A 277338-nucleotide genomic window follows, 5' to 3' on the forward strand; every position below is an offset into this window, starting at 1 on the left:
TGCTAGTAAAACCTGGATCTGAAAAATAAGTATTATTTTAAAAGTAGTTGAGTTGTAAAAGTAATAAATTCAGAAAAATTTCTTTATGGGAGTCTATGGGAGTTTAACTAGTTGATCATCATTCATTTTTTCATCAAGAAACTTATTTTACTTCGGTTTTTTCCAACAGCCACATTGTTACACAAGTGCAACCAGCATTCTTATGTATTTCTCTAGAACATTGACTACGTCGTATTTTGAGCCGAGTTTTTGACGTACGCGTATTTAACAACGATGTTTTATAGTGCCGAAACCTTTTTGGCTGGGTCGAATGTTTTTATTGCCTTTCGACCAGTATGACGAAATACAAGTGGTGCCAAAGCTTTTTCACAAAAGAGTTAGAGCAGAGTAAGTTTATCAAATATTTCATTACTAGGATCAGGAGTATAAGAAGGATCGAAGCATAGTCTCTCAGCACTGTACCAACTGGAAGAGGAACTAGCGTAATCTATATTTACGTCGATCAAATCGTACTCTCCAATAGCGTAAACAACTTGTCACAGCCAATACTTTGGATCAGTAACCGCCGCCATACAGCTGGAGAAATTAATACTTATTGTTAGGTTTTTGAAAGACTACTGTCAGTTTCATGAGCATGTGAGTCTTTGGCAAAAATTGGTAAGTGGCACTAATGATGAAAAAGAAGTCATACGTACTTTGATTTTATAGTATAAGAATATATGTAAAATTATCAAAACATACTCCGGTGTAGCGATGCAGGTATTCAAACATGCCTCATCTGAAGAGTATCCAACTCCTTTTAAAACAGGTCCAATTGCTCTTTTGTCGGCTCTGAAGCAGCTCACGTCAAGCGTCGCTGTGAAAGTTTATATGGCGATAGGTATAGAAGAACTATATTTCACTTGCTACACGTTGTATACCAGCTCTCGTCATGCACGCCGGCCGCGCTCGATCAAAAGGGGTTGCAGCGTGTGTCAAGATTTTACGTTTTACTGATTTAGAAGGTTGAATATTTAGAACGTCATGCTGAGTTTTCCTCATGTCATTGAATGTGGCATATGATACGAAAAAACTATGTCATCTATTATTTTGTTTATATATATTTTACCAAAACCCATAATCATGGGTAGAGTGGACCGCTGTCAGTGTCTCTCTTTCCCAAACAAAAGGAAATGATATTAATTTGATTGACCGTTCTCAAATGCAAAATGATACCGAGAATGAAATCGGTCGCTCGCTTTTCCCATTCATTCACGGCTTACGAATTGTATAATTAAGTTTCGATTGATTACATCAATCAGATGCTGTAAAAATCTCTTTGGGTTGCGTTCGGGTCGATACCTAGTATTTCGGGGTAAGGGACAAGGGTGGTAGTTATTACTTATTGAACAAGCTGAAGTTTATTGAATCTTCATTGCCGAGTACAGCTGTCTTTGGATAGTTCTTCTTAATCTATTACAATTGTAAATGAATGGGAAAAGCGAGCGACCGATTTCATTCTCGGTATCATTTTGCATTTGAGAACGGTCAATCAAATTAATATCATTTCCTTTTGTTTGGGAAAGAGAGACACTGACAGCGGTCCACTCTACCCATGATTATGGGTTTTGGTAAAATATCATCTCTTTTTGATTATAATGTCAGGGTACTTTATAAAGTCAAAATATAAACTGATATCTTCATTAATAAGGAGGAAGTTTCAACGATTTCGAAATTTTTCCTTTAAAAACATTTCCTTGTGTTTAGGGAAGCATATCGGTCGATCACTGACTGAATATGCCACTTAATACTCATTCAAGTAGGCATTAAATTCATATATAATGACATTAAACTGTCGTGGCAAAGCAGAATTTGTTGGAAATCACGAATGAGCAAAATTCTCACCTTTCGCACGTGCAAACTTTGAGCGGACGTTGCGTGCGCATCCAATATTGAATCGCCGTAAATTTTTGCATGTAATTGTTTTATATATAGCCTAATAAGCATGTAAAGTTTCAAAGTATTTCAAGAAGAACTGTAATCACAACGGCACTCTAAAGTTGACAGAAAATGACGAAAACAGCAATTTTCAGTGATTTTAGCGATTTTCTATCAATTTGGGCGTGTCCCCACGTGTGCAACTTTTCGATTTTCAACTTTAAAACTAGCCTAATACACAATTTATACCTATAGGAAGCAGAACTGAGCTCCACAACCCAAGGCATGGCCCAACACCAGAGAATACTAAATCGCAAAATTGACGTTTTTATAAAATAATTTTTCAAAAAAGCACAAACTTCAATGACGAATATCTTTATGAAGGAGCAAGCTAGAAAAACTTTCCGGTAGATTTTCAGAATGCTTGAACAATTATCTAAGGTAAAAATTTCCTCAGATTTTGAATAAAATTACTCCTTAATGGTTTAAAATTAATTTTAAAAGTTAATACTTTGTCAAAAATCAAGTTTTAAAAACGGTTAACTTGATGACGTCATCAAGGGGTGTTTATGACGTCAAATAATTTTTTTACACAATGTAAACTAAAGTATAAACAATTATTTGCAAGACCTGTGGTCGGAAATGGCTGTATCTTTTATACTTTTGAATCTATGGACACTTAAATACAGACTACAATTGACTGGCAAAGCGTCTATCCCTGAATATATCACGACAATCTATCGTAAAACAGGGGTTCTAGAAAACCCATTTCCCGATGCTCCTGAAACCTGAAACTTTTTTTGCAGTCGATTTGGTCAACGTTTAGACGCCCTGAAAAATTTCAGATCTCTAACTCAATTTTAACATGGTTTTTAAGGCACCTGAATATGGCGATTTTGGGTTTTTTACCGAATTTCGTATAACAGTGCTGGTGAGTATTTTATGCAAATTTAAAATTTCTTAAAAATCTCAACATAACTATTTTTTATTCCTGTCATCTTTGACATCAAATTAGAATGTTTTGAACTAAAAATAAATCTGCTGAACGACTTCCGATGAGTCTTAATGCCTGAAAAACTCCTGCCGGAGGACCTGTCTTTTAAGACAGGTCCAATTGCCCTTAAGTCGGCTTTGAAGCAGCTCGGGTCAAGCCTCGCTGTAAAATGATGATAGATAGAAGAACTAGATATCACGTTTTAGAATGTTGAATGTTTATTATGTCATGCTAAGTTTTACTTAGGTCATTAAATGTGGCATATGATACAAAAAGACTGTGTCATCTACTATTTCATTTATCTTGTGCAATCTATGTGGAATATTTTATTCATCATGTCATCATTAACCTGCGAAAATTTATTGATTCACTCTGACTCACCTTCAAAAGTATCTGGGCAGAGAAGAAGTATCGCCAATCCTATCATCTTGTTATGTAATATATTGTTGTTATCGCCGTTCCATTTACACAAAACTAGATAACGGATTGATTATAAAACAAGGGTCAAAATAAAAACATAAAAATGTGTTGTTATCACCTCGTTCAACAATTTCGTATTTTTCTTATTCATCACCACCATGCTCCCAACCCCATAACGGAATAACCATGTAACCCATCAAATAAAAAATGTACAACAAATATGTAACGGATAAATAATAAAACATTGTACAAAAAATTACTGTACACCAAAAAATATCAAAACAACGAGAAATCATCTAAAATATCATAAAAGCACAAATGATAATAAATTAGAACAAATATCAACATAATATTACATAATAACAAAATAACAACAAAATAACAACAAAATATACGATATTTCAAGGGATGAATCAAAATCGTAAAATATCAAATTTGCTCCTTCATCAAAATAAATTTTCAAACATTGTAATTTACAGAAAAAGGCGATTAAATGAAAATAGAAGGTGTTAAAACCTCGTAAAACTTATAAGTACACGGATGTTTAGCTTTTATAAATTTTTTAACGTATTTACGCAACCGATTAATATTCAAATTCCGATACAATAATTTACTCTTAAGAGATTTCACATCTCTAATAAATCTTTTAAATTTGGTATTTGCATTACCAGTCTAAATTATTGCGAATAACGTAGTCTAAATGATTGCAATCTTCTAGTTCTATCAGGGGATTTCAAATTAGGCATGCTAATATCTTTAAACTGAAAGTTATAAGCATGCATATTGTCTAATTTGTACTGAAAGTGAATTCATTATTTTCAATAAAAATATCCAAATCCAAAAATGCTCCAAGTTTATTACTTTCATTAATTTTTCCTAATATTAAACAAGCTGGATATGTTGATCAGTGTCATAGAGACAAGAATTACGTCATGGTATCTCCTTATCACGGCTGCACTCGCCTCTTGTTCAGTCCTCTTCTTCTTCAGGTCAGTGACCCGATGCTTCCTTGCTGAACGCTCTTCATTCGGTTTATCAGGATGGATCCTTACATCTTTGTGGGTGAGGACACCTTATTATAGTGAAAGCTGGGATGTTAAATAGAGGGATAAACACTTTGTCCCCGGAATTCGATAAGAAAGGTATAATCAATTGACATAATACTAGTAGTCTGCCCATGAAAACCCCATGTTGACTGTTAATCGAAAAACAATTGAGTTTATTTCTTAATGTAAATTTACAAAATTTGACAATAACTGTTACCTCTAAATTTCTAAATTCACATAACTACTACTACTACTACTATGTCGGAACTAAGTCCGATCTACGCCAGATAACCCCTCCATATATCCCTGTCCCGCATCAGGGTTCACAGTTCCTCTTTAGAGTTTGTCCCAACTTCCTCCAGTAACATAGACAAGTAGCTTTGTCTTGGTCGGCCTTGCTGTGCTCTACCATGCATAGGTTCCCATAAGACTAAATCACTGGCAAGTAGCTCAGGATGTCTGATGCAGTGTCCACTGTCCCGCCAATACACATAAAACTCCAGCCTTTTTGATTTGTATCATTAGTTCTGGACCTGGCAAAACCTTCTAGACCACATAACTAAAAATACAAAATTAATAGCATAAAACGCAGTGCCTGGTTTCCAAGTAAATAATAGTGGTCCATTTCCTATATCCATAATCTCTGCAGCGCTCACGCGTGACCAATTTCCATGGTAACGTGTTAAGTATCCATGGTCACGTGTTAAGTATCCGCCAATATGAATCAAGAGTTAAACCCGGAAAATAAGGTCAGTGCTGGAAAAACTAAAACTAAAAGAAGATCTCAGAACTCTCGGTACTGCCACTGGCTTACTGAGCACTTGGATATAAGTGTATTTAATTTCAGTAATAAGGTAATACTACAACGTGTGCATACTTTCTATCATTAATTTGTTGGCTTGAAACCTTTCCAACTGAACGAGCCTGGCGTTAACATTCTTAATATCAGTCACAACACAGCCTACGTGTAATTCTGTTAATAGATTGTATAATGTATATATGTTTTTTTATTTTAAGAGATAACTGTCCTCCCATGTGCAAATTAAAGAATTAAGTAAAGACTAAGAAGTTGCATAGCAACGGAGTTGGAATTGCGCACGTGCGCACGTGCACCACACTTCTTGCCAACCCATCGTCTTTTAGTATGCAAAAGTTTTGCAAATTACTGTGGCTTGGTGTAATTAAAATGTCCATTCTGGCATTATATTAGAGTATTAGAGTATTAGTTAGGTTTGGGATAAAATCATTAAGCGCGATGTTTATGTTTCTTAACTGCCGGATAACCTAGTTTATCCACATTTCTTCTAGTTCGGTTGGTTTTAATGATTTTCTCGTAATTAATTCGCTAATTACACTATTGTTTTTGATAGCACTAAGTATAAATAATGACAGAGAATTCAGAAAAATTTGTAAAACAAGATATGCAGTAACTACAATAACAATGATTACACCTATAAAAGCGTGAAATATTAACTTATTAATAAAAAAGAAAAGAAAGTCCCTGGGTAAAGAAAAAAGTAAAAGTCTCAATATAGTAATATGACAGACAATATAAATATTACTTATAGATGTGGATTCTGGTGGGGAGGTGAGGCATATTTTGTTGACAGCAACTACCTTATCATAGGACGTTATTTGAAGACAATTAAAACCCTAGCCAGACCTAACAAAGCTCATCTAACCACCAGGATCCGTATCTATTTACCTGCGGGGACCTCAGGCTTAAGTGTTATAAACGATCCAAGATATGGCGGAGTGACAGGCAGAGTACCGCCTAGTGACAGGCAGAGTACCGCCTAGTGACAGGCAGAGTACCGCCTAGTGACAGGCAGAGTACCGACTAGTGACAGGCAGAGTACCGCCAAGTGACAGGCAGAGTACCGCCTAGTGACAGGCAGAGTGCCGCCAAGTGACAGGCAGAGTACCGCCTAGTGACAGGCAGAGTACCGCCTAGTGACAGGCAGAGTGCCGCCTAGTGACAGGCAGAGTGCCGCCTAGTGACAGGCAGAGTACCGCCTAGTGACAGGCAGAGTACCGCCTAGTGACAGGCAGAGTACCGCCTAGTGACAGGCAGAGTACCGCCTAGTGACAGGCAGAGTACCGCCTAGTGACAGGCAGAGTACCGCCTAGTAACAGGCAGAGTGCCGCCTAGTGACAGGCAGAGTGCCGCCTAGTGACAGGCAGAGTGCCGCCTAGTGACAGGCAGAGTGCCGCCTAGTGACAGGCAGAGTGCCGCCTAGTGACAGGCAGAGTGCCGCCTAGTGACAGGCAGAGTGCCGCCTAGTGACAGGCAGAGTGCCGCCTAGTGACAGGCAGAGTGCCGCCTAGTGACAGGCAGAGTGCCGCCTAGTGACAGGCAGAACTTATAAGTTTAACCAAAAGCGCTAAACTGTCTTGGCATCTAATAGCTTAATAGTAATATACAACATATATAAAACACATAATAACAAATGATTTACAGCTCCTGTTTGAGCTCCTTCAATTGTTCCTTTTTCAGCTTCTTCTCCTTTTACAGCTCCTCTTTCATTTCTTCATGCTGAAATGCGTGATCAAGAGGAGCAGGTTTGTTCTCGTAGCTGCTCTTCAGGTAGGTCAGCACACTGTGTAGGTCCTTCTCGGAGTGGCCTGGAAACAGTTTGGTAATTCATGCGTCTTGCATTAATTATTAATAAATAAATAAAATTATTTATTAATTAATTGCGTCTTGAACGAAAAGGAAGATTGAATTTATAAGTTAAAGTCTGTTAAAAAAGCATGTAGTTTGAGCAAAATTTAGTAAAACTATAAGTTTGATTTCTTGATCTTGTCAAAATCATATAATGAGCAAACTTAATCTGAGCAACCACATATTAGCTGCGTGATTTTGCAAGTTTGCAATACTACTAATAAGTGCTATAGTTAGGCCTGTGAAAATGTTCAGGTTTTCAGACACTGATTGGCTTGATAAGGTTTCGTACGTCATCTCGAGATCAGGTAACAGCATGCAAGGCGGGTGATCGAATAACACTTGCAGTTTCTGGCTACCAAACTGCATTATTTGCTCACTTTAAAATTGCAGAATAGTTTTATATCGATCTTGTAATATACGATATGAGCAGACGAAAGGAAAAGTTTAATGGCTTGATTTGACGTTTAATGATTGACTCGCAAAAATCATTTAGCCACGGAGAAAGCACCCAATTTCATTCGCAAATCTGTCGAATTAATTATTATTAGTTAATTAATAATAATTAATCATTATAATGTGCTTCAGCTGTAGGAGTCGAATTAATCATGTGCTAATTAATGTGCTAATTAATGTGCTAATTAATGTGCTAATTAATGTGCTAATTAATGTGCTAATTAATGTGCTAATTAATGTGCTAATTAATGTGCTAATTAATGTGCTAATTAATGTGCTAATTAATGTGCTAATTAATGTGCTAATTAATGTGCTAATTAATGTGCTAATTAATGTGCTCCAGCTGTATGAGTTGATACAGGCTGTGTAGACAACGTAGTACAGAGGATTTGCAGGTCGATTTGTATCGGATTTTGCAAGCTGCATATTGTGTTGAGGTTGCTTATATTTTTAGTGATTTATTTTAACTGGTACGCACGGAGGAATTAATATTTTAGGATCTGAGTTTTAAAAGATTCAAGATCCATTATGTATTCAATTTTGAATATTATTTTGTAATAGTTTTGATTAAAAAAGCTTAGTTACCGGTAAGTTTGAGTTCGTCTACAGATGGATTTCTCAGCTTGGTTGTGATGGTGAACTCAACCTTGTCGTGATAGTTACCTGCAATGTTTTGTGTTTACCCAGGTGTATCATAGAGACAATTAATTTTACCTGCCAATCTGAAGACTGTAAAATGACTGAGGTAAAATTTAAAAACAGTTTTATAATTCTAAAACATGGTCCTCAACAAATTTTAGTTTTTTAGTGTACCCTGAAATACCCTAAAATACTTAAAATAATGTCATGAATCATACCCTGAGCAAGGACAAGCAGGTAGACAGGTCCGTACTCTTCTTTAGGGATGGTTGGAATAACTGCGTTCACTTTAGCACCGGAGGAGTCGTAGAACTTCGTACCACGGTTTGTGACCTGAAATTGGTCACCTTCAGTCTGCATTTCAAACAATGCTCTGAACATATTATCAAGTATCCAGTTAATAGTCTCCTCAATAAATCCAATAATTAAATCAAGCCAGTCACTCCTCACCACAGCTCTGTAGCAGATACCATTGCTCATCATGGTGTCAGTGCAGAGGAAGGACGCAACACCACCTGGAGCCTCGTTCACTGTTTCAGGGACCAGGGTGGTCAGGGTCAGGGATCTCTGGTCGTAGGTGTCCTCGAAACAGAAGGGGATCTTGTACTGACCGGTGTCTCCTGGTCATCAGGTTTTAAAGTTGGGAGTTATAGTAGACTAAAGAGTAAAGGTTAATTTGGACCTTTACAAATACCCACTCTTTTTAAGCTTTTGAGTTTACTTCTATAAACACAGTGTACAATTATAAACCCCTCCGGGATAGAATAAGATTCTGATAATCCCGGCTCCCGCTAAATAGATTCTGATAATCCCGGCTCCCGCTGTTAGTTTTTTCCCGCTGAATAAATAACCCCGGCACAGCTTTTATAATCCCGCCCCGCTAATTTGGCTCAACAAGATTTGTTTTGTTTTGATATTCCATGAGAATTTCAACCGCGCACTGTCACGTGTTTTGATGACGTGTATCACGTGACTAACTACTACGACGCGCATTGGTAAAAAATGTCACGTGACCTATGGCTTAACGTAAGAACTATAAATACACTCGATCTACGTATCGGTCTAATTGCAGGCGCTGGCAAAACTCCAGCACACTGCTTACATTACTTAAACTCTTACATTAATTGGACCAGTTCCAAAACTTGTCTCGACGGTTACATTTGATTTTGTCCGGTTCGGTTAATTTTGTCGTGTTTGATATAAGCCATGTATTATAGTCGTCTACTTTGATGAACTTCATGACACGATATCATTATTAGCTTTTATCGCTTGCCAGGCTTAACTCGACGCCCCTTATCGATATTCATATTCATTCAACGTTCTGACTGAGGAATAATGTTTAGATATAACGCCAATTTCAAAAGTCATAGTACCTTAGTTGTATTTATTTGGTAGTCCCCAATTCCATTTCATATTTTCCATAATGATCTCATATAGCTAGAATTAAGAGTAAAATGTCAAATTTGTTGGTCCTAGCACTAACCCGGAGGGGTTTATAACACATAACACCGGCACGCTTAAGTTATATTAAAATAACCCCTCGTGCTAAAGCACGTCGGGGTTATTTTCATAATAATCCCTCGTGCTTCGCACTCGAAATTATTATAAATTTTTCCCGCGCGTCGCGGGAAAAATTGAAATATAATCCCTGCGCATGCCGGGGTTATGTGTGTTATAAAATTTCGTTGCAACAAATGCAGCGACCCTAGTATTATTCTATATAAGAAGTTAGCTAACCTGAGGTAAGTTGGGCGGTGAGGGGGATGGCAACCTGTTCCAGGGTCTGAATACCACACCCTCTAGTAGCAGCGCTCGCCGAGACTGTCTCCGCACTGAAAAGGGATCAGTTGTACAATTGCCAAGAAGAGCAGTTCTTATCAATAAAATGGACAAAACATCTTGATCAGCTTTTGAAATCAAAGTTTGCAAAACTGGTTGAAAATAGACTAATCGTGGTAATGAGTCTTGTATTTAATCAGTAATATTACCTGTCCATGCCGTCGGGGATCATGAGATCATCACTAGGCTCGTTGGCTGCCAGCTCCAAACCGTATTGGAAGGTCGGGGTACCGTGGCTTGCTGTAATCTGTATGTAGATGTCGTCCGAACCCCCTGTCATTTTTATTGTAATAATATAATTTTATTGTAATATGATGGTATTATGATTATTTGATTGTACAATCCTGTCCAGTATAACTGGGGTGCTTCAAACTAGTAATTTATAAATTGTCAAAAACTAAAATCTTTAAATTCAACTATGATCTGTTACCGAATTGTTAATGGTATTATGATATAGATATAAAATGACATGTTTATCTCAAAATCAAAAGCGGGCTTGTCGATTACAAAAAAGTGTCTGCTCAGTATAAAGAAATTTGATACGGATAATTGTGTACTGGGCAAAATAATTTGTTATAAACAGTAAACAATGACCATATAAATCTGTTAAAAATCTTATAAACTAGTTTACGTTTTGTCTTTAATCCTTGATATTAACTTAAAATGTTATTTTTTTGATGTGTCGTAATTATGTACTTGAATTGACAATAAATCAACAGTGAAAACACTGGCCATTAAAATAAACATAATTTGAGCATCATATTATTAAATGATGTAACAGAATTTTAACTGGGCCGAACCAAATAAATCTACTTTAACGGGGTATAAAGCTAAGGGATAATTGTTAAATGCATTCAGAATAATATTCTTAGTTCCGCTTCGTTACGTTACTCAGACTTCAATTCAATCTTAATTGATCATCATGGTGAGTTTATGATTTTGTATTAATGCTTTTCAAACAAAGTTACAACGAATTCTTCATGAAGTGCATCCTAGGTTTGGACAGGATATGCCCGTTTAAAATATTTCCATCACGTTACATTACATAATTCTCAATAAATGTAATAGATTTGTTAAGATTTGTGGTGTTGTAATTATTTTAAAATATATAATATGTTTCATAGTTAAATGTATCGCTCCCCGATCTAGCGTGGTGGTTCCCGCCAAACTCGCGGTAAATCGGGGTTTTACTGTATTACAAATCAGCGCCAGTAGTTAATAGTATGTCACATGTTACAGGTTAGTATGTCACATGTTACAGGTTAGTTAATAGTAATATATTACATGTTACAGGTTGGCTTACACGTTGCACTGTCGTAAGTAAACGGAGAAGTAGCAGGTTTCGGGTCATAACCGGCTTTTTTAGCTTCCTGTGCGTTATCTCGGACAATCGTTGTAAAGCTCGGCCTGAGAAATAAGCATGTTGCTATTCTAGTTTATCAATCAGTATCAAGTTTCATCCTTACGGAATATCATACTTGAATATAAACAGCATAAACTTGATCAATATACACAAGGATATACTTGCATACTACTCAAATGATGAGTAGAATGCAGGTATACCACGTATGCCAGATGTATGAATGATACATCTCCACAAGCAATCCGCACATAACTTTTGAACTCACCCATTGGAGACTTGGATGTGGAGCCAGTTAGCATCTCCTATCTCGGCAGAATCCCAAGGTTCGTTCATCATGTATACCTTCGCTTTGAAGGACCAGCCGTTCAGCAGACCTCCTTTGCAGAGTGGAGCCCTGGAAACAAGTAAAATTATAAGTTAGATAAATATAAGCTAAGTGATAAGCTAAGTAGAGTAATAAGTTAGTGCTAAGTTAGTAAGTTAAGTTTTGTAAAAGTGGTTTTTGTTAGTTTCACAGTACCTGCATGATATGGCTCACTGAAAAAATGTTGACGGTAAAAGTAAAGAAAGAGATGAATGTTAAATGTTTTGCTATATAATTAAATAATTGGATAATATTAATATGCTACCTGAAAATCTGGGTTTCTCCCTCCTTTATGTCCAGGGCGTGGTCAGGAGCGTAGTTGATTTGCATAGTTTGGAAATCTACAGGTTTTTTAGCGTAGGCGGGCGACAGAATGACTGCCGATATGGCAGCAAAAATGAAAAGTAGCATTATGTGATCTATAGGGAATTTAATTGTGTTATTAGTGCTTTTCAAGTGAGATTCAGCCTTTTTTATATGTTGTTTAGACTAACTATTTAATTCCCATGATCCATCCCATTATATATTCAATAAATACATTCAATCCTAGTTGGTAAACAGATTATAGTTAGTATGTTATAGTTACATGGCTGTTACAGTGACATGGCTGGACGAATGACAATATTAGTTATATACATATAACAATAAAATACGGTAACATTTAAATTACTTTAAAATGAAAAACATTGAAAAGAAAAGCTTCTTCGAGTAAAATGTATTAACTTGAAGATTCTGCAAATCAAGAAATACATCTAAAACGGATGTTGCTGTTATTTTTATAGGCTAAAGCACTCCCGTTACTTAGCGTAATAAACTATTAATAACCCTAGGGGTCAACCATTATCTTGAAAAAAGGACAAAATTTGGATTTAAGTAGTTAGATTTGTGAGGGACACTAATGAGCTGGGAAATAGTGAACACCTCTCAAAAATGATCTGCTGCAAATGTCATATCTTCAGACAAAATATGGTATTTCTTTCTGTGGAAGTTGAAGTGGCAATTATTTGACAATTCTGAGAGTTCTTGCGAAGTCTCTCCCTATACTACTCAAATTAAAGTTAAGTGCGCATCACCCGTTAAGATATCATAAATTGTGACCACCATGATATTTTTTCAGCAGAATTTTAGTACGGCTGTGCGGCACTGATAATAAATATAATACACTGTTTTTAACACTAACTTACGTTGTGTGCTTCTCTTTGTGTCAAAAAGATTTATATGTTTTTAATACTAAATTTCAAGCAATTTTTCTTTAATTCATCAACTTACGAAATTTTGTCAAAGATAGTAAAATAGTGTAGTTTATTTACACTTTTACAAACACGTAGCAAGGATAACGCTGGCCTAATTTTAATAGCACTTTCGTCTCTAGGGACTAGCCGGTTGCAAATGGGCCCTGTTAGAAAAATCGAAATAAAATAAGTATCTAGATAAAAGTCTTTTAAGAACACCAAAATGTACCATGTAAATGTAATGCTGCACCAAGTTAGGTACCGAGTAAGGTCAATGCACGGATAAAAGTCAAAAGTAATTACTTATCGAATATCAGAATACCGTTATTCAGTTACGCCATAAGAATGATGTGTAAATACTGATTGGTTTCTGTAGAAAGATTTTTACAAGTTTATGATGAAGTATTCCCAGTCTGGTGACGGTAAATGTTGTGACTCCTGCAGCCACGTGACTCCTGCAGTCACGTGACTCCTGCAGTCTTATCACGTGACAGCTGCAGTCTTATCACGTGCCTCTTGCAGTCTTATCACGTGACAGCTAATGGTACCTACTCAATATCATAGTGTGGGATGATCTCATCAAGAAATATAGAGTCAGGTCTACTTCCCTATGTTGTTCAACTATTCGAGTAAATGTTGTGATGTCAGATGCCCTGACGGAGAGATGAAGCACTTGTGACACGTCACGTGTCACTTATTGCCCAATCAGCTTACAGTGTCAAAATCTTAAATAACAGCCGCGTTTCAAAACAGGTTGGTTAACTTGGTAAATATCTGAATCTTACTCAGCAGATCAACAATTATTAAAGATTACAATCTAGCCTATGTAAGTATGTACAGGGTGTTTCAAAAATGGTGTTCTGATTTTTTTAAATGCAAATTTTTATAAAGGAGGAGTGATCATTCGGGGTTTACTAAAACTCAAATCACATCGAATTGAAAACTATGCATGAACATTGAACCCATGTTCCTGATAGGATGAACTAAAATAATATGCTAGATTGAAATTTTGTCCTTTTTTATAGTTGACAGAACTCTTGCACCAAGTGTCATGGGGTTAAATAAAATTACCCACTGCAGTTCAAGAATGACGTGATACTGATAAGCAAAAGCAAGGCTTTTGGGCGAGTTTTGAATGAGGTAATTAAATTATACGCGACGTGAGAAATTGTATACTCTCTTTACAGTTCAATTGATAGTCAGCTGCGCTTCTTGCAGATAAAATGATGACTTAATCGAAATTTTACTTAAAGCTTGTTTTAACATTTTGGTAATACAATTATTATGAGGTAAACGTCGTGTGCTCAATTTCTTAGTTCATCGCCTTATCAAAATATAACATGTACCAACTTTGATAACGGAGGGTTCGAAAAAATAATACAGTTTTACTTCGAAATTTTACGTTCTGCATACAATTCACAAACTTTATTTAAGGAAATAAAATCAATTTAAATGACATCGAGAATGATGAGAATACACAAATAAAGCACCTGCACCTACGAGTAGAATGTAGAAACATGGTTTACAAGCTGGCTATAACTCGTTTGCAAAGTAAATCGGAAATGTATGGGGACAATCATTTTGCCTGTAATGTTGTTAATTAACCAAAGTAAGCATCAGTTTTGTTAGGACAATATTTTAAATTTCGCAAGTTGTATACTTCCTCTTTTGAGAATAAAGCACGGTCCACACTCGTAGTAAAATGCTTTACTTCGTTAGAGTGGGGCACTTTTGTATTTTTTGTTAAATTTTATATTCTCAAGTTCTCATATTAACAGCTGCGTTAATAATAAGATTAAAAACTTGTTTAGATATTTTAGTTGAACAATATTATAAATTTAAATTGTAGGTCTATAAGATAGAAAATATATCTTTTTCGGAAAACTTTAAAATCGATCGCTCATTTATGTGGTTGGAACGGTTTATTAATTTATCGCTCCTGAAGGTATAAATGCATTTATGAAACAAGAAAAACGCCATCTCGGCCTTTACATTATGTAATTTGAAATATTACACTTTTTGCTCTTAAAAAATCCATTGCTCTGTCACTTCAGTACAAATTAATATATAAAAATATAAGAATATAAGAATTGGATATGTCTCAGACCTGATCATGAAAGTGTATTAGTCAGGGCAGACTCTCTCTCTCTCTCTCTCTCTCTCTCTCTCTCTCTCTCTCTCTCTCTCTCTCTCTCTCTCTCTCTCTCTCTCTCTCTCTCTCTCTCTCTCTCTCTCTCTCTCTCTCTCTCTCTCTCTCTCTCTCTCTCTCTCTCTCTCCTCTCTCTCTCTCTCTCTCTCTCTCTCTCTCTCTCTCTCTCTCTCTCTCTCTCTCTCTCTCTCTCTCTCTCTCTCTCTCTCTCTCTCTCTCTCTCTCTCTCTCTCTCTCTCTCTCTCTCTCTCTCTCTCTCTCTCTCTCTCTCTCTCTCTCTCTCTCTCTCTCTCTCTCTCTCTCTCTCTCTCTCTCTCTCTCTCTCTCTCTCTCTCTCTCTCTCTCTCTCTCTCTCTCTCTCTCTCTCTCTCTCTCTCTCTCTCTCTCTCTCTCTCTCTCCTCTCTCTCTCTCTCTCTCTCTCTCTCTCTCTCTCTCTCTCTCTCTCTCTCTCTCTCTCTCTCTCTCTCTCTCTCTCTCTCTCTCTCTCTCTCTCTCTCTCTCTCTCTCTCTCTCTCTCTCTCTCTCTCTCTCTCTCTCTCTCTCTCTCTCTCTCTCTCTCTCTCTCTCTCTCTCTCTCTCTCTCTCTCTCTCTCTCTCTCTCTCTCTCTCTCTCTCTCTCTCTCTCTCTCTCTCTCTCTCTCTCTCTCTCTCTCTCTCTCTCTCTCTCTCTCTCTCTCTCTCTCTCTCTCTCTCTCTCTCTCTCTCTCTCTCTCTCTCTCTCTCTCTCTCTCTCTCTCTCTCTCTCTCTCTCTCTCTCTCTCTCTCTCTCTCTCTCTCTCTCTCTCTCTCTCTCTCTCTCGCTCTCTCTCTCTCGCTCTCTCGATGGCTCTCTCGATGGCTGCCGGCCACATCATGAATATCATAGTAGGTCTGGTTCTTTCTGCTCTTACTTGCTAATAATATTACTATATTAATTATATGTGTGCATATATTTATATTTATAATGCTTTTGGACACGAAGGGAAACACACAACGTAAAGCTTGAAATCTTCGTAAAACTACATCATTAGAGCCTCAAATTATTTGTTATATAGTAGTGTTGAATGTATATCTATATTTGATTGTAATTAAAGATTTTAAGGCGTTGGTGCCGAGTAATGCCTCCGGGTAGTGCTCCTCAATCAATCAATCACTTATTGTATAAAAATAAATGTTGTATAATTAATCTCACATCCTAATCCACTGAAATCCAGCCTTGCCAGTGTTTTAAAATGTTCATGTTTACCTTTTCAGTAAATTTCAGCCATTCGTCATCGCCATCCTGGCCTAGTGCCAGTTCACATTTATGATTTATGATTTATGATTTGTAGATAACTGCATGGATCCTTGCTAGTACAGTTTTAATTGGTACAAAATAAAATGCATTATTGTAGCTAACAAATTAAAAGTTAACCGACGAATAAGAACTGAAATGTAAAAATATCACTGAAACGTAAATGAGCCCATACTGAATTGGAAACTTTTTCCATTATTTTGCTAAATTCTTTGACCTTTTTCATACCTTAAAACTAAGGTACCGTTGTTGCACTTAAAACAAAATGCATGAAACAAATGATTTGCAAGTTTTTCTAATAAGGAAATGTTCCTGCTTCATTTCATATCACAGGGTTTTTAGGCTAATTTTCATGATTAAAATTGGTCTTCACATCGATTAGAACCATCTAACCCCGTACCCAATACCCATCGTAAAATTAATCATAACAACAAATCTTGCAACTCTCTACAAACATATTATCATCAACTGCTTCGTTCAGTCAACAGCTGATTGTGAAATCCATTGGATTTTATTTTGATATTTGAAATAAATTGACTCGGTTTTCAGATTATGAAACTTGATTATTCGAGCTTTTAATTTCAGCATGACTTATGAGCCAATAACTATATTGTTGAATATCACAAAAAAAAACTAGTAATACTTAAATAGTTAAATATGATTCGTGCTCGCCAAAAGAACTTGGCATAAGTTCCTTGTGATCTGATCTGAATACTGCACATTTAGTTGTAATCCTTTGTCTCGCGTTGCGACCGAGCTGCTTCTTTGGGAGGCGACAGGGGGTTTGGTTCCTCTCTCTCTCTCTCTCTCTCTCTCTCTCTCTCTCTCTCTCTCTCTCTCTCTCTCTCTCTCTCTCTCTCTCTCTCTCTCTCTCTCTCTCTCTCTCTCTCTCGCTCTCTCTCTCTCTCTCTCTCTCTCTCTCTCTCTCTCTGGCGCTATAGTCTCATGTACTATAGTGGAGAGGGGTTAACAAAAGGGGCCCTATCATCCCATCTATGGGGTGGAGATCTCGCTGCCCAGCCCTCATGTTGCGACTGTCGGAATTGTGAGGATACGTTTCGAGATTTAGTAAGTCCTGTTGATGTATGATATGTAACATTACTTCCTGGTCTGGGTTCTTCTTTTATGTTTTGATGAATTTATTTGTTGAAATTTTGTATCTAGTATTTTTCTTTTGGAATAAATTTCGCATTTAGCTTAGGACTCAGCTTATAAAGTAAAAGAGAAGTGCACTTATGAATTACAAAATTTGAGTCTTTGAAGTGGTTTATCTTTTCTTCAATGTTCATCAAAGAGAATCGTACATTCAGATACTTATTTTATAAGTTCTCTGTACGAGGGCTTAGAACAGTATTTAGAAAGTAGCACTAGCAACACGACATCGTTTTTACCACTTATAATTGACCTTCTACCCGTTGGGTTAACACTTTAGTACAATAACATTTAAACTCTGAACTCTATCATGAACAAGCGATAAATTAGAATTTAGCGTGACTGTTTTAACTTTTAACCGTACTTTATCCCACCTGAGTTAGTCCAATATTAACGTTAAACTGTTATGGACCTTCTTGACGAGTAAGTGTCTTATATAAGTTAAGTTTCTATAACTGGACAATACGCTTTATCACTGATTTTAACTGCACTCAGTTATTGATAGCAGCATTATCAATAGCTCACGGTAACAACTAATAAGGTAAAGCTAGCTTCACTTTTTACCGTTAGTTCCCACTTTCCTACTTAAAGTCTATATTATAGTTTATTACTTTCAAAACTACTATATAACTGCACAGTCCGTTAAACAAAATTTCTTCAAATGGGTTGACCCATTTGAAATTCAATTTCTGCAAGATTCTAACCAGTGTCAAGAGCGTCTGATTTAGCGTTTATTTTGTGCAGCAACAGATTTCTGGTTTTCATCGAATTACCGTAGACCGTTAGGAAATTTTTCTTGAAAACAGCTTTTAGAAAATATTTAGTCTGAACGTTCCAGATTTTGTAGAATTGTAAGCTTTCTTTATTCTAGGAACTGATTTATACTGTTTTTTACAGCCGTTTTTTGCTACCAATTTCTTGGCACCTATTTTACCTTTTTTGATTTTCGCGAATCTTTTACAGTTCTTTTCGCAAAATTCTTTGATCAATTTGTTAAAATATCAGCTGCAGTGCAGATCAAGTGCGATATTTTACTCACATTTCCTCAAATCAATATAGTTCAGAGGCTTCCAAATTGTTTATAACCACGTACAAAGTGGTAAACTTACAAAAAAGGAATAATCCAATATATATAAGATAAATGCGTTCTATGGAATCTAAAAAATCCTCTAGAAATAGAATACATTATAACAGTCACCACCATATCTTCAATGTATTCACCAAGCATTATAATAAATTCCCAAAGAATTGTGCTACCATTTACAAAACCCATCAAAATTATATCGCTCATACCGTCTTTTCATTAAGCTTCCCCCCTGTCAATATATTATGTTCGCAGGATTTATAAGCGAGGGGAAGATTTTGTTAATGAAATTGGCTGAACCCCCGTTGGAATGTTACATGATTAACTTCAAATTGAGATGCACATGAGGTGACAATTTTAGAGCGGCACGCTGTCAGACTGTGCCACTAATCTGTTGCTATGGTGTTGCTATGGTGTCACTATGGTGCCACTAATCTCCTTTCTTCTTTTCTTCCCCTATTCGGACATATGCTGAGTAACTGAAACATTTATTAAATCGAGTGTCTTTTGGAGGTGCGGTGTGATATACACATGTGAGATAAGCGTTTTTAATAATGTGTGTCATGGATATATAGGTAAGGTTACGTTTATTTAGGCAGGTCTAAACTCCAATTCCAGGCCTGGGAACTGTCGATGCATGCTATCGATATCTTTTATTCGAGTGAATCTACTTTCTGTACTTTCTATTATACTTATATTCTTCTAGAAAACCAGTTGAGTTGTTAGCTGGACTGCAATGTGTAAAAATAAGTAATATTAATTTGAAAGTTACATTAGGAATCGGATATTCGTCGTTTTTATTTTAACTTATATAAATATAATGGGTGAGAAAAGTATGGAAAATGGCAAACATATCGCCTAGAATCAGCTGATACTTAAATAATCTTTGATGAACATTTTTTCGAAAATGTGTTCACCACATCCCATTAACTTTTGTCAAGGAACTTGAGCTCTTTATGATGACATCATAATAATAAAATTTATTTTATCACCGCCGTCATTTCTTGAGACTCGAACAATCATGAGGTCTTTTACTCCCAAAATTGTAATATAAGATAATAAGAGATAAGCGAAATGCTTAATTGTTCTCAGACAATATCGTGTAGCAAATATAGTAATTGTAGCCCAATATTCGTGAAACAAGTTCATTCAGCGTTATATACTTATATATATAAATATTATAGCGTTATTACATACATATACATGTATTTATGTTCAACCGATTCTGCATATATTCAACATATGTTCAACTATTGAGTGATCGTGTGATGAGCCCACTTTCACTTATATCTGAGCACAGCTTTATCTCAGTAAATACGACGACGGCATTACCGGGTTGGTAACTTAACGTTAGTGACGGTAACTTAGTGACGGTAACTTAGTGACGGTAACTTAGTGACGGTTACTTACATTGAAAAACTTATCGTGTGCAACTATGAGCCTTACAATCCGTACAATTGTAGCTTGCTTTTGCAGTTATTTGTTTCTTGTGCAGTACAAAAGCAGGATTACTTTCGTCATCATTGTTGGTGACCACAATTTCGTGTTGCTTTAACTGCAAATAATCAAGTGTATTGAACTGGTTATGTAATAGGAGAGACAAGCTGGTTGTAGAGGGTTCGTTGCCCCCTCCTCCACCCCCTCCACCTCCTCCACCTCCACCCCCTCCTCCACCCCCTCCTCCACCCCCTCCTCTACCCCCTCCTCTACCCCCTCCTCCACCCCCTCCTCCACCCCCTCCTCCACTCCCTCCTCCACCCCCTCCTCCACCCCCTCCTCCACCCCCTCCTCCACCCCCTCCTCCACCCCCTCCTCCACCCCCTCCTCCACCCCCTCCTCCACCCCCTCCTCCACCCCCTCCTCCACCCCCTCCTCCACCCCCTACTCCACCCCCTCCTCCACCCCCTCCTCCACCCCCTCCTCCACCCCCTCCTCCACCCCCTCCTCCACCCCCTCCTCCACCCCCTCCTCCACCCCCTCCTCCACCCCCTCCTCCACCCCCTCCTCCACCCCCTCCTCCACCCCCTCCTCCACCCCCTCCTCCACCCCCTCCTCCACCCCCTCCATCCCCATCTCCTTTCATTTGATAACTCATCATTTAAAAGAGCTAACTTAATTCCATCTCTTAACCATTTCTCAAACTTTTAACTTTTTAATTTTTGAAATTTTACAAATCTCAAACAAATTACTATAGAAAGGGTTATGATTCACGAATCGTTTAAAAATCACCAAACGAATTTTATAACTATGTACAATATTTTGATATTTCTCACTACGTTTTAGAATTGTTGAGCTAGGCAAACAATTACAAATAACATGGAAATTGGCTAACCAAGAAATTTTATATAATTTCGTTCCCATAGTTGGTCAGAATCGAGGAATTGATATAAAACAATGCTGGATGATGAATATCTGTATTGTTAGAAGTAGTAATGTAGTAATGTTATAAGCTGTTTTTGAGATTACTCTTTTCTGCAGAGCTGAGCTAGCGCGAATATTTTACTAGAATTCTATTGAATCTGCAGTCTGCACCAGGATGCATAAAATTAAAAACTTGGGTGTGCCTGATACTAAGAGTTTGGTAGTGGTTGTTGTCTGAAGATTCTTCTCGAACATCTTTTTTTTGTCGCAGGGCAATGTTACCGATGATATTGTTGCCGCTATTATTGTTGCCATTTGCATTCAGTCATGATATGTCTAGACATGAGCTGATCCAAGTCAAACCCATTCTTAACCGATTTTTCTGTATTGTTCACGAAATAATGGCCCCCAAATTTTATTATTATTATTATCTAATTATTATTATACTAGTGTAACCCGTGCCTTCGGCCGGGATTTCACTGCCGCAGTTAAAAAGGGTAGGAGTATTTACGGTTACCCGCTGAGTTAAAACCCGCATTAGGTGATGTGAACAATTAATATATTTGGAGTGCCCTCAGGTATCCAATAGTATCTGTACCACGACTATTACACCTCATTACTCCCGTCTTAAACCGCTTTAAATCGTTTTAGAAATTAACCCTTATTAAATCCGCACCACACCCGCCTTATATTTGAAAACACGCACTACATTATCGTATGAAAGTAAACAAACAGACCGAAATGAGTGGTTCCCCCCCCCCCCCCCCCTAATAAGCGTATAGTATTACACGCATAAACATTGTCGTATGAAAGTATGAAATCTAGTCTCTCTACAGTTCAAACAGACCGCAATCAGTGCCCTACACTCCTAATATCACTTGCGGAGCTAACCTAATTACCAACGCTACATAATATGCAGTAATGGAAGAGAGAGCGAATAGGAAGAAAAAGTGAGCCATTTTAGTGGCTCACTCCATAATATTGCATTAATGGTACAAAACCATTAATTAAGCCACTTACCACCGGCCGATTTAAAAAAAATTTGCTTACGGGCTTCGTCAGAGTTTTGTCGGCACTATACCGAAAAACCCAGTCCCGTAGGCGTAACCCCTCCCGTTTTTTTATATAACCGTTCGGAAATTTCCCGCACACACACACAGATTTCTTGAGATTAATAAGAGGTAATTGAGCTGATATTTTGCTGCTTATTATAGTTGCGGGCTCTCACTCAGTAATATCCTCACCAGATGCATATCATCTCGAGGAAATAGAAAGACATAATTTTGATAAGCACAATCACCTCCCCAACTTTATTGCCACGAAGCAGTTCCGTTGATGTGTTCTGTTATCCTCACCGTTGCTATCACCTTCTACCATACCAACCATCTCGATGATATAGAATTCGAAAACCGGGTTATCTTCCGAGGTATATGGCCGACGTATTTTCAAGTTCATACCTCATGACTCATCTGCACAGCATTTAACATTTAATGCCTAACGACTGCTTTTCTTATTTTCTGTAAAATTGATATTATAAATTACCTGTTAAAATTGAATTTTCAATGGTTTTGAACTCCTTCAATTGTAGGTTTATAACTTCCCAGGACGCGCGCCGAGTTGGACTCGTCGACGGTCCTGATATATGGAACAAATATTTTACGAGTGTCACCCGTTTAACTCCTTCGAGCGTTCATTTTAATGTCCGTTCAACATTATGTCCGTTCACATAATAATGTCCGCTCAAATAAGGTCCGATATAATAAGGTAATAATAATATGCACTCGTGTTATTTTCGCAGCTCTAATGAGAGCCATTTACACCAACTTAACAATTGAGCAACTGAGCTTTCAGAAAGAGTACCAATAGTTCAATAAAATAATAATGTAAGTTCTTCTCGCTGAGGATGGCACTTAACATAGACTGAAAAGAGCGGCAGACTAACGCCAAGGTATATGGACACCTCATCAGAGCATCTGATAAGATAGCTGAACGGAGGATGAGACTCGCAGGTCATCTAGCCAGACATGAAGAACTTCTGAGTCATCAACTTCTCTTCTGGGAACCCCTTCAAGGAGGTCGAAGGGGAAGACCACACCTCACATATATTGACATCCTTCGGAAGGACACGGGGCTTGACGACAGCAAAGGAGTAAAGGAGATTAACAAACTCATGCTGAATAGACAGATTTGAAAAAAAAACTATCTCTGTTCGGACGTTGAGGCCGCCCTAAGTCGAGTCTAGTCTAAGTTCTTCTTCAAATAGCAAAGCCAGTTAAAGGCCGGGAATCATGGTCTCACTGACACTATGGAGGATAAATGCTCGAATTTACAAGTGCAGGGGGTTGCAAATTGTTTGCTTCCACTGTAACCATTTAGCAATATTAACTCACAGGTTCTGCAGATTTGAGGAAATTTCATTACTAATTTTACTACCTTATCGGACCTTATTTGAACAGACATTATGTCTGTCTGCCTGGGGTTTCATCCCGAATATGCTGCAGGGAATCGGTACCGAAAGGATCGCGGCTGTACCGACACAAGAAGCGGAGATCGGCACCTTGTCCCTAGCTTCTACACTATAGTGTTGCTATAGTGTTGCTATAGTGTTGCTATAGTGTTGCTATAGTGTTGCTATAGTGTTGCTATAGTGTTGCTATAGTGTTGCTATAGTGTTGCTATAGTGTTGCTATAGTGTCCCTAGCTTCTTTCATTCGGTAAAATACCAACTTAAAGCTTGTCTCACAGTCACATAAAAGGTATAAATAACCTAACAGTTATAATCATCTTTGCGTGATTTGCCAGAATGTCAGGAGCAGGCAACCTTTTAATATTTTAACTTGCTAGAAGCTGAGCCAAGTATGATGTGACCGACTTATTACTTTATTAATTTGGTTTTTTAGTGACTCAGAGAACGTGACAGTGTTCAAGCCTGAAGAATTTTCTGATGTTAATTGCTAGTTCTTCTATTGTTGGTGCTGCTATAAAGGTGCTGATATAGTGTTGCTATAGTTTTGCTATAGTGTTTCTATAGTGTTGCTAAGGTGCTGTTATGTTTGTGCTAAGGTGTTGCTATGGTGTTTCTATATTGTTGCAAAGATTGTTGCTAAGGTGTTGCTAAGGTGTTGCTAAGGACGTGTTGCTAGGGTGTTGCTAAGGTGTTGCTAAGGTGTTGCTAAGGTGATACTAAGGTGATGCTATAGTGTTACTATAGTGTTCCTATGGTGTTTCTATATTGTTGCAAAGATTGATGTAAAGATTGTTGCTATGATGTTGCTATAGTGATGCTATGGTGCTGCTATGGTGTTGTTATGGTGTTGACTGTTGCTATATATTTGCGAAGATTGTTGCTAACATTGTTGCAAAGATTTTTGCTATGATGTTGCTAAGGTGTTGCTAAGGTGTTGCTAAGGTGTTGCTAAGGTGTTGCTAAGGTGTTGCTAAGGTGTTTCAATATTGTTGCAAAGATTGTTGCTAAGGTGTTCCTAAGGTGTTGCTAAGGTGATACTAAGGTGATGCTATAGTGTTGCTATAGTGTTCCTATGGTGTTTCTATATTGTTGCAAAGATTGTTGTAAAGATTGTTGCTATGGTGTTGCTATAGTGTTGCTATGGTGTTGCTATGGTGCTGCTATGGTGTTGTTATGGTGTTGACTGTTGCTATATAGTAGCGAAGATTGTTGCGAAGATTGTTGTTAAGATTGTTGCAAAGATTGTATTCAGTTCCTCACTTGATTAGCTGGACTGGGTATTAAGGCTAATTCAAAAGCATTTCTTTACCACGACTTAAAGAACTTGGTGGGCACTCAATTTGTGCCTTAACAAAACCAATCATTGAAGAATGGTATTTTAGTGTCATTATCAAGAAACAAAATGTTCGTCCACAAATCTGGATTGTTTAGTTAATTGGAACAATGCTTTAGTTTGCTACTGTGGAGCATTCTATAACTCTCTAAGAAACTTGAACAGCCCATAAGTAGTATCTTAAGATATTTGTTGACAACAATTGGCGAGCATAATATTTCTATTTCGTGTCGATGCTTTGAGATTCTAATATAATAAGCATTATACAATTGTTTTAAAGACAAACTACCGTGTTTATCTTTTATAGTATTATTGTATCTGTATAATTAGATTGCTCCCATACGAGCAGGGTTACATTGCTATACTGTTCTCGGTAATAAGGTAATACTACAAGCTTAGTTGGTTGTATTACCAAGACGAGTTCGTTAGTGTTCTCCTTGGTATTTAATGTTTAATTCCTGTTTAATTCCTACCTTACTATAATATTAGGACGCAATGAAAGTACCGGACCACGATGCATAATTTCTGTTAATATAAAACTCCGTTACAAATTGAACTGGGATCTATATACGATTCTCGGTAAATACTGGTTGACTATTGGTTAAGTAGTATACAGTTATTTCATTTGCACTAAATTTGACAATAAATCAAAAACAGGACACTATTTATGAAACACCCTGTATTTGGGCTTCGTATCCTGGTGAATAGAAATACTGGCATATCAGGATTTTGACTTTTGTTGGCGTCTTCCATTAAAAGAAATTGGCACTCAATTATAGTTTCATTGTAAGATCATAACAATACCAATAATTGGAGAATGATATTATAGTGTCGTCATTGCCACATTTTAAAATGTTCAAAACATGTTAGTATTGACAGTGATTCTAGTTTTTAATGTTTTTAATTGGTTGCAGTGTCATGTGTCATGTCCCGCACATGCCGCGATTTCCTTTTGTCCCTGCGTGTCATACTAATATGTTTCACCTCCCCACCAGTAGCCAGTTCGTTGCTATAGTGTTGCTATAGTGTTGCTATAGTGTTGCTATAGTGTTGCTATAGTGTTGCTATAGTGTTGCTATAGTGTTGACTGTTGCTATAGTGTTGCTATAGTGTTGCTATAGTGTTGCTATAGTGTTGCTATAGTGTTGCTATAGTGTTGCTATAGTGTTGCTATGGTGTTGCTATAGTGTTGCTATGGTGTTGCTATAGTGTTGCTATAGTGTTGCTATAGTGTTGCTATAGTGTTGCTATAGTGTTGCTATAGTGTTGACTGTTGCTATAGTGTTGCTATAGTGTTGCTATAGTGTTGCTATAGTGTTGCTATAGTGTTGCTATAGTGTTGCTATAGTGTTGCTATGGTGTTGCTATAGTGTTGCTATGGTGTTGCTATAGTGTTGCTATAGTGTTGCTATAGTGTTGCTATAGTGTTGCTATAGTGTTGCTATAGTGTTGCTATGGTGTCGACAGTTCGTTGGATAAACGTTGTATCAAGGTTAGAATTTACACTTTGCAACGTTATGTTTCAGTTAATGTTGCATAAATAACGTTAAAAATGTTACCTATCATCAACTTTTTACCAACGTTAGTTATTTAAAGCTTACGAACGTATAATATGCAATGTATATCAAAGTTACTATTGTGACGGTACATTAGAACCAGACAAAAACATATTGTGAAGGGCCTGAACGGATACAACGTTGTAGCGCAATTTAATTTTTAACGTTGCCGCCAGTATCCAGATCAATTATAATTATAAAATCTTTGGAGGCTGTTGAGGAAGTTATTAAGTAATATATCTGGGCGTGTTTTGAATTTTCCTGGTGAATGAAAAATCCTGACAAATCGAGGTATGATTTTCGCTAAATGCATTTAAATGTTGGGGATCTGAGAAACTATGATTTGTCTGGGTTTCAGATGGCGGAACGGTAATTGGCGTATTTATACTGTATTTACGGTTCTTTTGCGATAGTCTAAACGCGCTAGCTATAGCGCTTACTAGCGCTTATTCACATTGTATTGTGATTGTTTATTACCACTTTATATTCGTTACTGTTATAGACCATGCTGAACGATAGCACATTATGAAGGAGAAAGTGCCATGCACAACTACTGTTAGCAACACCATAGCAACCGCTGTTAGCAACACCATAGCAACCACTGTTATAGATCGAAACAGACTTGCAACCCTGAAAAAGACCTTGTTAGCATATCGGATCGAATATGAGAAACAGGTAATGTATAGTAATAAATTTATATAGTTAATTAAAAAACTAAACATCTTTAAAAAGTGCATATTTTAAAATACATAGAATGAAACATTTCGGCCTAGTGAATTGTGAATGCATTTATTTATGTTAGTTTGAAATGATAAAATGGAAGTTTGATAATTTGATGCTGTTTCAGATACAATTGCTGAACTCAGATCAGGAAGAGGTGTCACCCTGTAATGGTCACGTGCCACCCTGTAATGGTCACGTGTCACCCCGCGATAGTCACGTGTCACCCCGCGATAGTCACGTGCCACCCTGCAATGGTAATGGTCACGATGTTACTTCTCAATCAACAGGTTAATATTCACAGTAACTATATCTTAAAAGATTATTACTTCTAGTTCTCAATTCTCATTTGATCGAGAGTTGTATAATTATTTATGACTATATTTATCTCCTAGAAATAATGTTTCTTTAATTCGATTCATGATACGAGATTAGCTATTCCTATCCTCCCATTAATTGTTTCCAGCAACTTTGAAATTCCGCTCTAATCCTCCTCCCGGATCAGCATTTTGCTATGGTGTTGCTATGGTGTTGCTATGGTGTTGCTATGGTGTTGCTAAGGTGTTGCTAAGGTGTTACTAAGGTGTTGCTAAGGTGTTGCTGTGGAGTTGCTATGGTGTTGCTATGGTGTTGCTATGGTGTTGCTATGGTGTTGCTATGGTGTTGCTATGGTGTTGCTATGGTGTTGCTATGGTGTTGCTATGGTGTTGCTATGGTGTTGCTATGGTGTTGCTATGGTGTTGCTATGGTGTTGCTATGGTGTTGCTATGGTGTTACCATGGTGTTACCGGTTGCTAATTCTAAAATACAGAACTCCTCTGACATTTGTCTGAATGTTGTTTGTCCAGTATCAACATAACTTTAGATTTGTTTGGAGAGGCGAATCATACACAGTTTAGGCTTTTGAAATCTCCGAATACAATATCATCTTTAGAGTACCTCCTCAAATTATTTGTTATATGTAGTAGTGTTGAAAGTATTAAAACACAGTGTTAACATACACATGTTCACAGTTTTCTAATTATAACAGTTAAAAAGCTTATTTATTTTGGGCCCTTCATCGCTTTATTCCGGCCCGGACATTGTATACCCGAAAGAGCCACAATTTATACAAGAAAAGCTCCACTCTTAGAGTCAAAGAAGATCACAGGACTATTCGAACTACATTTAATATGCTTTTTCTGTAGCACATTAACATGCAGGAGTATCAATGATTTAATGAAGCATATTATATTCAATTATTCGACTGAAATTTAAAAAAGTAAAAAAACCATACACTTGATAAAATCATGTTGTCTGTATAAACCATAAACTTAATAACATTTTGTTTTTATTGTTGTCCCTCCGAGACTAAGTGAGTAATTGCGCAGCGAGACTCGATTGTGATCTAAATACTCATTGTGAATACCGATGGAGCGATTGAACACCTTAATAGCTCCTATGAGTCCCCTAACCTGATCTTTAAGCAGGGGTATTGAGCAAGTACTACTGATGCAATAACTATTGTCATTTAACTATTGGACACCCCTGTCATTATTAGAACAGGTGGCTATGTAGTAAAAGTGGGTATTAATGTTGCTCAATACGAGCGTTTAAGATCTGATGTATTTGTAAAAGTGGGTTAACGCTGGGTTTAATGGCTGCAGGAGTGTTGCTATGGTGTTGCTATGGTGTTGCTATGGTGACCTAATTCAGCCATTCATCATGGTACAGCTCAGACTGTAATAATCAGATTTATAATCAGTTTAGGTGCCAGGTACGATTTGTTGGAATATTTTACAGGGGCTTTAGCTTTGTCCCCGGTGGTAAATTCTAACTTATAGTTTAGTATTTTTAAATACTAAATTACACTAATGTAAAACGCAAATACGCTAATAATTCTGCCTCGGTATGAACCAAGCCAAATATTTATTGTTTTGGTTAAAGAAAGATTAATGAACATTTTGACACAGTTTCAGAAGGAGAAGACGAGCCATTATTTTCTAAGTACGATAAGGACGTCTTCAACCAACGAGTTCTACCGATAATATCTTACTCTAGCGGCAGTGAGGTTAGATTATGCACATATATTATTATTACTAGCAGGAACCCGTCTAATCCTAAAGTGGTGTCAAGACTCAAGAGTCTAAAATAATTATTACATGTGTCGACACTGTTATGTGGTATGGTCCAAAGAAGTAATTCTTACAGTTAGTTTTTTGTTAGTTGTTTCAATTGTCGAGATCACAGCTACAGCTAAGAAAAAATAAAATATAATTTTGGTAGTTATAAATAATTAATTAGTTATAATTAATTAATAATTATACTGTAACGCGACTTTTATCACCTCACTCTTTAGAACTGATACAGTTGATCCCTGTCCTGAGTGTCCACATTGCTCAAGCACATTATTTCACTTCACACTTCACACTGAACTATAACCTTAACAATTTAACAACTACAACTTTTCCTGTATATGACAATGCTGGCAAAATTCCCACAATCTTCAGCTTTTTTTGTCACTTGCATCATAATGTTCACCACATGCATAATCATCTTAAAGACTTCCTCCTCCTTTTTGTAATTGCTTAATTGGTCTTCAGCACGCTCGACATGTCCTTCTTCCGCAATCTTCTCACTAGCCCTTTGTCAGGAACAAATATCTACTCTACCTTATCAATAAGGCCACATGAAGTATCAATATCTTTACCCCTTTATACTTCTATACTATTCTTATGTTATAGTTACAATAAGATTACAAAAATATTGTTAACTATTCGAGTATGATAATCGTAATTTAATAATAGATAATAATACTTCTAGACTGTTTTGCTCAAACCGATTTTGCTACGAATGTACAAGCTTGTGATTTTGCTACTCTTTATACTAACTTAGAGCACAGCTCGATATCAAAACTACGCTTTCTATAGAGATTAAGTTAGCTTAAGTATATTAAGTGTAAATACATTTCTATTTATGTCAAATCATTCGTCTGGGTGAATCATTGGTTTTTATTTTGAGGATGGTTTGATCGAGGCTGGGATTTTCTGATAATATTTGCTATTTTAGATTTGGAAATCTCATATTTCGTCAGTTTATCAGCGTACCTATTGCTCTATTGCTCTATTGGGGACCCTACATAGCCTACCCTACTTTGTGGTATTTTGAGAACGGCTATCACGAAAAGCTTTATAAAAGAGACTATTTTCTTATTTTGGTGCAAGAATGATGGGTAAAACCGTTCGCCTGATCGATGATATTATTTTTATCACTTCATATCTGCAAGATTGGGAAATTTCTAAATACCAGTGCGTGTTGTTTACTTCTTATTGTACACATAATGTCTTTTAGTTATGCTGCTATTTATAATTATAACCTTGTAACTTAAACACTGTTTTTTTTGTTATATGTTTAATACTTTGATATTTATAATATCTATAGCTATGTATTGTTGATTGACATTATATAAGACATTAACTATCAATTAAATTATGTTAAGGTAAATCTATAGGAAGGGTTGAGCCAGTGACTCATGTTGTTTCTTAAGTAACATAACTACATAATAAACTTGCGTCCTACTGTGTACTAACTTAAATATGTAATTTTATTTTAAGTGCAGTGGTAGAACAGATAAACGTATGATAGCAACAGCCGCGTTGATTCTACACGTAATTACCGGATTATGTGCATATAATTACCAGATTATGTGCATATAATTACCAAATTGTGTGCATATTATGTCCAATAAGGTAGCTATTCATGCAGTTCTTCAGACCCCACCTGCGGGTTATTAATCATGATGTCATCTTTAAACTGGTAAAGTGTTTTAGTGTGTTGTGTTCATCACGAGGTTGGTTTTATTTTTGTTTCTTTTCTCGATAATTTGGCGCTGAAAGTTCATTTCGATGTATATTATTGACTTATTGCTTCAGTAAGAAAAGAGGAAATATGCTAATATAATATACTAAAATAATATCACAGCAACTTCACCTGTTTTATCTTCAATAACATAACCTACCTGTCTGAGCTATAGCGTACTTATAGCTACTTAACCCACACCATGACTTCTACTCGACACACGTACACATTTAACTACTAAGAGATAAGTGATAGATCATGACATTTTGTATACATCACTTGGCGCTGCGGTACTTGGTAGTCATGCTGTTCTGGTTAGGGTTTGCATTATCGGTCCAATAATTTTTATCGCCGATAACCGATAACAATTTTGAAATTATCGGCGATACCGATAATTATCGGCGATAAAATTTGGTCATAACAATGAGCTAAGTTTCTGTTGATTTTTATGACTGACATAATCAATTACACCTTCGTCACCTTTGTGAATGAGGATTACAGAAGTCCTGAGTTACTGTTACACGAATTCTAAACACGATTTGAAATTCCACAACGGCATCGTAAATGTATTTAGAAAGCTGTTACTCAAGGGCAACAGTCATTGTATGATGGTTCATTTGCAGTAATGGGGCCACGTTTATTCCATCAGATCTTCACCTCATTGAAGACCCACTGCTGTTCAAAGCAAAGCTATCAGCATTTCTTAAACCGTTTCCAGATAACCCACCTGTGAGCAATTACAGCTGCCCTAATAGAAATTCTTTGCTGGACTGGAGTATGAATAAGGCAGCAGCGACGCTGCAAGGGCGGTCGAACTATTCGATGACCCAGCAGAGGAATCTAAGAATCTCTCCAAAGTATCCAAAGTATCCAATCAGATAATATCAATTCAAGTGCGTGCAAATTACAATTTAGTTTACAGATGTTCAAAGAAAAACAAGTAACTTTACTTAGAAGTTTTATTGGCGAAATATAATTTTAGGAATATTAACATATCTAGAGACTTGTCCGAGAGCCTATATCTTAGTTTTGTGAGGAAAAGCCCGCTGGCGCTAAATTTTCTCTCAGCCTCCACGGAAATGGGTGGTATGGTAGATATGCAGCTGGCCAGCTCGCTTATCGAAGTAGTCTTCTTCTTGCCAGCAGTAGCCATGAAGAGAGCGATCTCTTTAGTCCACGTGTCCTTTCGTGATGGGGACGAGTCGATGACTTAGTTAACAGTGAAGATAACTCGTTTGCTAGCGGAATCCGTTGAGAAGCTGATAAAGTACTAAATTTGACTGATGATTTTACGGAATTTCGAACTTTTTGGAAATAATTTTTGTAGAAACGATTTTGATATTATCGGTTTATCGATTACAAATTATCGCCGATAACCGATAGTGCATTTTTTACAAACTATCGCCGATAATATCGGTTGCAAACCCAGAACCCTAGTTCCGGTCTTGTATCAGTTATAGTACATACCAGTATAAGTAGTATGTTACAGTGCAGACCGTCAGTCAGTGTTGAGCAGTATAATAGTACCAGTAATACCAGTAGTACCATTGTATAGTACAATTAGTAGTAAGTATAGTTTATGTGTACAGGCCAGTAGTAGCCATGTTACGATCTTACGATGTTATCCAATAACACACCAACAACTACAACTCCCTACAACAATTATTAAATTATCAACAGAGCATTTATACATGCTCCTGTTCTGTAGAAAGCAAAGTTTAAAACGCAGACAGAGCTGGAACCTCTTATACCTTTATACATAATACTCTAATAATATATACTATGATAATGTATAGTCTAATACTATAATAGCTGTAGTGATTACGGAATATAGCGCTCTCCATTAGCTATCTCTCTCCAGCTATTAGCCACTTCCACCATTATTCTCCTCACACTCCTCACTTACTCCTTACTTACTCCTCACACTCCTCCTACTCACTACATTAAAACATTAATAATACTACTCTACTCGGCTCACTGCTAGTGAGCAATTACACATATGTAGTCTGATGACTCCTCCTTCTTCTTCCATTAAATGGTATTAACTCATAGGGAATGATTATCATTTCTCTCTGAAGTTATACTCGGGGATTGTTGTTTGGTACTGATATTTCTTGGTATTTATTGGTCAGAGCTATAATTGTACGATGTACGCCACATCTTCAGATCTTTCCATATACTCTTGTCTCGCATCAGAGTTCACAGTTCTTTTTAGAAATTCTCCAACTTTCTTCAATAACACACACATCTCTGTCTCAGTCAATTTGTTTATAACCGTGTGTTACGAAATTCCCACTGTCTCCGAAATTTACCCCGAACCAATCCTTAGTAGCAGCAGCCGACGTCATCAGTAAACAGATAGTACGTAGGGAGGGAGTCTGTGCTGCTTAACTGCTTACAGTCGCTGTTTACTAATAACTTTTACTCCTTCATAATAACTTTTGTGTTGTGCGGGAGGGTTGGTCACAGCTGCTGTGTAAAAGCTCTTAAGTAGCTGGTGCCGCGCAGTACGCCGTTTAGATTTACGTTTTTTGAAAAAGTTCTCCGTTGTATTTTATATGGTTTGTTTTTGCTTTAGTCGCTTACTTTTAAAGTTTTAAGGTATTCAGTGGCTCGATAGAGTAATTGCTTACGTTAAATTTTGGTACATTAATGTATAGTGTCCATACGAGATGTTAAAATTATTATTTTTCTTTAGTGGACACAATTTCAAAGTATCACAACTCTTGCAGTTGGATCGCCTGGTGTATTTAGGGAGAGCGATTATGAATACGCGATTATGAATGCCCAAGATGAGCTATGAAACTATCGGAAACTGATGACGCAACAAAAAATGATACGATAGTTAACGATGAACGATTAAAATCATTCTTCGAGTCGAATGATGAAAGGTTCAGAAAACTGATCAACGAGCACCGGCAGTTTCAGTTGAATCAGAGAAAAGCACTTTTTAACCGGGCGCTAAGACAAACTTTATCTCAAAGTATGGTAAACCCTATACACCCCGGACTTCAGGCAATCAGGACTTACGAATCAGCGGATAGAACAGATAGCGATAACAGAGGGTCTCCTTCCTCTGACACCCAAGTAAGGAATGTTAGTAGGAACCTGCCCACACCTAGATACTATGTTCCGAAACGTCTTCCAAAGCGACCAACTACTCCCAGACATGCCTCATTTGATGAAAACAATGCTGTTATTCTTAACTCACCACGGAGCCCTTTCTTTAACAATTCGTTTGGGATAAAAGCTTTGGAACGTCGGATTGAGGAAGATATGAGGATACAGAGTGAGCGCAGAAAACAGCCAGGTGGAATACAAAGGAGCATTTCTCTCGATGCTCCAAGTTCAACTCAAAATGATTCCTTGACTGTAACAAACCTGAATACCTCGTCTAGTTTTACTCACGGTACAAAGTCTCGACCTAATTTCCTCTCACCCCCACAAAACCGAGCCAGCAATCAAGCCCTTACTATCAGCGAGGCTGTACTGTTAGCGAATAAAAAGATCAAAGATGCTGTTGATGATAGAGATCTCGTCCGGACAGACCCAAAAGATCCAAGACCACCTCTGAAACGACAAAATAAAGTGGTAGCTGAACAAAAGGTCGGTGACGAAGATTTAGTCGATCAATCCACGAAAGAAACTTATTTATCTGGATCAGCTTCAGATTCATTTTTCCAAACTGAGATGTTTCAAGACAGTGAGACGAAGCAACTAAGCTGCAGACAATCGTTGGTTTCCTTTAATGATATTGTGGAATACCTCTCCATTTCAACTGAAAATGATAGTTTTGAGGAGAATTGGAGAATGGCCGGGGAGCTTCAGGCTATGTTTGGTCAGTATAGGAGTGATTCAATTGAGCAATGTGAGGATGTTAACCACGAAAACAAAATGATGGAAAACGAAGAAAACGCAAACTCTGGTGCTAAAGAGAACGATGAAGTCCAAGTGAATACGGAAAAAGTTCAGGTATAATCAATAATCTGTTGCAATTTTTTACGCCATGAACATCTTTACTTATATATACACGCATTTCAATCCACCGGCCAGCAATGAACCCTGTGGCAATGTTACTCGTTGGTTGAGAATCGATTAAAGTGTGCCACAATTGACAATTTATTTTGAATGTACATTGCAAAAGTATATTATCTAATAAGCACTTATATAATTATCGGTATTATATATATAAGACGCCTATTATATATATAAGACGCCTATGAAGAGCTGCAGTATAATTCCACCATCGGTCACGGCGGGGGGGGGGGGAGATAGTGGTTCAATCACTGGAATTTATTTAGCTGTATAATGTACAAATACTTTTAGACCCTACAATTGGTAACAGAAAAAGTTTCCTTGTTTCTAAAAACTCAAAATCTATATAAAATCATTTCAGAACGAATTATGGGGAAGTTGTGCAAGGAGACAAAGGTTAAAAGACACTTCCTGGAGACGCCTTTGTAGTGACTCTCAGGATCTAGACATCATTAAAACATCCAGCAAAGATGGTTAGTGGATAATAATTGGTTACTAAATGGTTATTAAGTGTTTTCTAAGTGGTTACTAAGTGGTTACTAAGTGGTTACTAAGTGGTTACTAAGTGGTTACTAAGTGGTTACTAAGTGGTTACTAAGTGGTTACTAAGTGGTTACTAAGTGGTTACTAAGTGGTTACTAAGTGGTTACTAAGTGGTTACTAAGTGGTTTACCAGGCCAGAATATATTTTTAGGGCTAGTGCAGGGTGCTTATTTTCATTCATGCTTTTTTTCCCAGATTAAGAAACCATCCTAGTTTTACAATAATTATTTAACACAACCTAAACTCCAACTAATTCTAATTAACTAATTAACTAACTAACTCCCTGACTCTAATTAATTCTACCTAAACTGTACCTTAAGTCAAACTTAACTCGAACAGAACTCTAACTCATTATATTCTAAGTACGTAATATAATTTAGAATTTATTATTACAGTAATAATGTAATAAGCATTTGCATTTTGCACGCGGTATCATCCAATCATTGCAGCCACTACCAAGGACAGTAACTTAAACAGTGACATCATCAACGAGGAGGCTGAACCAAAAGGAGATACTAATCACAAAGATAGAGTTCAGGTACTAGTATTTTTCGGGTCAAGTTGTTAAGTGGTTACTAAGTGGTAACTAAGTGGTTACTAAGTGGTTACTAAGAGGTCAAGTTTTCCTGTGGCAGATTTATTGTTGCAATCAACGTGATGATGACTTTATAAAATACAAACTGCAGGTTGCTTTATTAAAGTTACACTGGTGTGTTTGATGACAATAGCATGATAATATGTGCCTATTATCTAACATCGTATTCAATTAGTTCTGCCTTCTTAGTAAACAATTAGTGGTATATAAGTATCATGGTATTTACATTCCGCTCAACTATGGATATATCGAAAATATGAATTTCCCTTGTCTAGACTTCTCCTATCTCTAAGTCTGAGCAGACATCTCCTAACTATATATCTCATTTTTAATAAATAAGAATTCAGTAATAGTTAAAGTTAAAGAAATTTGGTTATAGTTGACAATTAAAGAATGTGATTTTCTTACCTTAAAAAAAATAATTTAGTCTGATGAAAGAAAAAATGCACAAATATTTGCATTATCTTATTGAATTATTAGAGAAAGAAAACGTTTGAAACTTCTTAAACTGTAAATGATTTTCATAGTTAATAATTCGTTGTCAGGTTCAAAGAACGCGACCGGGGGAAGTAAAACGGCCCAAAAAATCGTTAATCTTAGACAAGATTCCCACGCAACATAGCATAGGTAAAGTAAAATTTAGTTCAAGAAACCAATTTTTATAATTCACAACGAGACGCTAATTTTGATTCACCATACTGAAAATATATCTATATCCAATATTGTTTTATATCGATAACTTAATCGTTACAATTATTACAATACCATTTTTTCTGTTTATACACTTCCTTCTTAAATTCAGAAGAGAACGGTTCAACTGATTTGTCTCAGAATTTGTCCCCTAAAAACTTAACTTCAGCTTCATCTCCCATGAGCAGTAAATCAGGTGCAGTTAATCTACTTTACTCACGCGTGACTTTTACTTGACTCACGCGTGACTTTTACTTGACTCACGCGTGACTTTTACTTAAAAGTGAATTGATTGTTTATCTAAGATGTAGATTCTATGATAATTTCATGGAACTATTTCAGCTGCATGCTAAGCAATAAATTTAAATTTAATCAACTTTTTTTTCTTGTTTGAATACTTTACGGATATCACCTAGAATACAATTATGAAATTAATTATGATATTAACCCAGGGTCCACAGCACCAAGCTGTCTATCCTCCCCACTCCCGCACTCCACAACCAGTTGTGTCTCCACTCCGTCCGCAAGTTGTGTCTCCACCCCTACTTCCATCTCAACCACATCTTCTTCTAACTCAACTGGGACCTGTGGTTCAGACTGCTTGTGTCACTCTAATTCTACTAAGTAGGAATTACTTGCTTAGCTTTTACTCTAATTCTACTAAGTAGGAATAACTTGCTTAGCTTTTACTCTAATTCTACTAAGTAGGAATTACTTGCTTAGCTTTTACTCTAATTCTACTAAGTAGGAATTACTTGCTTAGCTTTTACTCTAATTCTACTAAGTAGGAATTACTTGCTTAGCTTTTACTCTAATTCTACTAAGTAGGAATTACTTGCTTAGCTTTTACTCTAATTCTACTAAGTAGGAATTACTTGCTTAGGTTTTACTCTAGTTCTACTAAGTAGGAATTACTTGCTTAGCTTTTACTCTAATTCTACTAAGTAGGAATTACTTGCTTAGCTTTTACTCTAATTCTACTAAGTAGGAATTACTTGCTTAGCTTTTACTCTAATTCTACTAAGTAGGAATTACTTGCTTAGCTTTTACTCTAATTCTACTAAGTAGGAATTACTTGCTTAGCTTTTACTCTAATTCTACTAAGTAGGAATTACTTGCTTAGCTTTTACTCTAATTCTACTAAGTAGGAATTACTTGCTTAGCTTTTACTCTAATTCTACTAAGTAGGAATTACTTGCTTAGCTTTTACTCTAATTCTACTAAGTAGGAATTACTTGCTTAGCTTTTACTCTAATTCTACTAAGTAGGAATTACTTGCTTAGCTTTTACTCTAATTCTACTAAGTAGGAATTACTTGCTTAGCTTTTACTCTAATTCTACTAAGTAGGAATTACTTGCTTAGCTTTTACTCTAATTCTACTAAGTAGGAATTACTTGCTTAGCTTTTACTCTAATTCTACTAAGTAGGAATTACTTGCTTAGCTTTTACTCTAATTCTACTAAGTAGGAATTACTTGCTTAGCTTTTACTCTAATTCTACTAAGTAGGAATTACTTGCTTAGCTTTTACTCTAATTCTACTAAGTAGGAATTACTTGCTTAGCTTTTACTCTAATTCTACTAAGTAGGAATTACTTGCTTAGCTTTTACTCTAATTCTACTAAGTAGGAATTACTTGCTTAGCTTTTACTCTAATTCTACTAAGTAGGAATTACTTGCTTAGCTTTTACTCTAATTCTACTAAGTAGGAATTACTTGCTTAGCTTTTACTCTAATTCTACTAAGTAGGAATTACTTGCTTAGCTTTTACTCTAATTCTACTAAGTAGGAATTACTTGCTTAGCTTTTACTCTAATTCTACTAAGTAGGAATTACTTGCTTAGCTTTTACTCTAATTCTACTAAGTAGGAATTACTTGCTTAGCTTTTACTCTAATTCTACTAAGTAGGAATTACTTGCTTAGCTTTTACTCTAATTCTACTAAGTAGGAATTACTTGCTTAGCTTTTACTCTAATTCTACTAAGTAGGAATTACTTGCTTAGCTTTTACTCTAATTCTACTAAGTAGGAATTACTTGCTTAGCTTTTACTCTAATTCTACTAAGTAGGAATTACTTGCTTAGCTTTTACTCTAATTCTACTAAGTAGGAATTACTTGCTTAGCTTTTACTCTAATTCTACTAAGTAGGAATTACTTGCTTAGCTTTTACTCTAATTCTACTAAGTAGGAATTACTTGCTTAGCTTTTACTCTAATTCTACTAAGTAGGAATTACTTGCTTAGCTTTTACTCTAATTCTACTAAGTAGGAATTACTTGCTTAGCTTTTACTCTAATTCTACTAAGTAGGAATTACTTGCTTAGCTTTTACTCTAATTCTACTAAGTAGGAATAACTTGCTTAGCTTTTACTCTAATTCTACTAAGTAGGAATTACTTGCTTAGCTTTTACTCTAATTCTACTAAGTAGGAATTACTTGCTTAGCTTTTACTCTAATTCTACTAAGTAGGAATTACTTGCTTAGCTTTTACTCTAATTCTACTAAGTAGGAATTACTTGCTTAGCTTTTACTCTAATTCTACTAAGTAGGAATTAATTGCTTAGCTTTTATGATACTGGGGCTTTTTTTGATATTTTGTAATCTCTCATTTAGTTTTTAATAATTAGAAATGCAAACCACTTTTAAGTTCTCTTCCTTCAGAAAAGAAAGAGAGTTTTTCAACTTTGACCGACAAAAGACAATGACTTTAGGGACTCACGAAGTTAGGGTCATGTCTCCCACTACATCAGAAGATCAACACACCTACAGTACTGATCAGAAATCGTACGTTTCGTGCAAAAATATGAAAAATATTTGCTACTGAATCAATTTGTAATTATTTTGATATGACTATTAAATCATATCATTAACATAAAATTAAATCTGTTAACAAGTGACATTAAGTGGTAACTTTATAACAATCACAGTATTTAAAATTGCCCTAACCTCAGGAGCACTTCAAGTTGTGGACAAACATCAGCACACCGGGTTGAAGACAGACCCGCCCAGTTAGAAACTAAGAGCCGTACCAAAAGCAGGAAAATTAAGAGAGTGCCATTTAACTTAGCTCGCATCAGCACCGACTCTGTTGATGAGGTGTTTACTCCACGTAATTTTGGTGAGTGAGGATCACGTTACCAAGATATGATATCTGGGAGGTACTGAATAGTAAAATACCTGGGAGATACTAATAACTGAATAGTGAATATCCATATTCTATATTCGAGCAGTCTGAAATTGCGAGTACTTTCTGGTGTAGATATAAAGTTACAAAAGCTTTATAATTTTTTTTTTTCAATTATGACAGAAATGATCAAACTTGGTGTCTTTGTGACAGATTTTCCGGCAATCCTAGAAAGTGGATAAGTGTTGTGTTTATGTGTGATTACAAATATAAAACTGTTACTGTGTGCGAGTGTGTGTATTTGCATGTGTGTGCATGTTTTGTGTGATTTTTGTGTGATTTTAGTATGATTTTCATACTTGACTGAGAATAAATGAGTGGTATAATTTGAATAGATTCAAATCGTCTTCAATTGGTTTATAATTAGGTAAATTTGGTCCTAATTTAGTCTGCAAGTGAAACAACAAAAAAATCAACATTGTCTTAAAGAAGCTTAAAGAAGTTGCAAAAAGCATATCACGAAATGTAAATTACGACCTATACTAAAACTCACCCACATGTCGTCGAGTCTCGACATTTACAAACCTCCGAATCATTAGCATTGTCGAATTCTTATCTTCCCTTTTTTCATAAGATGTTATTGATTCCCCCATCATAGGAAAAGATAAAGAACAGTCGTCCACAGAAAATGGAGAACCACATTCACTTGGAAAGAAGTTTCAGCAAACCCGCAAATCTTGCAAACAGCGCCGCGCTTCCGTGAAACTGGGTGCATTTTTAAATTTTGAATGATTTATTTGAATAATTTATTTTTTAATCAATAAACTTTCAAATTGTTACACAAATACATCATTTTATTTCAAAGAAAATTCGCCGAATGACCTTACATGCCTTGACAAGTGACCGAGTGTAAACAAAATTAGGGACACCGAAACATCTAAATGTAATAAATATGATAACTTTATGAATGATTAAATAAATCCCGATGTATATTTTTGATAAGATAAGAATCATATCCATATCACAAATTCAAGCAAACTTTCCAAAATGAATTCATTTGGACAAATGATTTTGATGGGGTATAAATAAAAGCCGTTTACTTGACTATTTTGTCACTCACTAACTGTTGTGATTAGAATTTAGAATAATGTACTGTAACTTGTACTGTAATTTTGACTTTCCCACCCTTGACACCTGTCCACCACATCAGCTGATGACGATTAACACATGTTTATTGAAAGCTTCTAACAGTTAAACTATCATATCACTTATATGTTTTTAACCCAACTCCATTCAGAATAATGAAGGTCACGTGATATGATATTGTTTAATGTTTACTCAGGTAATCACCGAGTCACGATAGAATCGCCAACTTCCTCCGAGGGCGACAATACCTCCGAGGGTGAAAATACCAGGTTTTTATTAAAAACCTTTGTAATTATGTTATCGTTATGTAACGGACTTGTAATTTTTTCTTATCTGAAAATTCAACTGGCTGCTTCATTTCATATTACTATATTAGTTTCTTCGTATGGAACATATTACATTTGAAGTAAGGCACGGATCTGACACATCTACTTAGGGCAGCTTCAATGTCCGAGCAGATATGATTGTTCTACACATCTGTCTATTCAGCATGAGCTTGTTCATCTGACACATGTGCTCCATTATAAAGATCTTCCTGATTTCCAATTATTGTCCTTTACACATTTGCTCACATCACTCACAGTCAGCCGCTCTGACATGGTTAACCACCTTCCTTGTGTTGTTGGTTAATCATATGAGCGGGATATAAATACCTTATTTCATTTTCATTTTCAATCCAGTCGACAGGGTACAGACGAAGACCATGCTTCAGCTAAATCAAGTCTCAGCGAATCTGATGGAGCTAAACATAAAATATCTGTCGCCAGTTCCTGCGAGTGGTGAGGAATTTAGTTTTGTAGAGTAGAGTCTCTTCTAGAAATTGAAAAGTTTCATGCAATATTGGTCAACTACTTTATCAAAATCGAGCTTCACAGAAAAATTAAGGAATTAAGGAATTAGGTTCATTGAATATCATAAATGAAAGTATTTGCACGTATCAAATAACGGAGTAGTTCGCTGTTTATTAGTCTCATGATTGAAATACTGATATCTGGATATTATCCGGTTGGAAGAGACAAGGACAAGTGAAACAAGGAAGTTAGGAGTAAGGGCAAATTTTCGGCGTCAACGCCATCTTCAGGCTAAAATTGTTATAAATGTTAGTATGTAATAAATGCTTCTATACTAGTTAAAATGCTAAATTGAAATTACACACACTGAATACAGGTTACATCAAATTTGCACGCAGGTTGACGGACAATGAGGGCTACTATGAAGACTCGTTAAACATAGACAAACTAGAAGACAAATACAAGCTGGAGAGGATCAGCCAGCAGAAACAGCTCAGAATGTCACAGAGCTTTAATGATGGAGGTCCTAGACTTTCCAAATCAAATTCTCTCAAAAAGTTTAATTCTGAGGGAGATATTTGTGTGAGTGATGTGTTACTTTTCATTCATATAACTACTTATAACTACTAATAACTACTAATAACTACTAAGTAATCAAGGGCATATTATGTTCATTGTAGATTTTGTAGCGAAATGAAACAAGGCCTACAATCTGCATTATCTGATGTCATTCAATCTTTTAGGTTTTTTACTTAATTATAAAGTCTATAGATGACAAGTTTCTTTTGGTTTTCTAGTAAATATCAGATTGTAACATGATAGAATAAATTTAAAAAGAAAATATCTTCAAAATTGTATACTTTATAGACTTGCAGAAGTACATTAAAATACATACACTCCGCAAGCAATCCTTGTACAATCATGTGTTCAGGACATAAGCTCGTGCGATAGGAAAAAGTCTAAAATGACGATTGTGGAATTGTACGAAACTGAAAAGAACTACACCTCCAACCTGTTGACCATACTCGAGGTTTGTTGTACACTAAAATTACTTAGTTAATTATTTAATTCAGAATTAATTAGATAATTAATTGATTCGTACACAAACACAATGACCTTTGTCAGGTGTTTGCTGAACCTATAAAAGAGATGGGACTTCTAGCTAAAAAGACACACTCGATTCTGTTTCCCAATCAGTTGATAAGGCTAGTTTATCAGCATTCTGTGTTTCTTGGGAGGCTCGAAGAACGGCTCAATAATTGGCATCATGTTCAGAAAATCGGGGATCTGTTTTCTGGTATGTTATTTTGCTATGTAAAGATGCTGTCCCTATTAAGCTATTACACATTGATATGGTGTAACCGAATTGATTTATACTTTTGCTTCGATGCATATCGAAAGGTCTTTTTAGATTCATTGATTGATAATTTATAAATTTAATATGAGAATGTTTTCATATATTTGATATTTCAACTAACGAACCTTTAACTTTAACCACTGATAGCTGTTGTAACACGAGGATAACTTCAATAACTTACGAATGTTTATATAAAAAGAAAATCCAAGACACTAATAATTTCAACAGGGTTCAACTATCATAGTAAGTATGTTTAAATAAAAGGAAAATGTAAAACACTTATAACTTAATACTTATAACAGGGTTTAAAGAGGAAACAAAAGGAGGTCTCTTCAAAGTTTACCTCAGCTATATTACCCACTTCCCCCTACTGTTCGAGAAGTTATCTAAGATGTCCACTACAAACGAACGGTTCAGACACTACATACAGAAGTGTAGGCAGGAAGTGGCAGCCTGCCAGAGACTTTCTCTACTTTCTCTGCTCTACAATCCTATACAGGTACAAGAGAACCTAGCGTTCATTTTTATGTCCGTTCAGATAAAGTCCGACAAGGTAGTTAAATTAGTCATTAGATACGTGTCTTTGAGCGTTCATTTTATTGTTCGTTAAAAATTTTGTCCGTTCACGCAATGTCCGGTCAAATAACGTCCGATAAGGTATGCAAACTCTATTCATTTCTCTGTTGATATTGTTAAATTATATTCAGTTTAATACCCCGCTATACTCAGTTATTAATTAACACTTTCAGAGACTTCCTCAGTATCTAATGCTTCTGAAGACCTACTCAAAACACTTAGACCCCCAACATGCGGATTGTGATCCTGTCCATAGTGCTACCACATCTCTTCAGACCTTATTATTCATGGCTAACAAGTAAGGGAGCTAAAGGATGACTTTTATTTTCGCCCATTGACGAATGAATTGTTTTAAAATTATATTGCTAGCTTTAATTAAATCACAAATGCACATATTTGCTCGACCAATAAATGTAAGTAATTTATCAAGTAATTAATTATCAAAACTGTAACTCCACCCCTTATCCAGGTTGTGTAACTTCCGAAAAGAAGGTCCCGGAGCAATTAAACTACCCCCCACAACCAGCGCCCCTCACCAGAGCTCAGATCGGAGGTCATCAGACTCTGCCACTCCGGACAACAACGCCACACCGGACAGCAACCACCCAGCTGTGGAGAGGAAACCCACCCACCACAGAAAACTGTCAACACTGCTCAATGTTCTTACTTTTAGCAGCGTTATAAAGAAGAGGAAGAAGGACAGGGATAAGAATGCGAACAGTTCTAGTTGTGTTTCCTGTAGTACTGACTGAGAGCGTCCTAGTTCTAGTTGTGTTTCCTGTAGTTACGCTGACTTAGAACGTCGTAGTTTTTAAAATCGATTTCAGATGAAATTTTGTGGTGTTTCACAAAATTATCAATAAAATGGTTGGATTGTTTATGTTATAGTAATATTGGTTGATTTAAGGTCTAGGGTAAAATATTTTCTACCGATGGCTCGACGAGAGAAAATACTGTTTTAAGGAAAATCTAAAATGTCTAACTCATTTATCATTTCAAGACAGCTATCTTTTTAACCATGACAACGGCTACATGTTACCATAACAACGGTTACACGTTTTCATGCAGTGTCTCCAGTCCTCGTTATCAGGATTACAAACGAACTTGTTCTGTGGATACTCCGTGCACTCAACCCCCCAATCGTCAGCACACTGAAAATATTAAATCAGTCTCTTCCTCTTAGATTATAACTTGTGGATTCTGGTAGGGATCGAGTGAAGAGTGACAGTGATTCTGGGGTTTGATTGGTCAATAGTGCTATAGTGGATACTGATTGGTTAGTTGCTGTCACGTGTCAAATATCCCCAAGAATCTACAAGTCTGACATCATCAAAGTTTTAGGATGATTTTACTTTTTTTAACAATATCATTAATAAATGAATTTATTCGGGGTAAATACACTAATTGGAATGGAGCTAGTTTACTAAGATACTAGTTTGGCTAGATTTGACTAGTATAACCCTGGTGGCAGAATACTTTATTATTCTAAAGTTCTATAGAAATGAATCTGTGTCTCATTTGTTGTAATCAAAAGCATAAATAGATAAACGTGGGTTGATTTATAATAAATTTCCTAATGATTTTTAAATAATTTTTTAATGATTATTGTTTCCCGTTATGACCTAATTCCCAACCTTAACAATTGCAGTAGTGGTTGGTTCAGGAGTGGTTGGTTCTGGAGTGGTTGGTTCTGGAGTGGTTGGTTCAGGAGTGGTTGGTTCAGGAGTGGTTGGTTCGGGAGTGGTTGGCTCTGGAGTGGTTGGTTCAGGAGTAGTTGGTTCTGGAGTGGTTGGTTCAGGAGTGGTTGGTTCTGGAGTGGTTGGTTCTGGAGTGGTTGGTTCTGGAGTGGTTGGTTCAGGAGTGGTTGGTTCAGGAGTAGTTGGTTCAGGTGTAGTTGGTTCTGGAGTGGTTGGTTCGGGGGTGGTTGGTTCAGGAGTGGTTGGTTCTGGAGTGGTTGGTTCTGGAGTGGTTGGTTCTGGAGTGGTTGGTTCAGGAGTGGTTGGTTCTGGAGTGGTTGGTTCTGGAGTGGTTGGTTCTGGAGTGGTTGGTTCTGGAGTGATCGGTTCAGGAGTGGTTGGTTCGGGAGTGGTTGGCTCTGGAGTGGTTGGTTCAGGAGTAGTTGGTTCTGGAGTGGTTGGTTCAGGAGTGGTTGGTTCTGGAGTGGTTGGTTCTGGAGTGGTTGGTTCTGGAGTGGTTGGTTCAGGAGTGGTTGGTTCAGGAGTAGTTGGTTCAGGAGTAGTTGGTTCTGGAGTGGTTGGTTCGGGGGTGGTTGGCTCTGGAGTGGTTGGTTCAGGAGTGGTTGGTTCTGGAGTGGTTGGTTCTGGAGTGGTTGGTTCGGGGCTGGTTGGTTCAGGGGTGGTTGGTTCTGGAGTGATCGGTTCAGGAGTGGTTGGTTCGGGAGTGGTTGGCTCTGGAGTGGTTGGTTCTGGAGTGGTTAGTTCAGGAGTGGTTGGTTCAGGAGTGGTTGGTTCGGGGGTGGTTGGTTCAGGAGTGGTTGGTTCGGGGGTGGTTGGTTCAGGAGTGGTTGGTTCAGGAGTGGTTGGTTCTGGAGTGGTTGGTTCAGGAGTGGTTGGTTCGGGGGTGGTTGGTTCAGGAGTGGTTGGTTCAGGAGTGGTTGGTTCTGGAGTGGTTGGTTCAGGAGTTGTTGGTTCAGGAGTAGTTGGTTCTGGAGTGGTTGGTTCGGGGGTGGTTGGTTCTGGAGTCGTTGGCTCTGGAGTTGTTGGCTCTGGAGTGGTTGGTTGAGGAGTCGTTGGCTCTGGAGTGGTTGGTTCAGGAGTAGTTGGTTCAGGAGTGGTTGGTTCAGGAGTGGTTGGTTCAGGAGTAGTTGGTTCGGGGGTGGTTGGTTCTGGAGTGGTTGGTTCAGGAGTAGTTGGTTCAGGAGTGGTTGGTTCAGGGGTGGTTGGTTCTGGAGTAGTTGGTTCAGGAGTGGTTGGTTCAGGGGTGGTTGGTTCTGGAGTAGTTGGTTCAGGAGTGGTTGGTTCGGGGGTGGTTGGTTCGGGGGTGGTTGGTTCGGGGGTGGTTGGTTCTGGAGTCGTTGGCTCTGGAGTCGTTGGCTCTGGAGTCGTTGGTTCAGGAGTAGTTGGTTCAGGAGTGGTTGGTTCAGGGGTGGTTGGTTCTGGAGTAGTTGGTTCAGGAGTGGTTGGTTCAGGGGTGGTTGGTTCTGGAGTGCTTGGTTCCGAAGTGGTCGGTTCGGGAGTGGTGGGAGACGGAGTTGTTGGTATTGGAGTCTGAAATTAGTTATTCGTTAAATATTTCAAAAATATTTAGTTACTTATGAATAATTTATTGTTCGAAGTTACACATAATCTTAGAGTGTTATTGATAATGCTTACTGGTCCATCGTAGCATTCCGGTACGTTTCGAGGGAAATCACAGTACTGTGTTCTTTCGTTCAAATACGTTCCACTCTGAGGAAGCAACATTTTATTCTATTTTTGGAATAATTTGTCGAGACTCTAATGAAGATTAAATTAATTATATCCAAACTTGCAGAGCTATGATATAAGAGCACCATATTTGCGACAAGAGAAACGCCATTTTCGGACGTGAGGAGAGTTAGGACTCCTCAAACTACTAAAACTTACAGGGCACCTTCTATACCACTGTCTGCGTCCATGGCATTCCCAGTAGTACCTACAGTCTTCTAGATTCACAAATCTACCATTGCGCGGACATTTGAACTGAAGAGCAGAATGTTAAGATTCTAAGTGAACATCAGTCACATTTAATACCAGCTTTTAATTGAAGCTAAGAAATTAACCGAAGTTAACCAAATTCCGTTCCACTTAAAACTGTTTGTGATAGATTCGACGTAAGATTTTCTGAAGGTACGAAAATATTCAAATCCTCACTTACTTTTTCTTCTTTGTCGCTATCCGAATCCGAATCGCTACTAGAGTCGCTACTAGAGTCGCTACTGGAGTCGCTACTATAGTCGCTGCTGCTGGAATCGCTGCTGCTGCTGGAATCGCTGCTGCTGCTGGAATCGCTGCTGCTGCTGGAATCGCTGCTGCTGCTGCTGGAATCGCTGCTGCTGCTGGAATCGCTGCTGCTGGAACTATCGCTCCACCATTTCAACGTTTTTTGGTTCTTAAATTCGTCATATTCCAAAATTGGTCCTTGTTTAGTATTCCAGCCGTCTCCATAACTAAAACCATCCTCTAGCTCTTCGTCGTGCTCAATGAAGTCAAGCTCAAACCCGTATCCCAGGGCAAAGATATAACACGTCAACAATAATATCCTCTGTAATAAATTGCATTTAATATAATTTAAGGTTTACATACGCACGCGGTACGAACAAATATAATGATAATACATATACTAAAGTTCTAAATAACAGATAGTGTAAACACAACGCTGCTATTTTGTACAACTACATAATCTTTCTTTAAAGAACAAAATTATAAAACTTGCATTCTGATTCTGCACCAATTTGCTTTGTCAAAAGCAATATTCCTAGATCCAAGGCTATTAATAAATTATGTTCATAAACATAATAGAGATTCGGCGGACTAGAGATTCGGCGGAATGACAGGCTGAGCGCCGCCCAGTAAACATCATTACGAAATAAATTCCGGCAACTTAATGATAATAAGTATATTCTATAATATAAATTGGCTTAAATAAAATCAAACGTTTAAGTACACTTTTAGCGTAGAAAATTATGTTTTCATGAGAGTAATTATGTTTTCATGAGAGTAACCGATGACTTACCATTACGGAAAAGATTCAAGATCGTCACCAGAACACAAAGTCGTTTTAAATGAAAGTAAGAAATCTTATAAGTGAAAAGTCCTTTAATAAAAGTTATCATGTGCAGTCAAACGGTGCACCAAGCTTGACACGACCATTGTTATAAAAAGTGCTAATAAGATTATGTACCTTAGAAAAAGACTGAAAGTCCGTCACGGCACATTGATCAAATTTATAATCCAGTCTTCTCGCCTCGTAGGAGCTCGAAAAATCCTCAATTACTTTGACTAACGTAATAAAGTAGCTTTGTTGATTGAGCAGCAGCTCGGTGGTGACGCCAGCTGTTGCAACTTGATCATGACGTTCAGACACTGTTTTCAATGAAAGAACCGCCGGGATTGTTGTTGTTGGTGTGTAATAGTAAATAAGAGCGTAGAACTAGAGAGAACGTTAGGGTGCACAACGTAAGGTTACTTAGCTTGCTAGTAGTCTATTGCTCGCTTTTATTAGAAAGTAGAAACGCTTGAAAAGAGCACCGCTTACAGGGACTGGCAAGGTGCCAGGTAAACGTAATATATGGGTACTGCCGGTACACGTTTAACAATTCTCACCAATGATTGTTTTGAAACGGAAAAGCAGGGCCAGTCGACGAACCATGATGCATGTGGAATAGGGCCCTAGATTTCTACCAGTCATATTGCGGAGAACTAAGATATGGAACAGTAGAACTATAAAAACACCTACTAAAACTAGGTGTTTTTGGTAGGTGTTTTTAACATGCCAAGATCCGCATCTACAAGGCTGCTGTTATCACTACGTTATCACTACGTTATCACTACGTTATCACTACGTTATCACGACTATGAGGAGACCTCCTAATGTAGCATGTGTAATGTGTATGTATGTAATATTAACACATCAGAGTGCGATACAGTGATATTGAGGTATTACTATTGGTTAATTTTTTAATTTGTTGTTGTTGACAATGAGGAAAATACCGTTTTAAAAGAATTTCAAATATGAACGCATTTCATTCCAGGACAGCTTTCTTGTCAGACATCACAACGGTTACAAGTTTTCATGCAATATATCCAATTCGGGTTTGCAGGGTTACAAATAAACTTGTTTTGAGGATATCTTTTGCAACTTTCCCCCCACTCATCAAAACACTGAAAATAAGGATAAATCTCAAATGCCTGGGCTATTTTGAAAACTGCAAAATTAATTGGGGCTAGCTCACTAATTGAGCGAGAGTATGAATAATTTATCATTTTGAAATTTGCCATTAAAGACTTTACAAATGTAAATAAACACAGATGGTTTGATTTTCCCATTTCCTGATCGGTTGTGCATTCAATTTTAAAGTAATAACTAACCTTGAAAATTGAGTCAGTTGTCGGTTCTTGAGTTGTCGGTTCTGGAGTGGTTGGTTCAGGAGTAGTTGGTTCAGGAGTGGTTGGTTCAGGAGTATTGTCGCTATCAGAATCTGAGTCGCTACTGGAACTATCACTGCTACTGGAACTATCACGTTCCTCAAGTTCTAAGAATGGAAGTTGTCGGTCCAAGGATGGCCTATTCCAACCGTCTCCAAACCTAAAACTATCCTCTAGCTCCATTTCGTACTCAATAAAATCTAATTCTAGCCCTTCTGTGGTTGGTTCTTGAGTAGTTGGTTCTTGAGTGGTTGGTTCTGAGGTAGTTGGTTCTTGAGAAGTTGGTTCTTGAGTAGTTGGTTCTGGGGGGGTTGGTTCAGGAGTGGTTGGTTCAGGAGTGGTTGGTTCAGGAGTATTGTCGCTATCAGAATCTGAGTCACTACTGGAACTATCACTGCTACTGGAACTATCACGCTTCTCAAGTTCTAAGAATGGAAGTCGTCGGTCCAAGGATGGCCTATTCCAACCGTCTCCAAATATAAAACTATCCTCTAGCTCCATTTCGTTCTCAATGAAATCTAATTCTATCCCTTCTGTGGTTGGTTCTTGAGTAGTTGGTTCTTGAGAAGTTGGTTCTCGAGTGGTTGGTTCAGGGGTGGTTGGTTCTTGAGTAGTTGGTTTTTGAGAAGTTGGTTCTCGAGTGGTTGGTTCTGGAGTGGTTGGTTCAGGAGTGGTTGGTTCTGGAGTAGTTGGTTCTTGAGAAGTTGGTTCTTGAGTAGTTGGTTCTGGGGGGGTTGGTTCAGGAGTGGTTGGTTCTGGGGTGGTTGGTTCAGGAGTGGTTGGTTCAGGGGTGGTTGGTTCAGGAGTATTGTCGTTATCAGAATCTGAGTCACTACTAGAACTATCACTGCTACTGGAACTATCACGCTTCTCAAGTTCTAAGAATGGGAGTCGTCGGTCCAAGGATGGCCTATTCCAACCGTCTCCAAATATAAAACTATCCTCTAGCTCCATTTCGTACTCAATAAAATCTAATTCTATCCCTTCTGTGGTTGGTTCTTGAGTAGTTGGTTCTTGAGAAGTTGGTTCTCGAGTGGTTGGTTCAGGGGTGGTTGGTTCTTGAGTAGTTGGTTTTTGAGTAGTTGGTTCTTGAGTGGTTGGTTCTTGAGTGGTTGGTTCTGGAGTGGTTGGTTCAGGAGTATTGTCGCTATCAGAATCTGAGTCACTACTGGAACTATCACTGCTACTGGAACTATCACGCTTCTCAAGTTCTAAGAATGGAAGTCGTCGGTCCAAGGATGGCCTGTTCCAACCGTCTCCAAACATAAAACCATCCTCTAGCTCCATTTCGTTCTCAATAAAATCGAGTTCTATCCCAACTGTGGTTGGCTCTGGAGTTGTTGGCTCTGGAGTCGTTGGCTCTGGAGTCGTTGGCTCTGGAGTCGTTGGCTCTGGAGTCGTTGGCTCTGGAGTCGTTGGCTCTGGAGTCGTTGGCTCTGGAGTCGTTGGCTCTGGAGTCGTTGGCTCTGGAGTCGTTGGCTCTGGAGTCGTTGGCTCTGGAGTCGTTGGCTCTGGAGTCGTTGGCTCTGGAGTCGTTGGCTCTGGAGTCGTTGGCTCTGGAGTCGTTGGCTCTGGAGTCGTTGGCTCTGGAGTCGTTGGCTCTGGAGTCGTTGGCTCTGGAGTCGTTGGCTCTGGAGTCGTTGGCTCTGGAGTCGTTGGCTCTGGAGTCGTTGGCTCTGGAGTCGTTGGCTCTGGAGTCGTTGGCTCTGGAGTCGTTGGCTCTGGAGTTGTTGGTTCAGGTGTGGTTGGCTCTGGAGTTGTTGGTTCTGGAGTGGTAGGAGATGGAGTGGTAGGAAATGGAGTCGTTGGCTCTGGAGTCGTTGGCTCTGGAGTCGTTGGCTCTGGAGTCGTTGGCTCTGGAGTTGTTGGCTCTGGCGTCGTTGGCTCTGGAGTTGTTGGCTCTGGAGTTGTTGGCTCTGGAGTCGTTGGCTCTGGAGTCGTTGGCTCTGGAGTCGTTGGCTCTGGAGTCGTTGGCTCTGGAGTCGTTGGCTCTGGAGTCGTTGGCTCTGGAGTCGTTGGCTCTGGAGTCGTTGGCTCTGGAGTCGTTGGCTCTGGAGTCGTTGGCTCTGGAGTTGTTGGTTCAGGTGTGGTTGGCTCTGGAGTCGTTGGTTCAGGTGTGGTTGGTTCTGGAGTGGTTGGTTCTGGAGTGGTAGGAGATGGAGTCGTAGGAGATGGAGTCGTTGGTTTTGGAGTCTGAAGTTATGAAATTATCAGCAAAGAACACAGTTTTTTTGTGTAAATTGTAGATATGTTTCTTTTTGAAGAGCTAAAAATGAAAATTATTTTAATTGCTAACCGGTTTTACAAAACATTTTGGTACATTGCGAGGCCAGTCACATCGCTGCGTTCTCTCGTTCAAGTAGAAGGTTCGCTGAGGAGAGAAAAGTTGGTCACATTTATTTTATTTGTCGCTAACAAAATATTGTTCAATCATTGCTTAAGCTGTGAAAGTAAGGTAAAACTTACAGGACACTTTTTATACCACTTGTTACGTCCCCTGACATTCCCAATAGTATCTGCAGTCTTTCAGATTCACAAACTTACCATCACGTCGGCATTTGAACTGAGTTATTGGTAATATCTAAAAATCTGGTAGAAAGTCAATTATTGATAAAATGTTTGTTAAATGTTAAATTGGATTTCAAGAAATTTACCACAGATAACGAAATCTTCCGCGCAATTAGCTGGTAAGTTATGGTAATGCTAAAAAACACTTTTACTTTAAAATTATCAATATCCTATCTTACTCCTTTATTCTTGTCATTATCTGAATCTGAGTCACTGCTGGAGTCACCGCTGGAGCCGCTACTGCGACTGGATCTGAACCTCATTGAATCACCAGACTCTTCGAGGTCAAACATTGGTCCTTGTTTAGTATTCCAGCCGTCTCCAAAGCTAAAACCATCCTCTAGTTCCGATTCGTGCTCGATGAAGTCAAGATCAAGCCCGTATCTCAGGGCAAAGAGACAACATATTAACAATAGGATCCTCTGAAAAATTCAATCAACATAATTAAGAGATATAATCACATAATCATAGCTCCTAATATATATTAGTTGACCAATAAATCATAAAAAATAGTAAAGATAAAGTTCAATTTTAAATAAACTTACCATCTCAGTGAAGACTCAAAAATTTAACCAAACGCCCTTACGTTAAAAAAAGTGAAATAATAATTCTGAATAAAAACCTCTAATAAAGGTAACGAAGCGCATTAAAGAGAAGCACCAAGCTTGACAAGGCCATTGTCTTAAAACCTGCTAAAAATGATCCATCTGAGAGAAAGACTGAAAGTCGGTCACGGTCTCTCGATCAGATTCAAGACTCAGTCATTTCAACTTTTGAGAGCTCGTAAAAATCTTCATTCCAGTTGACTAACGCAATTAAAGAATAAAGTAGTTTTGTTATTGGAGGGGAGGGCGGAACAGCTGCCTCTGTTCGCGGAATTTCTACAAGAACAATAAGAACAATGTGAGTCCTTGAAGATGGTACCCAGTGTTCACACATGAGCAGGGAAGATATTTAGGGGTGGACAGTACGGACATCGTCCATCAGGTTACCAGTATCCCTCCTGAAACAGGTGTTTAATGTGTTTCACGTATTACAGGAATATGTGCAGTCTCCGGTTTTTCTCATTTTCAGTCACGAAACCACAAGTGTAAATGATAGTTAATATTTTAAAATTCGGATCCAAGTCTGTGCTAATCAGTACCAAAACACAAGTATTTACACATTTATATTGGGGTTTAGAAAAACTCATCGGTTTCGTAAAACGATTTAAAACATTGATAATATACTGAAAAAGATGTAACAAAGTAAATATGTTTCCCGTTGCAAAATTAAAAGAGCCTGTTAGATTTCTACATTACGTTCATTCCTTCTGCGTGAACTGTTTTGGCTAAAACTTGTTTTCAAATGAATTGTTAAAAGGTTTTCTCAGGTAAACAGGAAATCAACCCCTAGAAATAAGAACAATGTCACATTATCACAATTATATATGATATGAGTATCTATGTAAGATCTTTAGTTCCAAAGTTATAAGTTAATTAGCAACTGCTTCAGCTAATGATTACCACAGGTATTTCAATACAGATAACTTTCACGCTGTCTTGATCTTGAAGGATCCATCTTGAAACTATCTTAATAGCTGGGTACGCTGACTCCACTTTCAGTGCCTGGAGATATCCATCATTCGGTTCAGAATCTATTTAGTGTTAGTAGCCCATTTATATTTTACAATTAGATGCCCTGAGGGGTTAGGTGGCAGATTGCATACAATTTTAACTGAAAATAGCTTTTATAACGAGGAATTTATAGGAATTCGGTATTCCTTGGTATTTCTAGGAGCTGAGGAATTCGTGACCACACAGTCTTTGACAGGACTGTTATAAGCGCTGTATATTCTACTCTATAATATAAATAATAATAATAAGTCATTATGCCGACTTAGCCGCAATGTCAGCACGATATGGACGCTCTGTCGCAAGAGCTTCAACTGTGTAATAAACACTATACACTGTATACATTAACAATGTATGTAGTGAAACATCGAACCCCCGACCAGAAAACCCCGGGCCAATTATAATAACCATTGGACATAAATAACAGATTTTCATGTTTGGCGACAATACAAGAATACAATTAACTGAGGTTAACTTATTTGCGGCAATTTACAATTGTGATGGCATTAATCTGGTCCGGGGTTTGAAGTTTCACATTATTTAGTAACTCTTTAACTGTAACTTTAAACAACTTATATTGCAGTACCATTTGTCAGTTAGTGTGTCAGAATATGTCATTGTAATTTTGCATGGCTGAAATGTAACGCTTGATTTATATCTATTTAATAATTAATTGAATTCTCAAATAAAAACTATATGAGTGAAAGTGTTACCGCGGAGTAGGTAGAGTCGGTAGCAGCGCTTATAGGACACACATTACCACATGCCACACATCCGTCCCTAGAAACATATTAGTATTACTGAAATATGAGTAAAAATATGGAAAATTGTATTAATTAAAATCGAAATTAATTATATCGACTATAATTGAGAGTACTTGATTATAAAGCAATTTCAAATACCTTATCGGACTTTATCTGAACGGACGTTAATTGAACGCTGGGGGCCCTACCGTTTATAATTTTAATGTCCGTTCAAATAAATTCCACAAGGTAGTTAACTTAGAGTTAAATACATTAAATAAATGCTCTCTCTCTCTCTGTTCTGGTCAACGGTTTCTGGCCTCTTACTAAAAGATGGAGGCCTTATCACCGTGCCCACAGAATGCAACTCCTGCTAGCTGCACGCCAGGACTCCCAAAGTATATACGAAATCATAAAATAATAAATATCAATGCAACAGACCCCTGGAGTCTTGAAGCTGTCACTACCTGTCTCAGAGCAAACCCACTTCCGTTGTAGTACTTCTGCGGGCAGACAAGGGACTTCCGAGCAAGGTCAAAGCCTGGGAGATATGTCTCTATGCGGAGATGGGCCTAGGTTGAGTTCCTAGTATGGGATTTAGCGAAAGTTCCTGGTGAAGAATCCTAGGAGGTTACCCAAAAGGGTTTTCCCTATCCAGTCTTGTCGACTGTTCCACAAATTTGAAGATATGATTGAAGTTTACTGTTTTTAAGGTAGAGTTTACCAATTATCCTCATTCTGAACGTCATGATCTGGATGCACTTGCAGAGAAGGTGCTGGGATGTTTCTGCTTCTCCTGAAAAGTGTTCACAATCTTGCGTCTCGAAGTTGACGTTGTTTGCCACGTTCTGAAAATAAACTAGTGGGCGGCTGTGACCTATCCTGAAAGCGACCATGTAAGCCATCTGATGTGAGTTCCAGAAAAATTAAAGTTCCTGTATTTATATTTGTGGAGGAACATCTCAAGTGGAATGTTTCTTTGTCACTGAGTGTGGCCTAATTGGGAGGAACGGTTCTGGTCCGATGGGGATGTTGTTGGATTGATCTCCCTTGCGAATTCGTCCGCTAGTTCTTTACCGTATACTCCTTCATGTCCTGGAACGAAGTTCTAAAGAGGTCCACTATGCTTTAGTGAGCTATACTGTCCACCAGGGTACTGTAGATCTAAGGGTTCCCCGTGTAATGGGGCAGGCTGTGAAAAAGCATCTCTGCAGGATGTCCGAGATGAACTGTTTTCGAGTGTTGAGAACTTCCGCTGTAGAACTGAATAGAACCAGTTGCAGTAGGGGTGTCAGTCAAACACTGCTGGCTACTAGATGATTGTAGAGCGTCCAGTCACATTTCAATGAAGAGTGTGGCAAAGCTAACCCGGTCCCCTGAAAAGTGGTTACTGGAGGAAGAAGTGCCAGGAATTCTCGCTATCAGTGTGTCCTCGTAGTCAGAGTTGACATCCCTAACACTGTCTTATCACGAGCCTGTGTCTAGCGTGTGTCAGCCCTAACGCATTAGCTGTCTTAACTGAAAAGACCTGAAAAGTGGTTACTGGAGGGAGAAGTGCCAAGACTACTCATTATCAGTGTGTCCTTGTAGTCAGGATGAGCAAATTGGAATCCCTAGCTCTGTGGTGGGTGACTTCGATGGGACCTGAAAGCTGAAAGAGAATTTCCTGGTGATTTAATAGCTCTTAGAGCTATGTATCTGTGTCTAACGTATCGTCGTTTGTGTGTGTACTATCTTGTAACCTGATATCTGAAAGAGAAATTTCCTGGTGCTTGGTAGCTGTTAGTGTTGACTTCCTGGTTCCTATGGGAACTTTGAGTTGGCAAGTCCCAACCTTTGTACTCAACAAGAGAGCACACCACCCGTTAGTGCCAACCAGGCCACACCACGTGGAGGTTCGGAGAGGATTTCGTGACCCATTAAATAAATGCATTCGAGCGTTCATTTTAATGTCCGTTCAAAATTATGTCCGTTCACGCAATGTCCGGTTAAATAAAGTCCGATAAGGTAGTTAATGTTAGTTACGGTTGTGGGAGAGGGAAGGGGATGGGGATGCCGGAGATAACTCCGTATAACAAAGCTTTGAGAGTGGTGACTTGTCCGGCCGGTTTAAACTCCATTTGTATCTGGTAGGAGTGTCCTGGGATTGAGAGTGTGAGATTATTATCAGTAATTAACAATTAATAAATTAGTAATTAACAGTAACATTTCACCATTGTTATCACCTTCAGAGTTCAAATATAAAAGACTGAAATCGTCTATAATAACGGTCCTAATATAGACCTGATTCCAGTGAGGAGATGAGGTATTTTTGTTTTGACACGTGACAGAGATTCTGGCTATATTAATTGGCCAGTGCAATGAAAGCTGATTTGTTAATCGGGTGTCGGAAGAAAATATCGTTTTAAAATAGTTTTTATTTCTTTTTAATGTAGTTTTTAATTACAATTAAGTTTTTGATATTTAGTTATTTGTTTTAGGGAAAGATTAGACTTGGGCGTTGTTTTTAGCTTTCCCTTGTTTAAAACTTTGATTTAATAAAAAACTCAGCTAAAAATACCTTTCTTAGCTTTGCAAACTGGGTCAGCACAATCCTCACTAAAGACTTTGATCACTTCACCCGTACTACCACAGTCTTTGTGAGCCAGATCAACACCGTAGCAGACACATAAAGAGAAAAAGAGGAAGAGGAAAGTGCGAGGAGATACCATCTGTAGTAGTTAGACGGGGTAACAAGCTAATTTTAGTGCTAATGGATATGAATTTTAAACTAACTACCACATGCTACAAATCTATTACATTTATTGAGAATTATGTGATGTAACGTGATGGAAATATTTTAAACGGGTCATATCCTGTCCAAACCCAGGATGCATAACAATAACATGAAAAATTCGTTGTAACTTTGTATGAAAAGCATTAATAAATATATAAATATATAACAAGCTAACTGAACATTTACAGCGTGCTATGTTATATTATAAAATATATTCGCTCATTATTATGGGTTTTTTATGACTTTTATGAACTCTTTTGTTGAACATATTTTCGAGCAGCATATTATGTAGAACTACTTAATCAAATGAATTGAAACTGAATTTTTTAGTATCTTTAATGAGTTATTTAGATGATATATATAACCAAGAGGCTTGCATATACCAGATTTCAGAATACAGAGTCGTACAAAAGATAACAATCAGCAAGATATGAACCCCTATAATTAAACAACAACGTGGTTGGATATGGTATATTCAAAGTAATTGCAAATGCAATGGGTCTGTTATGACTTTCACGTATCTAAAATAACTGATAAGAAGTTGAACTGCCAACTTGATAAGGATAGTATCACCTCATAAAATTCTACTTAGAATCGGCTGATATTGCGATCACATTACAGCTTTGTTTGATAAAAAAACAAGTCAGTCTTCTATAAAGTTAATTTGTTACTACACAATAAAGCTACATTTAAGTCTTGTCACCCAAATTTAAGAACGTGGTTTTTTAATAGCGAGGCTGGGCCTCGCGGGTGGCCCACGAAAGGATAGCATGTGGCTGCTTGCCTACCTCTGGAGCTCTGGGGTATAAATCAAGAGGCTTGCATATAATGAACATATTGGCAGTCCTATGGGAAGATGCCGGTGGAATCAGAATGTGTTATCAAGGATGATGGTAAGTGTTGTGAGATGTGTCATAAATGAATGCTTAAGTGGGTTCTTTTGCGATAGTCAAAACGGTACAACTAGCGCTGGATGGCGACAACTAGCGCTATCCAGCGCTAGTTGTCGCCATCCAGCGCTAGTTGTCGCTATCCAGCGCTGGATAACGCTATCCAGCGCAAAATATATATATTCGATAATTGTCGCTATCCAGCGCTAGTTGTCACCATCCAGCGCTAGTTGTCACCATCCAGCGCTTGTTGTCGCTATCCAGCACTAGTTTGTCACTGGCTATGCGACACTGTCGCACCCGATAGTTTGCGATGGCCAGCGCAACTGGCCATCGCAGAAAACAGTTCGATAACTAGCGCTGGATAGCGACAACTAGCGCTGGCCAGCGCTGGCCATCGATAGCCAGCGCAAAATGTTTGCGATATTACTCGTCAGCTAGCGCTGGCCAGCGCAATGTATCAAAATCATATACTTGCGATATTACTATATACTTGCGATATTACTATTAGAATAGAGATAGAGATTCGGCGGAATGACAGGCTGAGCGCCGCCCAGTAAGTTGAGCTTCGCCCAGCTAGTAAGACTAAGCCAACGTTAGCTGACGATTAGATTATAAATGTAGGTTTATAACCGTACCTTTACAAATTGAAATATATGCGCACCGAGTTGAAAAAATATTTCCAATTTTACGAGATCACCCGTTAAGCTGACAAGAAATATTGCAAATATATTGCGCTGGTCAGTCAGCGTACCAGCTAGCTGACGCCGAATAGGGTGTTTTGGCCGTTCTAACTTAAGACTTTTAAGAATTAAAGCAGCCGTATTGATCTTCCAAACCTACAACTTTCAAGGGCTAGAATTCGCTGTATTTTGCCGTTAAAACACAACTTGAACTGTTTAACTTCATGATTGGGCCGTAGTTCAAAAGCAAATTGGCAAGAAGTGGTGCTCACGGTCTCACTTAACGTCACTTATCGCTCAGTTAAGAGCGACCATGGTCTTAAGCGACAGACAGCCTGCAGGCATATGATCCGAATACGAAATATCCTTGTGTTCGGCATTTAATAGCCCTAATTGGTTACTTCGTACCCATGAAAAGTTACCGGCTGGTGGTGGTACTAGAGTTGGTTTAATTTAAACAGACGGCTTGACCTCGCGCGCGACAACAACTAAGCATGATTTGCACGCGTGGCGTATTCCAATGTTCAGGCAGCTACCACGTGACACAATTCAGCCAACCAGAGTACAGGAATCCGCAAAGTTAAAGTTGCAAACTTTTGATCGGCCCGAAAGGGGACTTTTCTGGAGATTTTGATATAACTCAACAATTACGTTGTCTTGAATTTTCCTCCTGGAGAGGTAACGTTACTTTTAAAAGAGGAACATGTTACAAAAAACCGGAAGTCTCCAACTCTTTTACTTTCAAAGTTAAGCCCCATCCGGTTAGGGTTCCTGGGGTCAGCTGACGATTAATAATATCGCAAATATTTGATTATGGTATATTGCGCTGGCTAGCGCGGGCCAGCGCAAGCTGACGAGTAATAATAATATCGCAAATATTTGATTTTGAGTTATTATATTGCGCTGGCCAGCGCTAGCTGACGAATAATATTATTATTGCAACTATATTGCGCTGGCCAGTGCTGGCTGACGAGCAATATCGCAAATATTTGATTTTTATATTTTGCGCTGGCCAGCGCTGGCTGACGAGTAATATCGCAAGTATATCACTGTATATGATTTTGATACATTGTACATTGAATTGCGCTGGCCATCGCTCATCGCTGGCTAGCGCTGGCTAGCGCTGGATAGCGCTGGCTGCATTTTAACGCACAGTTAATTGGAGCACAGGAAAACACTTATATCGATATTTGGAGCACTAAGAGGAAAGACAATAACGTATATTCTTTAAATTACATTATAAAATAGCGCTTAATACATTAAAAAATACCAAAAACTTTATAAGTGTATCAAAACAAATCACTAAAAAAGCATGATAAGAAATTCACAAATCAGTAAAAACATAGCCGTTAACAAGGTAAGACTTCGTTACCACTTCCTTTTCTGTAGAATGGGTTAGAGTACTGGTACAGATATTAGCGAAGGATACAGCCTTTTTAATTTTAACCAGTGAGTTGGAGGACTCCTTGTCCGACGAAAGCTGTTTTCTACAATAAATTGAAGTTGAATTGTCCAGGGAGGTTTTCTTAAATCTTCGTGGAGGCTTCACGATACCTCTTGGCGGGAGAGTTGGGGCTTTAAGTGAAAGTGTTCCATTCACCAAGGAGTTAGCAGCTGATGTGATGGTAGGGTATGTCATTGGTTTTATCTGGATAATATGACGGGAATTATCACTGCTCGTGGATCTGAACCGTTGTTTTAAACCCGAGCTTACTGATCTATAGCAAGGTTTTGGAGTAGACCTCAAACGTTTCTTTGTAATTACCTTTCGAACCAGGCTCCTCCAAAACCTTCTCCTGGTACGTCCCTTTTCAGAGGATTTACACGGGGTCTCTACATTTTCAGAAGGTCCAGAAGGCGTCTCTAGATCACGTGACTTCTTCAAACACACCGCCCCAGGTCGGGGTAAGATGGGGTTATGACAGTAGGCGTGTTCGTAGGTAGAATCAAGGTTGGGCGTCTGCTTGATAGGGAACTGCAGGATGAGTTTGTGAGCAGGTATGATCCGTGTTCCTGCTTTGTAGCAGTGGTTTTGTGGCAAGACCTCCTGGTAGGGTGGTGGTGGTGGGGAGAAAAACTGAAGGGCAGGAGGAGGGGGAGGAGGAGGGGGAGCGTGAAACTGAGCAGTAACTGTTTTCTGGTGCATGATGGTGTATCTGAAGTAGGCTCGAAGTAGTGCTTTGTAACAAGATCTGACTGATTAATATTGTGATAGAAGTATAGGACTGATGATGGTTGTATCAGATATGAGGGGTTTATATATCTTGATGGAGATGATTCTGTCGTATGGCTATCTCTGATGACCTCGTCAAAGCTAAACAGAAACTGTGTTCTGTAACGTGATAAATGACGTAACCGAGAGTTGTCACATGATCAATGACGTACCCTGGAGTTGTAGTGACCCACGTGACACAAGATCGTCAGACCACACGTGTCGTGTGTCCCTGTCATTTGATTGGTCACATGTGATCCACCATCATGTGATCCTGTCGGACCACTGACTGACTGACTATCAGTCAATGTGATCAGATAGTTAGACACACGATGGAATTAGATCGTCATATGTTTCTTAGGATATTACGGTTTTTACATCTACAGATTCACGTTCAGTATTCTATAACTTGGTGGCAAGAGATTATTTATAATCTCAGGGAATAGTGATCGTGAAGGCAGTGAAGCCAATAACCTCTCCTATTCCAATGACCATAGTGCGTGATGAAGAATCACATCCTTTTCGAGGTGCTACTATTAAGCATTGTAATCTGTCCTGGGTGACTCCAGTATAAACAGATGACGTGCAACAAAACACTATGGATCTAGACAGGCAAAGGTCGATAAAAAACCGGGTGCGAGATGCTGGCAACTTCTCCTCTCTAAAAGTTTGCTACTGAAACATTACACACAAATCAAGGACGGTGTGCTTCTACCTCTGCAAGGTCGGGTGAGACCAGGATGACGGCAACTGGGCAAAGCCTCAGGGACCCCAGTGGCCTGATGAGAAGAGTGGTTGCTCGTCATTACAACAGAGTAATTAGTCAACAGATCGCTCATGTTGACACTGATTTCAGCAAGTCCAATCCTATCAACTACAGCAAACACTCAATGTACTTTGGAACCTGGAATGTTTTATCTTTAGTCAGCTCATCTTCACAGCTTTATCAACTCAGTCAGAACATTGATCACTACAGTCTTGATATTTTGGGTATTACTGAAACTCATATGCCAGGATCTGGAAGTACACTTTTGGACAATGGTAGTCTACTTATTCATTCTGGTAGGGGAGATGGTATCAAAAGGCAAGGGGTTGGCCTATGTCTTTCCAAAAAGGTCAGGAACTCCCTGATCTCTTATGTACCTACATCAGAGCGGGTCTTAACAGCTAGGTTACACGGCAAACACCTCAACATATCTGTTGTTGTAGCCTACGCTCCGACTGACGGTGCTGATGACGGAGAGAAAGATCGTTTTTACAACGTTTTATCAGACACGTTTGGTGAACTGCCCCGACATGATCTGAAACTGCTACTGGGTGACTTCAATGGAAAAGTTACTTCAAACAGATATGGTTTCGAGGGAGTTATTGGTGGAGAATCTCTCCATAGTTCATCAAGCGACAATGGGACCAGGCTCATGGATTTCTGTGCAGCCAATCAACTTGTTATTGGTGGAACTCTGTTCCAGCATAGAGACATCCACAAGGGTACATGGCGGTCTCCTAACGGGTTAACTGTAAATCAAATAGATCATATTTGTATTAGTGGACGATTCCAACACTCGCTACTCGATGTTAAGGTATGTCGTGGGGCTGACATTGGTTCAGATCACTATCCTGTTCGTGGACGGCTGTAAATCAAACTGCAGTCGGTAGCTAAGATCACTGCTAAAAGGCACGATGTGCCTGCTATCGAACATTTGCGAAACTCGTCTAAGGTTCAAGAGTACAACGTGGCTCTTCAGAACCGTTTTGATTGTCTGGCTAATGAGGTCAACCTTGAGGACATGTGGGATAATTTCAAGCAGACAGTCACTGATGTCTCGATGGAAGTGCTTGGAAAGCGTCCCCGGAAGGTTAAAGAACAACACCTTTCGCAAACCTCTAAGAACTTGATAGAGCAACGGGGAATGTTCAAACGGAGGGATCCCACTTCAAACGTCAATAGATCAGCCTACTCTAAACTTAATAAATTAGTTAAGAAAAGTTGTAAAATTGACGACAACAACTGGGCTACTAAAATAGCGACTGATCTAGAGGAGGCTTCTAAGAAAGGCCAGCAAAGGGAAGTTTAGGATAAGATAAAGAAGATTTCTGGGAAAAAGAAGAAGAAAGTGGGTATGTCAGTTAGGGATAAGGACGGTCATTTTATTACAGACCCGGACAGTCAGAAGGAAAGGTGGAAGGAGCACTTTACTGAGCTCTTAAATCCTCCACTATCGGATGCCAATCTTGATGACCTCGATGGTGTGCCCTCACAACCGAGTTTTGACTACCTTTCTTGTTCTGATGGACCTCCTTCTAGAGATGAGATTAGTTATGCTCTAAAGAAACTGAAGAACTGCAAAAGTGCAGGGGTTGATGAGATAACTAATGAACAACTTAAGTATGGTGGAAGTGCTCTTGTTGGCCAACTAGAGCTACTGTTTAAAAAGGTATGGGAGGAAGAGGTGATCCCTGAGGATTGGCTTAAAGGTGTTATAGTGGTTATCGGAAAGAAGGGAGACACCTCATACTGCTGCAATAATAGGGGTATAACTCTTAGGGCAACGTCTTCTAAGGTTCTTCAAATGGTTCTTCTTAAGAGGCTGGATGTTGGTATGGACTATGGAGTGTCTTCTTAGGGAAAATCAGTGTGGGTTCAGACGGAACCGCTCATGTATTGATCAGATTTATTCCATCCGCACCATTATTCACAACTGCATTGAGTTTAACATTCCACTTTATGTTAATTTCATTGATTTTAAGGCAGCGTTTGATTCCATCAGAAGAGAGTTTATTTGGTCAAGCATGAGACACTATTGACTTCCTGAGAAATATGTTAGAATCTTTCAGGCATTCTTCAACGGAACCATGAGTGCTGTCAGGGTTAATGGTGAAATGTCTGATTGGTTCTCTGTCAATTCGGGCACTGGACAGGGTGATATCCAGGGCCCCCCTGTATTTAATTTTTGTCTGAACTTTGGAATCTTTTTGGCCGAGGTTCACAAGGCAATCAGTCATGGTGCTGTACTGCAAAAGGAACTAAAGGGTGCAGATGAAAAAGTTATCATGGATAGTGACTACGCTGATGATCTGGCAGTGATGGACAATACTGAAGAAGGGCTGCAAGAGTCCACTGATCTTATAGCTTATTACACCTCTTATGCTGGGTTGAAGATCAACGCTAAAAAGACACAATGCATGGCGATCAGCAAGTGTGCGTCCCAGCGACCTTACACCGAAAGAGACAGTATAAAGCTAACAGTGGAGGGAGAACCTGTTGAACAGGTCAGCAACTTTGTTTATCTTGGTGCCAACATCAGTGGGGATGGTACCATTGACCGAGATCTTGACATCAGGATCCAGCGTGCTAATGGTGCGTTCCATCAGCTTTGGAAGATATGGAACAGTCGAACTATAAGAACGCCCACCAAGATCCGTATCTACAAGGCTGCTGTTATTACTATTCTGTTATATGGAGCCGAAGTGTGGAACACAACAAAGAAGCAGATGAAACGGTTTGAGGTCTTCCATCTGACCTCCCTGAGAAGAATCTTGAAGATAAAGTGGTTCTTCCATGTCTCCAATGAAGAAGTTCTCAGGCGTGCTGGAATTAAGTCTATCGAAACTTTCATCGGTGCGGCTAGACTAAGGTGGTACGGACATGTTGTCAGAATGCCAGAGACGCGGTTTCCCAATTTCCTACTGGATTGGAAACCAAACTATGGAAAGAGACTGAGAGGACGACCCCGCAAAGGCTGGATGGCCTGTGTACTCGAGGATGCGGCTGAATTTACAGGTGTCGATAACATCAGCAGAGATGCAGTAAAACAGTTGGCTCTAAAGCGAGTGGAATGGAGGAACATGTTACGCCGTAGAAGAGATGTGTGTGATGCAGGCCACTCCAACGACTAGGAGGAGACCTCTTCATGTAGCATGTATGTATTCTATAACATGCATAACATGCATTAACCAGATTCTGACGACTTTTTTTAGAGATATTCAGAGTATCTCGACACAGCTGTCTCGACGAGTAGCTTAAATCACTCATAATACACACTAGACGTGTCTACAATTTCAAAATAGTGAAAGTGGTTGCTAGCAGTTCAATGAACGCTTGAGAGTAACCGGCAAATAGCTGGTTTGATGATAGATTCGAGCTCTAGTACCGGCTTTTAGGGAGTGTTCCAGACCGGTTGTGATGATGTTCGACCTCTTTGTTTTGTTGCTGGGCCAAGTTAGCCCACGTACGAGAGGATAGCATTGAGATGCTCTGCCTACCTCTGACTTGTGGCAACCCTGGGGAAGGTTGCCGGAGAAATCAGAGTGAATGGTGGAAAACCTTATTCGGTACATTGAGCAGAATTTCGTTACCGAACACTATGACTAATAGTAATAGTGAATTTATTTATTAAAATTTATTAAAGTCAGTTTATGATTATTGATTGTTGATGAGCTGCTTGATAATTCAATTCCTTTAATCGAATTATAATTACATATTATAAAATTGTATAACATTTAATAGGTGCAGCTATAACTCACACGTGACCCGTAACAGCTCTAAATCGCACGTGACACATGACAGATCTAAATCGCACGTGAAAATGACCAGACCACTTGAAACAGCACAACCGCTCTCTCAAGAACAATACGCCAGAACATTTGCTACAGTTATAGCAAAAACAACAGAATACACAGCAATGAAGAACATAACCAAGTCGGTGATTACGGATAACAAGTTCAACATAAGAACATATCACCAATACACATGCTGAGTGTAGGAGCAGGGACAGGAGGGTTTGAAGTGGATCTTGTGGGGGAACTGGGGTTGAAGTTGAATTATATTTGTGCTATCGAACCGAACCATGATCATGGAGTGGTTTTGGAGACTACTTTGAGAAGTCTTGATGTGGAGCACGATATCAACAGATCATTTTTCAGTAAAGATTTTGAGTTCAGCGAGGAATCGAAAGCAGCAAAGCGGAGTTTTGATTTGATTTTGTTTTCGCATAGTTTATATGGGTTTGATGACCCTGATGGAGCGGTTGCTCATGCCACAAATTTCCTGAAACCTACCGGGAAAATACTTGTCCTCCATCAGGGAGCTCCTGGAAGTGCAAATCTTTTTACTTACTTAACAAGTAAAAGTGATCCTAACATCTTCTCTGCAAGGAAAACATTCGTTGACCATTCTTTAACTGCGGAAACAATAATATCTCGCCTCCAAGAAAACTACACAAATATACCGATGAAAGCTGTCCAAGAAAAGACGTACGTGGACGTTGATAGTTTCGTGAGAAAAACCAGCGATTCAAACAGGGACCACGTGATATCGTTCTTCTTGCAGGCGGAGTACCAGGATCTGACTGAGGAGGCTCAGGAGGATATATATAATATGGTGGAGAGTGAGAGTGTGGTTATTGAGGGGAAGTATTTCAGGGGTCATTCGTGTGTTGGAATTGTTTTGTCGGGATCCGGTTTTTAACTTGGAAAAAGTGAAATGTCGCAACCATTGTTACTGTGTCTCCATGATATGTACAGTAGCAGTAGGCAAGAAAAGCTCCCTTAGTTTATATTTAAGATCATCAGTATCGCACGAAATCTTTTACCTAACGGCTGAGGACAGCTCAAACTTAGAAGAAGATTGATGCAGTTTAGTGGCGAGTCTGCATCCCTTGAAAAGACGAACATTTTATGATTACAATTTTTAATTCTAAGTTCATGTTTACAGTTCAGAATGAAGGATTTTCTATTCCATTTAATCAGACAAATATTTTCGTTTCCTCTATATTGCTAAGTTCATAAACAAACTTTATTGCATCCCGTCAACTTGAAACATGAAAACAACGAAAATAGATTAGGGAAATAAACTGCTGCATTTTTTGGTGGGGATCAGCAGAGTTTTCTAGCGCTAATATTCAAGCTTGAAATGGTTTTTGATTCTGAAATGCGAATGGTTCCGTTGCTGAAAATTTTTCGATCTCATATGAGTATGACATATAAACAAATTTGCGATCCAAAATGTAACTTTTGTTATGAGAATCATTTGTTGAATAACAGGAATACTTTCGGGCAAAGCAAACGAAATTTATTAATCCAACTTAAATTTTCATTTATTTTGAATGTTTATTTTCGCGTTTTTAGTTATTTTCACTAATTGGATCAAGTCACATTGTCGTACATTGTGTTTAGCCATTAAAATTACATATGTTCTGAAAAGATGGAAGCCCTGGCAACAGCTCAGATGACCAAGAAAATTGATATAAGATGATTATTGATTATAACAAAATGCATACTATAACGTCATACTATAACGTCATACTATAACGTCATACTATAACTCATAGCAGACTTAATAGATAATAGCTGATGAGTTATCAGGTTGCTTCAAAGACGAAAATCAGGTAAGGTACATAACTATAAGGTATGCACTTAAATTAACATCATTATTTACACTTAAAACTAAAATAAAACAAACGCACTGAATTGGCACTAATCTGTATATTTCTCAGGACGCAAATAATTAATTAATTAATTAAGTATGATTTCAGTAAAATATGGGTCATAGCCCAGACAAGGCTGGTCGGTCGGAGGTTCGTCGACCTCCGACCGACCTCCGACCGGCGCTCGACCGGCGCCCGACCGACCTCCGACCAACCTCCGACCAACCTCCGACCGGCGTTCACCTACGGCCGACCGACCTCCGACCGGACTCCGAACGACCTCCGACCGACCCCCGACCGGCGCCCGACCGGCGCCCGACCGACCTCCGACCGACCTCAGACCGACCTCCGACCGACCTCCGACCGACCTCCGACCGGCGCCCGACCGACCTCCGACCGACCTCCGACCGACCTCCGACCGACCTCCGATCGACCTCCGACCGACCTCCGAACGACCTCCGACCGACCCCCGACCGGCGCCCGACCGACCTCCGACCGACCTCCGGCCGACCTCCGACCGGCGCCCGACCGATCTCCGACCGACCTCCGACCGACCTCCGACCGACCTCCGATCGACCTCCGACCGACCTCCGAACGACCTCCGACCGACCCCCGACCGGCGCCCGACCGACCTCCGACCGACCTCCGACCGACCTCAGACCGACCTCCGACCGACCTCCGAACGACCTCCGACCGGCGCTCGACCGGCGCCCGACCGACCTCCGACCAACCTCCGAACGACCTCCGACCAACCTCCGACCGGCGTTCACCTACGGCCGACCGACCTCCGACCGACCTCCGAACGACCTCCGACCGACCCCCGACCGGCGCCCGACCGGCGACCGACCGACCTCCGACCGACCTCAGACCGACCTCCGACCGACCTCCGACCGACCTCCGACCGACCTCCGACCGACCTCCGACCAACCTCCGACCGACCTCCGACCGACCAGCCTTGTCTGCGCTATGACCGATTTTGTCGCTGCCCCTCAGTAGGAACCCCTCTTCACATGACATTGTCAGCACTGTTCCTGCTTCTACCGGGAATGTTGCATTTGTTGTGAGCTGACGTTTTGTCACGTTTTGTGTTGTTAAATCAACAGGTTCTTTGGTAAAAGCGTCATTATTCTGTGAACGCAATGGTGACTAAGTTACTGAAAACTTATCTGTAGAAACATTTTATAGTAGGGCGCAGGTTTGTTGTCTGTTTGGTTGATATGGCTAGTAAATATTACTCAACACTCGGGTCAAGCTATTGTCCATTTTTTAATAATTTGTAATACTAAAAGAAATATGTAGTATTCTGTGGACCTTAAATAGACTCAAGTTTGTTATTTTCGGTTTTATCTTTAACGTAAACTTAAGAACTTAAAGAAGGAAAAAAAGGAAATGCTATAACGGCGAACAAAAATTAACATCTATAACAATTTCATCAGATTTCAGAATCCGGTTGAATATCAGTACATACCTTTCATTGTACAACAGCATTTTCAAAAGTTCGTGGATCAGGACGTAAATACATACAAAGTTGAAAAGAAAAATGTAACAAAAACGTTCATTAACTAATTCCTTTATATTTACTGACTCAATTATTTGAATACTTATAGATGTGCACTACGGGTCCTTTTATTTAATAAAAAATGTGCGAAAAATCAATTAGTAATTATATGTAGGTTAAGACTGAGAAATCACAGCACACAAAATTCCAAATTGTTAAAACCTTAAAATTTAAAATTATTTATCAATTCAGTCCAACTTTTCTAATTCTAATAAAAATAGTGTGATTGTTTCTTATCATCATCCTCGTTATAAAATGTGTTGTCGCACCTTGTAAAATAGTTGAACAAATTTATTTAGCTCCCGATTAAACTCGTTTTTGTTCCGTTTCTTTACACCATCTGTTAATAATTTATATTTATTTTATCTTCTTACTTCTAATGTTAAAACTTGCAGGAAGATATTCAAATGAATATTGTCTGTACAAACTGCCAACTTTACTCACTTAGTCAGTGGAGAATTTTAAAGAGAGTATTTCCATTTTTACTTTTCATATGAGCGGGTATAGGCCATATAGATCGATTGTTAAAATGTCAAACTTTATTCTTGCATTCTGCTTTTGCTGCACGTTAGGGGCCATCATATCGGAAAATGAATATGGGGAATTAATGTTCGCTGGTAATTGAAATGCCAAGTTTTAGTGTATTCCTTCCAAAGCCCAGTAATTGTATCTGTCAACTGAATCTAATGTATTTTAGGCGTGATGGTGTGATTTTTACCAGTCACCATAAACAAATGTAGGAATTCTTTAAATTGTTCAAATACTGACCTTTACAACTATAAATAACTAAAGATGCAAATTTAAACAGTCCACCTCGTCCCAGTCCACAACACATGTCCACTATACTTGTTAATGTCTGTTCTCTGCAGGTGTATCTAGATAAGCACGGTAGCGGGGTGTCCAGAAAGCAGCCTAGGGTTTCCACTCCCGATCTGAAAAAAAAGCCGAGACGGACATATCCCGTCTCCCCATCATCATAGAGACGCCTCCTCCACCTAAAGAGGCGAGGTCTGGTTCTGAGGCGGAAAGTGAGGCGACTACTGGAGCCCACACTAGACCTGCCACCACAGCCACTGAGGTGACTGCTCAGTACTGAACTGAACTGATAAACTGAGCCGAACTGAGAGAGCTGGGTTTTAGGCTTTTGGTGAGCTTTTGGAGTAGATTTGGAGTGAATTTTTTGTGATCTCACGAAATCTCTGAAATCCCAAGAAATTTGTTGTTTGTAGTTTTCAGATCCATGTAATGTGTAAATAGTTTTTTTGTCGCAGAATATTTATTTAATGTCACGGTCAGTAAGGTTTCGGTATTTCGATTTCCGGACTTTTATTTAACAGTTGCTCACTGCTCAGCCAATCAGCCAAATTTTTGAAACAAAAACAATACATATTTTTATTGACCTGGCTGGTAATATCAAACATTTTTATCTATGATTTATCTTGACGGATGTTACTCCTCTAAATTTCTTCGAAGTAGCGCGCGCCGCTTTCTTCTCGAAATGTTGCCAGTCTAGTTGCCCGATGGCAAATGCTACGAAGTAGCGCGCGCCGGGCCAGACCATTAACAATGGTTAATGATTTATCGCATTGTCCATGGCTTGAGCCGATAAGGTAGGTATATTATAAATACTAAATTTGGTTTCATTTCATTAATTTATAATTGCAACTTTAACTCACTGTACTTTTCGAGTACAATTGTACTTTTCGAGTACAGAGAAAACACCAACAGAGACAAGAAGAGATGGGACTACACCAAGGAGCTGACTAATAGGGAGAGAGACCTCTACTTCAAAGAACTGATTGGCTACGTGCAGACCAGGGAAGGAGCAGGAATTGGATTCGGTGATCAGAGGAGGAAGAAGAACAAAAAGGAGCAACTGGTGGAGATAATTAAGTCTCTGAAAGAAGAGGAGCTCCTTCAAACTCTGTACGATAAGAGAGTCCAGGGAAAGTTTCTAACCTGGGAGAACACCATGCAGCTAGACACTGGCTGGCGAAGCCTGCTGTATACCTTGAGCCCCGAGCTGACAAAGTTCCACCTAAATGCCATCCACGACGTTGCAACATGCAAGTACACCTAGCAACCTCCAGCTTTGGAACTACCGCTCCACGAACAACTGTCCCCTTTGTGGGCGTCAGCAGTGCAACCTAAAGCACATTCTAACGTGTTGCCCAGTGTCGCTTAAACAAGGAAGATACAATTGGAGACATGATCAGGTGCTCAGGGTAATCGTGCAACCAATTGCAGAGAAGCTGAGGGAGATAAACAGTGCTACCCCAAAGACAGAAGTAAAGAGAGAGTGGAGGAAATTCGTATCCGGAAAAGGAACCTACAGGAAACCCGAAGTACGGCTTACAGAGGAACCTCATCTTCTAGAGGAGGGTAACGACTGGAAACTTGTGTTTGATGAGGACGAAAGGACAAGACAATTCCCCCAACATATCGTCAACACAGCTCTCAGACCTGATGTGGTAATATACTCTAACACACTCAGGAAAGTCATCCTGATAGAGCTGACCTGTGGAAACGAGGAGAACTTTGAGGACCAGAGATCCCGGAAAGAGAAGAGATACGAAGAGCTAATGGTGGAGATCGAGACCGCAGGCTGGGAAGGATATCTCTTTACAGTAGAAGTTGGATGTCGTGGATTCTACCACCACACATTACCCCGAATTTTCAACTTCCTTAACATCACCCGGGCAAAGAAGAAGAGGGCACTTAACACAACAGCGGTGGTGGCCCTGAAAGGTTCCTACACTATCTGGCTTAGTCGCTACAACAAGACCTGGAGTGACAACTGGCAGCTGGCCGAAAGACCCTGCCCAGTTTAACCCTGATGAACAGCTGAACGTTGGGCCCTTAAAACGTCGTTGAAAGCTACATCTGGGGTCGTAAGTCCCAGACATCAGAAGAAGTCAGAGAGTGTAGAAGATTCTGCGTCTGAAAAGACTAGAGAATTGAGGTAAATATAGTTGGTTTGGTCTCTTCACTAAATGCTTCTTAATGCATTTAAGATCTTACCTGTATAACTATCAATACCATAACGGTAACAATACTTCATTGCGAGTTCTCCTGTCTTGTTACTAAAACTGTGATTTTAAAATTTTAATTATAAATGTGAGATGTCATTGCGCATGTTTTTCAAAGATAAAGCTATTTTACGTTTATATATTTTGGAAATGCAATTGAATATTTCATATTTTGTTCTTTCCAATTTGAAGTTGAAGTGAAACTAAACTTTTGATAAAATGGTAGAGTCACAATTTGTCTAGACCGACAGTTTTATAGTTTATAGTTAAACTTAACATCGTCCATTTAATTGATGCCCACCGAGACAATCCGTTTGAAACACTATCAAAAGAATAATTTCCGCCTAACGTCAACAAATCCAACATTGCAGTTATAGTTATACTTAGTCGAAGTGGGGATCGCCTTAAGGCGGAAATTATATTAAATGCTTGAATATTTCGGAAACAGCACAAGCTCTAGCTTTGGTCATCTTTGGTTAGCAATTGGTTACATCATCGCCTCCCTTGGGTTCTTGTTGAACACTGCTTTGTAACTGAACATTTGATCCGAGATTTTGTGGCGATTTTGTGGCGTTTTTGTTCTGGAGGAGTCATCGCTGGTGATATATCTCCTGGAGCAACTGTTGTGTGGGCTCTCACGTGTGAAGTATCTTGAGTTTGAATTTGATTCATCTCTAACTCACTAGTCACTGCAGCCACAGGAGCTTCTGTCCTAAACGGTTCTCTTAATACTCTAACTATTTTTGATAACAATACACTAACAGTTTCATCGTATAGTAGAGGATTGATGACTGAGTTAATGGGCAGGACGACAATGGAAAACAGGGAGTAATAAGGACTAGCGTCTGTCACTTCCAAAGAGTGGAGAAAACACATAACAATAAATGGTATCCAGCAACAGAAATCTGTCCCAATGATTAGAGTTACTTTTCTTTGAAGTCGCTTGTTTCTATTTCTAAGTTGCTCGTTTCCATTATTGTTAGCACATTGATTCGATGATCTGGCTGATATGAAATTAATGATAATATAAGCCACGGTAATCACTGCAAAGCATATGATGTTAAGAAGCAGTGTACACCACACATAAATCCGTTGAGGATCATCAGAAGTGACAAAATATTTGAAGAGGCATACTCCTGCGTTTCCGTAGAAATGAACCTGGTTCCTGGTGATTCCTCCAGCTACATACTCATCACTAAACATACTCATCACCAATCTGTCTATGTTTTTCCATGAGAGATCTTTATTTCTCATCCTTCCAAAGTATTCTTTAAAGATCTCGAGATGTTTAGATTTAGTCACAGATCCGACGAAAAGTGGGCTTCTGGGATAGTTGATTCCGTTGACGAAGTAGTCTTCAAAGAGCTCAAACAAGGGCACTGCTGCCATTAAGCAGGAAGCTATGAGAATTAAGGTACCAATCAAAAATACGGGAATGCTCGATTTTAAATTCGTTTCATCGCTGATAGATAATTTGCTCACTCTCAATAACCTGCTCAAACTCAAGACTGTCATTGAAAAGAGTGATAGCTGAGAACCCACAGTATTGATGATTCCCACGATAGCGCATGATGTACTGGTTAACCATTCGAATCTGTTGGGACAATAATCATGGTAGTACACTCTGTGATAGATAGATATAGCTAAAAGATATACCCCTATCAAAAGGTCACCAAATGCTATGAGGAGGATGATAAGTTTGTTAAGAAGCATTGCCACTGTAGCAGCTTTTCTTAAAGTATACATCCCCCTCATAATTATGATGATGTTCAAAAGTGTCGCTAATGAGCCTAAAAGCCAGGCTACAGTTGTGAGAACAGTATTCTCAATGATCCGTACATTACATCTATCATTACATTCGTCTGAATAGTCTATACAGTCTGGTTTCCCATCGCAGACACTAGAAAGAGGAATATATTCTGTATCATTTGGGCACTGAAAATGGTTATTACACAGTATTTCGTCGGAGAAATCCTTGCAATCATCTGCCAAGTTACAAACCTGCTCGTAAGGAATACATCTGCCATTTTCACAAGGAAACAAATTGTTGTGGTATTTGTTGTCTCCATACGGCAGAAGAAAGGTCAGAAAGTTGTTATCCGCGAGTGTGTAAACTCTTGAAGGGTACTGCCCAAGACATGAATCATGTCTTATAGGATTCTCAAGTGGACAAATGGAAGTGGCACACTGGCCTATGCAGGAAAGATAGACATACATCTCACCGTACACATATTTGCAGTCAAACTTTGTTTCTGGAACATTCAAGAGGAGCTGTGTTCTTCCAAGAAGTTCATAGCCTAGGTATCCTAAATCTTTCTCCGAACAATTTCCTGCTACGTAAGAAAGTTTGTCCAAACCTTTCAGACAGTACGAAACAGACAGGTGGTTGTTATAGCTATCTATCTTTTGGTGGATCCATGGAGAATCAAGAGCTTTGTGGCAGAGCGCATTCTCATTACCGCAAGTGTTATATTTGTCACACAGAAACTCAAATTCTATATGTCCAGAAGGAGGAAATCCACATAGGAAAACCTCTCCACATTCTTCATTATCTTTCTTGAGTCTCATTGTGGCTGGGGTGAAACCACAAGTTGGGTAAACTACTTCTTCATCTATACCATCTTCACAGTCCTTGTATTCGTCATTTATCCAGCTCAAAGGTACTTTCAATAATCTGTTCTTCATACCAAATGCTCTTTTACATACAAACTTGCTCATACTACGGCAAGTGACAGGCAACTCGTCTGCCCCGTTGAAACAATCCTTAACTCTATCGCAAATTTGATGTTTGTGGACCTTACAAGTGATATCAATTCTCACGCACATGTCTTCAAAGCCGTCATCACAAAGTTGCAGACCTGTGATTCCATGGCATATCATTCTGTCAGCAACGGACACAGGGTAGCCGCCTCTAAAACATGTTAGGTTTGCAATTGAGGGGTCTGTGCAGTTTAGTTGGTCAGAGTAGTCGTCACAATATGGATATTTATTACGGTATAAGGGAGCACATCTTGTGCCATTTACGATAGGTCTTGTGATATCATCATTCATAACTCTCTGCTTACACAGCAGTCCTTCTTGACAGTTCATTTCATCTGTTCTATTAATACAATAAGGCCTATTGTCACACATCAAAAATGCTGATAAGTAACGAGGTCTTTGCAATGTAGAGTCTATAGAATTATAAGTGCAAAAGATCCCATAGGTAAACCCGTTGCAAATTGCCTCATCATCACAAAAATAACAATCACAGACCTTATCACACAGACGGTTGGAATCGATCATTTCATTTTCGATTTTCCAAGGATTTCTACAAGTGTATGTATGATCCGTGTCATCAGATACTGCACAAGTTTCTGTACTGTATTGAATGTTCTTGCATTCCTCATCATGTTCGCAGATGTCTTCTGAGCCGAATGTAGTATCTCCATTGTCACAGACCGCACGAGCACACAAGAATTTGCTGTGATGATGCGTTTCCTCAATAGCAGTCATCCCCTCTTCACTTCCTTGATAGCAATTCAAGCTTATAGCTCCGCACATCTGAAATATAATAATCTTATTCCCATTTTCTAAGATGAAAATTCTAGTAAAGCAACACTATGTTGTCATGAATATTATAATTGTGTGTCAGACCTGTCCCGTACTTTGACAAGCCACTAATGTATCATCGCCATATAAACGCTCCATCTTTAAGTCAAGGATAAGTCCGTGGTCACCATTTTAAGATACTCACTTCATTTAAAATCAATTTATTAACAGTTTTACCTGGTAAAACTTAGGATCGTTAGGGCATGCCTCAGAAAATTGTTGGTACTTGCAGCTTAGTTTTAATTTTACCACCGAGTAATAATCGTTAGAATTCGGACACTTGAAGAACGTCTCAGTCTTGTTTGTGGCCTCATCTACAAATGTGCATTGTATCTTTATGTAACCGTGATGCTGTACGAACTCACAAGTCGTGTTTTCTGAAATTCATCAGTCAATGTAAGATATGTTCCCCTATTGTTACAGTGACCCAAAAGTGACTACCCACACGCAACCTCTTAATAATTCACGTAATTTGTCTCCAAATTGCACCATAATTTCAGAGATTATAGATATGGGTCAAACTTAGATTTCCTGTAAGTTTCGTAAGCCACGCCCAATTACAGTGGGATTATAGATATGGGTCAAACTTAGATTTCCTAAAAGTTTCGTAAGCCACGCCCAATTACGTATCCGATTGATTTTGAAATGATCATAACTCAGCCAAATTTTGAATAAATGAACTTGAAACTTTAGGAAAGGTTTTAAATTATCAAGCCAAATGCGTGAAAATTTTTTTGAGTTCTTAGCTCAAAGCGTTCTCATTTTATGAAGACAATAGTGAAAAAGAGGGAGTGTCACGCCAAGCCCACTGTAATTGGGCGTGGCTTACGAAACTTTTAGGAAATCTAAGTTTGACCCATATCTATAATCTCTGAAATTTTGGTACAATTTGGAGACGAATTACGTGAGTTATTAAGAGGTTGCGTGTGGGTAGTCACTTTTGGGCCAGCCTGTATATTCCTGTACTAGGAAATAATTCATTCTTAAATATAGGCCTAGAAGACTGACTGTACGGCAACATCAAATTTCGGTTACATGAACTGAGATTACGGAAACGTATCATTACTATAATTACAAAGTTACCTTGGATATGATCCCGTGGCACTTCGGTAACAGCTGTTGCCCATTTGTGAACAGAAGTTGCTGTTGACGTTGGAAACGTTGGATCTGTAATCAGGATGGATCTGTAATCACCGGATGTGTAATCACTGAAAGAGGGTTTTGCTGTACTAGATTCGTTTTCTTTTTCAGTTGGACCAGGTTTAGTTGGACCAGGTTGAATTGGCTCAGATTTTGTTGGAGTAAGTTTGGTTGGCTCAGTTTTGGTTGGAGTAGGATCGTTTGGACCTGGTTTGGTTGGCTCAGGTTTGGTTGGAACAAGTTTGGTTGGATCAGGTTGAGTTGGCTCAGCTTTGGTTGAGTCAGCTTTGGTTGGCTCGGGTTTGGTTGGACCAAGTTTGGTTGGACCAAGTTTGTTTGGAGCAAGTTTGGTTGGAGCAAGTTTGGTTGGACCAAGTTTGGTTGGACCAAGTTTGGTTGGAAGAAGTTTGGTTGGACCAAGTTTGGTTGGAGCAGGTTTGGTTGGCTCAGGTTTGGTTGGAGCAGGATCGGTTGGAGCTGGTTTGGTTGGAGCAGGATCGGTTGGATCAGGTTGAGTTGGCTCAGGTTTGATTGGATCAGGTTGAGTTGGCTCAGGTTTGATTGGATCAGGTTGAGTTGGCTCAGGTTGAGTTGGCTCAGGTTGAGTTGGCTCAGGTTGAGTTGGCTCAGGTTGAGTTGGCTCAGGTTGAGTTGGCTCAGGTTGAGTTGGCTCAGGTTTGATTGGGGTAGGTTGAGTTGGCTCAGGTTGAGTTGGCTCAGGTTGAGTTGGCTCAGGTTTGATTGGATCAGGTTGAGTTGGCTCAGGTTGAGTTGGCTCAGGTTGAGTTGGCTCAGGTTGAGTTGGCTCAGGTTGAGTTGGCTCAGGTTGAGTTGGCTCAGGTTGAGTTGGCTCAGGTTTGATTGGATCAGGTTGAGTTGGCTCATGTTGAGTTGGCTCAGGTTGAGTTGGCTCAGGTTGAGTTGGCTCAGGTTGAGTTGGCTCAGGTTTGATTGGATCAGGTTGAGTTGGCTCGGGTTTGATTGGGGTAGGTTGAGTTGGCTCAGGTTTGATTGGATCAGGTTGAGTTGGCTCGGGTTTGATTGGGGTAGGTTGAGTTGGATCAGGTTGAGTTGGCTCAGGTTTGGTTGGATCAGGTTTGATTGGATCAGGTTTGATTGGATCAGTGTTTTCTGAAATTTCAAAAAAGTTTAGATGAATTGGTTAGAATATGTTAATAAATTTAGTCATATTATGGTTAGTTATTTAAACTCATTGAGACTAAGTTATACTTATAGAAAGTACCGTATTTTAAAATAATGAAACATGATTATTCGATTATATAATTAATACCTTGATTGTTATCCCATGGTACTTCTGTAACGCGAACGTCTGGATAGTTGGTTATAGTTGCCCATGATGATGATGTACTTTTGGCACTTGAGCTTGGCGGCGTTATTACGGGTGACAGAAGAAATAGTAACAGTAACAAAGGAACCTCCAGGCGTGAAATCATTTCTCGTTAGCTCGTTATGTAACTAAAAGTAAGTAGTAGATTGAGTTAAAATTGTCTAAAATATTTCAAAATCCAATTTTTAGAAATTCTGAAATACAGCTGACTGAACAACTAGCAAGAGGGTAAATTTCAAAACAAATATCTGTTGTTGAAAATCAAGAATAAAGAACCAGAAAAAACGTGTATGAAATCAGACTGAAAGTGAGAAGTTAAGGGAATAATTATGAAGTAAGCAGTCAAATCTTTGAATTATGTGTCTGAAATTGTGGTATTGCTGTGGTCATTGTCTTTTTAAACGGAATAATTATGAAATAAGTAGTCAAATCCTTGAATCATGTGTTTGAAGTTGTGGTTGCTGTGGTCATTTTCTTTTTAAACGGATCAGTATTCAAAGATTTCACTAATCATCAGATTGAAGCTGCAGGTAACGTGATTTGCAACAAATGAAAATGGCTCTCACACACACTTGTTATGTATTATTGATTATATTATGATGTATGATATTAGTTATTATGTATGATTCTGACCAATACCTTTCAGCCTCTGATTAGAGGACTAGCTAAGTCAAGTGTATCCATTGTTCGAGATAAGATAGTCCATTACATTGGCGACGAGATGACGAAAACGTACCCATATCCACTTACCCCTGGAGTCAGTGCTCCAGATGACTGGTTTGAACAGTATACGTGGTTCCTGAAGAGTCAACATGCTTACCCGGTTGAACCGGAAGCGTTGCAGGAGAACCCTAACGAAGCTCAGCAGACGGCACATAACGCATTGGTAGCAGAATACAATCGGCCGAGTGAAATGATCAAACCACATTTCCTAACCAGTATAGACCCGGACATCTATTCTTTACTTACTTCATTAGCGTCACCTAATAATGTGCATGAGCTGACCTATTTTGAAATGAAAGACATTCTAATTAACCACATGGTCCCGAAGCCGACAGTGTTAGCAGAGCGATTCAAATTCTACAAATGCCACCCGAAACAGTCAGAAAAAACTGCAGATTTTGTCGCAAGGTTTAAAAAACTGGCAGTAAAATGCAAGTTTACGGACTTCGGTAGTTTGATGTTGGATCAATTTATAATGGGGATAATTAACTCAGAAGCACAGGAGTTGCTATTGGAGGAGGATTTCGAATTCATTCATTCATTTGTGAAGGGAAGGTGTTATGTATTATTGATTATATTATGATGTATGATATTAGTTATTATGTATGATTCTGACCAATACCTTTCAGTCTCTGATTAGAGGACTTAGCTAAGTCAAGTGTATCCATTGTTCGAGATATAAGATAGTCCATTACAAAACTGTCGCAGTACCATGTTATACTCTTTTACTGCCTAGCCCTGGAGTTCGAGCGTCTTCAACACCTTGGCTCCTCTGCTCATCTGGCAGATATTCACCGCATCTCACCCCATTCTCTCCTCAAGTTCCTCCTTAGCATTCCTCTTTATCTCCGATTCGCAGAGTGACTTTGTTTTAACAATTATACTCCTATGTTAATGTTATGTAGGTTTATTTTCTGGCAGTACATTTTGGCGTTGCGTACATACGATTTGTGTTAATTTATAATACAACTTCAACTTTCACTTGCTCATCACCTCTTATCCTTCATGCAAATGAGTTTATTAGTGCTTTTCATGCAACAAGTAAAACAAATCCTTTATGTCATGTTTCCAGGGTTTGGACTGGAATTGTCACCCACACCTACAACAAGAGTACGTTACCAGCATCACGGACAAAGGATAGGACAAAGAAGAGTCAAAGACACTCTCTGCCACACTCTTAGAGCCTGGCAAACTCAGATCACAGGTTAGTCTGGCAGTGGCTCACACTCTGTTGATATCTCTTTAATGAGACTTGATTTTAGGCCTCTCAACTTCCCTAGTTGAGTGTGTCCCACAACCAAGCACATTGCCTAGAAGTCTTACATTATGTATCACATAATGAACCTGGACATAAGTGGCGTGTAGCTCTAATTCTATTAACAAAACAAAACAAAACAAAACAAAACAAAACAAAACAAAACAAAACAAAACAAAACAAAACAAACTGTCGCAATTATAAAAAATCACATTACAGTGCCTATTTTTTATAGGCACTGTAATGTGATTCAGGACACTATAACTCCAACTCTTAAACCACCTAGTTAAACCCCTGTAGTGTAGTTGTGTAGGTGCGTATTAACCTTCCTGTACGTGTGACAGGTATCTTATAAAAACTACTTTTGTATCAGTATAGCGGATGAGGATTCTCTGAATATGCAAGAGACTCCACGACCCCATAAAAATCTGAGCTAATTACCTTTTGTAGGGCAGTAAGCTTTACTTGAAATGACAATAAACGAGGCAGATAAAGCTAAGATTCTTCTAATTACCTAATCCATATTATTATATTTATAAAGGCCGTCATTCGGGTAAGGTGGATACCTGTCGCCGACTCACCTTGAGCCTCGTAAAGCGAGAGGATCATAAGGAGCGTTTTTTAATCATTTTATTCAATCGTGTAAGCTAAATGGTAATTTATAGCGTGTGATTGTGTTGATTAATTTATGAGCCTTAATTAAGTTCGGTGACTGACAAGGATTACACAGGATTACACAGGATTACACAGGATTAAAATTAATTTATAGATCCATTATCATGGACCGTCATAATTGTACAGAGATTAATGAAAACAATCATCTTTGCTTGAAGTCAAGGCCAGGGTTATTCTTAAATCTTAATTATGACTAATTCGCGAGGTTCTCACCAAATTGATAGTAAAATTGTTTAAGTTTCGTGCATTTGAATTACGCTGACGCATATCTTCGGTGAAGCTATTTCGCTCTTCGGAGCAGCGAAGGAAATAAGTGCACACACAGTTGACAGCATAGGAGCGCCTTTCTTGAAATTGAATATACTGTGGGGTGTTTGGTTGAATATCAAGTGAGCGGTGGCAGTGAATATGGAGGCTCTGGTGATTTTGAGGAATTAGAGTTGAGTAAGGAGACAAAATTTCCATGAGATGATCTTTGAGATTTGTTTCATTGATATTGCCGGAGTCGGTGATTTCATTGCTTATTTCAATGATTGGCATTTGAGAAAGATTTTTGACTAATTTCGACCTCTGTTTTGAATACAAGTCACATATGTAAAGAACATGCGACTCGTCTTCGATGGTCTCAACGCCCATACTTGATTGGCACCAACCACATAGTCTTTGCTCACGGGGTGTGTTGGAGTATCTGCCTCTTTCAATATGGAGATCATGGGCGCTGATTCTAAGTTTTGTGGTGCTGTAACGACGAGAAAAGCCTTTGCATAAGTATAAGTAGGGCTCTCGGTTGAAGGTGTGTTTGATTGAGTGATAGAATGAGAGTTTAGAAGAAGTAGATTTTTGGTATTGCCAACATTTTTTGAATTGATTGGTTAGAGCTTCGATGATTTTAGGAATTCTATACTTTTTGCTGCATAGTGGTTTGATGGATTGACTAAAATTTGACTGATTTATGAGGGAGTCTTTTAATAATTTGTGATCACTTACAGGGTTGGGCGCGGCTTTGTTAGCTGCATTTGTATTGAGAATTCGGTGCGCAGTTACGTGATCTAGTTTGTAAATTTCATCTAGTTCAAGGAGTGGTTTTATGTTTCGATACCAAGGTAAGTTTAGTGATTTTTGTTCTTTTACGGCTGCAGTGACAAACGAATTCGACTTTGATTTTGTATTTAGCCTTTTGAAGTAATTTAACGTTAAGCGAATTGAGAGGAGACGACGAATTGACAAGAGACGACGGCATCAACTTTAACGCAACTTTCCGCAAAAACCGAAAAAGATATACAACTGAAACTTTTTTGACTGGGTCAAATGCTTTAATGGCCTTCAAATCAGCATGAAAAAATAAAAAATTGGCCAAGGAATAATAATTTTAGTGCCCAAAATTTGGACTCCCAAGTGGTGTCAAAAACGCGAATTAAATAGGTAATAATTATTTTAGTCTCTCGAGTCTTGACACCACTTTAGGGTTAGACGGGTTCCTGCTAGTTAATGTAAATTACCTACTACCTAGCTATTTCTAAATAATAAATACGCGGCAAAACTTTCTAGCGATCATATATCATTTCAGAAATCAACTTCTGTACTCATATAGTTCATACTTTATCTTAGTAGAACACAATGCCCACTCAATACCTAAGATATCTTCCGTTGATCAGGAATAAAAGAAAAAGGATATTCTACTCAAGTGTCAATTCCAGAATGTAAGATCATTTCAGGCTTTATAACTTTACAATGTGATATACAGGGTGTACCACAGAAAGTTAGACTTTTTTGAGATAATGATACAAAATATTATGAAGGAGCAGTTGCTGTATATGCATTTAAACACTCTTAAATTACTCGAGAAGATTAACACCAGCATAGAAAAGTACATCCTCCAAACTTGAGAGAAAAGACATTTGGAGATTTTATTTGGCTTCATGTTATTCCGGCCTTTTTATTACCTGGGGACCCCAGGCTATAATATAATGTTCATAAATATTATATAGAGGTTCGGAATGACTGTTTCCGTATACATGGAATTTGAATAAATTTTGGGGCCGATCAAAATTTAAAATATGACAAACTAAAAATATAAAAATATAATATTTTAAAAAAACAAAAAAAAAAAAAAAAAAAAAAAAAAAAAAATATGACAAACTCTAATCTGGTGAACAATCAATATTTTATTTCAAAATTACCATATGCGCTCGATAACTTTCCCAACAGTTGCTCTAAATTTACGTTAGTTCCACTAGTTCACTGTCTATTCTTCTATTGTATCTCTGTCCAGTGTCTAATGGTCAGTTCACCTCACTGAATCTCATCCTACACCTGTAATAACGGTATGAGATACCAGGTTTTGCTAAGAGCAAGGGACTTACTACTACTAGTAGTACTCAATAGTCAATATGGTTTTCTGTATAACGTGCTGGTTGTTTCATTTGCATGGGAATGCAATGTTGCCTTGTGGGCAGTTTTGTATTACAGGAGATATATTATATCTATTGAGGGACGTCCTGGTCCAACATGCGTTCTCATATGGATGGTCCCCGCTAATAACAAGTGACAATAGCACGTGACCACTGACCCCGCTAATAACAGACACTCGTCCCTCACCTTGCTGCTGTTCATCCACATATTGGGCCCCTCTTTCTGTTGAATGATAGAAATATAGAAACATAGGTGCTGGTATTTGATTCGAATGGATAGTTTATATTAAAATTCCCCTTTTTCGTAATTATTTTTCATTTGTTGTATTATTTGCATCGCATAAGTTCTGAATTCTCATTATTTTCTCCTTTTAAATTTCTGTAATCTATAATAGTGCCCGCTCCTAAATATATACGTACAGTTTCCGACGATCGTTTTTTAAGGTTCACAAGCGTGAATATAGTTTGCATGTAGGACGGTTTTTGCATTGTTGCTATGGTTACTTCATTGTTGTTATGGTTACTTCATTGTTGTTATGGTAATAGGTAACTACGCATTATGCACTTAATGGTATTAGTTATAAAGGAGTATCCCATATTTGAGTGATAATACCAAATATAGTCACATCGTCCACAGCTTTGCACGTGGTTCAACTTTCTCGTAAGATGGACTAATTATCAAGTAAAAATACGTTCCTTTTAATAACGTTCATTATTTATAGGTTATGGCATGCTAGTTCGGAAAATTCTAGTAGCCCACAGTTTGCTCTGGATTCTAGGACAAGTTTGTGCGTTTGATTACACTAACAGTAAGTTGGACGATTCTAAGTTTTATAAAATGATAAGTATAGATTAATTTGCTTATAGTTACGTACGTCATTGATGAAAGTTCAATGATTTGATTTAACTTACACTTATATCAGATGGTCCGTTCGAGTAATGTCAGCGGTGGAGACGGTGGTGACGCCAACTCCAACATATTTAACCCGAAGAAGAAATCATTTGTATCAACAACCATTGCATTAATGATCAGCTTCGCCACATTTAACATCCGTGGGCTCGGTGTTCAGCAAGATGATAGCCTACATAGTAAACGTGAGTTACTAGGATTAGACTGTGAAAAGTACAATGTCGACATCTGCGCTCTGCAGGAAACTAAAGTCACCGAATCAGACAGCCTTGTTTTGCGCAACGGTTTTAACTTGTTTCTGTTCGAGCAGTTGGAAAGTCGCCATGGAGGCTTGGGTTTTATAATCAGTCCTCGCATGATGAACTATGTGGTTTGCTGGAAGTACATCAGTGACCGGGTATGCTATGTCGATATTTGCATCCCCTCACGTAGCGGTACACCCTTACGTTGCAGGGTGATCAATGCCTACTGTCCACATCAGGGGCTAGTCCGTAAAAATCCAGTTGTTTTGGATAACTTTTATGGGCAGCTAAGAGAGGCCAAGAATGTACCCTCTAAAGTGGAGTTGCAATTTCTGGGTGACTTTAATTCAAAACTGGGTAAATTATCCCCTTCTGATATTGAACAGGGTTTTGGTAGATATATGGGGAAATACGGAATGGGAGTAAGGAACGAAAACGGTTCTAGATTACTGGATTTTATCTCAGAAAATAATCTGTTTGCTGTGAACACTAGTTTTATACAACCTAGCAGACGTGTTACATCATTTACTGGTTGGCGGAAGGATTGGTCGGCTGGTCGGTACAGTAAGAAGACACTGCCTGTATACTCTCAAATAGATTACATGCTATGCCGAAATAGATCTAAGTGTCTTTTGACTCAATCAAGAACTTATGCTGGTACTAAAACATTTTCAGATCATAGACTTGTCATTGCTCGCATCAATTTCAGCAACATTAATCTTTGTTTCAAACCTAAACAACGTCGTTTTCCTTCTTATAATATATCAGAACTTGTAAGCAACAAAGATATGCAACATAAATATCACTTGGCCCTTGAAGGTAAGTTCTCAAATTTTGTGACCAGCAACGATCCAAATGCCGACCTTCAAAATCTTATGTCTCATATTCGTGATGCTGCCAATGTTTCCATCGGCCCAAAACCTAAAGCTCGCTTGAAACATCACAGCAGTGATGACACTCTCAAAGAGCTTGTTGAAAAGCGTCACGATCTCCGACAGCTACTTAACAATAATCAATCTCTTGATCGAACTACATTGAGGTCATCCATCAACCACCTCACTAATAGTATCCAGAAAAGATTAGTTGAAGTGAGGTCTGCTCAAGCTGATCAGACCTATAGTGATATTACTAACACAAACGATTCAAGGAAAATGTTTGAAGCAGTAAGACATCTTCAGAAAAGTAAACCACCTAATAACTCGATTGGTGTTCATGATTAAAATGGCTGTTTGATTGCATCTGACGACATGAAAGCTTCTGTTGTTAGAGACTATCTCGAAAAACAGCTGACTCGCAATGAGCAACCTCTCGAGCCTTTTGAGGGACTACCACGTGCTCTCAATGTCCCTTTTACTGGAGTTGAAATACATGCAGCCACCTCTAGCTTGAAAAATGGGAGGGCAAATGGTCCCGATGGAATACCCAACGAGCTAATTAAGTACTCTAATAGTACAGTCCATGAACATTATGCTGGAATCATCAACAGTTGTTTCGAGACACATACTTTCCCCATTTCCATTGGAGAGGCTACTATAACACCCTTACAGAAGCCAAAAAAACCTATTGGTCCTCTGAAGAATTTACGTCCACTCACCTTGTCCAATGCAGCCAGAAAAACTCTGTCTATGGCTACTCTTAAAAGGATAGAAGAAAAAGTGAACGCCTTCACTGGTCCATGGCAGTGCGCATATAAACGCGCTCGTTCTTGTGCTGATATTGTTTGGTGTCAGCGAGTTCTACTGTCAGTTGTCCAAAGAAAGAAATGGGAGTATCATCGCATGGGCATTGATATGTCTAGTGCATTTGACACGATCAAACGCACTACGATTCTTGAACTCCTGAAACTGTGTGGCTGTACTGAGGATGAGCTGAGGATTGTCCGGTTGTTGTTGTCCAACACAAAGCTACGGGTGAAGGTAAATGGAGTTCTTTCAGCCGAGTTTTTAAGTCTTCTTGGAGCTGTCTGTTCACCCTTGTCTTGGCTGGTGCTTTGAATGAACTTAGATGGACTATAACAATCAGTTTAGATAGGCCGATCCCCCCGATTACTATTGCTGGCCTTCCACTTGACACTGAATATGCTGATGATGTTGACTTCAATGATGAAGAGGAAGACAACTTGAGAGCTATTTTGCCCCAGGCAACAGCTATACTCGAGAAATGGAACCTCTTTGTCAATGAAGACAAAACAGACTTCACTCATGTTTATTTAGCTAGTACGGGTGAAGTCGACAGTGATGGAAAATTAGTGTCGGGGAATGAAGCATGGAGGAAAAGTATCACTCTAGGGTCCGTCTTGTGTAGCAAAGCTGATATTCAGCGTCGCATAAACCTGGGATATGCTGCCTTTAATAATTACAAGAAGGCCTGGAGTGATAAACTGCCCCTAAACAAACGTCTAATACTGTATAATGCTTTAGTCGTATCGGTTCTTATGTACAACTCATCCTGTTGGGCCGTCCCCAAAATATTCCTTGAAAAACTAGATGTTGTTCACCGCAGACATCTTCGCACTATTTTGAATATAAAGTACCCAGGAGTCATCTCCAACAAAAACTTGTATAAACGCTGCAATGCTGAACCATTGTCAGAAAAAGTGGCCCGTAGTCGGTGGAGAATGTTAGGACATGTTTTGCGGGGTCCTATTGACGGACCAGCGTTTTCTTCCCTCATTTTTGCCATCAATACACTGGACTTACCAGGGAGAAGAGGAAGACCCCAAAGCAATCTATTCTCGCTGATTGTGCATGATTTATGTAAAAGAAATCTTTATTTAAATAATATCTTTGACCTGCATTATCTCCGTAATTTGAGTTATGACAAGAGATATTGGCGGAAATTGCAATGAAGTTTTTAATTTTTAGTTTTTGTTTTAGGGAAAGATTAGACTTGGGCGTTGTTTTTTTAACTATCCCTTGTTTAGAACTTTGATTTTAATAATTATATCTGAAGAATTAACTGTGTAGATCTGTATTCGTTAATGTATTATGAAACGTTGTGTACATTGCTACGTGTACTATACTAGTGTAACTACTAACTAGGTGCAAATTAAGTTATATTACTTTTCAGAACTGAAAACTCAGAATGCCTTTGTACCTGTTCCTGAAGCTGGGATAAAGTTCTCAGATGGATCTGATGTGTGGCAAGAGAATCCAGTGCCATCACCTGCTGTTTGTCAACTGAACGATGTTGAAGATATCCTGCGGAGTGAACGAAATGTTTATATAATGACCCTGAAAGGAGATGGTGTAGATATCTCCATAAAACTAACACCAAATGAGAACCCTGGCCTTCGAAAAGTTGAGCTAGGAGATCTAAATCTCAGAAGTATTAGCACAGGTACAATTTTTAATAATTATAATATCACTAATTAGTTATGGAATTATGCACAATGTCTGGGAAAAAATTGGTGACAAGCAGTTTTGTGCAGTTTTGTGTTGTCCATAGTGTCAGGAACCACCCCAAAAAAATTCCAGTCTGGATCTGATGGGGAAAAAATGTTGAAAAACTAGTAACTATCGTAAGAAAGACACCACGGAATCCGATAGGCGGTGCAAAATGACCGAAATAGTGACATTATGTGGGGCGAATCAGTGAGCATCCCCGCCGGGGCGATCGCATCTTTAGTAGGGATTGGCTGGCAGTATCCTTCAGAACTCATTTCCCATCCATAATGTAGTGGATTTAGACTTGCAGTGTCGAGTGTCACCCATTCATGGTACTGGAGATAAGATCTTAGTTCTTAATATGTGTTCAGTTGCAGAGGATGTTGCTGGCGGTAACCTTGATGGGTTGAGTTTTTCATGCTATCATTCTACTGTAGCTGACCTTACTAAAGAAGTAAAGAAGACAGTGAGGGTGAACGAAAAAGACTTCTTTTTATAATCGGCTTGTCTTTGCATCGGAACGAGAGTCTACATTGGAGGACAGTTACAATATGAGCTCACTGCAATGCTGATGAATCTATTTAACAATGAACAAATGATGAGAAAGGCAAATAAGGCATACCTCTAGGATTTTGTTGGCTGTACTGTGACAAAGAGCAACCCATCCTACCCATTAATAATTGATGGTGGATGGCTTCTCCACCAGGTCACCTCATCCACACTCCACAGGCTTTGAAACATTCGGCGACGTAGGTAACAAATACCTCAAGCTAGTTCTGGAATCCGAAATATTCCCAATCAACGAATGATCATAAGCATCGGCGAAGAATGAAGGCATATTATTATTGCTCTGATATAGCTATAAAAAGCACTACCATGTGCACAGTCCCGATGAATAAACTGTTCAGCAACTCAAAGAACAATTATGAGCTTATAAAGCTTCTGTCCGACGTTTTTACAGAACATGGAATTGAAGTACATGTAGTTACTGATGATGCTGATACCATGGTAGCTAGTAAAGCTTTGAACTTGTCCTTGAACGAAGATGTTGAGATAAAAGCAGAGGATACTGATATACTTTACCTCCTTATTCATCATTTTAATTTTAGTTAGAATCACAATGAAATTGAAATTGTAATGACGACGAGAAACGGTTCGCACTCGATCAGTGAAATTGACAGCTTCTCAGGCTGTGAAACGGTCAGCAGCTGTATACATGGCTTTGGTAAAGTTTATTTTCAAGAAGAGGGTAATTTAGCATCATTACTGTGAGAGTTTCAACAAATTAAGTTATTGCGACTGGCCTCTCCTTGTTTCAATGTATCTATATATAAAAGCAAGGCATTTAAAACTGTTAGATCTCTCAGCTACAGTAGAATGATAGCAAAGAAAAACCTCAACCCATCAAGGTTACCGCCAGCAACATCTTCTGCAACTGAGCACTTATCAAGATCTTATCTCTAGTACCACAGATGGGCGACACTCGACACTACGATTGCTCCGACGGGGATGCTTAACCTGATCATTTACTAACTGCTCTGTGGAAGCTGAAAACCCTTGTCAGTACTTCCTGTAGCTGCCGGAAGTATGGCCTTAAAAGTCTCCCTACCTGTGGTCAATGTAATGGTTTAACAAGACGATTCAGGAGAAACAAACAATTCGGAGGAAATAGCATAATCACAAAATGCGCGATCCTTAGGCTGAGTTAGGCGCCTGCAGAAAATTTGCTTTAACTTTTTTCCCCGTCAGCTCCAGATTGGAACTCTTTTGGGGTGGTTCCTGACACTATGGACAACACATTCCTGTAGAAAACTGCCTGTCGCAAATTTTTCCCAGACATTGTGTATAATTCCCTAACTAATTATTGATATTATAATTATTAAAAATTGTACCTGCGTGATCACTTCTGAGATCTAGATTGTTCTCTCCTAGCTCAACTTTTAGAGGTTTACCGTACTCAATCGGTGTTACTGTTAGTTTTATTGAGATATTTACACCGATTCCTTCCAGGGTCATCATATAAACAGTTTCATTTTGTATCACTCGCCGGATATCTTCTACATCGTCCAGTTGACAAACAGCAGGTGATGGCACTGGACTCTCTTTCCACGCACGAGATCCATCCGAGAAGAATCTAGATCCATCCGAGAACCTTATACCAGCTTCAGGAACAGGTACAAAGGCATTCTGAGTTTTCAGTTCTGAAAAGTAATATAACTTAACTTGTACCTAGTTACACTAGTATAGTACACGTAGCAATGTACACAACACTTCATAATACATTAACGAATACAGATCTACACAGTTCATTCTTCAGATATAAGTGTTAGTTAAATCAAATCATTGAACTTTCATCAATGAGGTACGTAACTAAAAGCAAATCAATCTATACTTATTATTCTGTAAAACTTAGAATCGTCCAACTTACTGTAAGTGTAATCAGACGCACAAACTTGTCCTAGAATCCAGAGCAAACTGTGGGCTACTAGAATTTTCCAAACTAGCATGCCATAGCCTATGAATAATTAACGTTATTAAAAGGAACGTATTTTTACTTGATAATAAGTCTCACGAGAAAGATAAACCACGTGCAAAGCTGTGGACGATGTGACTATATTTGGTATTGTCACTCAAATATGGGACACTCCTTTATAACTAATACCATTAAGTGCATAATGCGTATTTACCATAACAACAATAAAGTATTAGTAACCATTAGCAGGAACCCGTAGGGATTTCAAAGGATTTCAAGGATTTCAAAATAAAATGATCATTACAATAAACATTGTGTCGGATCTAAATTAAAAAAAATAAAGATAAAATGAAAGTCAAAAACGAAAAAACCGAAACCTGTCCTGAAAAATGCACGGTTGACGGTTATAGTCTAAAGAGTTTAAAAACCGAGCTATTCTAAAAAGGAATGTTCATGACGCGAACAACCAGTCCTTTGTGTCCATGCCTAAAATCCACACATAAATTCCACACTAAATCAAAAGTGTGAAACGCACACGAAAAATAACACACTGTCGGATCCACGCATGTTGAGTCCGCGTGAGTCATGTTGTTAGTCCTTCCTTTTCTTTTCTGTCACTCGGGGGGAACCTCCGCTTGTTCACTTTACTCAAGAATCTGGCAGTTTCTCTGATCAATAGGATATCCTTGAAGAGGTCGGCAAAGGTCTCCGCTCCAGAGGTGATCATGGTTTTCGCCTGCTGACCTATGTTTCGCCTCAGGTCGTCGTAAAGCGAACAATCCGTGAGAACGTGTTTCTCATCTTCAATGATCGGCTCAAACATTGGTAGTTCGGCCAGTATACCGACAGCTTCAAGGTCTGATGAAGAACAGTGCTTACAAATGCGACTGAGCGGATTTTCACGGTTGATGGCGTATCTACCGGTCTCGATGTTGAACTTATGAGCACTCATTCTGAACTGTGCCAGCCGCTTCACCTCTTCTCCACTGAGCTGCAGGTTCAGGTACGCTTCAGCTGTAAATTCACTTTTGATAGTGTTGTAGAAACTGAGCTTCCGGTTGTTTTGCCGCTCCTCGTTCCAACAGTTAATGAAAGTACTACGTAGTGCTGTTTTGAATTGGTTGGGGTAGGTCAACCTGCGAGATGATACTGACTGAAGGCTTTGTCGGAGATCTTCTATACCTTTGTACCATGGCAGATTGAGTGTGCGTTGTTCTATGAACGCCTGTCTGGCTAGACTTGTGCAACCAGCTCTGTCCATTTGCTCAAGTCGGTTGAAATACCCAAATACTTGCTTTGATGCCTTTATCACTAGGGGGCAGCGGCCTGTATCACCCCATACACTCGCATTTGAGGTTTTTCTGCCCACTCCTAAGGTCCACTTGAGGAATGAGAGATGAAGCTTTTCGAGAGGATCTCTTGCAGTCTCCTTCAGGAGAGATTTGGTGTTGATATTATCTTGATAGTTTCTGACAAAGAGAGTCTCTGGGAGCCACACCTGACATCCGTATGTCACAATCGGTACCACAAGCGCGTCGAATAGCTTGAATACGATTGTTCGCCTGAAGTGTCTTAAGTCAATACTGCTTTTTAGCGCGAAGTAGCTTCTGAGACCTTTTGCTTCAGTTTGTTCTGTGCTACTGCTGAAGAACCGTTGAGGGTAAAGGTTATCCCGAGGTAGCAATATTCTCGAACTGATGTGATGTTGGTTTCGCCGAGTTGGAATGTCAGGCTCTCTTTAAGGAGCCTCCCGGAACGGTTGAACACCATCACTGCCGTTTTTCCGATGTTAACGGTTAGTCCCCATTCGATACAGTAACTGTGTAAAACGTTTAGAAGTTTCTGTAGTCCAATATGATCAAGGGCAAGAAGTATAAGATCATCAGCCCAGAGGAGATGAGTGATATTAACATTATTCAGTTCAGGGACGTTGACTTCCTCAGCGTTATCCAGATCTAGGGAGAGTTGGTGGATGAAACACTTGAACAGCTCAGGAGACATCGGGTGACCTTGCTCAGTCCCACAGTGAATGTCGATTGTCTCTGACAATCTGTTCAACAGTTTGATTTTTGCTGAGGAATGTGAATACATCTGCTCGATACATTGAAAGTATCGACCTCTTACTCCTAGCTCCCAGAGTTTATAGAGCATGGCATCTCGGCACACAGAGTCGAACGCCTTCGCGTAGTCGACGAAGCATCCATATAGCCTCTTTTTCCGTTGCGTTACATACTTTTGGATGCAAGTTGAGAGTGTTAGTATGTGGTCACTCGTCTGTGCTTTTTTTACAGAACCCTAGCTGGTTTATGGTGTCTGGACAGTTCAGTGACCGGAATGTGAGTAGGCGCTGTAATAAAATAGTTGAAAACAGCTTCCCAACATTGCTCGCCACGGCTATCGCCCGGTAGTTGTTCGGATCGTATACACTCCCCTTTTTGTGCAAGGGGGTAACTAGAGAGGTCGTCCATGGATACTCCCCGAGTTTCAAACAGTGGTTGAACAGGTTAAGAACAGCTGACAGCATTGGTTCATCTGACGAAATGAGGAACTCATTCAGGATTTTATCTTCGGCGATGGCTTTCCCTTTCTTAAGGCCTTTGATGGCGGTCCGAAGTTCCTCTATTTCGATATCTTTGTCCAGAACTTCCACGAGTTCATGAACACGAAGTTCAGTCTTTCTGCGTTCCGTGAAGTCAGCAGTTTCTTCATTCGGGGGGGAAGGTTTTGAGTACAGCTCTTTGAAGAATTTACAGAAGTTCATCATATCGAAAACGTCCAGCTTTGTGCCATTTGAGGAGAAGCTTTTAAGTTTCTTAAAGCAGTTTATGTCGCGCCCCTCGTCAACATCACGACAAAGAGATTCCACGAACTTGGCCTTCTTCTGTCTCACGAGCTTTCGATATTCGCGGCGTTTGTTGTAGTAGCTGTCTCTCAGTTCTTTATCAAGAGGACTTTTACCGTATGTTTTAGCTAATCGATTTAGTTCACGTTTTTCGATGATGCAGTTTTTCGGTGATGCACCCGTATAACCATAAAGTGGTGTCAAGACTCAAGAGACTAAATAATTATACCTATTTAATTCGCGTTTTTGACACCACTTGGGGGTCCAAATTTTGGGCTCTAAAACTTCTATTACTTGGCCAATTTTTTATTTTTTCATGCTGATTTGGAGGCCATTAAAGCATTTGGCCCAGTCAAAGAAGTTTCAGTTTTATATCTTTTACGGTTTTTACGGAACGTCGTGTTAAAGTTGATGCCGTGGAGTCAGTAAAATGGACAATGGTACATATATATCAGTAAATATATCGTCTCGCTTTATTTATACAAGATATACATAGTAAGATAGCAACAATACAGGAACCGTCCAACATGCAAACTATGTATATTCACGATTGCGAACCGTAAAAAACGATCGCCGAAAACTGTACGTATATATTAAGGAGCAGGGCCCTATAGATTACTGTCACGAGTAACCATGAGTAACCACTGTCACGAGTATCCATTAGTAACCACTGTCACAAGTAAGCATTAGTAACCACTGTCACGAGTAACCATTAGTAACCACTGTCACGAGTAACCATTAGTAACTACTGTCAGTGTCACAAGTAACCATTAGTAACCACTATCACGAGTAATAAATAATAATGAGTAACCACAATCAATTACTTCTGATTACCTCACTAGCAACAAATTAAATTAAACAAAACTACTCGATTAAAACCAAAAAGGCTGTCGCAATGACGGTCAGGCAAACAAATAAAACAAAATCAGTTTGACAATCCTGTGTAATCCTGTGTAATCCTGTGTAATCCTGTGTAATCCTGTGTAATCCTGTGTAATCCTGTGTAATCCTGTGTAATCCTGTGTAATCCTGTGTAATCCTGTGTAGCTCTGTGTAATCCTGTGTAATCCCGTTTAATCCTGTGTAATCCTGTGTAATCCTGTGTAATCCTGTGTAATCCTGTGTAATCCTGTGTAATCCTGTGTAATCCTGTGTAATCCTGTGTAATCCTTTGTAATCCTGTGTAATCCTGTGTAATCCTGTGTAATCCTGTGTAATCCTGTGTAATCCAGTGTAATCCTGTGTAATCCTGTGTAATCCTGTGTAATCCTGTGTAATCCTGTGTAATCCTTTGTAATCCTGTGTAATCCTGTGTAATCCTGTGTAATCCCGTTTAATCCTGTGTAATCCTGTGTAATCCTGTGTAATCCTGTGTAATCCTGTGTAATCCTGTGTAATCCTGTGTAATCCTGTGTAATCCTGTGTAATCCAGTGTACTCCTGTGTAATCCTGTGTAATCCTGTGTAATCCTGTGTAATCCTGTGTAATCCTGTGTAATCCTTTGTAATCCTGTGTAATCCTGTGTAATCCTGTGTAATCCCGTTTAATCCTGTGTAATCCTGTGTAATCCTTTGTAATCCTGTGTAATCCTGTGTAATCCTGTGTAATCCTGTGTAATCCTGTGTAATCCTGTGTAATCCCGTTTAATCCTGTGTAATCTTGTGTAATCCTGTGTAATCCTGTGTAGCTCTGTGTAATCCTGTGTAATCCTGTGTAATCCTGTGTAATCCTGTGTAATCCTGTGTAATCCTGTGTAATCCTGTGTAATCCTGTGTAATCCTGTGTAATCCTGTGTAATCCTGTGTAATCCAGTGTAATCCTGTGTAATCCAGTGTAATCCTGTGTAATCCTGTGTAATCCTGTGTAATCCTGTGTAATCCAGTGTAATCCTGTGTAATCCTGTGTAATCCTGTGTAATCCTTTGTAATCCTGTGTAATCCTGTGTAATCCTGTGTAATCCCGTTTAATCCTGTGTAATCCTGTGTAATCCTGTGTAATCCTGTGTAATCCTGTGTAATCCAGTGTACTCCTGTGTAATCCTGTGTAATCCTGTGTAATCCTGTGTAATCCTGTGTAATCCTGTGTAATCCTTTGTAATCCTGTGTAATCCTGTGTAATCCTGTGTAATCCCGTTTAATCCTGTGTAATCCTGTGTAATCCTTTGTAATCCTGTGTAATCCTGTGTAATCCTGTGTAATCCTGTGTAATCCTGTGTAATCCTGTGTAATCCTGTGTAATCCTGTGTAATCCTGTGTAATCCTGTGTAATCCTGTGTAATCCTGTGTAATCCTGTGTAATCCTGTGTAATCCTGTGTAATCCTTTGTAATCCTGTGTAATCCTGTGTAATCCTGTGTAATCCCGTTTAATCCTGTGTAATCCTGTGTAATCCTGTGTAATCCTGTGTAATCCTGTGTAATCCTGTGTAATCCTGTGTAATCCTGTGTAATCCTGTGTAATCCAGTGTACTCCTGTGTAATCCTGTGTAATCCTGTGTAATCCTGTGTAATCCTGTGTAATCCTGTGTAATCCTTTGTAATCCTGTGTAATCCTGTGTAATCCTGTGTAATCCCGTTTAATCCTGTGTAATCCTGTGTAATCCTTTGTAATCCTGTGTAATCCTGTGTAATCCTGTGTAATCCTGTGTAATCCTGTGTAATCCTGTGTAATCCCGTTTAATCCTGTGTAATCTTGTGTAATCCTGTTAATTAGATTAAGTTGGTCATCTCACATAAAAGCTTTAAAGTGTAAAATGGCATACTGTACAAAATTAAATTATACATTCCCTCAGAAGTTAGAACTCAAATCTACCACAGTTTTATTCAGTTTTATTCCTTGGTCTGGTCCAAGACCAAAATCGAGTGCTTATTCCGTCAACGAAAGAAAGGTATTAGAGCCGTAATGCAAGGATTTGTGAATTATTTTTATAATGATGGGACATTTCCTATAACTGACACCAAATCTTTTTTCAGCAGCCATTCAATCTTAACCATACACATCATAATCTTATTTTATTCACTAATTTTTACAAATAAAATTTTCTATTTCTCCAATCAGCTCCCTCCAATAGTTGCAAAAACTATTTACGAATATATGCTGTCTCAAAACTCAGAAGTTATCACTGAGGCTAACTTACTAACTGTGAATGGTTCAATGACTGCAATACCGCCACACATAGAAATTCGATATTCTTCAACGGCCCACTCCTATTTGTAGACGCATCGATAGACGAAGCTTCCAATTCACTGTCATGCCAATAGCTGAAGGCGTTCAAATCACTATGCAAGAGAACAGTACTAAGGATGCAGAAGGGGGTTAATAATGTAAATGAGCTTGGTCCACGAGTAAAATTTCTCATCCACGAAATGAGCGGCCTCCGTACGTAGGTCCAATAGAAATAGAGATTCGTAATTGTTTTTGCTGCTAATTGGCTAAATCCAGCGTCCAGAATTGAGTTTCAAATTTGTTTTTTAATTCCTAATTCAAGGACAAAAGAAAATCGCGATTATTTAGACCAAAAATTACGGCGCCACGACAAGCCAAACTAGAAATAGTCGCGGCAAAATGGCGGCAAATTTGCGCAAAAGATAACGTATTTGTAGAGCTAAATTAGTTAATTAGATATCATAATCACACTGAAGTAGCAAAAAAAAGAATCACTCATCGGACTACTGGGATATACTAATCTTACGGCTGGATATTGAAATGAAGAGGAGTAATATTATTGTATTGTGCCGGCCACACTTCTACACTGCAGGGACAAAAGGATTATTTTGGCCAAAAATCGCGATACCGCAAAATTTAACAGGCTATACATTAAACTACACATAAAATTTGTCGCAAATAATGGGAAAAATCGCGATTCCGTATATGCCGCGATTTCCTTTTGTCCCTGTTCTACAGGCTAGAAATCTCTTGGAACAGTAAACAAAATATTGATTTCATTACAAAAATAAACTCGCTATTCCATTTTGAGACGGTACTACTCTATCGCAGATTTGGTTTATAATCCAGCATTATGATGAGGAGATACAGTTATTATCTCAATTCTCATAATCACGTGATAGTAGCTGGCAGAGTCGCGGGGTCGAGAGAGGCTAGCTTCTTAGTGAGATGAAATTCAGATTATATACGACTATCCTATTCCTACGTAATTAGTCTGGTAACAATATTTTGTTGAGTAGACTGAGAAAAACCATGATTTAAGATTGGTGAGGCTAGCAAAGAAGTTGATTTAAACAGAATCGCAAAAATACCCCGAATGATGATATCTTTAAAAACCAAATCCTAAAACTCGGTAAATCGGACCGTCGCCAGTGTCTTCTTTTTCTAAACAAAAAATAAATGATATCAATTTGAATTATCGTTCTCGAATGTAAAATGATACCGAGAATGACATCGCTCACCACTGCCACTAGGGAGTGGCGACGGTTCACTTTACCAATTTTGGGATTTTAGTAAAGGGATCAGGGAGGGAGGCCGGGGAGGGAGAAAGTTTCCGGTAATAGAACCTTACCTGGGGAGTAGTGAGTCCCAAGGCTATCATGTTCATAAAAATATGAAATTCGGCGAATAGAGATTAAGAGATTCAGCGGATTGACAGGCTGAGCGTCACCCAGTCTAGTAAAGAACCACCATGATTTATAAATCAGTGAGTTTGTGGAAAATTAACATCAGACCATTGATAACAAAATAATCTATAATCATAATTCATATCTGAATCTCGATTAAAGACAAAAGAAAATCATGCTAATTTAGGCCAAAAATTGAGTGGTTAACTTTATGTCTAATAGTAGTGGTCAAATGAATGTCTAGTAAGAATGTAGTAAGTAATAGCCAGTATACAGTGCACAGTACACTATTGCTGGCTTCCCAACCTATCACCAATATTTTAATATTCCAAACAACTATTCATGTACGGGCATCACCCGTTACAGCGTTGATACTGAAAACTCACCGAATTACCCACAAGTGGTGCCCTCAGTACAGGTGATTTTGTCGCTGCCCCTCAGTAGGAACCCCTCTTCACATGACATTGTCAGCACTGTTCCTGCTTCTACCGGGAATGTTGCATTTGTTGTGAGCTGACGTTCTGTGTTGTTGAATCACCAGATTCTTTGGTAAAAGCGTCATTATTCTGTGAGCGCAACGGTGACTAAGTTACTATGACAACTGATCTGTAGAAACCACTTGTAGTAGGGCGCAGGTTTAGTGTCTGTTTGGTTGATATGGCTAGTAAATATTACTCAACACTTGGGTCAAGCTATTGTCCATTCTTTAAATAATTTGTAAAATTTAATAAAATAAATTGTGGTATTCTGTTGATCTTATAAAATCAAGTTTGTTGTTTTCGGTTTTATCTTTAACGTTAAAAAGGAAATCCTACGGCGAACAAAAATTAACATCTATAGGTATAACAGTGTATGAGTATAACAATTTTATCAGATTTCAGAATCCGGTTGAATATCAGTTTCATTTACAGATACAAATTTTATGAAGTTTATTTTTTCACAGACCTTTTATTGTACAATTGTACAACAATATTTTCGGATGATTATTAATCACTCTACACTCGACTGTCACGTGACTTTTCCAACCCGTTCTCTAGCTGGCCCTGAACGACTATTCGAAACCCTAACCCTCTTATCTAATCCCAACCCTAACCCTAATCCAATCCCTAAAAAAAAGCATATGTTGAAACCCTAACCCTAAGTCTCGCGAAATATTCGACCAACTTCCTTATACGGTCATAATTCATATCACGTGATCAAGACAGTTTTTCGCCAATATCTCGGCAGGGGAGCATTTTAACCCTATGTCATGAATCATGGGGTGATTCTGAATTAGCGTCCGAAAAAACATCGATTCAAGCTGGTTTTAACTGTTCAACTGGTTTCAACTGGTTTCAACTGGTTTCAACTGTAGAGTCAACATCGACTGTAGAGTGATTTAGCAAGCTCGTTGTACAAAACTTAATGTTTTACTTTTATAACCATTATTTTAAGACGAAAAGTAATTTGGGATGATCATCCATTACCTTTAAAACCTAACATTTTGTGCCAAATCAATTATAAAATCTCACTATACTGTGCTGACTTTAATAAAGCAGTAAAATTTAAACTGCAAATAAATCTCGGGGTTTTATAACCCTCGGCCAAGTAAATCCTCTTTAATCCAGTTTGTTTAATAAACTGTTTTTTAATAAACTGTTTACAATCACATACATGTGTAGTAAAATAGAATTGTAAGTATTCCGATAGATTTTCGTCACATAATTAACAGTTCCAGGCCTTATAGCCCTCGTATAAAAACAAATCCTTGCGTTTGAACTGCGTTACAGATACATGACGTCAGTGTCCCTCATTTCTTAGTTATAAAGTGAACAGCAATTCGAGCTAAAAGTAGGGGTTGTCTTTTCTTGATCAGCCAGAGGAGAGAGTGAGGAAAGTAACCAGGACCCTTGCTGACCCTGGGGGAACGTTATATTTATACAATTTCACTTTCACTTTCACTTTCACTTTCACTTTCACTTTCACTTTCACTTTCACTTTCATATTCACTTTCACTTTCACTTTCACTTTCACTTTCACTTTCACTTTCACTTTCACTTTCACTTTCACTTTTACTAGGGAACAGATATAATACTGACTTGGGGGAACATTATAAACGAAAATCTGAATTTTATTTATAAACGAAGACGAGACTACAATGAGTTACTTTGGAAACAAAAACGAGACTACATTGAGTTGGATCGTCAGGTAACGACTCTACGATGAAGCCGCTCACATCCACTGACAACCTGAGGTCAATTAAGTAATTAAATAATTATGTAATTATATAAGAAATTATGTAAGTTAATACAGTAAAACCCCTAAGTACAGTTTTGGGAAAGGACATTAGTACTGTAAATCAGAACCGCTTATAATCGTAAACAAATCGATTATAAACGGCTGTTATTTTAAAAAGCGCCGAAAAAGCGCCCAATAAGCGATTATCAGCGCTGATAACAAAATTTCATTTATGGAAACCTGCCCTAAAAAATCAATTACCAATCTTTCAAAAATCGTTTATTAAACGGCACACTCGTAAATCATAAGGGGCAAAATTTCTTTTTTCAATTGTCAAAACACTGTCACTGTGACTATAGCACAGGCACATAAAAGTAAAATTCATGATCGTGAAATCACACGAAAATTGAAACTGCAAGTCAAATGTACGAGATATTGCACACTATACAGTTAAAACTTAAAAGGGAAATAAGGTTACCAAGGACCACATAAAGTGCTTTTGAAACTTTAAATGGTTACAACAAGTTTTTATACGTATCTTGGTAATTTGTCTCTCAAATAATTCACTGTCGTTAACTCGAATGTTTCTCTCGGTGGCTTTTATTCGTGTTTTCGTGACCATGCCTTTCACGCCTGGACATCTTAAGGTATCCTCATACTCATGTCCTAGTGTCTTGGTCTTCTTCGTTTCTTCCTTAGTTTGTTTCTTCTATCCTTGGACCTGCCAGATTGAATAAAATTGTCATGGTCTTGACATTTCTAATATCATGCTCATTAGAAAATGTCAGAATAATGCAGTTCAATGCAATCATGGCTTATTAAAAACACTCAGGATATTTACCTTGGCTAGAAGCAACAGCATTGCTAGATATCAACTGTTTAGAGCCCAATATCCGAGACAAGAGAAACTCTCTGAAGCTAGTAACTGTCAAGCTGTAGACGTAGAAGTTGCTCATAGTGTTGAAGTAGGCACAGGAAATGGAGATCCTGAGGTATTCGTTGTGGAAGAAACTCTTTTTATCTGCCAATCTAGGACCAACAAAAGAGTAGATGGCGTAAGGTAGGAGTGATAAGCAGTAGATGACTGCAATAAGGATGATAGTTATGATGCCTTGCCATTTGATAGTGTGCCTCCCTTGACTAGCGACTTTCTTTGCAATGATGAGCAAATTTACGGTAGAAGCGATAACTAGAAAATTTGGAATGACCATGAAGACCGTGGACAGCAGTGGTCTTAGCCATTTCCAGATAACAGATGAATAACCAAACTCACAGTTGTATTCTCTGTAATCGTAGATTTGATCACTTTTGTCTACCAAGAAGAAAGCAGCTGGAAGACTTAACACATATATCCAAATAACTGCACAACCAATGTGAGCCTTTCTTGACTCCAGTCCCCTGGCTCTCAGAGGCGCACGTAGGATGACAAGCTTGCAAGTTGTCATAGAACATATGAGATACAGTCCTACTACATTAAGGTAATTCGTAATGTAGGGCTTAATGTAACAGAACCATTCACCCAGTACCCAACTATCTGCTATCAAAGTGATAACTCGTGGCAATGCCCCTGATAGAGACACCATTAAATCACAGACGGCTATGTGCCGGATGATAGCTACGATACAACTGTGAAGTTTAAAGGCCTTATATCGGATTGACGCTACAAGAATGGTAGTGTCTCCGATTAAGGATGAGATGAGGACGAAAAGCATGTACCCCACCCAAGTGTATCTTTCAGCTTCCTTCTGAATTCCAAACTCTGTTTTATTGGAAAAGTCGTGAGAGTTCATTGCACCGTGTACTTGAATGTAAATAGGGTAAATTAATATTACATTTGTTGAATTTGTAAAGTCTTGCTTCGTTCTAACGGCGTAGAGACTTGCTAAATATTTACGAATTTCGGTTCCTGCTCATATCAACAATATTATCGGAATGTTAATTGCCGATGTTAAAGCAGCTGTCGTATTCAAACTAAAATTAAAAATGCACGTAATTCTTATCACAAAATTTGTGATCGTAATTTGACCAAAACCCATAATCATGGGTAGAGTGAACCGCTGCCAGTGTCTCTCTTTTCCAAACAAAAGAAAATGATATTAATTTGAGGAACCGTCCGCAAATGCAAATTGATACCGAGAATGAAATCGGTCGCTCGCTTTTCCCATTCAATAAGCTTTATTACAATACGTAAGCCGTGAATGAATGGGAAAAGCGAGCGACCGATTTCATTCTCGGTATCAATTTGCATTTGCGGACGGTTCCTCAAATTAATATCATTTTCTTTTGTTTGGAAAAGAGAGACACTGGCAGCGGTTCACTCTACCCATGATTATGGGTTTTGGTCAAATATCATCTCTTTTTGATTATAATGTCAGGATAATTTACACAGTCGAAACTTAATAAGGAGGTAATTTCAACGATTTCGAAATTTTACCTTTGAAAACGTTTCCTTGTGTTTAGGTAGGCATATCTGTCAATAACAGACTGAATATAGCACTTTTTACTCATTCAAGTTGGCATTAAATTCATATATAATGCCATTTTAATATCGTGGGAAAGCAGAATATATTCGAAATCACGAATGAGCAAAATTCTCACCTTTCGCACGTGCAAACTTTGAGCGGACGTTGCGTGCGCATAAAATATTGAATCACCATAAATTTTTGCATAGTGTTATTTAATATATAGTTTGATAAGCATGAAAAGTTTCAGAAGATTTCAAAAAGAACTTGGATCACAACGGGACTCCAAAGTTGGTAAAAATCGTGAAAATAACAATTTTTAGTGATTTTAGCTATTTTAAATGAATTTGGGCGTGTCCCCACGTGTGCAACTTTTCGATTTTCAACTTTAAAACTAACCTATAACACAATTTAGACCTTTAGGAAGCAAAATTGAGCTCCACAACCCAAGGGATGGCCCAACACCAGAGAATACTAATTCACAACTTTTGTGTTTTTATAAAATTATTCTTCAAAAAAGCACAAACTTCAATAGCGAATATCTTTATGAAGGAGCAAGGTAGGAAAACTTTCCGGTAGATTTTCAGAATGCTTGAACAATTATCTAAGATGAAAATGTCCTCAGATTTTGAATAAAATTACTCCTTAATACTTTAAAATCGATTTGAAAAGTTGTTATTTTGTCAAAAATCAAGTTTTAAAAACACTTAAATTGATGACGTCATCAAGTGATGATGATGACGATAAATTATTTTTCGATATAATGTAAACTAAAGTATAAACAATTATCTTTAAAACCTGTGGTTCGAAATGACTGTATCTTTTATACTTTTGAATCTACGGACACTTAAATGTAGGCTACAATTTACTGCAAAAGCGTCTATACATATATACATATAATTGTGGGTGGCGTCGTCTGCTTACAGTGCTCAATCGGCAAGCCGAGAGCTAGATACAAAATGAAACGACCGGTTGAGTCAGACAAATGTTTCAATCATGATACAAAACCATGATATCATCAGTGACAACTGAGGTATAGGAACTAAAATCAAAATTACAAAGCTAAAATTTAACATAAACAATCACTCGTGAAACAATACTAGGGGTTAGATGTATGAGTCATTAGATTATAAAAGGAATTTCCGTTTATGGCGGCATTTTGTGAGGATTTCCGTCCTGGAGTTAAGTAAGTGTGGGTCAGAGGATCGAAGTAAGATTTCTAATTTCTCAGACGTGCACAGATCGCAGCTGTTCTGGCCGGCTCTGTATCCGTGTCCACGTCTGATTATTTTCCATTCGATCCTGAATTCTAACCCACGGTCTTTGAAGGACCAGATCTTCTCCGACAGTTTGGTTCTATTTCGGTACCGCTCCAGGCGAAATGATGACGTGTGCCCGTTGTACCGGTCCTTGAATGTGCCCTCCGTCATTCCGATGTAGTGGTGCTTCTCATTTTCCGTACGGAGGGTCGCCATGTATACCACAGACTTCGATAGGCACTTTCCGTCTAGTGGGCAGGAGTTCCTGGAGCGGCAGTTGCACTGCCGTGTGGTGGGTTCCTGGGTTTCCTGGTGCTGACGAAGCAACTGCTTGTTCCGGGATTTTATGAGGCATTCCATGTTTTTCATACAGCTGTATGAGACTTTTACACTGTTCCGGTTCAAGATCTTGTGTAGTGGATTGTCCTGAGGGAAGTGTTTCTCCAACAGATTGAAGAATTTCCTTCCAACATTGGTCTCCACAGTGACAGAGAAGGGGGGATTGAACCAAAGGACCCTGCGTTTCCTCCTTCTATTACGTGGTGGTTTTGCCTCGCCTGCCTGGGTGTTGTAGGTCATGCACGAGTCCATATAGCCGCTTGACTTCAAAGCATCCTCGTAGTAAGGCTTGGCGTCGTCGAACACCTCCTTACAGGAAGATATGCTGTTGATTCGGTCAGCGATCATCTCCGGGATGTTGCGGATGATGGACGGTGGGTGATTTGACTGGCGGTGTACATATTTCGTTACCTTCTCCGCTTTGCGGAATGGCCGGAAGGAGCCATCCGATCGGAAGGTGACGTCGAGGAAGTCAACAGATGTGGATGGTGGGGACACAGTGATCTTCAAGCCCTCTCTCCGGAATGTAGCAAACAAATCCTTCCGAATCCGCTCCATTCTGGGGCCGGGTGTGTCTGTCAGCATCACGAGTCCATCGTCCCTATAGAGGCCGTGGGATTGTTGTGGGAGGATATCTCCGATCTGGGATAGTAGGTACACACCAACCAGCTCGCATACTTCTGCGCCGTCGGGGGCACCCATTGTTACATCGAACAGGGAGTCCTTTCTCTGCCAGGTTTCCCCTCGCGGACAGAACAAGAGGGAGAGTCGGCTGTGTTTGATGGTGTCGATGTCTTCCTCTGAGATGTTGATGTGTTCTTGTGCAAACTGGAGGGCCCTGTCTAGAAGATTCTCACTGATGGAAGGATAGAACGACTCAATGTCGAACTGGAGAAACTGGACATGCCCGGGTGTACAGTTGGTCTCGAACCAAGAAATAACCTCTCCGGTGCTCCGCCACTGGTTGACAGAGGAAGAAGTACGGAGTTGGGCGGTGAATTTCTCGAGGATTTTTTTGCTAACTCGTCCAACATCTGACTTGGCTGGATTTATCAGGCGACAAGGAAGGTTAGTAGCGAAATTTGGCTTATGGTCCTTGAGCAGTACGAATGCCTGGGACGTTTCGAAGCGTTGCATCCGTCCCTTCAGGTCTAAGCGGGCGGCGATGGAGGCTGCCTTATTCTCAATATGCTCTGCGGTGCCTGCGGGGGCCTTACGATATTCTGCTGTGATGCTGGACTCAATGAGTCGTTGAGAAGCACCACTACATCGGAATGACGGAGGGCACATTCAAGGACCGGTACAACGGGCACACGTCATCATTTCGCCTGGAGCGGTACCGAAATAGAACCAAACTGTCGGAGAAGATCTGGTCCTTCAAAGACCGTGGGTTAGAATTCAGGATCGAATGGAAAATAATCAGACGTGGACACGGATACAGAGCCGGCCAGAACAGCTGCGATCTGTGCACGTCTGAGAAATTAGAAATCTTACTTCGATCCTCTGACCCACACTTACTTAACTCCAGGACGGAAATCCTCACAAAATGCCGCCATAAACGGAAATTCCTTTTATAATCTAATGACTCATACATCTAACCCCTAGTATTGTTTCACGAGTGATTGTTTATGTTAAATTTTAGCTTTGTAATTTTGATTTTAGTTCCTATACCTCAGTTGTCACTGATGATATCATGGTTTTGTATCATGATTGAAACATTTGTCTGACTCAACCGGTCGTTTCATTTTGTATCTAGCTCTCGGCTTGCCGATTGAGCACTGTAAGCAGACGACGCCACCCACAATTAACTAGCTCTCCCTGGGAAACCAGAGATTGAGCACTTTTCGTCAACTGCCATTCATGGAATTGACACACTACGGTTACTCCCTAAAGAACATTCCCCGATGCTCAAAAGACGCCTACTTAAAAGCCCTGATTACCCGAACTGAAGACTTCCTGATCCGCCTGCGTTGGAAGGCTTTCTTCTTCCTTCTCGGCCCCGAGCCACCAGACGAGGAGATGAAGGAAACCTACGGCTTCCGCTCCAACAAATCTCCCCCTGTGGTAAATGAGCTTGTGGCGTTCGAAAGCGACATATACCAGCTAATCGCATCGATAAAGTTTAGGCACGCTCCAAGTACTTTCCTAGACCGTCTCGACTCGGACGCTGCCCGCATAAAATCATCGACCACAGCCCTTATCCCTACCGATAAAACCAGCCAACATTATCGGATCCCTATCGACGAATATCAACGACTCATTGAGTCCAGCATCACAGCAGAATATCGTAAGGCCCCCGCAGGCACCGCAGAGCATATTGAGAATAAGGCAGCCTCCATCGCCGCCCGCTTAGACCTGAAGGGACGGATGCAACGCTTCGAAACGTCCCAGGCATTCGTACTGCTCAAGGACCATAAGCCAAATTTCGCTACTAACCTTCCTTGTCGCCTGATAAATCCAGCCAAGTCAGATGTTGGACGAGTTAGCAAAAAAATCCTCGAGAAATTCACCGCCCAACTCCGTACTTCTTCCTCTGTCAACCAGTGGCGGAGCACCGGAGAGGTTATTTCTTGGTTCGAGACCAACTGTACACCCGGGCATGTCCAGTTTCTCCAGTTCGACATTGAGTCGTTCTATCCTTCCATCAGTGAGAATCTTCTAGACAGGGCCCTCCAGTTTGCACAAGAACACATCAACATCTCAGAGGAAGACATCGACACCATCAAACACAGCCGACTCTCCCTCTTGTTCTGTCCGCGAGGGGAAACCTGGCAGAGAAAGGACTCCCTGTTCGATGTAACAATGGGTGCCCCCGACGGCGCAGAAGTATGCGAGCTGGTTGGTGTGTACCTACTATCCCAGATCGGAGATATCCTCCCACAACAATCCCACGGCCTCTATAGGGACGATGGACTCGTGATGCTGACAGACACACCCGGCCCCAGAATGGAGCGGATTCGGAAGGATTTGTTTGCTACATTCCGGAGAGAGGGCTTGAAGATCACTGTGTCCCCACCATCCACATCTGTTGACTTCCTCGACGTCACCTTCCGATCGGATGGCTCCTTCCGGCCATTCCGCAAAGCGGAGAAGGTAACGAAATATGTACACCGCCAGTCAAATCACCCACCGTCCATCATCCGCAACATCCCGGAGATGATCGCTGACCGAATCAACAGCATATCTTCCTGTAAGGAGGTGTTCGACGACGCCAAGCCTTACTACGAGGATGCTTTGAAGTCAAGCGGCTATATGGACTCGTGCATGACCTACAACACCCAGGCAGGCGAGGCAAAACCACCACGTAATAGAAGGAGGAAACGCAGGGTCCTTTGGTTCAATCCCCCCTTCTCTGTCACTGTGGAGACCAATGTTGGAAGGAAATTCTTCAATCTGTTGGAGAAACACTTCCCTCAGGACAATCCACTACACAAGATCTTGAACCGGAACAGTGTAAAAGTCTCATACAGCTGTATGAAAAACATGGAATGCCTCATAAAATCCCGGAACAAGCAGTTGCTTCGTCAGCACCAGGAAACCCAGGAACCCACCACACGGCAGTGCAACTGCCGCTCCAGGAACTCCTGCCCACTAGACGGAAAGTGCCTATCGAAGTCTGTGGTATACATGGCGACCCTCCGTACGGAAAATGAGAAGCACCACTACATCGGAATGACGGAGGGCACATTCAAGGACCGGTACAACGGGCACACGTCATCATTTCGCCTGGAGCGGTACCGAAATAGAACCAAACTGTCGGAGAAGATCTGGTCCTTCAAAGACCGTGGGTTAGAATTCAGGATCGAATGGAAAATAATCAGACGTGGACACGGATACAGAGCCGGCCAAAACAGCTGCGATCTGTGCACGTCTGAGAAATTAGAAATCTTACTTCGATCCTCTGACCCACACTTACTTAACTCCAGGACGGAAATCCTCACAAAATGCCGCCATAAACGGAAATTCCTTTTATAATCTAATGACTCATACATCTAACCCCTAGTATTGTTTCACGAGTGATTGTTTATGTTAAATTTTAGCTTTGTAATTTTGATTTTAGTTCCTATACCTCAGTTGTCACTGATGATATCATGGTTTTGTATCATGATTGAAACATTTGTCTGACTCAACCGGTCGTTTCATTTTGCATATATACATATATATATACATATACTAGTGTAACCCGGCCTACGGCCGGGATTTCACTGCCGCAGTTAAAAAGGGTAGGAGTAATTACCCGCAGAGTCAAAACCCGCATTAGGTGACCCAATAGTTTCTTAAACAATAATCTCATAATCAGTTATTTCTTGTGGATAATTAAGTCATTATTAGCCATGAGGCACCACACTCCATGATCATAAGGTCTGAACACCGATTATTACACCTCATCACTCCCGTCTTGAACCGCTTTCTATTTTTATTTAAATCGTTATAGAAATTAACCCTTGTTAACTCCGCACCACACCCGCATATTATATTTGAAAACACGCATAACATTGTCGTATGAACTCTCTCTCTCTCTCTCTCTGCAGTCCAAACAGACCCCAAACACTAACAGTCCCCCCTCCCCTAATAAGCTTAAGGTATAACATTACAGCAAATCTTCCAGGCTAATCCAATTATGACGCTACTTAAATGCAGCTATAACATATTACACAGTAATGAGAGAGAGAGAGCAAGTCCCGTAACTCTTGCCGTTCTGCTCACGCAATTTTATGTAACATTTGTGGTACAAAACCATCAATTAAACCACTTACCATCGGCCGATTTAAAAAAAAATTTCCTATGGGCTTCATCAGAGTTTTGTCGACACTATACCGAAAAAATCAGTCCCGTAACTCTTACCGTTTTTTTTGTATAACCGACCGGAAATTACACACGGACAGACAGACAGACAGACACACACACACACACACATTCTGGTGTTATTAAGGTGATAGCTTCACGACAATCTGTTGTAAAACAGGGGTTCCAGAAAACCCACTTCCCGATACTCCTGCAACATGAAATTTTTTTTACAGTCGATTTGGACAAGGTCTAGACGCTCTGCAAAGTTTCAGATCTCTAACTCAATTTTAACATGGTTTTTAAGGCACCTGAATATGGCGATTTTGGGTTTTTTACCTAATTTCGTATAACATGCTGGCGCGTATTTTGCGCAAATTTCTTAAAAACCTCCACATAACTATTTCTTATTCCTGTCATCATTAACATTGAATTAGAATGTTTTGAACTTAAATATACCTGCTGAACTACTTTCGATGAGTCTTAATGCCTGGAAAACAATAAAGGGGATATAATAGTATAGGGGGTACATAGTGTTGTGAATATAAGGGCAACGGTTATGCTTGCCAGCATTGTGATAAGCATATTCGTATATATACGAATATGCTTATTACGATCACAAATTTTGTATATATACAGGGTGGGCCAAACGTCATTGGACATCGTTGGCCTTAATAGCTCAGTTACTGAGTGCCCAGTATGCCTGGTATGACTTAGTATTATAGGGACTACGGGTGGAAGATGATTAATTAAAATTCCAACAGCATCTTGTTCCCTTCATTGTGCTGATTCCGGGAAGCATTCTCTTTACGCTCTCATCATTGATCAGTGTTCCTATCACGCGATCTTGATTCGTAAATCCTCGCGCACGCAATCACATTCGTAACGTGTCGTATGCCGACTAGGATAGTCGGCATACGACTACGTCACCAGAGCTCAAGCTACTTGATCAGGCCTTACTATACATGGAATAATATGGTGTATCGCGTGTGATTGGATCCAATTATAGGAGCTGCGCAATTATTGCAGCATCTTGATCTTGTATCACCTTCCATGAAACCTAGCAGGCAGCTGGGCCAGAAATTTGAAGATATAAGGATTTTTTGTTAATGAATATCGAAGCGAAAATCATGTAACCCTTCTATGTTTTCGAGGACGCTGAACACGATAAAACTGGTTATAATTATCATACTCAAGGACACATTGCTTTAAAATGCACTCGGATGTCATAGATGTTATTATAAGCTAAGTAAGGACGCTGAACACGATAAAACTGGTTATAATTATCATACTCAAGGACACATTGCTTTAAAATGCACTCGGATGTCATAGATGTTATTATAAGCTAAGTTAAGCGCCTGAGCGGCTGATCGGATGGCATTAGTCTCTCTGCCGAATCTCAGTAATTGTAAACAATGACTCTAGTTCTCAGCTAATGATCGGGCTTTAATGAAGGAAAGATCTCGAGTTCAGAAGACGAAAAATTTTTTTCCAAATATTTGCTTAAGATCAACGAATACAGATATCAACCAATATCGAAAAGGACTACCAAGGATTGTATCGGGACCTCTATAAGCAGTACTCACGTCTTAATAGCGTTTTCAGGATGCACTAGCAGTATTTTAGGATTGTGTTAGGGCTACTTACCGGTAGGTTGACGCTCCTGTTATATGAATGGCTTTATATATAGTAAGATACGGTATCTTAGAACTTTAGACGCCATAATAAACCCCAATTGATATAATGTATAAATTTTAGATAAACTAGCAGGAACCCGTATAACCCTAAAATGGTGTCAAGACTCAAGACTCAAGAGACTAAAATAATTATTACCTACCACAAGAGACTACCATTCTTTGAAACACCTATCCTTGAAACCGAGGACCACGTCATAAATGAATGCCCCAGCTACAACTCCCTCCGGTCCAACCTCTCAGACAACCTTAAAAGCCTCATAATGCTCAAAGAATATGGGGCCATCATGAACTCATTCCATGCAACTGAATTTGGAAAGTACCTCACAGAATCCTTTCACCTTCGACATCCTCCTGAAAAGAAGTCTTAGTAATCACCTCCTAAGAAGTCCTAGTAGTAGTAATCACCACCTAACAGACTCTCAAACCTTCGAAATCCTATGAATAAGTCCTAATCCTCGCTTCACGTCCCCTACTCATCTCCTTCATCGTCCCATCAACTTATATAGTTTTTAAGTCTAACCTATCTCCTTGGACTTGCTTTTATGCACACATCCAGAATTTTTATTAGCATTTAAATTGTTTTATTTGATTTTATTTCAACTTCGTGATATTGTAACGCGGTTAAATTTTAAGATTTTAAGATTTTATTTTCATACTTTTATTCGGCTTTTGTTTTATATCTGAGCTTATTTATTAATTGATGTATAGCCAAAACGAGTTCGTTAGTGTTCTCCTTGGTAATTTCAAGTTTAATTCCAGTTTAATTCCAGTTTAATTCCCATTTAATTCGCGTTTTTGACACCACTTGGGGGTCCAAATTTTGGGCTCTAAAACTCCTATTCCTTGGCCAATTTTTATTTTTTCATGCTGATTTGGAGGCCATTAAAGCATTTGACCCAGTCAAAAAAGTTTCAGTTGTATATCCTTTACGTTTTTTGCGGAAAGTCGCGTTAAAGTTGATACCGTGGTGTCAGTAAAATGGTACGGATCCATCCATAGATATCGTCTCGCTTTATATATAGTGAGATATTGATATTGGTGAGCTTGGGCCAAAACTCGCCTATATCAGGGGGATTAATATAGATCGCAAATACATATTAAATCGATAACGGATTATAACTGCGAATTGATTAAACAACACGTGCACTTGAGTGGAAAATTTGAACATCAGGCGCTGAGAAAATTATCTCCTGCAGAGCACAATTCTAGGAGTGAGGTGAGAAACTAAGCGAGTTAATTTTCCGAGCCTCGACTTGAAAAATCGTAATCGACAATTTGCTCTCCTTTTTGCCGTAATTATTGGCTTTGAAAATCATGTCTTCAGCCACAAAAGTACCATTGCCGAAGGATAGAGCTGGAGATAATTTTCCAAGAAACGTTCATGTAAATGAAAATTGTTCCCAATTTTCGACTAATGATTACTTTAAGATTGTTTGAAAAATCGACTATCATGATCGTAAGTTATATGAAGAAGCCACTACTATGAAAATTACAAAAACATTACTGTACAAGTCCAGCTGTTTGTGGGTGACAAATAGTAACGTTACGCTACAAGCACTCGTACATAACAATGTCTTGGTTGATCATTGATGCGGCTAGTGATCATTATTCAACATTTGCTAGATGTGACCACTGACCACGTGCCATACCTTCGTCCCAGACAATTATAATATAACAATTATTTTAAATTAAAGGTTATTTTAATCTATAAAGCGGACCTATGAATGCAATTGACCACTCAAATTATGAAGTTTTACACTTTAATAGTTTCCACTTTGGTTTTATTTCATTATTTCTTAATTATTATCTTAATAAGATTTGTTTGAGGAAATTTAAAAAATCAGTTATGTTTTAATTTCTCTTCATCATCTAGCTCTGTACTGTAGTATGGCTTTTATTTGGCAACGACAAAAACATAGGGTTACATGATTTTCGCTTCGATATTCATTAACAAAAAATCCTTCTATCTTCAAATTTCTGGCCCAGCTGCGTCCTAGGTTCAAAAGGTGATACAAGATCAAGATGCTGCAATAATTGCGCAGCTCCTATAATTGGATCCAATTACACGCGATACACTATACTGTTCCATGTAAGGCACGCAATCACACGTTATGAATGTGATTGCGTGCCCGAGGATTTACAAATCAAGATCGCGTGATAGAATCAGCGGTCACGTGATAGGGCCGACTGTCACGTGACCTCAGTTATCCCTTATATGGCACAAGTAGCTACAATTGATCAGCTCTTAACCAAGGTTGTTAAATACGTCAAATTTTCGTGAAAGAATACGACGTATTCGGTTCTAATAAAGAATACGTCGTAATACGCCGGAATACGGTAATTTCTATGGATTGTTAAATACGTCCAAGAATACGCCATAATACGCCGTAATACGCTGATTTGTCAAAATTAAACATTACAGCTGCGCGCCACCCTCATCATTGATCATGCATTAAAGGAGTGCAGTTATACATGATAACTTAAATTTGTAATCAAATTTCATGGATAATCCGATAAGCTAACATTTTTTGCGAAATTATCAATTACATATTAATACATATTTAATGATTTTGATGTTCAGAGAGCGAGAAGTTCGTCAAGATCAGTCAGCTTCACAGTGCACTACTCCGGTCTGGGAATTAATTTTTCAGTTTGTTAGCCGTCAGTAATTACTAATTAGGGATTAGAGGCTGCTCCTAAAACGATCTCGCAATTATCAAAGTTTAAGACCATTTTCTAAAGTTCAGTCCCCTCAACATATTTGAATTTTTGAATTTTTTGAATAAAGAATACGTCGTAATACGTCAATTTTCGAGGATTAATACGTATTCGTATTCCAATACGTATTCCCTCCAAATACGTATTTAACAACCTTGCTCTTAACTGGGCTGCAATCCTTGACAGGCCTTTAATTACCCAATTTTAAATTAACGATATCTCATTCTACAGTATGATGAGAAGGTAAAGAGAATGCTTCCCGGAATCAGCACAATGAAGGTAACAAGATGCTGTTGGAATTTTAATTATTCGTCTTCCACCCGTAGTCCCTACAAACTTTACAAATACGAATAATAACGGTTCACGTACTGTAGTGCGACACGTACTCTAGTGCGACACGTACCATAGTGCGAAACCTCCAAGATCGACACTGTCGCAGTAGAGTACGCTACCTGGATCGTAGTGCGACACGTACCCTAGTGCGACAGAGAATTTTCAAGGCCGACACTGTCGCACTACAGTGCGCTACCTGGACTGTAGTGCGACACGTACTAAAGTGCGACAAAACACTTTACACATTCAATACAAATTTTACTTACCATTTTTAATGACAAGAGTGTAGTCGTGTATGAGTAATGGGGTTAAATATAAAATCAAAGATTGCAATCACAATATTCAATTCAAAATCATTGTTCCAACACACTTCAACTAATCCATTCTGTCATAATCATCGTAGCTATCAATCACAGCGTTCAAGCGACGGTCGTAATCAGTCCACTCCTTCATTCGGCGAGGAGGTAGTTGTCTGAGCATCTTCATTCTTCTGGTTGATCTTCCATTGGGTTAGATCCTGCTCCTTCTTCAGGACGTCGATAAATCGCCAGATAGTAGGGTTGGTGCAGCCCATCAAGGGGGAGAGGAGGTTTGTGTTCCGACCCAGGTACGTTCGTAGTAGTCACTAGGCAGCAAAGGAATCCATCTCCGAGGGAAGGGTTGCTTTCAGCTGCGTCCAGGTCACAGTAGTGCTGTTCGTCAGACTGAGACGTCCGGAGCAGGTCTTCTCAGTGCATCGCCAGTAGGTCTTGTCGTCGCGATTCTTATCCAGGCAGTAGCGGTATCCGTCGTGGATAACGTTTCTTGAACCAGTAGTGCGTCCAGGAATGAGGGTGATTGAAGAAGACATGTTGATGTTGTTCGATGCTTTGGTAGAATCATCGTGACCTTATTTATGGCCCAAGCATATGAACTTGTTATCCCAATCGGAGATATACCTTCATACGATGCGTGTGATAGGAATGAGGATCATATGCTGCTTAAGAGTTACCCAGTGGATCACACACTGCATACGTGGCTTGAACTGACCCGAAGGAATTATGATCAGTGGATAACTTCGAAACACGTGATGTGAACCGACGAATCGTATTCGCAAGATCACTTCGAAATAAGTGACGTGAACCGACCCGACGAATCACTTAATGGTCCATAAGAAGGATAAGATGTGCCTGAACTTGGATATAAGTCAGGATATTTTGTCGCATTAGAGTACGCTACCTGGATCGTAGTGCGACACGTACGGTAGTGCGACAGAGGGTGTTTTTGTCGGACTTCGCACTAAAGTACGTGTCGCTCTAGAGTATGTGTCGCACTACAGTACGATTACCCCTCACTGTACAGGTACCCAGTTAGCTGGTTCGCTGTGGAAGTGTAGCTGATGTCTTCTACTGTGGAGGTACTGGTCTGTGAGCTGCTTCTCTGGTATTGTGACGTCATCGCTAGATAACGGATAGTTACTGTGATGTCATCACTAGATTACGGCTAGTTACTGTGACGTCATCACTAGATAACGGCTAGTTACTGTGACGTCATCACTAGATAACGGCTAGTTACTGTGACGTCATCACTAGATAACGGCTAGTTACTGTGACGTCATCACTAGATAACGGCTAGTTACTGTGATGTCATCACTAGATTACGGCTAGTTACTGTGACGTCATCACTAGATAACGGCTAGTTACTGTGACGTCATCACTAGATAACGGCTAGTTACTGTGACGTCATCACTAGATAACGGCTAGTTACTGTGACGTCATCACTAGATAACGGCTAGTTACTGTGATGTCATCACTAGATTACGGCTAGTTACTGTGACGTCATCACTAGATAACGGCTAGTTACTGTGACGTCATCACTAGATAACGGCTAGTTACTGTGACGTCATCACTAGATAACGGCTAGTTACTGTGACGTCATGGCTAGATAACGGCTAGTTACTGTGACGTCATCGCTAGATAACGGATTGTTACTGTGACGTCATCGCTAGATAACGGATTGTTACTGTGACGTCATCACTAGATAACGGCTAGTTACTGTGACGTCATCACTAGATAACGGCTAGTTACTGTGACGTCATCACTAGATAACGGCTAGTTACTAAGCCATGACGTAACTAGCATAAGTATAATAATTACAGAAAACTTTTTTAATCAAGCCTGTAATATAATTATAGCTGAGCACATCCTGATGCACTATTTTGAAGGCATGCTAAAGATGTGAATTGTGATGGGGATATTTTTTCTGTCACGTGACAACAATTAACCAATCAGCAACAACAATTGACGAATCACACCCAAGAAACACTGCCATGTCTCAATCAAAACAATATTCCTCGCCTCCCCAGTCTTCACCTGCACAGCCCACATATAATTATATAACGAATTGTGGAAACAGGTACATGACGACACAAAGCAAACCCTAGCTCGAATATCACGTACAGGATATGACAATATAAAAGCGGGAGGTGAAGGCTACCAGCTCTCATTTAAGAAAATGTGAACGGTCAGTTATGGGAAATTTAAAATAGTACGGTAAATCGGGGTACACGGTAAATCGGGGTACACGGTAAATGGGGTACACGGTAAATCGGGGTACACGGTAAATCGGGGTACACGGTAAATCAGGGTACACGGTGAATCATGGTGCACGGTAAATAGGGGTTAAGGGGTAAACGGTAAATTGGGGTGCACAGTAAATCAGGGTGCATGGTAAATCAGGGTGCATGGTAAATCGGGGTACACGGTAAATCTGGGTGCACGGTATATCAGGGTGCACGGTGAATCGGGATGCCTGGAAAATCATGGTGCACGGTAAATCACATTGGTTTTTTTTTTCTTTAAGTCAGGAATGTCAAGGATTTTAATTGACAGGTATAAATGATATTTAAAGAAAATAATAAAACAAGCTTTAAAGCATTAACAAAACATCAGCTATTATCTGAAACACAATGTCACTTAACTAACACAACTGAACTGTTCCCTGAGCAGCATAATCCGGTTATTTTACTGATAAAATGCTTGTCTGTGTGGTAAGTGGTTATCACTGTTTGATTTGTCGTCATATGTGACACACAAATATTTGAATATTAGTAAATGTGCCATATATTTGTTTTAATTCACGAGGCTACGCAAGAATGAAAAGGTTTGTCACCAAATTACGAGTGGAACCTATTTGGTTACTCGGTTACTTATGGTAGTGGTTACTCAGTTACTTATGGTAGTGGTTACTCGGTTACTTATGGTAGTGGTTACTCGGTTACTTATGGTAGTGGTTACTTGTGACAGTGATTACTAATGGTTACTTGTGACAGTGGTTACTAATGGTTACTCGTGACAGTGGTTACTAATGGTTACTCGTGACAGTGGTTACTAATGGTTACTCGTGACAGTGGTTACTAATGGTTACTCGTGACAGTGGTATATTTCAAGTCTGAAAGTGTAAATACACTTTTTCGAAAACTTAGTCTGTTGTAAGTTTCTAAAATACTTCAGAAGCTAGCGATAAATTATATTATATAGTAAAGGAATAATTATGCAAATTTAAGTAATTTCAAAATTATGAATATTTTCATTGGATGGTAATGTTCTATATTTTAATAATGCAACAAATTCTTCTCGTTACAATCTGGATACAAATCACTAATCAGCACCAATATCGACGCTATACAATAACTATAAGATGTTGCTATGGTAACTAGTACTACACTGTTGCCAAGCAACCGGGTTGCTTGTGCTACAATAAATACCTACTACCTAGCTATTTCTGATACGCGATATATATCATTTTAGAAATCAACTTCTGTACTCATACTTTATCTTAGTAGAACACAATGCCCACTCAATACCTAAGATATCTTCCGTTCCTGATCAGGAATACAAGAAAAAGTAGGTAGTGCGCCATCGACAGTGAGCCGCGCGTGCCGACTGTAGGATGGTTTTTTAGCGCTAATTTCGGCCAGCACAATTTTCTTCAAACAAATAGATATTGAGTATTAGTAGAGGCTCTTACGGGCAAAAAGACGTGTTTTCTGCTACGAGTTTAGAGACCTAACCGCTAATTGGACACAATAGTATGATGTCTAAGGATCGATAATATGTTAAGAAGTATAAATTTGGCCTTATTAGTCACGTGCTATACCAATGCGCGTTTTAAATTTTGACAGTCTATTAGTCTAAGGCAAATAGAGTAATTATATTCATATTTTGTCAGCAATAAGATCACATTATTTTCTATTTGGTGTGAAAATATGAGCTAGAACGGACATAATCTCGCTGAGTTATAGCTGTTTGAAATTTATGATGAACGCGCGGGTGCCAATTGATAACAACTAAATGCTTTTGCGCGTAGTGCGCGTCGAAAATTGGCAAAAACGCTTGCGGAGTGACAATATTCAAACTTCAATAAAGTATATGAAGTGGGTACTTCTCGGAAAGGAAAAATTTAGGCAAACACGATGTGACTATTTTTGGGTTGATTTAATACAACTGCAAAAAATTATTCAAACTTCAAGCAAAAAAGTCAAAATTTTTACCACTTTTTTGGATTTTTACCCCCAAAAAAATAGAGGGATTTTTCAAATTTTTATATCATCTTGTGCGGCTGTGTTTCAGCTATCTCCATGCAAGTTTTGCCGACATGCCAACAAAATTAACTTGTTCAAAATATCAAAAAACATGGTTTTTTGGCCTATTTTTGGCCCAAAAATCGGTTTTTTGCGATTTTACCCCCAAAAAGTCAGTCCAATCATCTTAAAACCACTTTTAATCGATTCTACGGTCAAAAATACGTCTAGTAAGGTGTATCTGGGGTCCCTAGCGTATCGAGCAGACAATGCCCGTAAGAGCCTCTACTATATCCTTCCCAACCTCCAATTGCAACAAAAATTGGTAACCTTACTCATAGACTTACAAGGAAAGTGTCCGACAAATTTAAAGCATATCCAACCATCAGACATTATGTTACAGCTAAAAGCAGCGTATTTTGCCCCATTTTTATCACTATATCAACTCCGATATCCACCAAATTTTTCGGACAGTTGTGAAAGCTTTATTGGAAGGTCGTCGCCAATTTCCAGAATGATCTCATTTAAGGAACTGAAGATAAATCCGAAGAATACGACAAAAATGGTCAAATTTGGACGAATTTGGTCAAATTACGCGACTTTTACAGCTGCTTTTGCTCCAAAAGCCGCGCACCATCAAATATGGCACCTAGGCGAAACTCACTGATCTTTCCAAAAAGGTATGACAAATTTTGTATTGTGAAAATTCTCACAGTCTCTAGAAAACAGTGGTACAAAAATTTTAAAAATCCGAGCAAGTTTATTTTTTATCGTGCACCTCCTAGAAAAAGGATATTCTACTCAAGTCTCAATTCCAGAATGTAAGATCATTTCATGCTTTATAACTTTACAATGTGATATACAGGGTGTACCACAGAAAGTGTGACTTTTTTACGAAATGATACAAAATATTATGAAGGAGCAGTTGCTGTATATCATGCATTTAAACACTCTTACATTACTCGAGATGATTAACACCAGCACAGAAAAATACATCCTCCAAACTTGAGAGAAAGGACATTTGGAGATTTTATTTCGCATCATGTTATTCCGGCCCTATTATTACCTGGGGACCCCATGCTATTATATAATGTTCATAAAAATATAGAGATTCGTTAGAGCAACTGTTGGGAAAGTTATCGAGCGCAGATAGTAACTTTTTAAAAAAATGTATTGTTCACCAGATAAGAGTTTTTGATACTTAAAATTCTGACAACAGAATTAAACTTCCCAGTGCATATGCGGTGTTGCTGGTCATTTATTCCCATGTACTTGTAGCAATGTCACGGTTGTGTTTTACCCAGGTGTATCTATCAAGGATGTGAATACCAGGTTTTGCTAAGAGCAAGGGACTTACTACTACTAGTAGTACTCAATATGGTTTTCTGTACAACGTGCTGGTTGTTTCATTTGCATTGGAATGCAATGTTGCCTTGTGGGCAGTTTTGTATTACAGGAGATATATTATATCTATTGGTAGACGTCCTTGTGCAACATGCGTTCTCATATGAATGGTCCCCGCTAATAACACGTGATACTAGCACGTGACCCCGCTAATAACACGTGACAATAGCACTCGACCCCGCTAATAGCGGACACTCGTCCCTCACCTTGCTGCTGTTCATCCACATATTGGGCAACTCTTTCTGTTGAATGATAGAAATATAGAAACATAGGTGCTGGTATTTGATTCGAATGGCTAGTTTATATTAAAATTCCCCTTTTTCGTAATTATTTTTCATTTGTTGTATTAGTGGCATCGCATAAGTTCTGAATTCTCATTATTTTCTCCTTTTAAATTTCTGTAATCTATAGGGCCCCGCTCTATACTACAGTTTTTTTACGGTTCACAAGCGTGAACATAGTTTGCATATTGTAAGCATGTAGGACGGTTTCTGCATTGTTGCTATATTATGGTTACTTCATTATTGTTATGGTAGTTATTATTAGAGTATTAGCCATAAAGGAGTATCCCATATTTTAGTGACAATACCAAATAGAGTCACATTGTCCACAGCTTTGCACGCAGTTCAACTTTCATGTGAGATGAACTTATTATCAAGTAAAAATACGTTCCTTTTAATAACGTTCATTATTCATAGGTTAGGGCATGCTAGTTCGGAAAATCCTAGTAGCCCACAGTTTGCTCTGGATTCTAGGACAAGTTTGTGCGTCTAATTACAGTATGTTGGACGATTCTAAATTTTACAGAATAATAAGTATAGATTGATTTTCTTATAGTTATGTACCTCATTGCTGGAAGTTCAATGATTTGATTTAATGAACACTTATATCTGAAGAATGAACTGTATTCGTTAATGTATTATGAAGCGTTGTGTACATTGCTACGTGTACTATACTAGTGTAACTAGGTACAAGTTAAGTTATTACTTTTCAGAACTGAAAACTCAGAATGCCTTTGTACCTGCTGCTGAAGCTGGGATAAAGTTCTCGAATGGAACTGGTGCATGGCAAGAGAGTCCAGTGCCATCACCTGCTGTTTGTCAACTGGACGAAGTAGAAGCAATCCTGGAGAGTGAACAAGAAAACACTGTTTATAAGATGACCCTGGAAGGAGAAGGTGTAGATATCTCCATAACACTAACACCAAATAAGGATAATAACAAAAGAAAAATCGAGTTCGAGGATCTGCAGAATGAAGATGCTCGGACTGATCTACGAAGTGAAAGCGCAGGTATGGTTTGTACTTTTGTAACAACCAGAATAAGGTAACAATTTCATTATTACAGTGAAATCCCGATTTACCGTGCCCCAATATACCGAACAGGTGATCCTAAAATGTGGGAATTTACATGTATTCAGTGTAATTACTGGGTTAATTTCCTTTCCCGGACAACTTATAGGTATATTCGGGTTTGACGGGTGGCAGACAACTGAACCCAATTGAACCTAGTTCCCACGCAGTTAAAGGCACCCAATCAGCTTACTTGGGTGACCAATCAGCTTAAAACCCAAAACGACAACTGAACCCAGGTCATATCACAACTGCACCCAAATTGAAAATACGACAACTGAACCCAAGGAAATACGACAACTGAACCCAACGATCGGATTTTCAGTGATATGACTGTGGTCATTATCACTATAGGATAGATCATGACCACTGTAATTTAGAGCATTGGAGCCTTTACGGAGTCGTCCTCTCAGTCTCTTCCCATAGTTTGGTTTCTAATCCAGTAAAAAATTGGGAAACTGTGTCTCTGGCATTCTGACAACGTGTCCGTCTAGCTTTGAAAGTTATAGCCTTGTAGATACGGATCTTGATGGGCGTTCTTATAGTTCCACTGTTTCATGTCTTCCAAAGCTGATGGAACGCACCATTAGCACGCTGGATACTTGGCTCAGGTTACTTGACTCAGATCTCGTGACTCCTGATGCTTTGGGAGGGCCTACCATGGTTCAGATCTCGAGCCCTGGGTCGGATCTCGATGCTTGAGGAGCAGTGGATCGTATCCTTTTCGGCACGTTTCGTGAACACGTAAGCTTGTTAGATCAGATCTCGCGATCGAAAGGCACCTAAGACCTTGTCATCTATTAGTACGCTTGTTATACAGATCGGATCAATACATAAGGAAGAGAGATGGTGGTCACAGTATCGGATCATGGTTGTCTTCAGCAAGTACATCAGCGGACAAAGAGGAGCTCAACTACTTCTGGACACAGACGGTTTCCTCTACACCCGGAGAAAGGATCGAGATACCCCTACTACCTCTACTTGGAGATGCCAGAATTACAGAATCAAGAAATGTCCTGCTCATGTATTCCTTGACCATGGAGATCAGTCCTTGGCCAGCGGTGCCAAACCTCATTCCCACGACCCTGACAACTTAGTAGCTGAGAAAGCAGAGTTCAGAGCAGAATTGAAGCGGAAAGCTGCCGACCAACACCTCCCAGCAACAAAAAACCTCCTCACCGAAGCCTTATCTACATGCCCATCCGAAATCAACGTGGTACTACCTAAACTAGAATCCCTCGCCAGAATTGTCCAACGATCACGAGCAGATAAGTCCGGATCTGCCAACCACTCCGAAGCACCAACCTCAACAGACCGAAATTATAGGACTAGAAACCAGGCAGCAGCTAAACTAGAACGGTATTTGGAAACCTGTTAAACTGTTAGTGATTTATCAGTTGTTAGTGATTTCTAGTGACGATTGGGTTCAGTTGTCGTTTCAAAGTTAATTAGGTAGTCTGATTGGGTTTATAATTATTTTCCCAAGCTACCCTGTCTAGGAAAAGTCCAAATTGGGTTCAGTTGTCCGGTAGCCGGTTTGGGCTGCATATTTGTCTCTTCGTCGAGACTCTTGTTTCTTTCAATGTTAATAAATTCAATTTCAGGAAAATGGTGTACTCCTGATAACGAGACCTATAAAGTCTGTTACTCATCATACTCAAACTTTTACGATTTCAGTATCACAGGAACACTTACTATCACTACTTCTATAACTGATAATAGTCTTCTAACCTGCAAATTCTCTGAGCTTATTTCAGGAGAGCCCACAGTTATAGATTCACAGTATCTCAGCAAAAAAGAATTTGGTAAGTTAACTTGTTTTAAGTTTTCTTTTTAGTCAGCTTAATAAATGAAAACTATGTTGATAGTACTGGTCAGGAGAGAGAGTCACGTTTTAAAAGGTTTGAATCTTTCTGCTTATAGAACTCAGGACTGTTGATACGTTAGTAATTGGTTCAAATCTAAGGAATGACATTGGAATTCTCAATTCTGTGATCTGGTTAACTTATTTATAACTTCTCAGGACTATCATTGGTGGGAACAAGCGTTGCAGACCACTCGTCTGGAAATTATCAGATAATGAGAGATGAATTCAACTGCATAGTACAGGTTCACAATCTTTACTCGATAAAATCAACCTAATTCTAAAGGTCTTGAGCCGTGAAATATTTGCAAATACGGAATTATAACGTTTTCTAATAACTAGTGGAAACTTAGCATCGGTGTTATCATTCATTTAAATATCCCAGGGATCCGTTTTCGAATCAGCTTATATAGGATGCATGATCGGTACAGATACTACTTCTTCATCAAAGTCTTCAGTCCTTCAAAACACGTGCCAAGATGTAAGATCTATAACAATACATTTCAGCAATTCTTAGAATTATTTCTTGTGAATCAAAATAATACATTATAACTGTTCTACCATGTTGAATCTTGAATCATGTTTTATAGCTCGTTTAAAAAAATTATGCCCACATCAGATTCTTGACGAAGAAAGGTCAACAGCCAGCTGCAGATTTCAGATGAGTGAAAACTTACTAAAACGTATAAATTTCCGTATCCGACGCGAAAACATCACGTTTTATGGTAATACGAACTCAATTACATATCTACATATCATTATATGCCAGGTTTATTTATTTTGTAGTGTTGCAAGGAGTTTGGTAATTATTTGTTATCTTTTTCGGTATTTGCAAAAAAATTGACTTTTACTTATTACTACAAATATGTTCAAATTTTGTGGTTCTACTTTACACTTTACAGAATGCGCTCCTGGTTCACAGCTCAATAAAGTGAATGGAGCGTGTGAGTTATGTGCAATAGGGGAGTATCGTGGAAATGGATCGGGCTCAGAATGTTTATCATGTGACAGTTCACAATCTCAGGTTAGTGAAGTTAAAAATAATACGATGAATGAGGCTAAGATACTTAAATAAGGTTTCAAAATTGGTTGATATAAACCAAAATTCTATAACCAGGTAGAATCCATAACCTGTTTATTGGAATCCCATTTTAACTGTAACTGTTGATTTACATATATCTAAAATTCAAACGTTTTAGTACGCACCAAACAGAGGTAGTACAGAGTGTTACTCCTGTGATAATGGACATGTTGAAGTTGAGAATCAGACCTGCACTCCTTGTCCTCCAGGTACAAACATTAGCACAGACTTTGTATCTAACTTAGGTGAAACAATTCTTGATGATTGCACACAATCCTAATACTCTAATACGATAACATTCTTCAAATTTGATTATCAACCTTTATTTTTGGTTAAAACGATTATTTCCTAGGAAAGAAAGCCAATAATGATGGGAAGACATGTGATGAGTGTGGCGCTGGAAACTACTTTGATGAAACTGATGCGGAATGCAGGGACTGTGAGGGTTACAAGTACTCGTTACCTGGTTTTAGTAAATGTTACTTCTGTCAAGCTGGATATGAAGTCACTGGTAAGTTATTTTAGTTTTAGCAGTAGACATTTGCTATAGCCTGATTTATTTGATAATTTTAACAGGCAGAGCAGTTCTTCATTCAATTCAGTGCCATGTATAAATGTGACTGCCGGAGCGTTTTCTGTCACCACTTGCTTTACTCTGGAAATGCCAAAATCGTACATTCTTTCACTTTGAATCACGGAACATGGCGATTATCATTGGATTATAAATTCATAGAATTTGACTAATTAGTAGAAGACGAAAAATACCCTTTTACAACATCAGTTTTAACAACTGGTGACATTGTATTTCTCAGATGATAAAAGTGGGTGTAGTGCGTGTCCTCCAGGACAATACAACGACAAGCCTCAAGAAAGTAGATGTAAACCATGTGAAGGTGATGAGCTTACAACCAACCTTCACGGTCAAACTCAATGCAACGTTACTATCGGTGAGATTATACACGATACTGAGAACTGATCATCATTAAAGTTGATCCAAATTTAAATTACTTTTTCTTTTTAGTTTTTACTTTTAGCGCTTATTTATAATATACTGACATAAATACATTTAAACGCTTTATTTCGCGCCCCCACCCCATAAGAGCAAAGAGAGATCCTACTTATAACGCGTTTTTGAGCTTTCCAATCCCCTCCTTAACTATTCGTATTCACAAAGTGATACAAATATTAGAGGGAGCAGTAATCTTTCAATTTTAACAGATCAAAATGTAATTTAAATGTGTCCAACTAATTTTTTATTTTGCAAACTTTTAAAACCTCCATCTGCATCACTGACCGAGCTTATTTTTAGTAAAAGGAAAGTTCTGCCCAAAAGACGACCAGTTTTTCACTCCTGCAGTTGGAGTTATTTCTTTTCCTTCGGTGCAAGCAGGTAAAGTTAGCTCTAGCCTCTCAGATTGCCATCAAATAAAATTGTCATGCTATGATTGATATCGCCATGAAAAATATTTCCAAACTTTTTGATACTTTTGAATCGATCCACAATAATTATATTTATCAACGTTTCATTCAAAACATGTCTTATAATTTCTTTGTTTGGGGTAAACATTAACCAAGCCACTCCAGGTCAGGAAAGTAGAGGTCAATGTTTCTATAACATTGACAGTGCAGCTGTCAGACTATGCAATGTGGAGGGTCAGTGGGAGCGACCTGACCTGAGCGCATGTAACTCAAAAAAGTCAGAAGACATCAAAAAGGTGGGTTATCATACTTCAGCTGCTATTTCACCATTCGACTTCAATTTGGGGAATAGATATACCACTTAGAAATATCCTTTAAAATTTATTTCTGATTGTACCTGATCCTGCCACCTCCGTCCTCCCAAATCTCAAGCCGATCTGCAACTTTCACAGTGAATCAAACAAATAAGCTACTGAGATTGGAACACTAATAAATACCTATTACACTTCAGATTATCATTGAAACTGAGGAGAGCATCGAGCAACTGAGGAACGAAACCATGAAAACAGAAGAGGTTTCCCCAAGGGATATCGAAACAGTTATTAAAAAGATGACGGATGAAAAGGTCGAGACTGTCTTTAGCAGCGTTACTGTAAGTTGTTACTTAGTAAGCACACATCAATACTCAATTCATTGTCTGCTGATTGTATAATCAGATTTTGTATTTTATTTTTGTCAGGATATTTGCCCTAGCGTTAATTTTAATGTCATTTCAATTAACTACAATTAGGACTAACTAGGTAGTTAAATTAAATGCATTAACTGAATGCCTTCAAGCGTTCATTTTAATGTTCGTTATAAATTATGCCCGTTCACGCAATGTCCTGTCAAACAACGTCCAATAAGTTATGACATTCAACCTTCATGAATAGGGGGATTCAATTGAAAAGCTAGCAACGACGAGTATGACAGTTGTTTCCAATATAATGGCCGCTAGTAAAACCTCACCGACCCAACAAAGAGTAAAAAACGACATCGTGAATTGCTTTGAACACATAGCCATGCTGTCATTGGAACATATGAAGATTGGAGATAATTTAGTATCGATCGCCACAGTAAGTTATGAGATTAAACTCAAACATTTCTAATTTTGGATATATAATTTTCTGCGCTACAAGATGAACTCCATGTCACGAACGATATATAGGAATATAGTTATAAAAACAGATTCACACGTATATCACAACAGGACACAACAGACGTCTTCTTGGTACAAAATGCTGCTGATGCCAATACAACCATCGGAGATTCTAACATTCGTATAACTGTTAACCAAAATAGCAACATCAAGAATCTAGCAGCTCTTATTTACAAGGACAACACTGCTTTTCAGCCACCACCAAATCCAACCAGTTAGTTTTACTACTTAGAACTATGCACATTTAGTTAATAGTTTTACTTTACAAATCCAACCAGTCAGTTTTATCTTAATCGACGTAAATTTTGTCGGCTTCCTTAACAGTCACGTTGGTTATTCATTTTACAACTAATCACTAATGTAAGTTGAAACAAGCTCCTGAAGCTTGCTATGAAATTAAAAATTCTAACGATTATCTTCTTTCTCAGGAGGAAGTTCTACCATTGCAGGAAAGGTTGTAGGACTGCAGCATACAAAACGTGCTACAAACTCCACGGATATATCCTTTAGGATGAAGTTTGACTTCGTGGATATCAGAAAACCAGAGAAAAAACTCAGACAGAGGGTAATGCATTACAAAGTCAAAAGAAGCATGCTAGTTTGATTCATTATATAGCAGCCTACATTGGTCCATTTCTTTGGCAGTCATGAAATAATCATTTCGGTTGTACTTGTACCTTGGCCTTGCAAATAGTTTGGGGTTGAAAAAATGAAGCATTGACACAGATATATGAATCTTATCAAGTCCATGAATTCCATGTACGGTCCAGTAAACTTCCAATTTTCCCAACTTTTCCCCAAACTCCGCAGTAAATTGGGGTTAATTCAGGTGATAAAGGAGTGTAGATACTATGAGACAACCAGCAACAAGTGGTCACCAACAGGGTGTACTACAAGAGTGACAGAGGACGGGTCTGTAGAGTATGAGTGTGATCACATGACCAGTTTCGCTGTTATCATGGTATGTTATAGAGGTTCTTATCATGGTATGTTATAGAGGTTCTTATCATGGTATGTTATAGAGGTTCTTATCATTGTATGTTATAGAGGTTCTTATCATGGTATGTTATAGAGGTTCTTATCATGGTATGTTATAGAGGTTTTTATCATGGTATGTTATGTCAAGTCCTCCAAGTCACCCGGTCTAGATAGCATCCCTCCCTCAGTCTGGAAGCTTCCCCAGCTACGTGAAAACCTCCTCGGATTCTGTAACAAAGCACTCATGGATGGTGTGATCCCTCAAGCCTGGAAAACGGCCTCTATCATTCCTATCCCCAAAAAGGGTGATCTTACTAATCCAGGAAACTACCGTGGCATTTCACTGGCACCGGTTGCAGCGAAAGTTTTTAACAAGCTCATCCTCAACCGGATCTACCCATTCATTGATCCCCTCTTGCGGCCAAACCAAAATGGTTTCCGTAGAGGAAGATCCACACTCCCACAGGTCCTTGCCCTACGTCGTATACTCGAGGAATGCAAGATCGGAAATCGCTCAGCCGCATTTGTGTTTGTCGATTTTTCGAAAGCGTTCGACAGCATTAACCGGGATGCCCTTTTCCACATCCTCTCCCTCTACGGTATCCCTGCTCCACTTGTAGATGCTATCAGGCTTCTTTATGACTCATCGTTCTCTCGTGTCCAGACCATCGACGGCCTTACTGACTTTTTTAGGACACTTATTGGAGTTCTCCAAGGGGACACTCTAGCACCCTTTCTCTTCATCATCGTCCTTGACTATGTCCTCAGAAGCTGCATGGGTGAAGAATTCGGTCTAACCATCGTGCCTAGGAAAAGTCGAAGAGTGCCTGCGGTCAAAATCACAGACCTTGACTTTGCTGATGATTTGGCCTTAATGTCAGACACCATAGAGCAAGTCCAACTTCTGCTGACAGACCTTGAAAATGCAGCCGGACAAGTTGGTCTTGCTATGAATGCTTCTAAGACCGAGTTCATGACCATCAACATCCCTGACACTGTCGACTTACATTCCATCTCAGGCCGCCAGATTAAACAGGTTGATGACTTTAAATACCTCGGCTCTTTCATTGCGGACAGTAGAAAGGATTTCAACACAAGGAAAGGAATGGCCTGGTCAGCCTGTATTAAACTGCAAAAAGTCTGGTCCTCTGGCATTTCCGAACAACTGAAAGTCAAGTTCTTTAGAGCCTGTGTAGAACCAGTATTGCTCTATGGATCAGAGACATGGACCATAAACAAGCAGCTTGAGAAGCGCCTCAACGGATGCTACACCCGTCTTTTAATGAAGGCCAAGAACATCTCGTGGAAGAAACATCCAACCCTCAAGCAGATCTATGGCAACCTTCCATCTATTGCCTCAGTGGTTGCGTCGAGGCGTTCCAGATTTGCTGGGCATTGCATGAGAGCTTCTGACCAAGTTATCTCCACTATCCTCCCCTGGCGACTTGCCCAATCCGGCCGTGGAAGGAGACCACTCACCTTCCTGGACGTAGTAGCTCGTGACACTGGGCTCCAGTTAGACGACCTTCGAACTGTTATGTGCGATCGAGACGTGTGGAGGCAGACAGTGAATGGGATTTCGATTGAGGATCGCCCAAAGTAAGTTATGTCATACTTTCAGACGTTAACGAACAAGTCGAGCGTAGCTGAAGACGGTGTTTCACGAACTTTATTGGGTTTAAGCCTATCGTGCTTGCTTCTGGCAGTTTCAGCGATCTTACCTAACAAGTAAGTAACAAACTAACTAATCAGAGCACAGTATCCGCACTACGTGACACAAACTAACCAATCTTACCTAACAAGTAATATTTCGTGTTCAATATTCCAGCTATGTTACGATAATTATGTTACCGTAATTATTTATAAACCTTATCGGATGTTATATTTGACCGGACATAATTTTCAAAGGACACTCAAAAGCAATAATTTAATTTATTTAATTTAACTTAGGATGGTGTGTGACAGTAACGAGTCCGCATGGCAGTGAAAGCAGCCAGTAAGTTTATCGCCTCGACAAAGATCGCTGGATACCTTCTTTGTGCAACTTTTTCCATCATTGCTAGTACGACACTCAATTTTGGGACATGGAATGTTTGTGGTCTCTCCACCACTCACAAGCAACATCTTGTTGCAGAGGACATCGACAGATACGATTTAGATATTTTGGCCTTACAAGAAACCAAAACTCGTGAATTCTTGGAAACAACACTTCCCGGTCATCATAGACTGTTTCTGTTTGACCAGAAGCAGGGTAGACATGGAGGTCTTGGTTTTGTTGTTAACAAGCGTTTTATGGACAGTGTTTTATCGCATCATCAGATCAGTGACAGAGTCGTTTACATGAACGTTAAACTAAAACCCAATCGGGTAAACAAACCACCTTGTTATATCAGAATTATAAATTGTTACAGTCCTACTAATCCAAAATCAGTCCAGAACCCTCAACTAGCTGATAAATTTTATGGTGAGCTTCTTGAGGCTATCAGTGTTCCTGCTCGATTTGAAGTATGGATGTTAGGTGACTTCAATGCCAAGTTAGGCGAGCGTTCACTTGTTGATGAAGAAAATGGTTTACAGCAGCACATAGGTAGGCATGGTGTTGGTAGAAGGAATGAGAATGGAGAGAGATTGTTACATTTTCTGGCAGCAAATGGCTTATTTGCTACCAATACTTCATTCTCCCACAGCAGCAGGCATATAACTACACGCACTGGATGGATAAGAGACCAATCCACCCGAAAGAGTAAACCATACTTCTCACAGATAGACTATATACTTTGCAAGTCCAGGAGCAAAGCACTACTGACTGATGCAAGGTCATATGCGGGAACTAAGCACCGCAGTGACCACAAGCTTGTAGTTGCGAAAGCAGATTTTTCCCTGCGTTATAGTTTCTACAGGAAGAAGAGGACTACTCAGAAGGCATTCAACACAACCACTCTTGTAGGTAGCATTGCAGCGCAACAACAGTTTAAATCTGCACTTACTGTTAATATCAACCAACTAGTATCTGAACCTGACTATTCTTCTAATGATACTTGTCAACAGTTCGGAAAACTATTTAAAAGTGTTGAGACTGCTGCCATCTCCACTGTGGGTCTACGCGAGCCACAGCGAAAGAGACACCACTCTTCTGATAGTGAAGTTGTTGAAATGTCAGAGGAAAGAAAACAATTGCTACAACTTCTGAATAATAATGAATACAGAGACAGAAAGGACTTGAGATCAAAAATTAACAAACTCTCAAATGACATTAAGAAGCGACTGAATACTCTCAGAATAGAAGTTGCAAACAGTCTTGCAGACTCTATCAATAATACAGACGACGGCCGTAAAATGTTTGAAGCTGTCCGGCAACTATCAGGTAACAAGAAATCAGACTCCATCTCTGTTTTTAATGACAAGAATCAACTGGTAGATAATGAGAGTGACAAAGCTGACATTATACGCAACTATTTTGAGCAACACTACACAGGACCAGACAGTGAACCTCCACTTGAGCCGTTTGTTGGCAGTCCTCAGCCACTAAACAATCCCATAACATCCTTTGAAGTGGAACAAGCTGCCAAAAAGCTAAGAAATGGTAAGGCTGTTGGTCCTGATGGTATACCAAACGAATTCCTTAAACACTCCCCACCTATTTTCTATTCTACATTTGCACAGCTGACCAATCAATCTTTTGAACGTCATGAACATGTACCTTCATTCACTGAAGGATTCCTTACCCCACTGCAAAAACCTGGTAAGCCACGTGGACCTTTAAAAAGTTTGCGCCCTCTTTGTCTTTTAAACGGCACCAGGAAGATATTGTCCATGATAGTCCTTAGACGCATTCAAAGTTCAAAGACAAGTTTCTCAGTACACTGGACCTTGGCAAAATGCCTACAAGCCTGGCCATAGCTGTGCAAATATTGTTTGGGCACAACGGATCCTAGTTTCAGTTGTGAAGGAGAAACGCTGGTCTCTACACAAAATGGGTATTGATATGTCATCTACATTCGACACCATTAAGAGATCAGTTTTGCTAGAACTTCTTGCTGATGCTGGTTGTAGTGAAGACGACATCCGACTGGTAAGGTACCTACTCTCATGTACCAAACTGAAGATTAAAGTGAGGTCTACCGTATCAGGGGAGTTCATTGTCACGATAGGTGCGTTCCAAGGTGATAGTTTGTCTGGAAACCTTTTCACCCTGTATTTGGCTGGCGCACTTTACCACCTTCGTGCCTTTATGTCTTATCTAAGACCCAACCCTCCGTTTGCTGAAAACCTGCTACCTCTTGAGTGGGAGTACGCAGACGACGCAGACTTCACAGACGAGGATAAAAAGAATTTGGAGTCCATGTTACCAATATGCAAGGAGATATTGGAGGAGTGGAATCTTTTTGTCAACGAATCAAAAACAGAGTTCACACATATCTATCTGGCCGAGAAGAACGAAGTTGATGACAAAGGAGAGCCACTTCGAGGAAGAGAGCCCTGGAGATCATCTATCTCACTTGGTTCCAAACTGTGCAGCAACGAGGACATAAAAAGACGATGTATTCTAGCAAATCTTGCTTTCCAAACCTACAAGAAAGTTTGGGAACAAGGTAAACGCATACCTCTTAAGACCAGACTTAAGATCTAGGAAGCCCAGGTGGTCTCCGTCTTAATGTATAATTGTAGCTGCTGGGCAGCTTCAAAGCAGCTACTGAGTAAACTGGATATTTGCCACAGAAAGCATCTGAGGCAAATCATCAGAATGACTTACCCTAATATAATCAAAAACGACACCCTTTACAAGAGATGTGAAGTGGTTCCACTCAGTGAGCGTGTTGCATGTGCACGATGGAGGATGCTCGGACATGTCCTTCGCAGTGATAACAACTCACCTGCACAGCTTGCATTACACTTTGCAGTAGAGAGTCAGAGCACTAAAAAGGGTAGAGTAGGTAGACACCAGTCGAACTTGCTTAAGACTATTAAATTTGATTTAGGTAGCAGGAACATTCCATTTGTAAATACAGACGATTTGTACAATTTAAGACTTTTAGCCTCTGATAGAGCGGGATGGAAGAAGTTGTTATAGCTTGTGTATCAGTTTTTCTTTTTTTCTGGCTACTTATCAGATCTTTAAGATGTTCATTTATGTTCTATTTTTGATTTGAATAAAGTTATATAATAATAATTTAACTTCCTCATCGGACTTTGTTTGAATGGACATTAAGGGGGCATACACCAAATCTGTCCAGACCAAATGACCTCATAGGCAGTTCAGTGACCTTCTAGCGCACCGTTTCCACACCAAAAAAAATTATTTTGAGAATTCCCATTTTTGTAATCGACCATTTCCTGGTTAAGAGTGCAATTTTCGGAAAAAATTATTTTGTTGTTGAGACGCTATAAGTTAATCATTTCTTGCGGTATCGGGTTGAAATTTTGCTCGCCGTTTATTCACATCTATTTCAAGGTGTGTGTAAAATCTTGATATCCTATCTAAAAAGGCTGGTGTGTTATGAATTTTTAAAGTCAAAAAGCTAAAATTGTCCTTTTCAGGCTTATTTTAACAAAAAGTCAGTCAGGGAAGATCGGATTATTTGATGCTTGACATCAAATTGTTCTCTGAATTCTGGCGCAGTTTTTGATGCCCTCAAAAATGTTTTTACTCATTCACCTTCTGATCTATTAGACCTCAAAGCCAAACAACAAATTTAGGCACATTTTTCGTTTTTAATATTTACTGATTTTTCCAAAATTTTGATAGGAATGTGCTAGTGACTTTTTGAAGGGTGCAAAATAACCGCAACTAGCACATTTATATATGAGTTATGAACAAAAAAACACCCTAAAATGCTTCCCTTTGAAGTTATGGGAGAAAATGTGATTTTTTGGCTTTGCAGATAAAAAATCACATTTTCTCCCATAACTTCAAAGGGAAGCATTTTAGGGTGTTTTTTGTTCATAACTCATATATAAATGGGCTAGTTGCGGTTATTTTGCACCCTTCAAAAAGTCACTAGCACATTCCTATCAAAATTTTGGAAAAATCAGTAAATATTAAAAAAGAAAAATGTGCCTAAATTTGTTGTTTGGCTTTGAGGTCCAATAGATCAGAAGGTGAATGAGTAAAAACATTTTTGAGGGCATCAAAAACTGCGCCAGAATTCAGAGAACAATTTGATGTCAAGCATCAAATAATCCGATCTTCCCTGACTGACTTTTTGTTAAAATAAGCCTGAAAAGGACAATTTTAGCTTTTTGACTTTAAAAATTCATAACACACCAGCCTTTTTAGATAGGATATCAAGATTTTACACACACCTTGAAATAGATGTGAATAAACGGCGAGCAAAATTTCAACCCGATACCGCAAGAAATGATTAACTTATAGCGTCTCAACCACAAAATAATTTTTTCCGAAAATTGCACTCTTAACCAGGAAATGGTCGATTACAAAAATGGGAATTCTCAAAATAATTTTTTTTGGTGTGGAAACGGTGCGCTAGAAGGTCACTGAACTGCCTATGAGGTCATTTGGTCTGGACGGCACAAACCACTGTTTTGGTGTATGCCCCCTTAAGATTAACGCTAAGGCATCCAGCGTTCAATTAATGTCCGTTCAAATAAAGTCCGATTTTTTGTATCTTTAACATTATACGTAAGTACGTACAGCATCGAATCAAATATCAATTCGCTTACCCAACAATAAAAATAATTAACAAATCAAAAACACTTTTCAGGGCAATTTTGTCGATGTTTCCGAACTGGATCCATCTTATGCTAATGTTATCTCTCATTCCCTCTATTATCTGCTTCCTCTTGATAGACATCGTTGCAGATACCGAGGGTAATCCGAGCACATCATGTTCAACTGTAAGTCTCCTTGTAAATATTCCTTAATTCAAATAAATTAGATGCGGAGATCCTAGTGGGGAATATTTTTTACACGTGACAGGAAATGTGGAGTTTGATTGGGTGTCAATGTCAAAATGCCTCCCCACCAGAATCCACATCCATGTTTATTGCTTGCTTCACAATAGTAATTGGATATATCTTGACTCATGGTTAGGTTATATAAAGTGATGGTATACAAATTTGTATAAATTAATTTAACTTAATCCAACTTCAGATTGCGTTTCTACTGAACTACTTTTGGCTATGTCAGTTGAACTGGATGGTTATAGAAGCGGTAACCTTGTACAAAGCAGTAGTGCAAGTATTTAACACTTACATTAGAGCAGCAAAGCTGAAGTACTGTATTATTGGCTGGGGCCTTCCTCTTATCTTTCCTATACTGGGATTTGTTTGGGGTGGTAAACAGTTCGTTAACCCAGAAACGTTAGTTTATTTGAGATAAGTAAATATGTGAATTTATTCGCACCTCAGTCCTGGATGTGCGCTTGATATAAATTAATTTATAACGCTCAAATTAACGCTCAAACTATCGCTAATTAGACGATTTAAACAGTAATTTTATATATTAATTACTCTGCAGATGCTTTGTGAGGAAATCCTTCGGACTCGTCACTTTCTATGCTCCCATGGCATTTGGGATTATGGTAAATTGGATATTGTTTTTCTTCATCATTCGAGCTGTTTTTAAAGCCACGACGGCCAGAGCTGAACAAACGGAAATGACAAAAGTAAAAATGAGAGTGGTAAGTACCACGCATTTAATGGTAAGCTTTACGCTTTACCACTTACGGAAATGCTTATAAAAATGACTATCCATCTATTATCTAACAAGTTCTTGAATCAATGCATCCCTTAAACAATTAATAGAAGTTTGACGTTAAACTTTTAAATCACGAAATCACAAACATTCCTGCCCCAGAGACAGCTTAGGTCCGCGTTATTTGTTACAACCTTGTTGGGACTGGGCTGGATTGTTGGGTTCTTCCTCCTGGTAGACAGTACGGACAGTGATTTGTCACAAATCATCAGATGGACTTTTATTTTAGTGAACACCCCACAGGTATTCATTTGACCTCATTTTGTATTTAATTTTTTTAATTTAATTTGTTTTAATTTCATTTTTTTTTATTTCATTTTTTTTTATTTTATTTTTTCTATCTAATTTTGATATATTTTTTCTAGATGTTATGTTTTCAGGAGTACCCATGATTATTATGTATACCATCTGTATGGTATTTGGCAATTTAACATTTGACATAAACCGATACTTACCCATTTCTAAGGTTCAATTAATGATTGGGTAAACCATTTTAGTTTCAAATTCATAATTTTCCTTCAATGTTATATGCACCATTGTGATACTCATCTCGCAAATAAAGACCTGAAGTTCATATTTTTATATTTCAGGGTGTGTTCATATTCATATTTCACGTTCTGCTAAAGGAGGATGTAAAAACGTTCTGGGTGCATGTTTACAAATTGATGGTTCGAGAGAGCAGAGCGTGGAGTTTTGACCGGTTACAATCAGATGAGAGAGACAATAAGTACGCTATTCTACAATCTACATAGACAGAACCCTGCAAATTTAAGCCAAATATTACTATTTTACAATTGTACAACTCTGTAACCGTGTATATTATTATTAAATTAATACACATACTCTTTAGGAATCAACCAGCAGATGAGACTGATCAAACATCAGAAAACGAATGTTAATAAAGGTGTAAAAGGTGAATCAGCATGAAATGAAATGAAATGAGGTATTTATATCCCGCTCATATGAAAAGTGTTTGTTTGTTTGGGGACTGGTTTAATAGTTTACGAATATAGTAACTTTATTACATAATTATTTCATAAAGTAAAAAAATGGAAATACTCTCTTTAAAATTCTCCTTATCAGTCAATAGTCATTACTTATAGTTACAAGTTAATGGTAATATTGTTACACTGTACAATGATTTCACTTTCGACACTGAGTAAGTGAGTAAAGTTGGCAGTTTGTACAGACAATATTCATCTGAATACCTTCCTGCGAGTTTGAATATTAGAAGTAAGAAGATAAAATAAATATAAATTATTAACAGATGGTGTAAAGAAACGGAACAAAAACGAGTTTAGTCGGGAGCTAAATAAATTTGTTCAACTATTTTACAAGGTGCGACAACACATTTTATAACGAGGATGATGATAAAAAACAATCACACTATTTTTATTAGAATTAGAAAAGTTGGACTGAATTGATAAATAATTTTAAATTTTAAGGTTTTAACAATTTGGAATTTTGTGTGCTGTGATTTCTCAGTCTTAACTTACATATAATTACTTATTGATTTTTCGCACATTTTTTTATTAAAATAAAAGGACCCGTAGTGCACATCTATTAGTATTCAAATAATTGAAATATAAAGGAATTAGTTAATGAACTTTTTTGTTACATTTTTCTTTTTAACTTTTTATGTAATTACGTCCTGATCCACGAACTTTTGAAAATGCTGTTGTACAATGAAAGGTCTGTACTGATATTCAACCGGATTCTGAAATCTGATGAAATTGTTATAGATGTTAATTTTTGTTCGCCGTAGCATTTCCTTCTTTTCCTTCTTTACGTTAAAGATAAAACCGAAAACAACAAACTTGAGTCTATAAGTATAAGATCCACAGAATACCACATATTTCTTTTTTTACAAATTATTTAAAGAATGGACAATAGCTCGACCCAAGTGTTGAGTAATATTTACTAGCCATATTAACCAAACAGACAATAAACCTGCGCCCTATTACAAGTGGTTTCTACAGATAAGTTGTCAGCAACTTAGTCACCGTTGCGTTCACAGAATAATGACGCTTTTACCAAAGAATCTGGTGATTTAACAACACAAAACGTCAGCTCACAACATTCCCGGTAGAAGCAGGAACAGTGCTGACAGTGTCATGTGAAGAGGGGTTCCTACTGAGGGGCAGCGACAAAATCACCTGCATAGCACTGAGGGCACCACTTGTGTGTAATTCGGTGAGTTTTCAGTACTTAACGCTTTAGCGGGTGATACCCGTACATGAATAGTTGTTTGGAATATTAAAATATTGGTGATAGGTTGGGAAGCCAGCAGTAGTGTACTGTGCACACTACTGGCTAATACTACTACTTAGTCTTACTAGACATTCATTTGACCACTAAACATAAAGTTATAACCACTCGATTTTTAGCCTAAATAAGCATGATTTTCTTTTGTCCTTAATTGTGATATGATTATAAATGATTGTGTTATCTATGATCTGATTTTAATTTTTCACAAACTCACTGATTTATAAATCATGGTGGTTCTTTACTGGGTGGCGCTCAGCCTGTCATTCCGCTTAATTGACGATGTCAATTCATCGCAGCTCGGCGAGGCACAGTAGCGCATCTCGCCGATCTAGCCGATGTCGCTAGTTTCTTTGCACTTAGCCCCTCCTGTGTGTGAGAAGCCTCATTGAGTGCGCGCTGCTGCACAGTAACGCATCGCGCTACAATCATTCCGCCGAATCTCTTAATCTTTGTAGCGCGATGCGTTACTGTGCCGCGCCGCGCACTTAATAAGGCTTCTCACAGCGACACTGGCTAGATCGGCGAGATGCGCTACTGTGCCGCGCCGAGCTGCCATGAATTGACATCGTCAATTAACTTAATCTCTATTCGCCGAATTTCATATGATTATAAACATGATAACCTGAGGTCCCCATGTAAGGGTACTCCCCACTCCCCAGGTAAGGTGGTTCTATTACCGGACAATGTCTCCCTCCCCGGCCACCCTCCCTGATCCCTTTACTAAAACCCCGAAATTGATCCGTCGCCACTCTCCATGGAGAGACATGCAGTGGTGAGCGATCGATGTCATTTATATCTCGGTATCATCTTACATTCGAAAACGATAATTCAAATTGATATCATTTATTTTTTGTTTAGAAAAAGGAGGCACTGGCGACGGTCCAATTTACCGAGTTTTAGGATTTGGTTTTTTGAATATCATCATTCGGGGTATTTTTGCGATTTTGTTTAAATCACTCTCTTTGCTAGCCTCACCAATCTTAAATCATGGTTTTTCTCAGTCTACTCAAAAAAATATTGTTATCAGATTACATAAGAATAGGATAGTTGTATATAATATGACTTTTATTTCACTAATAAGCCCGACCCCACGACTCTGCCAACTACTATCACGTGACTATGATAATTGAGATAAAAACTGTATTTCCTCATCATGATGCTGGATTATGAACCAAATCTTTGGTTGTGAAATTGATCTGAATTGGTGTATTTTTGGACGCTGATTCCGAATCACCCTTGACCATTGTTAATGATTTGGCCCGGCGCGCGCTACTTCGTAGCACTTGCCGAGAAGAAATAGCGGCGCGCACTACTTCGAAGAAATTTAGACGAGTAACATCCGTCAAGAATCACCCCCCGAATTATATTAGTAAACGCCGTTTTCTAGAGACTGTGAGAATTTTCACAGTACCAAATTTGTCATACCTTTTTGGAATGATTAGTAAGTTTTGTCTAGAGCCCTTGTATCACGTTGCGACCCCCACGGTCGTTTCACTGACGATACAGGGGGAGCCGCGCACTCCGTGCGCGGCGGGTCATACAACGTATGACAAGCCCGAAGCTAATTGATCATTAATTTGGTCTGAGGTCACGTGATTATGAGCTTATGAGGTCACGTGACTAAGACGTCACCAGACCTTGTCCTCCGCGTTTCCCGCTCATTGGACCAGGTGAGCTTGCATGCTTGTGAATGTAAGTACAGCTGTACTATATATTACTACTGTAGTTTATACCTAATTAACCCCTATACACTGTCACTATGCACTATAGAAACCTGAAAAGTGGTTACTGCATACTGGAGGGAGAAGTGCCAAGACTACCTGCGTCCTGCGCAACATAGACGCTGTTGTCAGCACTGCGCACGCGCGCACGAACCTTCCCATCGGGGTTCGTGGATAGGTGCTTTTCTTGACTTGTGAAACTAGCGCTCCCGAAGTGGCGCGAAAGCACATAGTTAGGTGAATTTACAACCTACCAGGACGCGCGCCGAGGTTTTACGAGTATCACCCGTTAATTAATAACTCAAGATCAAATTCTGACCATCGAAATTGCTCTTAACGGGTGGTACTTGTAAAATATTTGTTTCAAACTGTCGACGAATCCAACTCGGCGCGCGTCTTGGTAAGTTATAAACCTACAAAATTGCTCAAACTAATTTAGGTTCCGTTTAGTAGTTAATGGTTAACGGAATTTAAAAAATTGCTCAAACTAATTTAGGTTCAGTCTAGTAGTTAATAAAACTTGTGCAAATGTCTACGCATGACGTAGAACTGCGTACTGCTTATTGTAGCGCGATGCACTACTGGGTCGCGCGCGCATCAAATGATGCTTCTCGCAACCACAGATCGGCGAGATGCGAAGGATTGACATCGTCAATCAATACTGCTTAGTACTTCATGCTTGAGCGGTACTGCTGTTCACAGAGGCGCGCGCTCAATATCAAATAATCATAACGAGCGCGCGGTTTTTGGAATCTCTCCATTATTATATTAATTGGATCGCAGTGCTCACGGCCTGTACTGCGCGAACGACAGAAATATCTTTTGAAATATTTTGCTTCTGAAATTTTGGCTCTAGCAATTAAAAAATGTGACATGTAATTGTAAGATAACAATTAAATAAATCCTGTGCGCGGCGCTTACAGCTGCACCTAAGAATTTCTCAACAATTGTGGCTGTGTGCGCGGCGTACTGTATGCTGTATAGGTGGTTGAAATTGAAATTTGAATTTATATATGAATATAACATTATGTATTTATTTATTATTTTGTTTTGTGGTAAATAAAAAGGCGCACGTTATATTTCCGCCAAAAGCACATTCAATTCGATACGTATGAAATATGTTTATAATTTCTTGATTATGCACTAAGTTGGCATTCTCAGACCAAAATTGAACGGGGAATCGTTTAAGATCACTTTTGAGGCACATTGACAAAGGCTTTTCACGCTATTGTGCTTGTTATGGAGAAATACGTCAGTAGCGTTTTTGAGCTTGTTATATTATTCTCTTTCAAAAGTATTCCAAGTGATTTGCATAGGTGCATATATAAACTCTAGATACATTGCAAAATAAATTATCTCGATTCATGAAGTTTGATAGAAGTTACAGCAATGCGCGCAATTTGGGGAGTGTGCTTTTGGCGGAGATATAAACTGCGCCAAATAAAAACTCTTTAAAAACACTTTCTTTCTTAATTTATAAATTTATAAACTAGAAGATGTAATTGAAAGAATGCAATTTTATTATTGAATTGAAAGATAAAACAGATGTATCATGAAAATTTATATTTTTCTACGAATTTGCTAATTTTAAGACAATTTTTATAAATAAGTTATTTTGACTTTTGAATTAACTGTTATTAATTAAATGAAATTTGCAAACATCCATTGCTGTTGGATGATGATTAATCACTCTACACTCGACTGTCACGTGACTTTTTGAACACGTTCTCTTGATGGCCCTGAATGACTATTCGAAATCATAGCCCTCTAATCTGATCTGAACCCTAACCCTAACCCAATCTCTAACAAATATATAGGGTCATTGTGACAATTATGTCTATATAATAATAATTTAAACTTTTATGTTATAGTGGCACAACAACTTATAATGCAACAACTTATAATGCACAGGTATGCCACGAAAACAGTTCAGTATACAATAAAACCTGAAAAAGCAACCCACATTATATTCTAAACCAGATAAGGGTGAATCCTCATTCCTGTCAACGGGAGAGAACTTCCTGCAGGGGCCAACAAAGCAGATGGAGCTAGATTAGATGTTAGTGCTAGGAGTGTATGGAACCCATTGGAAAGGGCATTTTTAGATGTAAGAGTATTTCATGCTCAAGCTCCTTCCAATAAGGCTCTTGGATCTCCAACCACTATGTACAATAGCCACGAGAGACAGAAAAAGAATTTATACAATAAAAGGATTGTAGAAGTCGAACATGGGACGTTTACACCGATAGTCCTATCAACCACTGGGGGTATGGGAAGGGAAGCTAATAAGTTCTTCAAGAAATTAGCGGATAAACTATCTAGGAAATCAGGCCAACGATATAGCGAGGCAATGACATTTATTAGGAAGAGAGTAAGATTTGACCTATTGAGAACAACAATCATAGCTCTTACAGGAGAGAGAGGGTTAAAAAGTAGTAGTGCAGTAAAAAATAGCAGAATTAGATATGAATTTGGAGCCAGTTCTTTAAACTGGCTTACTTATACTACTTAAAGGGTGTTTATAAATTTTATTTAGTTTTCTATTGAATTTATATTGAATTTTTATATAGGGTAATTGTTATATTATGTGATAAGGGTGAATAGACTTGATACACTAAATAAACGATAATGTGTATGCATTTTCCAGTAGAACCAAATAGGGAAAACTAGGATTGAAAAATATTAAGGGAAAAATATTAAGGGTAAAGATACAATATTATGAGCACGTTTGAAAAGAAATGTTTTCAGATACTCTTTAAAAGAGTCCAATGTTGTACAATTCTTAATCTCAAATGGTAGTTCATTCCATAATTTAGGGCCAACTTTCTGAAAAGATCTTTCTCCATATTGTGTTTGCACTCTAGGTTCAGTCAAATAGATAAGATGATTATAGTTAGCAAATTTAAACATTGTTCTTAAATAATCTGGTCCCATGCCATTAAGACATTTATAAACAGGAAGTAATAATTTGTACTGAATTCTGTAACTGATGGAGGTCTTTCAGAGTATCTCTTAAATGATCATGTTTATATAGTCCTACTATAGCTTTAGCAGCAGCATTTTGAATGAGTTGAAGCTGATGGATGAGGTAGTCAATAGATTATTAGTGACAACAAAATTATAGTTTAAGACATCCATTCTGCGCAGTATTTCCAATATTAGAATTTATGATATGTATTGATTGAATAATTGGTGATAAATTTAACTTTTGTTTATTAACTTTTGTTTTAATAAGTTTTAGCAGTGTAATCACGATGCGAACGGTAAGCTCTCACACCATTGACTACTAATTTTGTTTTTCTCTCACTACTTATTTTCTGTGTTAATTTAACCACCGATTTGAAGTCATTTTTTTGTAACCCTCGGCATTAGGAATAGCCGTTTTTCTCATGGCTTAGAATATAGTAATCTTAATTAAATGATATCGCCAATACTAACTAGCATGAGCAAGGAGTTTTAAGTCAATATTAATCGCAAAGTATTTAAACTTGAGCATTAACAATCGCACAGCATATGAGCACATAGCCAATCAACATGGCTCTCAATCAGTGGCGTGACGTTGCCTGTTGGCGCCCCTGCCGAAAAGGCGCCCCCCTGTTGGCGCCCCCTCCCCTTTTGGTGCCCCTCCCTAAAATTGAACAAATTAGGTGATTCTAGAGGATACGCCGATAAAATCTCCAAAAAAGTGTGTTTACCTAGAGCAAAACGCGCAATTTTGCTAGTACTTTAGTTAAGTACGCCATAAGAGACACTGCTGCTTTTTTCCTCCGAGAAGCAAAGTGTAAAGACGTAAAGATAGAACCAGCACTCCTGACAGTCGAGTCCAACCAAGCTCATTCTCAAGGAAGACCAACACCCAGCTCAGGATAAAGCCCGTCTTGATGTAGCAGCTGTCGGATTGTATGCACCTTTTGAAAGAACATTCTATGACATCAGGGTCACACATCCTAACTGTGACACAAATACATTTAAGTCACTAGATAAGATCTATGAGAAAGAAAAGAAAGATTTGTATGAAGAGAGAGTACTTCGTCGGAGAATTAGAAGGGATCTTTTGTCCCTCTAGTCTTCACAACCTCTGGAGGTATGGGACCGCTCTGCACAGTGTTTGTAGATTCTGTCTCTGAGATGATAGCTGACCACAAGAAAGAAGCCAAGAGCAAAGTCACAAATCATATCAGAACACGATTCAGATTCAATCTGTTAAGAAGTACACTCATCACACTGAGGGGAATCAGAGGAAGGTCATCAGGCTATATATTTCCAGTCCTATATATTACACCTTTAGTTTATATTATAGGACCTTTGGCTTATATACTGTTACCTTAACTTTGTTATCTCTCAGGATATATTGTTAACTACATGTACTTGTGCTAATCCTTTGAACACTCTTTTACTATACCCAGTGGAGTATCATTGCCTCGGAACACAGGCCGACATTATATCCTCAAAGAATGATTACAGCAATTGAAATTCCTCATCTGGCTAAAGGCCAGAAAATTGCACAGTTTCAGAAGGTTTTCTTAGCGGCTACAGCAACCCTTAAACCTGAACAGCAGCTTGCATGTTTACCAGTTTATATTCACCGGACTGAGGGGGAGAAGCAGCTCGCTTTCACCGCATCAGAAGAGGCAGATGTGAAAACAGCTTTTACGTTCCTTGAAGATCTCATCGATGGCCCACCATGTCAGTTCACCGAAAGCATGACATTTTTCAACTTGCTGCCGGTTAATACTTCGATGGATGGGATACGGTCTTATTTCTTCCAACTGGACGAGTTAGCCAGGCGTGCTAAGATCCCATCTGATGTCTTCATCATGCGGTTTCTAACAAACATACCCGGTGGGAAGAAGCTGTTTGAGTGTAAGAAAGATAAAATTAAAAGCGAACTAGATGCTGCCGGGGTAGCCAGCTTTTTCAAAGACTGTATGGAAAAGCTTCAAAAGAATTCAGCAAGTTCAGAGGCTTCGACTAGTGAAACATTTGCATTTCCGGTAGAGCAAGAAGAGCAGGTACCTAAATGGGCTCGAGAGTTACTGAAGGAGGTGGATCAGCTTCGTTCAAGGTTAGAAGTGACAGATGAGGAGGATACTGAAATGTATGCTGTCCAGTCAGATCGTAAGTTTGAAAAAAAAGACAGACCAGTATGTGATATCTGTAAGAAGACAGGTCACATTAAAGCAACATGTTATCAAAGAGTCTGTAGCTGTTGTGGTGGAAAAGGACACGATGAGGAGAGTTGCCCCTCCAGGAGAACCTCTAGGAATAAGAAGTTCCCTCCAAAGCGGAACAACCATGACAGAAGATGACTATATGACAGCAAAGTTGAAGGGCAGATTGAGTTAGGTGAGAGCTGGCATCCTAGACAGTTTCTTGTAGACAGTGGGGCAGAAATCTCTATCATTTCGACTAATAAAGTGCTGATTGAAAATGGGAGCAGTACTTCCGTGCAGGGGATTGGGGGTAGACAGTTGATTGGTCCGAAGAAACAATACAACATAAGATTCTCCTCTGACAAAAGCCAGAACTACAGGGTATGGCTGCACGAAACCAACCTTAGTACCAATCAAGAAATGGTTATCTTGGGTAGAGATTTCCTAAATCAATTTTCCAGCACTGAGTTTGATTGGAAGAATTCAAAGGTTCGTTTGGGAGAGAAATGGATATTCTTTCTAAATGCTGACAAGGGAGGACATGACATTAACCCGAACTTGCCATCTGAGGCAAGAGAGAAACTCTGCAGTATTTTGGAAAGTTTCCCAGAGGTGTTTGCAAAAAATCCAAGAGCACCCAGGTGCAGTTCTGCTACCACACACGAGATAAAGAGTATCGATGACCGCCCAATTAGGAGCAAAATAAGGAGAATTCCAGCAAAATGGTCAAAGGAGATTGACACTCAGGTCACAGAAATGATAGAACATGATATCATAGAACCATCTTCCTCACCTTTCAACAGCAATCCCCTACTGGTCTCGAAGGATGACAATTCAAAACGATTTGTTGTCGATTTCAGAATGGTTAATCGTAACACGGTGCAGGATACTTACCCTTTGCCTACTGTTGAGGAGCTTGTAGATGAGGCCTTTGGGTGTACCCTCTTTTCTCAGCTGGATTTGGCAAGTGGCTACTGGACAGTGCCAATCTCTGAGAGTCATCGTAACAAAACAGCATTCAGTATACCCCGGGGAAAGTATCAGTTTAAGAGAATGCCGTTTGGATTGAAGAATGCACAGGCAACGTTTCAGAGGTGTATGGACAAGATTGTAGAGGAGTGCAAGGAAAAGGGTGCAATCGGCTTAGATGCGTATGTTGACAACCTGATTGTGTGCTCCACATCCATGGAAGAACATATCAATACCCTTGAGATCCTGCTGCAAGTGCTGGAGAGCAACAACATGTCACTGAGAAAGGACAAGTGTGAGTTTGCGTACCAAGAGATCCAATTTTTAGGATTCAGGATAGATGGGAAAACCCTGAAACCAGGAACCAAAAACATGGCTAAGATTAAAGAATTCCCGGCTCCCACTACAAGGAAAGAGCTACAAAGCTTCTTGGGCTTAGCCAATTACAATCGCAGATTTATTGATGGGTACTCTGTGATATGTTCCCCGTTGAATCGCCTAACATCGTCAAAGGTCCCGTTTGTTTGGACAAGTCAAGAACAAGCTGCATTTAACAAGTTAAAGACCACCTTTCATGCTGCTCTTTCGCTGTTCATACCAGATTGGTCTAAGCCATTTGTGATAAGAACAGACGCCTCTAAGATTGCAGTGGGGAGTGTGCTTGGGCAGTATGATGGGGATGGTTCGTTCAAACCCATTGGTTATCACTCCGAGACCCTTAACCAGAAGAATACAAAGAACTGGTCTGCTACAGAGCGAGAACTTTATGGTATCATAAGTGCTAGCAGAAAATGGAAAGCTTTTTGCTATGAAAAGATCACGTTCTATTCGGATCATGAGCCACTGAGGAACATTCATAGACAGAAAGATCCCAGAGGGAAAATCGGCCGTTGGATATTAGAGTTGGAAAATCTTGATTACTGCATCAAGTACCTGAAGGGAGCGGACAACCAGGAAGCAGATTACTTGAGCAGAATAATGGGGAGTGATGCCCCATCAGAAGACCCTTCAGTGTTTGTGTTAGGGGAGAATCTGCTCCGAGAGGCTCAGATGAGAGACAAAGATATTGCTGAAGCAATAGAAACACTCCGTCAGGACAAGATTGTGGATAAAGGTTTATTCAGGAAATTCTTGAACCTGAAAGTCTCTAATAACCTACTATGCAAAGGCTCCCGAGTCATTGTACCTCAGGGGATTGCCCCAAAGATCATCCAAGAGTACCACGGACAAGGCCACCCAGGAATCGATAATACCTGCCTGATGCTATCTGAAAGGTTCTATTGGAGAGGTATGAGGAAACAAGTGGAGTCCTTTGTTTCCAACTGTAGAACATGCACACAGTGCAAACATGGACCTAAGCCTAAAGCACCAGTGCAGGATCATAGAGAGGTTGAGAAGATCTTTGAGATGATTTCTATGGATCTAGCATCCATGCCGGTGTCCAGGAGAGGTAACGGAAGCTTTCTTTTGGTGACAGATATATTCACCAAGCTGATGACAGCAATAGCTTTACCCAATGCACGGGCTGAGACAGTCGTGGACGCATTATGGTGCAGATGGTTCAGCTACTATGGGCTACCTAAATTACTTCAATCAGATCAGGGAAGTAATGTCGATGGCACCAAAGTTAGACAACTATGTGAAGAATTTGCAATCAAAAAGCTCCGATCTTCTGCATATCATCCAGCTGGTAATGGCAGTGCAGAAAGAGCTATTGGGTCCCTCAAAACAATTTTGCGATCTATGTGTCTATCTAGAGGCATCCCTATTACTCAATGGGATGAGCTCCTGCCAGAAGCGATATTGATGTTTAATAACACTCAAAACAAATCTTCGAAATTCTCTCCTTTCGAGGCTGCTTACGGAGTGTCAGCAAACTTGCCAATCGACAATAGGTTGGGTGTCAATCAAAAAGAAGCTCAAGACACACGGTTGGTTAGGCAAAACATCCCTCTCAACAAGCAGGAGTCTCGACTAAGCTATCAGAAACAGGCTAACAAGACTACTAACGTCAACGAATACCAGGTCGGGGACTGGGTGCTTTTAAAAAGAAACCATGGTGAATATCCCAAGATGAATCCAATATGGGATGAAATTTTCGAGATCTCCAAGAAGATTGGAAAATCATGCTGGGGAATTGTAAACTTCGTTTCCGGCAAATCCAAGGTAGTTCATCACGACCAGATTCAGCCTGCAGGCAAGAAGCAGGATGCCTCTATGGTTATGGGTAGCTCAGTTCCGGTACAAAACCCTCAGGAACCAGCAGGAAAAGTTTATGTTGATAACAGTCTCCCTCAGCATAACTTACCACTGATAGATCGGCAACAATTTGCGAACAATGTTTTCAACATGCCAACGAGTGCAGTATTTGCCCCATCAGCTCCACAGCCGGCACCATCATCCCCACCTACAGAACCCTCAACAACTACAACCACCAGATCAGGGAGGGTAGTCAGACCCCCAACTAGACTAATCAACCAGTTATAGGTCACATAATTTATAAATTTATAAACTTGAATATGTTATTGAAAGGATACAATTCTATTATTGAATGGAAAGATAAAACAGATTTATCATTGAAATTTATATTTTTCTACGAATTTGCTAATTTTAAGTCAATTTTTATAAATAAGTTATTTTGACTATTGAATTCCCATGCGCATGGGTTATTTGTATTTTTAATTTATTTGACAATATTTGAGAATTTAATCCTGGGAGACTTTATTATATCTATTTCATATGAATATTGAGCACTTATAGGATCTTATAAAGTTTTTATGCATTCACTTTGAAGGGAGGTAGATTTTTTTTAAGGGGAGAGTAATGTCAGGCTATATATTTCCAGTCCTATATATTACACCTTTAGTTTATATTATAGGACCTTTGGCTTATATACTGTTACCTTAACTTTGTTATCTCTCAGGATATATTGTTAACTACATGTACTTGTGCTAATCCTTTGAACACTCTTTTACTATACCCAGTGGAGTATCATTGCCTCGGAACACAGGCCGACACATCTTGAATTGCAAGATGTATCCTTCAACCTCATCCCCCAGAAGACGAGCTTTGAGGTCTCCTAGATTTGTTTATGTAAATTTTGTAGATATTTTACTGTACTATTTTATATTGTATACAATTTTACGGACAAAATGATCCCAGGGGGGACTCCCAACCCACCGCTTCGGCGGGTAGTTGATGCAGTGATCACAAGCAACAGCCACTTTGGTCTACTTGCTGTGAGGTGTCTCAGCTACATGGGTTGGGGGTCCCCCCCTTTTTTTCCTTTTTTTAATGTGTCAATTATCCTAATAAGGCTCCTCCCTAGAGTATTGATGAGGGTAGAGCTTGAACCCTAACTCTAAGTCATTTATAGTAACCGTGGTCTTTAGACAGTTAGCACACTAGTCACTATCAACCATATGCCACATTTTTCACTGCCCATTCACTGTCATATTGATAGCGTCATATTGATAGCGCTAGCAGGTACTGATAAGATATGGGCTCAGTTATTATTATTATTCTTATTTGTTTTAACTTCAAACAAGAGCACTATACTGATACAGAGCACTATACTATCGACTCTACACTGCCCACTAATCGTTAATTCGACACAAGCAGCTTATATAAAACAGTGTGACAGTGTGATCATCTGTTGTATCAAATCAAATTATTTGTCACTATGTTAATAAAATTTTAAATGAATAAACATAAAAGGTTACATCATAATTTTCAATTTTTATATTCACGTATATTAAATAAAATTATATTTTTATGTATCATATGATTATGTAAACATTGGCCGGTGTACCAAAAACCAGTCCCCAAACAAACAAACATCTTCACATTGTATGAAATATATTATTAATATTATTATTTGTGAATTATAGGAGTAAATCGAATTAGTGAATTTGGACCTTAACCTGATCAACACTCCTAAACCTTAAACAGGTCATGGAGTGCTTGTTAGGTGGGGTCTAAACTGTTTTTTTGTTGTGATGTGAATTTTATTTTTAGTAGACCATTTTTTTATTACAAAGGGTTATATTTTTTTAGCATTATTATAGCATTTAATCTATTGAATTGGTTTATTGATTTTTCGAGGGTGTCTACTGTCTATCCTTATAGCTAGACAATTACCATTACTGAAATTATCTGTATACTGTTCGAAACATTTTATTTTTTGCAAATCAAATCTGTTGCAATTGAAAAATTACATATAATAGTTGAGTTCGGTCATGAAATTTTGTAACACAATTTAAATAATGAAAATCATCTCAGCCAGGATGTCGGGAAGAGAAGTAGCCCAGTCAAAGAGGTCCACAAGCCGGACCAAGACTCAGCGGGCGGGTATCATATTCCCCGTCAGCCGTGTGCTGCGCTTCATGCGAGCAGGCCCTTTCTTCAAATATAGGATAGCTGCAGGCGCTCCAGTTTACATGGCAGCAGTTATGGAGTATCTCTGTGCTGAGGTTAGTATCACATGTAACCAGGTAACCAGGTAACCAGGTAACCAGGTAACCAGGTAACCAGGTAACCAGGTAACCAGGTAACCAGGTAACCAGGTAACCAGGTAACCGCTCCTGTTTACATGGCAGATGTTATGGAGTATCTCTGTGCTGAGGTTAGGAAGCATCCTGCAACATATAAGAAGCACTATTTTAAACATTTTAATTATTGAATAGGAAAACAAAGTTCATGTGAACACCCAATTCATGTTTACAAGGTGCTTGCTAGAGGTTAAGTAATTTTAGATTTTTAAATAGTAATTATAATGTATCAGTTTCATTAACATATCTAGATATGATCTAACTCTGACTCTGTGCTCATGTAATTTTGTAATTATTCATATTTCCAAAATTAATCAATGTAAATTATATTAAAGGGAGCCACCTATTGAAAGTAGTGTTTCCTTTTAAACAGACTACTAAGCTAACGTAGAGTTGCTGCCAGGTATTGGAGTTGGCTGGGAATGCATCACGTGATCACAAGAAGAAGAGGATTGTGCCCCGACACATACTGCTCGCAGTTGGACACGACGAGGAATTGCACAAGGTCAGACCATCCTACCTCTCCCTTATTCCTTATTGCCAGTGATTGTAGGGTTTAGTCATTAGTGGCAGTACCTATAATATCATAACACTTGGATCCCATTTACATAGTAATTGGGGGGGGGGGGGGGGGTCCAACTCAAAAAAATACGAACGCACCCCTAAAATTTGAAATTCGCATTCGTATTTTTTTGAGTTGGACCCCCCCCCCCCCCCCCCCCCCCAGTAATTACAGTGGTGAAATACAAATCCAGCATCAAACTAATTCTAAATTGAGTTAATTCTTTCAGTGTTTATGTGGATGCTGATTTTGTTTAATGTTTCAGCTGTTAAAAAATGTAACAATACCCTCCGGAGGGGTAATCCCTAACATCAACCCCGTGTTACTCCAGAAGAAAGCTAACTTCACTAAGAAAGCTATTGCTGCTGCTAACGGACTGGGCTTCCCTAAAGAAGGGGAAGAGAAAAAGAAGGTGGATATTTCTCCAATTTGTCCGTTAATTAATAATATAAGTTGTGGTTCCCGTAGCTGTGGAACATCTTAGTAAATATGTAGTAGTAACCCGTCTAACTAAAGTAAATATGACAAATGCTTCATCTTACTATATATAAAGCGAGACGATATATATATATCTGTGCCATTTTACTGACACCACGGCATCAACTTTAACGCGACTTTCCGCATAAACCGTAAAAGATATACAACTGGAACTTTTTTGGCTGGGTCAAATGCTTTAATGGCTTTCAAATCAGCATGAAAAAATAAAAAATTGGCCAAGGAATAATGATTTTAGAACCGAAAATTTGGACCCCCAAGTGGTGTCAAAAACGCCAATTAAGGGGACATACACCAAAACCTTTTTTTCCGGGACCCGGGATTTGACTTCATATTATGAAAGTATAGATTACAACTGTAAGATTTGAGGCATTGAAAATTTTTTTTGAGAGTACGCACATTCGAAAAAAAAATTATTTTCTTTTTCGAAAGTTTTGGAAATTTTGAGAAGTCTGTCACTGTAATAGCGATATTTCAGTCATTTTAAACATTTTTTGGCTGATTTTTTAACTGAACATTATTTACAATCCTTACAAGAAGCCCTTTGAAGGATTTTATAATTAAAGAATAGATGACGAATTTACAGACCAAACAAGGTCGAGAAAGGCAAAATTGAAATTTTTGTAAAAATCAAAGTTGTATATTTTACCATTTACCCAGGTCATAAGATATCGCTTCATAAATTCTTGTGAGTGTAGCTGATGATCATATCCAACTTTTTGGAACAGGATTTCTCTCAATTTTGAGTTTTAAGGTATGAAATGTGGCCTCAAACGACTTAGTAACATTCATCGTAAAAAAGGGCCAAACATGGCAGATTTAAGGCTTAAGATGCCTATATCTCAAAAAGCATCAATTTTTTGAAATAATTTTTACAGAATCGTAATCAGCTTGAGAAGACGAATCTTTTAGTACCAAATTTATAATAATTTAAGACACAAAATTTGTAAAAAATGTGTACAATTTGTACAAAATTTATACTAGGGGGGACCCTTGTGTTCAAGCTAGAAAATTATTTAAGACAATTTGTCTTCTAAAATAACCTATTTGGTACTAAAAGATTCGTATTTTTAAGCTGATTACGATTCTGTAAAAATTATTTCAAAAAAAATTGATGCTTTTTGAGTTATAGGCATTTTAAGCCTTAAATCTGCCATGTTTGGCCCTTTTTTACGCTGAATTTTACGAAGTCGTTTGAGGCCACATTTCATACCTTAAAACTCAAAATTGAGAGAAATCCTGTTCCAAAAAGTTGGATATGATCATCAGCTACACTCACAAGAATTTGTGAAGCGATATCTTATGACCTGGGTGAATGGTAAAATATACAACTTTGATTTTTACAAAAATTTTTATTTTGCTTCACTCGACCTTGTTTGGTCTGTAACTTCGTCATCTATTCTTTAATTATAAAATCCTTTACAGGGCTTATTGTACGGATTGTAAATAATGTTCAGTTAAAAAATCAGCAAAAAAACGTTTAAAATGACTGAAATATCGCTATTACAGTGACAGACTTCTCAAAATTTCCAAAACTTTCGAAAAAGAAAATAATTTTTTTTTCGAATGTGCGTACTCTCAAAAAAAATTTTCAATGCCTCAAATCTTACAGTTGTAATCTATACTTTCATAATATGAATTCAAATCCCGGGTCCCGGCAAAAAAGGTTTGGGTGTATGTCCCCTTAAATAGGTAATAATTATTTTAGTATTTTGAGTCTTGACACCGTTTAGGGTTATATTATACGGGTTCCTGCTAGTATCTCTAATTGAACAGGTAAAGAAGTCATCCAAGAAACCCACAAAAGAAGTGAAACGATTGAACAAGGCCGTACCTCTGAAGGTTGCAGACAAGGCTGACAAAGTTGTCAACAAAGCTAAAGCTGTCACGACCCTGAAGAAAGCTGCCAAGACCAAATCAACAGGTAAAATTATTTATAACATCGTCCAGAGCTGAGACACTTAAGCTTGAAGCACATCTTTTGAGGAGAATAGCAGAAATACCATCAGGCCCCGGTGCAGAGTCCAGCTTAATCTCATATTCAGCTTCCAAGATGTGGTTAGGTGTGAGTACCCGTTCTGTATCCCTACTAGTGAGAGGTGGTACTGTAAATGCAGGTAGTGACTTATCCGGGCAGTTGGGGTCACTGAAGACAGAACAGAACTGTTGCTGCAGTATATTAGCTAACTCTTTCCGTTCACTTACCAGTTACACAGGAACAATTGAGTAACAAGTTACTGTTGAGGAAGTATACTAGTTACCATGACAACAAAGTCTAACAAATATTTCCACAGGAGTAACGTTGTTATCAGAGAAAACCTTGTTCTTGGGACAGAAGCTGACAGTGATACAGGGAGACATTGCCACGGTAGGGGCTGATGCTATTGTGCATCCCACCAACTCTAACTGGAACATGACTGGGTCTTGCGGCAGTGCTATCAGAGAGGGAGCTGGACAGGTAACTATTTGTTAATTAGTTAATTAGCTAATTAGTTGAGAATTTAAACTTTGAATCATACTCTAAAATTGGAACCTACTAATTACTTCTAATTACTTCTAACCACTTCTAATTAGGGTTACCTGGAGGAAGTGTCGGATATAGCAGCAGCTCACGGCTCCCTGAAACCCAGTGAAGCTGTAATGTCCACAGGACACAACCTGTCTTCCGAGCACGTTATCCATGTTAACGGTCCTGAGTACGGGGACGGAGGACGCGCGCAACAGGAGGCCCTGGAACAGACTATCAAGAATGCATTGTCCCTTGCTGACGGTGCTAAGTTCGCATCCATAGCTTTCCCTAGTATCTCATCCGGACAGTGAGTCACAGTTACCATAGTTACCATAGTTTTTATAGTTACTGCTTGTTAAAATCTACTCAGTTTCCGAGTAGTAATTAGTAACTATACTACTACTGTAATACTACGACTCAATACTATACATGATATTTTTTGGTATGTTTTGGTATTTTGAATTGTTGGATTTTCCCAAATTCTTTGTGAGAGTCACGTAAAAGTTGTTGAATGTTGATTTACAAGTGAATAACTGATAATCCTCCCAGGAATGGATTCCCAAAGCAGACTGCAGCCCAGCTGATCCTGAAAGCTATCTCAAACTATTTCGTTAGCGTCATGGCATCCACCATTAAACAAGTCTACTTCGTTCTCTTCGACGAGGAATCAGTCGCTATCTACACCAACGAACTGGCTAAGCTCTCAGAGTCCTAATTTCTAGCAAATCTTAAAGTGAAATTATTTCCTTCTCCACCGCCCTACGACGCAGATTTAACAAGTTAATTAATTAATTAATAAGTTAATTAATTAATAAGTTGATTAGTTAACCGTTGAACTCATGGGCCATTTCAAACGAATGTGACGATTTTTCTCCGGCGACTATTACAAATAAGAACTGAACTGTAAATCTAAATTCAATATAACCACGACATACGATTAAAAGTGGTGTTTACTAGTGTAATACGAATTATATAGGTAAGCATGCTTCACTGGTCCATACCTTGCATTGGTTACCATAATATTTTCATACCATCTAGTTACCATGGTTACTAACTGTAACCATGGTAACTAGGCATGCCTGATACCATCTTATTAAGCTTCTGTCTAGATGGAATATTTATTTGAATATATTTGCTTTGACAATTATCATTTCTGCTTTTCAATTATTAAACAGTGCTAATTATAATTGGTTAGTTGTTAAGTATAACTTTTAATCATGTGTATTTTTAAGTATGAGGTGTTAAAGTTAAGCACCCTTTCACGTGAGCCGATTATCTAATAATTACTAACATAGTGACCGATTAGTAACCTGTTCGTAACCGATTAGTAACCTGTAAGTTACCAATGAGTAACCTGTAATTTCTTGTACCGTCAAACCTACGCTTACATTTGTGTAATTCTGTTTTCTTCTCTTACTTAGAAGAACAAGAAATTGATTTTTGAAGTTTTCAACAAAATCTTTATCATCAAAAGACGGTATTATTAATTCATTTAAATTTTAAAATCTGACTACGCGTTACCGATCCCCTTTTCAAAGAGCGAGGGATGCTCTTTATTTTCATCATCAACCACAGTCATTCAGTTTATAGGAGCTTTTATAATTATAGGGAGCAAAGTTTTGTCTTTTCTCGTTCAATGTGTCTCGTTAATATGCTCTAGCTTGGAATTTATTACCACTATTAGTACTATGTTATATATTACAGCAAACATATATAATCAACATTTTAACAACATCTGCATTTTACTCTTCGTTCAGTAGGCCCTGAGGGCAGGGGATCTCGAGTTGGTGATTTTTGACACTTATAAAAATTTCTCAAGAATTAAGAAGGCATTACATAAATATTATTTGATTGCCTACATTATCACTCACCGTAATATACTCTAGCTCAGCCCAGGACCCCTTACACTTAACGTTTAAATAACTGATTAAAGCAACCTTGGGAAACTTACTCAACAACTTGAATATACCCATTAAATATAATTAATAATTAAATAATGAACAGATAATTGATAAGTTAGGAATAATTAACAGATAATTGATTAGTTAGGAATAATTAACAAATGACTATATTCTAATAAACACCCCCCAGTGTAGTACCACCATGCAACTGTTTATCCAAGGAGATGAGACCCGGTGCGTGACAGTAGAGCCCACCACCACCCTGCTCCAGCTAAAGGAGACACTCTCCCACCAGGTCCCTGTAGAAGAGCAGGTGATTACTCACGCTGGTAACCTTCTGTCTGATAATGTGATCCTGTGTGAGTGTGTACCAGATAACAGCACTCTCTGTCTTACTGGTCGCTTGTTGGGGGGTAAAGTGCACGGTTCTCTAGCTCGTGCTGGTAAAGTTAAGGGACAGACCCCTAAGGTAGCTGCGATGGAAGACAAGAAGAAGAAGAGGACAGGAAGGTGCAAGAGGAGAATCCAGTACAACAGGAGGTTCAGCACTGCTGTTAGTCAGTTCGGACGGAAGAAGGGACCTAACTCTAACTCTGCTTAACTTGTCAATTCTTTTGGGTTTTTAATTTATTATAAGATTTGTGGGTTTTCTTGTTTGGGGTGACAATTGTTTTCTTCTATTTGGAGAGGTAATATAAACAGGTCAATTTAAATTTAAATATTTGATATTATGAAAGCAAGGGTATCAAGTGAATACATGCGCCGGTTTGTATGCGTGTGGATGAAAGATCACATTCGTACACAAAACACGTTATAATTTATTATTACACATTATACGATTATAACATGCACACTGTAAATACAATATAATGTATAATGTACTAAATGTATACTGTATTGCAGGAATGTCAAGTCCGCCTCACTACGAATGGGTGGACATCACCAAGGCATTCGCCTCCGTCTCCCGCACCCTCCCATAGGACACCTTGTTAAGGACGATAACTTTGGTTTATTCGAGGCAATGTCAGCAATAGAATTAATGGACGCTAAAATGGATGCGGGAATGTTGTGCAACAAGGAATTATGCCAGGTCTCCAGCGCTGAGGAGGCTATTGAACAGGGAATATTACCTTTGAACCCGGGCACTGAGGACATTATCGGGATATCAGACGAGATATTATCGTGTGTGTGTACCTGGTTAAACGGACACAGCATGGCACAAACAGTGCTAACATGCCTCTACCTACACTCTATACCCCAGATAGAGTCCCCTGTGTTAGTGAGCATCTGTAACGCTGCGCTCAAGTGTTGTGAGCTTATTTACTGTATTATATCCACTGCGGGGTGCTATGAGGAGGAGGACTTTCTTACCTGCACGTACGGATACAACCTGTCTCCTAATATGTCTACTAGTAAGGTTATTTCCTTGTTAAAGGACGGAGAGGATGAGTTAAACAGGAAGGTAAAGAGAGGTCAGGATATTCTGCCAGTGGAGGACGCTATTTTAAAGAGACTAACATTCTGGAAGTACTTTGTTATAGTTCTACACAAGATCCAGATGTTTGAGCGTAAGAACATGGAACCTCTGAAGGGAGATCTTAAAGTTCTCTTCCACACTGTCTCACCCATAAAGTCATCCTTACAAATAGGCACTCAGGCGGTGGTCACTAACCAGAAACACCGTCAAATGGTGGGCTTCGAGTACTTAGTGAACCAGAAACTGTTGTCCTCGACCCCTCCCAGATATATAGAGATAATGGAGAGGGACGCTATGTGTGAGTATCTCATGAGACTGTTTGCTCACATAGAGTTGGTCACTAAGATTAGTGATAGTTTAACTCTCTCCAGTATCATCAGGTTCTTCGTCAGGTTCTCTGAACAGAACCCTTGTGTTTTATCACGTTCTTGTCTTTTTTACGTGTTCTTGATGGGAAACAAGGTGCTGGGAGAGGAACCGTTCACTAAGATAATAAAGGAGGAGATTAAAACCTTCTCCTACCCTGTTTCCTTCTTCCCCCCGTATATGAGCGATGCTAACGTCAAGTCGCTAGTAAACAACTTCCTAGACGGTACAGCACTGTGTATACAGGACTATCTACAAGCAATGTGTCATAATAAGGGACGGCAGAGACGCAAGCTAGGTGCACTGCTACCTGATCTTAGCGACCTGTATAAGAAGTCAGAGAACTTCGATAACATGCTGCATGCGTACCTGTCTAATAATGATAACTCAGCTAATCATATGAGAAGTTACAGTTGCTGGGTCCTCTTTATAACTGTGGAGGTAAGCATTAGTGTTAGCATTACTACTAGGATACTGCTGTATTTACATTGTCAATGACTCTGTTTATATAGTGAACTTTATTTTGGTTAATATTTATAATAATTATGTTAATATAATGGTTAAGTATCTAAATGCAGTTAAAAAGAACTGTCCCCTCCAAAGAAGTGTAATATAACTAATATAACCTAGGCTAGTACTATTAACTATAATCCCAGGTAATGATAAAGTACTTGTTGCTAGGCTGGGATCTAGAACTCTACGGTATTCACGAGGCTCACTACATTTACTGCTACCTGGAGTACTTGTTTAGTTGGCTCAGACAGACTATTATATGTGGTCAGGATCAGGTCAGTGACAAATTCATGTTCACATACTTACATACTTACATACTTATATACTTACATACTTACATACTTACATACCTACATACTTACAAACTTACATACTTACATACTTACATACTTACATACTTACATACTTACATACTTACATACTTACATACTTACATACTTACAAACTTACATACTTACATACTTTTATACTTACATACTTACATACTTAAATACTTACATACTTACATACTTACATTATACATATTTAAATACTTACATACTTACATACTTACATACTTGCATACTTACATACTTGCATACTTGCATACTTACATACTTACATACTTACATACTTACAAACTTACATACTTACATACTTAATAACACTTACTTTATACAATGCACTGTTTACCCGGTTCCAAGGTGAACACTGAACAATGGTTGCCGTGGTTACAGTGCACTGTACAAATGTGCACGGACAGGTGCTAGCAGGAGAGACTAACTAAACAAAACAAATCACTTTCACTTTCACTTTATCAGGTCCTAGCTGGAGAAGCATTAGAGAAGAAACTAGCTAAACGGAACAAGAACATGAAGAGAAAGAAGAAAGAGAAAACTAATCACATGGTCCTACAAATGACTAACGTCTATCAGATGATGTCACATGGGTACATTAAGGCTTTAGAGGGGTTCGCTATACAAGGTAAACAAACACTTTCACTTCCATGCTATATTAGATAACTAACACTTTCACTTTTACGCTATACAAGGTTAGATTAGATAACTGAATGTATCGTGTACTCTGTACTGGGGGGCCGGGGGGGGGGGGGGGGGGGGCGGTGACACTGTTGTCGTCTAAATGTACGATCCTATTGAGATAGTACATGTTGATAGCTCGCTTCATAAGCATGTCATCTTCGTTCCAAAACTTTTTATGTCCCATGCATACACTCCTTGATAGTTATCTTGATCTAGTATCTTTGTTTCATACAATAGAGCATAAGTTTTGTGGTTTATCCACTGGGCTTAGAGTTTGTGTTTAAGCTACCAAATTTTATTATTATTTATTTATTAATCCTATTATTCCAGGTAAACTAGATAGTTATTTAGATAAGAAATATGATAACGAAGAGCTGAGATTCAGACAGCGCTTCCTCCCCTTCAACATCTCCATGCCGATCCCTCTCGAGATCTCCAAGTACCCCTCCCTGTCCTATATAATAGCCAACGCGCCGAGCGGCCAGGAGCAGGAACTATTTCAGGAATCTTTAGATAACTTTACTTCAGTAAAACAAGTTCTAGACCGAATCCCTCCTCAACATTCAGTGGACTGCTTGTCTAAAGTAGTTAAAATGAACTGCGTTCAAATGGGCCTTGTTGTAAATGGTCACTGCAAGGACTCGAAAAAGGCACCAATTTTAGACTTTTCTATCTGCCAAAATGTTCCGTTTATGAAGGTCGTTTGATTTTTGTATATTTTTTGTATATAAAATTGTTAGGATGTTTGTACTTGTGAAGAACGGCTCTGTGTTTCTATTTGATGATTGATGTTGTTAGACATGTGTGAACAGACTTTCACTTCCAGTTTACTGTATAAAATTGTTAAGATACTTCACAGTGTAAATTAAACAGGGGCCGGGGCGGTAAAGTGGAAACAATATTTAGGCTGTATGATACACATCATATCATCTCTTTGAGCTAAAATGAGATGTTTTTCAAGTCGTCCAAAATTGTTGGGCCTGCTATAAATCTGAATGTGGTCCGTGTTTAAGATTAATAATTTAAAGTTTATTTTATCGTACTGTGAGGTATTTTGATCTGCTTTGGTTTTGAAAAGTGTGTGCTAAGTTATTTGATGCTATTTTGAGTTTTTGGTGACATTCACTTAGTTTGATAAGACCTATAATCTATATTCAGATGAAATTATATTTTCTATGAATTATTTTCACTTTAATACAGGGTGGGCCAAAAGTCAGTGTGCAAACGTTGGGTCTTATACCTCCGCCGTGTTTTATATTTGAGAGCTGTTGCTTTGCAGATGGCATACTGTACTTACTGGTTCGAGGATTCCGTCGATTTGAAAATTCGAATATTTTAGACCACGCCCATTCAATATTAAAACACCTATATTGTTTTCTCTGAACATCATGAACGCCTATTTTTTTCAGAGACGGTAGATTATCAAATGTTGCATATGATCTGAAAACATGTAGTTAACGGGGTCACCTTATCACGTGATTAGGTAAACCAATCACCTGATCACACGTAATGAATAAACTCGTTATGCTTCATATCTCGGTCATCTGAGAAGCTACAGTTCTAATTCTTTCAGGACAAACGTAATTCGAATGGCCAAACACAATTCAATAACATTTAGCTTGATCCGACTATTCAAACTATCAAATAAATGCGAAAATGAACCTCCATTTGAAAAAAATGAACGCGAATATTTTTCGAGTTGACAAATTCCTCGAACCAGTGGTGGTACTAAGTCATACCAGAAGGAAGTATTTCAATTGGGCACTCAGTGACTGAGCTATTAAGGCCAACGTTTGCACACTGACTTTTGGCCCACCCTGTACTAATTTTACTACTAATATACTATAGCGAGTATTAACTATAGTATAGTAACTATAGTATAGTAACTATAGTAACTATAGTAACTATAGTAACTATAGTAACTATAGTATAGTAACTATAGTTACTATAGTAGTAACTACTACAGACTACTGTACTCGCTTTCCAATACTCCATTATCTTGTTATATTATTACAACAAATCTTCTTCACAGCTGTGATGAGTAGGTAAGGGGAGTTGTTAGCCTGGTTTAACTGACTAATAGCATCACGTGACCAACATACAGCCCTCTGATTGGTTTCCTTGTTCCACGTGATAAAATACAGCCCTCTGATTGGTTAGTTTGTGTCACGTGATAAGTGATATGGCGGAGGAAGCTAACCCGGAGACGACAGACTCCGTAAAAACGCACATCAATCATCTGTTATCAGAACTAGAGAGCAGTGAGACCCAGGTAATCATCTGTTATCAGAACTAGAGAGCAGTGAGACCCAGGTAATTGTCAGTAATTAGTCAGTAATTAGTCAGTAATCACCTGTACCGGGCCTGTACCTCATTAGTCAGTAATTGAGTTAGTTGCACAAGATAAGGGTACTGTAAACATGCTTGTTCCTCCAAAATTTAATCTAGTTAGTACTTACTACACGCACTACGAGCTTCATAACTACTTAGTTAATTAGTTAATTAGTTAATTAGTTAATTAGTTAATTACTCCACAGATCACGCCCACAGTAAGAGCAGTTTACGAGGGAGGATTTGAGAGTCAGTTTGCAGACTGTCTTACTGATAGGATCAGTAGTTTAGATAAAGATATAGAGATAATGTGCAGCTATCACTACCAGGTGGGAGAGTGTTTTTAGTTAATAACATAATTAGTTATTTAGTTGATAACATTAGTGATCTTTTAGTTAATAATATTAGTTATCTTTTAGTTAATATTTATTAGTTATTTAGTTAATAACATTAGTTAATTTTAGTTAATATTTATTAGTTATTTAGTTAATAACATTAGTTATCTTTTAGTTAATAACATTAGTTATTTAGTTAATAGCATTAGTAATCTTCTAGTTGATAACATTAGTTATATTTTAGTTGATATTTATTAGTTATTTGGTTAATAACATAAGTTATCTTTTAGTTAATATTTATTAGTTATTTAGTATGTCTATAAAATGTAACAGCAACAGTAACAGTGACAGTAAGGCATCATGTAGCCGGTGGGCCCGACATGATACGACATATCTTGACACGTCGGGGTTTTTCGGGATTTGTCAGGGTTTGTCGGGGTTTGTCAGGGTTTGACGGGGTTTGACGGGGTTTCCGGTTTGTCGAGCCTGGAGGTTTTTTTTTTTTTTTTTTTTTTTTTTTTTTTTTTGAGTCTCCCAACAAAAAGCCGAGACGGAGTCATCAAGCTTTACGTGGAAAAACACTATACAAGAAGGCCTCATGTAGCCGGTGGGCCCGAGGCAAAACCCCTCGACAAACCCCGACAAACCCCGTTTGTCGGGATATGTCGGGGTTTGTCGGGGTTTGTCGAGCCTGGAGGCTACATGATGCCTACTAGACCGGTTCATAAAACAAAAATGTTCTTGAATAATTACCAATATGTTCTTATCTGTTGATCCCTAGGTTCAAATACCACCAAAAAAAATTTCAAGTTCCAACTCTTCCATCTTAGTCCCGCTCCGGCCACGCCCATATTTTATTGGTTTCTTATACAGGTAAAATATCTAGAATCGGCTTTTTTAGTATGAAGGAGTAATGTTGGCTGTTTAAGATTCGTTATTCAAATATAAATGTCATAAAGGCATTTCGTTTAATGTGGGTTTTAAGTTCTGGTGATGATGAGAACCACGCCCTTTGATGACCACGCCCATTTTAGAAAAATAAGTCATAAAAATTTCGGAAAACCGTATTTTTTGAGTTTATTTAATGGTTTGATGTTAAATGATATCAATTTTCTTCTACCTTCTCCTTGAGATAAAGTGTGTTAATACAAACCGCCCTGTCATAGAGAACACGGTAAGTTTAAACTAGTGTCAAGTAGTAATAGGTGAGCTGGTGAGTGGTGACTGTGTCAAGTGGTATTAGGTGGGTCAAATATGCTTAGTTGACACTGGTTTATGGCTCCGGATCATATAAAAAGGAAGACCATGTTTCAAGGACTATACTACAGCCAACAACATGACTACTATCCTTGGAAAACGAAAGCAACCCCGCAGAGAAGTCCCTTGGGTTGGTACTCTCCTGGAAAAACTTTCCTTCTCAAAACTTCCCACCAAAGGAACTGTTCTGAGAAGGCTCTTCTTTGAGCTTGAGAAGACTGCAGGTGATGGATCGTCAACACTATCCGCAGCTTGTGTTCAAGTGAAGAACGAACTAATCGAACTATGGGAATATGCTGGGTATGGCGATATCCTCAAGCACTCCCCTAACATCATTAAGGATATCAAAGCTCTACGAACCTCTCACCAAGACCTCACTAAGGTTCCAGCAGTCAGACGACAAAAGCAGTCCTTCAAGATGAAAGAAGTGGCGTTCCTGAATTCCCTAGAGGCGCTTTTCGACATTACAGTTAAATCCCTTCAGTCCTCTAAGCTGATTACCGATGAAGACCGCGACTTCCTTCAGAACCACTGGAAGAAGACAATCAGCTCTACGCCCGACCTCAACCTTCAGAAGAGCCTGGAAAAGAAGCTAGCAAGAGAGGAGTCCCTCAAACGATACTCCTTAGCAGAGTCCTCCACTTCTACTACTTTCCTCTCTACCTCCATGTCCTCAGACGATTCCCAACTGGACACCAGCCTTCAGGAGGAGTACACTCCTAAACGCCCCTGTGCTTCCAGAGGCACTACGATAGCAATCTCCAAACGATTCGTAGAGAAGCTCGGTCCAGCTGCGGACAGACTGAATCTATCGTCGACACAGCTCACCGGGATCCTTGCTGCTGCTACAAACCACGGTGGAGGAGACAGCTGAGCTTGGAGGATTCGGAAAGGTAAGAGTTATTAGAATTACAGTAGTTGAACTTTGAATTACAATTGTCAATTGTGATTTAAACAATAATAATTCAATTTTATATTAATTTCCACCATCTACAGGTCAAAAGGCTTGCAGTAATCCTCATCCAAGAAGAGCCAGATCCTTGGAATTCCTCCTACAGAAAACTCCACTGGAAGAGCAGAAGCGGAGATGGTGAAGGACTACCTCGACAGCTGGGAGGTTGCAGACAAGATCATAGCCTGCGGTTTTGATACAACATCCTCTAATACTGGAGTCAATAACGGGAGCTGCACCATCCTCCAGAACCTCCTTCACCTACAGCTGCTGTGGCTCGCCTGCAGACATCATATCCTGGAGTTGATAATCGGAGGGGCATTCACGACCATCTTTGGAGTGACCTCCGGGCCGGAAGTGACAACGTTCAAGATCCTGAAGATCTGTTCTTGGAACAGTCTAAACCTTGGAGACAGACGGCTACCCGACATCCCCTCCTACTTCAAGGAAGACGTCGCGGACATCTTGGAGTACGTCAACAGCAAACTCGATCAAGAGTCTCACCTACCCCGAGGAGACTACAAGGAACTGCTGGAGCTGGTAAAGTTGATCCTTGGTGGAGATATTCAGGGCGTGGTTCTCATCATCACCAGAACTTAAAACCCACATTAAACGAAATGCCTTTATGACATTTATATTTGAATAACGAATCTTAAACAGCCAACATTACTCCTTCATACTAAAAAAGCCGATTCTAGATATTTTACCTGTATAAGAAACCAATAAAATATGGGCGTGGCCGGAGCGGGACTAAGATGGAAGAGTTGGAACTTGAAATTTTTTTTGGTGGTATTTGAACCTAAGGATCAACAGATAAGAACATATTGGTAATTATTCAAGAACATTTTTGTTTTATGTACCGGTCTAATGCCTACAGTAACAGTAACAGTGACAGTAACAGTAACATTGTTGCAGGGTTTTATAGATTGTGTGAACGAGCTACTGTAACAGTAACAGTAACATTGTTGCAGGGTTTTATAAATTGTGTGAACGAGCTACTGTAACAGTAACATTGTTGCAGGGTTTTATAGATTGTGTGAACGAGCTACTGTAACAGTAACAGTAACATTGTTGCAGGGTTTTATAGATTGTGTGAACGAGCTACTGTAACAGTAACAGTAACATTGTTGCAGGGTTTTATAGATTGTGTTAACGAGTTACTGTAACAGTAACAGTAACATTGTTGCAGGGTTTTCTAGATTGTGTGAACGAGCTACTGTAACAGTAACATTGTTGCAGGGTTTTATAGATTGTGTGAACGAGCTACTGTAACAGTAACATTGTTGCAGGGTTTTATAGATTGTGTGAACGAGCTACTGTAACAGTAACATTGTTGCAGGGTTTTATAGATTGTGTGAACGAGCTACTGTAACAGTAACAGTAACATTGTTGCAGGGTTTTATAGATTGTGTGAACGAGCTACAGTAACAGTAACAGTAACATTGTTGCAGGGTTTTATAGATTGTGTGAACGAGCTATTGTAACAGTAACAGTAACATTGTTGCAGGGTTTTATAGATTGTGTGAACGAGCTACTGTAACAGTAACAGTAACATTGTTGCAGGGTTTTATAGATTGTGTGAACGAGCTACTGTAACAGTAACAGTAACATTGTTGCAGGGTTTTATAGATTGTGTTAACGAGCTACTGTAACAGTAACAGTAACATTGTTGCAGGGTTTTATAGATTGTGTGAACGAGCTACTGTAACAGTAACAGTAACATTGTTGCAGGGTTTTATAGATTGTGTGAACGAGCTACAGTAACAGTAACATTGTTGCAGGGTTTTATAGATTGTGTTAACGAGCTACAGTAACAGTAACAGTAACAGTAACAGTAACAGTAACAGTAACATTGTTGCAGGGTTTTATAGATTGTGTTAACGAGCTACTGAAAGTACAGAACATGGTTAAAGGACTACAATCTGATATTTGTAACGTTGACACCATGTTGTGTTCTAACAGCGCCGAACTTATAGACTCCCACGAGTCTCTAATATCACAGCGACTAGAACTCAAGAACATGGCCTCCACTATACAGGTATATTATAGAACATGGCCTCCACTATACAGGTATATTATAGAACATGGCCTCCACTATACAGGTATATTATAGAACATGGCCTCCACTATACAGGTATATTATAGAACATGGCCTCTACTATACAGGTATATTATAGAACATGGCCTCCACTATACAGGTATATTATAGAACATGGCCTCCACTATACAGGTATATCATAGAACATGGCCTCCACTATACAGGTATATTATAGAACATGGCCTCCACTATACAGGTATATTATAGAACATGGCCTCCACTATACAGGTATATTATAGAACATGGCCTCTACTATACAGGTATATTATAGAACATGGCCTCCACTATACAGGTATATTATAGAACATGGCCTCCACTATACAGGTATATGATAGAACATGGCCTCCACTATACAGGCTAGGTATATTATAGAACATGGCCTCCACTATACAGGTATATTATAGAACATGGCCTCCACTATACAGGTACATTATAGAACATGGCCTCCACTATACAGGTATATTATAGAACATGGCCTCCACTATACAGGTATGTTATAGAACATGGCCTCCACTATACAGGTATATTATAGAACATGGCCTCCACTATACAGGTATATTATAGAACATGGCCTCCACTATACAGGTATATTATAGAACATGACCTCCACTATACAGGTATATTATAGAACATGGCCTCTACTATACAGGTATATTATAGAACATGGCCTCCACTATACAGGTATATTATAGAACATGGCCTCCACTATACAGGTATATGATAGAACATGGCCTCCACTATACAGGCTAGGTATATTATAGAACATGGCCTCCACTATACAGGTATATTATAGAACATGGCCTCCACTATACAGGTACATTATAGAACATGGCCTCCACTATACAGGTATATTATAGAACATGGCCTCCACTATACAGGTATGTTATAGAACATGGCCTCCACTATACAGGTATATTATAGAACATGGCCTCCACTATACAGGTATATTATAGAACATGGCCTCTACTATACAGGTACATTATAGAACATGGCCTCCACTATACAGGTATATTATAGAACATGGCCTCCACTATACAGGTACATTATAGAACATGGCCTCCACTATACAGGTATATTATAGAACATGGCCTCCACTATACAGGTATATTATAGAACATGGCCTCCACTATACAGGTATATTATAGAACATGGCCTCCACTATACAGGTATATTATAGAACATGGCCTCCACTATACAGGTACATTATAGAACATGGCCTCCACTATACAGGTATACTATAGAACAAGGCCTCCACTATACAGGTATATTATAGAACATGGCCTCCACTATACAGGTATATAATTGTCACATTGATGGTATATTAATATAGAACATGGCCTCCACTATACAGGTATATTATAGAACATGGCCTCCACTATACAGGTACATTATAGAACATGGCCTCCACTATACAGGTATATTATAGAACATGGCCTCCACTATACAGGTATATTATAGAACATGGCCTCCACTATACAGGTATATTATAGAACATGGCCTCCACTATACAGGTATATTATAGAACATGGCCTCTACTATACAGGTATATTATAGAACATGGCCTCCACTATACAGGTATATTATAGAACATGGCCTCCACTATACAGGTATATCATAGAACATGGCCTCCACTATACAGGTATATTATAGAACATGGCCTCCACTATACAGGTATATTATAGAACATGGCCTCCACTATACAGGTATATTATAGAACATGGCCTCTACTATACAGGTATATTATAGAACATGGCCTCCACTATACAGGTATATCATAGAACATGGCCTCCACTATACAGGCTAGGTATATTATAGAACATGGCCTCCACTATACAGGTATATTATAGAACATGGCCTCCACTATACAGGTACATTATAGAACATGGCCTCCACTATACAGGTATATTATAGAACATGGCCTCCACTATACAGGTATGTTATAGAACATGGCCTCCACTATACAGGTATATTATAGAACATGGCCTCCACTATACAGGTATATTATAGAACATGGCCTCTACTATACAGGTACATTATAGAACATGGCCTCCACTAAACAGGTATATTATAGAACATGGCCTCCACTATACAGGTACATTATAGAACATGGCCTCCACTATACAGGTATATTATAGAACATGGCCTCCACTATACCTTACAAGACATTTTTGTGGCGGACCAATTTGCGACGACCGAAATTTTGGCGGTCCGAAAATATGGCGAAATTGAACAAAAACCGTCACATTTCGGACGTCACAGAAAATAAGGGTATTTTTCATCATTTTGTTTTCCGACACAAAGGAAATTCAAAATTTTCTAAAAATCGGTAAAATCATGTTTAAACAAAATGAAACTTATAAATCGATTTCTTCATCTTCCTCTAAGGGGTCCGGCTCGACTCTTTCAGTTTCACTTATTGAGTTTGATATTAAATTGTTTATCTTGACTTAGTCTCTTATAAGACGTTTATGTTAGCACATAAATGTAATTTATTGTAAATTTAAAACGTATTACTTGACATTAAATTCATCATGGAATATTGTGTTTATTTGTCCCACCATCATATCACTAACTTTTCAAGAACAAAATGAATCGATGAAGCCACAATTATTGGAATAAGCTAAAAAATAATGCGACGGATTCTATTACGACGACCGAAATTTTGGCGGTCCGAAAATATGGCGAAATTTCGGGAAAACCGTCGCATTTCGTACGTTATGAAAATGTCTTGTAAGGTACAGGTATATTATAGAACATGGCCTCTACTATACAGGTACATTATAGAACATGGCCTCCACTATACAGGTATATTATAGAACATGGCCTACATTATAGAACATGGCCTCCACTATACAGGTACATTATAGAACATGGCCTCCACTATACAGGTATATAATTGTCACATTGATGGTATATTATAGAACATGGCCTCCACTATACAGGTATATTATAGAACATGGCCTCCACTATACAGGTATATTATAGAACATGGCCTCCACTATACAGGTACATTATAGAACATGGCCTCCACTATACAGGTATATTATAGAACATGGCCTCCACTATACAGGTATATTATAGAACATGGCCTCCACTATACAGGTATATTATAGAACATGGCCTCCACTATACAGGTATATTGGGGGGTACCAATGGCATAAATGGCATAATGGAGAATTGGCCAATAAAAATTTCCATTTATGCCATAAAACGTATGCCATTTATGCCATTTTTGATATAATACATTTCTAGTTTATTTATTTGTCATATGAATCTTTAACGATCATTCCAAGCGTTATAAAGCATGAAACATGTCTCTTATTCAAGTACTAATAATAATTTGCGAATTTAAAGTCAAATATGAAGACCTAATTTCATGGCATAAATGGAGAATTGGCCAATAAAAATTTCCATTTATGCCATAAAACGTATGCCATTTATGCCATTTTATGCCATTGGTACCCCCCCGGTATATTATAGAACATGGCCTCCACTATACAGGTACATTATAGAACATGGCCTCCACTATACAGGTATATTATAGAACATGGCCTCCACTATACAGGTATATTATAGAACACGGCCTCCACTATACAGGTATATTATAGAACATGGCCTCCACTATACAGGTATATTATAGAACATGGCCTCCACTATACAGGTATATTATAGAACATGGCTTCCACTATACAGGTATATTATAGAACATGGCCTCCACTATACAGGTATATTATAGAACATGGCCTCCACTATACAGGTATATTATAGAACATGGCCTCCACTATACAGGTATATTATAGAACATGGCCTCCACTATACAGGTATATTATAGAACATGGCCTCCACTATACAGGTACATTATAGAACATGGCCTCCACTATACAGGTATATAATACTATAATAGAACATGGCCTCCACATTGATGAGGTTAGAAGATGAAATAGATATAAATTTTAGTTGTGAAGTTTTATTGACTCTCATGTAAACAACACTACTCCTAAGTAAAGTGTGACAACTAACTAACAACTAACTAATTACAACTAAATAACTGCAGGCTATAAAGCTGTGTATACCTGTATTGGAGATGTACCAGAAGTTAAAGGAAGAAATGCACAATAAGAATTACTACAGCGCTATAAAGATATTAGGACACTTGGAGCACACTTACCTTCCCCCTATCTCCTCCTACAGTTTCGCTAGCATCATGTCACAGCAGATACCCAAAACTAGACAAACCATCAAGGAGATATCCAGATGTGATCTTAAAGACTTCTTAAAAACTATCAGGGAGAAATCTCAAGATATTGGACTGAACGCTATGTGGCAAAGTCATCAGACCATGAACACTGACATTCCGATAGGTAATTAATCAATTAGCTAATTAATTAATCAACTAATTATTCGATTATCTGATTAATTAATCAACTAATTAATTAACTAGATTATGTACAGCTCTAACCATGTCATAAAACAGCTGTTAATTTATAACTTATCCTACATTGTGTTTCCCTTCCTTTTCCAAATGCAATATAAATTATCTCATTTAACACAGCACCAAGAAGTTCAGAAATAGTTTATTTATTTTAATTTTATATTGTTTATTTATTTTAATTTTATATATTTCAATTTTCTATTATTGGTGTATAAAATAACTTAACTTATTTATAGTTTATTTATTTTAATTTTCTATTATTGGTGTATAAAATAACTTAACTTATTTATAGTTTATTTATTTTAATTTTCTATTATTGGTGTATAAAATAACTTAACTTATTTATAGTTTATATATTTTAATTTTCTGTTAATGCTGAATAAAATAACTTAACTTATTTATAGTTTATTTATTTTAATTTTCTGTTAATGCTGTATAAAATAACTTAACTTATTTATAGTTTATTTATTTTAATTTTCTGTTAATGCTGAATAAAATAACTTATTTCTCCCACTAGATCACATCCTGGGGAGAAGACCTAAGAGTATAGAGGACGGGCCACTAGACTTCCTAAACTTCGCTCCCATTTACCGGTGCCTGCATATCTACTCCATCATTGGAGAAAAGGAGGACTTTGCCAAGGAGTACCACGCGGACAGAAAGAAACAAGCTGATCTTACTTTTAAATTTGTGCCAAAGTTGGGGGACTCCTCCCAAGACTCAGACTCTTATAATGCGGAGTATTTCTGTAAAGTTGTGGGCTTCTTTGTTATAGAGAACACACTGTTACACACTACGCAAGGACTTGTTACTCACACTTCTATTGATGAACTATGGAACCTCTTCTTGTCTTGTCTAGGTAATAATTAATAATTAAGTTAGGGATATTTTAATAACTTTATGTTATTTAGATATCAGGTCCTCTACTTAGTACTTAGTTTACTAATTACCTATTTAACTAGTTTACTAATTATCTATAATTTGACAAGTTTACTAATTAACCAATTATCTAGTTAACCAATTATATAGTTAACTAATATTCCTTCCTCCTACAGGTAACCTAGACCAGCTGCTTCTGAACAAGGATGACCAGCCTCAACAACTACTAGACCTCAAGCTGCTTCTAGTTCTCTTCTGTCAGACTCTGGGCGGGTACGAGCTAAACGTTACCAAGTTATATAAGCTCCTTATAAACCTGTACCAGAAGTACTGTGACAGTCTTCAGTCACTCTGGAAAACAAAGTTCAAGGAAGTTTTCGGTAAGGAAAACTTAAATACCACAAATTTTCACTTCATACTACTATTGTGTAACACTTCGCTGTTGTGTCACTAATTAATCAGCTAATCAATTAATTAGCTAACTAATTAATTAATTAGTTAACTAATTGCCATTTGTCCCTCAGGTAAAGACAACTACTCTCCTCTCACAGTAGACTCAGATGTACAACTCCAACAGTTAATGGGTTGTGCTTATCAAGCACTAGATAGGACTGACATGAAGTTCCCAGTACATCTACCTTTCTCTAAACTAGTACCTGAAATATTCATACTAATGGAGGAGTACATAGAGGCGTCGTTACAATTCGCAACTCATCTCGACCTGAGCCAGACTGAAGTAGACGATCTAGTTAGGAAGTCTACAAACGAGCTTCTCACTAAAACACTGAACGATTGTCTGATAGATCTAATAAAAGAGAAGAACCTGGTACTATCCCAGATAGTACAAGTCAGCATCAATACTTCCTTCTTACAGCGCTACTCTCACTCTATGGAAACGTTCGTATCCTCTAAAACAGGATGCACTGTGTCTAGTACTCAGGCTAAAGATTTGTACGGACTGAAGATGTTTGATAATGTTAAGGAGGAGGCTAAGAGACAGATACACGTCAAGGTACGGTAGAGGGGTTAAATAGAGGGGTGAAATAGAGGGGTTAAATAGAGAGGTGAAATAGAGAGGTGAAATAGAGGGGTGAAATAGAGGGGTGAAATAGAGGGGTGAAATAGAGGGGTTAAATAGAGGGGTCAAATAGAGGGGTCAAATAGAGTGGTTAAATAGAGGGGTCAAATAGAGGGGTCAAATAGAGGGGTGAAATAGCAGCTCCTATTCAGATGGGTGAAATAGCAGCTACTATTCAGATGGGTGAAATAGAGTGGTTAAATAGAGGGGTGAAATAGCAGCTACTATTCAGATGGGTGAAATAGAGGGGTGAAATAGCAGCTACTATTCAGATGGGTGAAATAGCAGCTACTATTCAACTAATAGACTAATTAACTAATAGCCTAATTAACTGATACATTAATCAACTTATAATACATTAATCAACTTATACATTAAATTAACACATGCCTTTCTCTCCAGCTGACAGAGAAGATAGACGAATTCTTTGAACTGTCTCGCTACAACTGGATGACTAGCGAAGTAAGAGAGTACCCTAGCGACTACATAACCGACATGTTGACCTACCTCAACAACAAGTTCAGAACCTTCACTCAACTAGAACAGAGCGTAGCTTGTGGAGCCTGTGAGGAAGCTGGTAAACACATCGCTAACAAACTGTTGGAGATATTTCTAGATCCCACCATAACACAGATGTCACGTGTAGCACTGGATATTCTAGATCAGGACGTGATCGCTTACGAGGGGTTCGCTCTGGATGAGCCGGTGAAAGGTGTAAAGAATATAAACCTGCTGATCCCAATCCAGACACTCCGCAATGTTATAAACATGATAAAACAGTCCGACTATGACAAGTATATAGCTGAGTTTAACCCGAGTAGTAGGAGCTCTAGTAACATAGCACCTGAGGTGCTGGCTAGAGTACTAGAGAGGTTCCTGGATAAAGATAGCAAGAAGTTCTCTTTCAAGAGTTTCAGTATGAACAAGAATGAGAAGGAGATGAACCAGCTGCTGGAGGCTGTTATAAAGAAACTGAGAACACTGAACACCGGGGGAAGCGGGTCCAGCACTCCTACTATGCTCGCTAGGAAGCTTTCTAGGAGCAATCTCAACTTCTGATTGGTTGGGCTGTGTCACGTGGGGCTGGTTCTGTTGTGAATACTGGGCTCTGATTGGTTGGACTGTGTCACGTGGTGCTTGTTCTATTGTGAATACTGGGCTCTGATTGGTTGGGCTGTGTCACGTGGTGCTGGTTCTGTTGTGAATACTGGGCTCTGATTGGTTGGTTTCAATTTCTGGATTCAATTCTTTATATATGGTTGGGATAATTATTTCCAATTTTGTAATTTTTCAAATTTAAAATTCTTTTAATGATGTCGTGTAGACAACAATTCTGATTTCGTTGATTTTTGAGGGACAATTTAATTTGTGTTTTGCAGTGTATATTTATTATTGTACAAAATATAAATTTTCAGGAACAGAAGCTAACAATATAGCCATGATAAATGTTAGTTTTAAAAGATGAAAAATCACATTGATGACCTTTCGCTTTCATGTTTGTTTTTTGTAATATAGACTATTTTATTTTTACAAAAAAACCTGCAATATTCCTTAGTTAGAATACTATATGTTTACAGTACACTACAATGTAGATGTACTAAAGGGGTATCCTAAGAAGATTCTTGATCTTTTGGCAGGGCCCCTCCTCATTTAACCCTCAATCAAGTTTCCTATAATGCTAAGTGCTCATTACTTGATCACTGATCGCTTACAATTATTCGCTGCGTGCAATTCAGATGTACATGTCATTAAACACACTGACTATGTCTACATATCTTATTAAGAAAATAATTAGCTTATTCAGGAAAATAATGGCACAAGACCTGACTCCAAATGGAATTCTGAAATTCTTTAATCAGTCCATCAATACAGACAGTTACAAACCCACCGTTCAGATAAACGCTATAAAGAAATGTGGGTCAGGTTAGTTGGTTTTATTTTACTTATTTAGGAGTGAATTTTACATTAACGTTACATGTTTTAAATGTTACTTTCATGTTATATTAACTTAGTATACTTAGTATACTTGCAGTTAACTTAGTTAGTTATCTTTATTCTTTAACTAGAATATTTTCAGGAAGTGGAGCTAATAAAAACAAGCTGTTAGTTAGTGATGGAACTAACTTCACCACAATGCTTTCTGTTGGGGACGAAATAGACAAAGTGGTTAGTTGTTTTACTAATGTGTTGAACTATTTTAACATCTTAACGACGACCGTGAAGCGAAGGTTATGTGTATATATTATGTGTATATATTATGTGTATATGTATATTATGTGTAACTACTCTACTCAGATAGCTGACGACACGTTGAGGAAGAATGCAGTAGTAAAGGTAGAGCGTTACAACGTGACTAACTCTAACAACAAACACTTCGTACTTATACTAGAGGTCTCCATCTTATCTTACCCTGAACAGAAGATAGGTGAGTTGTAATGATGTCACTTAAATAACTTAAATAAAAACACTTTGTACTAATACTACTAATTATAACTCCAGATATATATAATCTAGTTTGCATTATCCCCATTATCAGATGGTTTATCATTACGCCCCCCGGCCCCACTGCACCACTGCACTCCCCCCCCCCACCCCCGGCCCAACTGCACCCCCACTCCCCCACCCCCGGCCCCACTTGCACTCCCCCACTGCACCCCCCGGCCCCACTCCCCAACTGCACCCCCCCCCCCCCCGGCCCCACTCCCCCACCCCCGGCCCCCCATCATTACATGTAACTTATAATATCCCACTCAGGTAACCCTGTAAAGCTATCAGATGACCAGATACAAGCCGAGGTTAACAAGACCCCCACCCCTTCTACTTCAGTACCCAGCGCAGTCTCTACTTTCAATTCTGGTTAGTTAACTTTATTTGGTTAGTTTAGTGAACTTAATATATATAATATATAAGTTACTTTGATTAACTTGAGTTGTTTATTTGAGGGATTTGATTATATTTAGTTGGTTATAATAACCCTCCCACAGGAGGCATGGCAGGAGCTGCTCCTTCAGGCACACCTGGTAATATATATCCGATACAGAGTCTCAACCCCTATCAGAACAAGTGGACTATCAAGGCTAGGTAACAAATTGATATCTTGATAAATAGATAATAATAATGATACTTTAATGTAGATAATGACTATAGCTATATTTATATAAGATAACACAGTGTAACTACAGGGTAACCAAGAAGAGTGATATTAGAACGTGGTCTAACGCACGGGGAGAAGGGAAACTGTTCAGTCTGGAGCTGATGGACGAGAGTGGAGAGATTAGGTGTACAGGTGAATATACTAACCAACCAGAGAGCTGTATTGTAGTCACGAGACAAATACTAACCAATCAGAGAGCTGTATTGTTGTCACGAGACAAATACTAACCAATCAGAGAGCTGTATTGTAGTCACGAGACAAATACTAACCAATCAGAGAGCTGTATTGTAGTCACGAGACAAATACTAACCAATCAGAGAGCTGTATTGTAGTCACGAGACAAATAATGACCAATCAGAGAGCTGTATTGTTGTCACGAGGCACAAAATAAGCAAACTGCAAAGACGATAATGTTTTGTTTATTATTTTATTTTGTCCCGATCTGCACCTTGGTAATATCTATTTGTTCAGGTTTCACAGACGCAGTAGATAAGTTTTACAACGTAGTAGAACAAGGTCAAGTGTACTACGTTTCCCGCTGCTCTCTCAAGACCGCTAATAAACAGTACACTGCTATAAAGAACGACTACGAGATGACGATAAATAGTGACACTACTATTGTTAAGTGCGAGGGTCAGTACTCACTTATAACTATAACTATTGTTAAGTTACTAATAAAGGAATAAGAGAACTAAAAACTAGTCCTCTTTTACACTACTAGTTACCATAGTTACAATACTAGTTACCATAGTTACACTACTAGTTACCATAGTTACACTACTAGTTACCATATGCTTAGTTACACTACTAGTTACCATAGTTACACTACTAGTAACTATAGTTACACTACTAGTTACCATAGTAACACTACTAGTTACCATAGTAACACTACTAGTTACCATAGTTACAATACTAGTTACCATAGTTACACTACTAGTTACCATAGTTACACTACTAGTTACCATATGCTTAGTTACACTACTAGTTACCATAGTTACACTACTAGTTACCATAGTTACACTACTAGTTACCATATGCTTAGTTACACTACTAGTTACCATGGTCACGTAACTACTTCTCTTTTAGACGGAGATGCAGTTCCGCAGATAAAAATGGAGTTTACTCAGATATCAGACCTGGAGAGATGCGAGAATAACAGTTTTGTGGATATAATGGGAATAGCTACTGATATTGGAGACGTTCAGTCTATTACTGCTAGGTTAGATATCAGAAATTTCAAATATTTTTAATGTTTATATTCTCATTCCTCGTGTATATATTGACATAATTCTGTTCAATATTCAATAAAACAACGAAAGTTCTTTTTAACGAATGGTAAATATTCAAAGACTAGCGGGAGCACCCCGGTTAACTCTTTCTGACCATTTCTGCTGATGACCCGACCCCCCATTGTTACTTGCCTTAGTAACCATGCAATGGTTACTTGCCTTAGTAACCATGGTTACTTATTAACTTTCTTGTATTTAACAGCTGTCTAATTATTTCTCTAAATGACAGGGCGTCAGGCAAGCAACTCACTAAAAGAGAAGTAAAGTTGCAAGACAAATCAGGAGCAGCAGTGTCTCTGACACTCTGGGGAAATGATGCTGATAAGTTCGACACAGGACTTGCAAACCCTGTCATTGCTGTTAAGGCAGCTAAAGTCAGCGACTTCGGGGGCCGGTCTCTCTCTGTTTCTTTCAGCTCTACTTTACTGGTAATATATGTTTTAACTTTACTGTTTATTTTTAGCAAAGTAACATAGCAGCACTAGTAAAGTAAGATACAGCATGAACAATGCAAATGGAGCTGATAAAGTATGAACCAGGTTAATCCGGACACAGCCCCCTCACACGAGTTAAAGGGATGGTACGATACCACCGGTAAAGACGAGACTGTCAGACAAATGTCCGGTTCTGGAGGTATGGGAGGGGGTGGAATGGAGACTGCTCACAAATCATTTGGTGAAATTAAGGAGGCTAACATTCAGGTGAGATATATGAGATTTTATAAGTTGTTCAGCCAATCAGAAAGCTGCATTATAAGTTGATCAGCCAATTAGAGCTGCATTGTAGCCCCGAGACTCAAAACAAAGTAGTCTGAGCACTTCATTTACTCTTTATTTCCAGGATAAGCCGGAGTATTTCAGTAACCATGCAGCAATAGTGTTCGTTAAAAAAGATAACTGTATGTACCAGGCCTGTCCCAGCGCTGACTGTAATAAAAAGGTTATCATTCGTTTTTTCAAGTTTTATTTCCAATCAATTTTGCTTTAACTAGTCAGCTATTTTGTCAGTTCCCGAAATGAAAACACAGGCTCAGGGAGGGAGGGCATCCCCAGCCCCATGTTTTATCTTAAGTTTTCTTACTAATTATGTTTTCTCGCATATTTTGTTACAGGTACTATTACTACTACTACTACTATTACTACTACTATTACTGCAGGTAATGCAAGAATCAGCTACAGAATATCGTTGTGAGAAATGTGACAAACTCTATCCCAACTTCAAATACAGATTAATGCTAACAGTGAAACTCTCTGACTTTACTGGCAACGAGTGGGTCACATGTTTCCAGGTTTGTGGAATGTCAATAATAATAATATAATATATATATATAATATATAATAATAAGCATTTTATACGTTCCAAACTGGGTGTTTTGTAAATCGATACTAATTAGGGCAGGAACCGAGAGCGCCTAATGTCATGACAATTTTACGACAAAATGTGACAATATGTGCCAATATACGACAATATACTAAAATATATGACAATACATGACAAGATGTGACAAGATTTGACAATAAACGACAAGATTTGACAATATATGACAATATACGACAAGATTGACAAAATGTGACAAACCGTGGGAAAATGGGCACACTCGGTTCCTGCCCTAATTAATATGTACAAATTATACAAATCAATAATGTACATATTATAATGTATAACGTATCGGTATAAGTTATTTAATTAATGTGTAATATTTGTTCAGGAAACAGCAGAGAAATTGTTGGGAATTTCAGCCGATGACCTTGGCAAACTGAAGGAAACAAATGAAGCAGAATTTGAACAAGCAATGAACAAAGTCAACTTTACAGCGTATAACTTCAAGATTCGGGCTAGAACTGAAACGTATATGGACGAATCACGGTGAGCATATAACAAGTTTCTATGTATTAAATTTTAAAAGTTATTTTACGTGCAATGTACATATTTCTAATATTACTGTATTTACTATTCTGTTGATTTAGTTACTAATACGTTTTCTTTCAGACTCAAGTGTACAGCTCTATCAGTTGAACCTATTGACTATATTACGCACAGTAAACGCTTGATAGATGAAATAAAGCTGTTAGAAGGTTGAAAATACAAGACATATTGAATCTGACTCCGAAAACTTGCCGGATTTGGAGTCTAGATACACACGTTATTGACTGTTAAAAGTGACTTAATTCTATGGACGCTATCAGCTTTTTTAAATATTTAAGAATTTCATTATCATAAATTTGTTTATTTGGTTGTTAATTTCCACGAAATGACTGTTTCCCTTTAAATATTTCGATTTCAAATTAGCGGGACTATACGCGCCGCGCATTAAGCGCGAGCCACAAACTACATGGTTTCAGCATTATTATTGTGCGCATTGTAAATTAAGCACACAGTTGCGAACATTTTAAGATTTGAAAAGAATGTTTAAACGCGGGATTATTTGCTTTCCTTGCCCCAGGCTTGGCTGCCTTTGCCGTGTAATCCAAAAGAATAACAAAATTTGCTTTACATTTTCTGGCTCTTTGGCGAGAGTAACTATTTCACTTAATTTCCTGAATAATGCCCGAAAAACTGGTACCTTGCACAGTCATTGTAAAGTAAACAGCCTCGCTCTCCGCTATGCGGGGTACTCTGCTGTTGTGCTATCATTTAAATTTTACTCCTCTTTTGAATTTGATCTAAGTGAAATGAAATCAGCAAGATTTTTTGACAATCAATTTGAAGTTACTATTAACCAGATTTACAGATATTGTTTGGGTCTGATGGAAACCGTTAAAAAGACTTTATTTACTGGACCTACATCCTTCACTGTTTTTAGTGTTCAGGCAGAGCTGGAACATGAAATTGAAGGTCTAAAATTCGTATATTTCTATTCTATTGTTACAAATTCAAGAAGAGTATCTGCGATCTCTAAGGGTGGTATCTGAGGTTAGGATGTCCTCGTATACACATTCTGCCGACAAAGACTTTACATTTTATTTCTGCTACAATGTAAAAGAGTTTAATGTTTAAGAAACCGGATAATTATCCGTCACATACGACGTACGTGATTTCTGCTACGGCTCTGACTGGACAAATTACTCATACTCTGTCCCCAAAACCTAAGTTTTAAGCAAACCATCTTTGGAAATCCCGAAAAGAAAATTTACTGGGCGGAGCTTAGCCTGTTTGCTGTTACTCCGCCACATCTTGAATCTGTTAATTAAATATTAACAGAAAGCCCCTCCCCTCCCACTGCCTTAAACCTAACCCTAAACAATCGAATTCGTGTTCAACTAGCTTGTCACGTGACCAAAACAGTTTTTTGCTTATAACTTTCCAGGGAAGCATTTTTACCCTACGTTGTACGTCATGCGGGGTGATTCGAAATCATCTTCCAATGAATTAACCGAATCAGGTGACTTTCATTACATACCCTCAGGGCCTTTCACAAGAATTTTCTTAAAATTTGGGCGAGCGATTTAGTGGGAGCGCGTTAAACTTTCACGAAATAGTCTATCTATTCACATACAACATAGCCATGTGTATACGCGTACTGCAGGGCTCTGGTTAGAGCAAGTCTATCTACTTCCTTATATAATATGGTCATGTCACGTGATTTAAACAGTTTCATAGATTGTAGATAGCTTGGCAGGGAAGCACTTTAACCCTAGTACCTAGATTCAAAAATACGTCTACTGAAATTGGTTTCATCTGTCAGGGTCACTTTTAGAAGAATCTTGAAATTCCAGTGTTGTGTAAACTTAAATTACTGGGCCGCGCTCAGCCTGTTTGCTGTTATTCCGCCTAATCTCTATTCGTATGTTTATGAACATGGAAATGATAGCCTGAGGTCCCCAGGTAAAACTTAGAGTGATCCAGCACGCTCGTATCAATGGCAAAACAAGTACTACTATATAATACGTGAATATAATCGGTAATTTTATCAAAAATTGTAGCTTTATTACCTACCAGGACGCTGTATCACGTGGTGACCCCACTGTCGCTTCACTGTATAGTTTCTACGATACAGGGGGAGCCGCGCGGCGGGTCATAAAACGTATGACAACCATGACGCGCGCCGAGTTGGACTCGTCGACGGTCCTAATATATGGAATAGATATTTTACGAGTATCACCCGTTAACAAAAGATTTGATCTATGGATTCATGAAGTTTGAAAGTAGTTATTTCAATGCGCGCAATTTTGAGAGTGTGCTTTCGCGGAAGACACAAACTGTGCCTTAAGAGTATCACCCGTTATTATTCAAACTGATTGAGTAAATGGGAGTTACAAATCATTTTACATTTTTACAAGATACTATCTATCCTCACCTCCTTACTCTTTACATGCGATCGTGCTAAATCACTCTACAGTCGATCTTCGAGATTGTTCTAAAAGGGTCCCCGACAGTTGAAACCAACTTCAATCGATTATTTTCGGACGCTGATTCCGAATCACCCCACATGACATAGGGTTAAAATGATCCTCTGACGAGATATTGGCGAAAAACTGTCTCGATCACGTGATATGATCGTATAAGGAAGTTAGTCTAATATCTAGTTAGGGTAGGTAGTGCGCCATCGACAGTGAGCCGCGCGTGCCGACTGTAGGATGGTTTTTTAGAGCTAATTTCGGCCAGCACAATTTTCTTCAAACAAATAGATATTAAGTATCCTTCCCGACCTCCGATTGCAACAAAAATTGGTAAGCTTACTCATAGACTTACAAGGAAAGTGTCCGAAAAGTTTAAAGCATATCCAACCATCAGACATTATGTTACAGCTAAAAGCAGCGTATTTTGCCCCATTTTGATCACTATATCAACTCTGATATCCACCAAATTTTTCGGACAGTTGTGAAAGCTCTATTGGAAGGTCGTCGCCAATTTTCAGAATGATCTCATTCAAGGAACTGAAGATATATCCAAATAATACGACAAAAACCAACGAATTTGGTTAAATTTGGTCAAATTACGCGACTTTTACAGCTAATTTTGCTCCAAAATGCAAAAGCCGCGCACCATCAAATATGGCACCTAGGCGAAACTCACTAGGATTTTTCCAAAAAGGTATGACATATTTGGTATTGTGAAAATTCTCACAGTCTCTAGAAAACAATGGTACAAAAATTTTTTAAATCCGAGTAAGTTTATTTTTATGGTGCACCCCCTAGAGCTAGTTAGGGTTTCAGCATATGGGTTAGGATCAGATTAAAGGGTTAGGGTTTCGAATAGTCGTTCAGTACCAGCTAGATAAGAGAACGGGTTGAAAAAGAGAACGGGTTGAAGAAGTCACGTGACAGTCGAGTGATTAATCATCATCCCTTTACATGGGGACCTCATGTTTTTCTGTTCATAAACAGAATGCGGCGGAATGTTTACTGGGCCGCGCTCAGCCTGTCATTCCGCCGAATCTCTATGTTTGTGAACATAATAGCCTGAGGTCCCCAGGTAACGGAATGTTTGTCACTGGTACGAGGAAGCCCGACACAATTCCGTAGAATTCCACCGTAATACATTTCGGTGGAGTTTCACGGAGCTGTGTTGGGCTTCTTGGATAGTACCACACGTATATAATGTATACACACGTATATAATGAATACACTACACTTTGGAAGTGTCGGACACTGGGCTTCCATACACAGCACAAATCCAGGGGATAATTCTTATTATTTAGAGGGCAATATTGCACCTTACAAATTCTAGTGTACAAATAAAACAAAGTTTAACCAATGTATGGATGAATAGCAATTCACAAAATTTACATAACATAGTAATATTCATGTTACTACACAGTGTAGCAATATATTTCGTTTTATTAACGGATCCAAAAAGCAAAACACTATAAGTATAAGCATAACGGTAGTCGTGGTGAAGTCTCAAAATTTGAGCTAGAATATCGCCCTTCCAAACTAGATGTGAAAGTTTTAAAAAATGTGTTTCCCAGTCCTGATATTAAGGGGTGAAGTTATGCAGCTTACATTCCTGTGTAACACGTGGTAGGTCGTTTAGAGGCACTTTATAACTCTACCTCCCACCCTTAACTTCAATTTATTTTAATTCTACGTTTTTAAACACATGCCCCGTCCCCAAGGTTTCGCCTCAAATATATCGTTAATCCACCGAAAGAGGCAAAAATCCCAGAATTTTTATTTTACAGACTAGAAAAATAAAGACAAAGAATTGCACAGCCTTCTCCCTCAATTCTTATCAAAATTGTAACATAGTGTTCCCTCATCATAACAACAACTTGCTTAATCACTGAAAATAACCCCCAGTTCTGTTAGAGAATTGCAGTAAAATTTAACCAACTGAACAAGCTATTAGCTAATTAGCTAATAACTTATGGAGTGGAAAACTAATGGTAAAACTTAAATCACTTGCTAGAGTGCTGCTACAATATACAATACAATACAACTTGCATGGTACGCAGTATGCATAGCACGCGAGTTGCAAGATATACAATTCGCATAAAATGAAAAAATTGCATAATATGCACGTTTTATGATAAGAAATATAGGGCTCCTCATTTCATAAACCTTGCTATCTGTTACACCTACTAAAGTTGAATTAAAAAACCAAAACATAAGATATGGGGCGGCAGTTGAATAGGTAACGAAAACATACTAGCAAAATAGTAGTAGTACAGTAGTACTAGTAGTACAGTAGTAGTACAGTAGCAAAAATAATTAAGTGTAGTACACTGTGTTAACTAAATGCCTTGCCTCACTGTTGAAACGGAGGACTATTAGTAGTAGTAGTAGTAGTAATGCTACTAATTACTACTAATTAGTTAGTAGTAGTAGTAGTAGTAGTAATGCTACTAATTACTACTAATTAGTTAGTGAAAGTCTCCCAAGAATGAGTGTTGAGTTATAAAGTTGATCAATGAAAATAAATTAGCGAACGAGCTAGCTGCAACTTAATTAGTTAATTAGCTAATTAATTATGACAACCTGCCCACTCCTCACAACATGAACTTTAAATTGCTTTCTGAACTTCCACTTACTTTACTAATCAATAGTAACTCACTTGTTACACTAGTAGTGTAACTATGGTAACTAATCAATAAGCCAATTAAATAAATAAGGTCCGCAGCTCCTTAACATTCTGGCAACAATTTCACTTTACACCATCATATATAATAGGCACAGTGCTCTTTCATCAACATAGTAACTTTAAGAAAAAGACCAAAATTAATTGTATACCAAAGAACGTTACTCTGGCACTTGTCAGGCACACAACGCTATGTTACTATGGCAACGGTCAAACGCCGCTGCTTACTGATCCCCTGATTGCGGCACTTCCTGGGAGATAATTAGTTAAATAGTTTGTGAAGGAGTAATTAGTTAAATAGTTTGTGAAGGAGTAATTGATTAGATAAATCTTCGATATGATTTCCTGATGAATCATGATTGAAATTAAAGTTTACGAGTAAGGCGTTTCTAAGAAAAGTAGAAAAATAATATAAAATAAGTTATAATAAAATGAACTCTTAGTACAGCATAATATAAAATAAGTTATGGACACGTTCATTTGAGTTTGAGGATATTGGTAAATATAAGTGACCCTATTAGAAGGCACAGTGTAGTTGACTTTGTCACACTATGAAATTACTTAATCCCTTGATGGTTAGGATAATCGTCTCATCCTCTAGGCTAACTTTGTCACATAAGGATATCTTAATCAGGTGATAAGATATCGCTTAAATACGGCCGGCACGGAAATGGTTACATTGTCACACTATAAACATGTGACGGAGTAAATATGGACCCCTTGCTGCCGTTTTTGACCAACATTTTTAGTGTCCAGTTGATTGGATGGGTACATATGACCATTACCTACATATTTTACGACTTTTTTCGTTAGATGGTGCATTCAGGTTTACTCTGTCACACATTAAAGAAAATATGTGATGAATGTTTAGGGCACCCTGATAAGCAATGCTGAGTAGTGTAAGTTTATTTGATAGCCTGGAAGTGCTGGGAATTGTTATTATATCACATAGTCGTAAGGAATTAAAACACAGAAGGCACAACCAAGTTTACTTTGTCACATAATCTTGATGATATCTGAACATGTGTGAAATTGAACAAATAATGATATACCAGCTTAAACCCCTTATATTACGTACTATGGATCAAACAACACTGATAGTACCATGCACCAGTCACATAAATCATTATCAGGTGGTAATATGTTAACAGTGTCACAATTAAACTACCGCTACATGGTCAAAAATAGGGTAATTTCGTCACAAAAAATTATTATAACTCTGTTAGCTCCTTGCTGGCAAAATAACTACTTTATCGAAATTTTGTTGATGATAAAGTTACATAGTATTCTAATAGAGGTATAGTTCTTCAAAATAGGGGCAAGACATGTTTACTTTGTCACATCAGTTATTATAAGAGTTAGGTAATCGTCATCAGATTAAAAGATATTTTTTCCGTAGTTTGGATCGATTAATACTTTAATATACCTGTAATAAAGCATCCTATGCCAATTTTAACACACTATCTTGATACTGTTGGGGCAGGGAAAGTTAATTTTGTCACATTTTAATATCTTTGACAAATTAATCTAAATTTTTAAAATTGAGCTCTTATGTTCTGGACAATATTCTTCCAATCGTTTCTGAAAGAATGTTGAATTCTAATAGAGTTATAGATCTTCAAAATAGGGGCAAGACATGTTTACTTTGTCACATCAGTTATTATAAGAGTTAGGTAATCATCATCACATTAACATATATATTTTTGTAGTTTGGATTGATTTATATAGGTAATAAAGCAGCCTATGCTAATTTTTACACACTATCTTGAAATTGTTGGGGCATGAAAAGTTAATTTTGTCACATTTTTGGTGACTTTGACAAATTTAACCTAAAATTGTTAAACTTAAGCTCTGATATTCTGGACAATATTCTAATAAAGGTATAGAATATAGATCTTCCAAATAGGGGCAAGACATGTTTACTTTGTCACATCAGTTATTATAAGAGTTATTATAAGAGACTATTTCATTCTATAATCATTGTTTTTAATCTATTTACGATTTCGTATAATTTTTTGTGACAATGTAAACATCAACTGATCTTAACTTGCATCAACTACATTGTCATCATATAAAATTTTCCCACCTTTCAAACCAAAATCAGATATAAATAATTCGCCCAAAATTTAAAATTTCATATATTGTGACAGAATTAACCTCATTTCCCAATAACCAAGTGCCTGTATTAGCTAACTATTCAAAACAATATATTTTAGGGCTATGATTGGTAGAGCAACCATCAAATAATGAGTTGAAAGGGTTTTTAGGACACCTCACAGTAGAATAGAGGTATGGTATCATGAGTGTGACAAAGTTACCCAAATATTGCCTTGTAACCGTTCGATCCGTGCCCATTAACCAATGTTGTATCATAATTGTTAGATTGACCTAATTTACTATATTTCAGACCAAGGAATGATAATTAGACAACTGCAGTTAACTAAGTCACACAAAATGTGACATTTGAAACATTATAGTGCCTAACAACAGTAGATTTTCTTTCTGAGCGGTGCATATGGGAGTATGAGTTACGTGGCTAATGTTCAGAACTTCTGAACGTGCTAAGTTAATAGATGTCAAAATTAAGCCACTATCGTCAAAAACGCTATTATTTTTGTTTACCAATATCCTCAAACTCAAATGAACGTGTCCTTATAATAAAATAAACTCTTACAGCAGTGGTACTATTTGTTCTCGGAGGCATTTTTTCGTTGACACGGTCCATCTGCTTAGCTCGCTCAAATCCACTTATAGCTGTAAAAGGAACACATTATGAAGGAGCAACTCAAATAGAAGGAGGAAATAAGAGGAACTATTTAGTTATTATTATTAATTCCAATTAAAATACAAGACACTCTACTTAAGATTTACCGTCTTCAATAGCGGATTTACCGCCCATCAGAACACCTTTAGGAATACTCCCAGTGGGAGTTAGTCCCTTTAAGTGGAGAACACTCTCACTTTCCTCCCTGAATTTAATAGATAATTAGCATTATACAATAATAAGATAAGTTCTGAAATAATTTATTTAATAATTCATTAAAGATAAACCAACTCTATTTAATAATTCAGGTAATACTTAATTCATTAAAGATAAACCAACTCGTTTTAACAATAAAACACCCGCGCTCCCACCTTAGAACGGTAAAGGCGTGTGCCATTTTCCCGATAGCCCGGATTTTGTTCTTGATGACCTCCCTCCTGGCCTCTTGCATTGCAGGCGTTATTACTGAAATAAAACAAGGTGTCAGCTGCGTGGTTTATGAAGGAGCAAGTGGTTTGAGCGTTAAAGCAGGTGCTACAGAAGAATACACACACACACACACACTCAAAGAAAAGAATTAGTGAGAGTGAAAGTAGCGGTAGTATGAAATATAATTGGTATTTTGCTGGTAAGATGAATGTGTAATGGCAATGTAATCAGTTCATATTGATTGGAGTGTAAATGTTGAAAAATGACTAACGTAAGTGGTCATGAATTGCACTACTAATCTTCCTAGAATGCGCGCTGGAAGTAGACAATCTTTCAGCTTCAGAGTCCGAGATAGGCAGTCTATCAACCACAGTCTCAGAGGTAGGCAGTTTATCAACCGCAGTGTGGCTGGAAGTTGGTTTATCTCGTGAGGACACACCTCCGTTAAACACACCTCTCAGGATATCCATATACCATTCCAGTTGCTCATCTTCTGAATGAGTGAGTGAGTGAGTGAGTGAGTGAGGGGAGGGGTGAGTGAGTAAGTGAGTGAGTGAGGGGAGGGAGGGAGGGAGGGATGATAGGGGTGAGTCATCTTCTGAATGAGTGAGTGAGGGGAGGGGTGAGTGATGGGGGAGGGAGGAGTGGGGTGATTGATGGGAGAGGGAGGGAGGGAGGGAGGAGTGGGGTGAGTGATGGGGGGAGGGAGGGAGGAGGGGTGAGTGATGAGGGAGGGAGGGAGGAGGGGTGAGTGATGGGGGAGGGAGGGAGGGAGGGAGGAGTGGGGTGATTGATGGGAGAGGGAGGGAGGGAGGGAGGGAGTGGGGTGAGTGATGGGGGGAGGGAGGGAGGAGGGGTGAGTGATGGGGGAGGGAGGGAGGGAGTGGGGTGAGTGATGGGGGGAGGGAGGGAGGAGGGGTGAGTGATGGGGGGAGGGAGGGAGGGAGGGAGGAGTGGGGTGATTGATGGGAGAGGGAGGGGGGGAGGGAGGGAGTGGGGTGAGTGATGGGGGGAGGGAGGGAGGAGGGGTGAGTGATGGGGGGGAGGGAGGAGTGGGGTGAGTGATGGGGGAGGGAGGAGAGGGTGAGTGATAGGGGAGGGAGGGAGGAGTGGGGTGAGTGATAGGGGAGGGAGGGAGGGAGGGGGTGAGTGATAGGGGAGGGAGGGAGGAGTGGGGTGAGTGATGGGGGAGGGAGGGAGGAGGGGTGAGTGATGAGGGAGGGAGGGAGGAGTGGGGTGAGTGATGGGGGAGGGAGGGAGGAGGAGTAACCGTGGTCTGTGGCCTGTGGGTGAGTATGCAAATTGATTTCATTGAATGTGATTTTTACCACTTGAATGATGATTATAAGATTAACATGTTAGTTTTACACACAAAGCACTATACTATATACACTACTAAGAGTTACGTTACACAGGGGGTAAAGATTTAGAAATGTGCTTTTTTTACTGCGGATCAGAACGGGGAGGCGATGCCGAGTATGCTATTTCCTGTTGCTCTCATCTTGCAACACTCAGTATTTAGAAATACTGCTAAAGTGCGACTGTCACACAATTGACAATGTGCTACTGTGACACAATGTGCTACTGTGACACACTGTGCTACTGTGACACAATGTGCTACTGCCACACAATGTGCTACTGTGACACAATGTGCTACTGTCACACAATAATTTTACCCACTGTGCTTATATAACACACGGACTCACTTTCTGTTGAGGTGAGAGATGGGGTCACATCTGAGACAAAGTATTTATTTGATCATGCATTCCTTACATTCCTTACGAAGGAGCAGAACATGCTACAAGCATGGTCTCTACCAGGTAATATAAATACAGTTCTCTATGATATACTACTACCGTCCCTTAATTTCAAGCTCTTCTATATTCTACAAGCACGTTGTCTTATATTTATGTATTAAGCGAGTTAAAATATGACAGATTAAGAGCTAGTGACTAGGATCGTCTAGTGACTAATAGGCTACAAGGGGTCATTGTTTCTTACCTTCTCCTTCTTCTTCACCCTCTCCATCTACTTCGTCATCAGGACAGATAGATAATATAGAAACCAACATTTCGGTAACTGAAACGAATATAACGCGGTTAGTATAAAGGCTGAGCAGTTGAACTGGTAGTTGTGTAACATGTGACTAGGTTGTGTCACACGTGACTAGGTTGTGTCACACGTGACTAGGTGGTGTAACACGTGACTAGGTGGTGTAACACGTGACTAGGTGGTGTAACACGTGACTAGGTGGTGTAACACGTGACTAGGTGGTGTAACATGTGACTAGGTGGTGTAACACGTGACTAGGTGGTGTAGCACGTGACTAGGTGATGTCACATGTGACTAGGTGGTGTAATCTATTCTTACAAAATGAGATATATTTAACATTCCGGCCCCGGTGCTCACTTGTCCACCTTATTTCCAGAGTCTAGTTGAGAGTGGGGACTAAAACAGGCGGTACCCAGTTATTGGACTTTAACAAGCAGAGCTACTAATAAGCGGTGTTCCGGTGACAGATTCCCAATTTTAGTAGTAAAATGAGGTATTTCAGTGATGTACTACTACTACTACTAGTGATGTAGTGACTATTACAATTCTAGCTTTAGGAATAATCACCGGAATGCCCACAATAAAGAATTTAATGATTCAATTTGGTTACATCAGTTTCCAAAGTAAGAAATATCCCTAAATCATAGTAGCTCTAACTGGTAACTACCATTAAGTAGAAATGTAAGACTAACCTTTCTCTCCGACGAAGGGAAGAGACCACGTGAACACGTCCATAAAGTTGGGGAGCCAATAGGGATGAGGAGAACAGTTGAACTGTCTGATGTTCATGACGTTGTTTTCATACTTCAAAACAGCCGCTGAAATAAGAAATACGATGAACATATGAAGTTCAGAGGATATTAAAGATACAAAATAAAAACAAGAAACTTAGCAAAATTAAACTCTAAAACAGATTAGCAGGCAGTGGCGCGTGCGCGGCTTTGCAAACTGGTGTACTAACTGCTACAATATGTACTTTCCGTACAAAGTTAAGTCCAAATTTTGAAAGCTTTTCGGTGCATTTCGGCCCATTCGGTGAGCGCGTTAAGCTTTCAATCTTAATGGATTTATCATCGATTTAGAGAACTGAAAACTGAATTACAGTTTGATTTCTAGAGGGGTTTAAAAATATCATATCATTACATGAGCAAGGGAGAACTTTAAACAGATCAAAGACACGATCGTGGCCAGCCGGCCACGCCAGTGTGCGAAAAGAGCAAGGAATAGTTGCGATTTTGTTATCCCTTGGAACACGCGTACGCCGATTATACGGTATCATATATTACATAACATTGCTGTAAGGTGTTACATGTTGCTACATATATGTTTCTTTATGTTAAAGTGACATACATACCCTCATTATATAGTCAAACCCATGTCGCCAAGCTGCGAATTTATTTGTGCGATACAAGTAGCTACAAGTAGAGCACAATTTTGGTTTTAAGTCTATCTTAGGGTAACAAATCAGATGACCTGCGGGCACTGATGAGCGATCAGTTAATTGGTCCACTTCTATCCAATGGCGCCTATCTCAAAATCATTGAAACCATAATAATGGGATTCCCATTAAGGAGCCTAAATACTGAACGGCACTCAGTACATTCCCCTGGAGTTTTATGCAAAATAATCGGGGCGGAATGTATTGTCCTAATAAGCAAGGATGTAAAATGTAAATTTCAGTAGGATTTATAGACGGGACATAGTTTAAACTCTAGTTCTTTGTTTTGTTTATTAATGCTGTCATTATCCTTGTTTTGTTATGTCATTTTCTTTAGTGTAAAGATGATATCACAGTAGTTAAACCAACTATACAATCATCAATATAATAAGTATCAAGTATCAAGACGTGTTATATAAAATAATTTTAAAAGTGGATTACAGTGTAATAAATAATTTGTGAGATACAATGTCAGTAATGAGGTGGATTGTCAGTTCACTTTTTATAATTATAATTAATTACAACGATAATTTCAAGACTTTAGCTTAGGAACGAATCAGGGCACTGAATAAGACAGGAAATTTCACGGTGGAAACATATTGTGGAATTAAACGCGTATCCAATCCCTATCCCTAATTCTAACCCATATCTAACTCTATCTCTAATTCCAATCCCTATCCCTAATTCCAACCCATCTCTAACTCTAATTCCAATTCCTATCCCTAATTCCAACCCATCTCTAACTCTATCTCTAATTCCAATTTCTATCCCTAATTCCAACCCATCTCTAACTCTATCTCTAATTCCAATCCCTATCCCTAATTCCAACCCGTCTCTAACTTTATCTCTAATTCCAATCCCTATCCCTAATTCTAACCCATCTCTAACTCTATCTCTAATTCCAATCCCTATCCCTAATTCCAACCCATCTCTAACTCTATCTCTTATTCCACTGGGCTATGTCGGGTTTCTTACACAATTAAAATTAAAGTTAACAAGCAACATTGGTTAAATGTTAGATACAGATTTAATAAGTTTACACGCATTTTCAAATGCACAACGCTAATTCCTTAATGTAACAACAGGTATGAACTTGTTAATAAAGTTTCATAGCTAGCTAAGTTCCAGCAATACAAATAGTTCACCGAGTGTAATGTAATTCACCGGGTGTAATGTAATTCACCGGGTGTAATGTAATTCACCGGGTGTAATGTAATTCACCGAGTGTAATGTAATTCACCGGGTGTAATGTAATTCACCGGGTGTAATGTAATTCACCGGGTGTAATGTAATTCACCGGGTGTAATGTAATTCACCGGGTGTAATGTAATTCACCGGGTGTAATGTAATTCACCGGGTGTAATGTAATTCACCGAGTGTAATGTTACACCAGTTGAAAGCTGGAAGTTTGACAATATAACACTTATTACAGTGTTACATTAGTGGTATATTAGTGGTATATCCTCACTGCTCCTCTCATTGTATAATATTCACGTTATAATTGATATTATGTATGATATGTATGATATGTATGATATGTATGATATGTATGATATGTATGATATGTATGATATGTATGATATGTACTATAATATAATAATATGTCTACATGACCGCACTATAATGATGTATGAGCCCTATGCTTATTGTGTGGCTAGAGTATATCATATTTGATTGTAGCTTTTCAATATGAAACTGCCACACAAAATATGCAAGAAACATTTTATTTCAAGCCTTACAATTTGTAAAATCTGTGTCCACCCTGAATAAATATGTCCTGATAAGTTGTACTAGAGAACATGAGCCCCAAAACTCCAAAAGGTAACTGACCCTCTCCCTTTCCCTCTCCCTCTCCCTCTCCCTCTCCCTCTCCCTCTCCCTCTCCCTCTCCCTCTCCCTCTCCCTCTCCCTCTCCCTCTCCCTCTCCCTCTCCCTCTCCCTCTCCCTCTCTTCTTACCTTTATTGTTATAAACGTCCAGGTAGTTTGGTGCGGAGAAGATAGTTATGAGGGAAGGAAATCCAGTAGCGTGGTTCTTCTTGTACATTCGATACCTGAAATAGTACAGTGTACATAGTGTCAGAGAAATAGTACACAGTGTCACAGAAATAGCACACAGTGTCACAGAAATAGCACACAGTGTCACAGAAATAGCACACAGTGTCACAGAAATAGTACACAGTGTCACAGAAATAGTACACAGTGTCACAGAAATAGTACACAGTGTCACAGAAATAGTACACAGTGTCACAGAAATAGTACACAGTGTCACAGAAATAGTACACAGTGTCACATAAATAGTACACAGTGTCACAGAAATAGCACACAGTGTCACAGAAATAGCACACGGTGTCACAGAAATAGTACACAGTGTCACAGAAATAGTACACAGTGTCACAGAAATAGCACACAGTGTCACAGAAATAGTACACAGTGTCACAGAAATAGCACACAGTGTCACAGAAATAGTACACAGTGTCACATAAATAGTACAGTGTCAAATAAATAGTACACAGTGTCACAGAAATAGTACACAGTGTCACAGAAATAGCACACAGTGTCACAGAAATAGTACACAGTGTCACAGAAATAGTACACAGTGTCACAGAAATAGTACACAGTGTCACAGAGTGACTACGCAGGGGGTTATATTCTGGAGAGGTTAAATAGGGGTAGTGAATAATGGAAATGAATAAGTGTGAAATGTTACACAGGTGTTGCTATACAACTACTGTGCAATGTGGAATTCCCGAAAACCTAGTTAAATACACAGTATCTAGGTAGTATATAATATGTATACACAAGTTGTAATATACTACATAGCAGTAAATACCACAACCCCCGGCCCCACAGCCCACACCTGTGTCACACTATTTTACATGTTTAGTGTTTACATGTGTCACACTATAAACCATTCACATTTTATTTCTGTGAGGATATGACTAATACATGTCAGCCAGTTTAAACCAGTAATATGTATCCCTTATACCCCCCCCCCCCCCCCCCCCAGTAATATTTATCCCTTATACCCCCCCCCCCCCCCAGTAATATTTATCCCTTATACCCCCCCCCCCAGTAATATTTATCCCTTATACCCCCCGGCCCCCCCCCCCCCAGTAATATTTATCCCTTATACCCCCCGGCCCCCCCCCCCCCCCCCAGTAATATTTATCCCTTATACCCCCCGGCCCCCCCAGTAATATTTATCCCTTATACCCCCCCCCAGGCCCCACCCCCCCCCCCCCCCCCCAGTAATATTTATCCCTTATACCCCCCGGCCCCCCCCCCAGTAATATTTATCCCTTATACCCCCCCCCCCCCCCCCAGGCCCCAGTAATATTTATCCCTTAAATACCCCCCCCCCTGTAATCCCTACGTAGCAAGCTTCTGAACTAGCTTCTAGTTTCTCTACAGCGTTTCTCCTTTTACAGGGATTAACGATAGAAACATGCGACCATTACCTAGCTATGTGATGATCTTATAGACGAAGCTACAATTACAAAAGTATTCTACTCAAGATTCATATTACTCAGATAGGGAAGTAAGAAAGGAGCAATATTATAAAGGAGCAATATTATTATTGTGAAATGTACACTGATTAGTAAACACTTTGTAAGCCGTGATCAATTGAGATGAATTTTGGGTAATATTGTGTAATATGAAGTTAGTATATTAGTGATTATAATAAGGTGGTCGTGGTGTCTAGTATGTTACCGTAGTATTTTGGGGCATATATTAGTATACGACATTTATTGCAGAGTTACTATGTTGTGGCTATCGACAGGTTAGTTCGGGATTGTTTAGAGATTGCTAACAGGGAGTGGGAGATTGTTTAAACTATCTGGGGGCGAGAGAGAGAGAGGGAGTTAACTTTTTGGGAGGGAGGAGTGACAGTTTACCCGATCGACAGGTGGGTCAATTTGATGCCGGACAGGTTCGGGAGCCAAATTAGGAGTTTTGTTGAGTAGTATTTGAGGCAATATGAATCGGAGTAATTAGGAGTTTTTATCGTGCAATATTTGAGGCAATATGAATTGGAGTAATTAGGAGTTTTATCGTGCAATATTTGAGGCAATATGAATCGGAGTAATTAGGAGTTTTTATCGTGCAATATTTGAGGCAATATGAATCGGAGTAATGAGGAGTTTTGTTGGGCAATTATTCGATTATTCGTTGTTCAGTTTCGTACCTTTTTTACCATTATTATCCATCTCGTTTCCATTGTCCAAGCCCTTAATTAAGTAATAATAAACTTGGAACCGGGAATCAAGTGTCCACTGCTTACACTTTGCCAACGTAAAACCCGAATTTAAAATAAATGGCGGTTTGCGGGTTTGTATATTAGAAATTCCGGAAAATTCCCCAACAATGCAATAATGGGGAGTGGTACCATGTAACCGCAGGGAGACCCCCACCCCCCATTTTAAAATTTAAACATTTTTATGACATTTAAACATTTTATAATAAAATGGATTCTATAAAGAGAATGTCAATAACTAGACATGACAGACTACAGGCTAGGGGGGGGGGGGGGGGGTACACTACAAATCAAACACAACAAGGGCTGGTAATTGAATGAAGGACGGTGTAGTTAAATGGAAAAAGAAAAAAGAAGGGGGTAGAGAAGTACAGGTGTTACCATGGTTACCAGGTGTTACCATGGTTACCAGGTGTTACCATGGTTACCAGATGTTACCATGGTTACCATGGTTACCAGGTGTTACCATGGTTAACACGTGTTACCATGGTTACCAGGTGTTACCATGGTTACCAGGTGTTACCATGGTTACCAGGTGTTACCATGGTTACAAGGTGTTACCATGGTTACCAGGTGTTACCATGGTTACCAGGTGTTACCATGGTTACCAGGTGTTACCATGGTTACCATGTGTTACCATGGTTACCAGGTGTTACCATGGTTACTAGGGTTACCAGGTGTTACCATGGTTACCAGGTGTTACCATGGTTACCAGGTGTTATCATGGTTACCAAATGTTACCATGGTTACCAGGTGTTACCATGGTTACCAGGTGTTACCATGGTTACCAGGTGTTACCATCGTTACCAGATGTTAATACTATGTGATAAAACTGACCCTGCATCCTGAGCCTCGTGCGCTCTGATAATTGACAGTAGATTATTTCTTTGTAGGAACTCACAGCACGCGTGAAAACTGAAATATTAGTTTCATATAATGTATATTATATATATATTTATAAAGGAGCATTAACATAATATACTCACTATTATATATATATATACAGGGTGGCCCATAAGTGACTACCCACACGCAACCTCTTTATAACTCACGTAATTCGTCTCCAAATTGCATTAAAATTTCAGAGATTATAGATATGGGTCAAACTTAGATTTCCTGAAAGTTTCGTAAGCCACGCCCAATTACAGTGGGCGTGGCGTGACACTCCCTCTTTTTCACTATTGTCTTCATAAAATGAGAACGCTTTAAGCTAAGAACTCAAACTTTTTTGCACACATTTGGCTTGATAATTGAAAACTTTTCCCAAAGTTTCAAGTTCATTGGTTAAAATATGGCTGAGTTATGACCATTTTAAAATCCATCGGATATGTGATCCGAGCACTCAGTCAGTGATATTTGCACTCAATTAGTGATCTCGTCACCCAATCTGATCAAGAGTAAGGCGTTAGCGTGTATTAATGAGGTTCATTAGGCTTTGATTGGATACCGATGATGACTTTGCTAGAAAGGAAAACACAAATTTTTAGGATAAATCAAAGTATGGATCCACATTCTGCTTCGACAGGAATGTGTTGGCGAAATCCATCCTCGATTGGAAATCACGTTCCAAAAGTTTGTGTTTCTTTGTGATTCGGTAGGCCCGGTTAGAAAGGTCTTGCTTTAGGATTCGCTGAAGGGTTGTTCTGCTGATGTCTAAGGCAGGAGCTCGTTTCCGGGTGCCAATCTTAGGTGTGTCCATCACGTCACCAACAACCATCGTGATGTTTTCTACAGTCCTCGAAGTTCGTCTTCTGCCGACTCTTCGTCGATCGTGTGCAGAAAACGTAAACTTGATCTTGTGATGAATGTCAAAGCAGCTTTTCCGGCAAGGGGGTGGTCGGTTGAATTTCATCTGAAATTGTCGTTTAATCTGAGGGTAGAACACCCCATTTTCTTTCTTCAGGTAGACGAACAATCGTTGTTCTGCAGTAAAGGGAGGATAGTGAACCATTTTCGATGATTCAATGGATGGTTCATTCCTTTTTATTGATTGTAAGGAACCTGTGACTAGCAGGGCTAACAAGCCCTGAAATGGTGACACCACCATAAATTCGTGTGATAGCGTTTTAGGTGCTGTCAGCTGTATAGGCCGGCCCACATGCAACGAATCGAGCGGTGCATGTGAGCCAAACAGGCCATTAACCAAGTGACGAGATCACTGACTGAGTGCTCGGATCACGTATCCGATGAGTTTTGAAATGGTCATAACTTAGCCATATTTTAACCAATGAACTTGAAACTTTGGGAAAAGTTTTCAATTATCAAGCCAAATGTGTGCAAAAAAGTTTGAGTTCTTAGCTTAAAGCGTTCTCATTTTATGAAGACAATAGTGAAAAAGAGGGAGTGTCACGCCACGCCCACTGTAATTGGGCGTGGCTTACGAAACTTTCAGGAAATCTAAGTTTGACCCATATCTATAATCTCTGAAATTTTGGTGCAATTTGGAGACGAATTACGTGAGTTATTAAGAGGTTGCGTGTGGGTAGTCACTTATGGGCCACCCTGTATATATATATATATATATAGTAGTATATTATATACTCACTATTTTATTGTTCATTACTGCGAGAAGATCATCTCTCACATACAAACTAATTACCACAAATATATTACATTCACTGAGATCACTATGTAATAAGGGCGCTTGAAACTGGTTGGAGGGGGTTAGCAGCAAACCTGCGTTTTATTTGTTAATGTTCTAACAGTGTGCTGACCTGAAAAAGAAAGAGCACCCCCTCACTGAGTTGTGAGAGAAGTGGTCGTTGTTGCCCTCGTTACCAAACTCCTCTATAGGATCCGCCCACAGCAGATCACACATGGGACCGTATGCGGGAGGCTCTTTAAATCTGTCCAACTGAAAGATGTAGTTATATTTTAAACGTGTATAATATATGATAAAAATGCAAAAATAAATTAGCCAGTTACTTTCAGTAATATCACTTTGATAAACCTAACAATGTAACACTGCGTATTGAACAGAGAGGGGGGGGGCAATATAACAGTGCGTATTGAACAGTGAGCTAATTTTCCGCTAAAGGTCAAATGGCCGGCCACAATTCCTCACAATTTGAACAATAATTCTACGTATTATTATTATTTCCGTAACATTATGTGGGGTCCTAATTGGAACTGCTCCTTTATAAATATGATGGTAACCATGTCAACAGGTAGGTACGTGTCTAAATATAAACAGTATTATGTACTGTTAGTGGTTATAATAGATTGAGTAAATTAAACAAAACAAGTTTATTCCGTTAGATTTGACTCTAACTACATAGTTTACCACTATATACAGTACACTGAGTTATATTAAACACTAGAATCTAGTGACTAGATGACACGTGTAAAATGTAAATATGACGTGTTAACTGTTATCCCATATTAATCAAAAGTTTTACCAACTATACTTCTGTATACTTCAGTGATTGGGCTGATGACTCCAGTGAAAGGGCTGGTGACTCTAGTGAAAGTGCTGGTGACGATGAGAAAGACCATAAACCAGGGATTCCTTCGGGAGCATGTAAGATTATATCCAAAGTTTGTTCGCCAATGGGGTGTGTCTGGGTGTCAAAGATCTTCAAGGTGGGTGCTACATGTGATGAACTCTAGAAGGATGGGGTGGTAATACTCGGTCTGGCCGTCTGGAAGCCCATAGAATTCCAGTTCAGAAACCGAGTAAGGAGGTGCGGCTACTGATGAGAAGCCTCCTTAAAGTTTATTTGGGTTAGAAACGACATCTGGGTCCCTACCCTCGCACAAGATTATTCTCAATTTTCTTGTTGTGTTCCACAACTATACTTCTGTATACTTCAGTGATTGGGCTGATGACTCCAGTGAAAGGGCTGGTGACTCTAGTGAAAGTGCTGGTGACGATGAGAAAGACCATAAACCAGGGATTCCTTCGGGAGCATGTAAGATTATATCCAAAGTTTGTTCGCCAATGGGGTGTGTCTGGGTGTCAAAGATCTTCAAGGTGGGTGCTCGGGTGATGAACTCTAGAAGGATGGGGTGGTAATACTCGGTCTGGCCGTCTGGAAGCCCATAGAATTCCAGTTCAGAAACCGAGTAAGGAGGTGCGGCTACTGATGAGAAGCCTCCTTAAAGTTTATTTGGGTTAGAAACGACATCTGGGTCCCTACCCTCGCACAAGATTATTCTCAATTTTCTTGTTGTGTTCCACAACTAAACTTCTGTATACTTCAGTGATTGGGCTGATGACTCCAGTGAAAGGGCTGGTGACTCTAGTGAAAGTGCTGGTGACGATGAGAAAGACCATAAACCAGGGATTCCTTCGGGAGCATGTAAGATTATATCCAAAGTTTGTTCGCCAATGGGGTGTGTCTGGGTGTCAAAGATCTTCAAGGTGGGTGCTACATGTGATGAACTCTAGAAGGATGGGGTGGTAATACTCGGTCTGGCCGTCTGGAAGCCCATAGAATTCCAGTTCAGAAACCGAGTAAGGAGGTGCGGCTACTGATGAGAAGCCTCCTTAAAGTTTATTTGGGTTAGAAACGACATCTGGGTCCCTACCCTCGCACAAGATTATTCTCAATTTTCTTGTTGTGTTCCACAACTATTAATCAAAAGTTTTACAATTTACCATGTACCACACAATTTAACACAATGTACCACACAATGTACCACAATGTAACACACAATGTAACACACAATGTAACACACAATGTAACACACAATGTACCACAATCTTATAATCAGCCGGGTCATGACCAAATCTCCGGCCCCACTTAAAACATGTTGTTTCGATATTTAAGATACGATTTGAGCTATCTTGTTATTCGAGCTACATTGTTATTAGCCTGTACTGACTACTGACACTGTTAAAATAGTGTGAAGGCTGCTTGGATTGCTGCAGACTATCATCAGGTTACAATAAGAGTGAATATCTTGCAAGAACGAGCAATTAGTCAATTAGTTAATTAGTTAAATGTTAGTCGTACAGCTTGCAAAGAAATTGCTCACATTCGCCACTGCAACTGGATAAAACGTTTGAGGAGCCGGGAAAGGCCGTGCAGGATGAGGAATTACCATGGTTACCAGGTGCAGGATTAGGAAGGCGGTAAAAATGTGGTGATATTTGGCCGGCCTAAGATCACTGCAACACTGAGTCAAGTTTTTAAAGCAATTGGCGGACGTTCGCAAGAAAACTGAGACACAACTGCGAGCTCTGTCAATAGGTAGTTTCTGTCATGACGTCACTGTTTCCTTTCTAAAACCATCAGACTGGAAGTACAGATTGTTCCCCGGATTATTTAGGCATTTTATGATCTGCAGTGTTTATTTATTGAAAAAAAAAACAACATATTTCTCTAACACCGGTACACATACAAATGTGATGAAATCTAAAACATTGGATGTGATTATAGTTTTATAAGTTTTACTGCCAAGGTATTATAAGACTATTGCATATATAATCAGTGCGTAATCGCTCCTTTCATCTAGAGTCTGAATCTCAGGTATCATTGCTTCATTGTTCTAATATTCTAATACCGTCTACAGACGGAATCTCATGTCTTACCTTTCTAATATCATCTAGAGTCTGAATCTCTGGAGATAATCCACCGTGGACACAAAGGAACTGACCATTCATAATGGCAGCTAGAGGTAGATAGTCAAAAGAAGTCATACAAGCTTCATACACATCCTCAGTGTACTTTATCTTACCTGAAAAGAGATTATCAAGTGATGAGATGAATAGTTTAATGAATAAGCCAATAATCGTTGTTAACATTTTATCTGGTTACCAAGTACTTTATAAGAGCTTAAATGGCTGAAGTGAGTATGTAATGTTTTATTGTCTGCAAGTTGACCGAGCGTGTGAGATGTGCAAGCCTTCTGAGAGACTGGGGATTTGTGCAGATCAAATAGTTGTAGTTCCTAACACTGATACAAAATATTGCTTCTTACTGCTACTAATATTGCTTCTTGTACAATCATATTGTTGACATATTTCAATTTAAATTATGTAATATTGTATCATATCATATCAATCTAAATTATATGCAAATCTTTCCTTGAAGCATTAATAAAATCATCATTAAAGCGAATATAATTGTGGGAGAATGTTGAAGTGAACTGATGATCTAACTGCACGCTTTCCATGTGCAACTACTGAACAAAGAATCAAAGAAACCGCTCTGTACTGTAAATACGTAATATGAAGGAGCAGTTAATTGTTATATTATAATGGGTATAATGAATAATGCATTATTTATTACAATAAAGCTGTCATATTCAGTTGACTCAAAACATTGAGTATCATTATAATGATACTCAATGTTTTGAGTCAGCTGAATATGGCAGCTTTATTGTAATAAAACCAGGATCTTAGAATGAGATGAGTGGTTTTATATGTTATTTAAGTTACAAGTATTATTATTTAAGTTACAAGTATAAGGGAACATATAATAGCTGTGTTGACCACTGATAGATTGAAATAGTTGTTATTAATACATTTAAATTATCTATTACATATTTAAAACGTGTTGAAATAACCCCGAAAAGTGACCAAAACAAGTGAACTAAAAATGAGCTGTCAAAAATTGCTCGAAAAGGGAGTTGAAGACTCGTGATTTTTAACAAGGTTGTAGAAAAAAAGAAATTCGGTCTGCTTTTCAATTATGCCTTTCATCTTTATTCATCAGCGTCGAAAGAGGCTTTATATAAGACCATTGCACTTATATTCTAGGTTAAAGGTCTAGTATACTAAATTTTAGTTTGAAGGTTAGGTGTACTTACATTCTAGTTTGAAGGTTAGGTGTACTTACATTCTAGTTTGAAGGTCTAGTATAATACATTTTAGTTTGAAGGTTAGGTGTACTTACATTTTAGTTTGAAGGTTAGGTGTACTTACATTCTAGTTTGAAGGTCTAGTATAATAAATTGTAGTTTGAAGGTTAGGTGTACTTACATTTTAGTTTGAATGTTAGGTGTACTTACATTCTAGTTTGAAGGTCTAGTATAATAAATTTTAGTTTGAAGGTTAGGTGTACTTACATTTTAGTTTGAAGGTCTAGTATAATAAATTTTAGTTTGAAGGTTAGGTGTACTTACATTTTAGTTTGAAGGTCTAGTATAATAAATTTTAGTTTGAAGGTTAGGTGTACTTACATTCTAGTTTGAAGGTTAGGTGTACTTACATTCTAGTTTGAAGGTTAGGTGTACTTACATTCTAGTTTGAAGGTCTAGTATAATAAATTGTAGTTTGAAGGTTAGGTGTACTTACATTTTAGTTTGAAGGTTAGGTGTACTTACATTCTAGTTTGAAGGTCTAGTATAATAAATTTTAGTTTGAAGGTTAGGTGTACTTACATTTTAGTTTGAAGGTCTAGTATAATAAATTTTAGTTTGAAGGTTAGGTGTACTTACATTTTAGTTTGAAGGTCTAGTATAATAAATTTTAGTTTGAAGGTTAGGTGTACTTACATTTTAGTTTGAAGGTCTAGTGGGGGGGGTGTCATGTCCGTCTATGTCCGTCTATGTCCTGTCCTTTTTGGATTCTATGAGACAACGGACGTGTTTTTTGGGACATTGGCGGACACGGACGGACATTGGCGGACTCGGACGGACATTGGCGGACCCGGACGGACATTGGCGGACTTGGACGGACATTGGTGGACATTAGCGGACAAACATTTTGAGGACTGAAGAGTACTGAAGAGTACTGAGGAGGATGGCCGAGGAGGATGGCTGAGGAGGATGGCTGAGGAGGATGACTGAAGAGGATGACTGAGGAGGATGACTGAGAGGGAGGAGAAGGATCAGGAAGACCCAGGAGGAGGAGGAGGAGGAGGACCCAGAAGGAGGACCTAGGAGGAGGAGGAGGAGAACTGAGGAGGATGACTCAGGAGGAGGAGGACTCAGGAGGAGGACTGAGGAGGACTGAGAAGGAGGAGGACTGAGGAGGATGGCTGAGGAGGATGGCTGAGGAGGATGACTGAGAGGGAGGAGGAGGAGGAAGAGGAGGAAGAGGACTGAGGAGGAGGAGGAGAAGGACTGAGGAGGAGAAGGAGGACCCAGGAGGAGGAAGACCCAGGAGGAGGAGGACCCAGGAGGAGGAGGACCCAGTAGGAGGACCCAGGAAAAGGCCCCAGAAGGAGGAGGAGGACTGGGGAGGAGGAGAACTGTTGAGGACTGATGAGGAGGACTGAGGACGAGGAGGAAGAGTAGGAGGAGGACTGAGGAGTAGGAGGAGGACTGAGGAGGGGAGGAGGAAGAGGACTGGGGAGGATCAGGAAGACCCAGGAGGACCCAGGAGTAGGAGGAGGACTGAGGAGGACTGAGGAGGAGGACTGACGATGACTGAGAAGGAGGAGGACTGAGGAGTACTGAGGAGGATGGCTGAGGAGGATGGCTGGGGAGGATGGCTGAGGAGGATGACTGAGGAGGATGACTGAGAGGGAGGAGGAGGAGGAGGACTCAGGAGGAGGACTCAGGAGGAAGAGGAGGAGGACTCAGGAGGAGGACTTAGGAGAAATGAGAAGGAGGACTGAGGAGAACTGAGGAGGAGGAGGAGGAGGAGGACTGAATAGGAGGAGGAGAAGGAGGGGACTGGGAGAGGACTGGGGAGGAGGAGGACTGATGAGAAGGATGAGGAGGAGGACCCAGGAGGAGGAGGACTGAGGACCGAGGAGGAAGAGGAGGAGGATGAAGAGGAGGAGGACCCAGGAGGAGGAAGACTGAGGAGGAGGACTGAGGAGGACTGAGGAGGATGGCTGAGGAGGATGACTGAGAGGGAAGAGGAGGAGGAGGAGGAGGAGGACTCAGGAGGAGGAGGAGGAGGACTGAGGAGGACTGAGAAGGAGGAGGACTGAGGAGGAGGAGGAGGAGGAGGACTGAATAGGAGGAGGAGGAGGGGGACTGGGGGAGGACTAAGGAGGAGGATGGAGGACTGAGGAGAAGGATGAGGAGGAGGACTGAGGAGGACTGAGGACTGAGGAGGAAGAGGAGGAGGATGAAGAGGAGGAGGAGGACCCAGGAGGAGGACCCAGGAGGAGGACTCAGGAGGAGGAGGAGGACTGGGGAGGAGGAGGACTGTTGAGGACTGATGAGGTGGACTGAGAACGAGGAGGAGGAGTAGGAGGAGGACTGAGGAGGGGAGGAGGAAGAGGACTGAGGAAGATCAGGAAGACCCAGGGGGGAGGAGGAGGAAGAGTAGGAGGAGGAAGCATCTAAATGTTATTTCCATTTTTGTCCGTTTTTGTCCATTTTTGTCCGCTCTATTTTTTGTCCGTTTTGAAAATATAGGGTACCGAACGGACAAAAAAACATGATCCCCCTATAACAGCAAAAATTGAACATTTTATTTAGCAATTTAGGTGTCCATTAATGTCCGCCTATGTCCGCCTATGTCCGTCTATGTCCGCCTATGTCCGCCTATGTCCGTCTATGTCCGCCTATGTCCGCCTATGTCCGCCTATGTCCGCCTATGTCCTGTCCTTTTTGGATTCTATGAGACAAGCGGACATAGACGGACGTGACACCCCCCCCCCCCCTCTAGTATACTAAATTTAAGTTTGAAGGTTAGGTGTACTTACATTCTAGTTTGAAGGTTAGGTGTACTTACATTCTAGTTTGAAGGTTAGGTGTACTTACATTCTAGTTTGAAGGTAAAGTACTCTGTTAGATGTCTACACTCGTGGTTTCCACGTAATAAGAACAGTGTGTTTGTGTGCTTTATCTTCAGGGCCCACAGGTACAATACGCACTGAAAGAGAATTGTGTGTTAATGTGTGTTATTAATCATAGGGGCAGCTGGAGGGGGGGTTCAGGATCCCCCACTGTATTATCAAGGGGGGGGGGGGGTATACCTCACTGTATTGTCACGGGGGGGGGGGGGGGGGGGTATACCTCACTGTATTATCACGGGGGGGGGGGGGGGGGGGGGGGGGGGGGGGGGGGCGGGGGGTTCAGGATCCCTCACTGTATTATCACGGGGGGGTATACCTCACTGTATTATCACGGGGGGTATACCCCACTGTATTATCACGGGGGGGGGGGGGGGGGGTTGGTATACCTCACTGTATTATCACGGGGGGGTATACCCCACTGTATTATCACGGGGGGGGGGGGTATACCCCACTGTTTTATCACGGGGGGTATACCCCACTGTATTATCACGGGGGGGGGGGGGGGGGGGGTATACCTCACTGTATTATCACGGGGGGGGGGGGGCGGGGGGTTCAGGATCCCTCACTGTATTATCACGGGGGGGTATACCTCACTGTATTATCACGGGGGGGTATACCCCACTGTATTATCACGGGGGGGGTATACCTCACTGTATTATCACGGGGGGGTATACCCCACTGTATTATCACGGGGGGGGGTATACCCCACTGTATTATCACGGGGGGGTATACCTCACTGTATTATCACGGGGGGGGGGTATACCTCACTGTATATGTATTAAGCAGCTGGTGGAGGGGTTCAGGATCCCCACTGTATTATTACGGATAATAGTGAACAGAGAATATTCCACATTATGTGGGGTAATGATTGGCCACATCAATATTATAATTATATATATTAAGGGTAGTATTACTTATTCATTACTCAGTGTATTGTGAACCATTAGCCACACACTTGTCGTGTTATTGTGTCCTGTGTGTAGTTATTTATAATATTGTGTGTCCTCCTGTTACCTCACCTCAATAGAGAAGTAGCCCCTGTCTACATAGTCGCCGAGGAACAAATATCTGGTTGTGTCCGGAGATCCTCCAACTTCGAACAATTTCATCAGATCGTAGAACTGTCCGTGTATATCACCGCACACTGAAACATTAGTGTTACTATGGTAACATGTTACACACTGAAACATTAGTAACATGTTTTATACAACTCACTGTACCTACATTGGTAACATGTTTTATACAACTCACTGCACCTATGGAACGATACACAAGACAAATTGTTACTATGGTAACATGTTACACAAATTGTTACTATGGTAACATGTTACACTATGGTAACGAGACACAAGACAAATTGTTACTATGGTAACATGTTACACAAATTGTTACTATGGTAACATTTTACACTATGGTAAAATATTAAACTAGATACAGCATGGTAACATGGTTACAAGAATCGAGATACACAACTTGGTTCACAATATAATACTATATTAACCTGTTACAGGTGCTTCTACATTAATCATAGTTTTTTCCTTATGCAGAATATCAGCACCGTCATTAATGATACGTAGTGCACATTCTTCTGTTAACCTGATGGAAAGTGCCGTTAATGATAACAAGTGCCCACTCTCTGATCAAACAAGCATTTCAATAAATAATCTCTAAAAATATCTTATAAGTTAAGTTGTTATTACTGGGTACAAACAATATTGAGGTGTATCATCACAATGAAATGTGTTTTAACTTACTTTCCCTCAGCACAGAAATGCGCTTTTAATACATCCATTTTAGGAATTCCATCCTCGTCGAATACCTGCTCTATTCTTAGTAACTCTGTTGGAGGGTATGGAACCGCTGAAAGAGAGACCATGTAACATTTAAATATATCATCAACATAAATGGAAAACAAACTGGTATAATTAACACAATGATCAACCATTCATTTCATTTGTACTTCAAAAAAGTATGTGATAATATCCATTTCCATTGCATTCGGTCTCTAATATTCGTTTTTCATATAAGTAACAATGCATTTAGTTTAGCAAATTATAAATAAATAAAATAAATAAATTCTAACATTAATTACACACTTCCACATTGAAATATACCCAACGAAGATGTACATGTAAGTCATTCAAGCGAGACTTAGTGTTGAAATATCAAGATTATGGACTTCATTATCAGTTCAGATTTTATGGACAAATATTTGTATAAAGTTACCAAAATTATGCACTTTCACATCAGCTCAGACATTATTATAATAAATAAGATTATATTATAATAAATTAAACATATGTTTAAACTTACTGCTAACAACCCTTTCAGTTGTAGGCAACTGTTTGTATTCCTCCTCCATGTTGGGAAGCAAAAGGAGGTGTGAGGTTGGAAATCAGATCTTCTAAGTCAATAGCTATTCATCTCACTAACAACATATTCTGCATCAATCAAAGTTGTTACATTTTTGAAAACAACAATATTCATTATATATACCCTATTTTTTAGGGGGGGGGGGGGGGGTCTTCATTAAAATTCTCTCGAAAATTGACAAAAAACGAGGTCCAAGATTTTCAAAATCGAATTAAAAATCTCTAAGGCTTATCTCAAAATTCTGGGTCTAGAGTTCTCTTCTAACTGATCCTAAGAACATGTCCTGAAAGTTTGAGGGTGCTTGCTCAAAAAATGTAGGAGAAGATAGATTTTTGGACCCGATCTTCAGGACGTGCGATTGAAATTTGCTCACGCAATGATTTGACAAATTCCTCGAACCAGTGATAGTAGTAAGTCATATAAGAAAGAATTATTTCAATTGGGCACTCAGTGACTGAGCTATTAGGCTAACGTATGCCCACTGACTTTTGGCCCACCCTGTATGATATTAAAATATTATGATGAATTGGAGTAATAAAGTTATTTCAAACAGTATGTATAATATATATATATACAATAAATTAAATTAAGTGATGCAATTGGCAGAGCACAATCGCAAATCCTGAGCAATAGATATTAGATATCATCTATTCCTCGTAGATCTTCTCCTCAGGTGTCCGGTTGAAGGAGAGATTGGATATATCGGATATATTGGAGTAATAAAGTGAACATCACTGTGTTTTAAAATTAAAATTATAATTAGCAGTGTTTAATCTGAACATCTTAGAAATTGACCTACACCTGAGGTGTGGACTGGAAACTTATGCTTCTGCAAGCATAAAATCTCAATAAATGGTATCATGGGGGTGCCAAATTGTCATTTGAATATGGAAAATTTTTTGAAAAACCTAAGGTATTAGCAAAATTGCTCGTTCAACTAAAGAAACACATGGTTTTAAAATTTTTATCAGTGAATCCCCTAGTTTACCTTTCTATTTGCTTAGGGGAGGGGGCACCACTGTGTACGAAATGGTTCAGACTAATAAAAGGGTCGATATCGAGTTTGGAGAACAGAGGGAGCCAGCTGGGAATGGATGGATTGACAAGGAAAAAAAGAAAGGCTGCCAGTAATTGTATGACTATTTCCATTATTGAGACGTTTTTAATATTTAATTTAAGAGGGTTTTTAAAATTTTTATAGGACTGGTTCACAGTGTGAACAGATTCCAGATTTATATAATTTTACACTGATATTTAATAAATGATTAAAAGAACCAATTTAAAAGTTGCCATACTAAAGCCTTTAGGTCCAAAAATATACCTATTATGTTCACTTAAAAACAACTCTAAATCAGTAGGCTATCACTCTATTAATGCACCACACCGCTACCTCCACAGCACTAAAAGTTATACAATAAATTCTACAATACTACTTTTGCATAGTGATGGAGACCGGTGTCCATACAAAACATTTACTAGGTTGCCGTTTGATTTGAGCAATAGCGAACAGCACGCACACTCCTTTTCCCCGTCAACTAAACCTATATCTAATCTATTTAAAGAGTGACAACCATACTACACATTGAATTAGGATACCTTTAAATATCAAATTGATTTATCGTAAACTTGTTTACTCTGTAATAAATGGCATAAAATTGAAATTTTGGTTTAACTGAGTAAAGTTGCAACCCCCACAGATTGTGAAATATGACATAGCTGAAATCGGGAAAACGTGAAAGGAGGTTTAAATTGTGTTTACTCACATTATATGATAAGATTGTATGATAAAATTGTATGTATAAAATTGTATGTATGACAGTTATTACATCAGTAACCCTGTTCGTTTCTTATACAAACGGTATGTAGATGATGCTGGTTCCTTAGCCAAATCCAGAGAAGAAGCACTGGATATGTTACAACGCATAGCCGACCAGGATCCCGATAACAGAATCAAGTGGGAGATCGAGTTCCCGTCTACCCCTGCGGATTTTGTCCCGTTCCTGAGTACGGAAATCCGGATCGATGAGGAAGGAAAAGTGCACCACAGATTCTACAGGAAAACCCAGAACAAGGGGATAACATTACACCAGAAGTCACACCACCCGGACTCAGTGAAGGAGGAGTGTAAGAAGAACTTCTACCGTAATGCCACCATTGCTTCCTCAGGACCCCAGGAACTCGATCATTCAGTTAAGATCATCGATGATCTCTTAAAGAAAAATGGACACCAACCTCTGAGTCATAACGCAAGGAACAGGAGGACTAGGAGAAGACGTCAAACCACACCTGACTCTGTCCCACTCACCTTACCATTCATCTCTGGAACAGTTTGTAATAAGATTCGCAACTACATCAAATCTAACAAACTCCCCATCAGAGTTATTTTTACACCTGGTAAGAAGTTACAGGACATCTTCTGCCGCTCTCGTCCACTGGATAAGAAGACTTGTGACCTTGGTAACCCTAACAATTGTGAGATCTGCCCTAGACTCACAGGAACAACATGCTCAACAAAAGGAGCTATTTACTTAGTTACTTGCGAGTTATGTGGTAAGAGATACTGTGGGGAAACTGAGAGAAGCCTCCATGCTCGTCTGATGGAGCACAGACAGGCTGCTAGGAATCCTAGAGCACATCCAGAGAATGGGGTTGGACAGCACTACGCATCTCTACATCCTAACCGAACCCCAGTTTTATCTTTTAAGTTACTTGATTTACAGAGTAAAACTGTTCGTAGAAAGATTGTAGAAGCGATGTATATATTGAGATTAAGTCCTGAAATGAATGATCGTTCTGAGTTGAGTTATTTGTACAAATATTTAGTCGATGTTTAACTAGTAAATAATGTATTGATAGGACTATCTTGGATAGTAACCATGACAACCGAGTTATCGTTGCTTAAGTGCTGATTTTATCATTAGTTTTTACACATGAACTGTGAATTCTGAACAACCAGTTTTACGTTTACTAATTAGTTTAGTATCATGAGTCGTACAGTATTTAGTTGTATTAGCTTACATTTCTTCTTGTCGTATTTTTTGTTGTTTTGACATTTTTTGCAATTACATTTTTGGGTCATATTTCGTAAATTTTATTTCTCTGTTTTTGTTTTAATGTTATTTTAAATTTCTTTCCGTCGTTAATTTTTACACATGTTTAACAATTTTATTACAGAACTGAAGAAGACGTTGTTACGTGGAATGATTATTTCAATTCAATAAAGTTTCTAGCCTAAAGTTTGCTGCTTCAATTTGTTCGCAAGTTAAGAGTCTAAAGAGAAATTCTCCAAGAGAAATCAAGTTCAAATGCGACTCATAAATATAGCCCCCTTGAACTATTGTATGTACACATGCAAATTATCTTTTCTCAAATTACCATTAAATCTAAAGTAGCTAGTAACTTGACCAATTATTATATATTAACCGGTCCCTTCTTATTATTGATGCATGGAAAATTAAATTATTCACCTTACTGAGGCAGCCAACCAACGCGCGGCTTTATTTTTATGATACGATACAATTAATACCAAAATTTAAATTTGTTTTCCTACAAATTTGTTTTTCTATCCAGAAGAAAATTCTATTTCTAATGATGTCATTATACTCGTCTGGATGTCTTGATATGAGAGCGATGCTCTCAAATAGCTATAGCTGTCTATCAGCTGTCCAGACCCTTCGACGGTCGCACGCTACTGCAAGCGAAAGGGCTCTGGTTAGATGTTAGAGCAACTTTGGTTAAAGCAATAAAATATTTGTTTCGTCAACGAGTTCAATTCGGCGCGCGTCCTGATAAGTTATAAACCTAAAAGAAGAGCATTATGAATATTTTAGGTTCAAATATATATGCCATGTTCAATGTTGCAAATAAACGTTTTATTATGTATTAGCTCTGAGCTTATAATATAGTATATTAGTTGGTAGTGGAAAGTATTGTAATTATGTAGATTTTTACTGGGTCTTTTAACCTTTGGCCGGGATTCAGGATTGTTGACGGATGTTACTCGTCTAAATTTCTTCGAAGTAGCGCGCGCCGCTTTCTTCTCGAAATGTTATGATGGCAAGTAGCGCGCGCCGGGCCTGATTATTAACAATGGTCAACCGGGATTGCACCATGCGTCGTACTTGAAACGGTGCAAAAGTATAAACTCGCTCAGTGGAAACCGGCCGCATTAAAGTAAATTATATTTATTTATAAAATACTTCGTAGTACTTTTCGAAATGAAGAAATTTGTAGCGCAATGCACAAAAGGGGCTAAGTGCAAAAAAAGCTGCTGCTCACTGCTGCTCACTGCTGCTCACTGCTGCTCACTGCTGCTCACTGCTGCTCACTGCTGCTCACTGCTGCTCACTGCTGCTCACTGCTGCTCACTGCAGTGAGCAGCAGTGAGCAGCAGTGAGCAGCAGTGAGCAGCAGTGAGCAGCAGTGAGCAGCAGTGAGCAGCAGTTAGTAGCAGTGAGCAGCATTAATTGACGATGTCAATTCATGGCAGCTCGGCGCGGCACAGTAGCGCATCTCGCGGCACAGTAACGCATCGCGCTACAATGAGCAACAGTGAGCAGCAGTGAGCAGCAGTTTCTTTGCACTTAGCCCCGCCTGTGAATGTGTTACTGTGCCGCGCCGCGCACTCATTTATGCTTCTCGCTAGATCGGCGAAATTGGAAATGCGCTACTGTGCCTGGCCTCGCCGAGCTGCGATGAATTGACATCGTCAATTAATGAAGACATCATGTATGGCGGTCTATTGAATGACAATGTCAACCCTTTGAGATTGTTGCTTTGCGAAGCACAGCAATGTTCTTCAATGCGAAGAAAGATTGATTGTTGATAGATCGCGCGGCGCGAGTCCTCCAAAGCGGTCTATAATGGAAAAGATACATAAAACGAACGAGCGTGCTAAATCACTCTACATAACAGTCGATCTTCAAGATTGTTCTAAAAGGGGCCCCGACAGTTGAAACCAACTTCAATCGATGTATTTTCGGACGCTGATTCCGAATCACCCCCATGATGGATACGATCTAAATTTTTTCGAAACGACCCCAGGATCGCAAAGTTCTATGATTGAATTAGAAATAACGAGCCAGTTCAGTCCAACAAAAACGAGCAAATACTATGACTATGAGCATGGAGCATATGTGATTTGACATCATAAGACTTTAGTTAACTAATAACTATCATTATGGATAGTTTATTGTATTTGTACATTGTATATTGTACTTGTATAACTATAACTGTAGTACTCTATAAGTATAAGTATAACTATAACTATAAGTATGATATTCCTGAGGAAAATTTGAGACAAGACAAACTAAAATTGTACGATTAAAAATTGTTGAACTATAATGCTAGACAAATAACACCAAATATCAAAGAAATAACACCAGAGAAAATATTTTGCATCATATGAAAAATAAATCAACTTCTCAACTTGATTTTTATTGCCATAATAATAACAGCCACCGACTGAGTAACTAAACGTATGCGGTTACCATGGTTACCATGGTTACTATGGTATCGGTGAGTTATAGTCATCGTATACATTTTGAGAATTTGCTCAAATCACAGGGATAATTCGATATCTTCATTTCGGCTGATTTCGCAGTGGGCTGTTATAAAACGCTATAAAACAGTCGTTCGATAACACAAATAGAGTAAGAAAATATAAATAGATCATCTGAGCAACACTCCATCACAACTGTTACCATGACAACACTCTATCTTAGCGCGCCTCAACCCTCCTCCAAGTTGATGGTGTGGTCGTTTTCCATCGCGTAAAAGTGAGGTGGTAAGGGTGACATCCCGTCTACATCCACTGAAAAGATACGGCAACTAATTACTCGGTACAATCACATCTAGGTTGAGAGACGAGAGTTCAGTTTATAACTTTATTGGATTTGTTACCATGACAACACTACTAAAACCTGTGAATATCGAAAGTTTCAGTCAGAATGTTTCCAGGCTTCAACGACAATTAGTTGTAATCAGTTAGCTCCCAGTCTCAAATCCTCATAACTTAATTTAGCTATACAATTATTTATTATTAACGATGAAATTACATACTGTCAGGAGGGTTGGGCACCAGGTGAGTTTCCTGAACTACACCTCCCTGAACTATCCCTCCTCGCTCTGTGTTTTCTCTTATTCCACAGTCTCAGCAGACGCCTGTGCTTCATGGCGAACAGTTTGAGGTTTGGAGACCTGTGAGGAGAGGCCAGCTCCTCGGAGAGAGTCGTGCTGATTTGTATTGTGTCTGGCTGGTCTGAAGTCTGTAGAAGTGGACAGCAAGCTGAGCTCTCCTCTTCAATTGTTAAGGCTACTTGATGCTGGGATCTTTGCTTTTCCCGCTTCTTATCTGTAGCAGTTGATTTTAGAGGGGCTCTTTTTGTCCAGCTGTGTAGCTCTCATCTTTGCTAGCGACTCAGCAGTAACCATGACAACACTACTGTTACCAAGCAACTCCCGTGTAAAGGACACAGCATTTTCTGCTCTGGCTGATGTTCACCTCAGAACACTCAGCAAGTTATCTTTCTCCCAGCTTCAAATACTGCTCTATTGTTATAATTCTCAGTCTGCTAGCAGTTTTTGCCTCGTTTCTTCAAGTATACAACGACAAACGTCGCCCAGCCAAAATGTTACTTATAATAGCGTCAAATTTATAATTTATATCGTGTAATATTTAGCAGTCAGTCGGCTTTAATTATTGTGTACAAATTTTTGGAATTAAACAGGCTGTAATTGAAAACATTCGCTAATGTAATAATTGATGAAAATTAACGGTGTTAACAGAATTATTAATGAGGCTAACTCTGGTTACAAAATGTGCTGGTATCAATACAACTCTGCATGCGAAAGTAGTGAAAGTGAAAGTGAAAGTGAAAGTGAAAGTGAAAGTGAAAGTGAAAGTGAAAGTGAAAGTGTACTAACTGCCTGTGGGAGGTAGGGGTGAGTTTGAGTAGCTGTACTCGTTGTCTGACGAGTCGCTCTCGTCATTCTTGTCAGTGTCTTCTAGAGGAAAGTTGTGCTCCATCTCCGACTGGGCCAGTACAAATACCTGCCGGACAATGCAGAGCTAAAACATACACTATATACTATACATTACTATACACTACTATACACTACTATACCATATACATACACTATATACACTACTATACGCTATACACTATACACTCTAACTCGGGCATATACCAGTGATACCACAGTTATACTCGAGAACATTCTCTTTTTCATAAAATAATTTAAGATTTAAGCGTTATATAACGGCGTTATTGGATCATTAACTGTCTTATTAAGAAAAGGTTCCTTTGCTGGCGACCTTCTGATTTAATAAATGCGATTATGGAGAGTCTGCTAATGTCAGCCTTGGAGTTGGAGCAACCTTTACGAAACCAATCTGAAATAATGGGTAAAGTAACCACTAATAAATACCTTGTCACTAGGACGGAGCTTAGCGTCGTAAGGTGGCGCTGTGTTCACATATCTGTCCTCATTGTCTCTACCATTCCTCCCTCTCTCCCTGCTGATAAGAATTGAATGATAGACTAGCAGGATCACTTGGCTCTTTATTTGGGTAGAAACTTCTGAGCAGCCGTATAAACCAGTCTAGAATAACAACTTTATTTCGAATAAAATATTTCATAACCATGTTTTGCGCGGGATTTCTTCAAATTCGAGTACAATTTTAGATCAGTTTATAGTACTGTAAGCAGTGTAAACACTACTGTTACCATGACAACACTACTGTTACCATGACAACACTACTGTTACCATGACAACACTACTGTTACCATGACAACACTACTGTTACCATGACAACACTACTGTTACCAAGACAACACTACTCAACATGAGGACTCTAACTAAATATAGTTAGACGACTCTAATTACTATATTTACTCGCTGGAGGTGGGGGATTTCTTGTTAGATCCTTTGTGTGTTTTCTTGTAGCAGCGGTAGAGACCGAGAGCAAGCATCGAGTGTCTTCTAAGTAGCATCTCGAATAGTTCCCCGTATACCTGGTCAGTGATAAATTAATCTACTTACTGCTTAGTTGCACCTATATACAACTATCAACCATGTAACAACTATGTAACAACTATGTAACAACTATGTAACAACCATGTAACAACTATGTCACAACTATGTAACAACTATGTAACAACTATGTAACAACCATGTTACAACTATGTCACAACTATGTAACAACTATGTAACAACTATGTAACAACTATGTAACAATTAAATTACCCTTATTCCAGAGAAGCGCTCGTCAGCTAAAGAGATCTGAGCTATTCTGCAGCTCATTCTCGTCCTTAACCAAGGACGGAACTTGTTCAGACCTATTGCGATTCCACAATCATCTGGAAGAGAAAACAACTTTTAGTATTACTTTAATAATAGAGTTATAATTGTTTAATAATGTTCGATTAAAGCGCCAATCAGAAATTCTTGATAAAGTGATACTCAATTTGGAGGAAAATGTACAAATAGAAATAACTTTGCGAAGGAGGAAAAAGTTTGCGGAGGGGTTTGATAAGGAGTTTGATAAGGAGTTTGATAAGCGTATATCACACGCTCATGTTTGCGATGCAAACATTATAGTGTGTCATGAGTTGGTTTTTTTAGATACAATTCATTAAAACACTGACCGAGGTCTGTGAAAGCCAGGTAACCAGGTAACCAGGTAACCAGGTAACCAGGTAACCAGGTAACCAGGTAACCAGGTAACCAGGTAACCAGGTAACCAGGTAACCAGGTAACCAGGTAACCAGGTAACCAGGTAACCAGGTAACCAGGTAACCAGGTAACCAGGTAACCAGGTAACCAGGTAACCAGGTAACCAGGTTATTAAAACACTGACCGAGGTCTGCGAAAGCGTCGTCAGGGTCCTGGGAGTGAGAGTCAATCCCAGTTATCAGAGTTCTGATTATCCTCATCAGCTTCTCATTGTAGAACGTCTGTAATTTTATAAAACATGTTAATTAGTAAGGATTAATTAATTGAATAGACGTTGTAACAGGGTTGATGAATGAGGACAGTAGTGACAATATAGTATTCTTATATAGTGACTATGTGCCCTGTAAACTCCTGGCAATTTTGTTATTAGAAAAATGTGGTCCTTCAAATTCAATGGTTCATGCAATCATGTCATCCTCCATTATTCGGCGATAATTAAACAATTGTTGACGATAATTCAACCCTTTTCAAAATACACTCTGATATTTCAAAACTATGCAAAATCTTCGATTGTAATCCACAGAGCTCCGACTAAAGAATGTAATTACATGATTATACCTCATACGTTACTATGATTCCTAATAAGTCACGTGTATTTACATCTACTGTTCAATGCACACTTAACATGGATAATGCTAATAGCTGGTCATGTGCTATCTGGTTAGGGAGTGGAGTCAAACAATACACAATACAATACAATACATTTGTAAATACAACATGCGCTATCTGGTTAGGGAGTGGAGTCAAACAATACACAATACAATACAATACATTTGTAAATACAACATGCGCTATCTGGTTAGGGAGTGGAGTCAAACAATACACAATACAATACAATACATTTGTAAATACAACATGCGCTATCTGGTTAGGGAGTGGAGTCAAACAATACACAATACAATACAATACATTTGTAAATACAACATGCGCTATCTGGTTAGGGAGTGGAGTCAAACAATACACAATACAATACAATACATTTGTAAATGTAAATACAACATGCGCTATCTGGTTAGGGAGTGGAGTCAAACAATACACAATACAATACAATACATTTGTAAATACAACATGCGCTATCTGGTTAGGGAGTGGAGTCAAACAATACACAATACAATACAATACATTTGTAAATACAACATGCGCTATCTGGTTAGGGAGTGGAGTCAAACAATACACAATACAATACAATACATTTGTAAATACAACATGCGCTATCTGGTTAGGGAGTGGAGTCAAACAATACACAATACAATACAATACATTTGTAAATGTAAATACAACATGCGCTATCTGGTTAGGGAGTGGAGTCAAACAATACACAATACAATACAATACATTTGTAAATACAACATGCGCTATCTGGTTAGGGAGTGGAGTCAAACAATACACAATACAATACAATACATTTGTAAATACAACATGCGCTATCTGGTTAGGGAGTGGAGTCAAACAATACACAATACAATACAATACATTTGTAAATACAACATGCGCTATCTGGTTAGGGAGTGGAGTCAAACAATACACAATACAATACAATACATTTGTAAATACAACATGCGCTATCTGGTTAGGGAGTGGAGTCAAACAATACACAATACAATACAATACATTTGTAAATACAACATGCGCTATCTGGTTAGGGAGTGGAGTCAAACAATACACAATACAATACAATACATTTGTAAATACAACATGCGCTATCTGGTTAGGGAGTGGAGTCAAACAATACACAATACAATACAATACATTTGTAAATGTAAATACAACATGCGCTATCTGGTTAGGGAGTGGAGTCAAACAATACACAATACAATACAATACATTTGTAAATACAACATGCGCTATCTGGTTAGGGAGTGGAGTCAAACAATACACAATACAATACAATACATTTGTAAATGTAAATACAACATGCGCTATCTGGTTAGGGAGTGGAGTCAAACAATACACAATACAATACAATACATTTGTAAATACAACATGCGCTATCTGGTTAGGGAGTGTAGTCAAACACTACAGAACAATACATTTGTAAATACAACAAACACTCTTAACACTACAGGACATGCGGGTTATCTGGACACTAGATATTATTGTATAACATAGTAACCATGGTAACCATGGTAACCATGGTAACCTTCACGCTACATGCTCTCTGGGAACATAGTTAACATTAACACGTGTAGCAGAATCTCGCGTTTTACCAACGATAAGATAGAGTCGAGTACTGACACGATGAAGGCTTGGCCCTTAGCGAAAGGGGGTGAGGCGGTGCCGAGAGACTGGTCGCTGTCCCCTCGGTCCAGCACCATGAATTCTACATTCGTATCCTGCACTGCATGGGGCGCGTGTGAGGCGAGTGCTGCTTAATTAATTAAGAAGCTGACCAGATCCCCTTTTTTGGATTGTCTTAATCCTCAAACTTTGTTATTTTCATTTAAAATAAGTCAATAAGTGCTCTATCCGGTCAGCTTCTTTATAAAACTATCTGATAAATTTACCAAAGAGAGAATAGCGTCCAGCACGGAAACAATGAAGGCTTGTCCTCGAGTGAAGGGCAGAGCCATGTGCAACCCCCTTTGTGAGGAGTCCTTCGACTTCTCCATGAATTGCACATTAGAATCATTTACTGTAAAAGGGTTATTCAAAATACATGCACATTAGAATCATTTACATGCATCAAGCTAATTACATAACTTATTACATGCATCAAGCTAACTACATATCGCAAGATTAAAATGTCAAATATTGGAAAGGGTTTGTACACAATGTACAGGTGAAACCTATTTAAATAACGTTACCTATCTCCGAGATAATGGGTACTTGCATCCTGTTTCTCTTCGGTTTCTCGTTCAGAGCATACTTGAAGGAGCGTGGAGCTATCAGCTCAGTTCCACCGCAGCCTTTTATCTGCCACAAGTTTATTATTAGTGTAACTATGGTAACTAGTAGTGTAACTATGGTAACTAGTAGTGTAACTATGGTAACTAGTAGTGTAACAGGGCATAATTAAAGGAGCGTGGAGCTATCAGCTCAGTTCCACCGCAGCCTTTTATCTGTCACAAGTTTATTATTAGTGTAACTATGGTAACTAGTAGTGTAACTATGGTAACTAGTAGTGTAACTATGGTAACTAGTAGTGTAACTATGGTAACTAGTAGTGTAACTATGGTAACTATTAGTGTAACTATGGTAACTAGTAGTGTAACTATGGTAACTAGTAGTGTAACTATGGTAACTAGTAGTGTAACTATGGTAACTAGTAGTGTAACAGGGCATAATTAAAGGAGCGTGGAGCTATCAGCTCAGTTCCACCGCAGCCTTTTATCTGTCACAAGTTTATTATTAGTGTAACTATGGTAACTAGTAGTGTAACTATGGTAACTAGTAGTGTAACTATGGTAACTAGTAGTGTAACTATGGTAACTAGTAGTGTAACTATGGTAACTATTAGTGTAACTATGGTAACTAGTAGTGTAACTATGGTAACTAGTAGTGTAACTATGGTAACTAGTAGTGTAACTATGGTAACTAGTAGTGTAACTATGGTAACTAGTAGTGTAACTATGGTAACTAGTAGTGTAACTATGGTAACTAGTAGTGTAACTATGGTAACTAGTAGTGTAACTATGGTAACTAGTAGTGTAACTATGGTAACTAGTAGTGTAACTATGGTAACTAGTAGTGTAACAGGGCATAATTAAAGGAGCGTGGAGCTATTAGCTCAGTTCCACCGCAGCCTTTTATCTGCCACAAGTTTATTATTAGTGTAACTATGGTAACTAGTAGTGTAACTATGGTAACTAGTAGTGTAACTATGGTAACTAGTAGTGTAACTATGGTAACTAGTAGTGTAACTATGGTAACTAGTAGTGTAACTATGGTAACTAGTAGTGTAACTATGGTAACTAGTAGTGTAACTATGGTAACTATTAGTGTAACTATGGTAACTAGTAGTGTAACTATGGTAACTAGTAGTGTAACTATGGTAACTAGTAGTGTAACTATGGTAACTAGTAGTGTAACTATGGTAACTAGTAGTGTAACTATGGTAACTAGTAGTGTAACTATGGTAACTAGTAGTGTAACTATGGTAACTAGTAGTGTAACTATGGTAACTAGTAGTGTAACTATGGTAACTAGTAGTGTAACTATGGTAACTAGTAGTGTAACTATGGTAACTAGTAGTGTAACAGGGCATAATTAAAGGAGCGTGGAGCTATTAGCTCAGTTCCACCGCAGCCTTTTATCTGCCACAAGTTTATTAGACTCCATCATCATTATCGCGGAATTTGGGAGAAATACAAATAATTTTGATAGTAATTACTTGATAGCCTATATATAAATAGCCTAATAATAACCTGCAGGAATGACAGAATAGTCTCCTTATCCACTAAGTTAGGATCCGTTGCTTTTCCCTGTAACGCGGAGGACAGGATAAGGCACATCAAGCAGTTCTGCACTCCCGCTGAAATAACGTCTTCTCTTCTCATGGGGGACCCCTGGTGGAGTTATGTGAATCTTTAGGAGCGAATATTATTGCCTTTTATTTAATGACAAGTTACATTAGAGTGAAAAACCCAGTTTTCTGTTAAAAGCAAATGTAGAGTGTACGATGATAAAATCATACCTCCATGAAATAAACGTCTTGGAAGTCGTTCAAATCTTTCCACTCTTTTTCGATGTAGTCTTTTTGTCCCAAAAGTAGAACTTTTTTCACCTCCGCCATGGGAAGATTACTGCTTCTCAGCGGTAAGAGCTGAAATTGGTGAGATTTGAAAATAAAGTGGCAAATGAAGTTGGAGTATTTGACATTGACAGTAACGGTGAGGGTGACAGTGACGGAATAGTTACTCACCAGATTCCTAAGCCCAACAGTGGGAGAGTTAGTGTCTCCAAAAACGCACACTATGATATGGTCAGTTAGAGTAGCCACATCTTCTTTCGTCTGAAATTGCAAGCCGGTAAATGACTGGTAACCATGGTAACCGGTAACTGACTGGTAACTGACTGGTAACCATGGTAACCGGTAACTAACTGGTAACTGTCAGATATATACTACTCAATTGCTATAACGGAGATAAAAACAAAAGTAAAAGTAAAAGTAAAAGTAAAAGTAAAAGTAAAATTAAAAGTAAAAGTAAAAGTAAAATTAAAAGTAAAAGTAAAAGTAAAAGTAAAAGTAAAAGTAAAAGTAAAAGTAAAAGTAAAAGTAAAAGTAAAAGTAAAAGTAAAAGTAAAAGTAAAAGTAAAAGTAAAAGTAAAAGTAAAAGTAAAAGTAAAAGTAAAACTAAAAGTAAAAGTAAAACTAAAAGTAAAACAATTTATGAAGGTACCATGGTAACGTCGTCCAGAGCACATGGTTCCCGCCAATGATAAGCCCCTGTTCCATCTAGCGTCAGTTTCTGGTCGTACTTAGCCCGTTCTTCTTTACCAAGTGTCTTCCAAAATGGCACCTGGTTAGGAACATCCGGACCAGGTCTAGGTGGCATTTCTGTGAATCCCTCCGTTAACTCAAAACTGTGGGGAAACTTATATAGAGACCTCTTCCTTCATATAAACAGAATCACTGCAATTATTATATGCTAATAGCATGTTAATTATGCTAATTATGCTCATTATGCTAATAACATGTTAATGAAATAAAAAGTACTTTAAAAAGTGGACATACTTGTTAACAGTGCGATATTGTCCGTCAAACTGTCCGTCAGGAACAGGAACAGACAGCCCGGTCCTTATGAACTTGGCTGAGGAGAAAAAACTTGTTAAAAATTGTTATTTATTAAATAATAGCAGAGGGGTTAACGTAATTCAAATAAAATTGTTAACGTAAAAATAGTTTATTATATATAGCAGAGGGGTAACAACTCAGATTTAACATGACATTCAGGGTAGCTTTTACATTTCAAGAAGCAGATTAGTAAATTAATTAATAACTGTATTCAAACTGTCGAATGGTAAGATGCTCAAATGGAAACTTATAATTAAAGTTGGGACTTACTTTTATCGCAGTTGCATTTGGATATCTCGTTGTTAGATGTATACTCGTGACACTGGTAGCAGTAGAAGGCTGCACTGTAAATTAATTATGTAATATAATATGTAATTAATGTAATTATCTGAGATATTTATTAACTGGGATGAAACGAGGTTATAGAAAGAAGAAATGAGCGAGGAAATGAGCAAAGAAATGAGCCAGATGGTTACCATATGAGAATGGTGGATACGTTAACTTATTGGCAGTTAACCTACCTTTTAACTGCTTGAGGGTTTTGAGCGATGAATATACCCCTACTGTTTTCAGAGAACCTAAAAATACTAGGACTAGGATTAAAGAGGATGCCAGAGCTGTCAGCATTAGTTTCCACCTCCACTCCTATCAGGAGAATGTGAAGCTTTATCAGACAAATCTCCGCCACCATTGGGAAACTCATTCCCACGAAGTCACTACTCATAGCCCCAGTGTAGAGCTCATTGGAGGCCCCGAACCCATACTCGTACTGCCAGTGGTCCCGTACGTCGTTAGACGGGTTCTGAATGAGGGAGCGTTATTATTGTGAAGAGCTGAAAACGATTTACACAAGTATTTTGAAAGCTCCTGCTAATAAAATCCTTTCATATATCACTTATATGTTTTAAATATCCCCCTCCAGGTTATTATTGTGATGGGGTTCAGTGGCGTAACTAATCACATAATTTGTCTAATTTAAGGGAGGGCGCTAAAAGGGGAGGGGGCGCCAAAAGGGTAGGGAGCGCCAATAGGGGAGGGGGCGCTAAAAGGGGAGGGGCGCTAAAAGGGGAGAGGGCGCTAAAAGGGGAGGGGGCACTAAAAGGGGAGGGGGTGCATATAGGGGGACGCTAACATGCAAAGTTACGCCACTGATGGGGTTTAGACGGTTATCAATCTAAGCCGCGAACAAGTATCTATATTGCATTGCTGTATTGTATAATGTATAATGTATATGTTCTATTTGTGAACGGTTCAAATCAAATGGAGTTGTTAGTGAGATAAAAGATTGAGATAAGGATTTGAAAGTGTATGAATGTGAATGCTAACATTATAATTGCCGGGCTGGAAGGAACTCATCATGATGAGATTAGCCACCATGGTGCTGAAACCAGGACACAGACAACTCTTTCCGAGCAGTCCTAACTTTAGCTCGTTAATACATATCACCTCGTCACCGTGTACTTTATTCCAGTCTGGCACATTGAACAGATGCTCCTGAACGGATACATGTTGACTGGGAGGAGAAATTAAATATAAGCAGTGTTAGAATACAATGTTTTATATAATATATATAATCAGATAAACAGATTCGTTTTTGAAATTGTAATGAAAATATTTATAAAGTAAGATTGAAATTGATAAAAAGCACCTCATTGTGGTAGTTTAGTATCTGGATGATGACTCGTACACAGGCTCGGAAGTTCTTTATAGATATCACCCTGAATACAAACAACGTGTTACAATGAGAAACTACACTTACTTGAAGTAAACTAGTAACTATAACACTTACTTATAGTTGTACACAGAAACTATTAACTACACTTTATACTTAGTTGTACACAGAGATTCAAGATATGAGCACAAATTTGTGCAGGGGCCATGCTAATCATCTCTGTATCGTTCCAATTTTAGGGGGGGGGGGGGGGGGGGGGGGGGGGGGTGAGGATAACGTATGTAGGGTTATAGCTTATAGAATATAGGGTTAATGTTATAACTTATAGAGTTATATAATATAGGGTTAATGTTATAACTTATAGCCTCTCACCTGAGAATATTAGCGGCGTCCTCTGCGTCAGGTTCGTGCGAGTGCTTGTTTGCAATTACCAGGCACGCTTTAGCTGTGTCACACTGCGGCAAGCTGCATTAAACTCTTTAAAATCATTTTCTTTTATACTTATTCGCAAAATAAATTATTGTGACGCTCTCTAAATCTAAATTAGCTATTAGAACCGCCAACTCCGTCCAGCTCATTTGTTGAATAACCAGATATCCAATAAACCGTTGTATTGTAAAAATAGCTTGTAAGTACTATTATTGAAAGTATTTTGTTGCTGAGTTTCCTTGATGATTAGGTAATTAGCATGGTAACGCTAGTCGTTACCATAGAAACACCTAGTGTGTAGTTTACCTTGACCCGCTGTAAGTCTCCTGACCCTAAAGGACTGCCCTGGAAGTACTGACACCGGTAAAAATGTCGGTGCATTAGATTCTGTAATTCTTCTGGTGGTGGGGTACTGAAACGAAATGTTCAAATCTCACTGTGCAAATCTAGTTGATTTTGTAATATCTGACAGATAAATGTTCTAAGCACTTAAACATATGGATTTGAAACAAACCGAACGAAACTTACGGATTTAAAAATACGGCAGTAGTTTCTTGGTTTTCGTTTTCCGGATGTAGAAAGTCGCGCATAAAGTTGCTGACAGTACTGGTGGTTATATAACCACTCACAATTACGTGACTGAGGGGAGTTAGTTGATTAAATGAGAGAGTTACCATGGTAATACTACTAGTTACCATGGTAACACTACTAGTTACCATGGTAACATTACTAGTTACCATGGTAACACTACTAGTTACCATGGTAACATTACTAGTTACCATGGTAACACTACTAGTTACCATGGTAACATTACTAGGTACCATATAGGTATCATGCTACAGAGTGAAATTAATGGAGAAGAAAATGTGTAATCACCTTGAGTGAGTCAAGGTTTATAAAGCAGATAGCATAACACACGTAATAATATCTCATGAGATTAAACAGAGTCACATTAAACAAGCATATCCTGCAAAATCATATCTACAAACCCCGCACAAAAAAGATGCATCAAAATCAAGTATGTATATCTGCCAAAACTCTCTTACGATTACCTAAGGAACATGTTGCTAATGGATATGTTGCTAAGGAGTAAGGAACATGTTGCTAAGGAGTAAAGAACATGTTGCTAAGGAGTAAGGAACATGTTGCTAAGGAACGCCTCATTCTATATCAAGGATGGATCTTCAGAGTACGCGGAGTTAAAAAATAATGGGGTTTTATAGAATCATAAGAATTAAATATAGGCCGGATAGCGTTTATACGCTCTTAAATTATAGAACTAAAATGTATTTTAAAAATTCCAATAATGTCAATTTTTGAAATGTCCAATTTCAGTTTTTCAAAATTGCAATTGAACATTGGTTCCCCCCTCACTATCATCGCATTTAGTTTTCTATATATATATATCACTTCTATAATCTATATATGAAGATATATCACTTCTATAATCTGTATAATATGAAGATATCACTTCTATAATCTATATATCACTTCTATATATGAAGATGTAAATATTTACCTAGATCTACTATCATCGTATTCCCCGAGGAAGGAAGGTTGTTTATGAAACAATTCTACTACTGCTGGCCCGAAAGAAGCAAATACAGCCTAAAACAAGAGGTGAAGGAAGTGTTAGCAGTAAGCAGAACATAAACACACAAACAATGCTGAGCATGCTGTTTAGCAGGCTGCTAAGGTGTGGTTACCATGGTAACATCACTAGTTACCATGGCAACACTACTAGTTACCATGGTAACACTACTAGTTACCATGGTAACACTACTAGTTACCATAGAAACACAGTAGGTGCAGTTAAAAAGAGAAGATATAATAGGTGGAAATTAAAGATAAAACAAAGCACCGAGCCATTAAGCAGCCTGCCAAGCAGTAAAACACACATGCACTATGTTTCCATAGTAACATAGCAAACAGAGCATGCACTATGTTTCGTAACATAGCACACAGACCATGCACTATGTTTCCATAGTAACATAGCACACAGAGCATGCACTATGTTTCCATAGTAACATAGCACATAGAGCATGCACTATGTTTCCATAGTAACATAGCACACAGAGCATGCACTATGTTTCCATAGTAACATAGCACACAGAGCATGCACTATGTTTCCATAGTAACATAGCACACAGAGCATGCACTATGTTTCCATAGTAACATATCACACAGAGCATGCACTATGTTTCCATAGTAACATAGCACACAGAGCATGCACTATGTTTCCATAGTAACAAAGCACACAGAGCATGCACTATGTTTCCATAGTAACATAGCACACAGAGCATGCACTATGTTTCCATAGTAACATAGCACACAGAGCATGCACTATGTTTCCATAGTAACACCCAGTTACCTAGACTTAGAATCGTCGTATTCGCCCAAAAAAGAGGCAGGTTTTTGGGAGAGTTCCACGAGGGCCGGCATAAACGAGGCAAAAACTGCCTAAAATAGAAAATATTTTGCAATTTGGTAGTTTTTACAGCTCCGAATTATTTGCAATCAGACCTCTAGCCTGTAATGTGCTGTTTGGCTGACTACGACTTGAATAGTTACAATAGTTGAAAGAAGATTCACAATAATACATATTTACTTGGAGTAAGTAATAAATAAAATAACTGGAATTAATGAACGTACCAGTCCGATTATGATAATAAATATAACGATTATTTGGCTTTCTCGACTACTGGGGTGTTTGTCACCGTACCCAATCGTTGATAAAGTAATCTGCGGAGTTGTAATTTTATTAAATATATAAAAATATATAATTATTAATTATATATATACATATAATCATATGCTGATCAACTTTATAATTTCTAATTGTAAAATGTGATATCATGAAAATTAAGGCAGAAAAGTGAAAAAATTAAAATTTGTATTCTTTTAACTGTAAGATGAATGCGAAGTTGAATATATATGTATGTATACTTACAAATAAAAAATAAAGTGACTCCCAAAACGTTAAACCGCAAGGAGATTTTGTACACTGGGTGTTCTGCGCTGACATATTATCAACCTGGGATAATTTACTGTTCTAGTAAGCTCCGAATAAAGTATGTTTTTGAAAAGTAAAATGAATTGAAGTAAGCAAAGCTTTGTCAAATCTAATAATATCAGCAACTCTGCAAAAGGAGGAGTTTATTGAAGAGTTAAATGGTTCTTGTATCTTGTTGTTCAGTGATTACTTCATAACATAATGGTTCTTGTATCTTGTTGTTCAGTGATTACTTTATAACATAATGGTTATTGTATTTTGTTGTTCAGTGATTATTTTATAACATCTCACCAGAAAATAAAGTCCCCCAGCAGTTAACCAGAAGCTAACACACACAGACACACAGACAGACTACTAGTAGTACTCACCAGAAAATAGAGTCCCCCGGCAGTTAACCAGAAGCTAACACACACACAGACACACAGACAGACTACTAGTAGTACTCACCAGAAAATAGAGTCCCCCGGCAGTTAACCAGAAGCTAACACACACAGACACACAGACAGACTACTAGTAGTACTCACCAGAAAATAGAGTCCCCCGGCAGTTAACCAGAAGCTAACAAACTGACAGACACACAGACAGACTACTAGTAGTACTCACCAGAAAATAGAGTCCCCCGGCAGTTAACCAGAAGCTAACACACACACAGACACACAGACAGACACACAGACACACAGACACACAGACAGACTACTAGTAGTACTCACCAGAAAATAAAGTCCCCCGGCAGTTAACCAGAAGCTAACACACACACAGACACACAGACAGACACACAGACACACAGACACACAGACAGACTACTAGTAGTACTCACCAGAAAATAAAGTCCCCCGGCAGTTAACCAGAAGCTAACACACACACAGACACACAGACAGACACACAGACACACAGACACACAGACAGACTACTAGTAGTACTCACCAGAAAATAGAGTCCCCCGGCAGTTGACCAGAAGCTAACACACACAGACAGACACACAGACACACAGACACACAGACAGACTACTAGTAGTACTCACCAGAAAATAAAGTCCCCCGGCAGTTAACCAGAAGCTAACACACACACAGACACACAGACAGACACACAGACACACAGACACACAGACAGACTACTAGTAGTACTCACCAGAAAATAGATTCCCCCGGCAGTTAACCAGAAGCTAACACACACAGACACACAGACAGACTACTAGTAGTACTCACCAGAAAATAGAGTCCCCCGGCAGTTAACCAGAAGCTAACACACACAGACACACAGACAGACTACTAGTAGTACTCACCAGAAAATAGAGTCCCCCGGCAGTTAACCAGAAGCTAACACACACAGACACACAGACAGACTACTAGTAGTACTCACCAGAAAATAGAGTCCCCCGGCAGTTAACCAGAAGCTAACACACACAGACACACAGACAGACTACTAGTAGTACTCACCAGAAAATAGAGTCCCCCGGCAGTTAACCAGAAGCTAACACACACAGACACACAGACAGACTACTAGTAGTACTCACCAGAAAATAAAGTCCCCCGGCAGTTAACCAGAAGCTAACACACACACAGACACACAGACAGACTACTAGTAGTACTCACCAGAAAATAAGTCCCCCGGCAGTTAACCAGAAGCTAACACACACACCTGACACACAGACAGACTACTAGTAGTACTCACCAGAAATAGAGTCCCCCGGCAGTTAACAGAAGCTAACACACACGACACACAGGACAGGACACCGAAAGAGTCCCCCGGCAGTTAACCAGAAGATAACACAAACACAGACAGACTACTAGTAGTACTCACCAGAAATAGTAGTCCCCCGGCAGTTAACCAGAGCTAACACAACACAGACACACAGACAGACACACAGACAGACACACAGACACACAGACAGACTACTAGTAGTACTCACCAGAAAATAGAGTCCCCCGGCCAGTTAACCAGATGCTAACACAACAGACACCAGACAGACACACAGACACACAGACACACAGACAGACTACTAGAGTACTCACCAGAAAATAGAGTCCCCCGCAAGCTACAAAACAGAAGCTAACACACACACAGACACACAGACACACAGACACACAGACAGACTACTAGTAGTACTCACCAGAAAATAGAGTCCCCCGGCAGTTAACCAGAAGCTAACACAAACACAGACACACAGACAGACTACTAGTAGTACTCACCAGAAAATAGAGTCCCCCGGCAGTTAACCAGAAGCTAACACACACAGACACACAGACAGACTACTAGTAGTACTCACCAGAAAATAGAGTCCCCCGGCAGTTAACCAGAAGCTAACACACACAGACACACAGACAGACACACAGACAGACTACTAGTAGTACTCACCAGAAAATAGAGTCCCCCGGCAGTTAACCAGAAGCTAACACACACACACAGACACACAGACACACAGACAGACTACTAGTAGTACTCACCAGAAAATAAAGTCCCCCGGCAGTTAACCAGAAGCTAACACACACAGACACACAGACAGACTACTAGTAGTACTCACCAGAAAATAGAGTCCCCCGGCAGTTAACCAGAAGCTAACACACACACAGACACACAGACAGACACACAGACACACAGACAGACTACTAGTAGTACTCACCAGAAAATAAAGTCTCCCAGCAGTTAACCAGAAGCTAACACACACAGACACACAGACAGACTACTAGTAGTACTCACCAGAAAATAGAGTCCCCCGGCAGTTAACCAGAAGCTAACACACACACACAGACACACAGACACACAGACAGACTACTAGTAGTACTCACCAGAAAATAGAGTCCCCCGGCAGTTAACCAGAAGCTAACACACACAGACACACAGACAGACACACAGACAGACACACAGACAGACTACTAGTAGTACTCACCAGAAAATAGAGTCCCCCGGCAGTTAACCAGAAGCTAACACACACACAGACACACAGACAGACACACAGACACACAGACAGACTACTAGTAGTACTCACCAGAAAATAAAGTCCCCCGGCAGTTAACCAGAAGCTAACACACACACAGACACACAGACACACAGACAGACACACAGACACACAGACAGACTACTAGTAGTACTCACCAGAAAATAGAGTCCCCCAGCAGTTAACCAGAAGCTAACACACACAGACACACAGACAGACTACTAGTAGTACTCACCAGAAAATAGAGTCCCCCGGCAGTTAACCAGAAGCTAACACACACACACAGACACACAGACAGACTACTAGTAGTACTCACCAGAAAATAGAGTCCCCCAGCAGTTAACCAGAAGCTAACACACACAGACACACAGACAGACTACTAGTAGTACTCACCAGAAAATAGAGTCCCCCGGCAGTTAACCAGAAGCTAACACACACAGACACACAGACACACAGACACACAGACACACAGACAGACTACTAGTAGTACTCACCAGAAAATAAAGTCCCCCGGCAGTTAACCAGAAGCTAACAAACTGACAGAGAGTCCTGGAGAGGTTTAGCATTTTGTGGGAGGAGATTAGCTTCACAGCTGCTACGTCATCACCGAACCAGTTTAGACGCACTGCTCGAATAAACCGCAAACCTGGGGTCATAAACACATTTACAATTTATACATATTATACATTGTACATTGTACATTGTACATTGTACATTGTACATTGTACATTGTACATTGTACATGTAGTTACATAACATAAACACATTTACAATTTATATAGTAAAATTACATAATCAGTGTCTTATTCATAAGATCGTATTATTCATAATTGAGAATTGTTTGAATAAAAGTTAAAACGCATTCAGTGAAGTTATATCATATCTCATAGTAGTAGTAGTAGTAGTGAAGTTAAAACTGAAATAAAAACACTGTGTTGCCATGGTAACCAGCTAATCGTACTCACCAAGCCACGTAGTACCCAAATACATTGTCAGAAATGCCGGAGGAATTGTACAAAAATCAATTAGCGAATTCAGTTCAACCCAAAAACTTAGTTTGTCTTTAGCAACAATACACTGAAATGTGGTTATTTAGCTTCATTTCACCCCGAGTTATAACTTCATAACACACATTCACCTAATATTATACACAGTAAAATGTTCTCATTAATGGGTTTCGGAACATTTCAATTGTAAGCAAATTTGGAAAGGTAATTGCGAATCAATACAAATTTGTGTAAGCAAATTTGGAAAGGTACTTACCATAACTGTGAATCGCCAGAGGAAAAAAATGTTACATATAAAATCTAAAATAACGCCTATAGCAGACCGTTCTATACAGCGTTCCAAACTCCTGAAATAGAGTATAAAATGTTAATAAATATAAATTAAATAAATAATAAATATGTTACAAATTTGGAATGAAGTCCCTCAAAGACGTATTTTTTTGGAATCGAATTATAATTAGGTTATTTGCAATCTAATATAGAAAACCGGGAATAAAATAGAAAATGTTAACAAATTTAATTAAATGGTTATTCTTATTTGAATAAAAGATGGAGAATAGAAAAATCTAGTAAGGCTTATTTATAACTTATAACTTATAACTTATAATATAATAAACTTTATAACTTATAACTTATAACTTATAATATAATAAACTTTATAACTTATAACGTATAATATAACTTACTCAGATGTGTCTATAAGGTATAATATTATCGCCACTATAGTGAATAGCATCGTCAACCACGTCTGAAATACACAGTGATAACAACAGAATGTCTCATAGTTAAACAACTTTAACTCACTTTCACGCGCAGACTGGCAGTGTCACGTGATCACTAGGTGCTATGTTACTATGGTAACATACCATGTTACTATGGTAACATACCATGTTACTATGGTAACATACCATGTTACTATGGTAACATACCATGTTACTATGGTAACATACCATGTTACTATGGTAACACACCATGTTACTATGGTAACACACCATGTTACTATGGTAACACACCATGTTACTATGGTAACACACCATGTTACTATGGTAACACACCATGTTACTATGGTAACACACCATGTTACTATGGTAACACACCATGTTACTATGGTAACACACCATGTTACTATGGTAACACACCATGTTACTATGGTAACACACCATGTTACTATGGTAACACACCATGTTACTATGGTAACACACCATGTTACTATGGTAACACACCATGTTACTATGGTAACACACCATGTTACTATGGTAACACACCATGTTACTATGGTAACACACCATGTTACTATGGTAACACACCATGTTACTATAATGGTAACACACCATGTTACTATGGTAACACACCATGTTACTATGGTAACACACCATGTTACTATGGTAACACACCATGTTACTATAATGGTAACACACCATGTTACTATGGTAACACACCATGTTACTATGGTAACACACCATGTTACTATGGTAACACACCATGTTACTATAATGGTAACACACCATGTTACTATGGTAACACACCATGTTACTATGGTAACACACCATGTTACTATAATGGTAACACACCATGTTACTATGGTAACACACCATGTTACTATGGTAACACACCATGTTACTATGGTAACACACCATGTTACTATGGTAACACACCATGTTACTATGGTAACACACCATGTTACTATGGTAACACACCATGTTACTATGGTAACACACCATGTTACTATGGTAACACACCATGTTACTATGGTAACACACCATGTTACTATGGTAACACACCATGTTACTATGGTAACACACCATGTTACTATGGTAACACACCATGTTACTATGGTAACACACCATGTTACTATGGTAACACACCATGTTACTATGGTAACACACCATGTTACTATGGTAACACACCATGTTACTATGGTAACACACCATGTTACTATGGTAACACACCATGTTACTATGGTAACACACCATGTTACTATGGTAACACACCATGTTACTATGGTAACACACCATGTTACTATAATGGTAACATACCATGTTACTATGGTAACATACCATGTTACTATGTTAACATACCATGTTACTATGGTAACATACCATGTTACTATAATGGTAACATACCATGTTACTATGGTAACATACCATGTTACTATGGTAACATATCATGTTACTATGGTAACATGCCATGTTACTCTGGTAACATACCATGTTACTATGGTAACATACCATGTTTACTATTAATTTAACAGACATCCCTTGTACTTGAGAGATGAATTCACATGTAATTTCATCTGAAACGCTCTATAGCCATTGATTCACTAATTTGGTGCACAGTTCAGCGAATAAACACTGAGATCAGGTGATCTTAGCCACATTCCACAACCACCTACCACTACACATACGCACCTAATAACACTTTCAGTGAACATGAGCAGAATGCGACGGGAAGGAAATGACGAATTTTAAAAAGTTGGAATTATTAAATTATTAAACGAGATTGACTCACCATTATCCGGCCCTTCCTAGTTTTAGGATAGCTGAGATCCTCGGCAAATATCTTTACCATTCTTTGGACACTGAAGACGCGACGGAAGATGCGGGCCAGGCACATGTCTCTTGCGCTGCCGCTAGTCTTCTTTCCCTTCTGCATTATGTAAATGTACACGCTTCCTGAGGGTATCACATCTTAGTTGAGACGATAATATATAATATATAATATCATATAATAATAATATAATAATATATAATATCAGTCCTTAACAGTTCATGGAAACCAGTATTTAAGCTACTTGCTCGAGAGGTATGAGCGGCTGTTTTACTTACTGATGAGTCTCCAGATAAGGATAAAGATGAGGCCCCCAACAAAAGGGACAGTGGTTGAGATTATGAATTTTCTCCATGATCCTGCCGGCAAGCAGTTCTTGGTGCTACCCATCCAATACTTTCACTTTCACTTTCAGTTTCTCTTTCACTTCTCTCGCTTGTTTCACGGTCCCTAGCGGCCCTGCAACATGCTAGCATTTCTCCTAGAAGTCAGTCTTCATTAGATAAATCAACTAGAATGTAATTCATGCATCACATTTAGTTGTTTGTAAATAAATAGTGAACAAGTAGTACTATATACTATATACTATATTATATACAAATAACAAGCATTTCAAAGCAAATACAGTTTACCGAACTGTAAACAAAAACTAATCAGCTGTAAAAGCTTCACGTAAAAATACTGAACACAAAACAATTCCTTCACTCTGTTCTTATAACAATATTCCTTTACAAAACTATTCTTATAAATCATGTAAACTAAGATCTGTTAAAACGGTAAACGTACTGTAGTGCGACACGTACTGTAGTGCGAAACCTGAAGTTCGACAAGACCTCCCTCTTTCGCACTAGAGTTCGTGTCGCACTACACTCCAGGTAGCGTACTGTAGTGCGACACCAGATCCTGTCATATCTCCAAGTTCAGGTCAGATCCTATCCTTCTTATGGACCATTAAGTGATTCGTCGATTCGGCTCACGTCACGTATTCGGTATTTCGAAGTGATCCACTGATCCAGTCGTAAGCAGCAGATGATCCTAATTCCTATCACACGCATCGTATAAAGACATATCTCTGATTGGGATAACAAGTTTATATGCTTGGGCCATACAGAAGGTCACGATGATTCTACCGAAGCATACTTCTGGTTCAAGAAACGTTATCCACGACGGATACCGCTACTGCCTGGATAAGAAGCGCGACGACAAGACCTACGACGACACAGTTGGTGACTGTCCGCGGACTGTATCCTGAAGGCTGTAAGCATTCTGCTTACTCCTCGGAAAGACACAAGCTCATTACAAAGCCCTCCTGGATGAGCTCCCTGCCTTTGAAGACAGCCCTGAATCTGTGATGAGTGACTACGAGAGAGCCCTGATCGACACTGTGGAGACGACCTGCCCCATAGGATGCTTCTTCCACCACATACCCGCCAGGAAACACGACCTGGTCCCGGAATACAACGCAGGTCGCAGAGAACTCTTTGTGACACTTAAGTTCTTGTCGCACTACAGTCCGGGTAACGTAGTGCGAGAGTGTCGATCTTGGAGGTTTTCGCACTAGGGTACGTGTCGCATTAGGGTACGCGTCGCACTACAGTACGTGTTTCACTACAGTACGTGTCGCACTAAAGTACGTGTTGCACTACAGTACGTGTCGAACTACAGTACGTGTTGCACTACAGTACGTGTCGCACTACAGTACGTGTCGCACTACAGTACGTGTTGCACTACAGTACGGGAATCACATAACAGTATGTTAAACTAACGCTACAGGGCAGTTTACAGGCAGCCTTAGAACATGAATTATAAAGTTCATCAAGACAAGTCTACCTTATCAGTCTGCTAGTAGCAGTCTACTAACTTATTCTTATTTAATTAATTAATCATTCTAATTTGTTACTATTAACTTATTAAGAGCCTTACCTCTCACACCGTGATCTGGAGAGCTGCCCTTAATAATATAAACATAGAAAAGATTAGTTAGCGATATTCTTATTTATCTGTGAAAATTACTAATATCATGACAAACAGGCAAAAATGAATTAGCCAAAAAGATAAATCGTACAGTTTTGTATTGTATTGTATACAATACAGTTTTGTAGGAGGCAAAACTAGGAGATTAAAAGAAGTCAGTAAAAATACGGAGTAATATCTGATATAGTATCAGTAAAAATACGGTGTAATATCTGATATAACCTAACTACAGATATGCATCAGCAGCGACCAGTTGTAAACTTGTAAAGTTAACTCATTACTGCAACTATGTACCAAATTAAAAGCGGAAAGTGCGAAACGCTCAAATTACTCAAATTAGGAAACTATCGACGGAATTGTGAGAGTTAGTAAAACAATAAGCACTGTGGGACCAACAAGTGTTTAATTAAATAGTTTATGAAGGAGTAGCTGGGTAAACAAGTGTTTAATGCTTAACTCACAGATCACTGGCTTCTACTTCAGAAGAGGAGGAGGAGTAAAAACATTACAATAGCTTGATATACAATACAGTTGCTGTTCCAACAAGCAAACCTGAAGTACTCGTGTCCGGGTAGGAGTAGTTAGTAATTAAATAGTTTATGAAGGAGTAGCTGGGTGATTGTCAAGAAGAAGTTCGTATAATGAGGAATAAGTTATCTCGTGGAGTGTTAATTGTATTTATGAAGGAGTAGTGTTAATTGAAGTGTTCAGCTCATAAGTCACAGAGATTGGTTAATGAAAGTCCAATGTACGCATTGTGTAGGAAATATAGATTAATATTTACGGCAGATTTTCCCGACAATTCTGGTCGATGATCTTTTGCTCGCAAAAGAAGCCCAGAAGCAATTGGATGTGAGCACGTATGACTTGGTTTATGAAGGAGTAGCTTGGTTGCAGACAAAGCAGAGATGATTAGCTGACTACATATAATTTGATAAGGATATTTGGCAGCTAAAAACGAAAACTCCTGATCGCACATTAACAGCTTATTAGATTTCGACCGAATCAGTCGCTGATGTAAGAACGGTCAGCAGTAATACGGCGGACAATTGTTGTGAGTCACTACAAGCCATCATTCGTGTGTCAGCAATTACAAGTGTAAATAACAGTGTATAAAGGTATAACAACACAAGTAGCAGCCTGAAAGATAAGCCTAAAAGATAAGTTACGTTCCTAATCGGAAATCACAACGTGGCTCTCATGTGAACTTATGCAGTTTAACTCGAACGTTTAAACCATTTGACAAATATCTTTATGAAGGAGCAAAGGTCATGTTAACTTTCATATCTGAACCTAAAGAAGCTAAATGAACATCATAAAACAGACGTAAATCGTGAAACTGGTGGGAAGTTTAGCCATTATTTAACCATGAATCAGCTTCCAGTATTTAACCAATCCAGTATTATAACAAACTAAAAGCTGCAGAATAACTACTAGATGGTACCAGTGTCAAATGTCGTTGTGAATACTAGAATAGCCGCCCTAAGATACAGTCTGTCGTTACCACGTTACCAATCTTCTTATTGCCTCTATTGTAAGCAAGCAAATAGGCGAACACTCAGCACCTCATGATTGCTTCTGACATGGGGGCCGGAGCCGGGGGGGGGGGGGGGGGGGGGGGGTGTTTGGAGGCGCGCTCCGATAAAAACAAATCCTGCTATTAACTTGAATTACAGACTATTTTTAACGATGAATGGCGTCAATAAGAGAATCTACAAGCATATAGTAGGTGTTATTTATTCGGTTTATTCAAAGCTTTTACACCTTTAAAAATGTCTTTTATCATTGCTCTAAGAATCAGATATAGACGATTTTAGACGTTATTAATGTTTTATCATTATGGAGTAGTCTGCGTCAGGAAGGCTCTGATATCATTCTAATTCTGCCCAGTTTTATTCAGTTTACTTCGAACTATTGGAAAAGTAATACAAAGTAACACTGATTTAACACAAGCAAAGTCCGTACATGGGGCTATACAGGTAGCGTATATCAAGATTATATATCTTACTAGTATTCGCTCTCATACAAACTAGTAAGCTGTTCATTTCCTAGCTTCACACCTAGTGATACAATCAATATACTGATATCATTATTAATATCATTACCACTCTGATACTCACTATCCTTAGTAAGAAATGCTGTGTAGTCACGCACTCTGATACTCACTATCCTTAGTAAGAAATGCTGTGTAGTCACGCACTCTGATACTCACTATCCTTAGTAAGAAATGCTGTGTAGTCACGCACTCTGATACTCACTATCCTTAGTAAGAATGCTGTGTAGTCACGCACTCTGATACTCACTATCCTTAGTAAGGAATGCTGTGTAGTCACGCACTCTGATACTCACTATCCTTAGTAAGAAATGCTGTGTAGTCACGCACTCTGATACTCACTATCCTTAGTAAGAAATGCTGTGTAGTCACGCACTCTGATACTCACTATCCTTAGTAAGAAATGCTGTGTAGTCACGCACTCTGATACTCACTATCCTTAGTAAGAAATGCTGTGTAGTCACGCACTCTGATACTCACTATCCTTAGTAAGAAATGCTGTGTAGTCACGCACTCTGATACTCACTATCCTTAGTAAGAAATGCTGTGTAGTCACGCACTCTGATACTCACTATCCTTAGTAAGAAATGCTGTGTAGTCACGCACTCTGATACTCACTATCCTTAGTAAGAAATGCTGTGTAGTCACGCACGGACCACACTCATAGACCACACACAACAATACTACTACTAATTATCATTCCTACTTCATAAGAATCAGACTTAATTTGGGAACTAATTACATACCTGAAGTACGCGTGAGGTACGGTGATGCGCTCGTAACCATGGTAACAGCACTGATACATAGTCAATACACAGCATAACGCGCTGGACAGAGCGGACAAGGCAATTGTACACAAGCTTAATATATAGAATTAGATTAACGAGACTGCACTATTGTATTGTATTTGTATTATAATATTTATAAAGGAGTATATAATATGTATATATATATTTAAAAACCCCTTCGGCTGTAACCTGGAGGGGATTATTTAAAACATATAAGTGATAAGAAAAGTTTGTTTTTAGCAGGAGATTTCAAAATACATGTGTAAATCATCTTCAGCTGGGGATGATGTTGTGAAGGGGTGATTATATAGTATGATGTAGTGGTGACAATGATGTAGGGGTGTGTGACGTGCAAGGGTGCAGTGGACAGGGTGGACAAAATGTTTTAAGTTTACAATACAATAACATTAAAAAACTAGGCTTCTGAGGTAGATGAAAAGGAAATGCCAGATGGCGTGGGCTTTAGAGATGAAGCAATCTTGGGAAGGATTGGGACTTGGGTCCCATAGTGAGCTTTATTTGGTGTAGCTCATTATGTACTTCAGCTGTATTGGTGGATTATCCCCATTCTACATCACTTCGTTATCTTGATAAAACGATCAATTATCATAACAGCAAAATATCTGACAAGGTCAAGTTATCCCCTTTAAAGAAGTAGGGAGAGGGAGGGTGAGCTAGTATCTTCTTCTGGAATTTAATCAAAAGTTAACTAAACGTTAACTGAATGTTAACTGAATGTTAACTGAATGTTAACTGAATGTTAACTGAATGTTAATGTTAACTGAATGTTAACTGATGTTTAATGGATGTTTAATGGATGTTTACTGTCATTAAATCGAATGTCGTGAAGTTTTGCTTACTAACAAGCTGCACCAGAAAACGTTCCAATACGAACAAAACGTCGTGTTTTTACAGATAATCTAATAATGATATTTCAGAACTGAGCGGAATCTACAAAACCATCCTCTCTCACTTTCACTTGACACTAATAAAGTGTTAATAATGAGACTCTCTCTCTCTGTTCTGGTTAACGGTTTCTGGCCTCCTACTTAAAAGAGGGAGGTCTTATCACCGTGCCCACAGAATGCAACTCCTGCTAGCTGCATGCCAGGACTCCCAAAGTATATACGAAATCATAAATAATAAATATCAATGCAACAGACCTCTGGAGTCTGATGATAATAAGTACGGAAGTGGGGCTGCAAATTAATGAAGTGTAAAAATGGGGGCGTGGGTTTAATTCATTACCCTGCTACTACCAGGATTATAGGTTCATTGTTCATGTTATCATGGTAACAAAACTCACTGAACCTGAGAAAATGCTTGTGATTCTGGTAGCCATGGCAAGACACGGCCCTGAATAACCATGGGAACAAAGCATACCATACTCACAAAGAATTTAAATTATCTGGGTAGGTAAATAACCATGGTAACAAAAGCAAATTAGGGATAAATATACGTAAATTAAAAGTGAACGAAAAAGCAAACAAAAGGTTAATTTTCCTGGTGAAACGACGTGAAGAGAAAATGAAATTGATTGATTGAGGATGTTTAGATGTTTAATGTTTATACATACAACAAATACTATATATTGTACAGTGTAATCGCTATAAAATACAACATTGTACAGTAGCTAAGCGTAGTTTAGGCTATTTTCCAATTACTGTATAAAGGCTTGTGTAGCAACATTCACTTGGATTGTGCAAAGGAGCTTGCACTGTACAGACAAGATTACCTGTAATGTACAGCCAAGATTACCTGTAATGTACAGACAAGATTACCTGTAATGTACAGACAAGATTACCTGTAATGTACAGACAAGATTACCTGTAATGTACAGACAAGATTACCTGTAATGTACAGACAAGATTACCTGTAATGTACAGACAAGATTACCTGTAATGTACAGACAAGATTACCCGCAATGTACAGACAAGATTACCTGTGATGTACAGATAAGATTACCCGCAATGTACAGACACGATTACCTGTGATGTACGGACAAGATTACCTGCAATGTACAGACAAGATTACCCGCAATGTACAGACAAGATTACCTGTGATGTACAGAAAAGATTAACTGTAATGTACAGACAAGATTACCTGTAATGTACAAACAAGATTATCTGTAATGTACAGACACAATTACCTGCAATGTACAGACAAGATTACCTGTAATGTACAGACAAGATTACCTGTAATGTACAGACAAGATTACCCGCAATGTACAGACAAGATTACCTGTAATGTACAGACAAGATTACCTGTAATGTACAGACAAGATTACCTGCAATGTACAGACAAGATTACCTTTAATGTACAGACAAGATTACCTGTAATGTACAGACAAGATTACCTTTAATGTACAGACAAGATTACCTGTAATGTACAGACAAGATTACCCGCAATGTACAGACAAGATTACCCGCAATGTACAGACAAGATTACCTGTAATGTACAGACAAGATTACCTGTAATGTACAGACAATATTACCTGTAATGTACAGACAAGATTACCTGTAATGTACAGACAAGATTACCTGTAATGTACAGACAAGATTACCTATAATGTACAGACAAGACTACCCACAATGTACAGACAAGATTACCTTTAATGTACAGACAAGATTACCTGTAATGTAAAGACAAGATTACCTGTAATGTACAGAGCATACACACAGCATCAATTTTAATAAACTCGTTTACCTGATTAGCTATTATTTAATTAACTAACACCCTCATAACCTGGTAACCTTGGTAACGCCCTCATTTTACTTGGTCAGCTCTCGTTATATGCTCTCATTATACTCCCCTAATAGAATTAGGCTATTAGCACGTCGAGCCCAAGAAATACTGAACAATTGCTCATTTGACTAAACACAGGGTATAATAATGTAACAATGGTAACGTGTATTAATTGCAGCTGTGATGGTAGGTAGCAGCCAAAACCCCATTAATAAGTAACAAATTATTGCAGATTCTACAGACCGAAAAGTATAATGCTCCAATCACCCGAGTCAACTCTTGTGTAAAACAAACGGCTAATTTGTAGAATGAAAGGAACTGCAAGTTTCTGAAAGCTACGGGCTAAAGGCACTTAAAGCCCAATTGAGTACTTAAAATGTATAGTCTAGTATAATCAGACGGAAGTATAGATTCGAGAGTTCTGCAAGAAACATTTCGTAGAAATTTATTCGTAACAATAGTTCTGCACAGCAAAAAAAAAGAAGAACGTTCAATTTGTGCCAACGCACAGAAAACTAGCTGGGACGATTGTATTCAGAGGGAGAAATACCACCCGATTACAGCGTTCGAGAATAATCTTTATTTACAAATGGCAAAACAGAAGCATACGAAACGAATGCAAAAAAGAGATTCTACCGGTCCTGTTCTCTATCCAGATAAACTATCACTTCATTACGAACCGCATTCCTCAGTCAGCCAGGCTAGTTGTCATGGTCACCAGGCTAGGTATTTCCGGGCAAATGCGCGTGAAGGTCGTCGGATTATTTCAGCAACTGCAATATTCATTCCATCTTCTTAGTTCGGTATCAAGCTGATCGTGAACTTGTCCTACCACTGATTGGTTGTTATCTGGTCACGTGCGCGTTGCCATGGTCATGTGCGCGTAACTGTGATCACGTGGGCGTTACTGTCGTGATGGGCACGTGACTAGTGATTTAGATATGGTACGCTTGTACTTTGTAGTTAAGGAACTAGACACATTTCTTGTACGGTTGTGTTTGATGCTGGTTATTTTGTAATTGCAGCCTTTTTGTGGTCCGGAAGTTTCTGGCAGAATACAGATTTGGGCGGGAATTTACGTGTATTTTAATTGCATTACTGGTTGGATTTTTGCCCGACTTTTTATTTTATGATATCAGCTGTTATACTACAATTTATTCTCGCCGGTGAATCAAGAACTGCAAATGATTGAACTATTCCTCCCTTCCCTCCCTTTTGCTTTTGGTTCACTGATTGTTCTGTTTCTGTATTGTTGGGGGTGGGCCCGGGTGGGTGGTCTTCAACTTATGGAACTAAAAACTGGACTGACGGCAGATCCGCTCAGACAGAGCAGGTTTTAGTACCGGAAATTTCTTCTGTTCCCTAGATTTTTCCTCAAGTGTTTCCCATATATATTTTTCTGAATGTGCCCCAAGTTATTTTGCCCCCCCCCCCGCCCCACGTTCCACAAGTTTGGTTAGATCCAGATTCCCGCCCCGAATAAGGATTGGACCGAAAAAACGCTAATCTGGAGAAAAGGGTCACCAGGGTTACCAGGGTCACCAGGGTCACCAGGGTCACCAGGGTTACCAGGGTTACCAGGGTTACCAGGGTTACCAGGGTTAGTGGTTACCAGGAGATATATTGCTCAGTGGAGGAGACATCACATGTACATTCAACATATTTATATTTAATATAGTTAGTAGTTACAATGTATAAATATGCTCTATTAGCAAATTAGATTAAACATACCGGAAATCGGATTTATTAGGCAGATTAATTTGGAACTAGTTATAAATACCCAGTACATGTGATGATTGTACATAATTAAGGTTAGTTAATATTAGTTAATATTGGTTGATATATTAGTTAATATTAGTTAATATTAGTTAACAGACTTCCTACTTTTTAAATTGCTGACTGGATAATACTTTCAGCACTACTACATATATATAATATATATATTATATATATCCATAGACACAGTGTTTCGTCCTATTAGGACTCATCAGTATGGCTCAAATCATCAGGGTTGGTTTTGCCGATATATTATTAATATATATATATAGAGAGAAAACAACTGCAAGCCAGATCCAGGAACCAGACTCCGAAAGTCTAAGGGCGGTTCCCGGGGCTGTCGACCCAGGGTGCCATGCTTGTGGTAAATGTTATGTTTGTAAGCAAAATTTCCTGTCCCCCTGTTCCAATTTTAGTAGTCACCATTCTAAACAAGTTTTCCCTATAACTAAGTATATATCTTGTCAGAGTTATAACCTCATTTATTTAATGGAGTGTAAGACTTGTAAACAGTCGTATGTCGGTTATACTACCTCAAATCTCCCTAAGAGATTCTCTAACCATAAGAGTCACATAAAGAAAGGTATAAGAAGTTGTAAATTAGTTAACCATTTTTTAGATATTGATCATGATTTAGATTTTAGTACCATGGCCTCCTATAATTCCTCACTTAGTAAGCACCTTTCTGTCATTATAGTAGACGCTTTAGTATTTGAGCCTAATATTAGTAAAGCAGACAAAGAAAAGGCTATGGAAGCTAGAGAGGGGTTCTACCAGACCCAATTGAAAACCCTTGAACGGTTTGGGGGTATGAACACCCTTGATAGTAACCATCTACTTTTTAAATCTGCCGGAGCTTAGTTTTAATTTTAGTATATTTTGTAGATTTTATTTAGTTATACCATTATTCCAGAGACGTGCATATTACATTTTTTACTTAAGTATAAATTTTACAGGTTTTTGTTGTGATTTTAAGTGATTTTGCGAGAATCAGTTATCAGTATTTAGATAAGAGATAAGATAAGAGTACATTTTTAACGGCTTTCAGTTTCTTTTTTAAATTTCAGTTCATCAGATTTTCCCACTGCTTTTAGTTTGTATTTATTCTCAATTGTATATGATTCGTATTTGTTGTAGTTACTTTAATGATATAATTTCTCAGAATTGATGTAAATAAACGATGCAAAGACTTTCGAAGATCTAATCACAACCGCTTTCTTTTATTGTGTAGAAGTCCAGCCATGAAATATATATATATATATTATATAAGTAATAAATAGTTGTTGCTTGGTTTCCCAAAGAGAGTGCTCGACTGCGGTTAAGCAGGAGCATTATAATTCCAACAATTGAAACAAATCAAATTGGCGGGCAAACGATCCGTTTCATGATATGTTTAAAACAATACCAATCATCAGTGCCCTGATGATTGGTATTGTCGAATTATATATATTATATATATATATAACAAATGATATAACAAATGATACATGTATGAATGGAAAAACTAGAAATTAGGAGAAAAAATTATTTTAAAAAGAGTACTAACTATTTAACCAACTATTTAACTGATATTCTAATTATCACAACGTATCATGACTTGCTCTAATCTGACTAAAATGTTAGACCATTGGAAGAAGTAGATTGAAAGCGCACAAATCAATTGCGGGGAGGCATGAATTAATCCTGGTAACCCTGGTAACCCTGGTAACTGTGGTAACTCTGGTAACCCTGGTAACCCTGGTAACTCGCACAAGGGAAAAAGAAGTTGTCAACAAAAAGAGGAGAAAAGCTTTAAATTAAGGTAAAACTAAAATAACCGGATGAGAAAAGTGTTAAATTAAGGTAAAACTAAAATAGCCCTTCCTGGAGCAGTACCAAACAGTTAGCACTGTCAGAGAATACAGGTCAGTATGTATATACTGTCATTCTCCCCGTGTAATTGCCCTGGTAACCCTGGTAACCCTGGTAACCCTGGTAACCCTGGCATTAACTCGGCTACCGGTATTGTTCACACTCACCCAGAGGAACGAGCAGATGCATTAATTATGCTTAATTTGCGGTCATAATCTTAATTTAGTTTTCCAGTTATTCAAAAATATGCATACCTTTAATAAAGAAATAGAATATGTCCAAATTACATCAAAATTAGCTAGTATGAAATTCAGGAATATCGTCAGATAAGGCACGGTCACATTATATTTATATAATGTTGTTTATAACTGGTGATTTTATAATTCCATGTAAATGCTTGGTTGATATGTCGAAAATTGGAAAATTACTGCGCTACACTCGCTAACACTAACAGTCAGAATGCAGATTATAAAAAACAGTATATTAAAGTCTGATGGAGTAAGGTAACCACTAACCATGGTGACCCTGGTAACCCTGGTAACCCTGGTGACCCTGGTGACCCTGGTAACCATGGTAACCCTGGTAACCCTGGTGACCCTGGTAACCCTGGTAACCCTGGTAACCTTGGTAACCCTGGTAACCTTGGTAACCCTGGTAACCCTGGTAACCTTGGTAACCCTGGTAACCCTGGTGACACTGGTAACCCTGGTTACCCTGGTTACTCTGGTAACCCTGGTAACCCTGGTAACCCTGGGTAACCCCAGAATAGACACAGAGCAGCTGCTGACCTAGATAGTACAGTATAGACAAGATTTAAGATTACTGTACTGTATATACTACTGTATATAGTATATATATATATATATACAGTACTGTGGCATGACTCACTAGAGATTAGTGACGCTGTGTCAATACTATTCCAGTCAGAGTGTAGATTAGTGTAGATTATAATGGCTGATATCTAGACAAGTCAGCTTGCTTTCTTAATCCTTGATGACAACTTTATTACTATTCTCTTTCTGTGGCGGTTCTAAAATACTATTGCAGTAATTCTTTTCTCCTGATAATAACGATGTCAACAGCTTAACCAGTACATCAGATTTCCGTTTTTCAGATTTCAGAGCAAAAAACGGAAAAAACAAGCCAACAAGAATCAGAACAATCTAGATCTATGTTTAGTAGTAAGATCTGCACGGAGCCTTGCAGCTTCCTTGTTTAGCTAACCGTACAAATAGAGTCACTTATAGGCACACATAACACCCAACACAAGTACATATCAGGGTTACCAGGGTTACCAGGGTTACCAGGGTTACCAGGGTTACCAGGGTTACCAGGGTTACCAGGGTTACCAAGGTTACCAGGGTTACCAGGATTACCAGGGTTACCAGGGTTACCAAGGTTACCAGGGTTACCAGGGTTACCAGGGTTACCAGGGTTACCAAGGTTACCAGGATTACCAGGGTTACCAGGGTTACCAGGGTTACCAGGATTATCAGGGTTACCAGGGTTACCAGGGTTACCAGGGTTACCAGAGTTACCAGGGTTACTCAACACAACTACATACAAGTAACCAAATGAATGATGATAATGCGAGCATGTTACATTCCTCGGTGGAAGAAACAAAGGTTACAATGTTACAGCACGTGCGGGAGAGAATCAAGTCTTCATTATACTATTATAGTAAGTGTAGTTGTTCGTTTATAGCTGTAAACCAAATTAGCAGCATTAAACTCTGCTGTTAGAGCAGTGTTCAGAAGGAGAGGACATGTCTTGCCAAAACCTGTGTGAAGCTAGACAAGTTTGTGAGGTGACGATATTTGTAACCCTGGTAACCCTGGTAACCCTGATATTTGTAACTGAAACTACGAGAAAATGAGTTGCTATAGTGTGACATGTAACTAAACATTCTGGTGAAGATCCATGCAGTTACATTTACAGCAGCCACGTCACCCTGCAAGTGTTACAGGGTAACACTTGCAATGTGAACAGCTCCACTTGCAATGTGAACAGCTTGAAAACGACCTTTTTAACACCAAGAAAACCAAGACACAGACAGGCTGATCTTCTTGAGATACACGAAATAACTATCTAGCAATGTTTAGCGGTTGTCGAATATAAAAAAATGAAAAGTTTAAATTACCTCGGTCAGAGATCAAGTCAACCGTACAGACAATTGTGCAATCAATATCATGGATACGTTTTAAAAAATGAACTGTGGAAAACCGGATTTAACGTCTTGTCATAAAAGAACCGAAAGAGGACAACAGGGGGAGAAAGAGGACAACAGGGGGAGAAAGAGGACAACAGGGAGAGAAAGAGGACAACAGGGGAGAAAGAGGGCTTTCTGATGAGGATTGAAAGAGGACAACAGGGGGAGAAAGAGGACAACAGGGGGAGAAAGAGGACAACAGGGGGAGAAAGAGGACAACAGGGGGAGAAAGAGGACAACGAAGGGGAGGGGGTTTAAAGTAAAACAACTGCTTGTCAGGAATCAAAATTACTTGATCTGTCCACATCTGCCAGATCACTGGAAGAGCGACAAATAAATTCTCGAATTTAAAAGATGAAAACGAACGAACCTCACATTTTATTTAAAGGGAATTTGTACTACTGCTACTGCAGTGAAAATTAAAATAATATTTTATCTCGAGGAACCAGCGATAAACGGCACATAATGACTTGGTTAGGGTTAGGGTTAGTTTATCTAGTTTGTATAAGCGATAAAAGGCACATAATGACTTGGTTAGGGTTAGGGTTAGGGTTAGTTTATTTAGTTTGTATAAGACAAAATATGAAATTGTAGTGTTCTTAATTCCTATGTCTAAATTCTAAACCACGAAATAGACGAACATAAAGAATTAAGATGTTCGGATAAAAATGAAATATTGTTTAAAAATAAATTTAGGAATCCTCAAAAATGCAGGTTTACTGCACATGCTGCAACCTCACAAGTGTATGCTAAGATCGGGATCTGTTCGGCTGTAAAGTTTGAAAGAATACAGACATTAGTACTTCTACTACTACTGTATAGCTCCTTATATGGGCATCACGTGATATTAGTACTTCTCCAGGTCTTCACTCTGACGCTGTATATTCTAGACTGTAAAGTTACAGGATCTGCAGTTTGAAAATTTTATAGAACAACTCAAACAAACGTGATCAGTAATAAGAAAATGTGCAACAGACGTCCAGACGAGTAAGAAATAAAAAGAGTAGTGGTTACCAGGCGATTACCATAGTTACCAGGCGATTACCATGGTTACCAGGCGATTACCATGGTTACCAGGCGATTACTAGACGTAGGTAAAACAAAGTACACTAGACATATGTATTGAGGGAGTGATGCAGGCTGTAAAGGAAGAGCAAGCCACTGTGTACATGTCTATACTGATCCAAGGAGTCAAGCTTCCAGCATTATATAGTAAGTAACTCAACCTCGCTCGTAATTGGTCCAAATTAGAGCACATCCTGAATTATAGGCCTGCAATTACTGGTTACCGACTGCATACTGCTTATACTACTGTATAGCTCCTTATTTAGGTAGCACGTGAATTATAGGCCTGCAATTACTGGTTACCGACTGCATACTGCTACTGTATAGCTCCTTATTTAGGCAGCACGTGAATTATAAGCCTGCAATTACTAGTTACCGACTGCATACTGCTTATACCACTGTATAGCTCCTTATTTAGGTAGCACGTGAATTATAAGCCTGCAATTACTGGTTACTGACTGCATGCTGCTACTGTATAGCTCCTTATTTAGGTAGCACGTGAATTATAAGCCTGCAATTACTGGTTACTGACTGCATGCTGCTACTGTATAGCTCCTTATTTAGGCAGCACGTGAATTATAAGCCTGCAATTACTAGTTACCGACTGCATACTGCTTATACCACTGTATAGCTCCTTATTTAGGTAGCACGTGAATTATAAGCCTGCAATTACTGGTTACTGACTGCATGCTGCTACTGTATAGCTCCTTATTTAGGTAGCACGTGAATTATAAGCCTGCAATTACTGGTTACTGACTGCATGCTGCTACTGTATAGCTCCTTATTTAGGCAGCACGTGAATTATAAGCCTGCAATTACTAGTTACCGACTGCATACTGCTTATACCACTGTATAGCTCCTTATTTAGGTAGCACGTGAATTATAAGCCTGCAATTACTGGTTACTGACTGCATGCTGCTACTGTATAGCTCCTTATTTAGGTAGCACGTGAATTATAAGCCTGCAATTACTGGTTACTGACTGCATGCTGCTACTGTATAGCTCCTTATTTAGGTAGCACGTGAATTATAAGCCTGCAATTACTGGTTACCGACTACATACTGCTTATACTACTGTATAGCTCCTTATTTAGGTAGCACGTGAATTATAAGCCTGCAATTACTGGTTACTGACTGCATACTGCTACTGTATAGCTCCTTATTTAGGCAGCACGTGAATTATAGGCCTGCAATTACTGGTTACTGACTGCATACTGCTACTGTATAGGTCCTTATTTAGGTAGCACGTGAATTATAAGCCTGCAATTACTGGTTACTGACTGCATACTGCTTATACTACTGTATAGCTCCTTATTTAGGTAGCACGTGAATTATAAGCCTGCAATTACTGGTTACTGACTGTATACTGCTACTGTATAGCTCCTTATTTAGGCAGCACGTGAATTATAGGCCTGCAATTACTGGTTACTGACTGCATACTGCTACTGTATAGCTCCTTATTTAGGTAGCACGTGAATTATAAGCCTGCAATTACTGGTTACTGACTGCATACTGCTTATACTACTGTATAGCTCCTTATTTAGGTAGCACGTGAATTATAAACCTGCAATTACTGGTTACTGACTGCATACTGCTACTGTATAGCTCCTTATTTAGGTAGCACGTGAATTATAAGCCTGCAATTACTGGTTACTGACTGCATACTGCTACTGTATAGCTCCTTATTTAGGTAGCACGTGAATTATAAGCCTGCAATTACTGGTTACCGATTGCATACTGCTACTGTATACCTTACAAGACTTTTTTGTGGCGGACCAATTTGCGACGACCGAAATTTTGGCGGTCCGAAAATATGGCGAAATTGAACAAAAACCGTCACATTTCGGACGTCACAGAAAATAAGGGTATTTTTCATCATTTTTTGTGACAGTAAGCAGTAAGGAAATTTCTGAAATTCGGTAAAATCATGTTCAAACTTAGTCTGTATTAAGACTGTAAGACTTTCATGTTAGCACATAATATACATGTATTTTAATGCAAATTTAAACTGTATTGCTTGACATTCAATTCGTCATTGGTGTGGTGATAATTTGTAATTGTCCCAAGGGCAAGATGCCAGAATTTATTTATTTATTTTACTTGATATTACTTTTTAGAAACAAAATAAAGCAGTGAAGGCACAGTCATTGAAATAAGCTAAAATATAATGCGACGGATTCTATTACGACGACCGAAATTTTGACGGTCCGAAAATATGGCGAAATTTTCGGAAAACCGCCACATTTCGTACGTTATAAATATGTCTTGTAAGGTAGCTCCTTATTTAGGCCGCACGTGAATTATAAGCCTGCAATTACTGGTTACCGACTGCATACTGCTACTGTATAGCTCCTTATTTAGGTAGCACGTGAATTATAAGCCTGCAATTACTGGTCACACACAAACAAGTCAGTCTGTCTAAAATTGGGGGTCACACACAAACAAGTCAGTCTGTCTAAAAGTGGGGTCACACACAAACAAGACAGTCTGTCTAAAAGTGGGGTCACACACAAACAAGTCGGTCTGTCTAAAAGTTGTAACTTTCATCGCACCGTCATGCATCCGTCATGCATCCTAATTTCTTAAGATAGTTACGAAAGATCAAAACAAATGAAGAAATAGCAAAAATAAGTTAAAATTAAGTTAAATTAAAAATAAGTACTGTATTAAAGCATTGACGGAGTATAGTCACACGACTGCTATTAGATAGCACAAGAAGACTGAAATTCATAATGTATTAGCAATAAAAGTCGGCTGTGTTGAAATTATAAAGTGTGTGTTAAAATCTGGAAAAAACTTTCAACACCGAGATAGGTTGAAGCACTTAGCAATCAATACGATACTACATGACGAGTTGTTAATCGTCTGATTTTCAACAAGTCTGGGTGGCGTGAGTTACTGGTCGAATTAGAAAGTAGAAGATTTGTAGAGACGTATAAGAGAAGTAGAGGAGTAGAAGATGAATAGAGGAGTAGATGAGAAGTAGAGGAGTAGAAGAGGAGTAAAAGAGGAGTTGCAGAGAGATCTTATTTAACCAGGCTTTAACCAGGAATGGTGGTTCCGTTACCAGGGGTTGAGTTCTATTACCAGGGGTTGAGTTCCGTTACCAGGGGTGGTAGTTCCGTTACCAGGGGTGGTAGTTCCGTTTACCAGGGGTTGAGTTCCGTTACCAGGGGTGGTAGTTCCGTTACCAGGGGTTGAGTTCTGCATTTACCAGGCCAGTGACCTCTACAAGGAAGTGTGGGACGCCCTTATATGGGCATCACGTGACACAGACAAGTGCAGTGTAGTGTGGGACGCTGGAGTACGCTCGGAGTGACGGACTTGGTTAATCTCTTTCTACTGAGTAATTTGAAGCAGAATTACATTTATTAGGCACTACTCGTATGAACCGGGTTTTATAATTCTGTACTACACTGTAATTCAGACAGATCCACAGAGTTTATTAACTCCTTTATAAATTATTAACTCTTTTATAATTTCCAAATTATTAGTCTAAATTTATTTCTGTGAATTTGTGGTGCTTCACAAAAAAGTACCTATAAAACTTGTAATAAAAAAGTAAGTCAGCGGCTGACTGCAAGAAAAACAGGGTATCTCAGGAGGTATGCCTCTAGATAATATTTAGTACTTGGAGCGAGGCTAACTAGGCTAGTGAGCTTGAGGATATAAATCTAACAAAGCATCTTATCATGTGGTTCCAGGGTCGAGGGAGTGACAAGGTCTCAAACACAGGGCCGGTAATGTCAGCGGGGTGGGTCTCCGTTTAGCAGGAATCAACACAAATTAATCTTACCAATTATGTAATATTATAATGGGATAATTAGTTTGTTAGAGCTGCAGTGTACTGGGCGCCACGACGCAATCTATTGTCTGGACTTTTATACTGAGAGACTATAGTAACTGCTATACTGAGAGACTATACTTATAGTACCTGCTATACTGAGAGACTATAGTACCTGCTATACTGAGAGACTATAGTACCTGCTATACTGAGAGACTATAGGACCTGCTATATTTAGAGACTACAGTACCTGCTATACTGAGAGACTATAGTACCTGCTACACTGAGAGACTATAGTACCTGCTACACTGAGAGACTATAGTACCTGCTATACTGAGAGACTATAGTACCTGCTATATTGAGAGACTATAGTACCTGCTATACTGAGAGACTATAGTACCTGCTATACTGAGAGACTATAGTACCTGCTATACTGAGAGACTACAGTACCTGCTATACTGAGAGACTATAGTACCTGATATACTGAGAGACTATAGTACCTGCTATACTGAGAGACTATAGTACCTGCTATACTGAGAGACTATAGTACCTGCTATACTGAGAGACTATAGTAACTGCTATACTGAGAGACTATGGTACCCACTAAACTATAGTACCTGCTGTGAGACCAACTAATTGTTGGAATTTTTGTTATTTGTGCATGGTGAAAATATCATAACATTAGGCAATACGTATGATTTTAAGCAACTCAAGTCTTTCTTGATAGATTGTTTAACCAAGGTTCAAGGTAGTAAATAATCGTGATATGGAGCGGTTACAATGTTTGGCTTTAAATACCATTTCCAGCCTCTTTCTTCTGACTAACAATTAAATTTTAAAACTTATGAAACTTAAAAACGTAAAGCTGAACGAACAACTTCCAATTTGACTTAACAAGTAAAAGTAGATACACTGCAAAACAAACTATCAATTGACTATTCTGAGTTAATTTCTAAAATAAAAGCAGATTGTACGGGACTACTACACGGTGCCAGACATTGTGTGAGCCGAGCAAGCATTCCTTCTCACATTGTATAGCCTTTTAAACAGTGCTTCCAAACGAATATCTCTCCTGCTTGGCAGAATACTTAATATAAAAACACAACACTTATATATATATTTAATTCTTAACTGCTTGATTATTGTGGGGCTTATTGTGTGGTGTTTTTAGATGCTTAATTTGAGTCATCTGATGTGAGTACATGCTCAATGCTATACTGAGTTATTCTAATGTTGGCCCGGACAGTACTCCTAAAAAATACCTACGCACCGGCCCGGACAGTACTCCTTAAGAAAGTACATACACACCGGCCCGGACAGTACTCCTAAAGAAAATACCTACACACCGGCCCGGACAGTACTCCTTAAGAAAATACCTACACACCGGCCCGGACAGTACTCCTTAAGAAAATACCTACACACCGGCCCGGACAGTACTCCTTAAGAAAATACCTACACACCGGCCCGGACAGTACTCCTTAAGAAAATACCTACACACCGGCCCGGACAGTACTCCTTAAGAAAATACCTACACACCGGCCCGGACAGTACTCCTTAAGAAAATACCTACACACCGGCCCGGACAGTACTCCTTAAGAAAATACCTACACACCGGCCCGGACAATACTCCTTAAGAAAATACCTACATACCGGCCCGGACAATACTCCTTAAGAAAATACCTACACACCGGCCCGGACAATACTCCTTAAGAAAATACCTACACACCGGCCCGGACAGTACTCCTTAAGAAAATACCTACACACCGGCCCGGACAGTACTCTTTAAGAAAATACCTACAAACCGGCCCGGACAGTACTCCTTAAGAAAATACCTACACACTGGCCCGGACAGTACTCCTTAAGAAAATACCTACACACCGGCCCGGACAGTACTCCTTAAGAAAATACCTACACACCGGCCCGGACAGTACTCCTTATAAAGATAATACCTACACACTGGCCCGGACAGTACTCCTTAAGAAAATACCTACACACCGGCCCAGACAGTACTCCTGAAGAAAATACCTACACACCGGCCCGGACAGTACTCCTGAAGAAAATACCTACACACCGGCCCGGACAGTACTCCTGAAGAAAATACCTACACACTGGCCCGGACAGTACTCCTGAAGAAAATACCTACACACTGGCCCGGACAGTACTCCTTAAGAAAATACCTACACACCGGCCCGGACAGTACTCCTTAAGAAAGTACATACACACCGGCCCGGACAGTACTCCTAAAGAAAATACCTACACACCGGCCCGGACAGTACTCCTGAAGAAAATACCTACACACTGGCCCGGACAGTACTCCTGAAGAAAATACCTACACACCGGCCCGGACAGTACTCCTTAAGAAAATACCTACACACCGGCCCGGACAGTACTCCTTATAAAGATAATACCTACACACCGGCCCGGACAGTACTCCTTAAGAAAATACCTACACACTGGCCCGGACAGTACTCCTGAAGAAAATACCTACACACTGGCCCGGACAGTACTCCTTAAGAAAATACCTACACACCGGCCCGGACAGTACTCCTGAAGAAAATACCTACACACTGGCCCGGACAGTACTCCTGAAGAAAATACCTACACACTGGCCCGGACAGTACTTCTGAAGAAAATACCTACACACCGGCCCGGACAGTACTCCTGAAGAAAATACCTACACACCGGCCCGGACAGTACTCCTGAAGAAAATACCTACACACCGGCCCGGACAGTACTCCTTAAGAAAATACCTACACACCGGCCCGGACAGTACTCCTGAAGAAAATACCTACACACCGGCCCGGACAGTACTCCTGAAGAAAATACCTACACACCGGCCCGGAGTAGCGGCAGTATGTTATATAAGAAATAGAAACGTTGACCACTCCGCAAGCAACCCTAGTATGAGCCACAATGTTAGGGTGGCATCAATTTAATAAAATGATAACTGTAACCACATACCAAAATGTAGCCAAGGTACGACTAAGACGTCTTTAAAAATGTACAACGGCCCTTATATGGGCAGCGTGCTATATTAGCTATTCAAGAGTCAAGTACCTGTCACCCAGTTACTGCGGGTCCCTTACTATCACCCACACGTAAACCAACTTCGGCCCAAGGTAACATTGGTCGAAGTTGGCTACATCTTGGTAACAGTAATAGTACAACAATTGCCATGTTACAATAAGTAAAACCCGTGACTTCTCAGCTGAATCATTACCCATTTGTACAATTTCAATATTGTCATAGCAATCAGATTAAACCTAATGTTTGTTATTGTCCAAGAAGGTACGTTGTTGTCATAAAACATTGAGGATCAGTAGCCATGGCAACTGTAGTAACTGTAGTAACTGCGGAGTGTGGTAACTGCAGTAACTGCAGTAACTATGGTAACCAATATGTTAAGGTGGCATGAAGAAGAGGGAGCTAACAAAATACAGATTAATGGTAGCAGACTACAAGGTAAATAACAAGCCAGGAGAGAGCTGACTAAGGCACTGTATGACGGCGAGATGTACACTGTGTGTGTACTCTGCTCACAATACCTGCTGATTAAAGATTCAAATGTCAGCTCCGCTAGTGGCGTTCCCCGCCCACGTGACTCCTCCCGCCCACGTGACTCCTAATCAGACAAGGGTCGACTAATTACGCAGTGACGTAACCTGGAGTAGCAGAGAGTGCTCTATACCTACAGCACATTATAGAGCCTTTCAAACAAGGCCTTTCAAACAGGGCCTTTCAAACAGGGTCTTTTAAACGGGGCCTTTCAAACAGGGCCTTCCAAACAGAGCCTTTCAAACAGGGCCTTCCAAACGGGGCTTCCGAACAGAGCCTTTCAAACAAAGCCTTTCAAACGGGGCTTCCGAACAGAGCCTTTCAAGCAGGGCCTTCCAAACAGGGCCTCTCAAACAGGGCGTTCCGAACAGAGCCTTTCAAACAGAGCCTTTCAAACGGGGCTTCCGAACAAGGCCTTCCAAACAGAGCCTTTTAAACAGGGCCTTCCAAACAGAGCCTTTTAAACAGGGCCTTTCAAACAGAGCCTTTCGGACGGGGCTTTTCAATCAAGGCCTTTCAAACAAGGCCACTCAAACAGGGCCTTTTAAACAGAAACTTTCAAACAGAGCCTTTCAAACAGGGCCTTTTAAACAGGGCCTTTCAAACAGGGCCTTTCAAACAAGGCCTTTCAAACAGGGCCTTTTAAACAGAGCCTTTCAAACAGGGCCTTTCGGATGGGCCTTTTAAACAGGGCCTCCCAAACAGAGCCCTTTCAAGTTAATTATAATATCGATCCTTTTATTTTAAGGTAATTGGTTTGCAAACATGTAAAACTCCAGCAATCCTAAAACTTTGTCTAAGGATTGAGAAGGTGGTTAGTACCTGACAGTGTTAATATTAGAGAATTAGGTGAGATGAACAAAATTAAACCTTATTGAGAGAGCTTGAAATGATATTTTATATCATCAAGATCGCTTTGTTTCACGAATTTCATTGTTGATGTCTCTGCAATTTTTACGTTTTTTCAAGTCAGCACTATCATCAAATTAAAATGAACATTTTGGTACTCGATAAAAGGCATACCCACAAGAACCAGTATGATCCTACCTACCTGCTATGCCGAGAAGCATTTCGTTTAAAAGTTATAGTCGTTTTGCAGAGTTACAGAATAATAGCCACTGACGACGACACAGATACGTATACTACGTATTATATACGTATTATATACGTATTATACACGTAATATAAGGGGTGTGAAGAGATTTCAGGTTACAAGGCAAGAAACAAAATAAAACAATCTGTAGCACAGTACGCACAAAATGTATACATCTAACAAAATGGGTATTACAAGTACAACCAAGATTTTACCCGTACCAATCTTTCCATCCTATCATCACACGAAAAAGTAATTTTCAGTGCACAAATTGCTAATTTAAATGATAATTGATATGACTATTCTTACTCTTAGGCAAATTATTGCGTTCTTTAATACAACTGTGTGGTATAATATTCCGTTAAGAAATTTGTATTTGAAATAGTTCCAGGTCGATTTTGTGTATCATTTTTGTATAATTTTTCAATTCTAAAAAATATCAAAATACTAATTGTTAAAAACTCTTTTCCTTACAAGATTCACTATAAAAGTTATTAGCATAATAGCAATACAAAAATGCTGTTCCGCTTTCTTAAACTACAAAAAGACTTTTGCTATAGTAACGCGTGTGTTGCTAAAGTAACGCGTGTGTTGCTATAGTAACGCGTGTGTGTTGTTATAGTAACGCGTGTGTGTTGCTATAGTAACGCGCGTGTTGCTATAGTGACGAGTGTGTTGACATGGTTACAATGTACCAACAGCTGCTCGTATAGCGCTAACGTCCATGTGGAACGCTGGTTTTCCTTCTTGAACACTAAAAAGCTTTCTCTGGAAGTACTCTCTGATGCAACTCATACCTGCATCTGAAAAAGATAGAGGAGGTTAGTTCTACAGTTTAATAGGTAGGGAGAAGTTAGTTCTACAGTTTAATATGTAGGGAGAGGTTAGTTCTACAGTTTAATAGGTAGAGGAGGTTAGTTCTAAGGTTCTACAGTTTAATAGGTAGGGAGAGGTTAGTTCTACAGTTTAATAGGTAGATAGAGGTTAGTTTTACAGTCTAATAGGTATATGTTAGTTCTACAGTTTAAAAGGTAGGGAGAGGTTAGTTTTACAGTTTAATAGGTAGGGAGAGGTTAGTTCTACAGTTTAATAGGTAGGGAGAGGTTAGTTCTACAGTTTAATAGGTAGAGGTTAGTTCTACAGTTTAATATGTAGGGAGAGGTTAGTTCTACAGTTTAATAGGTAGGGAGAGGTTAGTTCTACAGTTTAATAGGTAGGGAGAGGTTAGTTCTACAGTTTAATAGGTAGGGAGAGGTTAGTTCTACAGTTTAATAGGTAGATAGAGGTTAGTTTTACAGTTTAATAGGTATATGTTAGTTCTACAGTTTAAAAGGTAGAGAGAGGTTAGTTTTACAGTTTAATAGGTAGGGAGAGGTTAGTTTTACAGTTTAATAGGTAGGGAGAGGTTAGTTCTACAGTTTAATAGGTAGGGAGAGATTAGTTTTACAGTTTAAAAGGTAGGGAGAGGTTAGTTCTACAGTTTAATAGGTAGGGAGAGGTTAGTTCTACAGTTTAATAGGTAGGGAGAGGTTAGTTCTACAGTTTAATAGGTATATGTTAGTTCTACACGTATATCTAAATACAACATTCGTCTGATACGAAACTTTTTGAGATATTTTAGCCTAAATTACGAGTTAAGTTTAAATCAAGTTGAGTTAAAGCTTTAAAATAGGTGATGAAACTAAGGCTGGTTGCTATGACTACCATAATAATTAAACTAATGCAGGTGTGCAAAAGTTTGTTTTAGTGACTGTGTGACTACACGAATTGTAATTAGTTAATTGATGAATAATGCATAATGATGTTATTCGTGATGTTGCACCGCACGGCCCCGTCACTATAGCAACCGTCGCGCAACGGGAATTCACCACTTGCGTGCGGCGCGACGGCATTTGTCTGAAGATCTCACCAGAGCGGCTAACGGGTCACAGAATGAGGGAGGAAGAGAAAGTGCTCTAAAATAACCTGTCAAATATATTGAAATGACAAGTAAGTGCGTTCTAGATTACTGAACTCATGCATACCTATCTTCAGCACAACCAGGGGTCTTCACAAGATTAAGAGAGCCCCCTGTAGTTCCAACAGCTACTACATCAACTACTTGAAGAGTATGTTTTCCTTTATGTATACTAAAATATTTTCTCAGAAAATACTCTCGGATAGATTTCATGCCGGCACCTAGAACGTTCACAAAAATTAAAATACAGTGCTTCTATTTTAGTACGCGTTTCTCCTGCATTTGATGTAAAATAAATCTTTATATGAATTATAATATTTTTGATCTGTATTATCTCCGAAATTTAGCTTATGACAAGAAATATTGGCAGAAATTACAATGAAGTTTTTAATATTTAGTTATTTGTTTTAGGGAAAGATTAGACTTGGGCGTTGTTTTTAACTATCCCTTGTTTAGAACTTTGATTTAATACTAATAGTTCCTCCCGTACCTCGCTGCTCGCGATCATTTTCTTAATAAAATGTTTCCCTCCCAAAAGTAGTTTCAGAAATCAGCCAAGATTTCAAACAAGGCCTTTCAAACAGGGCCTTTTAAACAGAGCCTTTCAAACAGGGCCTTTCGGATGGGCCTTTTAAACAGGGCCTCCCAAACAGAGCCCTTTCAAGTTAATTATAATATCGATCCTTTTATTTTAAGGTAATTGGTTTGCAAACATGTAAAACTCCAGCAATCCTAAAACTTTGTCTAAGGATTGAGAAGGTGGTTAGTACCTGACAGTGTTAATATTAGAGAATTAGGTGAGATGAACAAAATTAAACCTTATTGAGAGAGCTTGAAATGATATTTTATATCATCAAGATCGCTTTGTTTCACGAATTTCATTGTTGATGTCTCTGCAATTTTTACGTTTTTTCAAGTCAGCACTATCATCAAATTAAAATGAACATTTTGGTACTCGATAAAAGGCATACCCACAAGAACCAGTATGATCCTACCTACCTGCTATGCCGAGAAGCATTTCGTTTAAAAGTTATAGTCGTTTTGCAGAGTTACAGAATAATAGCCACTGACGACGACACAGATACGTATACTACGTATTATATACGTATTATATACGTATTATACACGTAATATAAGGGGTGTGAAGAGATTTCAGGTTACAAGGCAAGAAACAAAATAAAACAATCTGTAGCACAGTACGCACAAAATGTATACATATAACAAAATGGGTATTACAAGTACAACCAAGATTTTACCCGTACCAATCTTTCCATCCTATCATCACACGAAAAAGTAATTTTCAGTGCACAAATTGCTAATTTAAATGATAATTGATATGACTATTCTTACTCTTAGGCAAATTATTGCGTTCTTTAATACAACTGTGTGGTATAATATTCCGTTAAGAAATTTGTATTTGAAATAGTTCCAGGTCGATTTTGTGTATCATTTTTGTATAATTTTTCAATTCTAAAAAATATCAAAATACTAATTGTTAAAAACTCTTTTCCTTACAAGATTCACTATAAAAGTTATTAGCATAATAGCAATACAAAAATGCTGTTCCGCTTTCTTAAACTACAAAAAGACTTTTGCTATAGTAACGCGTGTGTTGCTAAAGTAACGCGTGTGTTGCTATAGTAACGCGTGTGTGTTGTTATAGTAACGCGTGTGTGTTGCTATAGTAACGCGCGTGTTGCTATAGTGACGAGTGTGTTGACATGGTTACAATGTACCAACAGCTGCTCGTATAGCGCTAACGTCCATGTGGAACGCTGGTTTTCCTTCTTGAACACTAAAAAGCTTTCTCTGGAAGTACTCTCTGATGCAACTCATACCTGCATCTGAAAAAGATAGAGGAGGTTAGTTCTACAGTTTAATAGGTAGGGAGAAGTTAGTTCTACAGTTTAATATGTAGGGAGAGGTTAGTTCTACAGTTTAATAGGTAGAGGAGGTTAGTTCTAAGGTTCTACAGTTTAATAGGTAGGGAGAGGTTAGTTCTACAGTTTAATAGGTAGATAGAGGTTAGTTTTACAGTCTAATAGGTATATGTTAGTTCTACAGTTTAAAAGGTAGGGAGAGGTTAGTTTTACAGTTTAATAGGTAGGGAGAGGTTAGTTCTACAGTTTAATAGGTAGGGAGAGGTTAGTTCTACAGTTTAATAGGGAGAGGTTAGTTCTACAGTTTAATAGGTAGGGAGAGGTTAGTTCTACAGTTTAATAGGTAGGGAGAGGTTAGTTCTACAGTTTAATAGGTAGGGAGAGGTTAGTTCTACAGTTTAATAGGTAGGGAGAGGTTAGTTCTACAGTTTAATAGGTAGATAGAGGTTAGTTTTACAGTTTAATAGGTATATGTTAGTTCTACAGTTTAAAAGGTAGAGAGAGGTTAGTTTTACAGTTTAATAGGTAGGGAGAGGTTAGTTTTACAGTTTAATAGGTAGGGAGAGGTTAGTTCTACAGTTTAATAGGTAGGGAGAGATTAGTTTTACAGTTTAAAAGGTAGGGAGAGGTTAGTTCTACAGTTTAATAGGTAGGGAGAGGTTAGTTCTACAGTTTAATAGGTAGGGAGAGGTTAGTTCTACAGTTTAATAGGTATATGTTAGTTCTACACGTATATCTAAATACAACATTCGTCTGATACGAAACTTTTTGAGATATTTTAGCCTAAATTACGAGTTAAGTTTAAATCAAGTTGAGTTAAAGCTTTAAAATAGGTGATGAAACTAAGGCTGGTTGCTATGACTACCATAATAATTAAACTAATGCAGGTGTGCAAAAGTTTGTTTTAGTGACTGTGTGACTACACGAATTGTAATTAGTTAATTGATGAATAATGCATAATGATGTTATTCGTGATGTTGCACCGCACGGCCCCGTCACTATAGCAACCGTCGCGCAACGGGAATTCACCACTTGCGTGCGGCGCGACGGCATTTGTCTGAAGATCTCACCAGAGCGGCTAACGGGTCACAGAATGAGGGAGGAAGAGAAAGTGCTCTAAAATAACCTGTCAAATATATTGAAATGACAAGTAAGTGCGTTCTAGATTACTGAACTCATGCATACCTATCTTCAGCACAACCAGGGGTCTTCACAAGATTAAGAGAGCCCCCTGTAGTTCCAACAGCTACTACATCAACTACTTGAAGAGTATGTTTTCCTTTATGTATACTAAAATATTTTCTCAGAAAATACTCTCGGATAGATTTCATGCCGGCACCTAGAACGTTCACAAAAATTAAAATACAGTGCTTCTATTTTAGTACGCGTTTCTCCTGCATTTGATGTAAAATAAATCTTTATATGAATTATAATATTTTTGATCTGTATTATCTCCGAAATTTAGCTTATGACAAGAAATATTGGCAGAAATTACAATGAAGTTTTTAATATTTAGTTATTTGTTTTAGGGAAAGATTAGACTTGGGCGTTGTTTTTAACTATCCCTTGTTTAGAACTTTGATTTAATAGTTCCTCCCGTACCTCGCTGCTCGCGATCATTTTCTTAATAAAATGTTTCCCTCCCAAAAGTAGTTTCAGAAATCAGCCAAGAAATCTTGACAATTCCAACGATCTCATCAACGTACGAAAGATTCGTCAGATAATTTTTAAATGAATAAAAATATTAGTAACTGATCGGTAAACTGTTGTCAAGCTTTAAGAAGTGTTTTTCTCGAAAGTTTGCACCCTAGATTTTTAGCCAAGGTGACTTTATGCCTCAAGGCATAACAAAGCATTGGACCCAAGATCAACGTATCCAGAACCTCAGGGGGAGGGGGGGACCTCAGGATGAAAACAGTTAGCCCCGAAACACTGTGGCCTACAGAAATTCAAGATTAAGCGAAGGAAGTGATACTTTTACTTTCAATGTCGCGGGAGCACGCAATTTTTGGGCACAACGCCTTGGCGCAGGAATTTACTGATAAATGAAAATCGAAATGTAAGCATTTTTATTTACAGCTCGATATTTTTTTCGAAAAATGATTTCAAACCAGGAAATGCTCGATTACAGAAATGAGTGTTCTCAAAAAACTCTTTTTTTTGTGTGTGGGAATGATGCTTAAAACGATCACTGAACTTTCTGTGAAGTCACTCGACCTGGACGACACTAAACCCTGTTTTGGTGTATAATATACAGTATATATGGGTCCTTAATAGTTGTATTACATTTTTTGGTTAAATTTTCTATCCCAAAAATAACAGATGGAGATCGATATTGACAACAGTAGAAGTGTGTTGCTATGGTGATGTGAGTTTAACAAACCTATTATAGTATTATTAGGGTCCTCCATGGGATTGTTGGTACACTCAATAATGGAAATCTTGGAAAGTCGGACAATCTCCGCTGGCAGAGCAGATACTCCGTTATCAGCAAACCTGAACTCCTGGAATATGTGTTAGCTAGTATTGGCAGAGCAGACACTCCGTTATCAGCAAACCTGAACTCCTGGAATATGTGTTATTTAGTATTGGCAGAGCAGACACTCCGTTATCAGCAAACCTGAACTCCTGGAATATGTGTTATTTAGTATTGGCAGAGCAGACACTCCGTTATCAGCAAACCTGAACTCCTGGAATATGTGTTAGCTAGTATTGGCAGAGCAGACACTCCGTTATCAGCAAACCTGAACTCCTGGAATATGTGTTAGCTAGTATTGGCAGAGCAGACACTCCGTTATCAACAAACCTGAACTCCTGGAATATGTGTTATTTAGTATTGGCAGAGCAGACACTCCGTTATCAGCAAACCTGAACTCCTGGAATATGTGTTATTTAGTATTGGCAGAGCAGACACTCCGTTATCAGCAAACCTGAACTCCTGGAATATGTGTTATTTAGTATTGGCAGAGCAGACACTCCGTTATCAGCAAACCTGAACTCCTGGAATATGTGTTATTTAGTATTGGCAGAGCAGACACTCCGTTATCAGCAAACCTGAACTCCTGGAATATGTGTTATTTAGTATTGGCAGAGCAGACACTCCGTTATCAGCAAACCTGAACTCCTGGAATATGTGTTATTTAGTATTGGCAGAGCAGACACTCCGTTATCAGCAAACCTGAACTCCTGGAATATGTGTTAGCTAGTATTGGCAGAGCAGACACTCCGTTATCAACAAACCTGAACTCCTGGAATATGTGTTAGCTAGTATTGGCAGAGCAGACACTCCGTTATCAGCAAACCTGAACTCCTGGAATATGTGTTATTTAGTATTGGCAGAGCAGACACTCCGTTATCAGCAAACCTGAACTCCTGGAATATGTGTTAGCTAGTATTGGCAGAGCAGACACTCCGTTATCAGCAAACCTGAACTCCTGGAATATGTGTTATTTAGTATTGGCAGAGCAGACACTCCGTTATCAGCAAACCTGAACTCCTGGAATATGTGTTATTTAGTATTGGCAGAGCAGACACTCCGTTATCAGCAAACCTGAACTCCTGGAATATGTGTTATTTAGTATTGTAACTTGTTTTATTATAATACTAAAATAAAATAAATATTGTTTGTTTGGGGACCAGTTTTTGGTACACCGGCCAATGTTTAAAAATCATCAATCAAAAAACAAATTAATCAAAAAATATTAGTAAAAGTAAAAGTACAGAAAGCATAATCTTGTTTCTCAAGGAGGAAGCAACTTACGGACAAATTGACCATCCCGTAGATAGTGGTGGGTAGTTTATCAAACGTGTTCCTGTTCAATATCAGACTCTGCAACAGGATAACTAGTCGTTATGGTAACAGGATAACTAGTTGTTATGGCAACATGATAACTAGTTGTTATGGTAACAGGATAACTAGTTGTTATGGTAACAGGATAACTAGTTGTTATGGTAACAGGATAACTAGTTGTTATGGTAACAGGATAACTAGTTGTTATGGTAACAGGATAACTAGTTGTTATGGTAACAGGATAACTAGTCGTTATGGTAACAGGATAACTAGTTGTTATGGCAACAGGATAACTAGTTGTTATGGTAACAGGATAACTAGTTGTTATGGTAACAGGATAACTAGTTGTTATGGTAACAGGATAACTAGTTGTTATGGTAACAGGATAACTAGTCGTTATGGTAACAGGATAACTTGTTGTTATGGCAACAGGATAACTAGTTGTTATGGCAACAGGATAACTAGTTGTTATGGTAACATGATAACTAGTTGTTATGGTAACAGGATAACTAGTTGTTATGGTAACAGGATAACTAGTTGTTATGGCAACAGGATAACTAGTTGTTATGGCAACAGGATAACTTGTTGGTATGGCAACAGGATAACTAGTTGTTATGGTAACAGGATAACTAGTTGTTAGGGTAACAGGATAACTAGTTGTTATGGTAACATGATAACTAGTAGTTATGGTAACAGGATAACTAGTAGTTATGGTAACATGATAACTAGTAGTTATGGTAACAGGATAACTAGTTGTTATGGTAACAGGATAACTTGTATTATATTAATCATCAATAATTAAATATTTAATTAGAGTGTCACATAGGTAGGTAGGTTCATCGTCCAATATTTAATAAAGTAAAACATTGATCCGATAATGTACGAAAGAGCACTATAAGATCTTAACACATATCTTTATAAACTCTGAATACCTGAACGTTTCTAAGTTTGCCAATGTCACTAGGGATGGAGGAGATGTGACAGTCTGATATGTCGATGTACTGGAGGGACACAGTTTCACACAGAGAGAGGGGCAAGTCTCTAAACTGGTTATGTGACAGGTCCACTATGAGGAGGTTACTGAGGGTTGAGAACCTGGCGGGAAGTTCTCTCAGACTGTTCTCTCTCAGATTCAGCACCTGTGTATTATCAGGGTAGTTGTTATGGTAACCTAGATATTATCAGGGTAGTTGTTATGGTAACCTGGGTATTATCAGGGTAGTTGTTAGGGTAACCTGGGTATTATCAGGGTAGTTGTTAGGGTAACCTGGATATTATCAGGGTAGTTGTTATGGTAACCTGGATATTATCAGGGTAGTTGTTATGGTAACCTGGATATTATCAGGGTAGTTGTTATGGTAACCTGGGTATTATCAGGGTAGTTGTTATGGTAACCTGGATATTATCAGGGTAGTTGTTATGGTAACCTGGATAATATCAGAGTAGTTGTTATGGTAACCTGGGTATTATCAGGGTAGTTGTTATGGTAACCTGGATATTATCAGGGTAGTTGTTATGGTAACCTGGATATTATCAGGGTAGTTGTTATGGTAACCTGGGTATTATCAGGGTAGTTGTTATGGTAACCTGGATATTATCAGAGTAGTTGTTATGGTAACCTGGATATTATCATGGTAGTTGTTAGGGTAACCTGGATATTATCATGGTAGTTGTTATGGTAACCTGGATATTATCAGGGTAGTTGTTATGGTAACCTGGGTATTATCAGGGTAGTTGTTATGGTAACCTGGATATTATCAGGGTAGTTGTTATGGTAACCTGGATATTATCAGGGGTAGTTGTTATGGTAACCTGGATATTATCAGGGTAGTTGTTAGGGTAACCTGGATATTATCAGGGTAGTTGTTAGGGTAACCTGGATATTATCAGGGTAGTTGTTAGGGTAACCTGGATATTATCAGGGTAGTTGTTATGGTAACCTGGATATTATCAGGGTAGTTGTTATGGTAACCTGGATATTATCAGGGTAGTTGTTATGGTAACCTGGATATTATCAGGGTAGTTGTTATGGTAACCTGGATATTATCAGGGTAGTTGTTATGGTAACCTGGATATTATCAGGGTAGTTGTTATGGTAACCTGGATATTATCAGGGTAGTTGTTAGGGTAACCTGGATATTATAAGGGTAGTTGTTAGGGTAACCTGGATAATATCAGGGTAGTTGTTATGGTAACCTGGATATTATCAGGGTAGTTGTTAGGGTAACCTGGATATTATCAGGGTAGTTGTTAGGGTAACTAATAGTTACTAACTAGTATCTAGTTGTTTTAGCTGAGAACCTGCAAGAAGTTAAGGCTGGTTACAGTTTCTAGCCCTGCTCCAATCGTAATGAACTCTGTACTGTATAACTATAGCAACCCCCCCCCCTCCACACTGATCTGCAGGTTTGCAACTATAGCAACCCCCCCACACTGATATGCAGGTTTGTAACTATAGCAACCACCCACACTGATCTGCAGGTTTGTAACTATAGCAACCACCCACACTGATCTGCAGGTTTGTAACTATAGCAACCCCCCACACTGACCTGCAGGTTTGTAACTATAGCAACCCCCCACACTGACCTGCAGGTTTGCAACTACAGCAACCCCCCCCCCACACTGATCTGCAGGTTTGTAACTATAGCAACCCCCCCCCACACTGATATGCAGGTTTGTAACTATAGCAACCACCCACACTGATCTGCAGGTTTGTAACTATAGTAACCACCCACACTGATATGCAGGTTTGTAACTATAGCAACCCCCCACACTGACCTGCAGGTTTGTAAGGTCACAGATCTTGTCTGGGATCCACTTGAGTCCGTTACCGGAACACTGCAACTCCCGGATACAGTTCAACTTTAATATCTCCTCCGGAAATACCTGTTAGAGCGCTGTATTTTATACGTTCGTTTAATATCTAAAAGGAATATGAATAATGAATATGCCTCTTAAAATAAATAAGAGGAAATTACCATTTCCAATTCTCATAAAGCTTGTACAATTTAAAACGCAGCTCGTATATAGTATGTATAGTAACAGTTTATAGTAACAGTACTAGCTCGTACGGATAAGTTGTTGTTGCTGATGTTCAGTGTTCGGAGGTTGTAAAGCCACTCAAAGGTTTCAGGCAGCTTGTGGAGTGCGAGTTTGTTGATGCTGAGATCTCTCATTCCATACAACTGTCCAATACTATCCGGCAACCCAACGAACCTGAATATGATCGTGAGGTAGAGAGTATATAATACACTAATATATATATATATATATATATATATATGTAGAGAGTATATAATAAACTAATATATAAGTTGAGAGAATTAACATTTAAGTTGAGAGTTTGACTGTATCTATATAGCTATATGTAGAATTGTAGATTGTATATTAAAGGCCCCAAAACACTTGACTAGCAATAATTCACCCGTTGCTACCGACAAAACACTTGACTAGTAATAATTTACCCGTTGCTACCGACAAAACACTTGACTAGCAATAATTTACCCGTTTAATTGCTTCCGACAAAACACTTGACTAGCAATAATTTACCCGTTGCTACCGACAAAACACTTGACTAACAATAATTTACCCGTTGCTTCCGATTCGTAGATCGTCTAGCTCAGCTGCTAAAGGTAACACTTCAGGGAAGTTATCTATCTTGTTGCCCTCCAGCCACAGCCTGTCCAGGTACTTCAACTGTCCTGAATAATAGATACTATACAGGGTGTACAATGTACACTGTACATGTAACAATGCATCTCATGCATACAAAAGCAAAACCTTGCAATCCTTAGCTCCTTGATTCAAACATACATATATATATATACTTTCAACACTACTATATAACAAATAATTTGAGGATGACTGTAAAGGTACATTTTACCGACATTTGAAGTCAAGGCGTTGTTTTACTGATAGTTGTGGCTAACTAATAATATATATATATATATATACAACTACGAGCTAGGCACATGTAAGGATTACACAGGATTACACGTCATGTAAGTGATCATAACCTATATATATATACATTACCTAAATATATATTACCTATATCTAGTAGTGTAACTATGGTTACCTATATATATTACCTATATCTAGTAGTGTAACTATGGTAACTAGTAGTGTAACTATGGTTACCTATATATATATTACCTATATCATCAGCAACCTCCTCGATCTCATTGAAGCTGAGACTGATCATCCTTAATCCCTGTATCTTGTGTATGCAGGTCGGTACAAACTTAAAAGCGTTCTTCTCAAGTCCAAGCACCTGCAAAGAGCTGTTAGTTTAAATCACTAAAATTACACAATAAATATCCTAATCTCTTTATAAATATGTAAATAAATCACCCAGTAAACACTAGAAATATACAGCTCTACCAGCAAAGAAAGAAGAGTTCATGTTTTATATAGTTAAAAGCGTTCTTCTCAAGGCCTAGCACCTGAAGAGTTGTTAGTTTAAACTACTAAAATAACACAAGAAATATCCTAATCTCTTTATATACTTTTATAAATCACCCAGTAAACACTATAAATATACAACTCTACCAGCAAAGAAAGTAGAGTTCATATTTTATATAGTTGCTATGACTACCATACTAATGGTAAAGTTGAAGGCAGCTCAGTTGGATCCTACCTCCAGAGTGGATATAGCCTCCATAGACGAAGGTAGTCCTCGTAGCTTGTTCTGACTGAGGATCAGGATCACCAGGTTCATAAACTCGCCCATGTTCTCCGGCAGTGCCATCAGCTCGTTACCGTGCAGGTTCAGTATCTGGGAGCTGTTAGTTAACTTGTTACCGTGCAGGTTCAGTATCTGGGAGCTGTTAGTTATAACTTGTTACCGTGCAGGTTCAGTATCTGGGAGCTGTTTTGTCACGGTTAGTTATAACTTCTGCATCACTTCATGTCTTATTATATAATATTCTTCATGTCTTATTATATATTAATGTCTTAGCCAATATTAAATGTTTGAGAAGGTTTAGTTTAAAGAAAAAACCTCCAGTCCCTCCATGAGCGGCAGCTCGTCAGGTATTTTAGTGAGCTTGTTGTTTCTCACAGATAGGCGTCTGATACTGTGACACCGTGACAGAAACTCCGGCAGCTCTGTCAGCAAGTTTCCGTCCAGATAAAGGGTCTTGAGGCACCGCAACTGCTCCAACTCTTTGGGGAGCTCTTTGAGCTTGTTCCTGGCGACGCTCAAACACTCAATGTGCCGCATGTTCACAATTGCGGGAGGTAGCTCTGTCAGCCTGTTCGCGCTCATGTCTAAAATCTGAAGAAATGTTAACTCAAACAGTGTAGTTTTAAAACTAGTCGTGGGTAACTATGGGTAACTATGAAATAACCAATCCAAGCACTGTCGATAAAGGTTTCCAATCCTGTCTTATCTATTCCACAACACATAAAACTGACGAATAACAGCTAGCTGGTATCTCGCCTTGAGGAAGGGGAGCTGGCACTCACCTTGAGGAAGGGGAGCTGGTACTCACCTTGAGGAAGGGGAGCTGGCACTCACCTTGAGGAAGGGGAGCTGGTACTCACCTGGAGGAAGGGGAGCTGGTACTCACCTTGAGGAAGGGGAGCTGGTACTCACCTCGAGGAAGGGGAGCTGGTACTCACCTGGAGGAAGTGGAGCTGGTACTCACCTTGAGGCAGGGGAGCTGGCACTCACCTTGAGGAAGTGGAGCTGGTACTCACCTTGAGGCAGGGGAGCTGGCACTCACCTTGAGGCAGGGGAGCTGGTACTCACCTTGAGGAAGGGGAGCTGGGACTCACCTTGAGGAAGTGGAGCTGGTACTCACCTTGAGGAAGGGGAGCTGGTACTCACCTTGAGGAAGTGGAGCTGGTACTCACCTTGAGGAAGGGGAGCTGGTACTCACCTTGAGGAAGGGGAGCTGGTACTCACCTTGAGGAAGGGGAGCCGGTACTCACCTTGAGGAAGGGGAGCTGGCACTCACCTTGAGGAAGGGGAGCTGGTACTCACCTCGAGGAAGGGGAGCTGGTACTCACCTCGAGGAAGGGGAGCTGGCACTCACCTTGAGGAAGGGGAGCTGGTACTCACCTTGAGGAAGGGGAGCTGGTACTCACCTTGAGGAAGGGGAGCTGGTACTCACCTTGAGGAAGGGGAGCTGGTACTCACCTTGAGGAAGGGGAGCTGGTACTCACCTTGAGGAAGGGGAGCTGGTACTCACCTTGAGGAAGGGGAGCTGGTACTCACCTTGAGGAAGGGGAGCTGGCACTCACCTTGAGGAAGGGGAGCTGGTACTCACCTCGAGGAAGGGGAGCTGGTACTCACCTTGAGGAAGGGGAGCTGGCACTCACCTTGAGGAAGGGGAGCTGGTACTCACCTCGAGGAAGGGGAGCTGGTACTCACCTTGAGGAAGGGGAGCTGGTACTCACCTTGAGGAAGGGGAGCTGGTATTTACCTTGAGAAAGGGGAGCTGGTACTCGCCTTGAGGAAGGGGAGCTGGTATTTACCTTGAGAAAGGGGAGCTGGTACTCACCTTGAGGAAGGGGAGCTGGCACTCACCTTGAGTAAGGGGAGCTGGTATTTACCTTGAGAAAGGGGAGCTGGCACTCACCTTGAGGAAGGGGAGCTGGTACTCACCTTGAGGAAGGGGAGCTGGCACTCACCTTGAGGAAGGGGAGCTGGTACTCACCTTGAGTAAGGGGAGCTGGCACTCACCTTGAGGAAGGGGAGCTGGCACTCACCTTGAGTAAGGGGAGCTGGTATTTACCTTGAGAAAGGGGAGCTGGTACTCGCCTTGAGGAAGGGGAGCTGGTATTTACCTTGAGAAAGGGGAGCTGGTACTCACCTTGAGGAAGGGGAGCTGGCACTCACCTTGAGTAAGGGGAGCTGGTATTTACCTTGAGAAAGGGGAGCTGGCACTCACCTTGAGGAAGGGGAGCTGGTACTCACCTTGAGGAAGGGGAGCTGGTACTCACCTTGAGGAAGGGGAGCTGGCACTCACCTTGAGGCAGGGGAGCTGGTACTCACCTTGAGGAAGGGGAGCTGGTACTCACCTCGAGGAAGGGGAGCTGGTACTCACCTTGAGGAAGGGGAGCTGGCACTCACCTTGAGGAAGGGGAGCTGGTACTCACCTTGAGGAAGGGGAGCTGGTACTCACCTTGAGGAAGGGGAGCTGGTACTCACCTGGAGGAAGGGGAGCTGGTACTCACCTTGAGGAAGGGGAGCTGGTACTCACCTCGAGGAAGGGGAGCTGGTACTCACCTTGAGGAAGGGGAGCTGGTACTCACCTTGAGGAAGGGGAGCTGGTATTTACCTTGAGAAAGGGGAGCTGGTACTCGCCTTGAGGAAGGGGAGCTGGTATTTACCTTGAGAAAGGGGAGCTGGTACTCACCTTGAGGAAGGGGAGCTGGCACTCACCTTGAGTAAGGGGAGCTGGTATTTACCTTGAGAAAGGGGAGCTGGCACTCACCTTGAGGAAGGGGAGCTGGTACTCACCTTGAGGAAGGGGAGCTGGCACTCACCTTGAGGAAGGGGAGCTGGTACTCACCTTGAGGAAGGGGAGCTGGTACTCACCTTGAGGAAGGGGAGCTGGCACTCACCTTGAGGAAGGGGAGCTGGTACTCACCTCGAGGAAGGGGAGCTGGTACTCACCTCGAGGAAGGGGAGCTGGTACTCACCTTGAGGAAGGGGAGCTGGTACTCACCTTGAGGAAGGGGAGCTGGTACTCACCTCGAGGAAGGGTAGCTGGCACTCACCTCGAGGAAGGGGAGCTGGTACTCACCTTGAGGAAGGGGAGCTGGTACTCACCTTGAGGAAGGGGAGCTGGTACTCACCTCGAGGAAGGGGAGCTGGCACTCACCTCGAGGAAGGGTAGCTGGCACTCACCTCGAGGAAGGGGAGCTGGTACTCACCTTGAGGAAGGGGAGCTGGTACTCACCTTGAGGAAGGGGAGCTGGTACTCACCTCGAGGAAGTGGAGCTGGTACTCACCTTGAGGCAGGGGAGCTGGCACTCACCTTGAGGAAGGGGAGCTGGCACTCACCTTGAGTAAGGGGAGCTGGTACTCACCTTGAGGAAGGGGAGCTGGTACTCACCTTGAGGAAGGGGAGCTGGCACTCACCTTGAGGAAGGGGAGCTGGCACTCACCTTGAGTAAGGGGAGCTGGTATTTACCTTGAGAAAGGGGAGCTGGTACAGTTGATTAGGTATCTGAGAGAAAGTGTTCCCGTACAATTTACCGTGTTCCATTACTCGACCTGAAAGAAGTCATTTATTACAGTGAATAAAAATCCCATAGTTACCATAGTTACACTACTAGTTACCATAGTTACACTACTAGCTACCATAATTACCATAGTTACACTACTAGTTACCATAGTTACACTACTAGCTACCATAGTTACACTACTAGTTACCATAGTTACACTACTAGCTACCATAGTTACACTACTAGTTACCATAGTTACACTACTAGCTACCATAGTTACACTACTAGTTACCATAGTTACACTACTAGCTACCATAGTTACACTACTAGTTACCATAGTTACACTACTAGCTACCATAGTTACACTACTATTTACAGTGAATATAAATCCAACTCTGTTCCACTAATAGGTTCACATTTTAAAAGCTCAGTGGAATGAGGAAGGAGGCTGACTGATGATATGGTTGCAGTGACTGTTTGTTGAGTCACCTAGTGGTCGCTTAGCAACCTAGTGGTCGCTTAGCAACGTAAGCCTTAACAAACAACCCCACAATGGTAATGATCATAATTTGCATCTGCTCCACTATTGGCAGCAATGATTTGTTCTATCGCTCATGAAACTATTCGATTACCCAATTTCGATTGATTAAATTGTTGTTAAAATGATTTTATTGGTCACCCCCTGGAAACTAAAAAACTCAAAATTAGTTTGTTTTATGGTTTATTTGTTGTTTATTAAAATAGCATTCTACTCACCGATGTAAACCTCCTGTAGGTGAATCAGTAGTTCAATATTGTCCAGTGATTCCAGTTTGTTCCTAGACAGGTCTATCCACTGAAAGGAGATTATGAGAAGTGAAATTTAAGTGAAATTTAAGTGAAATTTAAGTGAAATTTAAGTGAAACTTAAGTGAAATTTAAACAACCTGTCATCATATCCACAAAAATTCTAGAAAGTAATTAAAAGAAATATTGTCTCATCCCAACTATTAGCGATACTTTTCTTTCTTGTTCCCATGTTGATTGTTGATAATAAGATAACATTTTACTTCAATTATCAATAGTATAGTTGATATTGTTGATATTGTTGATATCGTTGATATCGTTGATATCGTTGATATCGTTGATATCGTTGATATCGTTGATATCGTTGATATCGTTGATATCGTTGATATCGTTGATATCGTTGATATCGTTGATATCGTTGATATTGTTGATATCGTTGATATTGTTGATATTGTTGATGTTGTTGATATTGTTGATATTGTTGATATTGTTGATATTGTTGATATTGTTGATATTGTTGATATTGTTGATATTGTTGATATTGTTGATATTGTTGATATTGTTGATATTGTTGATATTGTTGATATTGTTGATATTGTTGATATTGTTGATATTGTTGATATTGTTGATATTGTTGATATTGTTGATGTTGTTGATGTTGTTGATATTGTTGATATTGTTGATATTGTTGATATTGTTGATATTGTTGATGTTGTTGATGTTGTTGATATTGTTGATATTGTTGATATTGTTGATGTTGTTGATATTGTTGATATTGTTGATATTGTTGATATTGTTGATATTGTTGATATTGTTGATATTGTTGATATTGTTGATATTGTTGATATTGTTGATATTGTTGATATTGTTGATATTATTGATATTGTTGATATTGTTGATATTGTTGATATTGTTGAAAGTTTAATAACATTTTACTACAGTAACATAGTGTTCTAACCGTACACTGCTGCATGTCACTATTGTAACATATCTCCTCCGGAATTGATGTTAACTTCTTCAGCCCCAGACCTATGCCTATCTTACCATCACTACGCTCCTTTATTGATACCTGCATTTTACCTGAGACAGGGTGAATGTTAGTTATTATAGCAAACATCTGGGGTATTGCTCATGAACTAAACTTATTGTATCCTCAATTTAACTTGAAATCTGAGCTTGCTATGTTAATTTAACAATTTGTATAGTAGTTACCCATAGTTACCCATAGTTACCCATAATTACCCATAGTTACCCATAACTACCCATAATTACCCATAACTACCCATAATTACCCATATTTACCCATATTTACCTATAATTACCCATAGTTACCTATAGTTAACCATAATTACCCATATTTACCCATATTTACCTATAGTTACCCATAGTTACCCATAGTTACCCATAGTTACCCACAATTACCCTTAGTTACCCAAAGTTACCCAAAGTTACCCAAAGTTACCCATAGTTACCCATAGTTACCCATAGTTGAAGTAAGCACACTTCTAGATGACAGGTTCCTGTAAGGTAACAAATCGTTTTTGAGAACTGTAAAGTTGTCGAATATGTGAGTTTCCTTCATTCTGTACAACATGTCAACCTGTGTCATCTGAAAAAGAGAGCTGCAGGGGGGGGGGGGGGGTGGGGTTACACTATAGTTAGAGAGACAGGGGGGGGGGGGGCTGAAAGAGAGACAGGGTAGTGTGTTTTGGTATTCGGTGCTTGCTTTCAGTTCAGGTGTATTTGATATAGAACTAGAAGTACTTACAGTTTAGGTAAAGCCCCCCCCCCCCCCCTGTAGCTCCACTGTGTAGTTTACCCCCCCCCCCTGTAGCTCCACTTATATATCTTTTAAAAACTTAATTATCATCCTTGCTTCGACATGCTACTAATCTATAACTACACACAATATTATACTATATACTACTACATACTTCCTATATTGGAGTTCATTATAAGATTATAGTCAGGGTTACGTAATTCTCTGTCTCTCTTTGTAGTTAATAATATTGTTGCCATGGTAACACTAATCTTTAAAGAGGACAGATGGTATCACATTACATTCTTTCAGTTTGCTGCTTTCAACTTAGATTTGGGTTTTAGGACTTGCTGTTGTGATTTTTGTAGCACTGTTAACTCTACACTGAGTCTACAGTATTTGATAAGTTCTAAATAGGGGGGGGGGGGGGGGCTGAAAGAGAGACAGGGTTGTGTGTTTTGGTATTCTTGCCAAGGGGGGGGGGGGAGGGGGGGTCTGAAAGAGAGACAGGGTCGTATGTTTTGGTATTCTTGACAAGGGGGGGGGGGGGGGGGGGGGGGGGGGGAGAGGGGGTGTTTAGTGTTTACTATACCGATAGTTCGAGTACGCCCCCATCCTTGACCATGGGTTTAACTTTTAGATCACTAATTCTCTGAAGCCGTTCCATGTGATCCTTCACCTCCAGCTGGGAACGCCTCTGAAAGTTGGGCTGTGTGCTCTGTCCACTACCCATATCTCTATAAGTTATCAGTATTTACATTAATGTAAAGTGATCTACAACTCTACGAGTTATCAGTATTTACATTAATGTAAAGTGATCTACAACTCTATAAGTTATCAGTATTTACATTAATGTAAAGTGTTCTACAACTCTATAAGTTATCAGTATTTACATTAATGTAAAGTGTTCTACAACTCTATAAGTTATCAGTATTTACATTAATGTAAAGTGATATACAATTCTATAAGTTATCAGTTTAGGGTTATATTATACGGGTTCCTGCTAGTTAATGTAAAATGATGCGGGTGAAAACTAAATAGGTTTCCGGCTAGTTGCCAAGCAACTGATCTTGCAGTACGTAACCACTGGTACCACAAAATAATAAGCCTTTCCATCAACTCTAATTTAAACGCAGCTGTACTAAACAATAAAGAGTTCGATAACAGACACCACACACAAAGAAGAATACTGTATTAGTCACGCAATTATAACGAAGAGAAGTAATGCATATTAGTACGTCTCAACGAGGAGGCTTAATATCTGCTTGAAGATGTGCTCGCACTGCTTGCTACAATTAACTGCAACTCTCAAGACAATCAGAGCTTTTAACACACACCATTATCAGAGTGGTATAATATAGTGTATTCACATTCAAGCCATTATTGGAACTGTACATCTTTAAATTTGGTTGTGCTTATTAAAAATTTCATGGCAACAGCATCATCATCAAGAGGGTGTTTTTACTTAATCAGTCATGGCGCACTTAACTTAACTTAATTTGTGTTTGAGTACTGGGAGTCCGGAGCGTGATCGTGATCGTGACTGATGATTCCTTACTTGATAGTAGATTTAACAGTTGTTTACTTACTTTGGTTACTTTACTTTGGTTGTGTTTATCCTCGTAGCAGGAAGGGTCATCAGATTTCTGACCACCTCGATGGCGAGTAGTCTACCAGGGAATTAGACCAGCTGCAGCTATAACCGGAAGTCGGAGGGTTGTCCGGTATCAAAGCAATAAACTTGGACAAACTAACTTTAAACGACTCAAACGTAGCTTCAGCTTTAATATTATCAGGCACTTTGTTCCACAGTTTTGGTCCTCTTACAGCAAATGAGCTGTCATAGAGTGTCTGGTTGCTCGAGGAACTCAACCTAGACAGGGAAGGGATGATTGCTCGGGTACCATGTCTGGATGTTTTTGTGAACCTTATATTGCTGCAATTGGGGACAACATTGTGAAGGATCTTCCACATCATCAGAATAGTGTACCGTTCCCTTCTGCGCTGCAGCGACATTAGCTTTAGATGTGAAAGCCTCTCCCAGTAGTTCATATTTTCCAGACCGCATATACGATCGGTGAATGTTCGCTGGACCCCCTCCAAAAGCTGGATCTCAGTCACCTTAACAGGGTCCCACAGCGGACAACAGTACTCTAGTAGGCTTCTGACCAAAGACTTATATAGGGTAGTCATTACGGTCCTATCACGAGTTTTGAAGACACTAAACACCCATGACAGTGTGCTTCTAGCTTTCTTGACCATATTACCGATCTGTTTGGACCAGTTCAGATCGCTTGATACCATAACTCCGAGGTCTCTTACGTTCTCAACGGGATGTAGTATTTCCTCGCTGGAGACCTTGTAAAGTAGAGTTTCCACGTAAAAAGGGAGTTCAGAAAAGGTACTCTTTCTATTGTGGAGATGATTCAGGAGCTCAAACTTCTGTTCGTGGAGGTTCATGTTGTTGCAGCGTGACCAGTCGAGAATACCGTACAGATCAGCCTGAAGCAGCAGACAGTCCTCAAAGCAATCGATACGTTTGGAGACCCTAGTATCGTCAGCAAAGAAGCTTACCTTAGAAGAGGTAACAGCTAGCTCTAGATCGTTAATAAACAAAATGAACAATAGTGGTCCTAACACACTTCCCTGAGGGACACCACTTAGAACCCTGGCACTGTTCGAATGAACACCGTTTAGGACTACAACCTGTTCACGGTCAGAGAGAAATGACTGGATCCAGCTTAGAAGTTTGCCATGAAATCCGTATCTCTTTAACTTCAACAAGAGAAGGTCCAAGTCAACTTTATCAAACGCCTTGGCGAAGTCGAGGTATATAGAGTCTGTGTCTTTCCCCTGAGTAAACCCTTCAAAGATGTCATCAAAGTGATCGAGCATTTGGGTCAAGCAGCTTCTGTTCGATCTGAAACCATGTTGTTTGTCAGATAACAAATTGTTGGTTTCGAGATGCTGAACCATGTGTTTCCTAACCACTCTTTCATAGACTTTGACTACATGTGAGGTCAGAGTAACCGGTCTGTAGTTAGCAGCATCACACCTGCTACCTTTCTTGAAAAGCGGTGTGACATATCCAGTCTTGTAGAAACTTGGGACTATACCTGTATACATGGACTCAGACCAGAGGAGATGAATCGGAACACTCAAGCTTGAAGCACATCTTTTGAGGAGAATAGCAGGAATACCATCGGGTCCGGGTGCAGAGTCCAGCTTAATCTCAGATATAGCTTCCGCGATGTGGTTAGGTGTGAGTACCAGTTCTGTATCCCTACTAGTGAGAGGTGGTACTGTAAATGTAGGTAGTGACTTATCAGGGCAGTTGGGGTCACTAAAGACAGAACAGAACTGTTGCTGCAGTATATTAGCTAACTCTTTCCGTTCAGTTACCAGTTTCTTATCACGGTTTAGAAGAGTTGAAATATTGTGC

General features: G+C 39.0%; 18 protein-coding genes, 1 long non-coding RNA gene and 1 other non-coding gene across 30 annotated transcripts; 11 read left to right on the plus strand and 9 right to left on the minus strand.

Moving 5' to 3' along the window:
* Positions 1 to 5773: 5773 nt before the first annotated feature.
* Positions 5774 to 12118, minus strand: LOC134824111 (uncharacterized). The gene is made up of 9 exons (XM_063835838.1): positions 11969 to 12118; positions 11605 to 11733; positions 11280 to 11383; positions 10126 to 10249; positions 9875 to 9969; positions 8588 to 8757; positions 8356 to 8470; positions 8084 to 8161; positions 5774 to 7002 (listed from the first exon to the last, which is right to left on the minus strand). Exons 1-9 carry the CDS (start codon positions 12112 to 12114, stop codon positions 6887 to 6889), a joined length of 1077 nt encoding a protein of 358 aa, XP_063691908.1. The 5' UTR covers positions 12115 to 12118; the 3' UTR covers positions 5774 to 6886.
* Positions 12119 to 33598: 21480 nt separating this feature from the next.
* On the plus strand, positions 33599 to 40249 carry LOC134824145 (uncharacterized protein DDB_G0284459-like). Its single transcript, XM_063835883.1, has 8 exons — positions 33599 to 34840; positions 35265 to 35376; positions 35896 to 35984; positions 36587 to 36668; positions 36844 to 36927; positions 37184 to 37355; positions 39392 to 39514; positions 39682 to 40249. The coding sequence occupies exons 1-8, from the start codon at positions 33668 to 33670 to the stop codon at positions 39854 to 39856; spliced, it is 2010 nt and encodes a 669-aa protein (XP_063691953.1). The 5' UTR covers positions 33599 to 33667; the 3' UTR covers positions 39857 to 40249.
* On the plus strand, positions 40228 to 42927 carry LOC134824514 (uncharacterized). The gene is made up of 7 exons (XM_063836421.1): positions 40228 to 40234; positions 40513 to 40623; positions 41197 to 41269; positions 41681 to 41779; positions 42190 to 42373; positions 42723 to 42828; positions 42917 to 42927. The coding sequence occupies exons 1-7, from the start codon at positions 40228 to 40230 to the stop codon at positions 42925 to 42927; spliced, it is 591 nt and encodes a 196-aa protein (XP_063692491.1).
* LOC134824147 (FYVE, RhoGEF and PH domain-containing protein 4-like) lies at positions 42923 to 45223 on the plus strand. Its single transcript, XM_063835888.1, has 4 exons — positions 42923 to 43088; positions 43451 to 43647; positions 43898 to 44022; positions 44194 to 45223. Exons 1-4 carry the CDS (start codon positions 42941 to 42943, stop codon positions 44474 to 44476), a joined length of 753 nt encoding a protein of 250 aa, XP_063691958.1. The 5' UTR covers positions 42923 to 42940; the 3' UTR covers positions 44477 to 45223.
* LOC134824515 (proteoglycan 4-like) lies at positions 44753 to 49112 on the minus strand. The gene is made up of 6 exons (XM_063836422.1): positions 49071 to 49112; positions 47580 to 47966; positions 47309 to 47404; positions 47057 to 47131; positions 45359 to 46951; positions 44753 to 44875 (listed from the first exon to the last, which is right to left on the minus strand). Exons 1-6 carry the CDS (start codon positions 49110 to 49112, stop codon positions 44753 to 44755), a joined length of 2316 nt encoding a protein of 771 aa, XP_063692492.1.
* Positions 49113 to 49949: 837 nt separating this feature from the next.
* On the minus strand, positions 49950 to 53095 carry LOC134824517 (proteoglycan 4-like). Its single transcript, XM_063836423.1, has 4 exons — positions 53078 to 53095; positions 52597 to 52839; positions 50010 to 52042; positions 49950 to 49956 (listed from the first exon to the last, which is right to left on the minus strand). Exons 1-4 carry the CDS (start codon positions 53093 to 53095, stop codon positions 49950 to 49952), a joined length of 2301 nt encoding a protein of 766 aa, XP_063692493.1.
* Positions 53096 to 53640: 545 nt separating this feature from the next.
* Positions 53641 to 57551, minus strand: LOC134824148 (NPC intracellular cholesterol transporter 2-like). Its single transcript, XM_063835889.1, has 4 exons — positions 57334 to 57551; positions 56799 to 56913; positions 54744 to 54810; positions 53641 to 54024 (listed from the first exon to the last, which is right to left on the minus strand). The coding sequence occupies exons 1-4, from the start codon at positions 57482 to 57484 to the stop codon at positions 53908 to 53910; spliced, it is 450 nt and encodes a 149-aa protein (XP_063691959.1). The 5' UTR covers positions 57485 to 57551; the 3' UTR covers positions 53641 to 53907.
* Positions 57552 to 57557: 6 nt separating this feature from the next.
* On the plus strand, positions 57558 to 155250 carry LOC134824146 (core histone macro-H2A.1-like). 3 transcript variants are annotated; one of them, XM_063835886.1, is made up of 8 exons: positions 57558 to 57580; positions 149682 to 149874; positions 150356 to 150457; positions 150780 to 150926; positions 152786 to 152933; positions 153304 to 153467; positions 153584 to 153825; positions 154068 to 155250. In XM_063835886.1, the coding sequence occupies exons 2-8, from the start codon at positions 149689 to 149691 to the stop codon at positions 154231 to 154233; spliced, it is 1155 nt and encodes a 384-aa protein (XP_063691956.1). In that variant the 5' UTR covers positions 57558 to 57580; positions 149682 to 149688; the 3' UTR covers positions 154234 to 155250. The 3 variants fall into 3 exon arrangements, with proteins under 3 accessions (XP_063691956.1, XP_063691955.1, XP_063691957.1); XM_063835885.1 differs by lacking the exon at positions 57558 to 57580 and having other exon boundaries at positions 149653 to 149874; XM_063835887.1 differs by lacking the exons at positions 57558 to 57580; positions 149682 to 149874 and adding an exon at positions 149987 to 150026.
* LOC134824518 (craniofacial development protein 2-like) lies at positions 61041 to 63409 on the plus strand. Its single transcript, XM_063836424.1, has 4 exons — positions 61041 to 61120; positions 62191 to 62357; positions 62487 to 62851; positions 62984 to 63409. Exons 1-4 carry the CDS (start codon positions 61041 to 61043, stop codon positions 63407 to 63409), a joined length of 1038 nt encoding a protein of 345 aa, XP_063692494.1.
* LOC134824333 (uncharacterized) lies at positions 105528 to 108310 on the plus strand. The gene has a single exon (XM_063836207.1). It carries the CDS (start codon positions 106049 to 106051, stop codon positions 108161 to 108163), a length of 2115 nt encoding a protein of 704 aa, XP_063692277.1. The 5' UTR covers positions 105528 to 106048; the 3' UTR covers positions 108164 to 108310.
* Positions 123809 to 136613, plus strand: LOC134824519 (adhesion G protein-coupled receptor E5-like). Its single transcript, XM_063836425.1, has 16 exons — positions 123809 to 123925; positions 124101 to 124191; positions 124335 to 124493; positions 124795 to 124929; positions 125913 to 126053; positions 126651 to 126813; positions 127028 to 127164; positions 127429 to 127560; positions 129199 to 129305; positions 134300 to 134432; positions 134689 to 134897; positions 135055 to 135217; positions 135394 to 135534; positions 135882 to 136018; positions 136142 to 136204; positions 136559 to 136613. Exons 1-15 carry the CDS (start codon positions 123879 to 123881, stop codon positions 136188 to 136190), a joined length of 1944 nt encoding a protein of 647 aa, XP_063692495.1. The 5' UTR covers positions 123809 to 123878; the 3' UTR covers positions 136191 to 136204; positions 136559 to 136613.
* A 371-nt stretch (positions 155251 to 155621) lies between the features above and the next one.
* On the plus strand, positions 155622 to 156020 carry LOC134824520 (ubiquitin-like FUBI-ribosomal protein eS30 fusion protein). The gene has a single exon (XM_063836427.1). It carries the CDS (start codon positions 155622 to 155624, stop codon positions 156018 to 156020), a length of 399 nt encoding a protein of 132 aa, XP_063692497.1.
* A 301-nt stretch (positions 156021 to 156321) lies between these two features.
* LOC134824081 (N-alpha-acetyltransferase 35, NatC auxiliary subunit-like) lies at positions 156322 to 159555 on the plus strand. The gene is given in 5 exon segments (XM_063835786.1): positions 156322 to 156391; positions 156394 to 157703; positions 157919 to 158050; positions 158576 to 158738; positions 159125 to 159555. Coding segments are annotated over 5 exon segments (2049 nt in total). The 5' UTR covers positions 156322 to 156324; the 3' UTR covers positions 159502 to 159555.
* A 1249-nt stretch (positions 159556 to 160804) lies between these two features.
* On the plus strand, positions 160805 to 173694 carry LOC134824447 (exocyst complex component 6B-like). Of its 2 annotated transcripts, none has more exons than XM_063836353.1 (8): positions 160805 to 161066; positions 161332 to 161454; positions 165531 to 165707; positions 169822 to 170128; positions 170717 to 171058; positions 171255 to 171458; positions 171603 to 172090; positions 172559 to 173694. In XM_063836353.1, exons 1-8 carry the CDS (start codon positions 160977 to 160979, stop codon positions 173213 to 173215), a joined length of 2388 nt encoding a protein of 795 aa, XP_063692423.1. In that variant the 5' UTR covers positions 160805 to 160976; the 3' UTR covers positions 173216 to 173694. The 2 variants fall into 2 exon arrangements, with proteins under 2 accessions (XP_063692423.1, XP_063692424.1); XM_063836354.1 differs by having other exon boundaries at positions 161040 to 161107.
* A 252-nt stretch (positions 173695 to 173946) lies between these two features.
* Positions 173947 to 179005, plus strand: LOC134824194 (replication protein A 70 kDa DNA-binding subunit-like). The gene is made up of 14 exons (XM_063835963.1): positions 173947 to 174079; positions 174234 to 174322; positions 174452 to 174581; positions 174911 to 175012; positions 175141 to 175237; positions 175339 to 175442; positions 175782 to 175943; positions 176397 to 176529; positions 176829 to 177027; positions 177139 to 177300; positions 177440 to 177538; positions 177756 to 177887; positions 178308 to 178465; positions 178589 to 179005. The coding sequence occupies exons 1-14, from the start codon at positions 173968 to 173970 to the stop codon at positions 178677 to 178679; spliced, it is 1770 nt and encodes a 589-aa protein (XP_063692033.1). The 5' UTR covers positions 173947 to 173967; the 3' UTR covers positions 178680 to 179005.
* Positions 179006 to 182287: 3282 nt separating this feature from the next.
* Positions 182288 to 206648, minus strand: LOC134824195 (serine/threonine-protein phosphatase 2B catalytic subunit beta isoform-like). 3 transcript variants are annotated; one of them, XM_063835964.1, is made up of 16 exons: positions 206519 to 206648; positions 205960 to 206065; positions 205707 to 205801; positions 205225 to 205349; positions 204171 to 204282; positions 200095 to 200240; positions 197273 to 197412; positions 195396 to 195473; positions 192260 to 192354; positions 189557 to 189682; positions 188814 to 188891; positions 187084 to 187305; positions 186755 to 186848; positions 186491 to 186588; positions 186294 to 186373; positions 182288 to 183870 (listed from the first exon to the last, which is right to left on the minus strand). In XM_063835964.1, exons 1-16 carry the CDS (start codon positions 206565 to 206567, stop codon positions 183844 to 183846), a joined length of 1671 nt encoding a protein of 556 aa, XP_063692034.1. In that variant the 5' UTR covers positions 206568 to 206648; the 3' UTR covers positions 182288 to 183843. The 3 variants fall into 3 exon arrangements, with proteins under 3 accessions (XP_063692034.1, XP_063692036.1, XP_063692037.1); XM_063835966.1 differs by lacking the exon at positions 187084 to 187305 and adding an exon at positions 188519 to 188548; XM_063835967.1 differs by lacking the exon at positions 187084 to 187305.
* Positions 206649 to 211892: 5244 nt separating this feature from the next.
* LOC134824596 (calcium-activated potassium channel slowpoke-like) lies at positions 211893 to 233164 on the minus strand. Of its 4 annotated transcripts, none has more exons than XM_063836503.1 (29): positions 232930 to 233164; positions 232613 to 232776; positions 230791 to 230852; positions 230361 to 230451; positions 230063 to 230174; positions 229592 to 229743; positions 226100 to 226183; positions 225802 to 225891; positions 225521 to 225609; positions 223678 to 223788; positions 223456 to 223561; positions 223093 to 223175; positions 222697 to 222766; positions 222375 to 222542; positions 221570 to 221850; positions 221319 to 221392; positions 220989 to 221064; positions 220654 to 220837; positions 220176 to 220265; positions 219948 to 220076; positions 219679 to 219819; positions 218119 to 218227; positions 217819 to 217946; positions 215439 to 215535; positions 214826 to 214938; positions 214475 to 214593; positions 214007 to 214097; positions 213503 to 213629; positions 211893 to 212390 (listed from the first exon to the last, which is right to left on the minus strand). In XM_063836503.1, exons 1-29 carry the CDS (start codon positions 233039 to 233041, stop codon positions 212308 to 212310), a joined length of 3336 nt encoding a protein of 1111 aa, XP_063692573.1. In that variant the 5' UTR covers positions 233042 to 233164; the 3' UTR covers positions 211893 to 212307. The 4 variants fall into 4 exon arrangements, with proteins under 4 accessions (XP_063692573.1, XP_063692572.1, XP_063692574.1 ...); XM_063836502.1 differs by lacking the exons at positions 217819 to 217946; positions 225521 to 225609 and adding exons at positions 217522 to 217652; positions 224669 to 224757 and having other exon boundaries at positions 232930 to 233134; XM_063836504.1 differs by lacking the exon at positions 225521 to 225609 and adding an exon at positions 224669 to 224757 and having other exon boundaries at positions 232930 to 233134.
* LOC134824645 (U6 spliceosomal RNA) lies at positions 222914 to 222962 on the minus strand. Its single transcript, XR_010161452.1, has one exon. It is a non-coding gene; the product is annotated as a U6 spliceosomal RNA (small nuclear RNA).
* Positions 233165 to 255693: 22529 nt separating the features above from the next.
* LOC134824099 (uncharacterized) lies at positions 255694 to 257718 on the minus strand. The gene is made up of 2 exons (XR_010161346.1): positions 257568 to 257718; positions 255694 to 256346 (listed from the first exon to the last, which is right to left on the minus strand). It is a non-coding gene; the product is annotated as an uncharacterized LOC134824099 (long non-coding RNA).
* Positions 257719 to 258691: 973 nt separating this feature from the next.
* Positions 258692 to 274664, minus strand: LOC134824100 (leucine-rich repeat protein soc-2-like). 3 transcript variants are annotated; one of them, XM_063835819.1, is made up of 16 exons: positions 274489 to 274664; positions 273620 to 273746; positions 273096 to 273217; positions 272108 to 272186; positions 271318 to 271400; positions 268173 to 268448; positions 267810 to 267947; positions 267326 to 267443; positions 266760 to 266871; positions 266242 to 266386; positions 265949 to 266056; positions 264103 to 264309; positions 263141 to 263209; positions 261764 to 261884; positions 260566 to 260719; positions 258692 to 259344 (listed from the first exon to the last, which is right to left on the minus strand). In XM_063835819.1, the coding sequence occupies exons 1-16, from the start codon at positions 274627 to 274629 to the stop codon at positions 259296 to 259298; spliced, it is 2049 nt and encodes a 682-aa protein (XP_063691889.1). In that variant the 5' UTR covers positions 274630 to 274664; the 3' UTR covers positions 258692 to 259295. The 3 variants fall into 3 exon arrangements, with proteins under 3 accessions (XP_063691889.1, XP_063691891.1, XP_063691892.1); XM_063835821.1 differs by lacking the exon at positions 260566 to 260719; XM_063835822.1 differs by lacking the exons at positions 258692 to 259344; positions 260566 to 260719; positions 261764 to 261884 and adding an exon at positions 262224 to 262938.
* Between the last annotated feature and the right edge of the window lie 2674 nt (positions 274665 to 277338).

This window comes from Bolinopsis microptera, chromosome 12, assembly GCF_026151205.1.
Source record: "Bolinopsis microptera isolate Bmic1 chromosome 12, MBARI_Bmic_1.0, whole genome shotgun sequence".
Taxonomy (NCBI): Eukaryota; Metazoa; Ctenophora; class Tentaculata; order Lobata; family Bolinopsidae; genus Bolinopsis; species Bolinopsis microptera.

Coding starts and splice junctions, on each gene's coding strand:
- LOC134824514 (XM_063836421.1), top strand. Junction 41,270..41,680: donor TCCGAGGGTGAAAATACCAG/GTTTTTATTAAA, acceptor TTTTCAATCCAG/TCGACAGGGTACAGACGAAG. Junction 41,780..42,189: donor GTCGCCAGTTCCTGCGAGTG/GTGAGGAATTTA, acceptor ATTTGCACGCAG/GTTGACGGACAATGAGGGCT.
- LOC134824333 (XM_063836207.1), top strand. CDS start 106,049: ATGGAATTGACACACTACGGTTACTCCCTAAAGAACATTCCCCGATGC.
- LOC134824111 (XM_063835838.1), bottom strand. CDS start 12,114: ATGCTACTTTTCATTTTTGCTGCCATATCGGCAGTCATTCTGTCGCCC. Junction 9,970..10,125: donor ATCCCCGACGGCATGGACAG/GTAATATTACTG, acceptor ATCCCTTTTCAG/TGCGGAGACAGTCTCGGCGA. Junction 8,471..8,587: donor GTATCTGCTACAGAGCTGTG/GTGAGGAGTGAC, acceptor GACCAATTTCAG/GTCACAAACCGTGGTACGAA.
- LOC134824147 (XM_063835888.1), top strand. CDS start 42,941: ATGGGACTTCTAGCTAAAAAGACACACTCGATTCTGTTTCCCAATCAG. Junction 43,648..43,897: donor TGCTCTACAATCCTATACAG/GTACAAGAGAAC, acceptor TAACACTTTCAG/AGACTTCCTCAGTATCTAAT. Junction 44,023..44,193: donor TTATTATTCATGGCTAACAA/GTAAGGGAGCTA, acceptor CCCCTTATCCAG/GTTGTGTAACTTCCGAAAAG.
- LOC134824515 (XM_063836422.1), bottom strand. CDS start 49,112: ATGACTGGTAGAAATCTAGGGCCCTATTCCACATGCATCATG. Junction 47,967..49,070: donor CCTATTCCACATGCATCATG/GTTCGTCGACTG, acceptor AATTTATTACAG/AGGATATTATTGTTGACGTG. Junction 44,876..45,358: donor CCACTACTGCAATTGTTAAG/GTTGGGAATTAG, acceptor TAATATTTTCAG/TGTGCTGACGATTGGGGGGT.
- LOC134824145 (XM_063835883.1), top strand. CDS start 33,668: ATGAAACTATCGGAAACTGATGACGCAACAAAAAATGATACGATAGTT. Junction 37,356..39,391: donor TGTCACTCTAATTCTACTAA/GTAGGAATTACT, acceptor CTCTTCCTTCAG/AAAAGAAAGAGAGTTTTTCA. Junction 39,515..39,681: donor TACAGTACTGATCAGAAATC/GTACGTTTCGTG, acceptor CCCTAACCTCAG/GAGCACTTCAAGTTGTGGAC.
- LOC134824100 (XM_063835819.1), bottom strand. CDS start 274,629: ATGGGTAGTGGACAGAGCACACAGCCCAACTTTCAGAGGCGTTCCCAG. Junction 268,449..271,317: donor ACCAGCTCCCCTTTCTCAAG/GTAAATACCAGC, acceptor ACATTTCTTCAG/ATTTTAGACATGAGCGCGAA. Junction 259,345..260,565: donor CCTGGTTGTGCTGAAGATAG/GTATGCATGAGT, acceptor TATCTTTTTCAG/ATGCAGGTATGAGTTGCATC.
- LOC134824520 (XM_063836427.1), top strand. CDS start 155,622: ATGCAACTGTTTATCCAAGGAGATGAGACCCGGTGCGTGACAGTAGAG.
- LOC134824518 (XM_063836424.1), top strand. CDS start 61,041: ATGACAGTAGGCGTGTTCGTAGGTAGAATCAAGGTTGGGCGTCTGCTT. Junction 61,121..62,190: donor CAGGATGAGTTTGTGAGCAG/GTATGATCCGTG, acceptor CACTGATTTCAG/CAAGTCCAATCCTATCAACT. Junction 62,852..62,983: donor GGTCTCCTAACGGGTTAACT/GTAAATCAAATA, acceptor ATCAAACTGCAG/TCGGTAGCTAAGATCACTGC.
- LOC134824517 (XM_063836423.1), bottom strand. Junction 52,043..52,596: donor ATAATGACAAGAATAAAGGA/GTAAGATAGGAT, acceptor TCATAACTTCAG/ACTCCAAAACCAACGACTCC.
- LOC134824146 (XM_063835885.1), top strand. CDS start 149,668: ATGAAAATCATCTCAGCCAGGATGTCGGGAAGAGAAGTAGCCCAGTCA. Junction 150,458..150,779: donor ACGACGAGGAATTGCACAAG/GTCAGACCATCC, acceptor TTAATGTTTCAG/CTGTTAAAAAATGTAACAAT. Junction 150,927..152,785: donor AAGGGGAAGAGAAAAAGAAG/GTGGATATTTCT, acceptor CTAATTGAACAG/GTAAAGAAGTCATCCAAGAA.
- LOC134824194 (XM_063835963.1), top strand. CDS start 173,968: ATGGCACAAGACCTGACTCCAAATGGAATTCTGAAATTCTTTAATCAG. Junction 174,323..174,451: donor GGGACGAAATAGACAAAGTG/GTTAGTTGTTTT, acceptor TACTCTACTCAG/ATAGCTGACGACACGTTGAG. Junction 175,944..176,396: donor TACTATTGTTAAGTGCGAGG/GTCAGTACTCAC, acceptor CTTCTCTTTTAG/ACGGAGATGCAGTTCCGCAG.
- LOC134824596 (XM_063836502.1), bottom strand. CDS start 233,041: ATGGGTAGCACCAAGAACTGCTTGCCGGCAGGATCATGGAGAAAATTC. Junction 221,851..222,374: donor TCCAGCCCGGCAATTATAAT/GTTAGCATTCAC, acceptor TCCCTCATTCAG/AACCCGTCTAACGACGTACG. Junction 215,536..217,521: donor TCGACTCTATCTTATCGTTG/GTAAAACGCGAG, acceptor ATAAAATTACAG/ACGTTCTACAATGAGAAGCT.
- LOC134824519 (XM_063836425.1), top strand. CDS start 123,879: ATGGATCGGGCTCAGAATGTTTATCATGTGACAGTTCACAATCTCAG. Junction 124,930..125,912: donor TCAATGCAACGTTACTATCG/GTGAGATTATAC, acceptor ATTACACTTCAG/ATTATCATTGAAACTGAGGA. Junction 134,898..135,054: donor CAGTTCGTTAACCCAGAAAC/GTTAGTTTATTT, acceptor ATTACTCTGCAG/ATGCTTTGTGAGGAAATCCT.
- LOC134824148 (XM_063835889.1), bottom strand. CDS start 57,484: ATGGTATCTCCTCGCACTTTCCTCTTCCTCTTTTTCTCTTTATGTGTC. Junction 54,811..56,798: donor CCCTTCCCTCTCCCACAACC/GTAACTAACATT, acceptor ATATGTTTCTAG/GGACGGATGTGTGGCATGTG. Junction 54,025..54,743: donor CCGACTCTACCTACTCCGCG/GTAACACTTTCA, acceptor GGATATCTCCAG/GCACTGAAAGTGGAGTCAGC.
- LOC134824447 (XM_063836353.1), top strand. CDS start 160,977: ATGGCGGAGGAAGCTAACCCGGAGACGACAGACTCCGTAAAAACGCAC. Junction 170,129..170,716: donor GAACACTGACATTCCGATAG/GTAATTAATCAA, acceptor TTCTCCCACTAG/ATCACATCCTGGGGAGAAGA. Junction 171,459..171,602: donor AAAGTTCAAGGAAGTTTTCG/GTAAGGAAAACT, acceptor TTTGTCCCTCAG/GTAAAGACAACTACTCTCCT.
- LOC134824195 (XM_063835964.1), bottom strand. CDS start 206,567: ATGGAGGAGGAATACAAACAGTTGCCTACAACTGAAAGGGTTGTTAGC. Junction 205,350..205,706: donor TGTAGAAGCACCTGTAACAG/GTTAATATAGTA, acceptor CTAATGTTTCAG/TGTGCGGTGATATACACGGA. Junction 186,589..186,754: donor CACGCCTTTACCGTTCTAAG/GTGGGAGCGCGG, acceptor TATTAAATTCAG/GGAGGAAAGTGAGAGTGTTC.